The 288,358-nt window shown below is 41.1% G+C and overlaps 1 protein-coding gene, 1 long non-coding RNA gene, 1 other non-coding gene and 1 pseudogene across 4 annotated transcripts; 1 reads left to right on the forward strand and 3 right to left on the reverse strand.

Moving 5' to 3' along the window:
- The first annotated feature begins 56,794 nt into the window (after positions 1-56,794).
- Positions 56,795-199,546, forward strand: LOC109251642 (uncharacterized). The gene is made up of 3 exons (XR_002073610.2): positions 56,795-56,889; positions 196,859-196,989; positions 198,583-199,546. It is a non-coding gene; the product is annotated as an uncharacterized LOC109251642 (long non-coding RNA).
- Positions 134,158-191,000, reverse strand: SLC28A3 (solute carrier family 28 member 3). Of its 2 annotated transcripts, XM_019423525.2 has the most exons (18): positions 190,780-190,999; positions 170,070-170,153; positions 165,174-165,256; positions 161,960-162,051; positions 160,359-160,548; positions 159,126-159,270; positions 157,778-157,891; positions 156,635-156,712; positions 154,389-154,469; positions 152,872-152,952; positions 150,797-150,922; positions 149,040-149,170; positions 147,714-147,882; positions 147,138-147,335; positions 140,938-141,019; positions 139,870-139,968; positions 139,509-139,629; positions 134,158-138,668 (listed from the first exon to the last, which is right to left on the reverse strand). In XM_019423525.2, the coding sequence occupies exons 1-18, from the start codon at positions 190,855-190,857 to the stop codon at positions 138,542-138,544; spliced, it is 2,079 nt and encodes a 692-aa protein (XP_019279070.2). In that variant the 5' UTR covers positions 190,858-190,999; the 3' UTR covers positions 134,158-138,541. The 2 variants fall into 2 exon arrangements, 1 of the variants encoding a protein (XP_019279070.2); XR_002073657.2 differs by lacking the exons at positions 134,158-138,668; positions 140,938-141,019 and having other exon boundaries at positions 139,518-139,629; positions 190,780-191,000.
- LOC128778713 (U6 spliceosomal RNA) lies at positions 168,158-168,262 on the reverse strand. Its single transcript, XR_008424441.1, has one exon. It is a non-coding gene; the product is annotated as a U6 spliceosomal RNA (small nuclear RNA).
- Positions 199,547-199,553: 7 nt separating the features above from the next.
- On the reverse strand, positions 199,554-204,154 carry LOC109251633 (dual specificity protein phosphatase 5-like; annotated as a pseudogene).
- Positions 204,155-288,358: the final 84,204 nt, after the last annotated feature.

The raw sequence follows: 288,358 nt of genomic DNA on the forward strand, positions 1-288,358 counted from the left end.
ATTCTTATCGGTATAAGAATAGACATATGGACCAGGATAGAAAGTTCAGAAATGCACCCATGCATATGTGGCTAATTTATTTTTAAAAAGGTACCAAGGTAATTCAGTGAAGAAAGAATAATCTTCTCAACAAATCATGTTGGAACAACTGGATCAATGTGTGAGAAAAAAAGAATCTTTATATCCACATAACAAATTAACTAAAGATGGATGATAGACTGAATGTAAAAGCTACAACTATGAAGCTTTTATAAGAAAATGTAAGAGAAAATATTCTCAAACTTGGGTAGCTTAACATTTCTTAGAGAAGATACAAAAAGCACAAAAAGTTACCTATTGGACATTATCAAAATTTTTAAAAATTTGCTTATCTGGGCAATGGGGTGGCTCTAAGTATCTGACTCTTGATTTCAGCTGAAGTCATGATATCATGGTCCTGAGATCAAGCCCTGAGTCAGGCTCTGCACTGGGTGTGGAGCCTGCTTGGGATTCTCTCTCTCCCTCTCCCTCTGCCTTGCACCCGGACGTACTCTCTCTCTCTTTCAAAAAAAATTTTTTTTTTGCTTATGAAAGGTACCCTTAAAAAATGAAAGGCAATCCACAGATTGTGGAGTTGGGGTGGAGATACACCTGTGTAAGAACTTGTATCCAGATATATAAGAAGTTCTTACACGTCCATAACAAAATAAAAACTGTGCAATAAAAATGTCCAAAAGATTTGAACAGACATTTCATAAAAGACTTTATAAAAATAGCCCCTAGGCACATGAAAAGATAAATCTTTTTAAATCTTTAAAGTCATCAGGAAATGCAAATGAAAATCAGAGTGAGATACCACATAATCATTAGAATGCCTAAAATTAAAGTCTGACAACACAAACGTTGGCAAGTATATGGAACAACTGGAATTCTCAGTTTGCAGGTGAATTATGAATTAAAAATTATAAATTCCCATAATTTTGTTTCTTAAAATGTCAAACATGTCCCTATGTACATGACTCAACAATTTCACTCTTAAATATTTACCCAAGAGAAATAAAACCGTATGTCTATAACAAGGCAATGTAAGAATATTTGTACAAGAATACTTATAGCAGTTTTATTCATAATAGTTCAAACCTGAAAACAACCTAAATGTCTGTCAACAGGAGACTGGATTAACAAATTGAAGGTATACAATGGGAGACCACTCAGCAATAAAGAAGAGGAAACTACTGATAGTTTCCATAACATAGTATCCATAACATGGATAGATCTTAGATACATTATATTGATGAAAGAACCTAGACCCAGAAAGTGCATACTATATGATTCTGTTATATAAAGTTGAAAAAGAGGCAAAACAACTCTATGATAATAGAAATCAGAATAAAGGATGCCTCAGATGGTAAAGTGGGAAATTACTGGCCTCACAGAAACTTAAAAAATTTTTTTTTAAAGTTTATTTATTTATTTCAAGAGAGAGCATGAGTTTGAATGGGGGAGGGTTAGAGAGAGGGAGAAAGAATCCCAAGCAGACTTTGCATTGTCAGTGCAGAGCCTGATGTGGGGCTCAAATTCACAAACTGTGAGATCATGACCTGAGCAAAAATCAAGAGTCAGACACTTAACCCACTGAGCCACCCAGGTGCCCCGAGATGTTCTTTATCTTGATGGTGATGGTTATGTAGGTGTATATATTAGCAAAACTCGTTAAATTATAAACTTAAGATATGTGCATTTTACTCTGTATACAGTTTATCTCAGTTAAAACATTACAAATGTAGAAAAACTGTGTGGATTAGGGTTTCCTATGTCTCATCATTTAGGTCTTAGCTCAGATATCATCTCCTCGGAGATACCTGCCCTGACCAACTATGGTTACCCTTGCTGCTCAGGCTATATCATGTAATCCACTTTTATTTTCTTCCTACTGCTTATCTGTATCCAAAAGCACATTTAAAATGTGGGAGCTCTATCACCTCCCACTACAGTATAAGCTCTTTGAAAACAGGGACTGTGTCTGTTTTGTTCACTGCTTTATCCCCAGTGCCTGGCATGTTGGATTTGTCCAATAAATATTTGTTGTTATTCAGTGAATAAGGACTACAAGGGCAGAAAAATAAACTAATATAGATTCTATTTGTAGAACGTGGGATGGGTAACTTACAAGGAGGCCTAGCATCATCAAAGTTACCAACTATGCAGTTCTTCTTTCCTTCAATAAACATTTGCTAGGTGCCTCGTATGCGCTGATGCTGGACTGAAGCCTTGCATACCAAGATAAATAAAACCAGATTATTAGTGGGATTGAGACAGGTGGTCCTGGAAGTGGGGCAGGCTCCTTGAATCCCCACATGTTTTGGAACATCTATCTTAAGGTCTATTTTACAGATGAATAAAACGAATCTTTGTTTCAAGAGTAGCAACTTCCTGTTAAAGCTTTAGAGCAGAAGAGATGACCAAAATCAGGGCAGGGCCTTCTAGAGACTAGTTTGGACCTCTCATCATGGGGCAACAGGGGTCTGAGCAATGGGAAGGAAGTAGAAATGATGGGTGAAAAAGAGATACTTAATCCACAATAGTAGCTTTTATTGTATGTTTTTGACATGGGAAGTCAGACCTTGGCTGCTAAGGGTTTTTTTTCCTTAAAAAATATTCTTTTAAAATTATTTTGTCAGATTTATAGGATCGCCATGCAATTTGTGATGGTGGAAGAATCTTAGGCAAATGTTTTCAGATGTTACTCATTGATTGATTAATTGCTTCCGAAAGAGTCTATTGAATAAAACGTTATCTGGAAACACCTTCCTTAGCTCTCACAGCCACTCTCCCAGAAAGAACTCATCCCTTTTAGCTTGTTACAGTCACTAGACTTCTCCCCAAGCACTTCCTGATCAATGGCAGTTCACACATTTCCTTCTCAGGAGAACTTTGGAACATAAATAGACACTACCCAGCTTGGGTGACATTTTGAACAACGCTTTCAGGAAGTAAACAAACAGCTGGGCTCTGAGTCCATGAAGCAAGAGTAAGAGGAAGCAGATTTATATTTCAACAGGGATAACAGAGGCTTGACATAAATGACAACTGTCTCATTCTAGATTTCCTTAATTGGGCCTAAAAAGAGCAGTAGACTAGGCAACTATGTGTGGAATGATTTGGGTATGTTTCTGCCTAGAAGCAGAGAAGAGATTTATTACTTTTTAAAATTTTTTAAAGTTTATTTTTGGATTATGAAAGTGATACTTGCTCATTGTTTCAAATTCAGACAATGTAGAGTGACACATAGAAGATAAATATTTCTCATCATCCCATTACCCAGTCTTCACACTATTAACAGTTTGCTGTATTTTATTGCAGTTGTTTATATATATATGTACATACAGCATATATACAATTTTGCATCTTGATTTCTTTCATTTAGCATCTTCCCATATTATTAAATATCCCCCCAAAACCAATTAAAAAAATTTTTTTAACGTTTATTTATTATTGAAAGACAGAGAGAGACAGAGCATGAGCATGGGAGGGGTGGAGAGAGCAGGAGACACAGAATCTGAAGGAGGCTTCAGGCTCTGAGCTGTTAGCACAGAGCCCGATGCGGGGCTCGCTCAAACTCACAAACCCAGTGAGATCATAACCTGAGCCGAAGTCAGAAGCTCAACTGACTGAGTATCCCAGGTGCCCCTCCCCCCAAGCCAGTTTTAATGGCTATATAATAATATCTTGTAAGAATATATTGTAATTATTATTACCATTTCCTTATTTATGTTAATTTAGCTTGTCTACAATTTGTCCACATTATAAATAAGAGCGGAGATGAAAGCTTTAAATGTAAACCTTTTTGATGGCTGTCTCCCAATAGATCTCTCTAGAGCAGCTCTCCATGTGAGGTGAAATCCTAACTGCCTTCATCAGAATCTGATAGAAATGCAGATCAGGGGGTCTCACCCTGGACCTGCAGAATCTGAATCTCTGACATCAGAGCCCTGGAATCTGCCCTTTAGAGAAATGCTCCTGACACTTTTAGACACAGTAAAGGTTGAGACCCATACCTCTAAGAGGATTACTGTATAGAAGGATATGTATATTTAAATTTCAGTTTTTTGACATATATGTCGAATTGCTTTCCTAAAGTCTTGTGCACTTGACATGCCCACCAGGAACTAGCTTATGAAGGTGCTCAGCTCACCACTCTTGAAAAACAATTTGGCTAATTTGATAGGTAAAAATGATGGCTTCATGAGATTTTTAACAGATGTGTTATTTAATTATTTCTGTTCAGTTAATTTCAGTTTTCCACAGTTATTCTAAAGTTATTTCTACTTATAATTTTAGAACTAGTTCTGTGAAATTCCTCGATGCTGTTTCATTCTTTGAGTCTGTTGATATGTTTGTATTCCTCCTGTCTTATGTGCATTTCTTACATTTATTTTCATCCAAATATAAGTTCTATGAGCACATGTATTTTTTTTTGGTCTGATTTGTTCCTGGCTGTATGGCCAGCACTTATAATAGTGCTAAAGATACAAAAAGTTCTCAAGAAATATTTTTCAAATGAATAAATAGGTGAAATCTACATGTTTCCTTTTTACCATTAACACACGCACACACACACACACACGCACACACACACACACCCCATGCACCACCAAGGCCAGGTTCTATCCCATAATCTTAATTCATGATTTGTTAAAAATTTTTTAAAATTAGTTTTTATTTTTAAATTTTAATTCCAGTATACTTAACATACAGTGTTACACTAGTTTCAGGTGTGTAATACAGTGACTCAGCAGTTCTATACATTCCTCGGTGCTTATCATGATAAGTGCATCACCTATTTCACTCATCCCCCACTTGTCTCCCCTCTGGTAACCACCTGTTCGTTCTCTATAGCTGCGAGTCTGTTTTTTGATTTGTCTCTTTCTTTGTTCATTTATTTTGTTTCTTAAATTCCGCACATGAATGAAATCATACGATATTCGTCTTTCTGTGACTGACTTATTGCACTTAACATTATACTCTCTAAATCCATCCATTTTGTTGCAAATGACAAGATTTCATTCTTTTTTTATGGCTGAGTAATATTCCATTATATATAAATACCACACTTTCTTTATCCATTAATCTGATGGATACTTGGGTTGTTTCCATAATTTGGCTATTGTAAATAATGCTGCAAAAAACATAGGGGTGCAGGTATCTTTTTGAATTAGCATTTTCATTTTCTTTGGGTAAATGTCCAGTAGTGGAATTACCAGATTATTTGGTAATTCTGTTTTTAATTTTTTGAGGAATTTCCATAGTGTTTTTCATAGTGCCTATACCAGTTTGCATTCCCACCAATGGTGCATGAGAGTTCCTTTTTCTCCACATCCTCATCAATACTTCCTTCTTTGTGTTTTTGATTTTAGCCATTCTGACAGGTATGAGGTGGTATCTCATTATAGTTTCGATTTGCATTTCCTTGATGATGAGTGATGTTGAGCATCTTTTCATGTGTCTGTTGGCCATCTGTATGTCTTCTTTGGAGAAATGTCTGTTTATTTTCTCGGCCTATTTTTTAATTGGATTTTTGTTTTTCTGGTGTTGAGTTGTATAAGTTTTTTACATAATTTGGTTACTAACCCTTTATCAGATGTGTCATTTGCAAACATCTTCTCCCATTCAGTAGGTTGTCTTTTAGTTTAGTTTTTTTTTTTTTTTTTGGTTGTTTCCTTTGTTGTGCAGAAGCTTTTAATTTTGATGTAGTCCCAACAGTTTATTTTTGCTTTTGTTCCCCTTGCCTCATGAGTCATATGTAGAAAAATGTTGCTACAACTGATGTCAGAGAAGTTACTGCCTATGTTCTCTTCTAGGATTTTTATAGTTTCAGGTCTCTCATTTAGGTCTTTAATCAATTTTGAGTTTGTTTTGTGTATGGCATAAGAAAGTGGTCCAGTTTCATTCTTTTGCACCTAGCTGTCCAAGTTTCCCCAATACCATTTGTTGAAGAGACTATCTTTTTTCAATTTCCATTTGCATATTTTCCCTTGCCGTTTGCATATTCTTCAAAGATTAATTGACCATATAATTATGGGTTTATTTTGGGGCTATCTATTCTGTGCTATGGATTTATGTGTCTATTTTTGTGCCAGTACCATACTATTTTGATTACGACAGCTTTGTAATATATCTTGAAATATACTTTTTCAAGATTGCTTTGGCTATTTAGGGTCTTTTGTGGTTCTGCACAAGTTTTAGTATTATTTGTTCTGGTTTTGTGAAAAATGCTATTGGTATTTTGATAGGGATTGCATTAAGTGTGTAGATTGCTTGGGGCGCCTGGGTGGCTCAGTCAGTTAAGTGTCCAACTTTGGTTCAGTTCATGATCTCACTGTTTGTGAGTTCTAGCAGATTCTGTCCCCCTCTCTTTCTGCCCCTCCCCTGATTGCACATGCTCACTCTCTCTATCTCTCTCTTTCTCTCTCAAAAATAAATAGATAAACATTAAAAAAAAAATAAATGTGTAGCTTGCTTTGGGTAGTATACACATTTTATCAATATTTGCTCTTTGAATCTATAGGCATGGAATATCTTTCCATTTGTGTCATATTCATTTTTTTAGTCAGTGTTTTACAGTTTTGAGAGTATGGGTCTTTCACCTCCTTGGCTAAGTTTATTCCTAGGTATTTTATTCTTTTTGGTGCAGTTGTAAATGGGATTGTTTTCTTAATGTCTCTTTCTGCAGCTTCATTATTAGTGTATAAAAATGCAATGGATTTCTATATATTGATTTTGTTTCCTGCAACCTTACTGAATTTATTTATCAGTTTTAATAGTTTTTTCTTGTGTGGAATCTTTAGGGTTTTCTCTATATAGTGTCATGTCATCTGCAAATAGTGAATGTTTTACTTCTTCCTTACCAATTTGAATGTTTTTTATTCTTTTTTTTTGTCTGATTGCTGTGTCCAGGACTTTCAGTACTGTAAGAGGTGAGAGAACATTCTTGTATTGTTCCTGATTTTAGGGGAAAAGCTCTCAGTTTCTCACCACTGAATATGATGTTAGCTGTGGGTTTTTCATATGTGGCTTTTATTATGTTGAAGTATGTTCCCTCTCAACGTGCTTTGTTGAGGGTTTTTAAAAATCATGAATGGATGTTATACTTTGTCAAATGCTTTTTCTGCATCTACTAAAATGATCCTATGCTTTTTATCCTTTCTCTTGTTGATGTGATGTATCACATAGATTGATTTGTGAATATTGGAACCACCTTTGTATCCCAGTAATAAATCCCACTTGGTTGTGGTGAATGCTTTTTTTTTTTTTTCCTAAGGTATTGTTGGATTTGGTTTGCTAATATTTTGTTGAGGATTTTTGCATTTGTGTTTATCAGAGATATTGGCCTGTCGTTCTCTTTTTTTGTATTATCTTTATCTCCTTTTGGTATCAAGGTAATGTTGGCTTCATAGAATGAATTTGGAAGATTTCCATCCTTTTCTATTTTTTGTAACAGTTTGAGAAGAATAGGTATTAACTCTTCTTTAAATGTTTCGTAGACTTAACTGTGAAGCCTTCCAGTCCTGGACTTTGTTTTTTGGGAGTTTTTTGATTACTGATTCAACCTCATTGCTGGTAATTGGTCTGTTCAAATTTTCTATTTCTTCCTGATTCTGTTTTGGGAAGTTATATGTTTCCAGGAATTTATCCATTTCTTCTAGGTTGTCCGTCTTGTTGCATATAATTTTTCATATTATTCTCTTATAGTCCTTTGTGTTTCTCTGGTGTTGGTTGCTATTTCTCCCCTTTGTTTCTGATTTTGTTTGAGTCCTCTCTCTTTCTCTTTTTCTCTCTCTTGTTTGATGAGTCTGGGAAAAGGTTTACCAATTTTATTGATCTTTTCAAAGAACCAGCTCCTGGTTTCATTGATCTGTTCTATTTTTCAAGTTTCTTTTCTTTTCTTTTTTTAAACTTCTGCTCTAATCTTTACTATTTCCTTCCTTTTATTGATTTGGTTTTTTTTTTTCTTCTTCTTCTAGCTCCTTTAGGTGTAAGATTAGGTTGTTTATTTGAGAGTTTTCTTGCTTTTTGAGATAGGCATGTACTGATATGAACTTCCCACTCCTTACCTGCATTCCAAAGATCTTGGATCATTGTGTTTTCATTTGCATTTGTCTCTACATATTTTTTTTCTTTCTGCTTTGATTTTTTAGTTGACCCATTCATTGTTTAGGAGCATGTTATTTAACCTCCATGTATTTGTGTTCTTTCCAGATTTTTTTTTCTTGTGGTTGACTTCTTGTTGTGGTCAGAAAAGATGCACAGTATGACTCGAATCTTTTTGAATTTGTTGAGGCTTGTTTTGTGGCTTAATATGTGATCTATTCTGGAGAATGTTCCATGTGCACTTGAATAGTATTATGCTGTTTTAGGATGGAATATTCTGAATATATCTGTTAGATCCATTTTGTCCAATGTATGACTCAAAGCCAATGTTTCCTTGTTGATTTTCTGTTTGGACGATCTATTCATTGATGTAAGTGGGGTGTTAAAATCCTCCACTATTCTTGTGTTGCTATTGATTAGGTCCTTTATGTTTGTTATTAGCAGCTTTGTATAGTTGGGTGCTTTCATGTTGGGTACATAAACATTTACAATTGTTGTATCTTCTTGTTGGATTGTTCCCTTTATGATTATATAGTGCCCTTCTTTGTCTCTTGTTTTAAAGTTTATTTTGTCTGATACAAGTATTACTATCCAGGCTTTGTTTTCACTTCCATTGCGTGATAAATGCTTTTCCATCCGTCCATTTTGTTACTTGTTTTATGGTTATTTTTCTAGTTCTTCTCTGTTCCTTTGTTCTCTTACTCTCTTCTCTCACTGTTTGTTGGCTTTCTTTAGTGAAAGACTTGGATTCTTTTCTCTTTATTTTTTACATATCTATTACTGGTTTTTGATTTGTAGTTGCCATTAAGTTTGTATATAACATATTCTGCATATAACAGTCTATCTTAAGTGTATGGTCACTTAAGTTTGAACCCATTGTTTACTCCTCTCCTTCCCATGTTTTAGGTATATGGTGTCATACTTTACATTCTTTTATTTTGATTTTTATAGATATACTCAATTTTATTACTTTTGTGCTTCCTACTTTACTTACTCCTACTTTTGGTCTTTCGACTCAAAGAGTCCCCTTTAACATTTTTTTGTAGGGCTGATTTAGTGGTTATGAATTCCTTTAACTTTTGTTTGTCTGGAAAACTCTTTATCTGTCCTTTTATTCCGAGTGATAGCCTTGCTGGATAGAGCATTCTTGGCTGCAGATTTTTTCTTTCAGCACTTTGAATATATCATGCCTCTTCTTTCTAGCCTGCAAAGTTTCTGCTGAAAAATCTGCTGATTCCCTTATGATGTTTCCCCTCATATGTAACTATTTTCTTTTCTCTTGCTGCTTTAAAACTTCTGTCTTTGTCACTACTTTTTTGCCATTTTAATTGCTATGTGTCTTGGTGTGAACCTCCTTGGGTTGATTTTGTTGGGGGCTTCCCATGCCTCCTGCATCTGGATTTCTCATTCCTTCCAGATTCTGGAAGTTTTCAGCTATTATTTCTTCAAATAAATTTTCTGCCCATTTTTTCCCTCTCTTTTCTCCTTCTGGCATCCCTATAATGTGAATGTTATTGCACTTAATAGTGTCACTGAGTTTCCTTAGTCTGTTTGTTTGTTTGTTTGTTTATTTATTTATTTATTTTCCCTCTCTTGTTCAGCACTATTGCTTTCCATTACTCTTGTCCTCCAGGTCACCAATCTGTTCTTCTACTTCCTCTAGTCTACTATATATTCTATCTAGTGTATTTTTAATTTGAGTTATTGAGTTCATTATGTCTGATTGGTACTTTTTTTATGCTTTCTGTCTCTTTGTTAGGGGCCTCATTGAAGTCTTTCACTCTTTTCTTCAGTCTAGAAAGTATCTTTATGATCATTACTTTAAATTCTGTATCAGTCATATTACTTATCTTTGTTTCATTTAGCTCTCTTGGTGTGATTTTTGTCCTGTTCTTTCATTTGGGACACATTCTTCTCTCTCCTCATTTTGTTTAACTCTCTGTGTCTGTTTCTATGTGTTAGGAAAGTCCACTGTGTCTCCTGCTCTTGAAAATATGGCCTTATGAAGAAGAGGTCCTGTAACACCCTGGAGTACAGTGTCCCCTTTCACCAGAATCTGGTGCTTCAGGAGTGTCTCCTGTGTGTGCTGTATGCACCCTACTGTTGTGGTTGAGCTGCTCTTGCCTTCAGCCCTGTCATCTGCAATGGCTCTCTGCCTGTTGTAAGCAGAGTTTTGTCCCTGTGTCATTAGTGGGCCAATCTGGAGCTGCCTTAGGCTTGAGTTGGGTCAAATTAGGTGTTTGCCAGAGATGCAGTAGCACCAAACTGCACGGGGCTTTCCCTGTGTTGTCCCCTGAGAAGCTTTTGTTGGTAGGGGGAGGTCAGCAGTCAGTCCAAATGTCTGCCCCAGGCCACTGCTGAGGCCACGGTCAGACTGGTATGTGTAGTTATCTCCCCCTCTCCCCAGGGCAGAAGTCACTGTGGAGTGGTGCTGGCCCCTACTGGGGCTGCTTGCACACTGCCAGGCTTGTGGCACTGCTTTGGATGGGCTCCCACCAAAGGTATAGTACTGGAGGGGGAGAGTCTTGAGAGAAGTGGGGTGGGGCGTGGGGCATATGTTCTTAGCAAGGTTTTCAGGAATCTGCTGTGGGAGGGGGCTTGAGGCTGAGGCCTAGCCTGGGAGGCAGTGGGGGGAGGGGAATGTCTGCAGGAGAATGTGGGGGCAGGGTGTGCTGTTTGTAAGGTAGGTTGAGAGTTTTGACATATGCTGGTTCCTACAGGTGTCTCTGTGTGTATCTAGTCTAGGGGGACAGGGAAGAAAAACGGCACCCTCTAGTTCCTTTATTCCTGGAGAAGTTTCCCAAGATTCCTGCCCCTCCAGCACATGCTTTGAGATTAGTAAACAAATCTCTTTGTGGTAAACCCCAGGCATTTTTCAAATTGCTGCTTCTGTGCTGTATCTCCACAGGGCTGTTTGTTATGCCTTCTCTTTAAGGGCAGAGGCTCAATTTTCTCTCACCCTCTTGGCTCTCCCAGAGTTGGGCTGCTGATTTTTAAAGGTCCAGGTGTTAAGCCTCACTGATTGTAAGAACTCACAAAATTATGCCTCTCTGGTTTTCAAAGCCAAATATTATGGGGATTCATCTTTCCAATGTGGGTTTCTGGTGCCTGGGGTGCCTAGTGTGAGGGTCTGTTTCTTTCCCTTCTCCATGCCTGTGGCAGCCCTCCCTCCTGTGTACAGTCCTGAAGGTCTGCCCTTCCTACTCTTCGATTTGGCCTGTTCTGTACATTTAGCTGTGGAGAGTCTTCTGCCAGTCTTTGGGTCATTTTCTGGGTTATTTACACTGATGTAGGTGTTATCTAGTTGTATCCATGGGATGAGGTGAGCTTAGGATCCTCCTATTCTGCCATCTTCCTCAGAAGTATCCTTCATGATTTCTTATTTTTTTTTTTTTAGTGTTTATTTAATTTCTTTGAGAGAGAGAGAGAGAGAGAGAGTGAGAGCACGAGAGGGGGAGGGGCAGAGACAGAGGGAGACAGAGGATCTGAAGCAGGCTCTGTGCTGACCTCTGATGTGGGTCTCAACCCATGAACTGTGAGATTATGACCCTAGCCAAAACCAAGAGTTGGACGCTTAACCAACGGAGGCACTCAGGGCCCCCTCCTACATGATTTCCTAAGGTTCCCTTCTGACCTGAGGTTACATGACTTGCTTCTCTTATTGGTAACTTGGTTCCAAGTGATACCAGCAGCCATGGAACAGAAGGCCTTGGTTGGTGGATGCAAAAAATAGATGGGATTAAAATAAGTCTGATGACCAGAATTGTCTTTTTGTCTTATCTCAGCTGCCATAGAGAGCCCCTTCCCAAAGGGCCCTGGCCTTCATCCAGCCTGAGAATAAAGAAGTGTGAGATTTAATTCTCACTGCTTTGATTTTGGGCAATCTGATTTCAGTTTATAAGGCATCAATTTTGGCCAAGCATTTCTGTGAAAACTGTGATAGGATTGTAAGCCAAAAAATAAAACAAAACCAACCTCTGTGATGCTAACAAAGTGGTCATTCTTGAAGAGTGTATTTGAAAATGGTACATTATCGTTTCCCTGAGCAAAACCTTGCCATTTTACCTGAAGAAGGTTACATTCTTCCTGAGTCATATTTTCATGCTGCTCATGCTGTCCTTTTCTGATGGTGGGACAAAAGAATGGCTTCTGAGAAGGGCTTCGTTCCATGATGTCAGCATGATTTGACCTTTGAGTGTGTACCCAGCACACTGCCATTATGTGCTTCCTCTCACCTTCCAGGACTTTTGAAAGATAACAGGATCACAGTTTAGTGGTGTGGAATCTATCCAGTCTTTGACCTTGCCTGATTAAATCACCCACGTTTATATAAACTTGAGTAAATCTCCAGGTGCCAACTTGAGCTTTGGTGAAAATTTGTCTTTTTTAACCTTGTAATTGTAAAATTGAAGTACCTTGATCACTTCTTAGAAAAGAAGCTATCCATTTTTGTTTTGAATTGTTTTATCTGGTTTTTTGTTTTTGTTTTTTAGTACTGGAAAGCAACACAGAAAAATGTGAGCAAGCTTTGAGGGTTTGCTGGAGAGGGAGCTGTAAGAGACTGTGTAGCCATTTTTAAATCAGCTACTGGGTACAACTGCTCAATATTGTCTTTTTCTGGTTGAGAACCTGTGAACTCAATATACCATTTGCAGATCTTAATCTCAATTGCCTTTCTGATTCCAGTTTGCTCTTTCATGAGTTTGGCTGGCACGAGCCAGTTTTTCCAGAGACTGCCGAGTGCCCCAGTTAAAGTTGACTTTAGAAGCTTCAGACTGGCAAAATCATACATTAAATCTCTGAGACCATGCACCCCATTACCCTGTGATTCCTCTCTCTCATCCCACTAGCTTCTTCCTCAACTTCTGAAGTTGCAAGGATATAGAAAAACCACCTAGCGCTGTCTAGAAAATTGAGGTTCTCTGTCCTATGGACTTAAAACTTGCCTATTAACTGTTGCTGGAAAAAAAATCTTTACTGGAAATTTTTCACACAGAATGATCAAAAATTAACTATGATCATGCAAAGATAAAAGAACCCTAAGATATGTGTGCCACCAAAGACAGGCAGCCCTCTTCCTTAAAGTGAGTTGGAATGAAGATTTGTAAAGTCAGAAGAGAACTAGATTGATTGGAAGTCCATGGGTGCTGGGGACTGAGCAAAATGCAATGGGGTTTCCTTTTCTTTGGGTTCAAAGACGGGGATGCCGCATTTCTTTGTTTTTTGAGCTCCTCAGGTCTTATTTATCTGGAAGCATACCAGGTTTCCAGAGCTGGAGGGGAGCTTCGTGGTCTGTAAGTCCTTTTTAATATGAAAGGACAATATTTAAAAGGCCATCTCTCTCGAAGCCATCTCTCACATTTGCAGGATTGCTGACAATATCTGTTCCTTGCAAACAGCAGGCAGACTTAGAAACAGCAACAGCCCCTCCCTTTACAACTTCTTTCCATTAGCAAAGGGAAATCGGTGGGCTATATTGTGTCAGAGTTTGGGGCCCACATAGATCCGGATGGGAGGAAGGGTGGCTGGCTGCCACTGTGCCAGGTGTTCTGTAATTGTAAAACTGAATAATGGATAATAACCATCTTAGTGTGTTTATCAATGCAGTTTGCTCTCTACGATGCAGAAGAGGTCACTGGAGACAATGTGCAGGCCTCTCATGCTCTTATTCATTAACAAGGCTCTGCTGGCTGAAATTCAGGCTCCATTACCTAGACGCAACAATGGCGGGGACCCTGCATCAGGTTGTAATTAAGCTCGATCAGGGCTGGGGTACAGTTGCCGTAATCAGAATCACTCAGAATTAATTTTATACTTGTGAGAGGATATGAGATGAGATTGATTTAATGGTAACCAAAGCAACCCCCTTTTCTATAACTAAGTTTAAAAGACAGAGAGAAGGGGAGAGAGAGAGACAGGGAGAGAGAGAGGGAGAGAGAGGTAAGAAAGGAGGGCAAGAGAAAACAGAAAGATGACCATTTTAGTTTCATTAATTTTACTACTAATTAGGAGAATGTGTGTTTCAATAAGAGCAAATATGTTCTAGCAAGGTGATTGCTATCTGGGTCCTAGAAACCTTTGAAGGTCTCACTATGTGCCTAAAGCAGATTCTGTGATGCTTAATTTCAACTTCCTTTTTGTCCATTTCATATGTGATTGGAAGCAGCTTGATTAGGGCAAGAATTTCAATTTACAGGAAAAGGAGGAGGAAATTCAAGCTGGGAAATGTTTCCTTTCTCTGGTAAGAATCAGTTCTTCGGCCTTTTACTTTGGAACTATATGTATCGCTGATCCAGTAACACTATACTGGCTTACATAAGAGCAAATAGAAGGTTTTGGAGACCTGTTTGTGACATAGTTAAAGAAGTTATAGAGCTGTGGGTGGTGTGGTAAGGGGACCATATCTAATTTCTCACTATTGAATGTTCATTCAATTTTTTTCAGGTTAGCAAGATGTGACTCTGGGGATAGAATCTGACCTTTAAGACTTGAGAGAATTGGTGACACGTGTGTGCATATGCATACATTTTCATTTCTGCACACACACACATGCAGATATTGGCATCCATGAATTGCACCATTCATACGTGTTTGATCTCTATTATTTAGATGTTGTAAATTAGATATTTGCTTTTTTTTTAATTTTTTTTTTAACGTTTATTTATTTTTGAGACAGAGAGAGACACAGCATGAATGGGGGAGGGGCAGAGAGAGAGGGAAACACAGAATCGGAAGCAGGCTCCAGGCTCTGAGCCATCAGCCCAGAGCCCGATGCGGGGCTCGAACTCACGGACCGCGAGATCGTGACCTGAGCTGAAGTCGGACGCTTAACCGACTGAGCCACCCAGGCGCCCCAATATTTGCTTTTTTAAAATTCCCCTGGGCAGATTTATGAATCTCTTCCCATACTGCATTAACTTCAAGAGTAGAAATATCACAGTCATTTTGAGGCTAGGATACTGTTAAAATATGTACAGAATCATTACTGTAAAGGGAGAAATTTTATTTCTTGAATACATATCAGGTCATTGTGTGGATCAGAAAATGACATGGAAATATTTTGAGTAGAGTGAGTAGGAGGTGCTGTAATAAAGTCTATCACTTTCAGACTTGAAAAAAACTTTTCTTTCCTCTTTCCCTCTTGGATACAATACCTTAGCTATTCAAATAATAAAACAATAATGCCAAATCATTAAGGTGATATTGGTGCATGTTATTGTGTATCTAACTATGTGGACATTTCAGATGTAGGTTTAGTTTTTATGTTACATGTTAATTAGGATTTTTGTGGTTTGAACAAAGCGTCAAAGTTAGCTAAAATTTATTTCAACTTCTTTGGAGCTGGGGATTTTACAGAATGTTAAAAATATACTTCAAATGCATTGCTTTCATTGTTATTCTTTTGGCTTTGGTAGTGTACCCACTACTCAACATAAGGAGAAATGCATTACCCAAAACCTTGAAGTTTGCCCTTTTTGTGCACATGTATGTCTTTCTCTTTGTTATGGTGAATTCTTCTTCTGGAATAAGTTTTTTCTATCTTTCCTTCCTTTTCTAACGGGTCTTAGAGTAAGACAAACCGGAAGTAGGTAAGAAATGGGAAGGTTTGATTCTCTGCTAGTGAGAGAGTTAGCCTAAACATGAGAAAAATCCCCGTATTCTGACAGTAGCAGAGGAACAGCTTTTGGAATGGGTTCTTTTGTCTGATCTTATGTTCAGATGCTTGCACTCGGTGATTATAAATGCTGCAGGCTTAGGGTTTATGGTTAAGTGAAAGAACACATGGTGTGGTCTGAAGCATCAAGACTTCATAGCCAACATGGTGTTTATGTTGGATCTGCTGAGCTTTCCAAAGTGCAAGATTTAATTATTTTCTGTTTGCTTATTTTCTTGGCCCTCTTCCTCATGTCAGCGATGAGGGCTACAGGACAGGTTAGAGAGCTGTTTGTCACCCTCTGGCATATACTGCATAGCAGGCCATTGTGTGCTCTCATCTCACATGCACAATTCCTGGTCTGAACTTGGAATCTGTTGGTGCTGAGCTTTTGATCACCTGTTACACTGACCTGTTCCTTTGTTTCTGGGGGAACCTTCTGGGTAGGAGTCTCATCACCTGTTGTTTTGTTTTGTTTTGTTTGTTTGTTTGTTGTGGTTTCTTTCTTTCTTTCTTTTTTTGAGTAAACCGAGAGATGTGGGTTCAAATCAATGTATGAATAGTAGCTCCCCCCTCATGGACCCACCCCAATCACCCTGTTCTTTCATTTACTCAACAGTATTTACTATCCAGAATGAAAAGTGAAGAACTGGAAAAAGCATTTTTCAGTTAATCAAAACAAGAGAATTAGAACCTCATTTTAAAACATTCCCATGGCCCCAAAGAGCTGGGCTTGTTTGTACATCATTTTAAAAATTCATCCAGCACTTGATCAATTCTCACTGATGTCCTGGAGTTGAGATGCCCTCCTCATTTTTATGTCTGGATTCAATCACAAGTGGAACCAGATAGCTTCTGTGTAAGGCCTCAGATCATGGTTGCCCTTGCCCGGTGATAATGACATACCAAGCAGAGTCCTGGAAGCATTCTGCCTCCGGTGCAGACAGTAAGAGGGTTCATGTTCTGGAGAGAATTTAAAAGCAATAAAAATGAACTAGAATTCAGTCTGCTTTTTATTATCACCATTTTCTGGCAATTCTAAATAATGTTAAAGATAAAATATTTCCCTCCCTCTTATCCCCCACAAAGTTTTTTGTACTAAGTTCTAAATAATTGCTGTGGTTGGGGATGCCTGGGTGGCTCAGTCGGTTGAGCGTCCAACTCTTGATTTTGGCTCAGGTCGTGATCCCAGGGTTGTGGGATTAAGTCCCGAGTTGGGCTGAGCGTGGAGCCTGCTTAAGATTCTTTCTCCGTCTCTCTGCCCCTCTCCCCTGCTCATGCGTGTGCCCTCTCTAAAATAAGAAAGACAAAAATCTTTACATAATTGCTGTAGTTAATATTAAGTGAAGTGGCCGTAGGCTTATCTGATGTGGGGCGGACATATTTATAACTACTTTGAAGAAAAATATATTTATATAGGAAAAGGTTCATTTTTTGGTGGAAAGTCTTGTTTCCAACTGTTGAACATAGCAAACAGATTCGTATTCACTCCTATTAAAATGTAGGCTGAAGCATCCTTTGCAGAAATTCATTTCACACATCATAGCATTTTTGTATTTACAATTTAAACAGCGAAACAGAGTGGTGAACTGTGAGGTATGATGTTTTTGTTTGGTAACTGCAAATTTTATTTCATACATGAAATATTGAATGGAATTTGAATAATATCTTTAAAATGAGAATGTATTTTTAAAATTAAAACTAAACAAGCAAAGCCAGAAAATAATGATTATTACAGAAAGTAATTTTATATAGAGGAAGGGGCGGGAAGAAGGATCCAGTGGGTGTCAAGTTGATGAGATACGCCACTGCAGTTTCCTTCAATACTTTGGTGGTCAGCTTTCCAACTGATGGAGGATAAGGTTCTTCCGCAATTGGCTCCAGGTTTCTCTCTTTTTTGCCCTTCCTTCATGAGATATTTTTGTACCATGTTACGAGATAAACAGAAATGAATTCCATTTTGCAGTGCTTTTATTTAATTCCACTTCTGAGTGAATGAAAATTGCTGCAGAACACCCACCACAGCAATTTACATGTTTTCCCAAGCTTATTATTCCCTCATTTATGGGCCTCAGCAAAAACAATATCATGGCAGGAAAAGAGCCATTTCAAATCTTTGCATCCAGGTTTGGATGAAGCTAAGACCAAAACTGAACTTGGAATGTTTGTGCTGAACTTGTAAATTCAGTTTAGAAACCAAGCCAAGCAAAGGATGTCCTTTCCAAATGCAAAGTGAGAGTGAGACCCTCCGAGGGTGAGAGACTAATCCGGGAGTAGGGAAGCAGTAGGGTAGACCACTTGACATGCACACCTCCTTTCCTGTAGCTCACACATCTCAGAAGAAAGTCCAAGGGCTAAAGGAAAACTACCATTTCTGCCTTGGGACAGCCTTAGGAGCCGGTCTCAGGGACAGTGGGCCCCACTGCCATTGCGAAAATGGGCCCCAGCTGTGCAAAAAACAGAAGAACAGGTAAGCTTTTAGGACTGTCAACCAAGCAAAGGACAAATTCCACCAAGAGGACAAAAAGGTGATGGCCAGATGAGTTAAACTCCATTCTACGTATGAAAGATGCAGACGTTGACCAGTATTGTGCACTTGGAAGGCTAAAGACTGGTGGGGGCATCTATTCCCAGAATTTTAAAATAAATGTGGAAGCTGTCTTCTCTGAGTCACTGGGTCCAACAGCTGATAGGATAATTGAAAAAAGCTGGTTTAAGTAAACAGTCATAGAATGATATATGTGTGCCTTAAATACTTTAACTTAAAATATGTACATGTACAGTAATTTGCCAGGCTTTTGATGTAAGACCAAGGCCTTTGCTTTGAATTTGGATCTGTGAATTGGAATTTCCCCTGCATTTTCTATAATTTCCTGTTTTTGCTTATTTAAAATGAAGAATTTAAAGACATTTAGAAAACATTGCAGAATCTATCTGGATTCTTAAGAGTTCTTTTTTCTCATAAAAAACCAAAATTTTTTATAAACCAATTTGCTTAACTTTCTCAAGACATTCAATGTACTTTACATGACAAATATTTCTTTTGCACTTTTTTTTTTTTTAACCAATTTACATGTTTTAAAAATTTAATTACAGGGGCACCTGGGTGGCTCAGTCGGTTGAGTGTCCGACCTTAGCTCAGGTCATGATCTCATGGTCTGTGAGTTCGAGCCCCGCATCAGGCTCTGTGCTGACAGCTCGGAGCCTGGAGCCTGCTTCAGATTCTGTGCCATCCTGTCTCTGACTCTCCCCTGTTCATGCTCTGTCTCTGTCTCAAAAATAAATAAACATTAAAAAAAATTTAAAAAAATTTTAATTACATAATTACAATGGTATTGGAATAAATAGGCCCAAACAACTGATCCCTGGTAAACATAAAACTCAACTGGTTGGAGCTACGTTGATTCAGTGTTTTGTGGGCACCAGGCAGCATGTTTTAGTAAGAAAGTAGAGAGCCTCCTTTTTTTCAGAGACTTGGAGCTATATTTAAAGAACTTCGGAGGGCACCTGGGTAGCTCAGTTGGTTAAGCATCCAACTCTTGGTTTCGACTCTGGTCATGATCTGACGCTTTGGTGGGTTTGAGCCCTGAGTTGGGCTCTGAACTGGTGGTGCAGAGCCTGCTTGGGATTTTCTCTCTCTCACTGTCTCTCTGCCTCTCCCCCACTTTGCTGTCTCTGTCTCTCAAAATAAATAAATAAACTTGAAAAAAAAAAAGAAATTCTGCTGTAGGGGCACCTGGGTGGCTCAGTTGGTTAAGCATCAGCCTCTTGGTTTTGGCTCAGGTCATGATCTTATTGTTTGTGAGATCGAGCCCCAAGCTGGGATTCTCTCTGTCCCTCTCTCTCTGCCCCTCCCCTGCTCTCTCTCTCTCTCTCTGAATAAATAAATAAACAACAAAAAAAGAACCTCTGCTGTAAAAGGTGAATGTCTTAGTCCATTCAGATTGCTGTAACAGAATACTACTATAGACTGAGGCGGGGGGGTTATAAACAGAGAAATTTATTTCTTATAGTTCTGGAGACTGGGAGGTCCAAGATCAAGGTGCTTGCAGATCTGGTGCCTGGTGAGAGCTTCCTGGTTCATAGATGGGCATATTCTCTCTGTGTCCCTACATGATGGAAGTGGTGAGAGAGAGCTCTTTGGAGTCTCTTTTACAAGAGCACTAAATCCCATTTATAAAGACTCCACCTCATGACCTAATCACCTCTCAAAGGCCCATCTCTAAATTCCATCACATTGAAGGTCGAGTTTCAACATATGAATTTTGGGGGGACACAAACATTCAGTATATAGCAGTGAAATTATAAAATTACTATAGTTATCAAGATGGATTGGAGAATAGTGGGTCTTAGAAAAGTGAATTTTCTAGATAATTGAATACTTAAAGTTATTCCAAACTAACTGTTGAGGGAGGTTTTTTACAATGTGTTAGAAAAAACAGTAAGATAAAACACCCAAAACACTCTAGTAAGCAATAATGTACAATAATAATTATGAGCACAACTGGGAATGTTTGGTGGGCCCTGTGCCCCTTCAGTGGATGTCCCCCACTGCCTTGCTGGTCTAGTTTGTGTTTCCTTTCTCCCTCCTGGATTTCCCCACCTTCCCAAACGCCAAGGCCCTTCCCCAAGAGTCTTCTCTGACTGCCATTCTCTCCAATTCAAGTTGCCATTTCTGTGCCCTGCCTGTTTCATGTGGCTGACTTATTTTTTCTTCTGCCACCACTGGAGTTTTCAGTGACTGGGCCAATAGAGATTGGCTTTTTTTTTTTTTTTTTTTTTTCATTTTCTTTTAACAGGTCAGCTAAGCTGGATCCTGACATCTCCTAATCTTTGACTCTCTCCATCCCTTTCCATGCTGCTCCCTTGGGTTTGGGTGGCTGAGGTTGGCTGGACAGCTGGTCACAAATGGGTATCTGGGTGTCTTGGAGGGAATGGGAACCAAAGCCCTCAAGGTATGAATGAGGGAGGATCTCCCAGAGGGTTGTGCTCTTGTTCCCTCAGCCTTTTAATATACATGTTTATTTCTGTAAATTGCTTTTCCTCTTTGGATGAGTGATGAATTGCAATGACCAGAGTAAAAAGCTACCAGAAATGAGTTCTGTTAAAAATTACAGAGGTTTACATTGGATGGAGTCTCAGTGAGTTCGCTTGAGAGTTCTCGGAATAACGCTGACATACCTTTAAAAGGGATAACGAAAGAGCATGCAGTGTCGCTGCTACTTTTTCGATGCTGAAATGGGCTTGGATACAACAAAACTGTCCTTCTTACGATTACAAAAAGACCAGCAAAACAACAACCCACTCACATATCTCAAATCCCAGGTGAGCTAAAGCTACAAATCACATCCATTTGTAAGATATGGTTGAGAGATGATTCTCAGATAATGAAGGTTCATAAGCCTGGGCTGTACTTAGCATAAGATGTAAACAGGGCCTTCTTGTTTTCACTCTGTCGGAAGCTCTAATTCATTTCTAATTACTATCTCCTGGAAAAACATTGTGCTGTCATTGCCTTTTAAATTTCTTCCTCCTTTAGAGAAAACACATATTTTAGGTCATTAGGAAAAACCTTGTCTTGATTTGGATGATGTTTTTGTTCAACAAAGCAGAATTATTTTGTTTCAGGCACAATTTGCGTGGCAGGGAGAAGAGACTGCATACATTTTAATCTGGCAGTGAATTAACAATAATCAGGAGAATGTGGCTTTTCCACTGTTACACGGTTCGGATCTACATGTTTATTCAAGCCAGAGAAAAAAACATCCTTGCTATTTGGATTTCCAAAGTGAATCAGTCAGGAAGAAAAATTGTTGGCATGTGAGATATTAAAACCATATCTTAATTTTCTACTCAATATTGCATTTTGCAACTTAAAAAATCCATGACGAAAATTTAAAAGAAAGCTCATAAAATTAGCAGATGTAGTAATGAAAAACTAATATTATTTTGCATAGACAAGGAAGTAGAATGTGGCAAAAATCAGCTTTTGTTGTTTTTCGTGTTAGGAAATATTACCTGAATATATAGGAAAACTTAAGTGTACAAAACTCTTTGATTTTCTCACTCATCAGCCAAGGTTACCTTGGTTATTTTATCATTGACTTAATCTGTCCTGATAGTAAATTAGGGAAATGTATGAGGTGGTGTCATAGCCTTTTCTTTGAGAATTGTGAATGCAAATGAGGTCAGTGAACGGTCATGCTCTTCCTCAGCCCACATGGAGATTCACAGGACACTGCACATGCAAGCTATAGACCACCACTTGTAGTTCAAGGAGAAGGTCTGGGAGAAAGGGGTGAAGTAGCTGGAAGGAGCCTGCATTGTTGAGAAGTAATCAGCTGGAAGACCATGCCCACATTAGTGAGGGTGCAAACCAGAGAGGGGAGCCACAGAGCTCAGAACTTGCCACTTGAGTCCTAGATTTACCATTGGGCTCCAAGCTTGAATGGTAATGTAGAAGGAATGTTTATTTATTTATTTTGAGAGAGACAGACAGAGACAGAGAGTGAGTGTGAGCGTGCACACGAGGGCACGTGCATGTGCAGGACAGGAGAGGTGAGAGAGGGAGAGAGAGAGAATCCCCAGCAAGCTCTGAGCTGGAAGCACAGAGCTGGTGCGGTGCGGGGCTGGGTCTCATGAACCACGAGACTATGACCTAAGCCAAAATCAAGTCAGATGCTTTACTGACTGAGCCACCCAGGTGTCCCCCCAAATAGATACATTCCTAAATGTGTTGGTTTGTAGAGTCACAGGAAGAAATTTCGGTTATTTCTTATGCCTTTATTAAAATGCCTGGCAAAACTGTTTACTTATGTGATTTTTACCAGCTACCTTTTTTGTGTCACATAGGTCAACTATAGTTGTTATAATGAATAAAGACTGGAAACACCAATAAATTGCCACAAGAAAAAGAAATTATTCACAGTCCTCTTTCCAAGAGATAACTACTGTTGACATTTTTGTACATAAGTATTTTAGCTGGCAAACTTTAAAATATATATATATATACATACATATATATATATGTATGTATATATATATATATATATATATTTAAAGAGCTTTCACATTAAAAACAAGCAAAAATGTTATAAAACTCATACAGGCTTGGGCTCTGCTGTAAACCTGCAGTTCTTAAGCTATTTGATCTACAGAGCAAAGAAACAACCTCTTCCATGACCAATTTTTATCTAACGTCTTTCCTGAAAACTTCCACTTCTTTTCTATTATTCCAGGGAAAAAATAGAGGAGCTGGAAAATCAAATGCTCAATGATTCCTCCATTGAGAGTTTCTCAAAGTGTGGTTCCAGGACTAGTAACATCAGAGCCACCTGGGGACCTGTAAGAAATGCAGATCCTTGGGTCCCTCCCCAGACCTCCTGAACCAGAAACTCAGGGTGCGGGTGGGTTCCAGGGGGTTGTGTTTGGACAGTTCTTCCAGGGGATTCTGAGGCACATGGAAACCACTGCTCCTGGAGAAATTCTAGAGCAGGGTCTGGCAATGGTGATTGGCGGGTTGCTCAGGGACTCTGGCAGCCTGTGGTTTGTTTCAAAATGCACAAGGAGACTACTCTGTTGGTGTCTGAGTGGAGTTTCCAAGAAGAGTCTAAAGAAAGAAGAAGCAGCTGTTTACTCTGGAGGTCAAGTGGCTGATAGAATTAGGAGTGTGTAATTTGAGACCGGAAAGTGTGGTCTGTGTGAAGATATACCCTGAAGACCAAATTAGGGCTAATGAATATATGGAGGAAGAATAATTATAATATTTATAATTATTGGAGCACTGTTGTCATTTGTTTGCACTAATTTCTTCTGTTTTTATTAGAGTAATTAATGTCAGCTAGTAAATAATACTGTATTTGTATTTCCTTAAGTATATTTGAATATGTTATCATCTAACAGCAGGAAGCACAGCACAGTGAATGTTTTTTTTTAAAATATGAAAACATTTCAAATCTCAAAACATGACTTAAGTTAGTGTTAGTTTGGAATTAAAATGCAGGGAATTTATGAGTTTATTAATTAATTATTTCTGTCTGTGTGTGTAAAAACATTTTCCATTTCCAAATACTCTGATTCGTACTTGCTAAGTGACCTTGAGACCTGAAAGCTCTCTGAACCCTAGTTTTTTCACCTGCAAAATGGGCTATTAATGCTAAAGATAGGCCAAGTAAGATAATGCATTTAAAACTGCTTTCTAAGCTGCCTAGTGTTATCATGATAATTTAATTTATATTACATTATTATATAATTTTTAAACGTCAATATTGATCAGTTATTTGCATTTACATTAGTATATTTAACTGTGTAACTACGTTAAGGTAGAAAACAAAGCACCATGGGCATTTATTTTTTAAATATAGAAGCTTTTTTGGTCAAGACATAAAATAAGACATAGCTAGTATTTAGTTTTCAGAATTGAAAGAGAGAAAACTTATGAATTTATAAAGAACACTTATTGGCAAAGCCAGCAGATAAATATATATATATATACATATATATATTTTATATAAATATAAATATATATATTATACTATTATAATGAATAAAACATTCATAAATATAATCCTATGCATTGCTAACTGCCATTAAGTGACAGAGGCCTGGCCCCTGCTAGGAAATGCAATTTGCATCTTGGGCAATTTGCTCTTTATCCTGTAATACCCCAGGGCTAGGAAAATGCCAGCTCCAAAACGTTGGAAAATAAAAACATGTTTTTCTCCTTCATGATCATAAATGCAAAACTCCTTAGCAAATTTGGCAAGGCTATTCTAGCAATATATAAAAAGAATAATGCTTCTTGCTGACGTAGGCCTATCCCAGGAATACAAGATCGGTTTTTTGGTAAACCAAACAATGTAATTCTCTAGTAACAGACTAGAAAATAAAAACCATATATCGCAATTGATGCAGGAAAATAATTTAACAACATTCAACACCCATTCTTGAAAAAGCACTTTCAAGAAATAAGGAGTACAAAAGAATTTCCTCAACCTGATCAAGTGCCTGTACAAAAAACTTACAGCTAACATCATACTTCAGAGTGAAATAGTAAATGATTTCTCCCTATGACCAGGAACATGGTAAGGTTGTTGGCTCTTATCATTTCTATTTGACATGGTATTGGATGTCCTAGCTCATGTAACTGCTCAAGAAAAAGAAATAAAAGGTTTCTATATTGGAAAGGAAGAAGTAAAACTATCTTCATTCACAGGTGAAATAATCATCTATGAGGAGAATCTTAAGTAATCAAAAAATTGCATAAACCTAATATGTGGGTTTAGTGAGGTTGTAGGATACAAGATTAACATATAAAGAGCAGCCTCTGGTCACCCTCCTGTAGCCCCTTCCTGTGCCCCTCATCTCTCTCAAAAAAAAATAATAAATTCTATTTCTTTATGTGAAACGAACAATCAGAAATGCAATAAAAATGACATTTACAACAGCATCAAAAATGTGACGTTCAATTTGACCAGTATATGAAAAAAAAACCCCTCCAATATATGTGTGAGACTTGTACCCGAGGGACACAACTTGGCAAGACTCTTGTTACTTTCTGCCAAATTGTTTTCTTAGACTCGTATATTCCCAGGAGCAGTTTCAACAAGTGTTATCTTAACTTGTAAGCTTTTTTTTTTTTTAATTTTTTAATGTTTGTTTTTGAGAGAGAGAGAAAGAGAGAGTGCAAGCTGGGGAGGGGCAGAGAGAGAGGGAGACACAGAATCTGAAGCGGGCTCCAGGCTTTGAGCTGTCAGCATGGAGCCTGAAGCAGGGCTTGAACCAACAAACCACGAGATCATGACCTGAGCCAAAACCAAGAGTCAGACGCTTAACTGACTGAGCCACCCAGATGCCCCTTAACTTGTAAACTTTGAATGTTATCATTCCATTTTTGAATAAAACTTTAAAATCTGGCTATATTGCATAAACAGCAGGTGTTATTTTGCCAATCTAAAGTTTTAGTTTAAAATCCTCCATTGCAGGGGCACCTGGGCAGCTCAGTTGGTTGAGCGTCTGACTTCGGTTCAGGTCATGATCTCGTGGTCCATGGATTTAAGCCCTGCATCGGGCTCTGTGCTGACAGCTCAGAGCCTGGAGACTGCTTTGGGTTCTGTGTCTCCCTCTCTCTCTGCTCCTCCCTCACCTACCCTCCGTCTCTCTCTCTCTCTCTCTCTCTCTCTCAAAAAATGAATAAACATTTAAAAATTAAAAAAAAAAATCCTCCACTGCAAGTAGTCATAATAAAAAGAATAGCTACCACTTACTGAAAATTTTTTATGTGCCAGGCACTTTAAGTGCGTAAGAGCATTAACTAATTTAATTCCTGAAACAGTGCTACGGGTTAGGTACTGTTCGTTTCCCCATTTTACAAGTCAGATACTGAGGTTTAAAGAGCTTGAGTCATTTGCTCTGGACACATCACCAGGAAGTGGCAGAGCTGGATCTTAATCTAAGGATTGAGCTTTCAGTCTTCACCCTTAATTGCTTCTCTAAGCATTATTAGCTTCAGTGTGGGATTTCTCCCACACCAGTGGGATCTGCATTTAGACCGGGTATACACCTTACTGAAATATGGTAATCAATAATTTAGAAAGGCAGATCCTAAGCACTTCCTTAAAAGAAGGGACATAAGGCCATACAGGAGCTGCACCTATGGTCTTGAACCTAAGATACATACTTCTGGACCCCACCTCCAGAGAGCCTGTTTCTGGAGTGGTGGGGTGGAGTCCAGGAATATGCATGGGTAACAACCACCCTTGGTCACTCTGATGCAGGTGATCCGAGAACCTCACATTGAGCTACACCACCCTGTGTATGGTCTAACACTTTAGAAGGGAAGAGAGAGCTTACATAGAATGAATGTCTTGACACCAGTGAAGCATGGGTAAAAATTGATGGCATAAGGGGACCTTGGCAAATATGAAGGTGTGAAGACCCACTGAATTAAAAGTACAAAGATTTGGGGAACCTGGGTGGCTCAGTCGGCTAAGCATCCGACTTTTGGTCTCGGCTCAGGTCACGATCTCATGGTTTGTGAGACTGAGCCCTGTGTGAGGCTCTGCACTGACAGCATGGAGCCTGCCTGGGATTCTCTCTCTCTCCTTCTCTCTCTGCCTCTCCTCCCCTTCCCCATGTTCTCTCTCTCTCAAAATAAATAAACTTAAAAAAAAAAAAAGAAAGATTCATAATATCTTTCCCAAGTACCGTGGAACCTTATTTTTATAATAACCATGAGAATGAAGGACAACAAAGTGACTTTTCCCTGGCAGGAAGTTGTTAGGAAGAGGATTGCATCACTTCCTTCCTACCCGCCTCCTCATTTCTCCAGCCTTCAACACAGCCTGTTCAGGTCTGGCAACAACATCTCTGGGGCCATCACTGAGCAGGGTCTTTTAAAAGTTAAGTAAGGCCTGGTCCACTTCTACTTTTTTGAGACTTAATATGTTAAAAACGGGAGAACCCAACACAGGGGTACCAAAATAGCAGTAGATAGAAAATATTTGCATTTAACAATTTAATGCTTTTGATACAAAAAATTCAAGTTAAAGTAAGTTTGAATTCACCAGTCAATTATAAGATTTCTTTACAATATTAATTCATGACAGGCGATAAAGTCCAGAAATAGAGCACAGCTTCAGAATTACATGACTATTTTTCCAGTCCATGAATCTCTGTGAATATACATTAATGTCATTTGGGGATAATGTCAAAGGTCTAAATTTGAGGCTCTTCCTGAAAGTGAGGTCTGAGCCAAATGGCTCTCCTATCCCATCTTAGAATAATCCCTGTTTTTAAGTATATTTTCTATTCTTTTAGTTCTTTAAACATGAAGAGAACTTTGCAGACAATTTTTTAACAATCCATGTATCTTAAATGCTTAAGATATAAGTTGATTATGATTCCATTTACATAAATTTCAAAAACAGGCAAAACTAGTAAAGTGTGCCAGAAGTCAAGATGATGGTTACCATTTGTGGGGGTCAGAACTGGAAAGGGGCAACAGAGGTTGCTTCTGGGGTGCTAGAAATGTTCTGTTTCTTGTTCTGGGGGCCAGGTACATGACTTGCTTATAATTTGCACACTTTTTTTAATGTTATGTTTCAATAAAAATTTTACTTTAAGAATTTTGCCGAACCTTTACAGTTTACAAAAGTACAGCCACCATATCAGTAATCCCTTAAATCAGGGCACCACGTTGGATGAGCGGCTTTTTCATCTCCAGGAATAGCTTTCATTGGCAGGGACACAGAAGACTCACTGGTGGAACCCTGCTGGTGTGTCCGGATGACCTGGCACCACTGACCAGGTGACCCATTAGGTTCTCCCTTGTGAGTGTAGACAAACATGTGCCGTCTGTCACAGTCCCCCCAAATGTGAGCCTTTGACAGAAATTCCCCGGATGTGACTCCAGCTTGGGCAATGGTGGCATCTGTGTCTCTGAATTGCTCATTCATGGTGTATGTGTTCTCACTCTCCCCGACTTTGTTGTCCATAGAGATTCTGTGAGTGACAGGGTGGAGTGGAACAGGGGTCTGTTGAGAGGAGAGGACAGCCTGCCAGCTGGCCCTGTGGTCTTTGGCCCCCAGAAGGCCATTCCTGACACCTGGTCCCATATGGCAGTGCATTCTTAGGGACATAAGCCAAGCAGTCCGGAGGAGTAACAGAAACACATGCTTAGTTCTATGGCCAGACCAACAGGAGTGAGGGAGGTGGAGTGGAGCGCCTTGGCTTGAGAGTTTAGAGACGTGTATTTTACCACATGTCCTCATGGTAGCCACACTAGCTGTGTGGCTCTGTCCCGGTCCCTTTACCCTCTGACACTAGGGTTCCTTTTGAACAGAGGGGAGGACAAAACAGGTATCTCTAAAGTCCCTTCTAGTGTCTGTGATCTTATGATAATTAAAATAACTTTCTTGTTCAGTTTGAGATGTTTACCAGATTACTTCCTCAGGTCCACCTTCCCTCACTCCTGGCTTTCCTGTTATAGTTATCTGTCATGGTCTAGAAGTCTTCCCAAGAGAATGTCAACAGTGGGTCATACCTGTCATCAAATTTATATTGTTATTTATGCCCATGTCTTGTAATTCCACTCGAGATTGCACACTCCTTGGTGAAAATGACAGCATTGTCTTCATATCCTCAATAGCAAGGATTTGCAAATCTTAATTGACTTGACCTGGAATGGATTGCCTTCATCCAAATCACACAGGGAACTTACCAACGCAGATTTCCAGGTCCAAGCCTGGGAGATTCTGATTCAGAGATCTAGGAGGGACCAGAGAATGCCTGGTTTGAGAACGCCTTCATGTTGTGATTTGCATTAAGTATTTATGTATTGGTGGAATCAGTAGAGGAATGCAACCTATCACATTCTTTAGTCACCCTGAGTGCTCAAAGATGGAAAATGTAAAATGTAATGTGATATCAAAGCCATAATCATACTGTGATGCAAATGATGTCATTGAGCGATCCAGTAGCACTTTCTGACATTTAGAGATGGCCTGTGCCATGAAGATAGACCGAGTGAAATATGAAACTTTATATTCTCCAATAATTTTTTGGCATTTGACCTGAAACAGGCAAGCTTTCTTTTAGAGACTGCTGCCAGCTCCATGGTTCCCATACCTGGCCCCCTCTGCCTTCCACCTACAGTCCCTACCAGTTTGAGAGAAACATTGACTTGTTTTCTTTTTTCTTCTTCCATCAAAACGTGTGATGTCTCATTTTTTCTATTTATTTAACCGTTCATCCATTTGCTAAATGTTGACTGAGTGCTGCTCCGTGCCAGGAACTGGGAATGCAAAAGCACTTTTGCAAAAGTACTGGGAATGAGGCAATGAACAGAACAGGGTTCTGTCCCTGTGGAATTTACACTCTTGGGTGGGGGGTGGGGGGGTTGGTGTGATATAAATAATTAAAAATATTAGGAAGAGCCCCAGAGCTTTATCTCATCTCTCAAGTCTATGTCATCTAAACTGTTGGCTGCTAATAACATTTTATTCTTCCCAGATAACACTTGGAGCATAAAAAATGTTAACACCTTACCTCAAGAAGAAAGTAAAGAGTAGAGGGGAAGAAGTTTCAAAAGGGGATCTCTTTGTTGAGGAGATATTTTCTGACATTCGTAAATTATAGCATGAAGCTAGATGCCTACCCCACCTGGCCAAAATGTCCTCTTCTGCAAAATCACATTGATTTTTACTGTGAGATTCCTGGAAACGCTTCCGAGGGGGTCCATGAATCCTTGCAGATTATGCACATTTTTATGTGTTTGGATCTTCTTCTGCCCCAAATTTTATTCTTTCTTCATTCTCTCAAAGGGATACATGGTCTCAAAGTCTTCAGAGAAAAAAAAAATAAAGAAAGAAAGAACAGGAAGGAAGAAAAGCAAGCAAACAAACACTGTTTGGTTTTTCTATTTTGCTTGTTCAGATCTCTGTTCTTGTTGCAAAAGCCCCCTAAAATTAAAACAAAACAAAACAAAACAAAACAAAAAAGGAGAGGAATGAAGAATGCATCTCCTTATCCAAATGGAGAAAAAAATATGTTTACAGGATTGGGTTACTGGGTGACCTTCAGAGAGATAAAATATCCATCCCCACCCAACTCTCCATAAAAGGAAACTGGAAATATATTCTGAGGATTTTTATTTTCTGGGAAGGATGGGTACATTCCAAGAGCAGCATCTGTGTACAGCTAGAGAAAAATCTTCAGTAGTAAAGATCCACTAAACATCCAAATCTTCCAAGTATCAGATAGCAAGAATAAGTGAGATTTTTTGTACATGCAAAGCAGATTTTAGTTAAGTGGTAACTGAGACTATTCTTGTTGCTTCCTAAAGTAAGACTTCTGTTAATAGCAGAACCAAAAAATACAGGAAACCAACCTAATGCATCTTAATGCTTGATTTTGATGCATAAAAAAAATCAAGAAATTGAGCATTTCATAGCAAATTGTGTATCTGTGCCATCCAGACTTCATTAGTTAAGATTAGAATCAGCTGTGAAAGCCTGAAAATCCAAAATAACAAGTGGTTGAAAGAAGATAGAAATTTATTTTTCTCACATGAAAGTCTGAGTAAATGGTCCAGGGTTCATGTGATTGTTCATGATACCAGGGAATATTGTGTTCCTTTGCCATGTTCTTCTCTATTCTCATGTTCACCTTGTGTCCAAGATAGCTGCTGTAGTTCAAGCCATCACGTCCACATTCCAGCCACCAGAAAGGATTAAAAGGAGAGACTTCTTTTTAGGGATGCTTCTGTGAAGTTGCATGCACCACTCCCTCCTATATTTCTTTGCCCAGAATTTAATAACTTGGCCATACGTATCTGCAGGTGAGAGTAAGAAACGTAGTCTTTGTTCTGGGAGGTCATGTACTCAGCTACAGCTTCTGTTACTATGGAAGAAAGGGAGGACAGATACTGGGTCATACCATCAGTCTTGGCCACGGAGATTTTTTTACATATAGGTAGTTCAGATAGTTAACTTTGGTATAATATTCAACTATAAGACCTTTCCTTTCCTTTCCTTTCCTTTCCTTTCCTTTCCTTTCCTTTCCTTTCCTTTCCTTTCCTTCCCTTCCCTTCCCTTCCCTTCCCTTCCCTTCCCTTCCCTTCCCTTCCCTTTCTTTTCTTTTCTTTTCTTTTCTTTTCTTTTCTTTTCTTTTCTTTTCTTTTCTTTAGAGAGAAAGAGTGTGAGTGAGGGAGGGAAACACAGAGAATTCCAAGCAGGCTTCATGCCCAGTTTAGAGCCCATCGTAGGACTTGACTTCAAGACTGGGAGATCATGACTGAGCCTAAATCAAGAGTTGGATGCCTAACTGACTCAGCCACCCAGGCACCCCTCAACTACAAGTCTTATTTAAGGTGCCAGTGAGATTTCTTGACCCTAATCACCCATTAAATCTTCTAATTAAATCTTTGCTGTTATTAAAAGCTTGATGCTAGACAAGATTCAGCCCACCTTAGAATAGCGTGGCTAGTTTGTGGATCCTTGAGGCACTTCTTCCTTACCCCATTTTTTCTGCTCAACATCTTTGAGCCATTTTTCCTTTAGTCTTAGACTCAAGTAGAGAAAGAAGGATGAAAAAGAAAGAAAATCTAGAGCAGATGGGTTTTTTTGTTCCATCTTAGCAACATTATCAGAAGGGCTAAGGTAGAAGAGATAGAAAATAAGTAATACCAAGTTGTGGGATTATTTGCTATAAATACAGTCCCTTATGTAGACATTGGGCAAGGTCCCTTTCATTGCCATCTGTAATCATAGCTACAGCCCTATGAAGAAGGTGACACCACCCCCCGCCAGACACACATTGGAGAACAGAAGAAACTTTCCAAAAGAACCAGTTACTGAGGTGGCAGAGCCAAGATTTTAGTCAAGGTCACTCTGACCTCTAAGCCATGTTCTTTTGACTGCTCTGTCCGTAGATTCCATCTCACCCTGGGTTTTTGAGCACCATATTGCCACTGGAGAGACAATTTTTTTTTTTTTTTTTACTTTAGCATTGGCCTGGACTAAAGTAAACCTTGAAGATATAAACAACTGAAGAGGTTCAGAGAGTACCAGGCAGCCAGCTACTCACAGACTCTCTGCCCACCTAGGCTCTGAGCATTGTTATTAGCCGGCACTTGGGAGGCACTTGATATTTACAGAGTGGCATCCAGGACTTTCAGCCCCAGTGGTATGTAGAAGATGAGACAGAGTGCTCTCTTGCCAGAACACTTTAAAAGAGCAAGGACGGTTTCAGGACAGCATTTCCTTGGCTTCTCATTTTTCAGCACTTGAAAGGAGAAAGTCACTGACTTGCTCAGAAATTTGAGTGGCAACCCCCCCCCCTCCCCTTTCTGGAGCTTGGGATGGAAACCTCTTACCCAGAGAATAATAACAGAGCCTCACGTGTATTCAGTGCTTGCTCTGTGGCAGCTGCTGTGCGAATGGGTTCTTCTCAGACAATGTCTCTAAATTTGAGAGGCATTTTGTAGGGGAGGATACAGGATTTGAACCTAGAATCTCTGATTCCAAAACTCACACACTTAACTGCAAGGCCAGTGTACCTTGTTCACAAGCACATACCAGAAGCTGAGATGTAGGCAACTGAGAGGAAGGTCTGGAAAAAGAGGATATGGAGAATATATTTGAACATATTTAGAAGAAATCTTTTAGGTGAAATGTTTTCTGATTGGTTACATGGAACAGGTTCTTGGATTTGGGATTGAGAGATTGGATTTTTTTTTTTCTCAGCTCTGTCCCTAACAAGGAGAGTTTAAGCTATTGATGAGGTAATGATCTGAGGAAATAGGTGAGGAGGTAGGAGACGGAACAGGAAGGGGCAGGAGGAACACCAACAAAGGGTGCATCAGTTGGCATGCTACCAATGTGGGCAGCGGAGGCTTGGTTTTGGGTGGACTTCTGGAGACTGCAGAGTGCACCTGCAAACTGTCTCACTGGAAAAGGGAAACCAGAGGATTAAACCACCAATTCCCATCCCCCACAATTGAAGGCCACTCCTGGAACATCGATCTCAGGCACCTCTGATCTATGAGCATGTGCAGAGTTCTGCGGTAGAGAGGCCCAGAAAGCTGATGGCACATTCAGAACTTGAGTCAAGTGACCTCCAAGGCAGGCTGAAGGGACAAGCGTGGGGCACTGACTCCATCAGCCTCCACCTGTTTCGGGTACATAATGGTATGTGAATCTAATGTTGGACAAATCCAATAAAATGCAACTTATTTTTATTACGAGCTGGCCACATAAGTAATGACGTGTTGTGGGTTATCAGAGCTCAGGTTTCCCCTTGCCCACTTAATGGAGAATAAAGTGATAAAGAGGACACTGGTGAACCATGTGCATTTTTTAACCATCTGGACCCAAAGCCTTTTGTGCAGAAAAGTCTTCACATGGCAGGCCTGTGACTGCTTTTGTCAGAAAGGCCTGATTGCAAGGTTGGCCCTTGGCTGGCATCTGGGAACTTGGATTTTGAGAGAGTTCTTTACCATTCCCCAAACTGATAAGAGTGGTTCACTCAGCCTAAATGGTTTGTACAATGTGGTTTATGCTGAACACCTCTTTCCTTATTGGGGTCCGGGATTTTGGTGCATTGCTAGAAAGAGGGTGCCTATGTGACCAACTCTACTAACAGCCTGGCACTAAGTCTCTTGTGATGACCGTCCCTGGTAGACATTTCAGAAGTGTTATCACAGCTCCTTGCCGGAAGAAATTAGATTGTCCTGTGTGACTTTACTGGGAGAGGACTTTTCATTTTTTATTTTAAACTTTATTTCTTGGTCTATAGCTGAGACACAGTGTTACATTAGTTTCAGGTGTACAACATAGTGATTCGAGAACTCTATATGCTATGCTTGCTACACGTGTAGCTACCATCTGTCACAATAAAATACTATTACAAAACCAATGATTGTATTCCCTGTACTGCACCTTTTATTCCTGTGATTTATTCATTCCATAGCTGCAAGCCTGTATCTTCCTGTCCCCTTCACCCATTTCTCCCACCCCTCCACCTACCTTTTCTTTGGCAACCACCAGTTTGTTCTCTGTGTTTAAGAGTCCATTTTTTTTGGTTTGTTTCCTTTGTTTTTTATATTCCACAAGTAAGTGAAATCATATGGTATTTGTCTTTCTTTGTCTGACTTATTTCACTTAGCATAACATCCTCTAGGTGCGTCCATGTTGTTTCAAATGGCAAGATTATATATATATATATATATATAAAATCATCTTTATCCATTCATCAATCAATGGAAACTTGGGTTGCTTCCATATCTTGGCTATTGTAAATAATTCTGCAATAAACATAGGGGTGCACGTATCCTTTTAAATTAGTGTTTTCATTTTCTTTGGATAAATACCCAGTAGTGGAATTGCTGGATCATATGGTATTTCTATTTTTAAGTTTTGAGGACCTTCCATACTGTTTTCCACAGTGACTGCACCAGTTTGCATTCCCACCAACAGTACAAGAAGGCTCCTTTTTCTCCACAAACTCACCAGCACTTGTTTTTGTGTTTTTGATTTTAGCCATTCTGACAGGTGTGAGGTGGTATCTCATGATAGGTTTGATTTACTTTTCCTTGATGATGAGTGATGTTGAACAACTTTCCATGTGTCTGTTGGCCGTCTGTAAGTATTCTTTGGAGAAATGTCCATTTATGTCTTCTGCCCTCCCTTTTCATTTGTATGTATGTATGTATGTATGTATGTATTTTAAATTTTTTATTTAAATTCTATTTAGTTAGCATATACTGTATTATTGTTTTCAGGAATAGAATTAGGGATTCATCACTTACCTATAACACCCAGTGCTTAACACGACAAGTGCCCTCCTTAATGCCCATCGCCCATTTAGTCCATTCCCCTGCCAACCTCCCTCAATCAATGCTCAGTTGGTTCTCAATAGTTAATAGTCTCTTATGGTTTGTTTCCCCTCTCTCTTCCCCCCCACCCCCTTTCCATAAGTTCATCTGTTTTGTTTCTTAAATTCCACATGTGAATGAACTCTTATGGTATTTGTCATTCTCTACCTGACTTATTTCACTTAGCATAACACACTAGTTCCATCCACATTGTTGCAAATGCTTCTGCCCATTTTTAATTGGATTATTTGTTTTTTGGGTGTTGAGTTGTATAGGTTCTTTATATATTTTGGATACTAACCCTTTATTGGATATGTCATTTGCAAATATCTCCTCCCATTAGTAGGTTGCTTTTTTGTTATGTTGATGGTTCCTTTGTTGTGCAAATCTTTTTATTTTGATGTAGTCCCAATAGTTTATTTTTGTTTTTGTTTCCCTTGCCTCAGGAGACATATATAGAAAAATGTTGCTAAGCTCAATGTCAGAGAGATTGCCACCTATGTTTCCTTCTAAGAGTTTTATGGTTTCAGGTCTCACATTTAGGTCTTGAATCCATACTGAATTTATTTTTGTGTGTGGAGTAAGAAAGTGGTCCAGGTTCATTCTTTTGCACGTAGCTGTCCAGTTTTCCTAGCACCATTTGTTGAAAAGACTTTTTCCCATTGTGTATTCTTTCTTCCTTTGTCAGAGATTGACTATATAAGTGTGGGTTTTTTTGGGCTCTCTATTCTGTTGATCTATGTGTCTGTTTTTGTGCAGTACCATATTGTTTTAATTACTGTAGCTTTGTAGTATATCGTGAAGCCTGGAATTGAAATACCTCCAGTTTTGTTCTTCTTTCTCAGGATTGCTTTGGTTATTCAGGTTTTTTGTTTGTTTGTTTGTTTTTGTTTTTGTTTTTGTTTTGTGGTTCCATACAAATTTCAGGATTATTTGTGCTAGTTCTCTGAAAAGTGCTGTTGGTATTTTGATAGGGATTGTACAGAATCTATAGATTGCTTTGAGTGGTATGGATATTTTAACAATATTAATTCTTCTAATCCATGAACATGGAAAATCAATTTGTTTTGTGTTGTCGTCAGTTTCTTTCATCAATGGTTTATAGTTTTCAGGAGAGGACTTTTAGATGCTTGTACTGTTTTTTCCAGAATTTGCTGTGTGTACCTTTTCTCTGCAGATTTTGCTTTGTATTTTGCTACGATAAATCATAGCCATGTGTGACTATTTACTGAGTCCTGTGGATCCTCCCAGTGAATCATCAAACAAGGGAGTTGTCTTGGGGGTCCCTGGCATACCTTTATAGGATTATTTTGATAGCAGAATATGGTTAAGGATGCCATTGAGCTTGGACTAGGAGGGGGTTGGGGACAGGGTTTATTTCATGGCACCGAGACTCTGGACGGTAACAACAGTATCCAAAGAGCTGCAGAGATGTCAGAAGATGGAACAGATGTAATAAAACTTAGACCATGGGAGCCCAACATGGCCTTAGAGGTCATGTAGGCACTCATGGATACATGAGAAGCTTCTGGTATTCTCCTTGGCCATGCTGCACCATACCAGTTAGTATGCCTGAGGCCTGGCTGCTACGGGGCAGCCCAAGAGGTGATCCCATTCTGCATTGTGAACAAGAGACACTCCTCTACCTCCCCTCCCTACCCCCCCTTCCCTTCCTGTCAAAAAGCTAGCGTTACTTATTAATGTACCTTCCCAGAGGGAGGAAAAGCAGAACATGTATGACCACCTGACCTGTTTGCCTCCCTCTAATGCCTGGGCCACAGGGGTAGGCTTTCTTTTTGTAGCTCCTACGGATGGCTTATACTCACCTGCTATACACCAGTACTGCCATTGGATGTTCATCACTGGCTTTTGTTCTGATTGGCCAGTGCCTATATTAAATATTTGATAATCACCCTGACCTTATGCCACATCCCTCTACCACCAAGCAACAAGGGTTTTGGCTTTGCTGTCATAGGTGGAAGGGTGTCTTCTCTACATGCAGGAAAGTTCACTGAGCTGGGTGCCCCACCCTGTGCTCTTGATATATTACAAGTGGGGCATAAAGGAATTTGGAAAATCTTTTCTAGAGGCACAGCCCAGACGTACAGCTATTATCTGGCTGCCTAATCCTACTTCGCTTACCAGAAGCTGCATATTACTCTATTCTTTGCTTCTGTAACAAATCCTAATCCTTCCTCAGACAGATGGACACTTCAGGCCAGCAAGGGCAGGGGTCCTAGACTCAGAGAAGCAAAAGAGAAAAATGCTTTCATAATTTTAAAAATGTTGTCCCAGAGTTGAATTAAGCATTATGTTGGGCACTGGGGACCCAACGATGATTGATACTCTCATCCACCTGCAGGAAATAAGTAATTACAACTGAGTAATTAGCTCTAAAGTGGTGGTATGTTCAAAAGGCCATGGAAACTCGGAGAACACAACTAACCATATCTAAGGAAGTGGGATAATAGCAAAACTAATATTAGCTAAAATATAGTGAAGGTTTCTTTGCAGGCACTGTGCTAAGTGACTAATTTACTTCTCCCCCAATAACTTTATGGCCTCGGTGTCATTATTTCTCTCATTTTCTAGATGCAGAGCTCCAGGCACAGAGGGGTTAAGCACCTGTCCAAGGTGGCCCAGCTGGCAGTGGCAGAGCCAGGTTTTGAATGGACATTAGGGCATAGTGACTTCATTCTAAGAGATTCTTTATATTGTCCCCACCAGGGAACGTTTCCCACCTTACTGCTAATGACATTTGGTATCCACTAATATTACCATTTCATTTGAGAAATGTGGAGCTAAGGCCCAAGGTCAAATTGCTCGGTGGCAGGTTGGGGGTCTTTCCTTCATCCCAGGCTGCCTGCACTGTTAACCTGGCACTGAGGTAGGCTGGAGAGCTTTCACTGTAAACAGAGTCAGGGCAGAGGTCAGGGGAGGAGGTCAGCTGGACCCTGATCCCACTTTCTGCCCTTCCTGGCTGGTGGGAGACTGTGGACAGCTCAGGGCTCAGAGGGACCAGCTGGTTGGTATCTGCCCCTGTTGGTCTGAAGGGGCAGCAGGTAGATCCTGGCAGAGGCATCTGTTGCTTTGAAGATTTTTTTGCTGTTTCATTAAGGCCCATTGGCTGCCTCTTCATTTGGGTCCCTTTGAAGCAGATGGAAAGTTGCTGAACGAAATACAGGCAAGGGAATGGAAAAGGGAGACAGGGAAGGGAAGGCAGCCAGTAAATGGTGTTTTTTTTCAAGCAGGTCACCTCTGTTGGCAACTGAAGCTGAAAACAGTGGGGAAATACCACACGCCCAGAAAGCTGGGTGTTTATAATGGGTGGAGAGCTGCTCCCAAGGGTGTAAATTCCATGGCACTTCCGGCCTGCTGTTAGGCCACAAGGCAAGTTCCAAGAGCCAGTGAAGGCCCTCTGGCAAATGAGTGCAGGTGCTTGTGTTGGAAGCCAGGCCTGTGTGCAGGCAGGGGCACCGGTGATGGGATCTGGGTGGGGCATCTCTGTGGTCACCTGCAGGCTGGGTGAGGGATAGAGCCCCGGAACATGTGTCTGCCAGCTGCCCTGCAGCATTTTAAGGCTGGCGACTCCAGCCATGAGAGAGCAGTGAAGGTAGAGTTGGGCATTCGAAGGCCCTCGCTCACCAGAGGAGAGATGTGTGGCCACGTGGCTGCTGCTTTAACGTTCGTTCGTACCTGCTCTGCCCGTCCATTCCTGGCCAGCCCTCCCAGACTCCAAAATGCTGCCCCAGTGGTTTCTGATCAGTTTCTCCATGCTCAGAGCCAGGCTTCCGGAAATGGGGTTTGCCTCCTCATAAATCATGTTGCCAGAAGGCTGGGCAGAAATCCTGCTGTGCCAAGCTTTGCCTCAACTCCCATATCCTATTTCAGCACAACTGCCCCCCCCCCCCCCGCCTCCTACCAGCTGACCAGCCCCCTGTGAATAATTTAAATTTGTTCCCTTCCCCTGGTAGTTAAAGCATGTAAAAGTTCAGTGGAGGTTACTACTCCCTTGCATCAGTGAGGCAGCTGTCAGCCTGAATGAGATAATGTGTTCCTGGCTTCCTGAGTTCTCTGGGAGACGTACATTATTCTAGTCTATTATTTATATGATTGTTTGCAGTGTTGTTTTCGAAACGTACACGCACGTGTGCATGTCTAAAAGGCTGGAAGCATTTTCATCTAAAGATTATCTCTCCTTGGATACCCAGGACGAAGATGGATGTACAGTGTTTCCTAACCCCAGCATTCAAACTGAGGGAAAATGTTTAACTGAAAGTTCCTTTCTGCCCCCTGAACGTGTGTGTCTGAGAAGAGGCTTACATATGGAAGTCCTCTCCAATGCTGTCAGTGTCCCTGTGTCCATGATTCCAGCAAAGCAATTGGCTTGTGGTGAAATTTTTCTCTGGAAACAAAAGCACACCTTTTTGACGTTCATTCTCTCTTGTTTCAGAAACTAGGATACTGTGGCCAAAAAGGATTTTTGGACTTAGAACTTTCTACATGTGATATGGAGCTGTGTTCTCAATTAGAATTGTTGTGGGGGGACCCAGCCGCTGTATGCTTCTGTACCCCTTGCATTGTTCTAGAGTTCACACTGCAGTCTCTGTGAATAATGCCTCCAGAATTGTTCAATATACGACCTGAACAACCACACACAGTGACATGGAGGGACCAATGAAAGCCTGTGTATGAACTCTAAAGCGTTTTGAGAACACCAAGAGGTTAGGCAATGAAAACTAGAGGTAATCAACTCTCAGCTACTTTTTTCCGTCTTTTAAAAAAATTATCTTTATGTTAGCTCTTTTTAAAAGCTTGTGGTTACCCATAAGTGTAGCCCATTTTAAAACTCCTGTGTATCTTAAGGTAAATCTAATCCTTATCACTCATATTTATTCAGTGTTGTCTCTAAAATTTCTTTGATTCCTAATAAGCTGTTTTTTAAAGCTCTAAATCCTAAACAAGAAACACTAGATTCTGTTCCATGTAGAATGTCATTGTGTGTTTGCTATAGGCTAGCACTGTCCAATAGACCATCTGTGGTGATGGAAATGTTTTCTATCTGTGCTGTTTAATAAGGCAGCCACTAGTCACATGTAGCTATTGATCATTGAAATGTGGTCATGCAGTTGAGGAACTGAAGTTTAAATTCTATTTAAGTTCAATTAACTTAAATTTAAATAGCCACGTGTGGCTACTGGCTACTCTCTTGGACAGCACAGTGTATCGTTTGCCCTGGGGCTCTCCCCACACCCATCCAACATCTGAATTATTCAATTAAACAGCATATGTGTGTGTGTATCATGCATGATTTCCAGGACTATTAAAATCATACTATCACAGCCTATGCAAACTCTACTTAAGGGTAGTATGTAACTTTGCTTTGACAATAAAACTTTGCTTCATTTTTGTGTGTAACATTTTGTGTATAAATTAAAAAAATTTTTAATGTTTATTTATTTTTGAGAGAGAGAGAGAGAGAGAGAATGAGCAGGGGAGGGGCAGAGGGAGAGAGGGAGACACAGAATCTGAAGCAGGATCCAGACTCTGAGCTGTCAGCACAGAGCCCAACGCAGGGCTCAAACTCATGAGCTGTGAGATCATGACCTGAGCCGAAATTGGATGCTCAACCAACTGAGCCACCCAGGTGCCCCTTGTATAACATTTTCTTAAAAGGCTCTACGTATAGAGAGAATTTTTACATAAATCATGCTTTTCCATTTACTCTTATTATAATTCCAAGATGGCATTGCCTTCAAAAAATCTTTGATTTCAGCATGTAATAGAATTGATACTTAAGACAATTAACCCTTGCTTTAAAATGGTCATTATCAATGTCTCATCTTTTTATGTCTATTTTTCTTGGCTTATACCCATCCAAGGAAGGTCAGTCAGATGGATTATCCAGTTGTGATGAGCACTGTTAGAAACATTTCTCTCCCCAAACATGCCGATGCTTCGTGCCCAGGAGTCTGAGCCATGTGCCCCTGTGTCCATTCTTGCTCCTGTTAACATTTGCTGCCTTTTTGCAAACACAGCTGGAGGTGAGGGCTCAGAGTTCTGCACTCCCAGTGGACACCTGCCCAAGGCACAGACAGGTCTTCCCTTCCCTTCTCTTTAGGTCCCAGAGGTCAAAAGCACTTGAGAATCAATGCTGTGGGGATAATCCTGAGTGTGGGGATGGGGAGGGCAGATTAAGGTCAGTTCACCAGTGCAAACCAGGAACTGGGCTGGCCCACTACCAGACTGTGGGAGAAAACAAGTAAGATACAGTTTCTGCTTCTTGTGAGGAGTCTGCAATTAGTGCTCCTCGGAGGATAGCACAACCTGCTGCAGAAACCAGGGGAAGAAGAAAATTAAAAGTAAAGACCATTTACAAGGGCTCTATCTTCTCCCTCGGAGGACTTTCTGGCTTGATACTATTCATCTGAGAAATGATGATCAGTTCCTGAATCCGAAGCAACAAACCTTAGCAGTAAAGAGAGGGGAGAGTTTGTGACTTGCTCCTATGCTTGTAATCCCACCTGATAGACACAAAGAAGGCCTTTCAGAAGAGGCAGGCAGGACAACTGTGTGACCAGCAAATACCAGTTGATCTCCCCCAAGTGTCTCAGCCAGTACCTTTAAAAAATTTTTTTAAGTTTTTCTTTATTTTGAGAGGGAGAAAGAGCGAGCACGAGAGGGGGAGGGGCAGAAACACACACACACACACACACACACACACACACACACACAGAGAGAGAGAGAGAGAGAGAGAGAGAGAGAGAGAGAGAGAGAATCCCAAGCAGGCTCTGTGCTGACAGTGAGGCTCAAATCCATGAACCATGAGATCATGACCTGAGCCGAAGTCAGATGCTTAATCTGCTGAGCCCCCCCTCCCCACCAGGTGCTCCCTGCCAGTATCTTTATATACCACCTTCAGGTTCCCTTTTGTTCCAAAAGAACAGAATGAGTAATTTCTGCTCTACTCACTAGTTATTTTTAAAAATGCCTTGTTGAAAGTCTTAACTTTACACTCTTAAATAAAACGCTTCTAAATCACTTATTCCTTTTCCCCTTTAATATTTATTTGAGTTATCATTGTAAATGCTCCACCAGAATGAACAGTGAGTGGATGGCGAGGGATTTGGGCAACGTAAAGGTCCCCAATATTTGTGTTACTTTGCAGTTTTCCAGGTGGTATCACATAGAACTACTGTATCATACAGAAAGTATCCTCCCCCCACCCCACCCCCATCTCATCAGGCAGTTATTTACCTAAAATGTTCTTGGCATGCACATTTTTGAACTGTTGCCTCCAGAATCTGCCTGCTGCTTGAATGGATGGTACACTAAATATTTTAGGAAGAAAATTTACCTAAGAGTTAAAAAGTCATGATTGTAAATATTCAGCAGGCCCCTAATTTATTGTTTCAAAATAGCTTTTGTGATGCAGAGGACATGTTTTTCTTTCAGCTGCTCAATATTTATTTTAACATATTAAACAACCTCAGAAATATTCATTGCACGGAAACCTTTCTACTTTTGAGTGCATTAAATTCACAAGCCCAGATTAATGCTATAAATTACATTTACATAATTCATTTCCCACTAAACAGTATTTCTTTAGCCAGCATCTCTGCTAATATATATGTTTAAGAAAAAAAAAGCAGTACCTGTATTGTTGCCCATGTAGTTAATTTAGTCTAAACAGAATTTAGAAGGCATCTCAGTGTTCCTTTGTTATGGGGCTCCCCCCCCCCAACAATCATCCAACATCTGAATTATGCAATTAAACAGCATACGTGTGTGTGTGTGTGTGTGTGTGTGTGTGTGGTCTGAAGCAAGGAAAAAACCTGCTAAACAAAACCCAAGCCTCCTTTACTTTTGCATTTCAGAGCAATGTGTGCTGTCCTTACAAATCACCTATTACTGTGCTGTACTAATTTCATGCAAAACTGAAAAGGAGGTAAGAGCTGAACAAACTGGGTTCGAGGTCAGATGGAAACTTTTGAAACCCACATCTCAAACCCAAGCTGTATTTGAAGAAGCCAGAGATGGTGGGTTGACAATGCACCGGGGGTCCCAGAGAGCCTCAGATCTTTCCCTTTGCATCTACATCTATTTTCACAGATGAGGGTGAGGGCTATCAATGCATTTGCTGCTGCAATTTCAGGTTTTAGAATGTTTTGAACAATATGCCTGAAATCATGGCAATAATTGGAGGACCCTTCATTGCTGAGTGTTGTGCCTCTAACGATGTTAGTAGCAGAGACGAGCCATCGGCTTCACCTTACCAGGCTTGGTTTTGTGTGACTGGCACCGAAACAGGCATTGTTTGCCTCAATTTCTCCTCTTTTTTCCCAGTAGCCTATTAAACCTCTTTGTTAGGAGACCCATCTGCTTGTTTTCTCTCAAGATAATGACTGAAAAATATGCTTTACAAAAATCCTGGGGAAAATGATTTCTGGAAGGTCTGTCTCCTCTTTCTTTTTGCCGTCGCCTGACTGATGATGACTTTCGATAATCCCTGGGTAATAAAAATTCATTTGAACACATAGACCAAATATGGAGCTTAAATTACCCCAGAAACCAGGGACCACAGCCCTTCTTTGCACCCTAGCAGGGACTCGCCTTTTTTCTCCTACTAGTCTCTTTGCAAAAATTGATAGATCATTTCCATACAAAAGTATGTGTGCAGATTTTAATACTATTTGCTGGGTTTGACAAATGTATAGTCCCATGTAACCACCATGCCAACCAAGACATAGGGCATTTCCGTTACCCCGGAAAGTTTCCTCCTTCTCTGTTCCCATCCACTTGCTCTCTAGGAAGTAACCACTGTTTGGATTGTTAACACCACATATTAGTTTTGCCTGCTTTTGTACTTTACGTAAATGGAATCATACAGTATGCATTCTTTCAGGTCTGGCTTCTTTTCATTCATTTGTGATTCATGTTGCCGCACGTGTGGGTAGTGTTTTCCCTTATATTGCTGATATGTCCTTCATTGTAAGGATGTACTATAATTTATCTGTTCTCTTGTTCCTAAACATATAGAATGTTTCCAGTTTTTAGCTATTTTGAATAAACCTGCCGATTTTATGTGGACATTTGCTTTCATTACTCTGGGGTAAATACCTAAGTCTGCAATTGCTGGGTTAAGTGGTAGGTCTATGTTTTATTTTGCGAGAAACTGCCAGAAAGTTCTCCCAAGTGGTTGTACGTTTTTCTGTTTTGATGGAAAAAAAACCCAAAAAAACCCCCCCAAAAAACCCCAAACACAACCCACAAAACTCTGTTAATACATTGAAAACTAACTTTGGTCTCTGGTGGATTAGACCACGAGATTAATGAGGGATCAAGGGGAGGTACGTTCTGACCTGTTCTTGAGAATTCTTTTATTTTGGGGAGTACCTGTATTTTGTCAATAAAGATATTCAAGGTATCAGAAATAGTCGAAGTTGCTTGGCTTTTTTTTTTTTTTTTTTTTTTTTTGCTTTAAGAGGAGAGGCTTGGAGAAGCTTCAGGAAACGAGCCTTTGCACTGGATTTCGTGCACACTGTGTTTTTGATAGACTGTTCATTTGGGTGAGGTGGGGGTGCCTCAAACAAGGCCAGATCTACAAGTTCGATCCTGAAATGGAAGTATCTTAGATATCAACTTCTCCATTGTAACAAAGAACCTCCATAAAAAAATAAGAGAAAAAAATCCCAGCAAAAGGACAGATCTCTCATGTTTTACAAGACAAAGACCAGGACCCTTTATAAACTGCTAATGGTTTCCTGGACAAGTACTAAGACCTTTTTCACATATATACTGCCCACCTGCCTTACATACAACCATAAACCAACAAACTTAGACTTTGCAACATATTTGTCCTGATAAGTTTACCTTGGGATTGCTGGATTAAAAAAAAAATCCACTCCCTTTGCTACCCGCTTTGTGAATCCTAGCAAGACAGGCAAGGAAGTGAGGTGTGGTCCCTGCGGGGTGTGAACACCGCCCTCTTTCTTTCCTGGGATGGATTTCATCACCAGCAGAGTCCTACTTTAAATTCAGTCTCTGGTCTCTCAGTTTTGACAACAGATGTCAGACTCTGTCTCTCCTTCTGGCTCTGCAAACAGATGCCCAGTTTGTGTAAAAACAATTCAAGGAGGAAATAGTACAACCACGTGATGTATGGAAGTGTTGAGTTACTATACTGTACACCTGAAACTAATATAACACTGTATGTTAACTAACTGGAATCAAAATGAAAACTTAAAAAGTAATTTAAGAAATTGAAATCTCCTTTCTCCATTCATCCCCTGTTCCCAAGTGCCCCAAGAGAGAATTCTCGAGACATTTATGGTGCAACTTAGTAAGTTAACTGAAGCAGCAAGGAGACAGGACCCATGGGCAGAAAGAGCTTCACTTTTTGCTGTGTGAGGCTGGTGATTATCTATTTAGTAATCAAAGGGAAGGGGCATGGAGGGAGTATCAGATTACAAAAGTTTCTTCGGATTTCTTTGAGTTTCTACTCATAAAACTACTTTTGCAAGACTCCTCTGGTGCTTATCATTCAGTTCGATATTAACTATCATGAGACCTTTAAAGAATGTAGCAACCAGCACGTATTTGATCCTTATCGAAACTATGCAGGCTTTAGGTCAGCTTTCCAGGCTAAGGGTAAACATTTTCCTGCTTCTGTTCCTCATCACATCCATACGGTGGGATATTACCCAGCACTAGAAAGAAATGAGCTATCAAGCCATGAAAAGACATGGAGGAAATTTAAATGCATACTACTGAGTGAAAGAAACCCATCTGAAAAGGTTACATATTGTGTGATTCCCTCTACATGACATCCTGGAAAAGGCAAAATTGTGAGGTCAGTGGTTACTGGGGGTTGGGGTGGAGGGAGGGATGAATAGATGAATCACCTTTTTTAGGATTTTAGAATTTTCATGGCAGTGACATTATGCCGTATGGTACTGCAATGGCGGCTACATTTTTCCAAGCTCATAGAATGTACAACACCAAGAGTGAAGCCTAACATAAAATGTGGACATTGGGTGGTCATGATGTGTCCCATGATGTGTGGGAACCCATGATGTGGGTTCACTGATGTAGCACATATGCCACTCTGGTACAGGGTTGTTTTAATTTGCTAAGGCTGCCAAAATAAAATTCCACCGGTTGGGTGGGTTAAACAACAGAAATTTATTTTCTTGGGGTTCTGGAAGCTCATGTCCAAATTCATTGTCACCAGGGTGATTTCTCCTGAGAGTTCTCCTTGGCTTGCCGATGACTGCCTTCTCCCTGTGTCCTCACCTGGTCTTTCCTCTGTGGGAGCGCATCTCCAGTTTCTCTCTGTGTCCAGACTCCCTCTTATAAGGACATGACTCAGAATGGATAAGGGCCCACCCATATGACCTCATTTAACCTTGGATTACCTTCTTAAAGGCCCGATCTCCAAATACAGTTACCATCTGAAGTACTGGGGGTTAGAATTTTAACATAGGAATTTTGGAGCATCATGGTCGGTTTATAACAAGGATATTGATGGTGGGGAAGGCTGAATGTGTGTGGGATCAGGGGGAATGTGGAACCTCTCTGCATTTCACCCAATTTTGCTAAGTTTAAAACTATTCTAAAAAATCAAACCCATTTAAAAAGCAAAGTCTCCAGGACTCATGGGTGTTGTTACTCACACACAAAAGCCTCAGTCATACCCTTTATTTGTCCAACAAATGTTTATCGACCACTTAAATGTGCCAGGTACTGTTGTAGGCACTGGGGGATATAGCAGTGAAGAAAACAGACAAAAATGCCTGCCTTGTTGGAACTTCACTTCTAGGAAAGAAGGATAGACAATAGAGAAGACAACTAAGCAAAAAAAGAAAGAAAAAAAAGTCTATTAGATTGTAATAAATGTTGTGGAGAAAAAAGCAAGAAGGAAGGGAGGTTATTGGTTTGCAATTATCAAGCAGAATGGTCATTAAAGGCTTCATTGCAATTAGACACGTGAGTGACACAGAGTAAACAAAATATTATTTGGGGATTAGCATGCGAGTCAGAGGGAATACCAAGTGCAAAGACCCTGAGGTAAGAGTTTGTCTAGTGTGTTCCAGCAAAACTAACTACCCTGTGTGGCCCGAGAGTGTAGGGCATAGGAATGCAGATCAGAAAGGGAACAGGGCCTCTTAGGTCATTGCAAGGACTATGGCTCTTACTCTGAGAGGGATGGAAGACATTGGAGGATTTAAAACAGTTACATGACCTGCTGACGTTTTAAATAGATCAATCTGACTGCTGTGTTGAGTCTAGACTGCTAAAGAGAGACTCGTGAGGAGTCTATTCCAGGACTGAGGTGAGAGATGATGGTGTTCAGACCAGCTGGTTGTAGCAGAACGGATGAAAACTGGTCAGATTCTGGACATATTTGAAGTTGGATCTGACAGGAAATGCTGAAGGGCTATAAATAGGAGAAATAAAGAATAGTCAAGATAACTCCCAGGCTTTCAGCCTGGACCACTGTAAGGGTGGAGATGCCATCCTCTGTGATGTGGAATCACGGGGGATGGGTTTTCTTATTGGTAAGATCAAGAACTCCAAAACATAAAAGTAAATCTCTCTGACCTTGTATGAGGCAAGTTTCTTAGCTGTGACATCAAAAACACAAGCAACAACAGCAACAAAATCGACGCATTAGACTTTATCAAAATGAAAACTTTGGTGCTTGAAAGAACACATTAAGAAAGTGAAAAGAAAGACCAAAATATTTGCCCATCATACATCTGACAAGGAACTCGTGTCTAGAATTGGCAAAGAACTCCTACAACTCAATAACTAAAAGATTAAAAGGTGGACAAAGGATTTGAATAGATAGAACTCCAGATCTACTGGGACGCCTGGGTGGCTTCGTTGGTTGAGCGTCCGACGTCGGCTCAGGTCATGATCTCAGTTTGTGAGTTGGAGCCCCGTGTCGGGCTCTGTGCTGACAGCTCAGAGCCAGGAACCTGCTTTGGATTCTGTGTCTCCCTCTCTCTCTCTGCCCATCCCCTGTTCACACTCTGTCTCGCTCTCTCTGAAAAATAAATAAACATTAAAAAAACAAACCAAAACAAAAAAACCCCTCCAGATCTACAAATGGCCCATAAGCACATAGGAAGATGCTCAATATCTCTGGCCATCGAGGTGCTGCAGACCAAAACCACAATGAGATGCCCTTTCACGCCCACCAGGATGGCTACAATAAAAAAGGTACATGTCAGCAAGTGCTGGTGAGAATGTGCAGAAATTGGAGTCCTCACACAGCTGCTGATGTGAGTGTAAAATGAGTCCAGCCGCTTTAGAAAACAGTCTAGCAGTTTCTCAAAAGGTTAAACACAGAGTTACCATAGGACCCAGCGATTCTACTCTTAAGGTACAAATGCAAGAGAAATAAAAACAGATGCCCTAGAGATAAACGTCTATATAAATGTTCATAGATAAACATCTATATAAATGTTCATAAGCAACATTATTCATAATAGCCAAAAAAACGGAAGCTTTCCAAATATCCATCAGCTGATGAATGGGTAAATAAAATGTAGTATGTTCATGGAATGGAATATCGTTCAGCCATAAAAAGGAAGAAGATACTGGTACAGGCTACAGCATGGATGAAACTTGAAAACATGTTAAGTAAAAGAAGCCAGTCACAAAAGACTGTACAATTCCATTTATATGGAGTGTTTAGAATAGGTGAAAGCTATAGAGGCAGATCGTAGATTACTGGTTACCCAGGGCTGGGAGGGATGAAGATAGTAAGGAACGGCTGCTAAAGAAAATGAGGTTTCTTTTAGGGTGATGCCAATCAGTTGAATTCTAAAATTGATTGTAGTGATGGCTGCACAAGTCTGTGAATATGCTAAAAGGTATTAAATTGTACACTTTACATGGGTGAATTTTATGTTATGTGAATTAAGTCTCAATGAGGCAAAAAGAGTGAAGAAAAATAAAATCAAGAGCTCAATTTTGCACATGGTAAATGTGGAATGTTTATTAGACTCAATGAAAATATTGAGCAGGGAGTTGGAGATATGAATTAGGGGTTCACAGGAAGGGTCCAACTGCAGATACAAATGTGGGAATTGTCAGTATATGTAGTATGTATGTGACATGTATGGATCACAGAGAGTGAAGATGGATAAAAAAGAGAAGTCCAAGGACTTAGAGAGCGTAAGTCATTAGCTCAAATTCATCAGCTTAACTGGAAGATCACATCAAATAAGAACGTCCAAGGAGGCCAATAGTGGAAGCTTTGATTCAAAGACAGCAAATCAGTGTACTCAGATAATTCTACCCTAAGCCTGTTGATCAGCGAGATATTGACAACTTTAAATGAACGTGGCTTTGTCCTGAATGGAGTGGCTCTGAAGTGCCACATAGAATGCTACACTTCTGTTTTAAGTTTTCTAGATGTTTTTATTAGCAGTTTTTCAAATGTCCTGTGGGAATGGTTGAATCTCGACTGAATGATCAGTTTATGGAAAAGCCAAGATGAGGATAGGCATCTTTTTTTTTTTCTATGTGGCTGCTGAGCTTGAAAGGTTGTTTTTTTTTTCAAATGTTTATTTATTTATATTTAGAGAGAGAGCATGTACAGGTGGGTTGGGGCAGAAAGAGAGAGAGGGAGGGAGAGAGAGAATCCTAAGCAGGCTCTGTGCTGTCAGCATGGAGCCTGACATGGGACTGGATCTCAGGATCCTGAGAACATGACCTGAGCCAGAATCAAGAGTTGGATGCTTAACCGACTGAGCCACCTAGGTGCCCTGAGCTTGAAGGTTTAAAAAAAAATTCCTATTAATCATGCTACAGTCAAGGTCAATAAGGTTGGAGAGCCAAACTTCATATTCTTTCAGTGGAAAAGCAATATCTTATGACACTGCCAGGTGAAGCAGGTTGAATCGGTGGAAAAAGTGTAGGCCACTATAATTTTTTTGCTTGTAGAGCTACAAAACTTTCCGAACTGATCTTCCTTAGTGCAAATTCTGGTTCCACCTGTTTCTAAATGTTTAGCTTTGGACAGGTCACATACGTCTCTCCGAAGTCTCGATTCCTTTTTATGGAAAGGGAAAATAATCATAACTACTAGGCACGGTTGTGGAAGGAATGAAATGAGATAAGGCATGGAAAGTGCTTAGTATAGGACTTGGTAGATAAGAAGTTTTCAGTAAATGGTAGGATTTTGTAGATAATCCATACACATGGTTTCCAAATCAGGGAAAGCCCATATATATCTCCCATGCGTATATACTTTGTATCTATTTGTTAGGCTTGGTGTGAAACCTCTAGGACAGGTTTATTATTTGCCTGTCTGTGTCTTCACTGGACTTGCAGTTCCCCGAGGCAGTGATGGAGCTACCTGCTCCATCATTCGGTCACCAGTGGCCATCACAGTGCTCAATAAATGTTCGAGTGAATAATAAACAATCTCTCCCATTGTAAGGTATGGGAGAAAAAGAAAACAATTTCATCAATGCTCACCCTATTGAGGAATTTTGGTACCAATCCCATCCATGAGTGTTAACCTACTCCCTTTTGTAGAGCAGAGTGATCACTCTTCATGGGTGTTCTCATCAAGCAGGGCACGGATGCAACAAATACCCTCTCCTCTCTGAAACTGGGCTTCAGTATTTGTTAATCTTGATCAGACTGGGCTGGAGAGAAGTAGAATAATATCATGGACCACTAATGATCATAAGACATAAGTTTATAGAATCCTTCTAGTGAAATCTCTCTTGTTTTACATTATGTGGGAGTCAAATAAGGCTTCCTTTCCTCATCCTAGTGCATCACAGGGTGTCACGTTTTTCTTTGTGGTAACTGGTGATTGTGTACAGTCTTCTTGTGGACAGGCAGGCAACTGAGAGGAAGTCTGTTTTATGGGCTATAAGACTGTGCTAAAGCTTTGGACATGTACACTGACATCATTAAGAACTTGCCAGGAAATCCAGTTTTGGGAGAATTGCCAGTGCTGAAGCTAACTTTCGTTGAAGACCATGCTGAAAATCAGGTAGAGTTTGAACCATCTTGGCATACTCCAGGAGCTATGGATCCCAAGAGGTGGATTGAATGGGTTGTGATAGTGGTGAAAATGCCAGGGTAGGCCATCATGACTGTGAAGCCTGGCACTGTGAAGGTGTGTGCCTAACCCCCAGCCTTCCCTCCAGAACATTAGTTCTAGTTCTCATAGTTAGGGAAGAAGAGGATGCTTTTTTACAAAGGGGAAACATGGGTCATGCAGTGTATCCTCTCTTCCTTCAGGAATAATGATAATGATAGCTAAACATCGATTAATCCTTTACCATATGGCAACCAGTAGAGTGCGGTGGACCTGGAGTTTTGTGTGAGCTGAGGCTATTTTTAATCATTACTGAGCCACTGGTGCCTGGAGACGTAGGCACACAAAGGCACTCAAATGTGTTTTTGGATAAATTAATGGAGTAGGTAATATTATCATTCTTTCTATATTACACTTTGACACAACTAAGGCCTACAGAGGCTGAACTTTCCCAAGTCTTACGACTGGTTTGAGGAAAGGTTGAGACTTGAACCCAGCTCAGTTCAGCTCCAAAGGTAGGCTCTTAGCAGCTGTGTGGGATCAGCTCCCTTCTTTTTCTAGTGAGAAGCCGATAGCCCCTATCAGTTTTGATGGTTTTTCTGTACCACTGGGCAATTTTCTCACCAAGGAAAGCAGAAACTCTTGGTGCTACAGGAGTAACAACTGCATTCTAGGTTGCATCCGTCTTTCCAGCAGACTGTAAGTTCCTGGTATTCAGGGTCCAGTCCTTTCATCTTTGTATTTGCAGATCCTGGTCTAGTGCTTGGTATCTAATAAACATTGAATGAATGGCCAGATAGATAAATGAATGATTACAATAGAATGAATGAATGTAATTGAATCTAAGAATGGCTGAATGAATAACTGAGCAAAATAATAAATGAATGATTAGGTAAATATCAGAATCAAAACTATGGATCGCAGGAGGAACTAGTGACTAATTTATTGTGTGCTTGGTGATATGAATGATTGAATTAGTGTTTGCATTGGAATGAATGAATGTGATTGAATGAGTGATTTTGTGAATGCTTTAAAGGATAGTTTAAATGATTGATCGAGGGAATGAAGGAGCAATTGAATGAATGAAATTGGACGAATATGATTAAATCAGAGTGAGCCAGTGATTGCTTGAGTGAATTAATAAGTGAATTATTGAATGATTGAATATCAAAACGAAAGCATTGGATTGCATGATTTACTGGAGAAATTTTATGCATCACACACTTGGAACTCAAATATCTCTATCTCTTCCTTGAGTCTTTTATTTATTGGTGAAGATGGACTAAAAGAAAAGTCTAAGAATATACCTGTATGTATATGTGTATGTGGGGGGCTTGCATTCCTATGGGATTCGGATGGAATCCCTTCATCTTCTTTGGTCTTAGTAAACACAATGGCAGCCACACTGTTGTTTGCAGATAAGCTTGAAGCCCTCTGTAGGAACTGACAATGGAGAATGTGTTAGTTTTCCCTGGGTGCTAAAAGCCAGTTGCATTTCAGAGAGAGAGTGCTAATCTACAGATACTTCCTCCTACCACCGTGGGCTCCTTCCCGCTCCTTGATTATGACAAATAACCACACAAGATGACTCCTCTGAGTTAAAGAAATGAAGAACTGTAAACACAACAGGACCATGGCTTGTGAAACCATGTGAAGGAAGAGTTTGGAGACCATAAGTCAGGGAAACGGACACTTACTAACACGATGTACAATATTGTTCAAAGACAAGACATAGGAGCTGAGGCAAGGAAGCAGATGCTTTAAAAGGTAATGCAGGAGAACTTCTGGCTTCTGGTTTGGCATGTAGGTTGCTTAAAAGTTGTCATTCCGTCCTAACGACAGGCAAAATGATGAACAAACTGAAAAATCAAGAATTCTTTTTAGATCTGTTAGAGAAGTGAGGTCACAGAGCAGCGTAGCCCTGCCCTCAAAATGAAACAGATAGACAGGCAGATAGAAAGAAGCACAACTTACTGGAGTAGAGATCCGCCTCTGGGAACCAGTACTGGACTATCATGGATGAATTGTGGGAGGCTTATGATGGACAAGGCTGAGAGAGAAAAACTCTGGGGTGGGGCACCCTTCACACTTTGTGTTTTACCTCCAGCCACTCTGCCAGGTTCTCACAGAGAAAACTTGAGAAAACGTGACTCAGCTCTCTGGTAAGAGAGGGGAAAAGAAGCCATTTATAAACACCCCAGAGCATTCTGTTCTTAACAAGGCCTGCCCTCAAGGGACATTGTTTATTGGCGCCTAACCAATTGGAATTCTATTAGAGCCTAAAGAATCGAGGAAAGAAAATAGCAAACTCCAGCAGGCTCTGGCCTTCGATACCAGGGAAGAGAAATATCCAATTCCATTCCCTTCTAGCCTTTTATGTGAGAGAAAGGAAATACCCAACTCCAGTCCTCTTGAGACATCTTGTAGCATCTAAGAGAGTGAAAAGAAAAAAATTGAGAAGCACTTGCAAAGTTCATAGCCCAGGGGGCACAGGCTCACCAAAAGACAGACCAAATCTGAGGACAGAGTACTTTCCCTCCCCCAACAGCTTACCACTACATTACTTACCACAGTTCATTTTATTATTATTATTTTTTATGTTTATTATTATTTTTAAATGGCTTTCTCCCTTCCTTCCTTCCCTCCTTCCTTCCTTCATTCCTTCATTCCTTCCATCCCTTTCTTAATTCCTTCTTTCCTTTTTTCCTTTTTTTATTTGAGAGAGAGAAAGAGAGAGAGAGAGAGAGAGCAAGTGGGGAAGTGGGTCAGAGGTAGAGAGAATCTTAAGCAGGCTCCATGCTCAATCCCACAACCCTGGGATCAAGACCTGAGCTGAAATTAAGAGTTGGACATTCAACTGACTGAGCCATCCAGGCACCCCTACCACACTTCATCTTAAACACCAACCTAGGATTCTGTACTCTGTGAAATTATCTTTCAAAGGTGAAGGAGAACTTGTCAAAACTTGGAAGCAACCAATACACCCTTCAGTAGGCAAATGGATAAATAAACTAGATGTGGTAAGCTAGACAATGGAATATTATTCAGCACTACAAAGAAATGAGCTATCAAGTCATGAAAAGACATGGAGGAACCTTAAACACATAATACAAAAATTTAAATTTGTGAAAAATCAACCTGAAAAGTGACATGCTGTTAACTCTACGACATCCTGGAAAAGGCAAAACTGTAGAGACAATGAGAAGATCAGTGGTTGCTAGGGGTTAGTGGGGGAAAGGAAGAATGAAAGTACATAACACACAGAATTTGTAGGGAGTGAAACTATCCTGTATGAAACTATAATGCTGGATGTATGTCTTTATACATTTGTCCAGACACAGAGACTGTGCAACACTAAGAGTGAGCCCTGATGTAAACTATGGCCTTTGAGTGATGATGACTCATTACAGGCTTATAGATTTTAACAAATGTGCCACTGTAGTGCAGGATGCAGATAGTGGGGGGTGTGATGCATGTGTGAGGGAGGGGGCATATGGGAATTCTCTGTACTTTCCACTCAATTTTGCTGTGAATCCAAAATTGCTCTAAAAAATAGACTTATTTTAAAAAAAGCTAATGCACATTCTTTGTCCATAACTGCTCCTAATTTGTAACAATGAGGAAAAACAGCTAGAAAGAGCAAGCTCTCAGGCAGAATGCACAAAATAAGTGCTGTGAGCTTCAAAAGTGATTATCGGTTGTTAATGCATGTCCACACATCAGGATTGGTGGGTAAGTTTGACTGGAGAGGGCTAGGTTCACACCTTGTAGAGCACAGAGGTGATGCAAAAGTAGCCCCCATACGCTTCTCAGATAATGAATATAGTATGTAAGAAATTTTTATTTTTAAATTTGTAAAAATTGCCTTAAGTTTTTCTTCTGGCTTGGTGGAAAATTCGATGTTGGTCTTCATTGGAGTTCCCAGTCTTCACCCCCAGGGTTCAAAAATATGCTGAGGTTTCATTTATTTATTATTCAAAAAAATGTTTATTTATTTATTGACAGGGAGAGAGAGAATCCCAAGCACCTCTATACCCAGAGTGTAGCGCAATGAGATCATGACCTGATCTCACGAGAGATCTCATGAGATCATGACCTGAGCCGAAAACAAGAGTCAGTATTCAACCAAGTGAGCCACCGAGGGGCCCCTGTGCCAAGGCTTTGAATACTGTCAAGGCATTGGAGAGTGATCCATTTACCTCTAAGACGCCTACCTGCTACCTTCAGGTATGGCGGCCCTGCTGTTTCCTTGTGAAGCTTGAGGCCCACATTTATGGTGGGGCAGGGGGCCTCCCTGCCTCACTACCTGCCTAGTTTATGTTTGTGCAGTGAGTAAATAGCACCATTTGTAAGCAAGGAAGAGGAAGTGGGAGCACAGAGGAAAGAGAGGGGAGAGAAGATAACAGAAAAGACCCCAATGAAGTGCAAATGGCAGTGAGGGAATTTTGGGAAATTCCCAGTGATGGAATCAGTCAGGGAATCAGTAAAAAACCTACAGCTGCCCTTTACTGAGGAGATGGATGGTTGTTAAGGTATCTTTCTTAGCTGGATGGTTGGAAAACAGCTTTCAAAAATGTGCTTTCCAATTGGGTTTATGGGAATTTTCCTCTGCTCTGGGGGTCAGCCTCTGAGAGTCAGCACAGTGGCAGGTTAGAGCATATTTGTCTATGTTTTAAAATTGTAAATGGGAAATGTCATTTGTCTTCCTCCATGGGGTGGGGATGAGCTGGAAACAAAGGCCCCACCCTTTCAAGCTTCCAGAGTGCAACTCCCCTTCTCCAAGGGATGAAGTCTTAACTGTACCTTTCAACAAAGTCTGTCCCTGCAGTTTGGGAAAACCACCACAATGGGTCTTTGGTGAGGAAGCAAGAACCTCTTCGTCCCTGTGGAAAATGTGAAAGCTGGGAATTTACTTGAAGTTTGGGACCCTGAAGCTGAATAGTCTGGAGGGTGATAGTAATAGAGGGGGTGTTTTTTAATGTGTTGTCCTGCAAATTTGATTGCTTGAGTGGTTGTTTGTATTGGTTAGAATGTCAGTGTCTCTGGACTTGTTGCTTGTTTCTGGGAGGTGTGTATGTGAATATTAAGGTCACTGCTTATGAGAGTCAGGGCTCGAAGGTGGTTCATGCTGGAGGGGAGGCTGAGAAGAGGAATTCCACTGGGTTTGGTCATACCAGACCTGGATCTCACAACCGTGTCATAGAAAGCACGATAGATTCTTCTGGAAACATATTGTCCTGTTGAAGTTCAGAGAGAGTAGGGTGTAGAGCAGGGTTTTCTTTTTGCAGGATTGGACATGGCCATTGTCAACCACTCTTATAAGAAAGCAGGACCTTGGGGTGCCTAGGTGGCTTGGTCGGTTTAAGCATCTGACTCTTGATTTCGACTCAAGTCATGATCTCATGGGTTTGAGCCCTGCATCAGGCTCTGTGCTGACAGTGGGAGCCTGCTTGGGATTCTCTCTCCCCCTCTCTCTCTTTGCCCCTCCTCCATCTCACACACACTCTCCCTCTCTCTCTGTCTCTCTGTCTCTCTCTCAGAATAAACTTTAAAAAAAGAAAGAAAGAGAAAGAAAGAAAGAAAGAAAGAAAGAAAGAAAGAAAGAAAGACAAGCAAGCAAGCAGGACCTGGAGGAGAAAAGGATGCAACTCTCAGTCTCGGGTAAGGTGAGGAGGGGGAGTTCTCTTCTCTTGTGCTTTTATGGATATTATGCCCTTGACTCTAAATAGGAGAGGTAATTGAGGATGCCTCTTATGGGAAAAGTAAGCTCGTACTGTCTACTTGATGCATAAGAAGGATGAGGCAAGCAGGAGATCCCGAGGGAGACTGTCAGTGAGCTCTGGAGAATTATATCTGCTGTCCAGCTTGGGTTTCTTTATTGTTATGTTTCCATTTTGTGAACCCCAGGCCCTCACAACACCCCTTTTAGACATTAGGGCTTGATTTCTGCATTTACTGAAAGAAATTCAGAGAAAGGGTGCATTCCTGGGGCAGAATAGGACCTCAGAAAACAGTGGCAGCTGGAGAGCAGTCCAGGGGCCATGGGGGAGCCTCCAGCAGCAGCCAGACCCTCATGAGCGACTGAGGCAGCAATCAGCTGTGAAAACAGTATCATGGGGCACGAATCAATTCCATGGGAGTCCCAGAAATGCTGGTGAAGAGGAAGCTGGTGGAAGAACTGGGCTTCCTAGAGCCAAGTGGATAAGAACTGAGGCACCATCGGTTTGGCAATGTAAAGAAATGTGGCTTTAGTGTGTCATTTAAAACTGGTGAAACCTGGAAATGTGGACTATCTCATGTAGGAAACAAAGGCTTGGTTACTGGGGTTTATTCTTGCTCATTATGTTGTCAGAGGAATGAGAAGGGGCTCATACTCTGCTTGAAAATTGGGAGTAAGCCCCAATGGAGAGGAACATTCTGCTTTCGTTCTGTAAATTTAGAGACACAATGTAACACTCTCCAGCTAATTAGCTACAAAACACTGAAATCAGTGTTCATGCTCTGAATCTCAATACAGGTCACTCCGTTTGTGCATTCACACCGTCTTCTTGATTATCAGATACCTTTGCAAATAGCACAGCAGATGTTGCCTCTCACAACTTCAACGAGGCATCTGCTCCAATCATTCGTCGCCTCTCGCCCATTCAATCGCTAAGCCCCTATATTTGTCCTGACATCTGGGGGCTGGCTCTTTGCCCATTCAACAAAGTTGAGTAACACTGAGTTATTTCTTGGACTAAGTTGGTATTCAGACTTGTAGGGGGTTTGTGTGTGGAGACCTGAAAAATTATGTCTGAATGCTCCCTAATGAGGTAAATATTAATTTTGCCCATAACCAAACTAAGAGTAATTTTCTCTGGGTGACAGGCATGATAATTTTTTTTAAGTTTATTTATTTATTTTGAGAGGGACAGAGACAGTGCAAGTGGGCGAGGGGCAGAGAGAGAGAGAGAGAGAGAGAGAGAGAGAGAGAGAATCCCAAGCAGGCTCTGCACTGCCAATGCAGAGCATAACTCAGGGCTCAAACTCATGAACCATAAGATCATGACCTGAGCTGAAACCAAGTCGAATGCTCAACCACCTGAGCCACCCAAGCACCCCTAATAAATTAAAAAAAATTTTTTTAAGTTTTTTTGTTTTTTTTTTTTTTTGAGAGAGAGAGAGAGGGCGCACTAGTGGGGGAAGGGTGGAGAGAGAGAAGGAGAGGGAGACACAGAATCTGAGACAGGCTCCAGGCTCTGAGCTGTCAGCACAGAGCCTGACATGGGACCCAAACCCATGAATTGTGAGATCATGACCTGAGCCAGTCAGACGCTTAACCCACTGAGCCACCCATGTGCCCCTTATTAATTTTTTAATTAACTCATTTCTATTTGCTAATTTAAAAACTGAACAGGTATAATTTATGATAATTAAAGAAATTATGGCTATTTAGGAAATTCTAGTCAAACCTAACTTTCTCAGTCCTTTATTCCAGTCTTAACATTGTCGAAAGAGATGGGTGGGTGGTATGATGGCTTATCTTTAAGATGGTGACCAACAGTTCTTTCCCTCCCTACATGTAAAAGATATTGTGCATTCAAAGGTGGAGTGTTTTCCTCCACCTTATTAAATCTAGGCTGGCCTGTGGCCTGCTCTTGACCAGTAGAATACGGTGGAAACGATACTATTTGACTTCCAAATCATAAGCTTTGCAAAGCTCCTGTTGAGAATCTTTGAATGCTCTCTCTTGGGGATCCAGCCACCCGGTAAGCTTTCTGTCTTGAGAACACCGTGCTGGAAGGAAGCCTTGTGGGGTACCAGCCATGGGGACAGGCTGCTTGAAGGTCCCTGCTCAAGCAGCGCCCAGCTTTTCCAGCTGAGGCACTGGACATGCGAGCACAGAGACTTTGAAACGACACAGGTTCCAGCTATGGTTTGACAGCAACCAAATGAGAGACCCCAAGTGAGGATCACGCTGCCCAGAGCCATGAGAGGTGATAATATAGTTGTTTTACTCCACTAAGTTTTCTGGGGTGGTTTGTTATACAGAAATAGATAAATGGGACACTTTAAGAAATAAACTGGGGTTGCTGTTTGTATTGTAATTAACATTCTCAGTCTCCTGTTAATTTTCATGATAAATGATGGTAGCTTGAAGAAATGCCATGATTTATGTTTTAAAATTGTATTTGACTGGAGGGCACCAAGCTCATTGATTTAACGTTTGGAATAAATTCAGATTTGGAGATATATATCCATACATATATAGTACATGGAAGAGAGCGGAGTATGTCTCCTGTTTATAAGCAGCTGTTTGTGTGATTTTATTTGAAAGAATACCAAAAGCTGCCCTGAGGTTTTTCCTTCCCTCATCCTGAAATACCCCCATTAGTCCACTTTTACCGTATCTTCTTGGGGAGGGTAGTACCTAAGTTTTCTGGGGACCCCTCAACACCTGGACCAGTCAGTCAGTGCGATCAGCCAGTTGAGCTTGGAAGGGAAGGCCTGAAGCTGTAGATCAGGGGACGGCTGAGTTTTGAGGGAGCTGCGAAGGGTCTGAGCATGCGTGAGAAGCTAGTGTGAGGTGTCTGGGTGACCTTCAGGCACTGGAATGAGGCTGGGGATTGAACAGCTCTGAAACAAACCTTTCTAGATTCCAAATTCTGTGCAGACATAGTTACTTAAAACTAGTCTTTTTTTTTTTTTTTTTTTTTTTTGAGCACCTTCTATTCTAGGTACTGTGGTCAGTACCTTTTAACCCTATCACGACCCTATAATAGGACAATGTTGAAAATGAGATGGACACTGTTTATAATTATACTTTTAATCACTATAAAAAGGACTCTCTAGGCTGGAACCATCCCAGGCCAATCTGGACATACGGTCACTCCATCTATGAAGGAAATACTCTTAATACCCTGATTCTATAGATGAGGGAACTGAGGCTTCAGGAGGTAAAGTTACAGGCCCGAGGTCACATAGCTAGGAACAGGATTTGAATCCAAATAGCCTGGCTCCTTAGTCTACAATTCCTGCCACCATAGCCCATACACATTATTGACATAGCTTTTGTTTACTGCAGAAGTCACACACTGGCAGTTCATAGGCGGCATTTGGTTCACAAATCTGTTTTGTTTGGCATTACAATGATTTACAAAAAATCAACTTCAATGCCTTGGAGCGAGGCAACAGTGTGTTCCAGTTCATCTTGTAGATCCCCTATGTACTCTTGTTCCATCTGACTCTCACAAGTGTCATCTCTGGAAGTAGCTCCTGAAGTAAGTCATTACCTCGCGTCCTCCAGTGTTACACTGCCCACACCTGCTCCCTTCTGCGCATGGGCCGACTGTCTCTCATCCACTGACCCCTTTGGGCTCTCTCTTGCAATACCATCCATCGCTCATCCCTCTTTTTTCCACTTGTCTCTCACCATCATGGGAGAGCCTATGCATGGCTGGACTTCCCACCTCTGTCTCAGTGTACTCATGTATACAAAAACGTTCCCAAAGTTTAGCTGGGTATGACTTCCATTTAGCTGGGTATGACATGATCAAAGTACAAGTATCCGATGATCACTTGGAAACACCCCTGTTAATTTATGAATTACTAGTGAGAGGTAGGTAGTGACTGTTCAAAATAACAGTAAACCTTGCTGAGCATTTACTTACTAGTTTCAAGTTAAGATTAGAAAAGCTTAAGCAGATACCGCATATTTTAAGGTGCTTCTAAAAATCGTATGGGTTTTTGAAGATGTATTCCATAAGGAGTTTTATGTATTTGAGGACATTCATTTATATAACTAATCAAAGGTGTCAAAGTTTTTAGCAGGTTAAAGATGGTCGAATCATTCTGTGAAACCAAAGAAGAAAGGGTAACAAAATATTAGAGGAGGGTGCACTTAGATTTCAAAAGCAAAGTTTTATTTTGCAATGATGAAGATGGACAGAGAACATCTTCCTGATGAAAGAGAAGAGTGATTGAACATGAGCAGAGAGGAAGGACTCACGAAACAGAAGCACCAGAGACAAATAATCACCAAGTTCCAGTCAACACAAGAGAGTGTCACTTGGGAGATACGTCCCACGACTCAGAGCACTGCAAGGAACTTGGAAACTGTTCTCATCCTTCAAACCCTCTGATAAAAATACACCTTTCCTACTGAAAGAAGACAGCTTCTTTCATGTTTAGTTCTGCCAGTGACCATCAACCGCTCACAGGAATGAACAGTTTAACAGAATCTGTTTAAACTTCCAGAAATCTGTATTTAATTAAAAGCTTGTTCAAGAATTTGATCGTTGGATTAATCAAGGATTATGTGTGAGGGGAATGAGATTTTTTAAAAAAATTATTATTATTTTAATGTTTTATTCATTTTTGCAAGAGAGACAGAGCAGGAGTGGGGGAAGGGCAGCGAGAGAGGGGGACGCAGAATCTGACAGGCTCCAGGCTCTGAGCTGTCAGCATAGAGCCCAAGGTGGAGCTTGAACTCATGAACCGTGAGATCATGACCTGAACCAAAGTTGGATGCTTAATCGACTGAGCCACTCGGGCGCCCCAAGGAGGTAATGAGATTTTTAATTTGCTTGAGCTGCTGGTCTCTTTAAATATATAATATATAGACAAGTAAAATGTGTGGATTTTTATTAATAGCTATTAAGGTCTATCAGAATGAGCAGTGCTATCCCAAGTGTAGCCACGTAGTATCTGTTATGTGCACACGTCAGCAACTGACATTCCATCTTTGGGTTTCAGAGATAATATAGACAGAATAGGGTTCTTCTTTTAGGGACTCAGTTTATATTGGGGCCGGGAGGAAAGGACGCTGGTGGTAGACAAAGTTTCTTTTCAGACTTCCTAGTTGGGGAAGGAGTTCAAGGTTTCTATATACTGACACTGATGCTGTATATGTCCAAATCAGCAGTTGGTAAAAACTTCTGAATTAGATCAGATGAGCTCTGGGATGTCTTCTGGCTTGGAAATTCTGGGTTTTAAGTGGCTGATCAGCCATTTTCCCCATCTGCTCTTCCTTTGGGCCATTTTCTCCCACGAGTCATCTGGCTGCCAAGGGGGATTTCATGTTCCAATCACAGTTGAGGTCAAGCTTGTTATATTAGCTTAGTTCTGGCTAACTGATTTCACATTACTAGGAAGGCTTCTATAAATACAGTCAGGAGGGACAATTCCTCAAAATATTTTATCCAAGTTTGTCCCATGGAACTCATATAGAATATGATTTTCTTTGGACCAGATAGCCTGCATTAAAGGGATAGTTCTGAATTTTGACTTCTCTTTCCCTCCCTAATTTCCAAATGTCTTTCATTGACACAGTTTTTGATTCTCTAAACTCAGCCCTCTCCACACCTGAACCTCTCTGTTTGTAGTGAGTACCTGTTGTTTGCCCGACTAGATTAGTACACTGGTACTTTGAAAAGTACCACCTTCCTTTGAAAAGTTCTCTCTTTTAGAATTTAAACCATGAACATCAGATTGGTGCTGCCACGTTTTTAAAGCTCTTACCCTCTTGAGCTGCTTATTGGTCCAGGGGTGAGCAACCAGCCTATCATGGACCAGTTAGAACGTTTCCCCAAACCTTTTTAATTGGGGCCAGAGAGTCAGGTTTTCTTTGATGGCAAAGTTGGAAGAGGTCAGTCTGGGATCCACTATATTTATGTTTCCTGACCTGATTCAGCCACTTTTAACCTGCCTGACACTTTTAAAGTCCATCTGACAGAAAGAAACCAACACTTCAAGAGAAACACACAGACAGACAGACACACACACACACACACACACACACACACACACACTCAGAGTACTAACAGCAGTGGAGGCTTAATTTCAGGGTCTTGCTCCTCTGACTTTCCTGCTATTATAAAAATCCTCCTACTAAATATAAACTAAGGTCATTCAAGGTGAACTTCTGAGGCTAATAACTAAAGGTGATAGTAGACACTGATAGCATTAAATCCTCCAAGTTAAGAGCATGGCTTCTGTAGTCATATTGTTTTAGGATCAAATCCTGGCTCCCCTCAGTAACTGTGACTTTGGACAAGTTACCGGGTTAACCTGTCTAAGCCTGTGTGTTTATTTGCGAAAGGGAATGATATGGGTCCCTACCTCATAGGATAGTAATGAGCGTTACATGACATATTGTTTCAATTCCTTATGCTACATAATAAACCATCTCAAAATGTGGCGGGTTAAAACAATAACTATTTTCTGCTGATGTTTGTGGTGAAATTCAGGCATAGACACAGCTAGTCTCTGCTCCGTGTGGTATGGCTGTAATGATTCAGTTGGACCAGAGCATCCAAGATGGCTCAAAAGTGTAGCTACGAAGGCTGGGGACGGGCTGAGTCTCCCTTCATTGCTCTCAGCCTCCAGGCCCTCTCTCTTTCCCCGTGACCCTTCTGTCCATCAGGGCGGTTGGACTCTTTTACTTGATGGCCAGTTTCAAAAAGCATGAGAGCAGAAGCTTCTGTATTAGTTTCCTATTGCTGTGGTAACAAATTACCATAAACTTAGTGGCTTAAAACAACACAGATTTATGATTTTACAGTTCTAGAGATCTGAAGTCTGAAATGGGTTTGATAGGTCTAAAATCAAGCTGTTGGCTGGTGTTCCTTCTGGAGGCATTAGAAGAGAATTTGTTTCTGCAACTTTTCCAGATTTTGGTGGCTGCCTCCATTCCTTGGCTTGAGGCCCCTCTGTCCACTCTCAAAGCCACCAGGGTAGCATCTTTCAGTCTCTTTCTTTCTCTGCCCTTTGCCTTCATCATCATGTCTCTTTCCCTGACTCTCCTGCCTCCATCTTATAAGAACTCATAGGATTATGTTGGGCCTGCCTGAATAACCCAGGACAACCTTCCCATCTCAGCTTCTTAAATCAGTCACATCGGCAAATTCCTTTGCCATGTAAGGTAACTATTCACAAGTTCCAGGAATTAGGGTGTGGACATCTTTGGGAGTGGGGGAGAACATGATTCTACCTACTACAGTCTACCCTCTGGCTCTCAAAGATTCATGCCTCTCCCACATGCATTTACTCCATCCCAGTTTCCCCCCAAAGTTTCAACCCATTACAGCATCAGCTCAAAGTACAAAATCTCATCTAAATTTTTTCATCTGAAGAACCCCAAATTCCATCATCTAAATAATCTAAGTCAAGTATGGGTGGGACGCTGAGTATGATCCATCCTGGGGCAAAATTTCTCTCTATTTGTGGACCTATGAAACTAGAAAGCAAGTTTTCTGCTGCCCAAATACAATGGCGAGATGGGACCTGGATAATAGCTATGGAGAATCCTGTTCACAAAGGGAACAAAATGGAAGGCAAAACAGAGTCACCAATGTCAAGCAGTTTTGTAATGCAACCGGGAAAGCTCTGTTGGGTTTCAAAGCCTGGGATTCATCCTTTGTGGCTTAAGACTCCATATTCTGGGTTCATGGCTCTGCCTTTGGAGTCATCCTTCCTTTTTCACAAAAGGTAACACATATTTGCAGCTGAATAATTTTATTGCTTTTTGTTTTGTTTTGTTTTAAAGCCCAGGGCAAGCATGCCCTGCCCGTTGTCCGCATTTGCAGTGGTAAAACCCAGCCTGCCTGAGATGGACTGTGGGTGTCCTGTGCCGTCTCCCCTTGCTGTGACGCCGGCCCATCCCCAACCATCACATTATGAAACAGGAAAATTTTGGTGTATCTGGATTCCACTGCTGGAGTGCAGGGCAAGCCTTGATTCTTTTTGTGTGTGACAGCTTTATTGAGAGATACTTCACATGACCTAAAATTCATCCATTTAAAGTGTGCAATTGAATGGTTTTTAGCATATTCACAGCATTGAGCAACTATCACCACAATCAATTTTAGAACATTCTTATCACTCAAAAAAGAAACCTCATTCTCTTTAGCAGCTACGTCCATTTCTTCCCACCCTCATTCCTAGGACACTTACTAATCCACTTTCTGTCTCTATAAACTTCATCAAAAAGTTTTGTCTACTCAGGGCATTTCATATAAACAGAATCATATAATAGGTGGTCTTCTGTGACTGATTTCTTTCATTTAGCATGTTTTCAAGACTTATCCATGTTGTAGCATGAATCAGTATTTCGTTTATCGTTACTATTGAATAGTATACCATGATACAGATACACATTTTATTTGCTCATCCATCAGTGGATAGGCATTTAGGTCACTTTCACTGTTTGGCTGTTACTTTTTTTTTTTATTTAATTTTTTTAATGTTTATTTATTTTTGAGAGAGTGACAGAGTGTGAATGGTGGAGGGGCAGAGAGAGAGGGAGACACAGAATCTGAAGCAGGCTCCAGGCTCCGAGCTGTCAGCACAGAGCCTGAGGTGGGGTTTGAACTCATGAACCATGAGATCATGACCTGAGCTGAAGTCGGATGTTTAACTGACTGAGCCACCCAGGCGCTCCTGGCGGCTGTTACTATTAATGCTGCCATAAATCTTCATGTACTGGTTTTGTGTGGACATAGGTTTTCATTCCTTTTAAATATATACCTAGGGGTGAAATTACTGAGTCACATGGTAACTCTATATTTAGCCTTTTGAAGAACTGCCAGACTGTTTTCTAAGGCAGCTGTGCCACTGTCCATCCCTGCCAGCCGTGTAGGACAGTTCCAGCTTTTCCACATCCTTGCCAACAATTGTCATTGTCTGTCTTTTCTATTAGAGCCATCCTAGTGGCTGTGGAGTGGACCTAACTGTGGTTTTGATTTCCATTTCCCTGGTAGACAGTGATGGTGAGCATCTTCTCATGTGACTCTTGGCCATGAATTATATCTTCTTTGAAAAAATGTCTTTGCCCACTTTTGGCAAATCCTTTGCCCACTTTTCCATTGGGTTGTCATTTCAGGGAGTTATAAGAAGTTTGTGTTTTTGTTTTTCTAGATATTCTAGATACAAGCATCTTATTAGATATATGATTTGCAAATATTTTCTCCCATTCTGAGATAGTCTTTTCGGTTCTTTGATGGTGTCTTTGGAAACACAAATATTTTAAAAAATTTTTAAATGTTTTTTATTTATTTTTTGAGAGAGAGAGAGAGAGCATGAGCAGGGGAGGGGCAGAGAGAGAGGGGAACAGAAGATCTGAAGCGGGCTCCATACTGATAGGCTAACAGCTGTAAGCCTGATGCAGGGCTTGAACTCATGAACTGCGAGATCACTACCTGAGCCCAGTTGGATGCCCAACCGACTGAGCCACCCAGGTGCCCCAAGGAAGCACAAATACTTTTAATCTAGATGAAGTATGAAGATGAATCTAGATTCATCTAGATTAACTTAAGTTAATAGCTTAACTATTTTTTCTTTTGTTGCTTAAACTTTTGGTGTCATATCTAAGAAACTGTTGCCTCACCCAAGGTCTTGAAAATTTACCCCTATGTTTTCAAGTCCTTAATCTTACCTGTTAGAAAGCATAGCCCTTTGGACACATTAAGCTGACCACCACAGCTTCTCAAGGCCTGGCCTCTGAAACTGGACAATGTCTGTTCTGCTGCATTCGGTCGGCCAAGGCAAGTCACAGGGCCAGGCCAAAGTGGGTATAGAAGGTGGCTTAGACTCCCACCTTTTGATGGGGATAGTGGCAGGAATTTGCAACCATTTTGAATTTATCACACACCTATATACAATACCTAGAACATACTTAGCGCATGATGAACAATCCATATATTGTTATCATCTCAAAACTACTGTTAACTATGATGATATTGTTGAATCTGGATAACAGGAACACAAATATTTATTAAAGTATTACTTTGTGTATGTTTTACAGTTGGTACAATGAAACATTTTTTAAAAATGGCTATTTATTGAATCTTTTCCTTTTCCTTACTTCTTTTAAAATCTTTGTTTCCTGTCTTTTTTTTTCCTTTTGTCTCCCAACTCACTGATGGTTGTATTTTTCTCTGTACTAAGTAAGAGTTTGCAGGATTGATAGGTGCATTGTGATAACTGTGGTTATGGAGAGGGAGTACCAGGCAGTGAGGGTGAGGCAGAGGGCAAGGCCATTGGTGAAGACACACCCCAGAGCAGAAGTCCTGTGAGAAGAATGGCTAGGCTTGCACTACTGAAAAAAAGGAGGAGGTTGTGTTAATCACGATGACCCCCAACTTGGCCTAGTGTCTCACGGTTTTTTAAAGTCAATTCTCTATTTTGACTTCCAGGAAGGTAAGATATTCTAACATTGGCTTTGGTTTCTAAGCAAAGAAGCAAGGTGCGGGGGTAGGGCTAAGGCAGAGATGGGGAGCACAAAAGGAAGAAAATGGAGCATGAATTTAACACACAGTATCTGGCATCCGGTTGTCAGGGGTCCCTGAGCAGCATGTCCATAGGCCTGGGGAGCTCACTCCTGGCGTCTCATTATTGAAAAGGTAAAGGGGGTACAAGGACTAAGACAACGTACTCATCTTTCTTTTCCTCTTTGCTACCTAGTTATCTTTTTAGACCTTTCCTGGGACATTTGCTCAGTTATCTTTCAGTCCTTTTATTGAGTATTTCTTTTCTGCTATCGTTTGAAAAGTGCTAAGATCTCTTTTCAGAATTTCTTGGAATATTTCTTTGTTATGATAATCTGCTCCTATTTTGGGGATGCAACCTCTCTTAACTCTCTGACGATGTTAATGATGGTTCTTTTGAAGTTTTTGGCTCTTAGCTTTCTCTCTGTTCCTCTAAATTATTTTTTTCTGTTTGTTTTGGTCTCTTATCTTTCATGATAGTGGCTTTCGTCATCTAGATGATGATCTTCGGTGGTCACTTCAAAGAAGGGGGTAATAAAATGATAGGAGGCTGGTGGCTTTGGGGTTTTGAAATTTTGGCCATTTTATTGGAGAATCCCCACTGTTGGTATCTTGGAGTCTTTCCTCTTGGGCTGGTCAGATCTTTCAGAAAATCACTGAATCTTTGCACTAGGCCAGAGCTCCCAATAGGATTTTTTGCAACAATGAAAGTGGGCTGGATCTGCCCTGTTTGACATGTCTATTGAGCACTTTGGTTTCTTTCTTTTTTTTTTTAAAGTTGACTCTTTTTTCCTAAAGTTTATTTATTTATTTAGAGTGCAAGTGGGGGAGGGGCAGAGAGAGAGAGGGAGAGAGAGAATCCAAAGCAGGCTCCATACTCAGTGCCAAACCTGATGCGGGGCTTGATCCCACGACCGTGAGATCATGACCTGAGCCAAAATCAAGAGTGGGCACTTAACCTGACCGAGCCACCCAGGGATCCCTTTATTGAGCACTTTGAATGTAGCTAGTATACCTGAGGAACTGAATTTGAAATTTTCTTTAATTTTGTAGTTAGTGACACCATTCCGGAAGTGTCCTGAGAGGCACTGGCATGTAAACGTTCATTTAATTCACCGGTTTTCAGGACAATACTTCCGTCTTCAATGATATCTGGTGTTCTTTTCCAGAAAAGAAAACCTTCCGTTGTGCTAGTGTTGGAGAGAAGGGTCACCTGCCTGGGCTGAACAGAGGGTGTGACTCTTTAACATCCTGGTATTAGCCTCACGTTCATGCTGTCAGTTCCCTAACCATTTGGGATTCCATCTTGGTTTTCTTCATGTTAATTAGGACCAGGATTTTTGATTTTCTGTACCTGTCATGCTCATCCCTCTGCTTTTTAGCTTCCAAAATTCTGTTACTGATGTTTCTTCTTCTTTTTCTTTGTCCTTGTGGGTGTGTAAAATTAAAAAAAAAAAAGTCCTTTAGTGTCATTTTAATGGGATTTTAGGAGGGAGCAAAAATGGATGAGTGTGTTTAATCTCCCATCTTTAGCAAGACGTTCCTAAGTGACCTATTTTAAGAGTTGTTCTACTGAACATTATTATCTCATCTTATCTCAGAATTTTATAGAGTCCTAAGATCGCACAACACTCTTGTCCATCCACTTTGCTTTGTCAGTGTCTCTGTGAGTGAGTAGAAAGCAGAAAATAATAACAGAGGTAAGGATAAAAACTACCAAATATTTGGGCACATATAATCCTCCCAGCAACTGTATATGGTAGATACTATTATCACTCACCCATTTTCCAGATGAGAAAACCAAGTCTTACAGTTAGCTTGTAGAAACGGGGTTTGCACCCTAATCTATTAGATTTTAAAGCCCATGCTCTTAATCAATGAACTATCCTGGTGTCAGAAAGCTTGGATTAGAATCCCAGGTCTGACACCTTAGTCAAGAAGAACTAACATTTATTGAGTACCAGGAATTTTCTAAGCACTTTATTATGTTATTTCATTTAATCCTTACACCAACCCTCTGAAATAAGTACTATTTTGTTCCTGTTTAACAGATGACAAAAACTGAGGCACAGAGGAGGCTAAATAAACTGTGCAAGGTCACACAGCCAGCAAGTAACAGAACTTGACCAGATAGAGCCAAGTGGGAGCTTATTAGTAAAATGAGGGCAATGATACCTGCTGTATCTAGTGTCTGCTCAGCTGAGTTATTGTGAGCATTGGATATAACGTGTGAAAATCATTTCTAAGCCCGTCTACAGAAGGAGGGCATAGTTGCTCTCCTTCTCAAGCAAATAAATACTTGAATCCACAGAGATTAACTGATACTACAGCAACCACCCTCAAGAGGCAGGGCACAAAATCAAATCCTTTTGATCCCTGGTCAGATACCCTGATCACGAAACCCTTATTATCTCCAAGAAATATTTATTTCTAATCCCATCTCAACGGTGAAGATGAGGCTCAGATTTTCACAAGTTTAAACCAACTTTTCTTTCTGGAAGTTCTACACCTTCTCATAAATATACAAAGCAGAACTCCATCTGTATGGGAATGGAGCCCAAGAGCTACCGATACCCCTGTGTCTTCAGGATCACACTGTGGTGACACTGTCAGCCACATCCCCACTTCGCATCAACATTTTCTATTATGCAGTTCTTCCCCTGGGTTCTTGGGACATAAGCCTTCAGCCCAAACAAAACCCCCTCCCTCAAGGGCCGGTCCCATTTCTGAAGTCGGCAGGGGTGCCCGCTGAGTTGTCCTTTGAAGAGCCGTCTCTCATCTGTTCATCTCCCGTTTCGGGAGCCGCAAGATGTGACATGGGTTTGTGTGACATCCTTATCATAGATGCCATCAGATATTCAAGCACGTGTGCCTACTGGTCTTGTGGTTTCGGAACTTATTAGGCATTAATAACATTAAAAAAGAACATTTCTTCCAGAAATAAGCCTTCTAAAAGGTCAGCCTGGCTTTTAATTAAGAGTGAATCTTTTTTGCAGGTTAAATTGCGAGTCCAAATGGCTCCGTTGAAGGAATCCCACAGCACTCAATCCTGCAGTAATTAGCATACAGGAAGGCTCAATAGGGTTGAAAGTTCCTTTTTCTTTAATGAGAAGAAAGTTTCTGCTTGTGAAGGACACTCACTGTGGCTTCTGACTCAGAGGGGGCTGTGGCAAGTGCTGTGTCTTTCCAACCTCTCACTCTGCCCCTGTCTTTACCCTCTTTTGCTCCCATATTTCTTTCCTTTGTTTGATGGCGCTCTCCTCCTCTCCTCACCAGGAGAAAGAGACTGGAGATCTTTCTCCTCTGCGTCCTGTGGAAAGTACCAGAGTCTGCATGTGGCCAAGGGGCATCCGGAGGGCTTCATTGTCAATTCCAGCTTGGAGTGCTGACCTACTCCTGCTGCAAAATTTTCTAGGCATCTGTTTTAGTCCTGATTAATCAAGATGCAAACCCTGCCTTTCTTTTTTAACAGAGAGAGGGAGAGAGAGGGAGAGAGAGAAAGAGAGAGAGAGAGAGAATAGTCCTCAGCATCATAGCTTATGTGGGCAAGAAGATCTGACCAGAATTTGATAACATTGCTTTGTTTTCATTGGTTCACAGTGACACTGCATTTTTGTTTATAGTAATGAGGTCAAATTGCCTTTGTTAATGAATGTGTATGTGTAAAAAGAGTGACTCAATTTGAAGAAAGATATTTAATAATCCGTTGCTCAGGGAGTGGTGTTGTGGATGGCCCAAATCATGAGCCTCATGGGAAGAGTCTGTAGGTGTGACGAGAACTGAGTGAGTTGGTCAGCGGGTGAAGGAAGCTGGGCACACGGAGGTTGGGGAGGGAGGGCAATGGCTGTTATTTTGCCCACAAAGGTAACGTCTGCATTTCTGGACGCTGCGGGCCTTCAACAGGCAAAGGATGGCGATCATTCCATGGAGCACTTCTCTCATAGAGGTGCGTTTTGAAGGCCACTAGCTGTCTTCACGTTCCCCCTTTGTTCCCTGCTGATCACCACGGGCTTATGCTTGCTCTGTTTTGGGTATGGGAGGAAGTAAGTGACATTCCGGGTAACTTCATGCCGATTTAGGTGCAAACACCCCCGCCCCAGGCGGCCCCCAGTCATAGTGGCCAAGCTGTGTCCCCTTACTTGATCATTCAGGTCTGCCATATCAGCAAGGTAGGACTCCTGTGTGCAGACCCCAGGAGTGACACAGCTCATTTGCCCTCCTGTCTCCTGGGGGCCAGCTGCTTCTCTGACTGAAGGATAGGCACTCATGTACTGTGCCTGCTTCAGACACAAGTTAAAAGCATTGGCGAATCAGCCCCAGGCAGAACAAGGAGACAGACCTCTCGAGCACCTCCTTCTTCCCCCTGCACAGCTGGGCATGCTGCTCAAACAGCTGCTGTGGGGCAAATGGCTAGCCAGAGATACCTTTTCTTTTCATAACTTCTGTAGCAATGATCCTTCCAGAAAACTTTATACATATTGTACAGTTTTGAGGCCTGGGTTTTTAGCCATTCCGTTAGAAGGTGATTTTTTTTTCTTAAAACTTCTTTTCTAGGGAGGGGTGAATCAGTGTCCTTTGCTTAGCAACCAGGACTTTCAGTCTAGAACAGCCTCCTTCTTGTATCCTTAGAGATCACCACTGCTGTGGGCACTGGCTGGCCTCCACTTGTCAGTGTCCAAATCTCTTCACCCAAAGAGCAGCAGTGCCAGGGAATAGACTGCTCTCTCATCCTGATTCCTACTATCCCACCAATAAGCTTCAACCAAAGACCAAATGACTAGTAGACAAGTACTCCAATTCTTTCATTCCCAGGAGGGAGAACTCCGAGGCATGTGTAGTACATTGGCTCCCAGGATTTTCTCAGCAGGACTAAACTATTCACATTTGAATCCTTGTCTCAGGCTCTGCTTCTGGGGGTAACCCAATATCAGACATTTATATATGGCTGGAGTAAACTAAGTCCTCCATTATAATCTTTAGGATTCTTTTTTATTCACTAAGATACAGTATCTATGTATGGGCATTACCATCAGGGGTTGTCATCAGGTAAGCCCCAAGATGTTTCACTATAGCAAACATTGGGGGTAAAACTTGTAACACAAGACACAAAAAGTAGTCCAACAGCAGGCCCAGATGGTGTGAAGAGAAAGGACTCCTGATGAACAGGATTCTGCCCATGGACCCAAGCTGTCACTGACTTCTTTCAGCTCTTGCTGATTCCAGATGTTTATCTTCATGAAGCCTGATTCTGAGGGGCCAAAGCAATCAGATGTGTTTGAGAAAGAATGAACTTTCATCATGTGGTTTTCTCAGCTCATGGGTGGCCAACTTGACAAAGTGAGAAGAGAAAACCATGTTGCAGCTTCTAAAGAGAAGTTGGGGGGTATGGATGGGGACTTAGCTAAGAATCAGTTCATTTCCCAGTGGATTTATCCAAAGATCACTTCTCTAGCTTGCTAGAGGGGCTGAAACTTGGAGCCACCAGGTGTAGCCAGCCTGTGGTATCATGCATACCCCTGTTTCCAGACTTTGCTTGTCATTCTCCTGCCACCAAGCCCTTCATCTTCATCACTTTCTTTTTCATTAATATGTCTTAAAATTTTTTTTAATGTTTATTTTTTGGGGGGGAGGGGCAGAGAGAGAGGGAGACAAAGAATCCAAAACAGGCTCCAGGCTCTGAGCTGTCAGCACAGGGCCCAACATGGGGGTCGAACTCACCAACCATGAGATCATGACCTGAGCCGAAGTCCGACGCTTAACTGGCTGAACTACCCAGGTGCCTCAAGATCTCTTTTTAAAATGTTTATTTTATTTTTGAGAGCGAGAGAGTGAGCATGAGCAGGGGAGGGGCAGAGAGAGAGAGGGAGACAGAGAATCTGAAGCAGGCTCTGCAATGTCAGCGCAGGGCCCAATGTGGAGCTCGAACCCACAAACCATGAGATCATGACCTGAGCCAAAGTCAGACACCTAACCAACTGAGCCACGCAGGCGCCCCTCCATTGCTTCCTTTAAGACATGGCTCAAACATTGCCTCCTCCAGCGGGTCTTTTGTGAAGCATATCTGTTTTTAAATTTTTTTTTTTTTCCAACTTTTTTTTTTATTTATTTTTGGGACAGAGAGAGACAGAGCATGAACGGGGGAGGGGCAGAGAGAGAGGGAGACACAGAATCGGAAACAGGCTCCAGGCTCCGAGCCATCAGCCCAGAGCCTGACGCGGGGCTCGAACTCACGGACCGCGAGATCGTGACCTGGCTGAAGTCGGACGCTCAACCGACTGCGCCACCCAGGCGCCCCAAGCATATCTGTTTTTAAAATGAAGATGTATATTGTCCAGACTGTGAAGGATCTGAGATTTTATACTACTTGCAAACTAACAGTTAGCCTAACACAGTTTCACGGATGCTGGCAGAAGACAGGAGACTCTGGGATCAGAGACAAAGGACTTTATTACTTACAGTAATCTGGTAGCCAGAGTGTTGTCATCTGATCCCTGAGCCCTGATTCCTACAGGGAAATGTGAAGAAGGCAAAATATCACCTATTGATTGCATTATAGGAGAGGAACATTGAGCTCAAGAAGCCTGAATCATTTTCAGTAGGCAGTATGTGTCTATTGCTCTGGAGGGAGACAATATATCTTCTAAAGGCTGTTGACTATTCAAAGATATGCAGAAACATGAGAGATCCATGGCAAATTGTCTCCATCATAGATCAAACTGAGAGGACTGTTACAATTAAGTCAATAAGCTGTGCAGTGGCCAAGACCATCCATCGCATGAGTTTGAACCCTATTAACTAGGATTTTAGTTACATTAGTTAGATGACCTTGGGCAAGTTATATAATTGATCTGTACCTCAGTTTCATCGTTTATTAAATGGGAAAAGTGGCACCTCTTAGATGCTTGTGAGAATTAAATCAGTTACTACTTGCAAAGTGCTTAGAACAGTACCTAGAATGTAGAAAATACTGTGTTTGTCAAGTAAAACAAGAAATAGAGATTAGTCAATGCATTCATTCCCTGGTAGCCTGTGGCTAGGACCCATGTCCTCTGTATCATTCTCATCAAACTGACTGAAGCACTTCAGCTAAGAAATGCAGTATGTGATTCACATCAACTTGGGAAACTCAAGGACATTTCCTCAGGATAACCCATGTAATGGGCATACTCAACATGGGAGAATAAATTTTTAACAACGATTATGTGTCAGGGCACCTGGGTGGCTCAGTTGGTTAAGCATCCAACTTCAGCTCAGGTCATGATCTTGGGGTTCGTGAGTTCGAACCCTGCACTGGGCTCTGTGCTGACAGCTTGGAGCCTGGAGCCTGCTTTGGATTCTGTGTCTCCCTCTCCCTGCCCCTTCCCCGCTCCCGCTCTCTCTCTTTCTGTCCCCAAAATAAGTAAACATTAAAAAAATAAAAATGAGGGGCGCCTGGGTGGCTCAGTCGGTTAAGCGTCCGATTGGCTCAGGTCATGATCTCACGGTTCCTGTGTTCGAGCCCCGCGTCGGGCTCTGTGCTGACAGCTCAGAGCCTGGAGCCTGCCTCGGATTCTGTGTCCCCCTCTCTCTCTGCCCCTCCCCAATTCATGCTCTGTCTCTCTCTGTCTCTCAAAAATAAATAAATGTTAAAAAAAATTTATAAAAAAATAAAAATGATTATGTGTCATGGAAGGTCCTCCAAATATTAAAAATAGAACTACCATATTATCCAGTGATTCCAGTTCTGGTTATTTATCTGAGGGAAACAAAAACACTGACTCAAAAAGATACCTACATCTTCATGTTCCTTGTAGCATTGTTTACAATAGCCAAGACATAGAAACAGCCCAAATGTCCATTGACAGATGAATAGATAAAGAAGCTATGGTGTATATAACGGAATGTTATTTGGCCATCAAAAAAGAAAGAAGTCCTACCATTTGCCACAACATGGATGGACCTTGAGGGCATTATGCTAAGTAAAATAAGTCAGACAGGGAAAGACAAATACTGTATGACCTCACATATAGAATCTAAAACAAAAAACAAAAACCAAAATGACCTCCTAGATATAGAGAACAGATTAGTGGTTTCCAGGGGTAGGGGTGGGTGAATTGGGTGAAGGGGGGGTCAGAAGGTATAACTTTTGAAATTTTATATTTCAAAATGTTATTTATAAAATAAATAACTTTATTTTTTATTTATAGCTTTATTTTTTTAACTCCCAGTTACAAAATAAATAAGTCCAAGGGATGTAACGTACAGCGTGGTGACTATAAATACAGTATAGTATATTTGAAAGTTGCTGCAAAAGTAAATCTTGAAAGTTCTCATCACAAGAAAAAGAAATTTGTAACTGTGTGGTTATGGATGTTACCTACACTTTCTGTAGTGATCATTTTGCAATATATACGAATATCAAACCATTATCTTGTATACCTGAAACTAATATAATGTTATGTCAATTATATTTCTTTTTACAAAATTTTTAAAATTAAAAAAATTTAATTTTAGAGAGAGACAGATGGTGCAAGCAGAGGAAGGGCAGAGGGAGAGGGAGGGAGAGAGTCTTCACCAGGCTCCATGCTCAGTAAAGAGCCCAAAGCAGGGTTCAGTCCCACGACCCTGGGATCATGACCTGAGCCAAAATGAGGAGTCGTATGCTTTACTGACTGAGCCACCCAGGCACCTCTTAATTATATTTCAATTGAAAAAGTGATTATGTGTCATGAATGTTGTCCTCTGTTTATACAGAAGTCACAAAAAAATAGACCTATCCTACAGATGAAGTATTTCTTAAATGAAGTGTGATTTTTTGCCTCTAAATTTCCTGGCTACTTACTTTTCTTATATCCCTTAGGGTGAGGTGTATATGTGTGTGTGATCACTCCAAGTAGACTCTAGAAGCTTCTCAGGGGTGGGGGCCCCTACTCAGACTGATTTGGTGGAGCTGGCATGACAGGTGCTAACATCATGTCTGGCATAGAGCAAAGTCTCAGCCACTCTTGGCTCTAATTGGAGAAGAGTCACTTCATAAGGGGCTCCCTGGCCTGGGGGCTGCAATTTCCTGGAAGCCAAAGCTGTGCCGCTCAACTTGGGGACACCCTCAGTGTGGACACCCTCAGTGTGGACATGCCCAAGGCAGGGAAGGGACAGGATGGGAGACTTTTCAAAGACAAAACCGAGCAGGCTGACAGAATCTGGTTAGTTTATTTTGTACCCTTTCCCCCTGTTAGTGTAACATGTGTGGCAAGTCAGGTGACTGTGGGGGACAGAGTCAGTCTGTCTCTGTGGCCTCAGATCTTAACTCAGAAATGGAGCAAGTGGCTCCCGTAGTGCTATCTGGTGAGCAGAGGGTTCTTTTTCTGACAAAGCCAAGTTTGGGACCAGCGCCAAGGCCCATGGTCAGGACACAAAATACAAAGAACATTTCTACAGCCTGCTGCTGTGTGGCTGTCTACACACAGTGTGTATTTAAGGCAGGACTGAACAAAGGTTCAGTGCATTGCTTTGGGTTCTTTGTGCCGTTTCACGGACAGTGGTAGCTGGGGGGTAAGTGGCCTGACACAAAAGTGCCCTGAGTCAGCTGGGAAAGTGGTGAGCAAAGCAGCGTGCTCTAATCCCAGGCCTTCCAATGGCCAATGAATTAGGAAGTGTGAGGGTGAAATTCAGGTGGCAGGTGACCCTGTGTCTTGGGCAGGTTTCTTCAGTCCAGTTTTTTGGGTCTCCGTTTGGAAGAGGAGACAATATCACTGGAATATCATAAACCATGATGGCAGCTGACTCTGAAAGAACTGGGGGAGGCTTCTGCAGAAAGCAAGGCCAAGGGTGAGGGCAGAGGAAACCAGAAGGCCATGATGGGGGCCCGCTGTGGACCTGTGGGGAGAGAAGTGGTGGCAATGGTGAACGAGAGCTACAGAGCGTGAAATAGATTTTCCACCCAACAGCCTTTCCCAGAGGAATGGGGAGAGGGTGAGGAGACCCCAGTGTGGGAAACATGGGAGGTACAGCCAAGGATTGGGGAAGGGAGGCAAAAAGGTGTTCTTGAGGCTGCAGCTTTTTTGATGCTGAGTGACTATTCTCTTAAGCTTGCAGAAGTGTCTGGATTCTTATAGATTTTACATGCAGTCTCTTCTTTAAGGGAAGTTCAGCAGGAAAATGAAGCCCTCTGAAAGAAACCGGGTAATCACACAACTTTCACAAAATTGTAAGAGATGTGTGAAGGATATCCCTCCTGATAATGGAGGGAATTAGCTCAATGATAAGTAGACAAGGAAAAGGAAGACAGGAGGCCTGAGTCATAAGGGTCCGGATGAGGGGATAGAAGGGTGGGGAGAAGATAGAATCTCCTGAAGATTTTGGGGGTGTCCATTTGTGCCCTGCTAGGGAGCAGAGGCACATGCTCCTGTTTTGGAGTTGTAAGTGGTACAAAATGAGATCAGGAGGGCAGGGAAACACTCTAGCTGTGAAAGGAAGACCTAGGAAGATAAGTTCCTTCCAGGAACTCAGAGAATCAGTAGGGTGGACTAAGGTGGCAACAGTGGTCGGTAGGAAGTAGTCAGTAGTGGTCAGATCTGGGATGTGCCTCAAAGGTAGAGACTAGAGGATTTGCTGATAGATCCCGTGTGGGATGTGAGAGAAAGAGAAGAGTCAAGGGTGACAGTACGGCTTTTGGTCTGCATGTCTGGATCAGTGATGGTTATTTACTGGACTGAAAAGATTTGGAGAAGAACCCAGAGTATGGGATATCCTAGTGGAGATGTCATATGGGTGGTTGAATAAGGGGGTCTGGAATTCAGAGGAAAGATCTGGGCTGGAATGAAAATTTGGGAGTCACTAGCATGTTGCTGGAATGTAAAATCCGGGAATCGGATGATATCACTTGGGCTTGGGTATAGGGAGGGAGGAAAAGAGCTTGAGGACAGAGCTCCAGGGCCATCCACCATTTACAGATCCACAAGATGAGGAGGATCTAGCAAAAGAGAGCAGTTCCCTGTGTTTTCTTAAACACAAATAGAGCAGAAGCCCCTTTTTACTACAGGTATTTGTAATCAGGGCCTGTGCCTACTGAGTAGCCCAACTTTAACCTCTTAGAGTTTGAGAATTCAAAGAGACACTGCTCATCGCATGGACCTGTGTTTTCCACAGCCAGGTCATGGATGATCTGGAAATCACTTTATTGTATCCTGACCAGCATTAAAAAAAAAAGTGAACTAGAAGACTTCAGAATATTGTATATAGTAAGGGTAATTATTATTATTATTGTTGCTGAAGCTATTGTTTCAGAGGTGTGTGTGTGTGTGTGTGTGTGTGTGTGTGTGTGTGTGCTGGTCACCATGAATTTTTTTTCCTGTTTTTGGTGCTCAACTGCACCAAATTTGACTAATTCTAATTCTTGGTTTGTGACACCACATATTGGCACTGGTACCTGAATAGCACTCCTTTATTTTATCCATCATTTAGTATTTTAATTTAAAAATAATATATGGTCACTTGTAACCAAGAAATTTCTGATAATCTCAACTACCCTCTGTTCCCCTTCCCAAGGCAACTACATCCTTAGTTTTGTGTTTATTTTTCCCTTTCCCCTCCCCACCCTTTTTTTGTTCTGTCTTCCTATCTTTCTTTCTATGCATAAACAATACATTATTTAGATATGCTTTTCTTTTTTCACTGTTTTGTGGAAAATTTCAAATACGTAAAAAAAATCAAAGGAAATAGTACAATAAGCCCCGTGTACCCATCTGTCAGCTTCAACAACGACCAACTCACAGCCAATTTTGTTTCATTTCTACTCACTACCCCATTTTGAAGCAAATTCCAGGTAACATATCGCTTTATCCATAAATATTTCAGCATAAGACTTAAAAAACAAAACCTTTATTGCATCTAAAAAATTTAATAATAGTTTTAAAATATGATTAAATATTCCATCCTTTCCAGAGTCTTAATTGTCTAAAGAATGATCATATTTATGAAAAAAAAATTGAACTCTGACCTGATAATTAAGGATATTGAGAATTGATTATTTTGTTTTAGATGTAATAAGATGTTATGGTTGGGAGTTGGGATTATTTTTAAAAGAATATACATATGTATTCATATATATATATGCATGTATTCAGTGTATATGATATATCTGTACTGAAATACGAACGAAATGATATGATGTCTGGGATGTGCTTTAAAATAATATAGGAGTGGCAGTGAGCAGGTGGGATGAGCTAAGGCTGGCCATGAATTGATTATTATTGAAGCCGAGTGCCAGGTATATGGGGTTTATTAAACTTCCCTATAAAGTTTTGTGTATGTTAGAAATTTTCCATAGGAAAAAAAATGAATGAGAAGGATGCAATACTGAAACAAACATTCAGGCGCATAATTCCTTATGCACGTATGTGAGTTTCTTCAGGGTATAAACTTAGAAGTGCAGCTTCAGCCCTACTGGATGGCGTGAGGTTGCTGCCCAGAGTCAAGGGCAGCTTTGGACAGAGTCCAGTCAGAAGGCCTGTCTTTGCAGACAGTGAGTCCATCTCTGTGTTGGGCCTTTCTTACACCTTCGTGGTAAGACTCTGTCCGGCGCGGGGAAGAGGAATGTGTGGGTCCGTGTCCATACTCCTGAGAATGATGTAACTGTGATAACATGCAGATGGATCAGATCCGCCATTTCTGGAACATGAATACTTGCCTTGATGTGCCTATTATTTGTTTTCCCGCCTTTGAACCCTTTTTGGGGGGTATAAGACTCACCCAGTTTATGAAAACCTATATACATCTGCTGTTTTCATTTGGTTACAACAGGAATACGTGTTTATTTTAGAAATTTAAGACATTGCAAATAAGTAAAAGGGAGAAAATAACATCGGCCTAACCTACCATAGCTGTCAGTATTTGGTGTTTACTCTTTCAGCCTTTTTTCTTTGTTAATACTCTACATTCTATTGAAATGTTCTGTATTCATTTAAGACATTTTTCATATTATTAAACATTCTTTAACAATATAGTTTTGGATGGCGGCTTGGTATTTTGTTGTCTGCAAATGACATAATTCATTTAAATAATTTCCAATTTTCAACACTTAGACTATTTCCAAAATTTCCCTGTTTCTTCTCTTTCCCCTTATGCTCATTTTGAAGAAGGACTCAGCACTTTGACTTGTCTCCAAAAAGAACCAACCCCACTTGTGATGATCAGACACAAGTGTTCCCACAGGGAGACGCCCAGCACGCACGACACAGTGGAAACTCAAGATCGTTAGCCATTTGATATTTGTGTTTTTTTCCCTCCATTCTTCTTTCCAGACAGTAGCCTCTTCTCTCTTCCTTTTCTCACCTGGACATCGTTTCCAAATGTCCCCTATGATGTCCAGAGTTTAGAGTTATTCATCTCTGCACACTCCCTCAGCAAGGCAAAAAGTTCTGCCGTCAGCGGAAATAACCATCTTGAGACAGCAATTCATGGGCCATCTATTTTCACTGAAATATGTCCCTTGAAAGTTTCACCAAATGATTGATCAAAGTATTATACAATCCATAACTATGTCCTTGAGATAAATTCTTAGGGATGGAATGACTATATCAGAGAGCATAAAAAATGCGAAGACTTTTGATGACTGCTAGGAATCAGAAGTGTTGATTTGCTTTCTGCTGGGGCTCCTGAGTGAATGCTGGCTTGACTGAGGTAATTAACAAGCACAGATTCGGAGTCCTGTTTCTCGGGTTCATCTGTCACTGTGTTTGCTACCAGCTTTCTCAGCAGTAGTGCACCAGTCAGAGTTCAGTCAGTATGGAACCACTGTGAGTGGTACAGAAAAAGGGATTTGTGACAGGGATTAGACTATGAAGTTGTGGAAGACCTAAGAAGGTCAAGATCTGGAAGGAGATAGGTTGGAGGATCAGAGAGAAGTCACCAAGCAGGGACCTTGCTGGGCAGCTGTCTAAAGGGTGGCCTGAAGTTGCTGTAGGTCAGTAGGGCAGGCACTTGGGAAGAAAAGCTGGTCACAAAGCAGAGGAAAATGGACAAGTAGAACATATGAGGACACACTGTATTTGTCTTTTCTTGCATCTAACTCCATTGATGCTGGGAACCTGTAGAAGTGGGTGCCTTTTGCTATGGAGCTATACACAGGCCTGACCCAAGACCAGGAGAAGCTGCAGGAGCTGAAAGGAACGCATGCCCTACCACTGTCCCAGGCTAAAGAGATGAGCCAACAGATCAGCAGGATGTGCGAACCTATACCAGCCGCCATGACCTGGCATTCATCTTCCAAGCCTAATGGCTGCTGTTTAACTTGTGACTTCTAAATCTCATGCAAATTCCTCTTGTGTGCAATCCTAGCTTGGAACTGCATGGGGAAAGGACTTTCGGGAAGCATAGTTCTAGCTCGGCTAAGTTGACACAGAGTAAAATGACCACAAATAGTGCTTGGAGACTCAGTGGTGCCAGGATGGAAAAGTGAATCTAGGGGATCTGGCAAGTATTTACTATTGCCCGGGGAAGTTTAGAGATGGGCCGGGGTAAGGGCTAGCAAAGTCAAAAAGCTCAGCTGATGGATTTTTCTGTAAGATAAAGTTTTCCAGAAGTCAAAACAATATCTGCACTGAGGACAAAATCCTGCAGAGAAATGTTATACTTATGAGTCCAAAAAGGAATTACTGAACCAAAGAGTCTCAGGTCTGTTGCCAGAGGTATTGAAGAGCCAAGCATACATAGAAAGACCATGCATTTGTATCATTACCCTGAAACAGACTTAGTAAGTATCCTGAACTAATCTATGTATGGACGTCTATATAAAAGAAAATATCTCCTATCAGTAATAAGAAGCTGTTGATTATACTAAGCTGTTATATCATGAAGAATTTATACAGTTATGAGTTTAACTTGTCTATAATAGCAGTTCCTCCCACCATCCTGAGAACCTGCTGTATTCATTGGTGTCATAGGATATTTGTCATTTGCTCCAAACATAAGCAACAAAAAGTCTGCTTTATAATATTAAAGAATTCAAAATTGTACACTACTAAATATTCCTGCTTTGGAAGAGACTTCCAGTGGTAAACACAAAAATTTTCAGAATTGTCCTTGACAGTGGTGGTAGAGGCAGTGTGATAGAAAGGGGTGGAAAGACAGAACTAGAATAATATAGGTGGTAGAATTTAAAACGACTCCGTCTTGCATCCTTTTTCTTACTATGGAGGTTAGGTCCCATACTACTTCTAGTATCAGTAAAGACAGGTATTCCTGCCTAAAGCACTGCCTGATTCTTTGATGTTTTCTCAAACATCATTTTGCTCGATAGTACTGAGTTTTATCATGGGGAGTCCTTGAGAAAATCCCCTGAAGGAGTCAGCCATTATTGGTACAGCTCTGGAAAGATCTTTTTTATTCTCACAGCAAGAGAGAGGACCTCTAGATTATCACCACCACTCTTTTTTTTAAAGTTCATTTATTTATTTTGAGAGAGAGAAAGAGTGTGCATGCACGAGGGAGGGGCAGAGAGAGAGAGGGAAAGAGAGAATCCCAAGCAGGATCCTTGCTGTCAGCGAGGAATCTGACATGGAGCTTGATCCCATGAACTGTGAGATGAAATCAAGAGCCAGACACTTTACCAACTGAGTTACCCAGGTACCCCTGTCACCACTACTGTTAAGTGAGGTGTACTGGCCAGAGTTCTGCAGAAAATGACCCTAGACTGAGACTCAAGGGTGCCTTTCAAAACCACACCACAAAATTGAGCCACCAAGAGAGCTGCTGTCTTCCTTGGGAATCGCTGATTGAGGATGCTACCCTCCAGCAGCAGCCTGTTTCTCTAGCCTTTTCAACAATTCCATGAGCTCTCTACATCCTTAACACCCTTTCTGTATTAAAACTACTTAAGGCAGATGCTGCCACCTGCAACAGGGACCATGGGTAATTACAGCAATTGGCACCAGAATCTGTTTAGAGGAGCAGTTGGCTTTTTCATTCACTTATTTATTCATTCACTTGGTCATATTATACATGGTAACTATTTAGCAGTTGGCTTTTTCAACTCTGGGAGTAAACTTGGCCAACTTAGATTAATGGCATCAGTAGAAAAGCCAGGTGCCTGGCTTGGCATAGCTCTATTTCCCTGCCTTTCTGCTTTCAAACTGGTTAGCCTTAGCCTGAATTCAGTTTATAGTTGAATCTTCCTGAAAGGTACATACAGCAGGCACACTTGCCAACATACTCTATTTTTCTCCCTAAGCTATGACCCTGGTTGGCCTTTTAACTAAAGCAGGGAGAAAGTGAACCTCCCAAAACAGGGAGAAAGTGAACCTCTAGGCCATCTGGATCTGTCTCTAGGCCAGAACCTTTTAGACAATTGAGTCTTCTCTCCTTCGGGCAGAGAGTAATGTCTGAATATTGTCTGACACTGATTGACAGGGGATAAAACCACATGACCCATCTCCAGAGCCAGATCTGTGGTTAGTAGAGCCTGAAGCTCATACAATTCAGGGACTTTCTTGAAGAAAAGTAGTGCAAAATTACAAAAAAAAAATTAATCATCAAAGGGAATACTTTGAATTGGAAATCACAACAACCTACAAATTTTAAAAAGCAAACATCAGAAAGTTCACAAAGTGCAGAAAAAAACATAACAGGCTGTTAACTGTGTGCCTGACAAATCTGTAGAATACTTTCCCTCAATGTTTACGGCTAAATAAAAAAGAACACGTAAAGGACATGTAGCAAAGTCACCAAATCATTAAAATGAAGCAGCTTTGTGTCTCAAGCTTGCTCATTGTCTGCACAAACTGCATTTTCCATACTGTCCATTTTTCCTTTTCTTTCCTGTACTAGAGTGTCCTAATTGTCTAATCATCTTCAGCTTTTCTATTTGAATTTCATCTACATTTGATTGGTTATTGTGATTCTTTTTTCCTTCTATCTTTATGATTTTGACCATCAAAAGTTTTAGGTTCCATTATCTTCTAATAGCAAGACAGCTTCTGACACTTTGAAGTTCTGCTAATTTTCACTTTTTGATTTACAGTCATGGCTTCTATCAGGATAGTTCCTTCCTAATCATATTTATTTTGGTACAATCAGAAATTCTGAAAACAGTGCATAAAATTAATCTGAAAATAAGGTGCATATACACAATCTGTATGCATTTTGAAATTGTCACCAAGTTGAATTGTGTTATATAGTCAGGTAATCAAAGTACACTTAAATTACATCTGTTGACCTATTGGTAAATATGTATAGGGATTTTGTCACAGGAGCAGCGGTTGTTGTCTTTTCCAGGCCATTTCTGAGCATTGCTGGCAATATTATGTGCTGTCTCATCAGGAACCACCAGACTTTGTCAGGATATGATGCATCTGATGTGCTAAGATGCAATCTGACACCTTGGGATGCATAAAACATGAGACCACACACAGCAACTGTTTATACTACTATTTGTGCCCTATACACACAGGAATTCTGATAAATTTCATTTTGCAAAATTTCCAACAACGTGAAAAAATTGTATGGTAGGTTTATTATCATATCTCTTGCACCAAGTATTCCTAATTAGAGAGGAATTTTGACCAGGAGTCCTCTGCTTACATTTTTCTCCTTCTCCTCTTCCTCCTCCTTCTCCTTCTCCTTCTTGTTCTCCTCCTTCTCCTTCCACTTCCCCTTTCCTTTCCCTTTCCCCTCCCCCTCCCTTTTCTTTTTCCTCCTCCTCTTCTTCTTCTTCTTCTTCTTCTTCTTCTTCTTCTTCTTCTTCTTTTCCTTCTCCTCTCTACCCCACCCCTAGTTTTACACTTCTGATGATTGGAAGAATTTCCTACCGACTGGTTCTGGAGGAATGCATTTCAGTCCTTCTTTTTTTTTCTTTTATCCTTATCTTTGCAGTGCCAAGTGCTGTGGGGCCCTTCCATTTTCTAATCCATCCTCTGGCCGGGGAATTCATACCATGATGTTTGGTGTTGGCACAGGGGGCAGTAGGAATATTCCTGGAAGCCATCCCTATTTAGGAACAGAGGTGACTATGAAATATGTAGCTATGTCCCGGGCTAAACTCAAGCTACATGTATCACCCAATTTCTTTTATTGGTATTCCAAAATACCCATGGCCACTACAAAACCACTCTATGTGAAGGGATGAATGATGGAAGAAAAGTCGACAGTGGAATTGACCAATGGAGGTTTAAAATCTTATTTTTGCAAACTTTACAAAACACATGACCATGTGAACACATTGTTAGAGCTCCTGTAGGCCTTGGAAAGGCCTGGACAGTGAGACCACCAGAGCTTAACCTTCATGGGCTTCTTGGTAGAACCTCCTCTATTGGTCTCCATCTTTAGTGTTCTGAGATTTCAGCCCTATTGGATTTGAAAGAATTGAGGTTGAGGTACAGCTTATCCCGAGAAGGGAAGTACTTGCAAGTTTGTCAGACCCTAAAATGGGAGGTTAACACTTTCTGGGGTTCATTATTCCCATTAATGAATGTAAACATTCTTTCCAGCTGAAAATCTCTGTTCTTTTATTGTTCATCTGGCCTCATTTCCAACACAAAAAGAAAGAGTATCAAATTTGTAAAGGGTCTGAGACTTTACCCTCCTTGCAACCTAACAAGTTAGCCTGCCACAGTGTTATGGATAGTGGCAGAAGACACAAGTCTCCTGGATTAGTGATAAAGGACATCACTACCCATAGCACAGAAAGCAGCATTAGCAGCATATTGCATTAGTGTCCCAAGTCCCATGAGGGTGGCACAGATGAGCCTGGATAGATGTCTGCACGTGCAGTGTTTGGATTGCAAGAGAGGAACCCTGAGTTTAGGGAACATAAACCTTTTATAATGGGCAGTAAGCATGTCTGCCCTTTGCTCCAGAGGAGGGTACTGTCTCTGTCTTCTAAGGCTGTTCACTAGACAGTCATCCCTGAAAAGACAGTCCAGAACAAAGATGATCGATGTCTTGATCATAAGATGTGCAGAATCATTAGATGTCCATGGATGATCATCTCTCAAAACAGTTAAAAGCCCTTTGTTAGAGAAAGGCAAAACCCAAGATGGTTCTAAATAAAACAGTTATTTTCCTGTTGGCTGAAATTAGTCAACTTATTGCCTAAAAAAATGTACAATGGAGGCATAAAAGATGTCCTTCTTTAATTAGGTTTTAGGAATATGATCTCCAGATATTTTAGTGTCCATTCAATTCTATATATCCTGCTGTCTACAAAGTGATTTATTCTTTCATTTATTTTAACTTATGATCAGCTTGAATTACTTTGTGTTGGTGGGGTCTGTAAGTTGATTACTTGCTTCATGAAGCAGAACTACTTTTTACTGTTTTCATCTTGTGTTTTTCAAATAGAGTGCTGGGTTCAAGTCTCAGTTCTGCCACTGACTAAAAGTCCATTGGAGTAAACTGGGATTTCAAAAAAATAGAGGCTTCTCATTGGCTGAGCTGTTGCCTAGGGGGGATAAGGAAAGCGTTTCTCCCTCCAGCTGAAATAGTAGAATAGTATCCACATGCAAGCTCAAGTCTGTGTAAGGTCAAATTTGTCTCTTCCTGTTGGGTCTCCAATTGACTATGAGTGGTAAAGCATAAGAACTTCCTCTGTCAAAATGTCCTGACTCCATTTTAGTGATGTTTCCTGTTACTGATTTTTCACAACTCCCCGTTTTGATCAAGATCTTTCCTCGAAAGCATCACTGATCAATAGTCAGGCTCTCTCTTTTTTTAAAGTTTATTTTGTTATTAATTTTGAGAGAGAGAGAACAACCGGGGGAGGGGCAGAAAGAGAGGGAGAGAGAATCCCAAGCAGGCTCTGCACTGTCAGCACAGAGCCCAACCTGGGGCTCAAACTCATGAAGCGTGAGATCATTACCTCAGCCAAAATCAAGAGTCAGATACTTAACTGACTGAGCCACCCAGGCACCCCTGTAGTCGGGTTCTTTATATTTAATGGTTTTGTCTCTCAGTACCAAGAAGGACCTTTCCTTGTTGTCTTGTTTCACATCGGAGGGAAAGTGCATAGCAGTTGGAAACCACTTGTGCCATATTTGAGTAATGGGGAGGGCCAGAAGGGAGAACTCTCAGGTGCGTCCCATCTGAAGTCTATATCTTCTCAAGATTGTGAGCACTGAGCCAGCATCATTTTGCTGGGTGCATCCTTTCTGCAAACGACTGACAGACAAGTACAGAATCAAAAGCAACATGACAATTCTAAAGTGTATGTTGGTTTTAAGCCAGGACCCTTGGTCTGAAAATATTTATTGGCACTTATTTGAACTTAGGGAAGAAAGGTTTCTCCCTATGAAGGCAAATCCAGAGGCATGTATGTCTCCTGGAAGTCTCCTCTTAATGTGGTGAGATGCCGTGAGATTACACTGAATGAAATAACTGAGTGCCTTGGGGAAGATCCAGTACAAGTACAAACATGAAGCAGTAGTTAATGAGCTTTTTTCCAAGAATAGCAAACTTCAAAGATGTATTAAAGAAAAAAATATTGTTAGCTCAAAAGAATAAACGTTATCAAATAATACAGTCTGTCAAGTTATAAATTCAGAAACCATGACTTTGGATAAGAATTCAGAGTCAGCTAATAGTTTGGATAAAAGAAAGACTTTTGTGAATTCCAAAACTTCTAAACCCTTCAGAAATGCTCACGAGATCATAATGAGGCTGGTTCCGAAAAGATCATAATCAAAGGAGGTTTCCCCTTTTGCAAGAGATTGGGAAAATGCAGATAAAGGGCATTTTCTTTCCAAAGACAGGTAGAAGTAAAAGTGAGAAAACGTATACAGGCCTGGTCCGGACATCTTGGAAAGCTGTCTCCCCAGATGTTGTTTTAACTCTGGGAAATCTTTACTCTCAGGTCATCAGACGGTGCGCAGGTCCAGCCAGTGTTTGGTGCACATCTAAAGGATGTGTCATGTGACTCCAAAAGTCTATTTCCTGGAGTTTGGTGGCACAATGGTTGGTTAGCAGTACCTTATAAGGGCCTTTCCAGCAAGGTTGAAGAGAGTCTTTCTAGAGGTATCTTTTCCAATAGAAAAAATCTCCAGTTAATGAAGTGTGATGCTTAAGGCCATTGTCCCCTGGGAGCACACTGTGGAAAGATTGCTCTACAAAATCATGGTTATTTTAGTAGAAGCAACTGGGCCCTTACAATATTGAGATATATCTCTTTTTGTCAACCGTGGGTCAAAAGAGGCAACAACCGAATGCATTGGATGTCCTGTGACCATTTCCAAGAATGAGAGTCTGTGAGTTCCTCAGGGAGTGAGGGACTAAATCTGAGATTTAGAGGGACAAATGGCAATGCCTTCAGCCAAGGTATTTGGAGAATCTCTAGGAGTTTTGCCAATTGAGTCTTAATAATGCCCTTAAGTGCATTTGACCAACCCTGAGGATTGAGGATGTCATTCATAGTGAAAGTGTTGTAAAACTAGCCAAACAGCACGGACTTGTGAAGCACCTGACCAGTAAAATGGTTTCTCTGATATAGTTTAAGAGGGGTTCCCAAGGTAGGGATAATCTTCTCAAACAGAATTTTAGCTATGGAAGAGGCATTGGCCTGTCTATGAGGGAAAGCTTTGGTCCAGCGAGAAAACTTACAAACTATGATTAAAACATACTTATATCCATAAGACGGGGGGAGCTGCTGCATGAAATCCATTTGCCAAATGTCAAATGGTCCATTGGGCAATTTAAAATGCCCAGGGGTGGGGTGGTATGGACAGGTTTCCCAGGATTATATTTTGGACAAATTAGATAAGCAAGGTAGACACTTTTTACAGCCTTCTTGGTATTTCCCCACCAATATTGGTTCATGAACACTATCACTTGTCAGCAGACCAATGGTTTAATGCATGTACTTGTAAGTAGTGGGAATTTTAGAATTTCTGGTAAGGTCAGATTGTTATTTGGTCCAAATCAGAGTTTGCTCTTCTTATCAATCCAGTAATTATTAGATTTCCAATATTGTTTCTCCTTTTCTGGGGCCAGTTGTTGGGTATCTCTGGTCAATTTTTCTAAATTGTTATTTGGAAGAAAAACTCTTTGGAACAGGACAGAGGTGTGGCTATTAGTCCTGGAATGCCCAGGAAACTTAGTAATAGCTAGACCCACAGCAAAAGTATGGCATCTAATACATTTTAGACACAGGAGCCTTTTTTAATCATATCCCTTTTGGAGGTAGGGAGATCTTTTCGTTTCCATAACATTCCAAAATCATGAGCTACCCCAAAAGCATATTGACTATCAGTATAAGTATTTGCAGTTTTGCCCTGGGCTAACATATAAGCTTGAGGAAGTCTGTATAATTCAGCCTATTGGGCTGAAGTAGCCAAAGGTAAAGTTGCTGCCTCAGTGACTTCAAAGGGAGTTGCAGTAGTCTACCCAACATGAAATTGACCATTTTTATCCTTTAAATAAGGAGCAGCAGTAAACCATGAAAAGTCTTCATTGGTTAGAGGAGTTTCTTTCTTTTTTCTTCTTCTTTTTTTAATGTTTATTTTTGAGAGAGAGAGACAGAGTGTGAGCAGGGGAGGGCAAGAGAGATGGAGACACAGAATCCGAAACAGGTTCCAGGCTCTGAGCTGTTAGCACAGAGCCCAACGCTGGGCTCGAACTTGCGAACCGCGAGATCCTGATCTGAGCCTAAGTCAGAAGCTTAACTGACTGAGCCACCAGGCACCCCTGGAGGAGTTTCTTGTAAATTGTCATGGTGAGTCAAAAGGTGATCTCTCAGTGTTAAGCAGTTATGAGGGGTTTCACTCGTGAAGTAGGGAGAAGGGCAGCAGGGTTAAGGCTATTGCAACAAGGAAGAATTATATGAGAAGTTAACAGGAGAAATTCACAGGAGGTGAGGAACTGGCTGAAAAGGGTTGAGTGTCATGAAAATTTAGGTGAGTGTCTACCACATGGGGTGCAATGATGGTTAAGGGGACCCCACGACTATTTCTTCAGTGGTCTTAACTAAGAGGGCAGTGGCAGGAATGACTCTGAGGCCCAGGGGATACCCCTGAGCCACAGGTCTAGGTGTTGGCTATAATACACTATGGGGCAATGAGGATCCCCTGTATTTCAGGGAGCTAACAGGGCATTACCTGCCCTCTCACATGCAAAGAGGAAAAAGGGAAGTTGATAATTAGTATGTCCAAGGGCAAGGGGTTATGTTAGACTTTCCTTTAAAGTCTCAAGTATGGGGCACCTGGGTGGCTCAGTTGGTTAAACGTCTAAGTCTTGGGTTCGGTTCAGGTCATGATCTCATGGTTCATGAGTTTGAGCCCCACATCGGGTTCTGTGCTGACAGCGAGGAGCTTGCTTGGGATTTCTCTTTCTCCCTCTCTCACTGCCTCTCCCCTGCCCACTCCCCCCCCAAACTAAATAAACTTAAGAAAATAAAAAAAAGTCTCAAAGACTATGTCATCCCCCTCTTTCCAAATAATAGAGTTAGGTTTATCGTTTTTTTAGTAAAACATAGAGAGGCTGAGCCATAGAAAGAAGTCTGGAACCCAATTTTGACAATAGTTAGCCAGTCTATGAAAGCTTCTTAATTGGCATTTAGTTTTAGGTTTTGGGCAATTCAGGATGCCTTGAAGTCTACCTGGATCCAAATCTAGTCCTTGTTATGAGACAGATACCCTAAATATTGAATCTGAGTTTGAGCAAACAGTAGTTTTTCTTTGGAGACTTTATGTCCCTTTAAAGCCAAAAGTTTTAACAGGGGGATGCTGTGTTCCTGTGAAGAGGTTTGAGAAGAGGAGCAGAGAAGCAAATTGCCTATGAATTGCAACAAAGTAGAGCCTGAAGAAAACTTTATATTATCCAAATCAGACTTTAGGGCTTGTGAGAAATAGGAAAGACTCTGTGGGCATTACTGTCCAAGTGTATTGACGTTCTTCCCAAGTGAAGGCAAAAAGATATTGGCTATCCTTATCAACTAGAATACTACAAAAATGTACTAGATAGGTCATTTACACTTGATCTCAGCCAAAAGGACAAGAAGCAATACTATATAGGTCATGTACAGTGAAAACTTTGCTTTCACTGGGAATGGATGTCAGTAGTGGATGATGGTTGGGAATGACAGGGTGCTGAGGGATCACAATGTTATTTAGTTCTCAGAGGTCCTGGACAAATCTCCATCCTAGGCTGTTGGTTTTATTGGTTTTTGTTTTTTGCTGGTAAAATAGGGGTGTTATAGGAACTAGTGCAGAGGATAATGAGGCCTTGAGCCTTATAATCTCCTAGTATGGGCTTGATGCCTTGAAAGAATTCTTTATCTATAGGGTATTGATTAATTCTAGGGAGAGTTGATCCAATAGGAATAAATAATGACTACCCCCCAAATCAGCTAAGGCCATCAGAGACAGAGCATAGAAAAGATGACAAAGGGTCATATATTTCCCCTTGTTCACTATTTTGGTTACTACTGTCAAATTCTAGAGTTATTTTCCCTTTTTGGGAGAAAGAAATTCCAGCAGGATATTTTTCTGAGAAATCTCAGCCCAGTAAATGAATAGGGGCAGTGAAACTAAGGAGAAGAGGATGAGTATCTCTTAAAGGACCTAGACAAAAGAGAATAGGTACAGAGACAGGAACACCCTACTGTTTGAACTGTTTAATACTCTAAGGCAGGGTTTGCTTTATAGTAGTGGGGTTAAGCACTGAGAGTGTAGCTATGGTGTTATTAAAGACATAATGAGATTCATTCCTAATCTGGAGTATAGTTTCTCCAAGCCGATTAAGAGGGAGGATTGGGAAGAGTCCCTGTAGTTCCTCAGAGCCTTGTCATTGGGAATTAGGAGGACATGGCAAAGTTAGCCAGAGGGCTGAAGGTATCTGAAGTGCTTAAATTTATAACGACCTTCTTTCCAATGTCTTGGTTCCTTGTAACAACAGAAACTAGGCTTCCGGTTTTGTTTAGGGGCCTTCATTTGCTAGAGTTGAGCACTGAAAATTTTAGTGGTCCCTCCTCTAGGATGTGAGCAGGCTGGTGTGCCAGGTTAATTAAATCTGTAGTGGACATAATTTCCCATCCTATCCTGGTCCTTCTGCTATCCAGGTAAAGATCCTGGATAAGTCCATGAATAAACATAGAGTTAAATGTTACTCAGGTGGATTCAATATCTAAAGGAAGACCAGAATTTTCTTTAAGGACAATTTAGAGTCAATTGTAATAATCATGAACAGATTCATCAGGCTTTTGTGTACAAGCCTGAATTTTGTTCCAATCAGCAGGCTTAGGAAAAGCCATTATAATTGATCCATGGAAATTTCCAGCGAGTTTTCTAGCATCTTGCCAAAACTCAGAGGTCTGTTTCTCTAAATCCTGTTCAAGATTTTCCCATTGGGCAACTTTAATCCAATGTTTGGCCTGGCCCTCAGCGATGAGGATGTGGACCAATTGCTATAAATCTGAGAAAACAGCTTGGTAAGTTTGAATAACCATGTTAAATTCTTCAGCAAACTGATGGGGGCCCCTTAGTCATTTCAGGAAGCTCTTTAACTATGCCCCCCAATTCAGCCTTAGTCCTGGGAACATAAGAAACTTGGATTCTGTTTGGATCCTCGGAAGATTTAACTTTAAAGGGACAGGTTTTAACAGATTCAGGAGAGTTGGGTGTGGAGGGAACTTCTGAGGAAAATCAAGGTTCTGTAAAAGGACTGGAATGAAGGAGTAGAGGAGATGAGGAAGGAGAAGAGAGAGCAGAGGAAGATGGCACCCAAGGCAAAGCACAAGATGGCTGCCACCTGACAGCAGACAAAGAAGGTGGGGGAGGGGAAGACGAGGCCTTGAAGCTACCCCCTCCCCTTTTTAAATTGTTTGTTTACCTTGTTTAGTTTTTAAACTGTAATGAGGAGAGCCAATTTAAATTCCTGATAGCGTTTGGAAGCTTCAAAATACCAGTTAAGATAGGACTCCCATTCAGTTTTGTCAATTTTAAAACCATGATTGTCCAATTCGGCTTTGAGAAAATTAAATTTGGGAGGATTGAAAGTTCCCCATAATGGCCATTGAAGTTTTAAATTACTTCTGGTTAAGTCAGTCCATTTATTTATAAATGCATAGTGGAGGGACCATCAGTTTTAAGCATAAAACTGGCTAGAGTTCCAGTAGGGAAGGCACCCTCAATGCATTCTGATGACTGGGATGCCATTTCTTAGTGTTTTTTTTCAGGAACAGCCTGGTTCCAGAAGGAATCAGACCAAAGACCAACATAGTTCTAGGAAGAACAGTCCAATCCCAAACAGAACTTGCACGGAAGGCTAGCACAATTCCAACAGGAACAATTTGATCCTGAAAGAAGTTGGACTGAAGGCCTATACAATTCCAGCTGACACAGTTCCAACAGAACAGATTCCAACAGAATCGAACCAAAGGCCAAATGATTATTCTCAGAGATAAGAAAAACCAAGACCTTAAAATAGATCCCAAATAAAGCCTAGAGCTCAGAAACAAAGCGGTGGGGTGTGAAATTCAGGAGAAAGCTTACCCTCAAACCCCAGCATTGGCGAGAAAGAAGTGAGCCCATATAGCGCTGTGGGTGCCACCCCTGTTTACTCGCCAGCCCTGGAGCCCTCAGGGGTCTCTTCTGGATCCCACTATGGCCCAAGTAATGTTAACCTTCAACACAGAAACTGCCAGTTATTTTACCAAGAAAAGGTGGGTTTATTGGAGAATACAGGAGAATTGCAATCTGGGACAAAGAAGCTGTGCTGAAACCACAGGCAAGTCCTGGGAACAGAGGAGAAGTATGCTTTTTTAAGGAGAAAAGGGGTAAGTTGGGAAGGCTATTATAAACTAAAGGTTAATTGGCGTAAACTAGGAGTTTGAAGTGTGGCAGCTTCTCATTGGCTGAGTTGTTGTCCAAGGGTATAAGAAAAGCTTCTCTTCCTCCAGCTGGAATAGTAGGTGGAGTACTATCCACATGCAAGGTGAAGTCTGCATAAGGTCAAGTCTGTCTCTTCCTTTTGGGTCTGTGATTGACTACAAATGGTAGTGTGTGTGAACTCCCTCTGCTGGAACCTCTGGACTTCGTTTTAGTGAGGTTTCCTGTTCCTAATTTTCACAGACCAAAATGGTGTCCTGAGCCCTCTGTGGTAGTGAATGTGTATGCTCAGAGCTCTTTCTAGAATAGTTTTCATAGGATTGCAGGAAACTGGACATTTATCCAGGGACTTCTGTGTGTCAGTATTTCTGTGCAAAAAGGCAGGTTCGGCTAGGGAAGGAATACCACCCCTGAAGTCAGGGAGCCCTGAAGTGGGAATCCAGCTCTATCACTGCTAGTTGGGTGATGTTGAGAAAGTTACTTGACCTCTTTGGATCCCAGTTTGTCCAACTATAAAATGTGTATGATTACAATAATATTAGCAAAATGACAAGGTAGCGCTTGCTATGTGCAGACACTGCTGAAAGCATTTGAAGTTTATTTAATCACTTACCATTCACAGTTGTCAGGTGGATTAGCCCTAAGTGGAGTACTTTATTGTTCCTGGTTTATTGCATGTTAAAAGAAAATTTTCCACTTCCAGCAGCAGCACAGAGCCTGATGAGGGACTTGATCCTATGAACTGTGAGATCTTGACCTGAGCTGAAATCAAGAGTCCCATGCTTAACAGCTTGAGCCACTCAGACACCCCTAATTTGGAAAATCCCTAGATTTTCCAAATTAATAAACAATGAGGCCGTTTTAACCAACCAGTATGCAAACCTATGGACTACTAATGCACATCTCTGAAGAGTTCTCAATCATGAATTAGCACAACCTCTATGAAGCATCTTTTATTACACTTAAAAATCCCTGACTTTTCCCTTTCTCTGAGTTCCTCAGTTACTTTATTCACTAGTGGGTGTTGCCTTGCATGGCAATTTTTTTTCCCCTAGGCACCGGTAGTCTTTGTTCTATTCTTTGATGGGTAAGAAGTCAATTAATGGGTGTTTTTTAAAATTAACTGTAAGTGCTATTTACATATGGGTTTCCCTTTTGGGTGAGTGAGGTGAAGATCCCCTTCTCTCTGCCTCAGTACCCTGTAACCACCCTCCTCTTGCTGAGCAAGCATGGAACCGTGGGGCCAGCCAGGTTGCTTGGAACTTACATAGTTTTGGGGACTATTTAAAGAAAAGAATTTTTAAAATTTCAGCAAATTTTTATTTGCTAACAAATATTCAAATATTTAAAGCAAGAGAACAGAATTCAACGGATGACAAGTTTAAAACAAGTGGGAAATTATAGTCTCCTAATTGGAAAGCCTATGAAGGATTACTTCTGTGTATCATAAGCCTCCAAAGGAGCTTGGGCAAGTGGAGGGCCCTGAAGCTTAAGCTTTATGAACTTCATGATAAATCTCTCTGATGACACCACCCCTGAATTTTCAACCTCACTCTTCCAACAGCTCAGTGCTTGTGGCTTTCTTTCAGTTTCTAGTAACAAAGCATAATTTTGTGAATTGGGGGTGGGGGGTTGCTTATGTATATAGATGTGTCATTGGTTAGATACCTGGCCCTTTCCCTGTGGGTTAGCCCGCTCCTTAGAAATTAACTAACTGTTCTGAGCTTTGCTCTTTCTTGATAAAATGTAATGAGAGGACTTGCAGCTTGCCACCTGTAATTCTGTAAGAGGGATCGAGTGGTGTGAGTGAAGTTTTACATTTCATAGCCACAAGTCCATGAAAACTCATGCATTGTTGGTTTTGAGTGGGCTTTATCCTAAGGAAATCTAATCAACAATACTCTGTAAAAAGCAAAGTAACTAACAGATAATTTAAGATGTGGAAATTTATGCTATGTGCCTACAGACAAGTAATAATAAGTGGCTTTAAGTGATAATAAACAGCCTTTCTTCATGGTGGATGGGAGTGGTCGCTGATGGCTGTTCTCTAGATGCTTCCAGAAACCTACCTTGAGGGTAGGTCTAGCATTTTAATGGGCCTATAGCAGGCTCTATAAATATTTGATGAATAAACACACACATTACAAAATAACCCCATTTTATAGAAGTGACATCTAAAAATTGCTCTTGTAGTGCATCTACACTGATCTTATTCTCTCTTCTTTTTCTTCTCTTTCTTGAATATAAACAACCTTTTCCAATTCTAGGGCCTGGGATCTGCCCCTTGGGATAAACAAATGCCTTCTGGCTGGTAATTAAACCCCTTAATTAAAGAAAAGCGAGGGAATAAAGGTTTTGTATACCCAGGGTCCGAAAAGCAGGCTGGCCCCAAGGTAGGATTGGATTTCAGGACCTGGACAGGACAGAGCTCAGGCAAGTGTGGCAAATCCCAAAGATCCCTGAGCCTGGCTCCCAGGGTGCAGGACCTGGGGAGACCAGAAGTGTTCCGGAACAGGCTGGGCCTGGGGGCCTGTGGAAAGTTTCACACGCTGGTTTAGGAAACCTTTTCTTGGCAGAACAACGAGAGTGGCCAAGTGGCAGACCACTTGCTCTCTGCAAGGAGCAAGGGCAGGCAGGAAACTGGGTGCCAAGAGTTTCTCCACCACCTCTGGATTCTGTAGGCCCCTGATAACTGGAGGGAAGGGAAGTGTAATTAGAAAAGTGCAATTAGAAAAGACTTTCCATTTGCAACTACGCGGATGGAACTGGAGGGCATTATGCTAAGCGAAATTAGTCAGTCAGAGAAAGGCAAATATCATATGACTTCACTCATATGAGGACTTTAAGAGACAAAACAGATGAATGTAAGGGAAGGGAAACAAAAATAATATAAAAGCAGGAAGGGGGATAAAACGGAAGAGACTCATAAATATGGAGAACAAACTGAGGGTTACTGGAGGGGTTGTGGGAGGGGGGATGGGCTAAATGGGTAAGGGGCATTAAGGAATCTACCCCTGAAATCATTGTTGCACTATAAGCTAACTAACTTGGATGTAAATTAAATAAATCAAAACATATTTAAAAAAAAAAAGAAAAGAAAAGGGACAGACTTGGACTTCCCACCAGGTCAGAAGAGTGGGTGCCTAAAAGGGATTGCATTTCAGTTAGGCAATAAAAGACATGTGACACCACTCACACCCCTCCTGCATGGAGCCCCGGGGACAGAGTGGATAGGTGAGCACTTCCTAATCAAGGGGAGTCTAGTTGGAAGCTACTTTGTAGTTTGGCAAAACATAGCTTGGAAAGCACTCTCAATGGTGGTGGAGGGAGCTGGTTAATGGAGAGTTGGGTCACGAGGCTGAAGCATTAGGGGGTATATCTGGCGGTACAATGGGCAATGGGATGGAGGTAGAGTATGGCTGGGAGAGCGAAACCCTTGGGCAGACATTTGAATTTCATCTAGGACACAGGCAGGACTCAGGGAAAGGTTCTGATCAATGCCTGTCAGAATGTGGTGACTGTAGAAGACAAGTTCTGGGGCTAGGCATGGCCTCCAGGAAGCACCAGATTATTCTAGAGTCTGTTATTATACCTTGTGCCATGAAACATTCTATCCCTTCCAGTGCCAGAGTTCCTTCCAGTGTCAGGGTTCCTCAGAGGCTACTCTTGTCTGGAGACCCTGTAGATTATCATTGAAGACCTCTTGGGTAACTTGCCTGAAAGTGCTGGAGAATCTGCTTCAGGCTCAGGTCAGCCATCTTTCAGAACTTTATCCCAAGATAAAGATAGAGTCAGTGCTCTTGAGTACAGCGCCAGACTTTCTAGAGACATTTTAAGCCATACCCCTCTATCCTAGGCAGTCTCATGGCCTTGGAAGACACCTCAGATACCAGGCCGTTCTAAAAGCTTTCCCCAAACTTGGATCAAGTGGTTGTGTGGTGATTTGGGAAACATTTCAAGATGACCCAGAAATCTGCATTCTGTTTTTGAACAGAAATGTTCCCCCCCCTCGAGGCCACTCTTGGATGCCGGGACTTCTATAATAGACAGGCATGTCTTCTCTTTGTTTTGAGAGCAGAAGATTTCTTGCCTTAAGTGTGCTGTGGGGTGTCAGGCCATCAGGCGGGCTTTGTCACAGCACTTTGCAGCTGTGATTCATGTAACATTTCATTTCGAGAAATGGCATTTCTTTAAGACCCTGCTGTAAATTGAGATGAGATGATAATGTGTTTTTAAAGTACTTAAAGAGAGTCAGAGACTCAAGTGAGGTCATGCGTGTTAAATGTTACATGGAGCTGTTGACAGGCTGAGTTAAGGTTTTTGGCATTTAAGTAAATTACCAGTGAGGGAAGAGGGTTCCATCAAGCCACCTTCTGACATGAAACCGCACAGTCCTTTGAGTAATCACCATGCCTCCAGCCTAGAAGTGGAGATCCATGCATTTATGGGCCTCTTGGTTGCTTTCCTTACATTCATCTGGGAACAGTTTCAGAGAAAAAGGACTTTCGCTAGCACTTTACTCTCTTCTCTTTCCCTTTCTTCTTGGAATTATACATTGGGTAGGAGACAACCCTGTGCTTCTCTCCATTTTATGTTCTAGCACTTACCATCACACTGAGCAGTCTCTAGGTGACAAAGGATTTCTTTTTTTTTTTTTTTTTTTGTATAAGCAGTTTCTCCTTTTTTTCCCCAATATATGAAATTTATTGTCAAATTGGTTTCCATACAACACCCAGTGCTCATCCCAAAAGGTGCCCTCCTCAATACCCATCACCCACCCTCCCCTCCCTCCCACCCCCCATCAACCCTCAGTTTGTTCTCAGTTTTTAACAGTCTCTTATGCTTTGGCTCTCTCCCACTCTAACCTCTTTTTTTTTTTTTTTTTTTCCTTCCCCTCCCCCATGGGTTTCTGTTATGTTTCTCAGGATCCACATAAGAGTGAAACCATATGGTATCTGTCTTTCTCTGTATGGCTTATTTCACTTAGCATCACACTCTCCAGTTCCATCCATGTTGCTACAAAGGGCCATATTTCATTCTTTCTCATTGCCATGTAGTACTCCATTGTGTATATAAACCACAATTTCTTTATCCATTCATCAGTTGATGGACATTTCGGCTCTTTCCATAATTTGGCTATTGTTGAGAGTGCTGCTATAAACGTTGGGGTACAGGTGCCCCTATGCATCAGTACTCCTGTATCCCTTGGGTAAATTCCTAGCAGTGCTGTTGCTGGGAGGGGAGATCTATTTTTAATTTTTTGGGGAACCTCCACACTGTTTTCCAGAGTGGCTGCACCAATTTGCCTTCCCACCAACAGTGCAAGAGGGTTCCCGTTTCTCCACATCCTCTCCAGAATCTATAGTCTCCCGATTTGTTCATTTTGGCCACTCTGACTGGTGTGAGGTGATATCTGAGTGTGGTTTTGATTTGTATTTCCCTGATGAGGAGCGACATTGAGCATCTTTTCATGTGCCTGTTGGCCATCTGGATGTCTTCTTTTTTATTTATTTATTTATTTATTTTTTTTAACGTTTATTTATTTTTGAGACAGAGAGAGACAGAGCATGAACGGGGGAGGGTCAGAGAGAGGGAGACACAGAATCCGAAACAGGCTCCAGGCTCTGAGCCGTCAGCACAGAGCCTGACGCGGGGCTCGAGCCCACGGACAGTGAGGTCGTGACCTGAGCCGAAGTCGGACGCTTAGCCGACTGAGCCACCCAGGCGCCCCTGGATGTCTTCTTTAGAGAAGTGTCTATTCATGTTTTCTGCCCATTTCTTCACTGGGTTATTTGTTTTTCGGATGTGGAGTTTGGTGAGCTCTTTATAGATTTTGGATACTAGCCCTTGGTGACAAAGGATTTCTAATCCTCAGCCTGTGGCCATTCATTTGGGGGAACATCTGATGAGAGTCTCATTACAACAAAACATATGAAATAAATGCTTTTGAAATGTGTTATGTTAGGTTTGAGTCACTTAGAAAAATCAAATATTATCATACAATACAGGGGCATTTTGCCTTTCCAATCTTCTTATTTCTTAATTAATTTTCCTCTTTTAAGTATTTTCTTTTCTAAGTAAATTTTTAGTTTTATCAAACTAGTATCTGAATCTCGTTTTAAAACCCAAATGCATTGCCAAAGTTGTTTAAAAAAATCTCTCTTAAACGTTTTTTTTTTTTTTGATTAGAAAATCAATGTATTTTTAAAATTAATTTATTTATTTTGGGAGCTAGATAGTGTGTATAAGCAGGGAAGGGGCAGACAGAGAGGGAGAGAGAGAATCCCAAGCAGGCTCTGCGCTGCCAGGGCAGAACCCGAGGTGGGGCCTGAACCCATGAAGCATGAGATCATGCCCTAAGCTGAAATCAAAAGCCAGACACTCAACTGACTGTGCCACCTGGGTGCCCTGAAAATCAATGTATTTTAATCGAAGAAAACTTAGCAAAATTCCAAAAGGTCTAAAGGAAAAAAACTTACATCTACCATACAGCGTTTCTCCACTTGGTCCATTCTCTTGTTAGAACTTCTATTCATTGGATGTTGAACTTCCTGAGCTGGACTTCTCTAGAACACTCATCTCCCACCTCTTCTAGTACATTTTTTTTTTTTTCTTTTTGGTTCTCTCTGGGTAATTCTCCTGACTCCCACTTCTAACATATCTGATACATTTTATTTTATGTTTTGGTCCTGCCAGCAGCCGAGGGCTGCAACAGACAGCCCCCGAGTGGCCTGGGGTGTCACTTCTCCCTCAGGTTGTCTATGGCTTGCTTGTTTATGATGGGGATAATCCGTGCAAGATTGCCTTAGTTTCTTCTTCTCTCACTACTCTTTCGATTTTTTTCTTTTTGCCTTTAGGTTGCAATCACATAAATATTGAGAATCATCTGTGTATTTTATTTGACAGTTGAAGTAATTATGTATAATTAATGTAAATGCCAAGAACTAGGGGAATATGTCTCAAGAGGGATGCCTGTAGTCACAAAATAGGTTATGTGTAGGAGGGCGCAGCTGGGAGAGCAACTGTCCAATAGACAGCACCAGCTTTCCAGAGTCACCTCTTCACAGAAGGGGAGCAGTGACCATCAGAAAGAGGACTGTACCTTTCAAATGTGCAACATGCACACACGTGCACGTGTGCACACATACCATTAGGAGCAGTGCTGGAACAGATACTAGAGGGCTCCTCAGAGACATGAGGAGGTAGGTCTAGAATTCCCTTCTCCACCTCAAGCATCTTGAAACAAAGACTGGGACTTTGAACTGATCACCAATAGTTACCCTTCTTGAATTTCACTAGAGAGAGAGGAAGTTGAAACTGGAGATTTAACCATTACTGCAGGATTGAGTCTAACTGGTTGAACTACATTCCATCCTTGTGAGGCAGAATGGGTATGGGGAGCCTGTCGAAGAACAGTGGAGCCAACTTCTCCTTGTTCTTCCCTGAACCAAGACTATTCAACCACTCCTGTGGCCCAGAGAAGAGAACACCTGAAGAGGTATTCAGCAAACAGTTAAGGGTGCTTAGCTGTGGGAGCATGTGTGGAGAATTGCAGGAGACATACGTTTTCACATTATGGATTATTGTCATGATTTATATGTATAAGGTGTGCTATTTTTGTAATGATAACAGAACACCAACAAAGTGTACTCTAAAACCCGGAAGCTGATTAGCTGACAGCTGATCAGTCTGCTGGGGCCTGTAGGTACATGTGCTGGTCAGCTGTGCTTGCCAACGGAGTCCTTGCTCATGAGGAGGACTGAGAAAGGCCAGGGGGTGGGGTGTGCAGATTAATGCAAACCCAATACTACGGCTAGCAAGCTGATTGGCGGTTCCCCTTGACTGACGATGGGTGAAGAGCTTCGTATTCACATATGATGCATTAGGAGGGCACACATTTAACGTATCGTCCATACCAGGATATTTTGAGAGTTAGTGGGACTTCTAGGAATAATTCTGCTGGGACATTTGTATAAGCCAGGACTTCTATGTAAACAGGGGCACAGGGTCACCCTAAGCACAGGACACTCATACAACCTTGAGTATATGCCATGTGGTTGTGTTCTAGGAGTAGAGGTCACCTGAGGGCTGTACCCCATGCCCTCAAGAGAATCTAAGTACTCTAAACTGGTCTCTGTAGTGAACTTCAGTGATTAAAAGGCTCTAGAGTAGCACTGTCCTATAAAAATGCAAGGGGAGCCACATATATGTAATTTAAAATTTTTCTAGTAGACACATTAGAGAGATGAAAAGAAACCAGCAAAACTGATTTTAATGATATATTGTATTTAATATACCATATCCACGTGGTGGGCAGAATAACGCCCTCCAAAGATGTCCACATCCTAATTTTTTGCGACCTGTGCTGTGTTACCCTACATGAGAAAAGGTACTCTGCAGGCATGATTAAATTAAGAGATGGAAAGGCAGTTCTGGGTTATTCTGGATTATCTGGGCCTGATCTAATCATTCAGATCCTTAAAAGCTGGAAGCCTTTCTTGGTTGTGGTCTGAGGAAGATGTCACTACATAAGAACGGTCAGACAGGTGGAACATTGCCAATAGCTATGAAGATGCAGAAGGGAGGCCCTGAGATGAAGAATGTGGGCAGCCACTGGAAACTGGGGAAGGCAAGGAAACAAGATTTCCCCCTAGAGCCTGGAGGAACACAGACCTGCTGATACCTTGATTGTAGTTCTGTGAGACCATTTCAGACTTCTGACCTGCAAGACTGTAGGATAATAAATTGGTGTTGTTTTAAGCTACTAAATTTAGTAGCGATTTGTTACACTAGCAATAAGAAACCAACACAATTCAACATATTCTCATTTCAACATTTAATCACATAAAAATTATTCTTTCATACATCAAAATTTTTTTAATGTTTATTTTTGAGAGAGAGAGAGAGCGCGAGAGAGCGGCGAAGGGCCAGAGAGAGAGGGAGATACAGAATCTGAAGCAGGCTCGGGGCTCCAAGCTGTCAGCACAGAACCCCATGTGGGGCTTGAACCCACAAACCAGAAGATCATGACCTGAGCCAAAGTCTGATGCTTAACTGACTGAACCACCCGGGTGCCCCAATCACATAAAAATTATTAACGAGATATTTTACACTTGCTGTTTTTCACACTAAGTCCTCTAAGCTTTACGTGTATTTTACACTTCAAGCCCAGCTCAGATCTCAATTCAGATCTTGCCCCATTTCAGGTGCTCAGCATGCCTGACTAGGGGCTACCATACTGAGAAGCATAGTTCCAGACCCTTTGCCCCAGGATTGCGGCATCTGCAGAGCATCCCTCCAGAGGAGCCATGTTTCCAGCCCTCTATCTCCAGCAAGTGGCAGTTTGTGTATGTGTGGGTGCGTGTCCCCCCTCCCCGTATGTGTGTGTATGTGAGGGTTACTTCCATGAACAGTTATGCTATGCCTGAGGGAGTGGGTGAGGGCCAGCAGCCTTGGCAGACATCCCAGGTGCCCCGGGGCGGGGGGTGAAGAGGCCTTTTTTTTTACAGGTCTTACATGTCCCCCCAGCAGGAACCAGCCTGCAAATTGATCTCCTGCTAAAGATCCCTTATCACTGCCCCAGTCTTGCCAATCTTGGCCAGCAGCTATTTCCACAGCTCCGCAGAGGCCAGCATTGACTTGCGGAGGGTCCGCATTCCATTTTTTAAATTAATTTTTTTATTCCAGCTTTATTGTGATGTAATTGACCTACAACATTGAATACGTTTAAGGTGTACGATGCTCTGATACACATATATATTGTGAAATGTTTGCCACAATAAGGTTAGCTAACTTCACATAATTACCATTTTGATGTTGTCGTCATGGTGAGAACATTGAAGCTGTTCTCTCAGAACAACTTTCAAGTACACAATACCGTATTAACTACAGTCCCATATTCCTCTTCGGTCCGCCTGCCTTGGCACCTGCACTGGGGCTGCCCCAGGATTGCAGCACGGCTGTGCTGACACTTCATAGAGAGACTGAAAGAGGAATGACAAATGATCATGTTTCAAGGAGGCAGAGCAGGAAGCAACCTCCTGAATCTTCATTGGATCCCGTTTACACTGAGAGGTTGCATTTTCTGCCAGTGCTTCATGAGGTTGAGGGGAAACATCACAATGTAGTGAAAGTCTGGCAGAAACATACGGAAAGCTTGAGCTGAGGCCATGTCAGTACGCTTTCATACAGAAGAGGACATGAGCATTCAGATCATTCTTCCGGGCCTCTCCCAGAGCATGATCCACAGTTACCAGGTTACCCAGGGCGTCGGACAGGGGGGCTACACAACTAGGCGGCTAATACATCTCTTTAATTTGTTGGCATGGCCTCCGCATCCGGAGGAAAACCAGCGGAGAGTTGCAGGCGCTATAGTCTTAACTCCTCGCATAAGGGACCTTCATAGTATTAGATGTGCGAAAAGGTCACAGGAGACAAATTGCACTTGCTAATGGTGGTGTTGCTGTCACAAAGCAAGCAGAAAAACCCCTCCTGCCCTCCCCCTTCCCTGAAAAAGTACATGTTATTCTCGCCTCTGATTAGATTTCCTGGAGAAATGACCCATCACCTGGGCCAGTAATCCTAACGTCCATCTGCTTCTTCTGGGTCCCTGCTTCTGATTGTAATTCATTTCTCTCTCGCACATGTTGTTCTGTATTTCTGATTAGAAACACAGAAGGTGAAAAATAGGGTGGCAGCTGAATATATTGATATAATTTGCTCATGTAATTTATGCTGTTGATGATTCTGAAGTGCATTTAGAGGCATTAGCCTTCTAATTATGGATTTTCGCAGAATCTTTTGATATGCAGATGGACAGTCGGCCTCTGAGTGGAGGGCCCTTATCTGAGGTGGGGAGTGGTGTGCTGGAGGTAGAACTATTTTGACCGCAGAAAGAATGATACGTTTAATGGTTATGGCCAAGCTTTTCCCTGGGCCGATATCAGAGAATTTGCAACCCCCCTGCAAATCTGCAAAGTGCTATATACATAAATAAAATGAATTCATTAAACTGGATATGGGAAATAGTTCCAGGGAAAGTCTAGTCTCAATACCACTGTGTTTTTATTTTTAGCTTGCCAGCAGAGAATAGCTCAGACTCCCTTAAGTTTTAACTGTGTGTGTGTGTGTGTGTGTGTGTGTGTGCGTGCGTGCGTGTGTTGCAGTGTGACTGGAGAGGTAGCGGTGTTCTCAAGAGGATAAAAGTGTGAGAGCATGGCACACTGTCACTCAACATTTTTCCTCATCCTTCCATCTCAAGATGCATTTACAGGCTCGGTGGTGGTAAAATGCACTGACAAAAAAGCCCTAGCTCCTTTTGAACATTAATAGGTTAGTGCAAGGCAAGGTGAGAGCTTACACTGGACATCTTGTCCTGAGGAATAATGTATGAGGCTCCTGGCTGGTCTTCAGAGTTGAGCGATCCTTACAGAGAAGAGCTCAGTACACTTTCTTCCCACCTCACTGGGCAAATGCCCAGGGCCACCATGTTGCTACATGCTTTGGGCAGCTTAAGGCTGCTTTACAACTCTTCCCATAGTCCACCCCTTTGCCAGCTATATCCCAAACTCTTCCTTGTGACCATGACATTCAAAGCCCTCCAGGATTGGCCACATCCCTCTTCTATGGGCTCATTTCCTTCTATACCCCTTCCTATGCTCCGTGCTTGAAGTCAATCAAATGACCCTCCTCCCCCACACAGCTGCCATCCCTCTCCACTCTGCCATCTTTCACACCTGCTGTGTTTCAAATGTCTCCTCTTCACAACCTCTAAGTTCCCAAATATTACGTGTTATTTCAGGTATAAGGCATATGTCATCTCTCCAGAAAGCCAAGCCCCGTCCCCTCCCTGAATGCTACCTCTTCTTCCACTGAACTCTGTTCCTCTCTAATGACAAATCTCTTACTCCCTTTGATGGTTATGTATGTTCATGTCTCATTTCTCCCACTAGACTATAAATTTCTTGAGGGTAGGGACCCATGTGAAATCTATCTGCTTCTTCAGTGACATCTTAGCCATGGTAAGTCACTATTTGTTGAATAAATTAATGAACACAGCATTGATCAAAAGCCTTTGAGACAGACTCAGAGGTCACTGGTTTGTCAAAGTGAGTTCCAGGGTCACTTTACCTGGAGTGGGGACAGGAGGTTTTTGAAAAGGCAGATTCATAGACCCCTGTAAGACCTCCTGGATTAGAGTCTATGGGAGGTGGGGCCTGGAAATCTGTGTTTTAAGTAAGATCATTGAGAAGTCTGATTTTTGCGAGCCTCTCAGGGTTTGCAAGATGTGTTCAGTCTGGCTGGGGTTAGGTCCCTTTAAAATAAGGATCTAGAGAGTGATGTTGGGGGGCTGGAGCAGTTATATCCCACTGATGTGCAAGAGTGGCCATTCATATCAGCTTTAAAACTGGGAAAGGCGGGGCACCTGGGTGATGCAGTGGGTTAAGTGTCAGACTTCGGTTTAGGTCATGATCTCATGGGTCGTGGGATTGAGCCCCGTGATGGGCTGACCGCTGACAGCACGGAATCTGCTTCAAACCCTCAGTCTCCCTCTCTCTCTGCCCCTCCCCTCCCCCCACTTATGCTATCTCTCCAAAATAAGGAAACATTTAAAAAAACTGGGAAAGGCAAGCTGAGGTGAATTTTGGTTATGATTTGTAGCAAGCCTATCCTTTAATATAATGAATCCTTCTAAATCAGGGAGAAAAATACATCCTGGGGCAGAGAGTTTAATGTGCATGTGCCCACCCACTGAAGCGTTGTCAAGGATTGGCTCCAGCTTAGGAGCAGAACCATGTTAGAAATTCAAAGGTCACTGGTTTAATGAACAGAATTGGGCGTTTACTTATTAGTCAAAAACAATTTTATTTTGAATAAAGCCACTGAGGAAAATCAGCCAGGCTTGAGACCTCAGGGTGGAAAACAGCTCAGTTGAGATACAAAAGAAAAACACACAGCATCCAAGTGAATATTTTAAATGCTTCTAAAATTTTAATAGGAAGTGGGAAATGGATTTCTGTGGACTTTAGTTACTGTGGCTAATGGGTAACTAAGGAAATACTTTATTCTTCCCTATTGATTTTTTCCAGGTGATTTTAACCAAGTATAAAAGCCATCAAGAAGAAAAATAGCATCCCTAGCTACACAGGGAGAAGAGCAAATAAAAAGAAACACACGTCACCCTTTACATAAAAAGCTTTTTCCCAAAGAAAAGTAATGTGGTGGTCGAGGGTGTCCAAAAAGGCAGGAAGGGACAAGTACCTTAAAGCGATGGCATAACGGGGCTGCTGCTAATATTTAGAAAGACAGAATTTTAAGAGTGGAGCTGCACAGAAAATGGCTCAAGGTTCTATTTTCAGCTTTTCAACAGGTCAGAGGCAGCTAATGAGGGCTGTTAGCAGGACGGCAGGCACGCTTCTAGCTGAACTGGTTGTACAAGCTTGTACTAAAAGCAGAGACTAGGGGAGCCTCCCTGGGGTTGACGCAGCAGGTACAACAGCCTGTAGGACCCATTTTTCTAAATACTGTGCTCTTTTTTTCCCGTTTAATTTTCAACTTGATGCCCATTAGGAGGAAATGTACCTGGTTGGATCATTTAGACAGAGTTACTGAGTCTCCATTTGACCACAGGCTGTGGGTCCGCTAACCCTGCAAAGAACTCCCGGTTAACTCTGAGCACTCAGAAGGCCACTGTGGTGTGATGTTCGTCAAATGGCCCCAGAAGTCGTAGCAAGCCTTCCTTCTATATGGTCGGGAAGATGGGGATGCTTCCTTGGAGATATCCAAAGAGTTTCAGTTGAACTAGACCGTTGACATCTATTATATTTGCTTGAGGCCAAATTCTGGCTGTGTGTGTGTGTGTGTGTGTGTGGCCTCTGGGGTATGTGGTATTTATTTTCTCTCCCTCTCTCATCCTGGGCCAATTTGCCTTATCCAGGTTAATTGCACGTCTTTGTTATTATTCTGGAAATTAGGCCATCCTGGCAGTCGCAGACAGAGCCACCTCGGCTCTGAGTTACTGCGTGAATGTTTTGGTCAGGGCCACAGAGACAAACATCTTCAGGCACATCTTCCTTCTGGGACTTTCCAGTTGTACTTGCTTACAGGACTGACAAATTCAGGTTTTTCCTGCTGTCTTAAATATCATGCCACCTTCATCTTGAAAAAGCAAGCAGGACAGTATGTATTGTGCACGGTCAACAAGACCACCAGATCACATTTGGGTCCCTGCCCTTGCTCCCCATGGTGGTGGGTGCTGATAGGATACATGCGGATGAGAGGGCCCCGTTTGATGTCCCCTCTCTAGCTGTGGTCTCAGCAACCATGGTTCAACAATCGCATTGAATGGGGGTCATTGTCACAGTTATTGTCCCCAGGATGGAGAGTGAAACAAAAGCAGGCAGGTGGGGAGACGGGCACAGGCTGCTGTTGCCGAGTGGCTGTGACAATATCCAGCCCGTGAGATTGCAGCAGAAGCAGGTACTTAGATCAGTCTCCTCTGGGGAGGATTAAATTCAGTTCCTGTTTTGGAAGAACTTGCACGTGTGAGCCTAATGTTTTAACTTTGACTAATGACTGTTCAAAGAGAAATCAGAGTCCTGGATGATGTCCTCTGAAGAACTCCTTAGGAAAAAAATTACACCACACCCAGTACTGGCTTTACCACTTGTGTAGCATCACCCAAGGCCCCGGGGCTGGTGACGAGAGGCCATGTTTCATCAATGTCTATCATTTACTATGGACAGTGGAGGCAGCATAAAATGCCATAATACTCCTGCCAGCTCTGAGCACTAAGCAAAAATCTTGCCTTTACGCAGTCTTCCCCACTTACCTACCCTTCCCTGGCTGTGGGTCTCAAACTAGTCCAGTCTGTTCTTCTCTACTTATGGTATGGTTTTGGGATCCAGACATTGGCTAGAAAGGTTTAGAGTCTGGAAACTAATCTACCAAAGTAACATCTCAAAAGTTACTTCCTGGCCGGATGGATCAAGCCCCTAATCCAGTGGGCAATCCCAGCACCACCGATGGTGAGCGACTAAGTGTTGTGCGTGGCCTGATGTGGCACGATATGAAGTATCCCACATCTCCTCTGATGAATTCTAGCCAGGAAATGTTTGAATTGAATCCTTTGGATCTAATTTCCAGTTTACAGGTAACATGGGAATGGGAGAACAAGATTAATGACGGATAGCCTAAGGAAGCAACAAGGCAAATAAATCCAGAGGAATCCAGAAGATAGGTCTTTAGCTTGACAAGTGCTTGCCCTTTTCAACAACTCAGTGATGTGCAATAAGAGATAAGTGTTCTAGATGAAAGGAAATGTAAGGAAACATAACAACTTGATATAATGCATGGACTTGGATTGGATGCTGGTTTAGCTAAAGCAGCACACTTTGGGGTCAATGCTGGGGGGCAGGGATCTGAAAGGTATTAGATTAGAAGAAACTTTATAAACATGGAAAGATGAGTGATTATATATATCAGTATGTAAACATATGATATATATGTGATACATATATATGTGCATAAAGTAAGTGTGGAAGGATAGACACATAGGTGTTAATAGTGATAATCTTGGGGAATAAGAACATAAAGTTTTAGTTTTCCTTTTTTTTAATCTTGATATTTTCTAATCCTCTCCCAGCTTTATTGAGATATAATTGATCTATAACATTGTATAACTTTAAGGTATACAATGTGATGGTTTGATATATGTATATTTTGCAAAACGATCTAACTTTTAATATTGAAAAGATATTACTTTTGCAGTCACAAAAGATTGCTAAAAAGAAAAACAAGTAAGAAACACCTTTCCGGGCAGAAATAATGAAAAGGGACCTGGAAGCCAGGTTGGCTCAGTTGCTCGTGGGCTGACACAAAGGACATGTGAACACGTCCCTGCCTGCCTGGGACTTAGCAGGAAGACCCCAGCAGAGATCCTAATTCTACAGCCACGTAGCCCCCACTAGTTTCATTTTGAGGCACAGGTGAACAATTTAAAATTTGTCACAATATAATTGAAAGTGCAGAGTGACTTCCTACTGACGGATTTGGAGACGTGGGGGCCATTGGGATTGAGGCACAGGGCATGCTCTCCACCATCTGGGCCATGAGGCCAGCCTGCTTCTGCTCAGGACATGCTTGGTTCTACGTGGGAAGTGCCTCTTCTGCATAGGATCTTGATAGCTTTGTTGATCACCTGGGAAATTGCTCAGGGCCAGGTTTTATCAATGACGTTTTTCCTTACTCAAGGCTTTTCCTAAGAGGAGGGTTCTGTAAGAGGCAGATGGATGGCACACTGTTTTCTGCCCAAATGTTAAATGACGTTTTACACTGAAATAATAGCCAGAAACCTCTATGCTGTAACCAATGTGTCCTTTGTCTCAGGCAGGTTAGAGATACTGGATGATACCTCTTGAATACTCAAATGAATGAATAACAGAGTGGCTTCTCTGATCATGCTTTGATGGTAAATATAGGATAAGGAAAAACATAAGCAGCAATGAGGCACAGAAGAACCAGAGGGGAAAGATGGCTTATAGCAGAGTGGCTTCAAACCTGATTTGCAGGGTCACCTCTGCCCTGCGGGAGGGAGGTGGGAAGGCCAAGGGTACACTCTGTTCCTTAGCAAAATCGATTATGTTCAAATCAGATCGTCTGCCCTGTGTAGCTGAGTCCTAGGACCCGGAGGTACCAAGTCGACAAACCTGCCTTCGATTATGGCTATTACATGCACATTATGACTTAGGATAAGACTGATATTCCTTTCAGAAAAGCTCTGTTTGGGAAAGGCTGTTTGTTGGTGGGCTTGGCAGATTTTTTTCATCCTTAAGATGTGCTGTTTAAATTAGTTAGTGAAAAAAACCTCTAAATGCATAAAAAGGAGAACTACCAAGGGAGAAAAGTGATGTATACCTCCTGCAAAGTGGGTCAGCATTATACGCTGGTGTTGTCCACATTGGCTGGGTAACATTAGCACTGTTGAATTCCTTTAGCCACTGTGCTAAAATACTAAGATCACAGATATGTTAGCTTGAACCATAGGATTTTTGTAGGTCAAATATGGTCAAAAGGCAGCAATTTCATATGACTCAATCTGATAAGTGGCCTTTTGCTTACAGGAACTTAAACGTGAGTTGAGAGGCAGAAGAGTAACTTATAAATAGATGCAAAATGATTAAGAACTAGACTTAAGAAGGCTTTATTTTGAAGTCAGGAACACACATATTAGTAAAGCCTTAAGGATTTTTTCTGAAGGCTTCCGTGAGGGTGAATCTTTTCCACTAGATGAACCACAGTGGAAATGAACTTCCATGACCATATGCAACTCCGTTTTATCCCCAAATGTTATTTTCTGCCGTGACCACCCACCTTTTCCCTAAGTTGACTCTGGAAATGTTCACCCTCTCCCTTCATGCCACCGAGATTTATGCCATGGTAGATATTTTGCAGAACACGCTGAGTGTCTGAAGGCAAGTCCCAAATAAGAGTTAATATTTGAGGTGTGGCAGCGTCGCTGGCACAAATATGCAGCTGCCCAGAGTGACTGCTTTAGAGGACACAGGGCTCACTTAGAAAGCTCTGGTTGTGTTTCTTTTAAAATCACACACATTACTCTATAGTCACACCTTGTGAGACAGGGCTCAGGGTCTCCTCCAGAGTCCAGAGAGAGGCATTTTTTTCCTCCTGTCTGCATTTAATTCAATTTCATATCCCATTTGAGTGGCTGTGACCTGAGAGGCTCTTTTTCAGGTTCCAGAGAGACTTCACCCTGGATCACTTATTAGGATTTATTATTTTTCTTTTTTTGGTAGTGGCGTTGATGTTACTATTGTAGTAATTACAATGCTCCTCTGATAGTTTCTGTCCTAACCACTATTGAATTTCTAACACAGCCAGCTGAACTGCTAATCACACATATGTGCTGGACTGATACTTTTTCTCCTTGTTGCTTTCCTCGTTGGTGTTTTTCTGTCCTATAGGGTAAAGAAAAATCTTGACTTTCTTGACACTGTTAAATAAAAGATTAAAATTAGTCCAAACTGTCTTGAAAATCAAGTCACAGAAGTTGTGGTCTCAGTTCTGAAAGGACTTTCTGTGTTGTCTTGGGCAAATTTATTAGCTTCTGGCAATACTAGTTTCTTTCTTGGGAAATTGAGGGTGTAAAAGCAGATAATCTGCCAGATGGAGTCATCTGACTCTAAAACAATACGAGTCTATGTAAAACCTTGGATGTCGTCAGGTTGTTTTCTAAATTATTCTATGATCCTTAAACATTCACTTTTGTGAGGAGTAAGGGAGAAGATAGCTCAGGAATAGGTTGGTAGGAAAATCCAGGTATGAAAATGCATATAGTAATTGAGTTATATGGAAATCATTTAGATTTGACTATTCTTTTTGAGATATTTTCATCTTTATAAGAAAATATTTTAATAAGAGGGTTCTGGAAATTTCTGGAGTATGCTTCTGACACCTAAAGCTTCTCAATTCCTTTATACATTTGAAAATTGGGGTTCATGGAAACAGAAGTAGTCATTTGTACTGGAATAAATTTATGGACATCTTGAGGTTCCTTTTTGTGGATGAAGATTGTTGTGCCTGTTTTAATGTCTTGACTCAGACCGGAGCATTTAGACACATGAATGGCATTTGCAGAAATTTGGGCACTAGTGTATGTTCAGGACTAATGTCAGTTAGAATAGTTCAGTCTGTCATCTTGGGCGTCAGACATCACTCAGGGCCCTGGCCCCATTTGCTCCACTGTGAAGTTTGGACTTCAGCAAATATTTGCTCCAGAATGAAGGTTGGGCTTGAGTATCCTTGCTGGGGACATCCTGCCACCTAGTGGCCAGCTGTAGACTTGAGCATTGTGCATTGTTCCCTAAGGGCAGGCTCCTCTAGGCTGAGCCCCTGGTGGAGAAGCGATTTATGACAGGCATTTCCAGGCTTCAGGGTTCCAAGCCCAATTCTGTGGGTTCTGTTCACTATTTATTGACTCTTTTACTGATCATCAAATATTTTTAATGCATCCTTCCCCAAATAGAACCAATATTCCTTTCATTCTTTAAGAATCCTCATGTAGCTGGTGGGATGGCAGAAACGGGAGAGAAGTTAAGTGTTGGAAATTCTGATCTTGGTTCTGCTCCTAAATTGATCCTTGCTTCAAGTAAGTCCAGATTCTTCTTGGTTCTGGTTCTTCAGATCAAACTGTCCACCTTTGGGAAGATCCCCTCACCCTCCGTCCTCAGCTAACAGCTACAGCATTTCACCAGGGTTCCCCCAGGTCTGTGACCACCTGTCACAGCATCTGTCTGTGGTAGGTACTATTCTTATCATTTTATAGCTTTATGGAGATTCAGAGACACTAAGTAACTTGTCCAAGGTCACTCGGGTGACATAAAGTAGAACTGAGAGCCAAAGTTAAGTAACATGAGTCCCCACTCTGAACCCCTCTGTCCAGTGTCTGTGAAACAAAGTAAAAACACCCACTTTCCTGCACACAAAGCAGATGGAAGACCAAAGGAAAAGATAATGAAAATGAAAGCACTTTTGTAATGAAAAAAGACTTCCCCAGACGTTGGTTGACATTTTAAAAAATTATCATTATTACTATTATTATGCACGCTGTTGAGATTATTGCTAACTGCAGGCAAAGACTGTCTATTTCCTAAATGGAAGAGAAAAGTGACTTCTTGGAGAGGAATAGGCACATTGATTAAAGAGTTGTTTGCAGTTGCTATTAATGCTGTTCTCTAATCCTCTCCTTTTCTCATTTGCTGCATGGTTTCAGATGAAGCCGATCCTAATTAGAGATTCCATTTGTGGGAAATTAATTTGTTTGTAAATTCGATATATAAATTAAAGGCTGGCTTTGGACCACTGGGGGTAACAACTAGAACCGTGTGATAAAGTTCTGAGGTTTTGGCCTGTTGCTAGGTGAATTGGATAGTTAATGTAAAATAAAGGAAGGAATAAAAGACGTGTAGTCATTCTCTCTAAAGGATAAGGAGGACATCGTTTTGTGTTCTGTGTCAGTGGGACTTACTTGGTATCCTGCACGTACACACCCATCAGTCTGCTTTACCAGTGTAAGTGCAGTATGTGTAGCATGAAAATAAGTGATGCTCGGAGTAAAACCCAACAAGCAAAAAGCAATGTGTCCTTCTTTTCTCTAAGCCAACGTTAGAGAAGGCTATCAGAAAGCATACACTAACTAAACCTAGCCATAGAGTATAAAGGGACCACATTGGGTGCAAAGTGTATAAGCGTCTGGTTCAGGTAGCACATATTCACCACTTACATACCCACACACGGTTCTCACAAATCATTCCTTCAACAGGATAAATGCAGAAAAAGGCCTGGGTTGACTAGCAAGTCTTTGGAGGGCAGGATCCTGCTTGATAGGCTGTAGAATCGATGGAGCAGACATGAGGATCCATCAGAGATTTTGAAAACGTATCCCTGTGGCTTCAGGCGGGAGTTCCTTGCTTCCCCCCGGCAAAGGAATGGTATGTTGGAAACCGTTTTGGTTTCCTTTCGTAGATACACATTGCTGACATTCACCACTTTGTATTCACAGTTGGGACACCATGACCCACAAGTGAAATATCTATGTTTTTGGTGCCTGTGTTTTATGGGTATGTGAGTATCTTGCATAGCTGAATCTTATTATCTACCTATATTGTATATTCAGAGATCTACAGGGACTAGAAGTAGAAAAAAAATGCACATTGAATTCCTCCCCAGGACACACACACACACACACACACACACACACACACACACACACAGAATTTTTAATAGGTTTTACATAACCTATAGAATTAAACTTATATAACTTCAAGGATATATTGAAGGACAAAACAAATCATAAAACTAAAGGTTGAATGGGGTATGCGAAAGGGAGGACATGTCGGTTTTGCCTATTTCTCATTGATGGTGATGGTGATGGCAGTAGACAACTTGGATATGGGCTAAGTGTATAAGAACTTGGCCTTCTTAACATCCCGGAAGTTACTTCTCTAAGTTCTACCTAGCTAGTGTTTGTGAGGGAGGGGAACTCTAGTATACTACATAAACCTGTACACAGGGTGATTTCAAATTATCTACACGTCTGTTCTCCCAGTCTATATTGGAGAACATCATGAAACACATCGTTTCTTCCATAAGGAAGTTGTTGCAATGTTGTTAATTACATTACATGATGGATATCCTCTTTATGAAGAATCTTAGGATAAATTAATTTGTTCATGCAGTTCATGCAGGAACAGGGGGTGTTTCTCCTGGACAATTAAAAAAAGAAACCTTATGACACAGAATTGTGTCCTCAAAAGTTTTACTGTCACATTAACCACTATAAGCCCGAAGCTAAATTTGCAACTCATTCAGAGCAAATATAAAGACTTTATGATATATATTTTTGTATTAAGTTTATTTCTGACTCTTAGTATGTTTTTACTCCCCACTCCTTGCTCTTCCACCTCAATTTACACTAGTAGTAAAAATTAGGTTTGGTTCTGAGGAATGGAAAACCCAAAATGCCAGTGACTTAACCAAGATAGAAGCTTCATTTTCTCTTCAGTAAAATTCTGGGTAGGTGGTCCAAGTTTGGAATGGCAACTCCATGATCATCAGGAATCCAGAATGCTAATGTGTTTCTCTCATTAGCTTCCCTCAACACACAGCTTCCAACTCATGGTACAATACAGCTGCCTCGGCTCTTACCATCATGTCTGCATCCAGGCAGCAGGAAGGAGAATAGAAGAGAAAAGGGACACAACCAATCCTCCCTTTAAAAGATACTTCCAGGGGCAGCGGGGTGGTTCAGTGTGTTTAAATGTCCGACTCTTGATTTCAGCTCATGATCTTATGGTTCGTGGTCTCGAGCCCCACATTGAGGTCTGCCCTGACAGTGTGGAGCCTGCTTGGGATTCTCTCTCTCCTTCTCTCTCTTTCCCTTCTCTGCACTGCACATGCTTTATCTCTCTCTCTCTCTCTCTCTCTCAAAATAAATAAATAAACCTTAAAAAAAAAGATTCTTCCTGGAAGTTACATGCACAACTTCCATTTATGTCCAATCGACCAGACCTTAGTACATTACTTCAGCAAGCTGTAAAGACAGCTGGGAAATGTCCTTAGCCATGTATTTTAGTTAAAAATGAGGAAGGGGAGACATGAGGTATTTGGGAAAGAAGTAACAGGCTGTGTGCTAAGTAGATCGATTTGCAATTTAGATTATATAATGGATCTTTGTGAATTAATTTAAATTGTCTCCATACTGGGGCAGGGGTGGTTATAAGTAAATGAAAGAATTACATAAGATTACATTCCTTAGTAGGAGGGCAGATCTTGTTACTGTTTCTGTTTGACAGGTGTCAGACTCTCAGAACGGGCTCTGATGCCATGGAGTTCCTGAGCAGTTTCTGTGAATCCTATCTTGGGATGCTCAGATCACTAACTGTTGACAGAGGTCACACAGGTGAACACAGGTTATTCTTTTGATCTCTGAAAGCTTCATGAGCCATATAGATTCACCCATGCTGAAGCTGTAAAGGAAGATACATTTTCTTTGATTTGAAGTGAATTTTTAATTTCTATCAACGTAATAGCTTAAGATGGTTCTCTCTGCCAGTCAGGTTCGGGGTTATATAAATCTTTGATTAAAAAAAAAAAGAGAGGGAAATTATTCAATACATGCAACTTGTTTGGTAGACAGATATCTTTCAAACAGCATGGCTCTTGGGGTGCAAGGGGGATGAAAAACATGACAGAAGGATTCAGAAGAGTGAAAAAAGATTTTGGATGCTGCTGGCTAGGATTTCCATCTTGTCAGGCAATTTCAAATTTATACAGCTACACTACAGCAGTATCTTTCAAACTTCAATGTGCTCAGGACCTTAGGGACTTTGTTAAAAGTGCAGATACCTGCGACCCACCCCCAGAGATTCTGAGTCCATAGCTTGGGGACAGCATTTTCACAAATACTGGGCTAGAGGATGCTGATTGTCTAGAAGTTAAACATTTCTAAATGGAGTAATTACACTTTCCTTTGAAAAACAAGCCATTTAAAAATGCAGTTTGCTTTAAATACTTAATTTTGTAGGTATCTAAAGCGACCAGCAGTTCTCCCCACCCACAGTCTCTTTTGTGAAGCAGGACCCTCAGATGGTTGAGCTCAACTGAACTCCTGCCTAAATGTTAATGATTTGATGAGGGGCCTATAGCACTGGCTTGCAGCCCTGGGCACCTGACAGGCCAGGCACCAATGGGCTTGGAGAAAGCACTCTTAAGTCCCTCCTCACCATGGCAACCAGCACACACTGATCTGTGTCTGTCAGATTCCAAGCTGGCAACTCTCTAGGGTCACCTGTGTCATAGCAACAGGAGGAAGCTGCTGTTGATTTTGGCACTCCAAGTGCTCTGGCAACAGGGTGTCTGTCCCATGCCCTGACTTCTTCCTCTCTGCAGTTTCCTGTGTGCAAAGTTCTTTGGACTCTAGGAATTGGGGACCTGACAGAGATAGGGTGCGGGGGGCGGGGGGGGGGGTGGATTCGCAGACATGAGCTATTGGTGGCAGATGTGTGTAAATTGGAGGTGTCAGCTCGAACCGCAGGAAATAGGAAGTATGAGTCTTGGAGGAAGGGAGGACATCACACTCATAAAGACAGCTTGAAATTTAGGCCGGGAGGGAATTATAAGTTTTTCACTATGTGAAATATCCAGACACAAGGAAAATCAATCATCCTTTGCCGTTGAGTGTTTGTAGGGGGTTATGGTAAAATCAGGACTAGAAGGAGAGAGGGATGGGGCAGCTAGGGGCAGCTAAGTGTCAACTCTTGATTTCGGCTCAGGTCATGATCTCACGGTTCGGTTTGTAGGTTCCAGCCCTGCATTGAGCTCTGTGCTGACAGCACAGAACCTGCTTGGAGTTCTCTCTCTCTCTCTCTCTCTCTCTCTCAATCTGCCCCTTCTCCACTCGTGTTCTCTCTCAAGATAAATAAATACAAATTAAAAAAAAAAGGAGAGGGATGGTAGCCTTGTGTTTTTCCCAACATTTTAACATACAAACTTTTTTAAACATACAGCAAATTTCCCCATAATCAACACCTCTTATTTTTGGGGATAGCTTGGATTTTAATATCATGATTATTACTTCCTCCTTTCTTTTCTTTCAGTTCTGGTCTTATTCCACTCCCTTCATTTGTCCTCATCCACCCAAAGCCACCATCTTTAACGATTACAACAAGAGCATGGTGATGAAAACTACCAGTGTTGAACATGTATAGTAAGCACAGTGCTAGCTACTTTTCTTATATTACCATCTCATTATTTGTCAGGATGAGAAGGAGGTAAAGTATCCCTCTTAATGACAGGAAATGGAGTCATGGCTCCAAGTGGCTGAACTAGAATTTGAGCTAGAGTTCAAATCCGGTCTTCTCTGACATTCTGCATTGGCAGGCCGGTTATTCCAGGAGGAATAACAGCCCTGAGATCCCTTTTAACTGAATCAGTGAAAAATTCACTAAGATCATCTCAAACCTAGTAACAAGGTCATTGATAATATCATTTTCCACATGTAAAGGAGCCTTTAGGACAGAGTACAATGGAAAAGTTTTAGACTACTGTTATGTACAAGCCCTCTGGATATCTGCCTTTCTTTGCATGAGAGTGAAGTAGGCAGTATTTTTCTCCCTCATTATCATTGCTGAAATCATCGAGTTCTTCTATGGGCAAAACATTCCACATTCATTTAATTCTTAAGGCTAATTCTAGGGGGGAATATCACAATCTCCATTTTCGAGATTGTAAGGGAGGGAAAGATCTTTTCCTTTGCCCTGTTAGGTTCTGTGGCCAGAGACCATGAATAAACTTATAAAAGATAGATTAACAAGAGAAACAGTTAACTTCCCATGGAGAGGGGGGATTCAGAAGAAAGAAGTGAAAAGCCAGAAAGTGGTTAGACCTGGGATTATACCATTTTAACAAAGAGCGATCAATTGTGAAAGAAGTAGACAAAGGAAGGTGGTTGATTGTGGGAAGTGAATTGGCAGTAAAATGTAGTTCTAGGGGCAGTTAATTGTGGGAAGGTAAATATACAGGGAACTAATAGACGAAAAACAGTATTCAGTAAGATTTGTTACATAGACTTAAGTGGGTGCCTTCCCCATTGGTAAGAGCCATCTTCAGTGATTGAGTCGTGCTCCTCTTCTGGTGAGAGAGACACAGAGAGAAACAGAGAGAGAGATACCTTTACAAATGGAAATTAATGCCCTGCTTTTAGACACCAAGGAAGAGGGCAGAGACTAATTGCTTTCAGTTCAAAACGGTCCTTATACTAAAGTGGCATCTTTAGGGGTAGCATCAATTGATCCTCACTGGAATAAATAGATCAATGGAACTGAACAGAAAGTCCATGTATACCTCAATACATGGAGATTCGTTATGTGATAAAAGTGACATCTCAAATAAATGGAGAATATGAACATTTTTAATGTAATTTTATTGTAAGTTTTAAAGTTTATTTATTTTGAAAGAAAGAGAGAGAAAAAGGAGAGAGAGAGAGAGAGAGAGAGAGAGAACAAGTGGGGGAGGGGCAGAGAGAGAGGGAGGCAGAGGATCTGAAGCAGTCTCCAGGCTCTGTGCTGACAGCAGAGAGCCCGATGTGGGGCTCGAACTCATGAACTGTGAGATCACGACCTGAGCTGAAGTCGGACACTTAACTGACTGAGCCACCCAGGCACCCCAAAAATGAACATTTTTAAAAATAATCTCTAAGCCCAGAATAGGGCTCAAACTCACAACCCTGAGATCAAGAGTCACATGCTCCTCTGACTGAGCTAACCAGGCACCCTGGGACAAGGTTTCATATGGCAAAAAAGTACCACAAAAAAGTAAAAATACGAATGACAATATTGGGGAAATATTTGCAATTCATATCACAGACAAGGGTTATGCCCTCTGATAGATAAAAAGCACCCACAAATGTCTGAGGAAAAGAAACTTAACCAACAGAGAAATGGATGAAGGAAAAGAATGGACCATTTCTAGAAGAAATGCAAATGGCTCTTAAACACTCAGAAAGAAACTCAGCCTCATTTAACAAGAGAAATGTAAATTAAAACAACACTGAGTTGCCCTTTTCTTTGCATTATGCAAAAATTCAAAAGTTTAATAAAATGGTGCATTGTGTTTGGCTGGTGAGACTATCGATCAGGCTAATCTCCAAAAGAGGGCATTTTGTCAGTATCTTCCAGAATTAAAAAAAAAAAAAAATTTAACGTTTATTTATTTCTGAGAGACAGAGAGAGACAGAACAAGCAGGGGAGGGGAGGGAGACACAGATCTGAAGCAGGCTCCAGGCCCTGAACTGTCAACACAAAGCCCGATGTGGGTTCGAACCCATGAACTATGAGATTGTGGCCTGAGCCAAAGTCAGGCGCTCAACTGACTGAGCCACCCAGGTGCCCCAGTATCTTACAGAATTTTATTATTTTTTTTAATTTATTTTTTAATTTTTAATTTTTTTAATTTAAATTTTATTTTTAAAATTTACATCCAAATTAGCATACAGTGCAACAATGATTTCAGGGGTAGATTCCTTAATGCCCCTTACCCATTTAGGCCATCCTCCTTCCCACGACCTCTCCAGTAACCCTCTGTTTGTTCTCCATATTTAAGAGTCTCTTATGTTTTGCTCCCCTCCCTGTTTTTATATTATTTTTGCTTCCCTTCCCTTGTGTTCATCTATTCTGTGTCTTAAAGTCCTAATATGAGTGAAGTCATATGATATTTGTCTTTCTCTGACTAATTTCGCTTAGCATAATACCCTCTAGTTCCATCCACGTAGTTACAAATGGCAAGATTTCATTCTTTTTGATTGATGATTAATACTCCATTGTATATATATACCACATCTTCTTTATCCATTCATCCATCGATGGGCATTTGGGCTCTTTCCATACTTTGGCTATTGTTGATAGTACTGCTGTAAACATTGGGGTGCATGCGTCCTTTCAAAACAGCATACCTATATCCCTTGGATAAATAACTAGTAGCACAATTGCTGGGTCGTGGAGTAGTTCTATTTGTAATTAAAAAAAATTTTTTTAAATGTTTATTTATTTTTGAGAGAGAGAGACAGAGACAGAGTGCAAGCAGGGGAGGAGCAGAGAGAGAGGGAGACACAGAATCCGAAGCAGGCTCCAGGCTCCAAGCTGTGAGCATGGAACCTGATGCGGGGCTCGAACTCATTAACTGTGAGATCATGACCTGAGCTGAAGTCAGATGCTTAACTGACTGAGCTACCCAGGCGCCCCTGTAATTTTTTTTTATGTTTATTTTGTTTTATTTTATTTTTGAGAGAGACAGAGCATGAGTCAGGGAGGGGCAGAGAGAGAGGGAGACACAGAATCAGAAGCAGGCTCCAGGCTCTGAGCTGTCAGCACAGAGCCCGATGCAGGGTTCGAACTCACAAACCGTGAGATCATAACCTGAGCTGAAGTCGGTCGCTCAACCAACTGAGCCACCCACGCGCCCCTCTATTTGTAATTTTTTGAGGAACCTCCATACTGTTTTTCAGAGTGGCTGCACCAGCTTGCATTCCCACCAGCAGTGCAAAAGAGATCCTCTTTCTCTGCATCCTCACCAACATCTGTTGTTGCCTGAGTTGTTAGCCATTCTGACAGGTGTGAAGGGGTAGCTCATTGTGGTTTTGATTTGTATTTCCCTGATGATGAGTGATGTTGAGCATTTTTTCATGTGTCGGTTGTCCATCTGGATGTCTTCTTTGGAGGAGTGTCTATTCATGTCTTTTGCCCATTTCTTCACTGGATTATTTGTTTTTTGGGTGTTGAGTTTGATAAGTTCTTTATAGATTTTTGGTTACTAACCCTTTATCTGATATGTCGTTTGCAGATTATCTTCTCCCATTCCATTGGTTGCCTTTTAGTTTTGCTGATAGTTTCCTTCGCTGTGCAGAAGCTTTTTATTTTGATGAGGTCCCAATAGTTCATTTTTGCTTTTGTTTCCCTTGCCTCTGGAGATGGGTTGAGTAAGAAGTTGCTGTGGCCAAGGTCAAAGAGGTTTTTACGTGCTTTCTCCTCAAGGATTTTGATGGCTTCCTGTCTTACATTGAGGTCTTTCATCCATTTTGAGTTTATTTTTGTGTATGGTGTAAGAAAATGGTCCAGGTTCATTTTTCTGCATGTCGCTGTCCAGTTTTCCCAGCACCACTTGCTGAAGAGACTGTCTTTATTCCATTGGATATTCTTTCCTGCTTTGTCAAAGATTAGTTAGTCATATGTCTGTGGGTCCATTTCTGGGTTCTCTATTCTGTTCCATTGATCAGAGTTTCTGTTTTTGTGCCAGTACCATACGTCTTGATGATTACAGCTTTGTAGTACAGTTTGAAGTCTGGGATTGTGATGCCTCCAGCTTTGGTTTTCTTTTTCAAGATTGCTTTGGCTATTTGGGGTCTTTTGTGGTTCCATACAAATTTTAGGATTGTGTTTTCTAGCTCTGTGAAGAATGCTGATGTTATTTTGATAGGGATTGCATCGAGCATGTAGATTGCTTTGGGTAGTACTGACATTTTAACAATATTTGTTCTTCCCATCCAGGAGCATGGAATATTTTTCCATTTGTTGGTGTCTTCTTCAATTTCTTTCATAAGCTTTCTATAGTTTTCAGTGTGTAGATTTTTCATCTCTTTGGTTAGATTTATTCCTAGGTATCTTATGGTTTTTGGTGCAACTAAATGGGATCGATTCCTTCATTTCTCTGTCTGTTGCTTCATTGTTGGTGTATAGGAATATAACCGATTTCTGTGCATTGATTTTATATCCTGCAACTTTGCTGAATTCATGAATCAGTTTTAGCAGCTTTTGGTGGTATCTTTTAGGTTTTCCATATAGAATATCATGTCATCTGCAAAGAGTGAAAGTTTGACCTCCTCCTGGCTTATTTGGATGCCTTTTATTTCTTTGTGTTGTCTGATTGCTGAGGCTAAGATTTCCAATACTATGTTGAATAACAGTGGTGAGAGTGGACATAACCAGTCTTGTTTCTGACCTTAGGGGGAAAGCTCTCAGTTTTTCCCCATTGAGGATGATATTAGTGTTGGGGTTTCATATATGGATTTTATGATCTCAAGGTATGATGCTTCTTTCTCTAGTTTCTTGAGGGTTTTTATTAAGAAATGATCTTGTATTTTGTCGAATGCTTTCTCTACATCTATTGAGAGGATCATATGGTTCTTGTCCTTTCTTTTATTGATATGATGAATTATATTGAGTGTTTTGCGGATATTGAACCAGCCCTGCATCCCAGATATAAATCCCACTTGGTCGTGGTGAATAATTTTTTTAATGTATTGTTGGATCCGGTTGGCTAATACCTTGTTGAGGATTTTTGCATCCATGTTCATCAGGGAAATTGGTCTATAGTTCTCCTTTTTAGTGGGGTCTCTGTCTGGTTTTGGAATCCAGGTGATGTTGGCTTCATAGAAAGAGTTTGGAAGTTTTCCTTCCATTTCTATTTTTGGGAACAGCTTCAAGAGAATAGGTGTTAACTCTTCCTTCAATGTTTGGTAGGATTCCCCTGGAAATCCATCTGGCCCTGACTCTTGTTTTTTTGGGAGATTTTTGATTACTAATTTGATTTCTTTACTGGTTATGGGTCTGTTCAAATTTTCTATTTCTTCCTGTTTCAGTTTTGGTAGTGTATATGTTTCTAGGTATTTGTCCATTTCTTCCAGATTGCCCATTTCATTGGCATATAATTGCTTATAATGTTCTTTTATTGTTGTTTTTGTTTCTGCTGTGTTGGTTGTGATCTCTCCTCTTTCATTCTTGATTTTATTTATTTCAGTCCTTTCCTTTTTCTTTTTGATCAAACTGGCTACTGGTTTATCAATTTTGTTAATTCTTTCAAAGAACCAGCTTCTGGTTTCATTGATTTGTTCTATTGTTTTTTTTGGTTTTGATAGCATTAATTTCTGCTGTAATCTTTGTTATTTCCTGTCTTCTGCTCTTTTGGGTTTTATTTGCTGTTCTTTTTCCAGCTCCTTAAGGTGTAAGGTTAGGTTGTGTATCTGAGATCTTTCTTCCTTCTTTAGGAAGGCCTGGATTGCTATATACGTTCCTCTTATGACCGCCTTTGCTGCGTCCCAGAGGTTCTGGATTGTGGTATTACCATTTTCATTGACTTCCATATACTTTTTAATTTCTTCTTTAACTGCTTGGTTAGTCCATTCATTCTTTAGTAGGATGTTCTTCAGTCTCCAAGTATTTGTTACCTTTCCAATTTTTTTCTTGTGGTTGATTTCAAGTTTCATAGCGTTGTGGTCTGAAAAGATGCATGTTATGGTCTTGATCTTTTTGTACTTGCTGAGGGCTGATTTGTGTCCCAGTATGTGATCTATTCTGGAGAACGTTCCATGTGCACTGGAGAAGAATGTATATTCTGGTGTTTTAGGATGAAATGTTTTGAATATATCTGTTAAGTCTATCTGGTCCAGTGTGTCATTCAAAGCCACTGTTTCCTTGTTGATTTTTTGATTAGATGATCTGTCCATTGTTGTAAGTAGAGTGTTGAAGTCCCCTACTATTATGGTATTATTATCAATGAGTTTCTTTATGTATGTGATTCATTGATTTGTATATTTGCATTCTTCCACATTTGGAGCATACATGTTTGCAATTGTTAGGTCTTCTTGGTGGATAGACCCCTTAATTATGATATAATGCCCTTCTGCATCCCTTGATACAGTCTTTATTTTAAAGTCTAGATTGTCTGATATAAGTATGGCTAGTCTGGCTTTCTTTTGTTGACCATTAGCATGATAGATGGTTCTCCATCTCCTTACTTTCAATATGAAGGCGTCTTTAGGTCTAAAGTGGTCTCTTGTAAACAGCAGATAGATGGATCTTGTTTTCTTATCCATTCTGTTACCCTATGTCTTTTGATTGGAGCATTTAGACCATTGAAATTTAGAGTGAATACTAAAAGATATGAATGTGTTGCCATTATGTTGCTTGCAGAGTTGGAGTTTCTGGTGGTGTTTCTGGTCCTTTCTAGTCTCTGTTGCTTTTGTTATGTATGTATGTATGTATGTATGTATGTATTTACTTTTTAATTTTTTCTCCCCTCAGAGAGTCCCTCTAAACATTTCTTGCAGGGCTGGCTTAGTGGTCACAAACTCCTTTAATTTTTGTTTGTCTGGGAAACTTTTAATCTCTCCTTCTAGTTTGAATGACAGTCTTGCTGGGTAAAGAGTTCTTGGCTGCATATTTTTCTGATTCAGCACATTGAATATATCCTGCCACTCCTTTCTGGCCTGCCAAGTTTCTGTGGATAGATCTGCCGGAAACCTGATCTGTCTTCCCTTGTAAGTTAAGGACTTTTTTTCCCTTGCTGCTTTCATGATTCTTTCCTTGCCTGAGTATTTTGTGAATTTGACTATGATATGCCTTGTTGATGGTCAGTTTTTGTTGAATCTACTGGGATTCCTCTGTGCTTCCTGGATTTTGATGTCTGTATCTTTCCCCAGGTTAGGAAAGTTTTCTGCTATGATTTGCTCACATCACCCTTCCTTTTTCTCACTCTTCCATTTCTGGGACCCCTATGATTCTGATGTTGTTCTTTTTTAATGAGTCACTGATTTCTCTGATTCTTAAATACGGCTCTTTTGCCTTAGTCTCCCTCTTTTTTTTCTGCTTCATTATTTTCCATAAGTTTGTTCTCTATATCTTGATTGTCTGTTCTGTCTCATCCATCCTTGCCACTGTGGCATCCATTGGAGATTGCAGCTCAGTTATAGCATTTTTTATTTAATCCTGACTAGCTTTTACTTCTTTTATCTCCACAGAAAGGGATTCTAATCTAGTTTTGACTCCAGGTAGTATTCTTATTGTTGTGATTCTAAATTCTGGTTCAGACGTCTTGCTTGTATCTGTGTTGGTTAAGTCCCTGGTTGTTGTTTCTTCCTGCTATTTCTTTCGGGGTGAATTCCTTTATTTAGTCATTTTGAAGGGAGAAAAGGAATTAATGGGTAAAGCAATTAAAATTAAAAAAATTAAAATTAAAAAATTAAAAGCAACACACACATACAAATTAAATAAATGATCCTAATCCTAGGTGTGTTTTGGTCTGGGTGTTGAAAGGGGCTTGATAGATTAGAGAAAAAAGGGGAAAGAAAGAAAAAAAGAGGAAATCATTTGAAAATTTGAAAATGAGTACACTGAAGTAGAATAAAATGAAATGATGGAAGTAAAATAGAATTTGAAAAAATTTACACAAAGGTATAAAATATAGTAGAAAAAAATTAAAGAAAAATATTTTTAATAAAAATTGAAAATAAAAATTTTTTTCTCTCTCTGTATTCAAGAAAAAGAAAAGAAATGAAAAAGAGAAAAAAGAAAAAAATAAAATTGAATAGATGACTGGTGAACAGACTGAAATATGATTGAAATTACTTCATTTTCCCCTAGAAGTTAAACTATGAATTGCTTTACAGTCCATGAACTAAGCAGGTGGAGCGACTTGTGTTCCTGAAAAGCGAGGTTAGCCCAGTTGGGCAGAGCTTAGTGTAACATCTCCTTTCTCCACTAGATGGCACTGCTAGCCTACTGGGGCAGATTGTTGTGGCGCTTGTAGGTGTGTATGCGCATGCGAGGGAGTGGTGAAAATGGTGTCACCCGGCTACCCAGTCTTCAGCACCAGAACTCTGCTCTCCCTGATCAGCAATCGAGCACCTGTCCTTTTTCCTCAGCTTCTGTACACTCCCTGCCTTTACACAATCTGTGACCAAGTCCCAGGTAGCACCTCCCTCCTGAGTTTTATCTCAAATGCGGCTGTTTTTCCCGACCCCTCACTTCTGGGGGACTGCGGCTTTGACCTGTTCTGCCCCTCTGTGGGAGGATCTCACTGAGCAATGGCCAGGTGCCGGCCACACCCAGGAACATTGCAGGACCATGCTGCTGCCGATGCCTAGTGATTGTGGCCGGGTGCCAGCCTGCCCCAGAAAAAGTTCACATGACTGTGTGGCAGAAGCGTTTCAGGAATTATGGAAAATCACAACACACATCTGGCACCAGGCTTCACCCTTAAGGACCTTGTTCCAGCACCAGTGAATGTGGGTGTTCTCCCGGGTCCACTGGGGCCTTGCCTTTGGGGGATCCACACATCCTCTACCAGGTGTCCTTTCATCAGGGGAACTGCCTCTCCCCGTGTGGCCTGAAGAACCCCGGACTCCACTCTGCTCCTGGGGATTCACCCTTCCAACCAGAACACTGCCAGGTACTGAGCTGCAGCGTTTCAGACTCTGCGCTCCCCCTGTTTATACAGTCTTAATGGAACTTAAACCCTCTCCTTTCTCTTTTCTCCCTTTTTAGTTCAGTCCCTGTGGCTGTTCCACTTTTCCACTTTCTCTCCAGCTACTTTGGGGGGGGGGTGCCTTTTCCGTATTCTTCCCCTGCCCCATCTCAGTCCTCTCTCCTCTTGCAAAAACAGCTCTCTGCCCTCTGTGGCTTGTCTCTCCCCCAGTTCACCTCTCCTCACTGAGTACCTGCTGAGTTCTGTGGTTCAGGTTGTGCAGATTGTTGTGTTAATCCTCAGGTCAGTTTTCTAGGTGTGCAGGATAGTTTAGTGTTGATCTGGTTGTATTTCATGGATGGGAGGCACACAAAAAACTTCCATGCTGTTCTGCCATCTTGGCTCCTCCCCCAGAATTTTAAATGTATGTGCAAGTTTCAGCAATTCCATTTCTAGAGATTTCTCCTATGAGTATGCTGTGTTAAGTGACACATGTAGATACTATTTACTGCAGCTTTTTTTTTCTTGCAAAAGATGGGATACAACATAAATAGAAGACTACTGAATAAATTATAGTATCCATATGATATGTACAAAAGAATGAAATCTGTATGTAGTAATTTAGAAAGTGCCCTAGAATATATATTTTTAATTTTTAAAGGATTTTTAAAGTGTATTTATTTATTTTGAGAGAGAGAGAGTGCTTGAGTGGGGTAGGGGCAGAGAGAGACAGAGAGAGATTCCAAGCAGGCTCCACTGTCAGCACAGAGCCTGACGCGAGGCTTGATCCCGTGAACTGTGAGATGGTGACCTGAGCTGAAATCAAGAATTGGATGTTCAACCGACTGAGCCACCCAGGTGTCCCCTTAGAATATATTATTAAGTAAGAAAGAGCTAGGTACAGAACAGTGTGCATAGTATGCTGTCATTTGTGAATCACGAGTACAGGGAGTTGACCCCTCTCCCAGCAATGGAGAATCCAGGAGGTGCTCTCCTGGGCACCTTGAGTAGATAGAACACACGATTCTGGTCCTGCTTTTGCTGGTGAAATTGCTGGTCCTCCCCTACCTGGGTGAACAGACCTAGATCCTCAGGGACTCATGCAGTGCTCACCCTTCTCCCTCACCATCAGCATGCCTGTGCCCACCTGTAGTGGTGAGAGCCATACTTTTTGATTCTTTGTAGATGAAGACTTCTTTCCTCCTGGACGCGGGCCTAAAGATTGTTGGGAGTTAGCGTTCACACTTACTTTTGTTTTATTCATACTCGATTAGTCTGTGTTGGCATTTATAGAAGCCCACTGAAGAAATAGAGAAATGGCTTTCAGTTCCACATTTGGAACTGGAAAATTCATCTTTAATCAGATAAAGATAAGCTGGTATGTCATACACCAAGGGTGTTTACAAAGTGGGTACCAGTGATCAGTGTATGAAATCCCGACAAGCCCAGGCTTGCTTTCATGTTTCAACTACCTTCTCGATTGCTAGCATAATCTGAGATTTTGATTACAGGTAGACTAGCTTTGTATGGAAAATATGTTGTCCAATCAAAGATTGATCATTTGGCCTTGCCTTGAGGCTTAGCAGAAGATGAGAAGCATTCTTTTGGGAGATAAGTCTCTATGTGTCTGTAGCATTTCTGTATGTCTTGAGAGGCAGTCACTGTGAATTTGTGCCAAGATTTGACTACAAGAATGTTCATTGCAAATGTGTTACTAATCATGAAACATGGGCAACATCCACTATGGCCAATCATTGGAGATAGATTAAATTATGGTACAGTCATATAATGGAATGCCTTGCAGCTATTTAAAAATGACGAGGTAGAAGAAAAGTTAACAACATTCAAAAGTGTTCATGATATATTAAGGGGAGAAAAGCTGTCCTCAAAATAAATCACAATAGTGATCTCATTTCAAAAGTATTACACACACACACACACACATGCGCGCGCACACACACACACACACACACACACACAGAATGTCTATACACCACGGATTATTAGCACTTGTTATATTTTTGTGATATGGGTAAAGTTTTTATTTTTTCTTGAGATTATGAATATTTTTCTAAAACAAATATGATTGCTTTTGCAATAAAGCATCTAATAAAAGATGTTTTGAGAATGAATAGATGCAAAAATGTCTGTGAATGCTTTTTCTGGTTCAGCTGCAGTGTCTGATGCAGGAACCCACCTCCAGAACCTGAATCTCTTTTTGTCCTTCCAGGCCCTTGTGGGTACTGGCCAGTTGCTGGGGAAACTCTCTGGATCTCTGCCCTGTTCCTTGCTATTGATGTCTGGAAAATGTCTGTGCCATCCACCTGAGCAGAGACACTTGTAAAAACTTCTAACCTGAATATATCCTCCCACCCCCACCTCAAGCATATTCCTGGTATTCCTGTTAAGTGGGAGGAGAAAACATTTAAGAAATTTATTTCATTTTCAGGTCATCTAGATGGAAAGCCCCCTGCCAATTTCAGGTGGAATTCGATTGAATTCTTTCTGAAATCTCCAGTAGCTTTTGAGAAAGAACTTTCTTGAGTGTCCAGCTGCAGCTTCCTGGGAGCACATGGTACCTGTTTGAGAACCTTGGAGTCCGTTGCTATGGAAACAATAATCAAGTCAGATTGCCACAGGAGGACCTCTCCTGAGTCCCCAAGAACATATTGTTTCCTTCCGTTTGGTTCTGTTTGGTCCAAGTAGACACAGAAACCTTCACTTTCTGGATAACCTGTTTCCATGGCCAGGCATTGATGAATGGATGGTCAAAGAGAGCAAATCATTCTTAACTCTTTGTGGTGTCCTTCTCAGAAAGGTCAGATTGTATTTTGATGGGTGAATTCTAATGAGAAATAGAGTCTTTGTTTTGCACAAGTGCTTTAAGAGCCGGCCAACCTTAGCAATCAATGGGATTAAATTTATTATAGCTCCTAAGTAACAAATATGTCAGCTGATGGATGCTTCTGTAACTTGCAAGCTGCTGGAGCCAGAATCTGCTATGGTATGATCAGAGTTCACCTTGCATGCTCATCAGGCTTTCCTACCATACTTTCAAGATATGAGGTATTTTTACAGTTCATATATATACCCACATATATACATATACATATACATATACATATACATATACATATACTTTTTTTTATTTATTAAAAAAATTTTAAGTTTATTTTTGAGAGAACCAGGGAGAGATAGATAGATAGAGAGAGAGAGAGAGAGAGAGAGAGAGAGAGAGCCCAGGCAGGGGAGGGGCAGATAGAGTGAGAGAGGGAGAATCCCAGGCCGGCTGTGGGCTGTCAGTGCAGAACCCCACATGGGACTTGAACTCGCAAACTATAAGATCATGACTTGAGCTGAAATCAAGAGTCAGATGCTTAACCGAGTGAGCCCCTCATTTGTATTTTTAATTCATATTCCAGCACTATAGTTCTATGAGGTCAAATGCTAATGTAAATTTTACTTTTATTTGAGACTTAGAAAAGCCAAGTGAATTTTCTCAAAATGCAGTACGGTGAAAGTACCATTATGTAGCGTAGCCTCAAGCAAACCAACACTTTCTTCAGCCAAGAGGTCACTCTTGGTGCTCTAGCTTCCCTGTTATTCCCTTCCGAAGCTCCATCATCACTGATCTTCCAGTCTGTGACCTGAAGCCAACCATCTTGAAAATCCCCGTGAAGAACAACATATAAATAAAAAGACTCAGCAAGATTATGAGGGAGAGAAAGGGCGATAAGGAGCAAACCAACCCCCATGTGGCTAAACAATGCCTTCTTCACATTCCAATTTATATTTCCTAAGCTTAAAGTCTTTTGAAACACCTAAGAATGTGTGGCAAATGGAAGCTTTTTTTTTTTTTCCAAAAATGTGTATTCTGCAAAAACTGAAAACAACCTAAATGTCCATCAGGAGCAGAATGGACAGATAAATAGTGGTACATTCATACGATGTAATGACAACAATAAAAGAGTGGCCCACTAGATAAAGCTAAAATACCTTAGGCTGAAGCGAGAGACAAGCAGGCATTTGCTGTGTGATTCCATTTATATGAAGTTCCATCTGAGCTGTTTATCTGAACCAATCTTGGGAGGGGGAAAAGAAAATCCGGCTTTTCTGGGAGGGGCGGGTAGATTCCCAGGGAACTTTCTGAAATCATGGAAACATGCTCCATCTTGATTGGGATGATAGCCACACGGGTGCATCCGTTTGTCAAAACTCATCAAACTGTACACTTAGAATCTGTGCATTTACCATATATATATTATACTTCAATGACGAAAAGGAGTGTATTTTATAGCCTTTCTCAGGGAGGCATTCTTCTAAGTGCTTTACATGACTTAACTCATTTACTTGTCATAAAAAATATGGGGGAGGAGATAGGTTGATTTTGATTTTACAGATGGGGAAAATGAGGCATAGAGAGGTCATTGGAATTTCTAAGGTAATGGAACAAGTGTCCAGGGCCAGGGTTTGAACCCTGGCAGTTCAGCTCCAGAGGTGGATTCTTAGCTGCTGAAACATACTCCCTCCCACCCCTGTCAGCAGCAGCAACTGGCTTGTTGTTTTCCATTTTCTATAAGAGCTTTTCCAAATCCAATAGCAGAACAGTTGCTCATTTAAGCACAAGGAATCTGGCTGTTTAAAATACACCTATTTATATTGGGGATTAGGATTTTTTAAAATTTGCTAAAAAAAATTTTTTTTTTGAAGCGGGGATTAGGATGCTTTTAACGATTCCATTTAGCTTCAACATAGGAAACATTAGTAAATAGTAGACTGGCCTTGCAGGTTATCAGGAAGGCCAGGCTCCTGAACTTGGCTTGCTAATCATCGTACCATACAGTGTTACAAGACAAGCAAACAAGACGTACCTGATGTTGCCAACAGATGGAATATGAAAGTGATTCAGGCATTGAGCTTGAAAGAAGACTTATCCAGTTTAGTTTGTTACAACTTACGGTAGTTTATCATAAAGAGAAAAATTAGCCATGACACCAAAGTGTTAACTGTGGCTAACTATGGGGACTACATAGAGGTTGGAAGAAAGTTTCCAATCTCTCAGTCATACACTTGCATACCATTTGCAATTTTTATCACGAGTATGAATTTTTGATGAGATTTTTAAAAGTTTTTAAAAGTGATCCAATTAACTGTTCCTGCTTATGTGAAAGTCAGCCATTTGGCTGACCTTTGTCATTGTTTATTCAATGCATGAGAAGATATTTATTGAATGTCTGCTAGATGCTAGGTGCTAGGTATTGGAGATACACATAGGAATTGATAGTCTAGTGGACAGACAGACATATGGGCAAACAATTATGGAATGAGGTGGATAGTCTGCAGTTGAAGGGACTTAGATTAGACCAAGGAATACTGCCCCCAACTCTCCTCTTAGCCATTATAATCTACGGGTTTGGTGACTCTAATGTGACTGGGGTAGGGGGTGGCTAGAGGAGATGGAAACATTTCTGAATGACCTAGGATTCTACAATCCTCTTACTTTATGGAAATTACTGGAAGCATGCCCAGCACATGGAAGATGTAGGGCTGATCCTGCATATTAACATAGCTTGCAAGTCATAGGTTTTTCCCTAATCTTGGTTTCTCATGGTAAAGTGGCTGGTTGTCCATTGCCAGAGGACTATATTAAGAGGTTGTCATTTAAATGCTTTTCTCTCTTCTGTGATTACAGGCTGTATCCTCACTATTAGAAACTTGTCCTCCCATTTTGCAAAAGGCATAATGTGTAAAAGGGGATGGCTTGGTGCAGACTCATTGTTTATTTTCTAGAGTCCCTTGAAATGAAAATGTCAAGTAGTCCACTAATGACTGAGGTTGAAATTAATCACTCTACATCCAGAGGTCAATCACATTGCCTTGTAGTATAAAAGGAAACATAATTATCATAAGCTTATGCTGTCTTAAGGTCCAGAAAAAGAAGGGCTAAGTGTATACTTTCCTTCCTGCCTGACCTTAAAACATTTTTCAAAATTAAGTAACAGGTTGTAAAAAAGTAGCTTTTCTCAGGACCATATGGTTCATTAGCACCATATGGTGCACCTGTTCCAGACATTTCTTATGCTCTTGCCTATTTAAAATGTGAACGATTGCCTCCCCTTCCCGGCCTCCAGTACACTTAGGGTAGTTCCTGGCACACTGTGTCCGTCAATACCTCCTTTACAAGCAGGGCTGATTTGGGAATTGTTCTGTAATTGGAAGTCAGTCTCACTGGGCAAGTGTACACTTTAAGCCCTTCACAGTGGCCTACCAGCCTCATGAAACTACAGAAATATAAAGCAATGAGTTGGGAGCATTTGCAAAATGAATGCATGTTAGTAATCTGGGTAGTTACGGAGACCTTCTCACTCAGACTTCACTGCTTGGGTATACTGATTTTACCAATGGAATATAAAAAAAATCAAAGAAAATTCTCCATACCCCATGGCTACAATTTATTCTTTGCTGGGACTGGAAGGCCTCCGCAGGCCCAGAGAATTTGTTTGGAACCATAGTTTCTGGATTGGTGAGAGAAATGCCATTTCTGGTTCCCTCTCCTTTTGCAAACCGATGGAAAATGAGAATAAGCAGCAGAAAAGCAAACTTTCATTTTCATTAAAAGTAGGAAATACTCATAGCTGGACCCACAATACTGTGTTTAAAAAAGGGCTTTCAGGGGCGCCTGGATGGCTCAGTTGGTTAAGTGTCCAGCTTTGGCTTAGGTCATGATCTCACCGCTCATGAGTTCAAGCCCCACATAGGGCTTTGTGCTGACAGCTCGGGGCCTGGAGCCTGCTTTGGATTCTGTCTCCCTCTCTCTCTGCCCCTCCCCCACTTGCTCTCTCTCTCTCTCTCTCTCTCTCTGTCTCTCTCTCTCTGTCTCTCTCTCCTCAAATATAAATAAAAACATTTGAAAAAAAGGGCTTTCAGATTAGTGAAAGCTGTATTGGTGTCAAGATAGACACAGAGAGAAGTCTGGGGACTTCAAATTTCATGGGCAGACTAGACAGAGTGTAGAATTCTTCAAAATAGATGTCACAGCCTTGTCTTGAAAGAAGCTCGGGGTGCATAGATTCACAGCAACATGCTGTCAGCATTGAGTGACCTCAGACAACAATTGAATGAACATATAGGAAGCATACAGATGTCCCAACTTTGCCATCTTAGAGGACTATGGGTAGGTTAGTGTAGGACAAACCAGGAGGAACAAACAGCCCTCTAGCTTTTATGTTTGCCGAAGAAGAGTGGAGACATCACCATGTACCAAAAATTCCATGAAGTGGTTTCACTGGGAGGAGGGAAACTTTCAACCAGTCCCGAGCCATTCAACATGGACAGGGGATTGATAAGGTTTCTGGATGCAACAAGTCCAAAGTGGTCACCAACTCGTTCGTCTGGTCCGTACCCTTATTATTCTTTCTCATATGACTCAGGAATAATATGCCCTCCTCAGTTCAAGGATGGAAAGTATTAAAAAAGAAATCTGCATGAGATTTATGTGAACATGTAGCATTTGACAAGAAATATCACACCTACACACAGAGGTAGATGAATAAAACACATTGGAAAGATTATATCACAAAGCAGGTAAAAGTCAAGACAACATATTTCTCCAAGAAGCAATCTGGCAACATATACTAACACCAAATATATGTGGCACTTTAGTGGACCTAGAAAACCATCTTATAGAATTGCACTGTCTAATATGGTAGCTACTAATAATTGAATTGTGGAACTATTTCATATGTGGAACTGAGGAACTAAAATTTTACTTTAACAACTGATACTCATTTCAGTTATTGGAAAGCTTTTGAGTGTGTTTGGAACAATTTGGGTGTATGCATTTCCTTTTCAACTGTAAATTTTATGGAATCTAAATACAGACCGAGTATTGCCAATGAAAATATAGTGTCTTAGTGTATGCTCTAGGTATAAAATATATACTAGATTTTAAAGGCTTAGTTCAATAAAAAGAATATAAAATAATTCATTAAAATGATAATATCATGGATATATTGGGTCAAATACATTATTAAAATTAATCTTACCAGTTTCTTTGTACATTTTTAAAGTGGTCACTAGAAAATTTTATATCACACGTGACTTCCATTATACTTCTGTCAGATAGCACTGCTATAGAATAAAATCACTAATATGCAAAGTAAGTGGGCAGATACGATTCAAAGTAGTCCTCAAACAAAATCAAACCCCCAAAGTGGATCCTTGTCCTGAATGGAGTGGTTAATGCAGATACATAATATGTCAAGGAATATTATGATGCCTTTGAAAAAAATTATTAAGGTTTTGCCAGTGGACTTGAATATTCACAAAGTATTATTATAGAAGAAAAGTAAACTATAGAGAAATGTGAGTAGCTCCAGTATGGTAAAATCCTCAATGATAGATATGTTTATAAAATATGACCCGAACGTGAAAGGAAAGTACAGAAAGCTATATATCAGGTTATCTAACTAGGGTTACCCATGTGTGGTAGGCCAGAGACAGGGAAGAGGAGGGAAGGAGAAAGAAAATAAGATATTTAACTCTCTCTCTCTCTCACAGACACCACACACACACACACACACACACACACACACACACACACACACGTGGGAAGGGAAGGCTAGAGCTAGAACTATATATAATAACTTGGTAGGAATGTCCAAAGTATATTGCCAAGTGAAAAGAAGTTGAAGGTGATATGTAAGTAGACTCATTCTAGCTATGTAGAAGCAACAACTCCTCAACACTCTTATGTGTGTTTGAAGAAAGGTCTGTGTGTGTTTGTCCCTTTTTATTACAAATGGGTATTACATTCTGCACTTGAAAAAAGAAGACTTGAAAAAACAGGACAGTGAGGATTAAGTTTTCCTTGAAATAAAAGAGTGTGGAGAAGAGCCATCAACATCCAAAGAACGATAATGGCAACAGGTGGACTTTGCAAATTAGTTGGCCAGAGAGGCACGCTAGAAACAACAAGTCTCTTTGAGAAGGAATAAGAAGAGAGTGTCAGGAATAAAACAACATAGGAAAATACAAAGAATTAAAATGAGGAAAAAAAGAGTTAGAAAAACAATAGTCATAGTAGACCAGAGAGAACCAACATATGAATAACTGGCACCCTTGACGTACTACATCACGGGCTTTTATGAAGGGTGACACAAAAACACAGAGAGCAGAGGGAAAAGTCATGCAAATATGTTTTCCTAAAATAAAGTCTAAATTTTGCAAGGGCACATGAGTTCCAAGAATAATTTGATACAAATGATCAATAGTTATAAATATCCTAGTATATTATACTTAAGATAAAGAGTCTTTTCAGGGCACCTGGGTGGTTCAGTAGGTTAAGTGCCTGACTTTCTCTCAGGTCTTGGAGCCTGGAGCCTGCTTCAGATTCTGTGTCTCCTTCTCTCTCTGTCCCCTGCCCCCCCCTCACACTCTCTCTCTTTCTCTGTCAAAAATAAATAAACATTAAAAAAAATTTAAGAATCCTTTGGGTATTTAATTTCATCCTTTACCACCACCGCCACACACACACACACACACACACACACACACACACCCCAAGGTATTTACATATATATTTCAAAAAATTGTGCATGAACAAGAAAGAAAGCATAAATAAAATAAATTACTTCAGGTATTCCCAAACCTTTTCCCGCATTTTTTCTTACTTGTGAATCACCTTTTGGCTCAGTCATTGGTATTTGTGTTTCCTCACACAATGTGGTCTTTGAGCTATTAAGAGAATTGGCAATGAGCATTTCATTAAAGAGCACCCTGCCATTGACTCTGGATTCTTCTTCTGACACATATCAAATCTCAGAACCCATTAAGGTTCTTCTTTGATACTCAGTAAGCGACTTTGATGCTGATTCTTTCCTGGTTAATGGAAGTATTGGTGGAAGGGTTTCAATAACCAGGAATTATTCCTCTTCTCAAATGGTCCTTAAGTGGCCTTTGGAATGAAAAGTAGTGCCATTTTCCAGTGTTGTCACCAGTAACATAACCAAATTTATGCATGAGTAGGCTTTCAGTTACACTCTATAACATGTTGACACATTGAAGGGAGACATGGAAATCATGCATCCACATAGTAGATCATGTTGTTTCTTCAAAATACTCACTATCCCTCCCGAGGACAGGATAATTCATCCATAACCATTGACATTGTGCTTGTCATATGATTAACTTCAGGTAATGGAAGGTAGTAGAAGTGAAGGGTTCTCCCTAGCAGAAAATTTAAGGGCCACCTTTCCCCCCTGTCCCAGTATACCCCACATAGTGGCTGCTCCTTTAGCCTGTGTTCTGGAAGTGAAGACAACATGAAATACAGCCCAAATCGACCCTCCATAAGCATATGGTGTGAGGGGAAAAATAAACTTGTAAGTCACCACGGTTTTTGGCTTATTTGTTATTACACCATAGTTTGGGGGTAAGCTGACTGGTCTAACTAAGCACATGGGATTTAAAACCTGGTTTTAGAATGGTCTAAATGTAATCCTGGTGCACTCTTGATTTCTGTAGGACCTCCCCAGGGCAGGCAATGACTGGGTGATAGACGATTCTCCATGTGAGATTCAAGGTCCAGGTGAATGCAGTGACCTCCCCTGAGATGTTTGAGAAGTGAGCCACTCTGGGTGTGGCTGAGCCATAGTCCCGTTGTCATGAGCAACCATTTATATCTGTATTCTGGTCAAACTATCATAAAATTCTAGGGTCAGAAAACATCTCTGGGACTGGAGACACATCTTGAGATATCATAGTGGTTGTCAGTGGGGAAGGGTCTGGGGAAGGGAGGGCCGGAGAGGGGGATGATGCTGGAGATCTGCAGTGTTCATTCCTGTTTTTCTTCTTTCCAATGAAAGCTGATTCCATGATGGGACTTTCCATCTGTGAAGAACAGTTTTTCTTTTCCTCCCCAAAGTAGAAAATTCAGCAACTGTACCTAGAGTTCTGTTGGAGAAGTAGCTGAACTCAAAATGCATTAGGGATCCAACTGCAGTTCAGTGTTGGTGGAGTCAGCAATATGCAGCAGCCCCTTAAAGAAGTCAAGGTGTGGTTTCCTCCTGGGATGACGTCACCAGGACCATTGACAATAGTGCTGGTGGAAAGTGGAATAAAACAGTTAGTTGAGTCTTTGAAGACAGAGACAGTAGATGAGCAGAAGATGACACATTAAAAGTAGCAAAGGGCAGGAAGCTGATTTCTTCCCTCACATTCAGGTTAGGGTGGATTAAGGACAGAGGCACCAGAGAATTAGTTTTTGACTCTGAAATCCTGTTTGGACTCAAGGATTCCCCCTCTGTCTTCCAGAATAAACAAAGAATCAATCCTCATAAAACACCTGCACCTTAAGAAGGGCACCTAGGGTAGGGATATTGATTTTGCAGATAGAAACTATAGAGGGTGAGAGTGGCCAGTAAGGATCACTGGTGGTCCGTCATGCACTGTAGCCCAACATCATCACTGTCACCATGTCGTCAGGACAGCCTGCACGGCTTGATCCCCTTGAAAGAGAGGCAGTGCCAGCTAGCTAGTCAAGGGCATGGGCTCCGTGGGCAGAAAAACCTAAATTTTGTATCTTGATTGTGCTTACATTCATTTTGCTTGGGAAAGTGGTAGAGCCTTCTCCAGCCCCAATTTTATCAAACACTAAAAAGAGCAATAGTTCCTAACTTATGCTGTGGTTTCAAGGTTTAAGTGAGAGAATTCATACAAAGTGCCTATCGCAAAGCTGGGGCATAAGAAATGCTTGCGCAGCACTAGCTAGTATTATAGATCCTAGTCTTAGCTGAGAAATGTCAAAATGAAAGGTGGTTTAGAATTGCTGCACAAGTTCTCATTTTAAAACAGTTATAAAGTTATAAAAAGAAGTGGGTTGCATCTTTAGGCCTAATATGTCTATTAATAATGGCAGAAGTTATAACCAAGAATACACTACCTGTTCAATAGACTTTGACAACAAGATACCACCTCAGTGGTGTTTGCAGGCAAACTGGAATTGAAGGCATTCTCCAAAATGAGATGGCAGTTGATGTCTACTGGGGTGCTGGAGAGCATCCCTGGAAGTGGAAAAGTGCCATTTATTTTATTAATTAATGTTACCGAGCCTTCCTTCTGTTCTTAGCTTCTCCACCATGCTCTGCACATTTCACTTGGCAATATGCTCAACAGCAGCTCTGCCTCTCAGCTTTCTGCGGTGGCATATGCTGCACATTTGGGTTGGAGGCATGCCCCCCCCCCCCAAAAGCTACCATTCTGTGGATTTGGGGAGATAGGACACAGAGGACGGCAGGCGGTACCTGCAATGCAGGCTGTCATGAAGCAGGCGACGGTCCCAGCGATCAGAGCTCTCACTGCCCCTGAGGCGATATCATGCTTTCTGGAAGGAGCCATGGATGCTGGGGAACATGAAAATATGAGATTAATGTTGAGATCGTTAATTAGAATTCCAAATTCCCAGACTCTGAGAACTGTTCTGAGGCTAGGCATGTCAGGTCAGTGACTTTTCTTTTTTTCCAAATTAGCTGGGAAAATCAAGATTCAAGAGCTTAGTGATGAATTAGCTGCATGTCCAGAGAAGTTCTCTGACATGGGAGGAAGGGAAGAAACTTGTTCATACCAGAAGGCCCAGAGGCTTCCATTTTCTTTTCTTTTTTTTTAAGTTTACTTATTTATTTTTGAGAGAGGGAGAGAGAGAGAGAGAGAGAGAGAGAGATAGAGAGGAAGGGGGATGCAGAGAGAGAAGGAGGGAGAGAATCCCAACCAGTCTCTGGGCTGTCAGTGCAGAGCCCTACGCAGGCCTCAAACTCACAAACCGTGAGATCATGACCTGAGCCGAAATCAAGAGTTGGACACTCAACTAACTGAGCCACCCAGGCACCCCAGACTCTTCTATTTTCTACAGAGGAAACAAGTCCTAAGTTTTATCCTAAATTTCACCACAGTATATATGGCATGCAAGGCCAAACAAATTTCAAGGAAAGATCCAAAGATCTGCAACTCATCGTCACCATCTACTTCTGTGCAGACATCACTAACTATTCACAGCATTTTCCCACTTTCATTGGGCCTCAGAATCCTTCCTCACCTGGCCGTTAGAAATCTACTGCAATTGGCATACAAAGTGGAACCTATCTCACCCCTGGGTGGAGAAGAACTTGTACATTTGGACAAATTCTTCCTGAGGTTGGCTTGGATATACATGGGAAAACTATATTGCAGAGCAGGGATAAAAAATGGACCCCAAAGGATTTATTCCTGTCCCAGGGCCTTTTTTTCCCCTGACACAAATAATGTTACAGAACAAGATGGATATTGAAAGTATGTTTATGTTACATACATTGTTGAAGTATATTCTTTTCACTTACTGAGTCCGCCGATCACTATTCCTAGGGAACCGAAATTAGCAAAGCCACAGAGAGCATAAGTGGCAATTGTCTCAGAACGAATCTGTAAATAAGCATAAACATATAGGTGTATACATGGTGTGACCCAGCTTAGTAAATCTGATATCCTAACTAGGCTTCCTTTTCTGACTATGAAATCAATATTGGCGAGTAAATGTGCAGTGCGTGATGTCAAACACCTGTTGGTTTGTAGACTCTTTTTTTCCATTTCCCCTTGAATTTTGAGAGAGAGAAAGGGGCTGTGTGGATTCAGAGACTCTCTATAAAGGAGTTGGAATTGGTAGTCTTGGCCTCTACAAACGCTACTTTCTGCCCAATGATAACTTTTTTTTAAGTTTATTTAGTTTGAGAGAGAGAGAGAGCAAGAGAGCACAGAAGGGTCAGAGAAAGAGAGAGAGGATCTCAAGCAGGCCGCGCACTATCAGCATGGAGCCCAATGGAGGGCTAGAACTGGTGAAATGTGAGATCATGACTTGAGCCGAAGTCGGAAGCTTAAGTGACTGAGCCATCGAGGTGTCCCTGATGAAAACTTCTAATGTTCAGTATGACCTGGCCACCTGCTATAATGTGCCAGGCACAGTGCTAGCTACTGAAGATATAAAATTGGTCCCAGAAAATAGTCACATTACATTTGTGAGACAAAGGACTTACTTAGAATGTATAAAGAGCTGTTATTATTTATTTATTTATTTTGAGAGAGAGAGAGAGACAGAGAGAGAGAATTCCAAGCAGGCTCTGTCCTGTCAGCACAGAGTCCAATATGGGGCTTGAACTCATGAACCTTGAGATCGTGACCTGAGCCAAGATCCAGAGTTGGACATTCAACCAGCTGAGCCACCTTGGTACCCCAAGCTGTTATAATTTAATGAGAAGACAAGCACCCGATAAAAAACAGTTAAGGAGATTTCACAAAAGACACGTAAATGGTCAAAAAGCACGAGAAGATATTTGACATCATTAGTCACCAGGGAAATGCAAATCAAAACAATAAGATACCACTAAAATGGCTAAAAAAAATGGGACAATACAAAGTGTTGATGGGGATGTGGAACAATTGGAAATCTTGTACATTGTTGGTGGGAATGTAACAGGACACAGCCTGTTTATAAAATACAAACATACTCAGCAGTTTCTATCAAGTTAATAGGCATAGCCTGTATGACCCAGCAATAACACTCTTCGGAATTTTCCCAGGAGAAATAAAAACATATGTCCACAAGAAGATTGTACGTGAGTGTTTATGGCAGCTGTATTCATAGCAGCTTCAAGCTGGAAGCAACCCAAATGTCCTTCAACAGGCAAGTGGATCAACAAATTATGGATATCCATAAGACAGAATACTACTCTGTGGTAGGAAGGAAAATAATGGATGCGTGAAACAAGATGAAGCGAGTCCATTTGTATGAAATTTTACAAGCAAAAGTAATAGAGAGTGAAAGAAGGGTCAGGCTGTCTGGGAATGAGGAGGTGGGTGGGGGTATTTTTGACTGCAACTTGCCAGGAGAGAAAATTCCTAGCTGTGATAGCAATGTTCTATATGTTCATTGTGGTTGTGGTTACACAGATGATACGTTGATCAAAACTTGTATATACACCAAAAAAGGGCCTTTTTTGGTATGTGAATTATACTTCTGTGAAAAGGAATTATATTAATAAAATGGAAACTCACAGATATCTTAGGAGTTCCTTTCATGCTGGCTGTGGTAGTGTGCTTGCCTTTCTTTGGTCCCCAGCTCTAACCATCCCATAGGAATATTAGGTGCCCCTTTAGAAGTAGGAGAATGAATGAGTCCTTTCACAGGGCAGTAGGAAGATGGAAGGTAAATCCTTAGAAGCGTGAACATAGTCCTCTGGCTCTATTCTGATAGCCAGGAGGTGCTGCTCAGGACAGATCATTCTTTCTCAGGTTGAGGGACTGACCACAGGACACTTAGAAGATTAAGTGGACTCTATGGTCCACCAGAAGGTCACCCAATCTGGCAAAGGCACCCACACAACTGAGGCAATTATTTTCTTTTCCAAAATCCTGAAAAATCTATGATTTGGTTTAAAGAACAGACCAGGAAAATACTACATTCAAAAGTAGTGGTGCCTTTTTATCCTCCACCCCCCACCTCCCCAACTAACTGGATTTTTTAAAGCTCACATTCAAGACTCAAGTGGTCATGGTAAATTTTTTGTTGATTATAAGGACCCTCTTCTCTTTCGTGGTTTCTGAGAATGCCTTTGTTGAAATTTTCAATCAGTGTGCATATTGCAGGCAGGAAAAAATATTTCAAGTATTTGAGCAGTCTGCTGTTTCCGGAAAAGCTCATTGTCATTCCCTGCTCTCTCTAGTGCTTTTCATTTAGTTCAATAAGCTTCAAAAACAGGCAGGCTTATTAAGAGACTGTGGGGAGGAAGATGGCACAAAGTGCTTGAGATTCCTCTTTCCTCTTTTTGGAGCTCTGTGGGAAGGGGATACACAGATGTGGCCATGTAAGGTTTTAAAATAAGAGGAAAAGGAGGCTGAAACGATTCCACTTTGCCTTCCCCCATAAATGTGCAAGATTACGTGATGGGAAGAGCTGCACTGGGAAAATAATAATGCATCATGCAGTTCTTGCACATGAGCAGAGATACCATACGTACAAGGACAGTCATTGCATTACTTCCAATGGCAGAAAATGGATAACAGTGTCCATCAACAAGGGACTGGTTAAATTAGATAATGGTGTGTTCATACCATAGAATACTATTTCACAGACACTGATGGGGAAAGGGATCTGAGATAGGTTATTATGTGCAAAGAGCAAGTTTAAGAACAATGAGCGTTATGGTTACAGGGAGAAGAGCTGAGTGGCAGAGATATAGGGGGGTGACTTCCTTTTCCTTTTCACCTTTTTGTGACTTTTGAATTCTGTATGATGGTATGTATAAATTAAGTGTAAATAAATAAATATACAAAGTATTACTTAAACATTTTTTTATAATTTACATCCAAGTTAGTTAGCATATAATGCAACAATGATTTCCTTAATGCTTCTTACCCATTTAGCCCATCCCCTCTCCCACAACCCCTCCAGCAACCCTCTGTTTGCTCTCCGTATTTAAGAGTCTCTTATGTTTTATCCCCCTCCCTGTTTTTATATTATTTTTGCTTTCCTTCCCTTGTGTTTGTCTGTTTTGTATCTTAAATTCATCATATGAGTGAAGTCATATGATATTTGCCTTTCTCTGTATGACTAATTTCGCTTAGCATAATACCCTCTAGTTCCATCCATGTAGTTACAAATGGCAAGATTTCATTGTTTTTGATTGCCGAGTAATACTCCATTGTATATATATACCACATCTTCTTTAGCCATTCATTCATCTATGGATGGGCTCTTTCCATACTTTGGCTATTGTTGATAGTGCTGCTATAAACATTGGGGTGCATGTGTCCCTTTGAAACAGCATACCTGTATCCCTTGGATAAATACCTACTAGTGCAATTGCTGGGTTGTAGGGTAGTTCTATTTTTACTTTTTTTGAGGAACCTCCATACTGTTTTCCAGAGTGGCTGCACCAGTTTGCATTCCCACCAGCAGCGCAAAGTTGTTAATGTTAGCCATTCTGACAGGTGTGAAGGGGTAGCTCATTGTGGTTTTGATTTGTATTTCCCTGATGATGAGTGATGTTGAGCATTTTTTCATGTGTCGGTTGTCCATCTTTGGAGAAGTGTCTATTCATGTCTTTTGCCCATTTCTTCACTGGATTATTTATTTTTTGGGTGTTGAGTTTGATAAGTTCTTTATAGGTTTTGGATACTAACCCTTTATGTGATATGTCATTTGCAGATATCTTCTCCTATTCCATCGTTTGCCTTTTGCTGATTGTTTCCTTCGCTGTGCAGAAGCTTTTTATTTTGATGAGGTGCTAATAGTTCATTTTTGCTTTTGTTTCCCTTGCCTCTGGAGACGGGTTGAGTAAGAAGTTGCTGTGGGGCCAAGGTCAAAGAGGCTTTTGCCTGCTTTCTCCTCGAGGATTTTGATGGCTTCCTGTCTTACATTTAGGTCTTTCATCCATTTTGAGTTTATTTTTGTGCATGGTATAAGAAAGTGGTCCAGGTTCATTCTTCTGCATGTCACTGTCCAGTTTTCCCAGCACCACTTGCTGAAGAGACTGTCTTTATTCCATTGGATATTCTTTCCTGCTTTGTCAAAGATTAGTCATATGTTTGTGGGTCCATTTCTGGGTTCTCTATTCTGTTCCACTGATCTGAGTGTCTGTTTTTATGCCACAAAGTATTACTTTTATTCTGGGAAAGAAAAGACGATGGGGTAAGGAAGAGCTCATTTTGCAGATGACATGCTACGTACATATTCTGACCTGGACAACACTGGGTTTTGCCTCAGGGACCCAGATCTTATGCTTCAGTCATGTGTTGCCTTTTCCAGGAGATGCTGTGACATCCCCACTGCTTGTTGGTTGGTAAACAAAAACTGCAGGGACTCATCCCCATTTTGTCGACTGGAAATAAGAAATGGGAAAAAACAAAATGCTTTTGCCATTATGACTCGACAGTAGCAGAAGCTACTGAATTCCTGTCTCCAGATCTCTCCTGTGGGCCGGACTCTGATGGGGGCTCACCCTCAACCCAAATCAGCTCTACTGTTGTGTCTCTGTTCTCTTAATTGTTCACAAGCCCGCTGGGCACTGCTGGGATCGTGAGCTTGCTCAGCTCATGAACAAAACTACTTTCTCCTGGCAACTGACAGTTGGGGATGGAAAGCAATTCACTTAATTTAGCCTATTGTTTACTTTTGGCGCGGAAGCACACTGGTTTGTGGTGGCATCCAAACAATGAAGACATTCTGCCAAGCTGCACTGCATGGCCAGTTGAAGAACAGACATTGAAAAACAGGAGACCTACAGAGCCACTGTATCCAATGTGTGGGTCAAACGACCTGGACCATAAAACACAGATCTAGGAGTGGGCAGTTCCATTTGTGTAGTATATGTGAGTAAATTTGCATGTTTGGTACTTTGCTGGGAAGATGATAGTGTTGTTCAGTGGCAGGCGATTTCAGAGCCTTGGACAGCATGATTTTCCTCCTCTTTCCTTTTAAAGCCAAATACAGGCCTAGAACCTTAATTACAAGTGGCTTTTTAAAATTTTAATTTTGTTTTTTAATGTTTACTTATTTTTGAGAGAGAGGCAGAGTGAGAGTGGGAGACACAGAATCCAAAACAGGCTCCAGGCTCTGAGCTGTCAGCACAGGGCGTGTATCAGGGCTTGAACCCACAAACCATGAGATCCTGACCTGAGCCAAAGTTGGATGCTCAACCAACTGAGCCAGCCAGGTGCCCCACAAGTGGCTTGTTTCAATGAGTAATGGTGGTGGTCAGAAATGTCCACCATTTCCCTAAGACTTTCCACGTGTGTGACAATTCTGTTCTTCAGGAAAGTAAACATTGGAGATGTGGCTATATAATATGACCTAAGTAATGGCTTCCCCTGAGTTCCCTTAGCCCTTCCAAGGCCAAGTGGACATGACCATCTCCTTACAGCCTATTGACCTGAAGTTCTGACACCATTACAGGATGTTTGTCTCCAAAGTTCAGAACACTTTCCAAGATTTTCTCTTCCCTCATCCACTTGTGTCTCACTACTTCTTTAAGATGCCCAGGGACTGTCTTGCATTTGGGCAGTTTCTCAGAGTTCATAGAATTTCAAAAGCTGGAAGAAAGAGACTTTCAAGATGATTAGACTATGAGCCCATGAGGGCAGATGCCTTAGTACTCCTTCCCTCAGTGCATAGCTGCATTGCAGATAGGAGGCATATGGCAAATATTTGTTGATTGATTGATTCCAGTCCCAGTTCATATGACTCTATGTTCGGATCCACAGCTCTCAAAAGTAAATGATCACAGTCGTAAGGATTAGCTGTGTTTCTCTACACACACACACACACACACACACGCACACACACACACACATACACACACACATGGATTAGTTCAACGCCATTGAAAATTATGAGGTACTATGTTCACTATGAGCCCATGAGATCAGAGACTGTTTTGTCCTCTGTTGTATCCCCAAGTGCCTATCTTGATACACAGAAGCACTAGTACTGTTCGACGAGTGTATGTATGTGATGAAGAAGTATTGAGAAATCAAAGCATTTACTCACTGACATATATTGCTGCACACCATTCACAAATTTGGGTCCAGCCTCTTTTCTTAAGTTGATCAATTTTGAGAGGTGTTCATAAGCCACAAATTCATTGAAAAATGTCTTATAGCCTATGAGCTTGGCAACCATAAAGCTGTCTTGCCAGTCCACTCCCATCATGAAGGAAAAGGGCATGAAGATGTAGGAGCATATTATCTATAAAACCCAAAAATAGATATTTTATTAGAATGTTGATTTGTTTCTGGTTATTCTGCCTCACGCTTGTGATAAGATCCCCCACCCCTGCCGCTCTGTCTCCTTTAAGCACAGAAATCCCTTCACATTGTCTGACCTATCTCTATCCATTAGGAGTCAAGGTCGGCATTGGTAACCTGGATTCCTGGCATGAGGTCAGGAGAGAATGGCTGTATGTTGGGGGAAGGAGGGTGATAGGGGGTGGCAGATACATGACAGGCATGTGCATTATGTAAGAGTATACTATAGGTTGTTAGGGAAGGCAATTCACAAACCTATTTTATTCTTAAACAAATATAGGCAGAAACAAAATGGAGAAGAGACATGATAGAATTATACCTCAAAACTCAGTTGTGGGTAGTCAAACATGTTTCCAAACCAGGACAGGGCCGCATTCAAAAAAGACAACAGGGCCAGGAAGGCAATCAAGTTCACAGCTATGTTTGCCACTAGGGAGATGGATGAGGATGCTCCCTGCGTTGCGGCTTCTAGGAGGTTCCTTGAATCACTTTATTAAAAAATAGCAATTCCAGAATTACCCAGGTGTTGTCAGCAGACGGACATCACAGCTGTAGAAATGGCACGATCAGAGCTCACTTGTTTGGACAAACTCTCAGGCTCAGGCCTGGGTCAAAATACTCTTCTAAATTCCATGAAATCATGATGGCATTTATAATTGCTGAATGTAGGTGATGGGTATATGGGTGTCTAATTGTTATACTACTCTGTTAATGGGGGGAGGATTTATAGTTAAAAATCTGTGAAAAGATAAAAATATTGTAGATTTAAAAATTGTATGAAGGTAGCTACTAGAAAATATTTATAAAATATTCACAGTATAAGAACTAATAATTCGAGGAAGGCCTGAATATCCATGACCTCATTTGAGAAATCACCATCACCATCACCTTTGAGTGCCTCTGCTTCCTTAATCTCATTCTCTTCTCTTTAATCTCAGAGGTACCTGGCTCCCTAGAAATTGCTCATCATTCCCCTTCTTTTTATTTTTCCTACATCATTTTATGCCTAAATAATATGCTGTGTATATTTACACATTTGCTAACTTTATAAGTGGAATCACACATATTCACTATGTGTATTCTTTGACAACTTGCTTGTCACTCATGGTTCTGACTGTCCCTACATACAGACAAGGAATGAACCTCAGCAACATGTTCACTGGTGGATTCTGTCATTTAATTAAATTCTTTTGACTATCCTAAATCCCTTTGTCTTTTTCACCCCTTTTTCTTTCTTTTGCACAGGGCAAAAGAGAATGAATTGAAGAGGGGTTAAAGATACTTATACCACACCTTAATTCTCCTTGTTATATAAGAAACTTCCAGAAGTGGTTGTCCCATGTCTTTCCGATGGTCTTAAGTCTGGGCTCAATAAACATATATTTTTAAAATGAAATATCTACATTGCACAGTTAAGGAAATGTATTGACATTCAAATATTTGGGAAGTTTTTCAAGAATTGAAAAGAGATTTTTGTGGAAGTCTAGTAAAGTCTAATAGTCACTGGGAAATTAAATTCACTTTAATACTATAATTCACTGTGCTCTCCGATTAGCAACTTTTTGCTGTATTTTGAATTTGGACCCCCTCCCCGCCACCCCCAACTCCCCAGCTTGTATTAGGTAGATGAATGCATCCCACTTACCCACTTTCCATTTTCATGGCATTCTGGAGGGTTATTTTAGGTGTTTCCCTCTCAGGCCAAAAGAGTTTAGCCACAGCCAATGATGCAGGTGCGGACATGACTGAGGCAGTTAACAAGTGGGAGGCTGAAACCTGTGATTTCAGGAGAAAGGAGACCAACTGAAGTGTAGTCTTTCTGTTGTGTTCAGAATGAAAATGGCCCGAAAGGCTTACAAGAGAAGAGAAGGGCAGGAATTGAGCCTATGCCAGAAAAGGGTTTCTTTGGAGGCTTGGAAACACTCAGTGAGCCAAGTCGGCATGACCTTGGAGAGTCAGAGGGGGAAGGGAGGAATTTGTGTTAATTGACCACATCCTTTGGGGAGAAGCATAAAACCGAAATCCAATCATTTCAGAATAGGATTAATTAATCCTGTGTTGTAAGAACTTCCAAAGAAGATTCCTCTACCTCTCTGTTGACCTTTTGAATGTTTAAATAGTCCCTAAAGCCCATATTTCACTACATCATCAACGCAGATAGGGGAAATATCTGGGGATGCAGGCATGGATAGATCCCTCTCTGTCTTCCTTTTGCTTTCCTGAAATCCTTGGTGCCTTTATACCAGATTCATTTATCCAGAGTCCCTTTAATCTGTAAGTTATTTTGTTTTTGCATTCTGTTCCTCGTATTTTCAGAATTCTAGAATCCATACATCCCTCCCTGCTCCTATTCCATCCTGCACATTTTTGCTGGCAGCATTCCTACGGTTGTGGCAGAGTGGACCATCCAGGGATTCAGTAGAACTGCTATTCTAAGATCACTTTCACCCTTTTTCTCTTCCCTGTCCCTGTTGGTTGGCTCTCTGAGGCCTGGATGAAATGGAGGAAAAAAAGCCCATCTATCTTATAAGAAGTATAAGTCACCTGGGTCACAAAGCTGCATGTTCTTCCATTTCTCCACTTATAAGCCACATGGCTTATAAGCTCTGTGCTTGGGACACATGCATCAGTTGTGTTCTGCAGCCCTATGCCACAGACCACCAGCTCTCAAACTGGCTGTCAATAATATAATATATATTAATATATTAATAATTATATTAATTATTAATATATTAATAATTATATTAATATTAATTATATATTAATATATTAATATATATATTAAGAGATTCTGGTTTAATTACTCTGTGGTATGGGCCTGGGCATCAGATGGTTCTAATGTGCAGAAAGGTTTGAGACCCACTGCACTAGCCACAGGTCAGAAAACTTTATGAAGGGCCAGAGAGTAAACATTTTTGGCTTTTTCAGGCCACGCTACTCAACTCTGTAGCATGAAAGCTGTCAAAGAGAAGTGAAGAGAAGTAGCTGGTTTCCTGTCAAACTTTAGTTACCAAAAAAGGGAGCAATCGAGTTTGTCCCAGGGGCCATACCTTGCTGACCTCTGGTCTACACTGCCTTTGCTAGAGACAGTAATAAGGGTTTTTTTGTTGTTGTTGTTTTTACATATTTGAATGTTCAGCCAAAATAAGCTCATAATATGATTTCATTCTGCCACATTCGGATATAATGCACGTTTAGGTGGCAGGGTTTTGAAAGTGAAGCCACAAAGCTCCTCAGGGTCTCTCCATTCAAATGCCAAAGGAACCACGACCAAATATTCAGCAAAAAGGACACTCTTTTGGCCTCCTTATCCAGTAGCAGTGGTAGAGAAAACACAGAAACAACAGCAGCAAAGAAAGAAGAAGTTGAATTTTCCATAAATTTATCTTTAAACATTCTTACCCCGAAAGAAATGTATGCACCTAACACACTTCCAGCGATGGTAGAGAACCCAGCAGTCATGATTGCATGGAGTTCAGACTTGGTGATGTGTGGTAAGTAGGGTCGGACCAGCAGCGGAGACTCTGTCTGGAACAAAGTGAGACCAGGTTAAACGTCCCCTTTTAAACCTTAGGAAGGTGTGCCAATCTACTCAAGATTCCATTTTCTAAAGCAGTATTTCTAAGAGTGAACCACAGGCCAGCTCCATCAACATCACCTGGGAACTTGTCAGGCATGCAAATTCTCAGACTCAATCGCTCCAGCAACGCTGAGAATGGGACGAGCAATCGTGTGTGAACAAGCCTTCCAGGTGGTTCTGAGGCATGCTCATTTGAGAACCCATACCATCGATGTCTGGGTCATTGAACTCTGTCAGTGTGCTTATAGAGTTATGTGTGAGGTTTGCAAAGTTTGCAAGGCCAATTCATATACGGCCCCCACCAACCTAGGATTGGAGTCTGATGGCCAGGTACATTTTTCTAAGGTTGGAACACTATTGCCCAAGTAACTATGCCCTGCTCTTCTGAACTGGTGATTTCCAAGTCACTGTGATCTCCCATCTTCCAGCTTCATTATGACAGACCATAAACCTCTTTGCTTAAAGCACAGGGAAGTAGAGACACAAGTATAAAAAAAATACGAGCAATAGCAAGGGCAGGTGCCCACAGGCACTTTCCTAGTTGAGATTCAGAGGCCCCACTCTTCCCCATGGGTGGAAAGGAATTAGAGAGGGTGTAGTTGTAAAGGCTTGAATCCCATTAAGGAGGACAGACAGCCCACAATGTAGGGCTCTCCAAAAATAATAGCTGTACTTTTAGCATATTAAGTATAACATTGAGCACCACAGAAGCATGTGTGCAATTTTACAATTTTCCCCTCATTATTTGTAATTGTTCTGTAAGATTGAATGTATTGAGCTTCACTTCATGGACTAAATAGAAACTCAGTACATGAGTTCTCTGACCCCGCAGGTAGGAGTAATCAAGTCAAGATGGTGTTCTAATTAGTCCTGAGAGATTTTATGACTATAATTATAATAATTTCAACTCCTAGGGAAGGAAGTCTGGGCCCTGCCCTAAAGACTATACTCCAGGCTAGCACGCTGGGCTTACCAATAAGGCTCAGCCTGCCTGGAACAATTCTAAGCCTCAGACTTGGAGCCATGTGCTTCTCTGGGTGACTTGCTTTTTGCTTCAAATCCAATTTCCTTGGGTAGCTGTGCTGGCAAGCATTCATACTTTGGTTCTTGGGTGTGTGATTCCATTTTTCCCAAAGCCACATACCCTGAGCATTGAGGATGATTACCATATCTTACTTATTCTCCCCATAGGAATGCTGCTGTTTTGAAGGACACCCCCTAGCAGCATACTTCCTTGCTTAAATGGGCTTCAGGCAAAACACTTATCCATGTGATGGATCAGAAGGATGAGAATGCTTTTGCTCATCAGCATTTTTCTTCAGGCCCAGCCAAGACAGACTGTTGGCCAGTTCAGACAAGTTGAGAATAAACTCAAGTATTCATACGGCTGCAGGGTTATTGGTGGAAAGTCTTTCTTGGTCTCTTTCATTACCACAAGCATTATACCACAGAATGTGAGGCTCCCTGTTACATGTTTGCAGCTTCAGAGTAAGTGGTGAACTCCACAGGAGTGGGTGACCTGTTAGCCTCTGAAGGGTGGATCAGAGACCTCAACAATTCAATTAATTCAGAAAAGATTGGTTGAGAACGGGAGGAGCCCAGTGCTTTGCTAATTCGATAAAATGATTTTCCGTCTTTCTTCTCCATACACTTTCAAGAACCCAAATTTTACACTAGTGCACTGGGACACTTGGGAGGGATCATTCTCGTACACTCTTTTTTCTCGCTGGAATCTGGACATTGTCAATGCTGAGGGCTCCTTATTTTGACACCCTTCTGCTGACACATAAAAAAAAATAACACCAGTATATTTATAATATTATATTTTTTACTCTAATTTCTGGTAAGAGTATCCATTTCAACAGGTGTTTTGTTTTGTTTTGAGATTACAACTTACCTGTCCAACAAATATATTGCCAGCAGCAACTACAGATTCAATAGGAGATGATCCCATAGTAACTAGCATTACCCATCCAACCTGAAAAGAGATAAGGGACAAAGTCAGTGAAGAGTTGTTTGTATACACAAAACTTCAAAGTAGGGATGAAAATCTTTGGAGGAAAATGCCTTCAACAATTGTTGGCAGGCCAGTGATGGTGCTAAGTGTGAGTATATCTTATCTACAGTTTACAGAGTAGGCCCATCAAATCCTCCTATTTGAGTGATAAGGCTGAGTCATTGTATTTGCCTTGAATTTATACATTCACTATAGAAACAAATCTGTACTGAAACACTGTATGAGAATAATAAATTCTAATAATTGCTTACATTCTTGACAGGCTTTACTGCATTCCAAGCACTGTTTTAAGCTCTTGATCCATGTAATGCATTTAATTATCATAATACCCCTTTGACGGAGGTCCTATAATTATGGCCATTTTATAGAAAAGGAATCTGAGGCATAGAACAGTTTAGTTGTTTTGTCTAAGATCACCCAGCTAATAAGTAGTGGAATGAGGTTTGGCCCTTTCTACTTAACTCTCAAATGAACATGGTTTATGGTCCTGCTTCTCTACTGGCCCTTCCAACTAGAGACTGTGGTGCCCACCTCAGGATGGAAACTTCCTGTTGCATTCTCTCCTTCCTTTCTGCTTAGACATGAGCACAATAATGCTGTGTGTTCAGGTCAGCAATCAGAAAATCACGGGTCCTGGCACACTCTTGCTGACATTCTGGATTCTGCTGGTGTTCTGTTGCTTTCTCTCTCTCTCTCTCTCTCTCTCTCTCTCTCTCTCTCTCTCTCTCTCCCTTCTTACCTCCCTCTCTTTTATTTATTTACAAGGATCAAAGGAGGGCAATGGCTGTGCCCAAACTCTGTATGCACTGCCCCGTTTGTGTGTGTGCATTTGAACTAACTTGCAAATTTCCTCATGTTGCAATTTAACACAAGTGTAGAACTGACGCTGGGGTGGCAGAAATGAGATGAAATTTTCAGACCTTGTGTGTGTGTGTGTGTGTGGTTATAAAACTTCCTCAGAAACAAAAAGTTTGCTTGCTTTGATCCTGTAGCCACTCCTAGACCAGGAGTCTCCACTTTTGCAATGTCCTGAGGATAAGCAGGGATTCTGTGTAAGGCACAGGGTAGACAGCCAGGACAAAGGAAGGATGCTGTTCTCTCCACAGGTGTCAGGTCTGCTGGAGTCAATTATTTGGCTAAAGAAGTAATTACTGAGGTTTTATGAAGATAGCCGGTAACCACTGGCTGTAAGTCAAAGCCCCATTAGAAATCCCCAAGATAAAATTCCCTCTGTGGCTACATGTAAGATTTTTTGGTTTGGGTCTAATACCTTGGGGTGGAGGGGTGGTGGTGGCGGATCTTGGCACAAACAGAAAGGCACTTTGGAAAATTCTGGATAAAAGGCATCTAAGACTTTGTCCCTGAAAGAAGCAGCCAGTCCCTTCAAGACCCAGTACCTTTCTAATGATCCACTGCATCAACCCGAGGTAGTAGAGCATGGACATGACCGTGCTGAAGAAAACCACGATTGGCAGGACCTGGGGGTGAGATGGGGGTTTGAGGGAAATCCAGGGTTGATGTTGCCTCAGTTGTGTTAGTTAAGTTTCAGATCAGGTCTCTTTTCTGCCTCCCTCTCCCCAACCCTGCCCCACCTGGAAACATCATAAAACTACTAGAAACTCCTCTTGAACTTTTGACTAAATGAACTAAATGACACTTGAATGAACTAAATGACACATTTAGTTCACTCCTCTTGAACTAAATGACACTTTTCTCAGGCAGCTTCCCCATCTACAGTCTTTTATTTGAATTTGCTCTGGATCAGCTTGAGGATATTTTATAGGAAGCATGACTTGTTTGTTTGTTTGTTTGTTTCTTGGCAATGATGAGCTGCTGTTACTTCAGTTTCTTAGAGAAGGAATGAAGTTCGATGAGGGGGTAGTTTGTAATAACTAGATCCACACACTGAGGGCCACTGGCAGATATTCTTGAAGTTCTGATATTAAATAGCCTCATTGGCAGAGAATCCTGGTCGAAACAGAGTGTGAGCAGCCTCAGATCTTTATTTGCAGAAGTTGCACAGACCAGATACAGCATGGTGGGTGCTTACCCAAACTGCCTCCCATAGGGTAAGCATTCATTCACTTAGCTCTGAAGAGAATAATTATTGTACTCATGGAGTTTTTGAACCGCTAAAAAATAAACTTTGGAAATAGTTTATTGCGTGATACCACAAGCGTCTTTTTCTGAACCCTATTTCCCTGAAGCTCTTTGGGTGCCTTCAAGATAGCCTGTTTCTACAGTGAGCAGTTTCCACCCTGCAGAGAACACACAGAGCTGTGGGCTGGGTCCCCCCACACTCCTACCCCTCTGTAACCCTTCTCCTCTGTTCCCCAGCTAAATGGACAGGGACATACTGCCACCAGAGGCACAGAATGACTGAGGACAATTTGTACAGGATCTGATCTAGAAAAATTTATTAATAATATATATCAAAAGACATTTTGTGCCATTATGCAGAGCTCAGTCACTTCTGTGCTTTTATTGGCTTTAATGGGCAAGCAGTGCCTTCCTGAAAGCTTCGGGGAATTCAAGGAGCTTATCTCTTGAATGTTCCCACAGGGATTCTGCTTTGGCTGGGAGGACAGAGGCCACCTCTCTGGGGGAGAGGGAGGTGGTGGGTGCGTGGGTGGGTAGGTAAAGTCTAAAGACACTGGTGTAGTCTGGGCATCAAGGTATGCCTTCCTTGTGACTTTCTTTTTCCAATTCTGGGTTCAATTCATGATATGAGCATATTTCTGTCTCAGTTTGTAAACACTTGGCCTTTGGGAGATGGCTTTGTCATCTTAGCAACCAAAGCGTCAAATCAGCATTTAAAAAAAAACAAAACTCAGCAATTAAAAAAAAGATTCAGCATAAAAGTTGGCCTAACTGAAGATGGGGTAGTTTGGAGGTAAACTTAGAGACCCTAAGTGAGAAAACAATTTAGATGTGTAGGAACAATAACACCACAACAAAGAATGCTGAAGGCAAAGCCAAATTTATCTTTCTGACTCATCAACAAGTATTTGTAGGGGCTTCACTGGGGACAGTGAGCTTCCTGGGGCTTGTGGGAGCACTGGGAGGCCAGGTTGCCTTTCCCTTGGAGAATAATGTCCCTCCTTTGGTTGGGAGAAGGCCCAGCCTCCAGGCTTGCGGTACTGAAGAAAAGACACAAAAGGTTTAGCACGGAGATGGCTCTGGAAGAACAGAGGTTGATACGAGTGAGCAACTGTCTCTTTTTGGGAAACGGGGTTCCGGAGCACAAGGCTGTCTCTGATCCCTGGCCTGGAAGCTATCAGTGGCCATATGCCTGTTCATTGTCAGGTACCAAATGTTCTTTTCCCTGATGCTTCAGATGCTGTTACCCCATATGATTTCTCAAAAGTATCTCAGGCAATGCTATGAGCCCCCTCAAAAGTTTTTGTATATTTTGTATATTTCTAGATGTTTCCCTCAGTGCTATAGTAACAAAGTAAAATGTTTACAATCCACTGACTTCAGATAAAATCAGATAAATTGAAAAAGGTGGTGATGTGCTATCCATGTAGGACATGCCCAGCAGGTATATATCTGGTTTCGGGTCAGATTCTATTGGAACATCTACAAAGATTGAGAAGCTACTGACAAGGAAGAAATACTTAGAAAAGGGGTTTAGCTTTACCTTAAATGCAAAGAAGTGGTCTGCATATGTCTCACCAAAGACAAATTCAGCCCCAGCGTTAGTATACCCCAAGAAGGTCTGAGTTAAAGAAAGGAAAAGAGCACATGATCATTACAACCATGGAACTGGTGGTTACAGTCCACAGGACCTCCCAGGCTCTGCAGAAGGGGAGCCCAGCAAACTTGCTGGATAGAGGTGGAAAGTAAATTTTTACAACCTTTCTCCCCCTCCAGTGGATGGCATGGAAGTGTATTTTTTTTTAATGTTTAAAAAATAAAATAAAGTAAAAGGGGCGCCTGGGTGTCTCAGTCGGTTAAGCATCCGACTTTGGCTCAGGTCATGATCTCGCGGTTTGTGGGTTCAAGCCCCACGTTGGGCTCTGTGCTGACAGCACAGAGCCTAGAGGCTGTTTTGGATTCTGTCTCCCTCTCTCTCTGCCCCTTCCCTGCTCACGGTCTGTCTCTTTCTGTCTCAAAAATAAATAAACATTAAAAAAATTAAAAAAAATAAAATGTTTATATATTTGTTTTTGAGAGAGAGAGAGAGAGAGAGCCAGCAGGGGAGGGGCAGAGAGAGAGAGGGAGACGGAATCCCAAGCAGGCTCTGTGTTGTTGAGATAGAGCCTGACGCGGGGCTCAAACTCATGAACTGTGAGATCATGACCTGAGCCGAAACCTAGAGTCGGATGCTTATGTGACTGAGCCACCAGGTGCCCTAGGAAGTGTATTTTTGAACTATACCTGCATACAGATTTCCTGTCACTTGTGACATTTAATCTGACTCCAGGATACTCAAGAAGGAACCAGGTGTGGCAATTTGTTCCAGCAAGTCATAGATGGGACATAGGTGACACTAGCTATCACTCCATGCAAAGAAAGCTTGTTTCTCTATTTGTGGAACCATCTTAGAAGTGTGACACCCCTGGGCCAGGATGAAGGGGCAATCAGGATGGGGAGTGATGTAGTGGATGATTGGGCGAGGGACAACTATAATATTAATAAACTAGACAGATTAACATATTCTACACAAAAATGTGGGTCAACTAATGCAGTTAAATAAACCTATTTCTGACATGTCTTAAGGATTATATCCAAATGTTAAAAAAGAATTTACAAGCAAGGTGTTCATTTAAACCCAACTTACTTGAACTTGTTTACCCAACCAATCGAAAGCCATAAATCCAGGTTCAGTCCTTAGGATTAAGAGCCCAAGAAGAAACTGTAACCCAATTCCCCAAAAGACAGGCCTCCAGTAAACCTATGCAGAAAGATGAAGAGATAGGTGTCACTAGAAAATGAATGGCTAAGCTCAGCATAAACACCCAGAGGATTACTATTTCCTCGGAAGCTTCTCACACATGGCCTGTGATCCATCTTTGAGAGGCCAAAGCACTTGTGAGCAGAGAATCACGGCCCCAGATCTTGGGGCTGCATTCCATCATCCCAATCCTGAGTTCGAAGACTTCAGTCTCCGGAAGGTATGCAATTATCATTATATCACGACAAAATGACTTAGACACAAAGAGTAGTCTTAGAAGGACAATCAAAGGAGGAAGGAAGGATCTGGCCCTCTTAGTTGTGCTATAAATGTGAGAGACATATAATTATTTCCCCTGTCTGGAAAATGGAAAGGCAGAGCATGACTTCTCTGTGTGCCCAAGGTTTGTTCATCTGACAATTTGTAAGTGAATTAAGTGAAATTCCTCCCTGTTGAGGGGCTCTCATTTCACTGTAAAAGGAACCAATTAACTCTAATGCAGACCCAGGGAGTACAGCAGTAATGGACAATCATCTGCTTTCATTTTTGGTGCAGAGACGAGTGGGCTGCCGAGAACTGAAGAACTGGAGGCAGACCAATCAGCAGCGATGCTGACCCTAGCAGGGCAAGGACTTTGGATCTTATTACGTGACCTTCTTCTTGGGCCAACCTTTCAGCCAGTAAAGTGTTCCGGAGTTTGCCATTCTGAGTCATGTGTGAAAGCCTGGATGTCTCCAAATTCTTGCCCATTTAACGGGTTACAGGCTGTCAGAATGAGGATAGGGATTGAATTCAGTGGGAACAAATCTGGTCTGTTTAAGGACAGATTTTTGCAGTAAAATAACCTAAATTGCAAGTGGAAATATGATAAACTACAGAATCCAATGGTAGAATATTAGATTATTTACTGGTCCGGGGAGATCGGGATCAAAACAGATGAATTTTCTTAGCATGTTTGATGGAGGGAGGTGGAGGACATGAGTAGAAATTAGACTTGACAGGAGAGAACACCTCATTGGTGGTGTAACTGGAAAATTACTGAGAATTAAAAATGAGAGAGTACTAGTACTAAGCAAGTTCAGGAAGGAAGGTGCCCTAGCCACTTAAAAGAGCATAACAAGGTAAGACTAATATTGAGTAACAGTGAAATTCTCTCACACTCATTATTTTGAGCAATTTAGACATGAGGGAAAAAAAGAGGGAAAAAGCTGAAAAAGATTGATTTCATACTTACTTTGGTTGGGTGCTTGGAAAATATAAATACCAGGATAACGTACATTATGAGCCCACCAAAGGACACCAGCTGCTGTTGGCCCAGTGTGGCGGTGTCCAAGATGAGCCAGAATATAACACCCAGAATCAGTAAGCTCCAAATCACCCTAAGAAAATTGGAAAGGGGGCATCAGTATCGTTTGCTCTGCTAACTTGAAAATCTTAAAATCAGACTTAAACTAATAAACAAAAAATTTATTAAGAGTAACACCCTGGCACCAGGAAGTTATGCTTCTAGACATGGCACAAACCCTCTTTGGTTGTGGCTATCAAGGAGGATAGCCAAAAATTAAGCACTGGATTAAGCACATTCCAAAACTCTTGGGCTCTTCATTCGTTCAAGATCATACAAAGGGGTCAGAGATGAGAAAGGGTGTTCAGAGAGGGAAGTCTAGTGGTTTCTTTGGGAGATCTTCTGTGAGTTCTCATGTCCATTTTGGGAGATGGGAGAGATGTAACCTTCTGCCCTTTAGGGGAGAACTTGAAATGTGCTCTCTGAAGTTGGAGGACTTCAGCTGAACCTCACAGAGTAAGTTGGACTTCAGGAAGGGTTATGACTCCTTGGCGGATCTAGTGGGCATGACAAGTTTGACTCACAGCTTGGATGGCAGAGCCAGAAAGTGTGCTGTGTTGGGATTGAACAATCCTACGTTGTTAGGTCAAGGATATGTGAACTTTCCAGGTACATCCCTTGAGAGCCATTCTGGGGAGAACCTGTCTTGTGTCTAATCCACTAGGGTCACCTGGAGAAAGAGGAGGTCCCATAGAAAAAGGCTGAAAGAAAAGCCCTGAGCGGTCACTCATTGGATATGGATAGGGGGTCTTATAGGAAAGAGTCAACTTTTATATTCAGAGGGTCTTACTTTCAAAGAGGCCAGCTTCAAGCCCAGATCAGAAAGCCACCTCCCCAAGTAAGAACTGTCCTTTCTTTTGGACAATATTTTATCATTTAGTGGCACTTGGAATTAAAGCAGTTTGCAGGGACATTTGAACATATCTTGAACGAGTCATTGCCCTGTCTAGGCTTTGATTTCCTGTTTGTAAAATGAAGGTATTATAGCAGATTATTCCCCAGGTTATTTCTAGTTTCAATAGCCTATAAATGAGGGACCAATTTCAGAACACGTTTTTGGAAACAGTGTTGGAAAAGACTAACATTTCTCTCAAATGCAACAAGGGAACGGAGTGAGTTTACCACTTCATCCAGAACCAATGGCTGTTTAGGAGCCTTCTGCCAGGAGATAGGTACTCATTGATTCGATGCTCATATTTGGCCATAAAGTAATCCCAGACAACAAAGAAGATGACAGCCACGGTGATCACGAAAAGGGGAAGGGCTCTATGAAAGTTCAGCGCACAAGCTGCAATCACCATTGCCAGGTAACCTGTCGAGAAAGCAAGCACAGACAGGGGGCATCACCAACACCAGGTGCAGACCAGCCTCTAGCACTGATGGGGCTCAGCCAAGGGGAGGTTCAATCAAGAAACCATTGAATGCAGGATTGCTCTTGATAGGGCTATTGACTCATGTAATTATCTGTACTATATATTTTTAGGATTTTGTTTTTTTCACAGTAATTCCCTAACAGTCTCACCATGAATGCAGGAAGGACAGAGTGCTAGGTCTGTTTTCTCATAGAACCTCAAGTTCTTGAATCTTGATGCTTGATTGTTGGGCCTCTCAGTACTAACTCCTATTTTTGGGTATTCAGACTCAGCAGGGGAGTTTCTATCAGAGAAAGGCTAGGTGTTGAAGCAACCACTGGCAAAAAGGTATTGATTCTCCTGGTTTGCAGCTCAGATTTGGCCTACGCTTCAGTGGGAAAATAGGCCTTCCAACCATCTCTGAGTTCCAATGAATCTCTAAAGAAAGGGGTGAGGGATAATTACCAAGGTGTCTGCTTTTGAAGAGGAGATTCTAGGATAAGAACAGGGTGTCCTAGAAAGGTCAGCCAACATGGTCTGCAGGTTAAATCGGGCCTACCACTTATCTTTGTAGGTTGCAAGTACAGTTGTATTTGTATACTTGTGTCTGAATCTACAAATAAAATTGCATGGAAACACCATCACGCCTGTCTGTTTACTTTTGTTTTAGAAGGACAGAGTTGTGTGGCTTTCACCGCATGGCCTGAAAAGCCTAAAATACTACCTGGCCCAGTGTAGAGGAAGCTTTAAACCCTGCTTTTCCTTGTTTCAGATATCTGAGCACCAACGAAGCCACTGACCTTGGAGGTGCAAGAGTCTTGGGTTAACATCTATGGACTTGGGTGCAACGGTTCACATTTTATAGACAGGGATGTTATTCAAAATGGGCTGCAGAACTCTTTGCTTTGGAGGGAGTAAAAATAGGGGACCTGCTCATCTATGAAGATAGCATGGTCTTGCTTTCAGGCAGGAGGGGTGACCTGCATGACCCTAGGCTCCTGCTCACATTGCATTTGCATGAAGTATTAATTGCTTATATTGTCCCCTGTGATTAGGTCCCCATCTTGTGTTTATCACCATGTTTTCTAGTTACCTGGATTTGCATGAACTAGCCCTTAAATCCATATCACAACAACCAAGGCTGTAAGAGTAGGGAACCTAATTAGATGCTAGCTACATAAACCAAACAGGGAAACAATCTGCATAGGCAACCACAGTTGAGACCCACCACTCAGGAGCTTCTGGATTAACTTCTCTGGATTCACCAAGGTCCAGGGGTAACAGAAAGATTTATTTTTTTTCCATAGAAAGCTACTATTTGGAATATTCTCAAACAAAGACACTGGCACCCACCCCCCTTTTGTTATTTACCTACTATTAAGATGCCCCAGAGGATGTACTGAAGGGTGGTTTTGTGTTTCTTATAAAAATCACAAACTGTATCATACTTCCTTTCCAGATACCTGTAACAACACAAGAGCAAAAAGGCAGGCAGAAGGTAACATCAAAAACATGAAATAAACTGACATACTAAGCTAGATGAGGCTTTGTAAATCAAGCAAGCAAACGAACAGATGGATGAAGTGGATGTCCTACAAAATAGAAATGGGATACTCATCTCCTTTTAGACTATAATCAGCCATAGCTTGGATCAATGTTTGCTGCGTGGATGTGCCAAGCCCTGAGGGCTTACAGAGATGCAGAAAACATGCTTCTGAAAACAGAGCAGGAGAGATGGATAACTAACCAAAAGCTGGAAATAAATGGTAGGAGAAGACTGTTTCTCACGGGACTATGTGGGCCTCTGATAGCTTTTAAGCCACGGATATGAAACGTTGATTTAAGAAATTGTCATCCCTTTTGGTCTCACAAAGTTTGAGTAAGTTGGTGGTTCCCTGTCCTGGCTCACCATGTTTTTTAGTGGGAGACTGACAGATTTCACTGGGTGCTTGAAATATAAAGGAGGATTTTGTGGATTTCAGAGCTATTAGCCAGCAAGTTGTAAGGTAGCTTTCTCAAAAGTTCTGGCATTGTTGGCACATCTTTGTTCCTGTCCAGAGCTTTGTTAGGGGGTGGTGGGTAGTGAGTGAGCAATATGTGGATCTGGGCACTTGTGCTGGGGGGATGGTGGCCATCAGCAAGTGACTTTGGAGGGGCCCAGGCCCATACCCACAATGACCATGCTCTGCTTCTCCCAGAGTTCTCCTGGTTCCCTCCGTGCCTCCCCTGAGGTCTGGCTTCCATACATTTGCCTCTTTTCTCACTGCCCCTTCTAACAGAGACCTCTTCTCCCAATGGAGGAAGGAATTTATTCACACAATCATTGTCACTTCTAGGTCACTTCTAGTCCTATGTAGGAGATTCCTCATCTCTGGGATTCCAAAGGACTCACTTGCAAATGCCTCCACTTGTCCATTTTGCAGCAGCTGTGCGTCCATGTCCAAGTCTCGGCCCCTGTGCAAGTTTCAGGGCACAGCCCAAGCCCCTTGCTCCAACAAGACCTTCTTGCATCTCCTTGAACAGAGTCATTCCTCTGTGCTTTACTCCTACTGTCTCCTTTGATTTCATTTTGTGATAAAGGCTTGACTGGCTAACTTCCTGGAGAGCAGATGTGAGCCCAATGGCACTAGGACCTTGGACATTAGTGTGCTTGATGGGCATTTGTTGAATTACTAGATAAATGAAGTGGGAGTGTGTGTTGCTTATTTGGAATAGTATGCTACAGCTGTGGGTTAGGACCCATTAGTGGGTTGCGAAGGCACAGTGTGTGACACTCATCTTTATTTTATTTTATTTTTTATTTTTTTTTTGATTTTTTTAAAACTTTTTTTAACATTTATTTATTTTTGAGACAGAGAGAGAGCATGAACAGGGGAGGGGCAGAGAGAGAGGGAGACACAGAATCTGAAACAGGCTCCAGGCTCTGAGCTGTCAGCACAGAGCCTGACGCGGGGCTCGAACTCACGGACTGTGAGATCATGACCTGAGCCGAAGTCAGCCGCTTAACCAACTGAGCCACCCAGGTGCCCCTTATTTTATTTTTTAAATAAATGTACAGCTTTTATTATTTTTTAAAGTTTATTTATTTATTTTGAGAGAGAAAGGGAGGAGCAGGGGCAGAGAGGGGAGGGCGGAGGGAGAGCGAGAGCGAGAGAGAGAGAGAGAGAGAGAGAGAGAGAATACCAAGCAAGGATTCTCCACACTGACAGTGCAGAGCCCAACACAGGGCTTGAATCCATGAGCCATGAGATCATGACCTGAGCAGAGATCAAGAGTCAGACGCTTAACTGACTGAGCCACCCAGATGCCCTGACACCCATCTTTAATAAGAAAGAATAGGACTGATAAGAGCATATCACTCACAGTAATGATGTCTTATTTCATGAAAACTTTGGTGTTGTGTATGTGTGTGAATACATGTACTGAGAATTGGAAACACTGATCCAGAAGATATTGAGGGAATCAAAGTTCAGTAAAGACTAAATTTTCATCGTCTAATTTAGGAAAGGTTGATGATGCATCATCTTCAGTTTCTGATAGTGTTTCAAAGTGACAGCGGTGGAGGGCGACATTTCATTGGACACATTCATATACTTTGGGTTGGATTGATCAGATTCGTTAATTGCAGGGAATATGTGTGGTCCATGACAGCTCACACTGCATAAAATAAAGTAGCTAGAAATAGAGGCTTCGGCCATTTGGTTATCATGGCTAGGCAACTCCCAGCCTCTTGGTGATTACTTCCATCCCATTAACAGTAGTGAAACCTGACCACCCAAGAGAATTACTCAGCCCCTGGAGTCAGAGGTCCGTAAAGCATAATAAAAGATGGAACAAAGCTCAGGTTTCTGAGGTAGTAAATATTTTTGATGATGTAAATGTGACAAGAGCTTTTAATCTTAATTCTGACCAACTCCAGAGATATCTTCTGATGCATAAAAATAAAGTTCCTCAGAGACATAGAAATTTAAACAAAATTTAAATAGGAATTTAGAAACTTGATAAATACTTGAGTGTTATGACAGAGTACCAGACAATCTTGGGCTAGGAACCAGAAGCTGACATTAAGTTATCTTTGTTCCTCTCTAGCTAACCTTGAGTAAGTCACTTTTCTGAGGTTCATTTTCCTGGTCAAAAAAATAAAAATAATTTGCCTCTCTTACCTCATGGGCAGTAAGAACTTGGAATACCTTCAGGATACTACAGTCAGAGCAAGTTTGTTGGGACTTAATGTGGATTGGGTTTTGAGAAATCAATTGCTTATTGATTGACACTGAGAAGATGAATTAACTACTTTTGCATGGACTGGAGCAATTAGTTGGTAATTTATGCCTTTAATTAGAAGACTGTCCTGGATATTCGGTTCCCAGGACATTAGCAGTTTGAATTTACCATGGTGATTATCATAGAGATCCATTAATTTTTCTGGAAATGGTGTTGGGCGGGTAGTGGGGAAGGGAAATGGGTGGTAGTGGTGGTAATATCCAATAAATAATAATAAATGTTTAAAATTAGATGAAGATAAAACAAAGTGGCAAAACCAAAAAGGAGGTCAGTATGGTTATTTCTCCGTTTAAACCTGTACCCTTTTTGATGTGCCTCTGGATCATCCTCCACATCTTCTTTGTTTCTTAAAGAATCCTGCTCAATGGTGACCTGCTCTTCGTCCTGGAAATCAAACATTGCAGCAGAGATGAAATAATGAGAATTCTGGGCAAAATGAACCCTGATCTCTTTTTGCTTAGAATTTTGGCAAAGGACTTTTTTTATGGACTGCATTTAATTTTATTTTTTTAATTTTTAAATATTTATTTATTTTAATATAATTTATTGTCAAATTGGCTAACATACAGTGTGTAAAGTGTGCTCTTGGTTTTGGGTAGATTCCCATGGTTCATCGCTTCCATAACAACACCTAGTGTTCAACCCAACAAGTGCCCTCCTCAATGCCCATCACCCATTTTCCCCTATCCCCCAACCCCCCAGCCCTATCAACCCTCAGTCTGTTCTCTGTATTTAAGAGTCTCTTATGGTTTGCCTCCCTCCCTCTCTGTTTGTAACTATTTTTTTTCCTTTGCCTTCCCCCATGGTCTTCTGTTAAATTTCTCAAGATCCACATGAGTGAAAACATATGATATCTGTCTTTCTCTGACTTATTTCACTCAGCATAATATCTTCCAGTTCCATTCACGTTGCTGCAAATGGCATGATTTCATTCTTTTTCATTGGCAAAGGACTTTCTAAAGGTCTTTTAAAATTATTATGCAAGAAGATAGCTCCTATTATCTACTTGCACATTTTTCCCTTTACACAAAACCTACAGGATCACACTTCTCTCTCCTTTTTCTTCCAAAGGAACTGTTGGTATTTTCTTCTTTCCTTTAGGGAATAGGCTCATATCTATGCTTTTTGCTCCTTTCTCTACTGTAATCATTCAACCCCTGCGCTGTTCTCAGGCAAGTGCTAAATGAAGTTTATATCAGAGGCTGTATAAATCTCCTTTTAAACTCTGTCAACCCTGTTTTCCAAAGGACTGAGACCAAGGCTGGCTTTATTTTCCTGACAGCCCAAAGCTTGGCCTGCAGATGTGACCACTAGCCTAGTATCATCAAGAGCTGATTAACTTTCCCTTGGGAACTAGGGTCCTATCAGTTGGGCTAAAGGGAAGTATTTCCCTTTGTTAGCTAACCCTTGCTCTAATTAATGAAGTATATACCTGGGCTATCTTTCTAGATACTGTTTGAACTCAAAAAAATTTTTTTCAATGTTTATTTATTTTTGAGAAACAGAGAGAGAGACAGAGTGCGAGTGGGGGAGGGGCAGAGAGAGAGAGAAAGAGAGGGAGACACAGAATCCAAAGCAGGCTCCAGGCTCCGAGTTGCCAGCACAGAGCCCGACATGGGGCTTGAACTCACGAGCTGCGGGATCATGACCAGAGCCAAAGTTGGACACTTAACTGACTGAACCACCCGGTGCCACCCCCGCCCCCCACTGTTTGAACTTTTAAATATCCATGACCCGTCCTGTTCTCAGGATAGCATAGAGGATTTCCTGCCTTCCACCACTTTGCAATAATATCTCAAATAGGTCCAGCTACCGTAAGCAATGGTGAGGGAAAGTGGCAAAGAAGTATGCAAATGCGGAGTGGTTTGAATGTGCTGTAAGACAGATAAAGTCATATCTCAGCTTTTATTTTCTGTCATAGCCCAGGTGGCCATTGATTGATCTGGACTGTAAGAGAATTCCTCGAAATAAGTCACAAGCATATCTCTGAGCTGAAAGGATTCTCAAAGATCATAGAGTCCTTTGCTGCCAAACTCCATTATACTTTACATTTAGACTAACTTCATTTTCTGGTGAAGGATAACAGAAGGAGAGACCAGTGGGGTCCAAGCTGCAGCTGCTGAGGATAGGGGTAGAGATAAGCCTTATTCATTTCATTCCCATCTAACACCTAGCTTAGCCAGTAAAGTTTGACAATTATTTGACTTAAATAATCATGATTATTATTTTCTTACAGTGAAATTGTCTCAAGTTACCTACTATCAATGGAATGCCTGGCATTAACTATTCTCTTTTATTCCCACACCCATTCCCATCTTTATTTGTTTGTTTAATTAATGTTTACCTATCAGATTGGTAAAGATTTTTTCTTTTTCAAAAATTGTAATTCCAGTATAATTAACACACAGTGTTATATTAATTTCAGGTGTATAATATAGTGATTCAACAATTCCAGTGCTCATCATGATAAGTGTAGTCTTAATTCCCTTCACCTATTTCACCCATGCCTCACCCACCTCCCCTCTGGTAACTACCGGTTCTCTATAGTTAAGAGCATGTTTTTTGGCTTGTCTCTTTTTTTCTTTGTTCATTTCTTTTGCTTGCTAAATTTCACATATGAGTGAAATCATATGGTATTTGTCTTTCTCTGGCTGACTTATTTCAGTTGGCATTATACTCTCTAGATCCATCCATGTTGCTGCAAATGACAAGATTTCATTCTTTTTATGGCTGAGTAATATTCCATTATCTATCTATGTATCTGTGTATCTATCTATCTCACCTCTTCTTCAACCATTCTTCTATCAGTGGACATGTGGGCTGCTTCCATAGTTTGGCTTTGTAAATAATGCTGCAATAAACATAGAGGTGTATGTATCCCTTTGATTTAGCGTTTTCATATTCTTTGGGCAAATACCCAGTAGTGTAATTACTGGATCATATGGTAATTCTATTTTTAAGTGTTTGAGGAGGCTCCATACTGTTTTCCAGAGTGGCTGCACCAGTTTTCATTCCTACCAACAGTGCATGAGGGTTCCTTTTTCTCCATATCCTCGCCAACACTTGTTGTTTTTTGTGTTTTTAATTTTAGCCATTCTGACAGGTGTGAGGTGATATCTCATTGTGGTTTTATTTGCATTTCCCTGATGGTGAGTGATGTTGAGTGTCTTCTCATACGTTCATTGGCCATCTGTGTCTTTAGAGAAATGTCTGTTCATCTCTTCTGCCCATTTTTTAGTTGTTTTTTTTTTTGTGGGATTTGTGTGTGTGTGTGTTTGTGTGTGTTAAAAATATGGGAGCTTCATGAATTTGCATGTCATCCTTGTGCAGGGGCCTGCCGGTCTTCTTCCTGTCATTCCAATTTTATATGTGTGCTGCCACAGTGAGCACCCATCCTCATCTTTAAAACAAACCGAAAACAACAACAACAAAATCTCCTTGACCCCATAGTCATAGGACATCTACCCTCCCTCCTTCTCTTCACAGCCAAACTGCTGGAGAGAGTTGCCTTTACTTTTAGTGACCCTTACATCCTACTCACTCAGTCCATTGTGATCAGGCTTCTATTGAGATGGCCTCTGCCAAGATCACCCAACGACCATTGGTGCCCAATGTGGCGGATCCTCCTCAGTCTTTATGTTCTTGTGTATAACAGTAAATTGTCTAAATTTTTTTGTTTTTGATTGTTTTGTGAAACAATAAAAAAAGACTTCATTTTTTTAAAGAGCAGTTTCAGGTTCACAGCAAAATTGAATGATAAGGAGAAATTCCCCATATACCTGTGCCCCCGCTCATGCATAGCCTCCCCCATGATCACCGCCTCTTGTTGTAATTGATGAACCTACAGTGACACATTATCACCCAAAATGTATAGTTTACATTAGGGATCCCTCTTGGTGTTGTCCATCTTATGGGTTTGGACAAATGCATAATGACATGTATCCACCATAATAGTATCACATAGAGTAGTTTCACTGCCCCCCAAATCCTCTGTGCTTTGCCCATGTATCCCACCCTCTCCTCTTGGCAAACACTGGTCTTTTTACTGTCTCCACAGTCTTCCCTTTTCCTTCGTCATATATTTGGGATCATACAGTATGTAGTCATTTCAGACTGCCTCTTTTAACGAGTAATACATATTTAATGTTCCTCCATGTCTTTTCATGGCTTGGGGGTTCATCATATCTTTTTAGTGCTGAAGAATATTCCATTGTCTGGATGAACCACAGTTCATTTATCTATTCACCTGCTGAAGAACATCTTGACTGCTTCCAAGTTTTGGCAATTATGAATAATGTTACTATAAACTTCTATGTGCAGGTTTTATATGGACAGAAGTATTGTTTTCTCTTGTTTTGTTGCATAAATAGGGAAATGGACACTTTTTTATAATATATTAAGTAAAATAGACAGTAAGAATATGGATAGCATGATCCCAATATAAGTGACATGTGCATGGCAGTGTATATTTGCACTAAAAGGCCACATTTTAAGATGTTAGGCACTGATTTTTTTCCTGGAATTATACAGGTCACTTTTTCTGTCTTCCAAATTTTGCCGCAATAATTTCCCACATATTCTACTTTAAACAAGTTATACTTTTTATCATGAGAATAACTCCCTCCAATAGATGGCTTGATATTAGGCACCCAGAATTACCCAAAAAAGGATGATCTACATGAATAATCTGCTTGATTTTTAGCAACAGAAGCCTTTCTCCAAATGAGATCCTACCCAGAATTCAATATATAAAAGAAATAAAAGTAGCCTTGCGACAGAGTGTCTCAGCCTGCTGTAAGCTTAGGCATCTGAGGAACTCGAGAGGCATGATGGATAGTGTTAGAACCACATCTTAGAACCTTCTTCATCTGCCTCACTTACTTTAAAATCGAGATGCTTTGGTTTAAGCCAGTGCTTTATGCTTTGCGATGGGAGTTTGGCATCTGTAATAGTGACGTGTCCGAGAAAGCCTATGTACTCTCGCCAGCAGAAAACTCTGGGGACAGGTGTACAAACACAAAATCTCTTTGTTTGAGCACGTGTGTTTTCTTCATGACTCTGCCTTACACATTCTAATTACCAGTTAATTCATTCCTCTGAGTGCCAGCTGAGCACATGCATTCTGTCCCCACACTGTCCGTCCCTGTTGCACAGCAGTTACTATGGTAATAGATTCACTCAACCATCGCCGCCCTACCTGCTGGGTGTTTTGCACAGCTCTACACCTTAGTGAGTTGTTGTTTCTTGATGTGTTCTGTTTTTCATCGAAGTCATCTTCATTCTAAGGAAAAAGTACAGATTGCAAAAATACAATTTCAGAATCAAGAAACTCAAATGTTCTTTTCATAAAATGGTACCAAAAGAATTTTGAGGGATGGGACAGCAAAGAGGAGGTGTTTAGATGAGTCAGCTGAAAAAAGAAAGGACCAGTGAATCTCAGGCTTATAAAGAAACAGATGATCTCTGTTCTGTTCTGATGGAAGGAATGATGTGGTCCAGCTTGAGGAAGAGAGAAAGGAGGACCAGGTGCCTCCGTCTAAATCATGTGACTTTGTAATAAGCAGAGAAGAGGCTAGGGGGCATCACATACCACAGGTTTCCAACTTATAAAATAAAGAAAAATGTAGGCCAGGTAGTTTTCTTCTTAGATATTAGATTTTTGAAATGCTAAAATGTGTTTTGTTTAGCTTAAAGCAATCTCTCCTAGTAATGAGAATCAGAAAATGCCTTCTTTTGTCAAGCTGTCTTGATTTTACATTTTGGATGGGAGTCAGCTGTTCTCTTGGAGGAGTGTCCTTACCCCTGAGCTGCTGTTTTGACATATGACTGACACCCCCTCGCTCATTGCTCTTTTACCTGTTTTGAGGGGGTCCAGTCTTTCTCCCATCTCATCCCAACTTGCCTTCATAAGGTAATTCGTTCCACGTAAGGCAACAAGGTAGATAAACCGTGTCAGGTAGGTCCCCATAGCTTTTCAGGAAATGTATCCTGCTTGGCCTGTCGGCTGTGACCTTGTCTTTGAAAGAAGAACAAGTGTATGACTTTGATATTAACTTTAGATCTGTCTGGCCCCAAGGATCTATAAAAATTACAATTCTAACTCGTGTTGCATTTTCCACCTATTAAAATACAAGAGTGTATAAAATGTGGATAAAATCTAACTTGCAGCGTACATGTGATTTATGCATAAAAGCCTGGTTGCCTCAGTGCCTTTTTGTGTCACAGCTGCATATCTTACTTTAGCACAGTGCCTCCCACACATCATTAGTTGCTGTTGCTAATGATTAGTTGTTGAATGAATGAACCACAGAAATTTTGATGTTGCATTAACTGGTATGGCATAATACAGCTGAGTATTTGGTAAAAAATATAGTAGGGGGCTCTGTGTATGGTATGGAAAGATGACAAAGCTTGCTGATTGGGGTGGGCTAGTGGGCACTCAGGGACTCATTTTACTATTCTCACTTTCATGGATGCTGAAAATTTTAAAATAAAAATGAATACGTAAATAAAGCTGAAAAGTTACAAGTACAGCAAAACCTTGGTTTGTGAGCATAATTCTTTCTGGAAACATGTTTGTAATCCAAAGCACTTGTATATCAAAGCAAATTTCAAGAACCATTGGCTCAGTTGTGATCATGTGACGTTTGGCATCACATACTACTTTTATTACAAGACATCACTCGTTTATCAAGGTAAAATTTATTAGAAATATTTGCTCATCTTGTGGAACACCCACAAAAAAAGCTACTCACAATCCAAGGTTTTACTATAAAACCCAGTGTAAGTTGGTGGAAATACAGGGCACAGGTAACAGAGGGTGTTGGTCCTTGGGGTCCCTAATTCCATGTGTGATGCTTTGCAGCCTCAGTTTACCCATCTATACCACAGTTTTGATTCAGTGTTCTTATGATCCCTTCCAGAATCCTGACATTTTCTGGGACCTTCTTGGTAATTCCTGCTAATTCTTGATTACTCCTGCCACCTGGTGGCAGAATCTGAAACTTGTGGAACACAAGGATGAAATAGGAAATGGGGTGTGTGTGTGTGTGTGTGTGTGTGTGTGTGTGTGTGTTGTGTTTGGGGGTGGGGTAGAATAGATGTAAGTGTTGAGAAGGGCACCTGTGGACATATTCTGTAACATGTAATGGATTGTTTTACCTCTGGTAGAGTGTACGCCTTGGCTTTTTAACGTTTTCAGGAAGAACAATGTCTATCATTTGAGGATTTCCAACAGAAACCATGGGGGTGTTGTGGGTGTTGATTGGCGCTAGAAAAATAACCCTTAAGACATTGCTTTGCTTTGTCTTATTGCTTCTTGTCAAATTGCAGTCATAGGGCCTGAATGGGTGGTCGGTCCATAATTACTTCTTGGCCTGTTGTTTTTGACCATCTACTTAGCAATTCAGATTACTAGATACATTAGTATAGATTACTAGATATCTTAGTACACTGAACTACAATGAATATTGTGTTATAAATGCAAGCTTGTCACTCCACTGAATGGGTGACAATATTGTAAGCAGCTTACAGCATGCCATGTAATTTCTCTTGTTAGGGTTAGTTGCTGGGTGTACTCCATTCTGGCTTGAGATGCTCTGAATGGCAGATCCTTGAGCCTGGGGTTCCATCCTGAACTTTCCATGCTGTTCGAACAACTACAGGTCCACAGTGGGTGTTGCAGTGAGTACAGATGGACAGAGGTGTTTAAAATTATTTATTTATTTATTTATGTATTTATTTACTTATTTATTCCTTTCAGTTTCTAAACCATTCAACCTCTAAAACATGAGAAATCACTGAAACCATTTCCTCCCCATCTACTTAAGGTATTTCCCTTCTATAGAATTATAGCTGAACATGTAGCCACCCAGAAAAATGGCGGCATTTCCACTTATAATTAGATTCTGGCCAATGAAGTACAAATAGATGTGGTACCCTGAGTGGGGCAGCTCAGGAATATGCCTTAAGAGATGGCTGGCAGGTGCTCTTTGTCCCTTACATTTTTCCTACATCATGCTGCCTTGTGTGTGGATGGCTCCAGCCAGGCCATGAACATGAACACAAGAGCCCCATCCTGGGGATGTTAGAGCAGTGAGTGAGTTGTAGGGCTCTTGGGTTCCTAAAACCCAGAGTAGTGCTTCCACTCCAGCTCTATACTACCTACTTCCCGACCTTTATCTGCAGGATACAGGCTTCTCCCTTGTTACTTTTGGTTTTGTTTTTATATGCACCTGGATTGATATAATACATAGTAGGTACACGACACAAGGTTAAACTCTTTGAAGTCCTGTGATCCAATGATCTCCATTTTTACAGATGAAGAAACTAAGGCAAACGTAAGTGCATTGCATGACTCAGGTTATATAACCAGGATAGCCAAGATGGGATCTGAACTCAGACCGTCCAACCCCAGACTATCATGCCTGTAGAGTTTAGACCTCAGGGCAGGACCCTTTGGTCTTGGGAATGTCTAAAGAGATAGTGGTAAACCCTAGAGGAGAAAGCAGGAAAAACCTCTCTGACCTCAGCTGCAGCAATTTCTTACTTGACACATCCCCAAAGGCAAGGGAATTAAAAGCAAAAATGAACTATTGGGACCTCATGAAGATAAAAAGATCTAGCAATTCCACTTCTGGATATTTATCTGAAGAAAACAAAAACACTAACTCAAAAAGATATATGCACCCTTATGTTTATTGCAGCATTATTTACAATAGTCAAGACATGGAAGCAATCTAAGTGTCCATCGATAGGCAAATGGATAAGGAAGACGTCATCTATATCTATAGCCAACAGAATATTATGCAGCTATAAAAAGGATGAGATTATGCCATTTGGGACAACATGAATGGACCTACAGGGTAGTATGCTAAGTGAGATAAGCCAGACAGAGAAAGAGAAACTGTATGATTTCACTTATATGTGGACTCTAAAAAACAAAACAAGTGAATAAGTAAATAAACAAAAAGCAGAATCAAACCCATAAATACAGAGAACAAACCGATGGTTGCCAGAGGGGAGCGGAGTGGGGGGTTGGGCAAAATGGGTGAAGAGGAATGGGAGACGCAGGCTTCCAGTTATGGAATGAATAAGTCATGTGCATAAAAGGTACAGCATACAGTCAATGGTAGTATAATAGTATTGAATGGTGACAGATGGTAGTTACACTTGTGAGCATAGCATAATATAGAAACTTGTAGAATCACTATGTTGTATACCTGAAACTTATGTAACATTGTGTATCATTGTGTAACATTGTGCATACTCAAAAAAAAAAAAAAAAGAAGACAAAAGAAAAGAAAAGAGAAGAAAAGAAAAGACCAGGTAGACTTGACAGAGGTGCTGAAAGTTTCCTGAAATGCTCGTGGCCACTTTTAAACTATATTTAGGCTTTGGTGGTCATTTCCCAACCCAGGATAGTGGGCCTCTCACCCTATAGACTGGTTTTAAGTAGATGCTATTCTTTAAATACACAAGTGGGCACTTCTGCATTTGTGGACATGTCTGTCTCCGTGATTAGTCTGACGCTTTCTCTTGCAACCATGTCTGCTTCGCTTACTTGGTCTCTCCCTCCCACTGTGGCCCTGATTGCACAATGTGGCTTCCATTTCTCAGTTTTTGTGCGGGGGGTTTCTCTGCTGCAGACTGAACACCACTCTGCCAGGGGAGACTTTCTTCAACCTTCTTTCCAGAAACTACTCTGGCCTGGTGTGCTCTGACGGTATGGTTGGTCTTGCTGAGGGGGACACTGATGGGCTTGAGCCTGGGACAAGAACAGACACCTTCATCCCTGGAGAGACTTTCAACCTGAGTTCTGGTGGGACATACATCATGTTGGTTAATGACAGATGGGAATGGCTCATCAGGCAAATATGATGTTGATAAGGACCCTGAGGAGTCATTAGGAAGAGATTTTTTTTTTTTTAAGTTTATTTATTTATTTTGAGTTGGGGTGCAGAGAGAGAGAAAGAGAATCACAAGCACTTGTCAGCACAGAGCCCGACTCAGGGCTCTGTGAGATCATGATCTGAGCTGAAATCAAGAGTTGGATGCTTAACCTACTGAGCCACCCAGGCACCCCACTATGAAGAGCCTTAACTGTTTCTAGAGCTTGACACTTCACAGCAAGTTTTGTAAAGTGTTTGCTAAAATACCTTGGTTGGAAGGCTTTATACTATCAGAACAGACTTAGGTTGGTGATCAGATTTGCTTATTTTGTTATGTGTGTATGTGCGTGTGCCTATCTACCTATCTATCTATCTCTATCTACCTATCATCTATCCATCCATCCTACCTATCTCCCCATCTCTGTACATCTTTAAAGCAATCTTCCTAAGAAACAGTCAATGTGATACTTTCTGAGGAGTGATGCCTTAAAATATTGCTATGGATGTCATTTGGAAAACTTGGAACTGTGTAAATATGTAAAAATCTATATTATACCCATTGGACTTTAAGCTGAGAAGCCGGATTCTCTGTCCCCTGTTCTCTGCTGAATACCATGTATATAACACAATGGCAGCACAGAAGTGCTTGGTGACTGTTTTTCAGTGGAAAGATATTCCTACAGGCTTATTACAGTGAAGCTATAATTGTGTCTCTACAACTAAGTAGAGACAAAATGGTATGGGACTGCTTTCTCTACTTCTCCAAGAAGGTTACTGTATGTTCTAATATTCTATGCCTGAGATGCCTGAATGAAGGTACCAGAAATACACCTCCAATTTTTTTTTTTGAGTTTCAAGTGACTGATTTAACTTTTCTGTCTCCATTTCTATGAACATGGAATGGGAGTAGCTGGAGCAAGTGTTTCAAATAGTAACTTAAAATTCCAAAATGCAATATAAATAGATCATAGGAAGCGGCTCACCAAAAACCTGGAGACGACTGCTTTCAGGAATATTGACAAATTATCTATACTAATTGGTGCTGCATTGTGATAAAGGCTTGGGTTCCATCGCCATTTCCGGGTTCAACTCCAAGCTTAATGTCTTGAAGCCATATTCATCACCATATAGGAGTGTAACATTCATTACCTACCTAGTGCCATATATAGCAATTGACTTTTGTCAATTGACTTTTATATTAGTTTTACTGTTGAGTTTGCTACCTACTTGCTTCTCTGGGGCATTTATAGCCACTTTGCTCTCGATGGTTGAAATTCGGCATATAAAAGTCAACATCTGTTGCATGAATCTAATCTCTTCTCATTGTTTGGGAATATAGCTTCCCCTTTATTTATTTATGTTTTACTTCATGTCAAATATTTTAAGGCCATTTACTCTATAATGTTCCCTCTAAATTGCATGGGCTTTGCCTTGGAATGATGGCATTTTCAAAGGTGGTATTCCAGAAGTCTTTGATCTTTACTTATTGTATGGCATTTGACCCTTTTGGCTCAGGTAGCCTTGTGCCTCAAGTCTCTGGTTTACAGAATCCTTAATGTAGTTCATGGGCACAGCTAGACCATTCCTTCCTGAGATGTTCCTGTTTTTCTCACCAGCCTGTGTGGGTTTATGGACTGGATTAAGGAGCAGCAGTACGGCGAGAGGGGAAATGCCTGCTCAGCCTGTAGTTCATCATCACATTTCCCTGGCATAATTCTCTGTCACTTCTGAATGATCTGAAGGGAGCTTTGAATTGGGTGCAAGGAAGCAGGACCACAGAACATTGATAACATTCTCCCTTTGTGATCTTTGTGAGCCAGGAGCTAGTGAAACCCCTGAGTACAGGAAAGTAGGGAAAAGCAGGGCTCTGTACCCAAATGAGAAAAATTAGGGGAAGGTTTAGAATGATCAGATTTATAAAAATAAATTTAAGCCTGCAAGTACTCCTAGAAATGGCTTCCACGGTTTTCTTAGAGAAACGTCTAGGGGAGAAACTTCAGCCAAACAAAAGATTAATGAAAAATTATGGCAAAAGGAGTGACAGTATGTTGTGAATCTATTTAATGAATTAAAACCTTAATCCAGGGATTAAGATTCCAGAAGAAATTATAGACATTTTAACCCCTCACAGTGTAGAAAAGATACTCAGAACACTTAGCTGAAGAAAGAAAATAAAAGAAAAGGTAGAAGATAGGGTGAACAGGCCAATCTTCTTATCTTTTAATTTCTGAGAGCTGAACGACATTATAAGCAGCAGTGTTTTGGAAAGGTAAATGCTAAAATATATATATTCCGCTAAAATCAAGTGGTGGAAGAGAAGGAAAAAAAAAACCCAGAAATTAGAAAAATATACTAATTTTGTGATTACTTATAATCTTAAGCTCATTATAAAAGGAACCGTTAAGATAACAACAAAAAAATACATCTTCAGAAGAAAACGAACAAAAATAAAGAATATGCAAACCATATGTGAAAAGATTTTTACAAAGCACAACATAAAATATGATGAGAGGAGCTAAGAACAAATACACCCATCTGGCAGATCAATGGATTCGATGGAGTCAGAGGGGGTAATAAGGACACGTAACCACACACAGACACCTTCTGATGTCTTTGAGTTTTATGATGGTGCGTAAGAGACATGCATTTACTACAGTACAAACTGTACGTTGAACTTTAAATTTTGACCTCCTCTGGGGCTAGCAATATGCAGTATGATCCTCACACGTGATGCTGGGCATTGTCTAGTCAGCCATGAGATCACTAGCGTCCACAATCAATTCTGTGTCCATTCAACCACTGTTTCTCACTTCACAGTATTCAATGCATTACAGGAGATATTCAACACTTTGTTATAAAATAGCCTTCGTATTAGATGATTTTGCCCAACTCTGGGCTAACATAAGGATTCCGAGCACATTTAAGGTAGGCTAAGCTATGTTTGGTGGATGAGGTGTATTAAATGTGTTCATGACATACAATATTTTCAATTTATGATGGATTTATTGGGACATAATCCCATCATAAACTGAGGAGATTCTGTCCTGGAAATGACTCAGGGACTCAGAAAGATAAAACGTGGAGTGGTCAGGATCGTAATTGACCAAGGCTGTATACAGGATTAAAAAAAGCAATTCAGGTGTTCCAAAAGAAACAATGGTCAGAGTACAATCTAATGCTCTGAGAAGCCTGGCTATCTGTGTACAAATGGTGTAGATTAATGTAAAGGGAATCGAGGAAGAAATATCTAGAAACACATTTCGAAAGAGGTTGATAGAACTCTTTCAGTCTATGACAGATCAAATGGGCAAAAGTAAGAATAAGGAAGACCAAGATGACAATAAATAATATGAATCTGATTAGCATCTATTGAATTATATAACTCCAATAGAAAATATATTGTGGCCAAGACTGCTAGGTGTCCCTGATATCTATCTTTCTCTATTTCCTTTAGATATAGGGCTCTGAATTTTAGCTGGGCCTGAGATTTCACAGAATAGAGGTACATTTCTGACCTCCCTGTGGCTCTGGTTGAATTCTGCCACTGTGATTGAAGCTACATGCAGCTTCTCAGAAGTGTCCCAAAGCAGGACAGTTGATGGAGCCTGTGAACTCCTTTATTATATTAATTAAATATAATATTAAAAAGGAAATAATTTTATTGAAACCTAGTTATTAAAGTATTAAAATTAATTTGTGATAGTGTATAAACATCTTTTTCAACACTTTAAAAAACAAGAAAAAAAACCCAACAAGGTCCTGTGGCAAGTGTGAATGACTGCCTTAATTGCAATGCCATGGATGTAAATTATATTTGGAGATATTTGAAACAGATATCAATTCTTTTTTTTTCTACTTGTATATATTAACTCAATGTAGTGACGGTTCTTTTGCACCTTTCGCATTCATTTCAAACAAGCGGTTCTACCTCCTCTTGGTCTGTGTGATGGAGCATATTCTTCTCTGTCAGGACCACGGAGAAGGCATCCCCACTCATCTTCCACCTTGTGGATCTCTTAGTTATGAAGCAACCATAAGTACATCTGGGAGAATATGGACCTTTATTCTTACTTGCACTTGGATATCTTGGTTTTACTTCTGGGTCTGTCCCTATTATCGTCCAGAAAATCTACCAGTGGGGGAAATCAAATAATACCCAGGAATAAAGGCTTGAAATAAGCTTTGCTTTGAAATAAGCTGCAAATGAATGATGTTTAAGTATCCTGCTTAACCGGGGCTGATGTCATATGCTTTTCTAAAAGTAGTTGTTTTTCTATCAGAATTCATTAGAGTCTTGGGTTATGTTTAGAAGATGAAATGCAGATTAGCTTCCAATGTAATTCTGGTGTCAGACCAGACACGTTCATGTAGGCCAGACACTAGCAGTTGCTGCATGAAATGTCCACTGGGTGGAGCCACTTAAGGCTGTAAGATACAGGTACCATGAAGGCCAACGCTTGGCCCCACTTCTAATTCTGGCCATCTGTTAAAAGCATTAATATGCTAAAACACGGCCACAATTTTATATACTACAAATGTTTACTTCATACATTGTCTAGAATGGTTGTATGTAATAAATAAATTGAATCCTTATCAAAAAGCATTCTGCGATCACTGGGCAAGTTTAGGACAAGTTGAGCACTAAAAAGTGGAAAATATGAATAATGTCTGCAACTTACATGTGTCAAAAAATAAGATGGACTAATGGGGGGATAGAGTGTAGATGAAAAAATACATGAGAAAGCAAGTGTGGTAAAATATTAATTATGGACTGTAGTTGGCGGATATATAGGTGTTTGCTATGAAATCACTTCAACTTTCCTATATGTTTAAAAATCATTATATAATGTTGCAAGAAGCAAAAAATGTTGGTAATTGATTATAAAATATGTAATAAAAGAAAGGGAATGTTAATCCAGATAGAGAAATATGATCAAAGATAAGTCTATTCTTTTCAGAAGAATGTCAGGGAAGGAATATTGAAGAAATGAAAACTCCCATTTTGCAATTCCCTAGTACTAATTGATTCAGGAAAGGGTCATCCATGGATGCAAAAACCATTGGGTGAAATGTGTTGGGGACCTGGATATTCACATAGCCTTAAATGTCACCCCGCCCCCCTACCCCCCGCCAACAGATTACTTACTAATTAATAAAGAGGGAAACATGCCTTGGTAATGGAGTGCTGTGCTCATCACCATCCTAACCAGGTCATCACCACAACAGTGGAGTTAAATTTCTACAAATGCATTATGTATATTTTTAATTTCTTTTTTACATGCAGTATTTCCAGAGCTGAAGCTACCTAAAAGTCATATAAAGATAGAACTGTACATTCCAAGACACCACTGACCTCCTGCCTGGTTGCCTTTCACTCTTATTGTAGCTGTGATATTTGTGTTGATAATTTGTGTTTGGTAAATGTGTGATTTCAGCCCGGACAAGCTGTTCTTAGAGCAATAATATAACAATGCCTGGACTCCTTCCTTACTGGGCCAGGCACAGTGCTCTGCACTTCCTCACACACTGCCATACTTAACCCTTGCTTCTCTGGTATTTGCATCTCTATCAATTCATAGGTAAGCATCCTTTCTCCTTCCACTAAAAACCAGTCTTCCATCTGCACTTGCTGGCTGCTATGGTCAATGTTTGTGTGCCCCTAAAATTCACCATGTTGAAATTCTAACCTCCAAAGATGATGGTATTAGGAGATGATGCCTGTCAGGGCTAGGAGATGGTGTTTAAGTCATGAGGGTGGAACCTTCATGAATGGGAATCGTGCCCTTAGAAATGAGGTCTCACAGAGATCCCTGACCCCTTCTACCATATGAGGACACTGTGAGAAGGCATTGGTTATGAACTGGGAAGAGGGGCCTCACTAGAATGGGCCCATGCTGGTGCCTTGATCTTGGACTTCTAGCCTTCAGAACTGTGAGAAATAAATGTTTGTTGTTTATAAGCTTCCCAGCTTGTGGTATTTTGTTATAGCAGCCCAGATAAAGGCACTAGTTCCATTTTCTTGCCACATTTTGTCTCCCACTCATTCCAATATGTATTCCATTCCTACCACTCCATGGAAATCACCCTTGCCCAAGTCTTTGATGGCTTTCATGTGCTTAAATCCAGTTTTCATCATCCACAAGGGATTGTTTCCTCCTTCAAATACTCTTGTCCAACTTGTGATATCACACATTGCTAGTTTCCTCTTGTCACCCAGACTTCTTCTCTATTTCCTGTACCATATCAGCCTTTCAACTCAACCCTTAATGTTACATATAGTTCCTTGGGGCTCTGTCTTAGGCATTCTCATTCACTCCTCTAACAAATATTTTTTGTGTACCTACTATGGACTAGGCAATGGTTCCTATGCTGGTTGCTGGTCTCTGTTCTCAGGGAATTTAGAAGATGCCAACCATAATAATAACACAATTAATTATTTTCTTATAATCATGATAAAGACTTAAAAAGTTCAAGTCCTGCACCTTATAATGCTTTTACAGATTGATTAGAATGGACTTGGCTGTGTCTGAAATTCCAAAGATGCATGAGGGAAACAGAAATGCTCTTAACAGCAAAACATCTTCCTATAGTTGAGAAAAAAAATAAAGAAACAAAGATATAATCTCTTTGACTCTGTCAATTGAAACTAAAATTCTTCTTATTCTCATTTCTTTCTCTGATTTGTTTTTCATAGGTAAATCGCCAGTCTGCCTAAAGGGATCAAAGGTTATTATAGATTTTTTTTTTTTTAATGAAAATGCATTTCATGCCAAAGCCTAAATCACCTGCAGGATGAAGTCTTATTTGCTCGGGCCTGCCTTATTCTTGTGTTATTTTGGGAAGTCATGGTCACTTCCTAAGTATTGGTCTCATCAGACCATTATCAGACTTACCAGGCTGTTTCATGCCACAATAGTTAATAGTGAGGCATGAAAGAGGATACATGCACCATGGACACTTGAATTTGCTTACGTTTGGAAAAACATTGCTTCTTAGCGACTCCTAAAATCACCTTGGTCATGAAGCACCTTTTCCCAAAGAGCACTGACTAAATAAATACAAATTAATTATAAATACATGGATAGAGCCCATAAAATTTTTTTTAAGAGATGCATTTGAGTAAGTAAGATATGGCTCATAATGAACCAAAGTATTTGAAAAATAACTTTATAAAAGTCCTTTGGAAGAGACACAGATGCTGGGAGGGAGCCAAGGTCTCTCAGTATGGCAGGGACCCAAGGGGCTTGACGTTTACATTTGACGGCCATTATAACAATTCAGAGTTGCCTGTTGGTGTCTTCCATAGTTATCCATCAGTAGATCCCAGTATCTACTATACAAAGAGGCGGCCTTCATAGATGGGTTTCAAATTTTGGTTTGGCCCCTGCACCAAAATAGCATTCCCAACTAAATGGTTTGGTTAATGGTTGCTGATACTTGAGCAATTTGCTAGGTGCTAGTGCTTTCCACTAATCTCCCCTTAGTCCTTTGATGCAGGGTGTTATGGACCTATTTTTGAATGGGGAAGTAGATGCAGAAGTTAGGTAACTGCCTAATGGCAGTCTGGTTCTGAAGCCTCAACTCTTCACCCAAAGAATTTGTTTTACTTTCCTCATAATGATTCACTATGTGACTTTTAACCTGTGCCCTGCTAACCCCCACCCCTTCCCAGTCTGACTTTTCTCAGAAGCTCACCTCTCTCTTTCCTCTCCACTTCCTCCTTAAGAAGGGGCCCCTTGTTATCTTCAGCCAAGATCAAAGTCACATGCAGTACAGTCAGTTCTTGGACCATGATAGACCACGTCTTCTTCCACGTGTGCTTTCAAAATGCTTCCACTCTTACTTCTTTCTTCCCTCTTCTCTGACCTCAAGACCTCATGTTCTACAGGGAAACAAGGAAGTAGCCATCTAGGTCAACAGGAAGCCTAATGTTTGCTGCCTCCTGGAAATGTCTCTGTTGGCTTTGTGTGTGTCTTTGTCTCTTTTTCCCTTCCTTGCTGGATCCAGCATACCATGTAACAAGACCTTTGCTCCCACCTGCTCTATCTGCATGGGTCTGGCCCTTAATTAAGTAATTTACATTTCAAATCCTCCTACTGCACAAGTTAGGCCAGTGCCCTCTAATCAGCTTCCTCCTTGCAAAATGTTTTCTGAAGCAACGGATTCAGGTGTATGAGAAACTAGGACACAGTAATTTGAAAATAGAAAAATAAAAACTTTAAAAGCTAGAAATGTTGTAAGAAGTGATATAATCCAAAGGGAGGGACACTGAGAGGCAAGTAGGACCCACTGGGGCACAGCTGCACAACTTTATAGATTGTGCTGTTTGGAACTATGTTATGTTCCCACAGTTGAGCAGGTGGAGGGAGTAAGGCAGCTGGAGAATCCACAGGGAAGCAGGTATGCCTATCCTGGCTTCTGTTTAACTATGACTGACACTTTCTTATGGTGCAAAAAGCCTCGCCTCACATTAATGGGCTATTTTCTGACCATGTTTCATGGAGGAGTTTATACCATTACTTTGCTTACAACCCCTTATCATCTGTCTGGCTAGTTTACTGTAGAATGTTCCCGAATCTGCAGAGAGTAGAAATTCAGTTTTAAACCTAAACTTATCATTGGTTTCGGATTCTTGGGACCAAGATTTTGAAATCAGTGAAGAGTCTTGAGGTGAATCAGAACTGGCCTCTATTCCTGTCTGTCTCTCTTTACTACTTTTCTGTTTCCCTGTACATGTGTTGCATATCTTCTCATCTGGGGCCTTGACTTCTCCACATAGTGCCATATGGAAAAAAGTAATTTTTGATATGGTAGCTTGTGGAATTATTTGTGTCTTACTGGTTATTTTCCTTATGCCTAGCGCCCATTGAGTTGGTGCTCACTATATATTCGTTGAATGAATTAATGAATTAAAGCCTGGAAGTGTTCACTGGGAATATTTGGGAAATATTCCCCAACTCCCTGTCTAGATGAGACCACCATCTTGTGTCATGAGTAACACTTTTTATAAACTGTGTTGTGCTGATTTGCCATTGTGAACTAATTTTAACCAAATGGTAGCTATTTCCTGCTTTTTGCATAATGCCTGGCGCACTGTCAATAAATTTTCGTTGAGTCAATAAATGTCATGCTTTATGTCAATGGGTTTTGGCTCTTGGAGGAAAAGCAAGCAAAGCCTTGAAATCACAGAACTAGGGGATTGAAAGGAACATTGAGAAGTCTTCAGTTACATTTCCCTGTTTCTCAACCGAACCATTCCTGGTAATCATCTACTTTGTTCCTGAACACCCACAGGAGGCTCTCTCACCGTGTGACTCATAATGTTTTCCTAAGAAACTTGTCTTTATTTACTTCCAGAAGACACAAGGCATGCATGTCATCTTTTTCTTTTCTTTCTTTCTTTCTTTTTTAACTTTTTTTCCTTTCCAGGAAAAAGAAGAAACAATTAGGCACGCCAAGGCTGTAAGTGGCTTCTGGGTCAAATACCTTTGCCCACGTGTGGAGTAGAATTAGATGCCTCCAAATCTAGATCCCGGCTTTGAGTGAAAATCATATACTACGTCTGCCTAAATCTACAATCTGAAGACACAGTTCTAAACTTCTGTAGCACGATAGAAACTTGGGGCTCCTGCTCACAATAATCTGTTCTGTATAAAAGTCCAAATACTCCCACTTCTGATTTTTTTTTCAGTTTGACACATGACAGTTCAGCTAGCATCCAGGGCCAGCTTCTCATCAACATCAACAATGTCTAGATGAGATGGGTCAGTTGGTGCCACCACCTTCATTTTAAGTTAAGACACCATGAGAAATAATAAATTCAGGGACTGTGGAAGAAACGAAATCCCTAAATCTTTCCCCTCTAAGATGTCATGGAAGTGCCTTGAGTTCTTAGTCATCTAGGCTGTTAGAAATAAGTCTAGGTATGACCTGATTTGAGGATAGAGGAGAAAATTTTTTTTTAACCTTCTTCACAAAGACAATTATTGTCATGTGTTTTCTGTGTTTCAACTCACCTGTGGAAGAAACACATCTAGATAGTTGTAGCCAAACTTGTCCTGAATTAGTGGAAACCCCTCATCCACCTGGTGTGATTCACGTTGACCTCCCTCAGGGGATTAGAGAGAAACAATGCTCTTCCTCTTTACTTTGCATAATCACCACCAACCTTGAATTTCTCTATTCAAATTATCTAGGCCAAACATTCTTGGACTTAAATGACCTCCCAAATTTTGACCTCCATTTAACAAACTCTTTAAACCCCACTGACTCACCAGACATTTCCTGGAATAGGTCAGCTTTTCTCTGTGTGTGTGTGCAGAGTGGAGACGTATTTCCCATCGAGTTCTGTCTTGAAATTTTGTAAGTGGGTCCACACCCAGCTGGCTTAAGAGTGAGCATGGGTTCTGTGGCTCTGAGGGCCACATGTGGTACAATCGATACTCATAGGCAGAAGGAAACTTCATTTGGGATTCTAAGAAACATCATTTAGTAAAAGTATTCTTTCAAAAATTGCCTGAATTTTCACCCTTAGAAATTCTGAGCTTTATTTGGACTCTCTTGCTTTCCTCTTTTCCTCTTCTCTGGATCCTTCTCCTTCCTTTGACTTTGCAAAAATCTTTTGGTTGTCCTATTCTAAAAAGACTTACACTAAATATGGACACTTGATAAATGTGGTATTTGTCAAGTGGGGAAAATGTATATTTTTTAAAGCAACACTGAAATAATTGGATACCCATGTAGAGAAAACAAACTTTTTTTTGCTTTTAAAGATTTTATTTTTTTAAGTAATCTCTATACCCAGTGTGGGGCTTGAACTCATAACTCCAAGATCAAGAGTCACATGCACTACTGAGTGAGCCAGCTAGGCACCCCCAAAAACAAAAACTTGATGCCTGCCTCACACTATACATAAAAACTAACTTCAGGGAGAGTAGAGTCCTCAATGTAGAAGGAAAATAACAAGCTTTTGGAAAATATGGGAGGGTATCCTTATGATCTTGCAGAGTAGAAAAAGATGTCTTAAACAGGATATATAAAACAGAAACACCTGATAAATGGACCCCAAATAATTAGCTTTTGTGCATCTAAATATTAAAGAGTGAAAGACAGTTTCAGTGGTTGAAGGCATTTGTAAACCATATAATTGGAAAAGGGCTTATATTCAGAACATTTAAAGAACTCTTTCAAATCAGTAGGAAAAAGACAGAATCCAGTAGAGAAAACGGGCAAGAGACATGAACAAGCATTTCACAAAGTTGGCATCTAGTGGCCAATAACATAGGAAAATTAAAATGAAATCTCAGTGTTACACTACTCACTACACATCTACCAGAATCACTGAAATTAAGAAGCCAGATAACTATTGGTGAGGCTATGGAGTAATAGGCACTTACACTCTGTGGATGGAAATATAAATTAGTAAAACCACTTAAGAAACCAGTCTGGCATTATTACTAAAGTTGAAAATATATATGTATTCTCCATGACCTAGCAATTCCACTCCTAAATGTAACCCCAAATAAATTTGTTACATATGCGCCAGGAGACATGTCTAAGGGTATTCATAGTTGCATTTGTTTCTAGAAGCTCCTAAAAGCTCCAAGGATAATGGCACAAATGTCCACCTACAGGAAAACAGATAAATTGTGTAATGTTTATGGAGAACACCGTATATCAGTGAAATTGGATGAACTCCACTTACATGCAACAGTATGGCTGAGTCTCAACAATACAAAACTGAGCAAAAGAAGTCAGGTACAAAATGATTTGTCTTGCCTAGTTCTATATAAATGTTTTAAAATAAGCAAAGAATTTTCCTGTAACTTTCTATTTATATAAAGTTCAAAAATAGGCAAAAACAGTGCTTGGGGATTCGTAACTATACGTTAAGGTATAAAGCAAAGCAGGGTAGTAATTACCATAAGGTTGGGGTCATTGTCACCCCTGTGGGCAGGGGCAGTTGTGACAGATGTGCAGGATTGGTGTGTCAGAGCTGAGGGATGCCAATGTCCTATTTCTTGATCTGGATGGCACTTTATAATAAGCTGTCTAGTTGGCTTTGTGTGTTTTTCTGCATGTTATATTTCACAATGAATTTTTAAAAAATAAAAAAGCCCCCTGCCTGCAGCCCCAATCTTGCCTCTTCTGAGCCTCTCTTCCCTGCTCTTCTCTCCACCAGGGGAACTTCCTCTCTGACTTCATTTTCCCCAGTTTCCCAGCTCCCACTCATCACACAAACTGCCCCCCATCCCACCCCTGGTCACCAGTGACCTCCTGGTTGAAAAATCACATGAACTGTCTTTGCTGTTAACCTTGTAGTTCTCTTTTCCCTTGGCTTCCCCAGACCCTTCCCTCTCCTGGTGCTTCTCCCCTTTCCCTCCTTGTGGCCTCTCTGCTCCAACCTCTGACTGCTCTAACTTTCCAGTTCCTGAAGTACCGGGGCTTCCTGGGTTTCCTTCCTCCTGGTGTCATCCATGCCACTGGCTCACTGTTGTGTGATCAGCCCCCAAATGCATGATGTTCCCTCCAGGGGACTCCAGGTGCCTTTATCCCTAGAGCTTCCTGCCTCCTCTCCATTTTCTTCTAAGGGTATGAAATCACCCTAATTTCAACCAACAACCTCAAAATGAACTCATGGTCTTCCTTGCTCCAGCCCTATTTCTGTCTTTCCAGTCTACATAAAGAAAATCACTTCTAAGTTGAAATCTCAGGCTAGAAATGTTGACTCTCTTTAATCTGCCCCAGCACTGAGACATACTATTATTTATGTTCACACGGCATGCTAGGCACTTGCTATGGTCTGAATGTGTCCCCTTACCTACCCTCCCACCCCCTGCCAAATTCCTGTTTGGAAAATCTAATGCACAATGTGACAGTATTAGGTGGTGGGGCCTTTGAGGTGATTAGGTCATGAGGGCAGAGCCCTCATGAATGGGATCAGTGCCCTTATAAAAGAGACTCCAAAGATCTCCCTTGCACCTTCTGCCATGTGAGGACCCAGCAAGAAGATGGCTGTCCATGAGGAAGTGTGCCCTTGCCAGACACTGTTCTGCTGGTGTCACAATCTTGGATTTCCAGGCTTCAGAATAATAAGAAACAAATTTCTGTTTATAAGCCACTCAGTCTGTGGTATTTTGTCATAGCAGCCTGAACGAACAGTAGTTTTTTAAAACATATATTACATACTTAAAAAAAAATGTATTAACTCACTTAATTCTCTCAACACCAGGATATGGTATTATTATCCTACTTTAGAGAGGAGAAAATGGAAACATTCATTGCCAGAGCAGCTCTTAACTCACCCTGACTCAATGCTAATTGCATGGCCAAGGGGGCCTCCTACGAGTATTGGTACTTCTGTCCAGTGCTGGTTGTTACCACCTCTAAGCTACAATCTGATTATCATACCAACCTCCTAAATGTCGTCCCAACCACACATAAATCTCTTTCCATTTTGTCCACCTTCAATGGGGGTATCAATAATTTGATAGTGTAAATTCTTTTATTATTTTTTTTAAGTAGGTTCCGTGTTGGGCCCCATGCCCGTCTTGGGCTTCAACTCACGACCCTGAGATCAAGACCTGAGCTGAGATCAAGAGCCCGATGCTTAACCGACTGAACCACCCAGGCACCCCTTGATAGTGTGAATTCTATTCTATTCTTTCCTGATGCCTTAGCCATTTGGAGGCCCCGTGATCTGGGGCCAGCCTGTCCCCTGTACCTTTCCTGGAGCCCCTGCTCCTCATCTCCTCTATCCCCAGCATACATATTCTTTCAGGCCCCTGGGCCTGTGCAGACAGTTCTCTTTGCTTGCAGTGCTCTGCTGACACCCCTCCCTGTTCAACCAGGAAATCCCTGCCCACCTCAGAGACTCCCCAGTCAACCCGGCTCCACCTGCTTATTTATTTATAATGTACTTGGTGCCAACTTCCAGCATTGTTTTTTGTTTTTGTTTTACATCACACGTAATTGCTTATTGGTTTCTGCCTGCCTTGTTCCTGGAGGGCAAGAATAGTGTATTATTCCTTCTTGAATTGGTATCCCTTTCCAGCAGTGGTCTTATCTAGGGGGCAGTTAATGGTTTTGCTGAGTAAATATGTATCTCTGGAAATTCTTGTCAAGCAGCAGGCATTGGAAGAAATAACCTTGTTTCTGCTCGTTGGTGGTGGTATGTGGTATTCTGCTGGGTTTGAGATGCCGTGTTCTGCACCCTGAGACCTAGAGGTACTTTTATCTTTCCTTTTCTCTTCTTTTCTCTTCTTTTCTCTTCTTTTCTTTTCTTTTCTTTTCTTTTCTTTTCTTTTCTTCTCTTCTCTTCTCTTCTCTTCTCTTCTCTTTTCTTTTCTTTTCTTTTCTTTTCTTTTCTTTTCCCTTTCCTTTCCTTTCCTTTCTTTTCCTTTTCTTTTCATGGAAGAGAATGAGGGAGAGAAAAGAGGACTATCTTTGGTGGATGTGTGTCCTCCTCACTGACTGGGCTACCAGTTGCTGGTGACATGGACCCGCCTCCCTTGCAGACATCTTTGTCTTGCTGTCATACTCACTTTGACTCTATTCCATTCTAGCCCTTCTATTCTTTTGAGCCATAAAAGGCCCTCTGCTTTATGCTTTTTTTCTCATTTAACCCTTATGAGGGGAATCAGGACATGCTGCCCCCAAATCTACCACTTTGGCATGAGAATTATCTTGAGCTGAAGGCAACTGAGAAAAAACAAACACAGAAAGAGCTCTTCATTTTTCCTCTCTCTGTCTAGAGCAGGGACGAACCTTCCCTTGTGTAGGTGTCCCATAACAGGCAGAGGAGAACAACACTTGTCACTGGAAACAGAGATGGTGCTAAGATTGCATAAACCTCACTGCCAAACCTTATCTCCCATTAGCTGCCCCCATGTCTTTCCTCATCACTTTCCCATAATTTCTTGGCCCTAAGAGCTTAACCTCTCTTTTTTTGGTCTAATCACTGCTCCACAATTTTTTGTCCTTTGTTAAAATGGTACATAAGACCCTGAGTCTTAATGTTTCTTTGAATTTTTCATTTATTTTCTGTGAAGCTGCATGAATATAAAATGAAGAATATTAATAAAATTTGTATAGCTTTCTCTGGTTAATCTGCCATTTCTCAGTTTAATTTGCAGATCTCAGGTGCTGAATCTAAGAGGGTAGAGGAAAAGACTTTTCCTCCCTTACACTTATGATCTATGAGATGAAGTTCAGTGTGACCACTGTGTAGACAACTGAACTGAAGCTCAAGGAAGTTACAGTCACATGTGGGTAAAAGATTTAGGACTTGTGCCAAAGCTCTCTTACCTTCCTTGTTCCCTCCTTTGTTAGTGCCTAAAAGTTTGTTTTGCCTTTTTGGTGATTCTGAATCCCAACAGATTGCTGACACCTGTTTGTTTGGGCTGCCAAGTCAGCTTAGGAAAGGAAGCACAGCTAGGGACATCCCTGAAAAACTCTCATCCCAGAGCCAGTCAGAACAGGCTGGTGTTTCCCTGTGACAGGACTCTTTCTAGGCCTCTGCAGCACCCAGTTCCAAGTTAAGCAGCATTAATCACTCAGTGAGTTTTGGTTGATGACATGAGACTGGTTTGCATAACCCAGCTGCACTGGGGCGGGCACCCAGGCTCCCATCTGACAGGTGCTTTGGGAGGTGGTGTAAGAGAAAGAAAGCCTGAAGTGCTCCCTACATCCAGGATCTGGAGTCTCTCCATTCTTTCCTTCTTACCAGCTCTTTGGAAAATATTGGCAGGGCTTGTGAACCTGAAACAAAAGCCTGAGAAGACAATCTTGTTTCTAAGTGACAGGGCAAGTTAGGGATCAAAACAAGTTGTACTAAAAGAGACTTTTCAGGTTTGTCAGCCCAAAAGGAAAAAATCATAGGTTTAAAGAGTGTCATGAAAAACTCTTATTGCGTTCCAAGAACCCCACTGGTTTTGTCTGGGAATTTGCCAAGGTTGCGAGAAATGAGCACTGTGTCCATTTACTTGGTCTCAAACACAAGATAAAACTTCCGCTCACCTGGAAGCCAGTGTTGCTGTAGCCCTCCGCTCTGGCGGCCGTCCTACTCTTCAGCTCCACGAAGTCTTCGCTGCTCATGGCATTGGTTGGGCTCTGAATTCTTTTCAGGTGTCTGGTCTAGAGTTTCCTCCGTACCTGAAGGAACATCAGCCTCTGCTGATGTCAGAATGCCACCTGCTGTTGTAGGAACCTGGGCACGGCTTACATTTGAAAACTTAACAATCTGTGGGGCGGAGCAGGAGTGATAGGTGGGTGGGGTGAGGCCTCCAGTTCAGGTCCACCCACCTCATTAATCTTCCCGTTTAGGATTGCTGGCCCATTTTTACTTTGGAAAACTCAGTACACAGAGCAGAAAAAGACACTTTCTCAACAGTCACCAGTGAAATAATCTATTTCCTGTGGGTGGTATTGGGGACTAGGAATGGTGTGGGGTGGCAAGGAACATAAGGGCTGGCTGCTACCAATTGACCACTATTCTCTGCTAGGTCCGTGCTCAGTACTTTGTATATGGTTGTTTTGGTTTATCTTCAGGACAAGCAAAAACTGAGATGTGATAAAGTAAAGTCAACAATTTGCTCAGGGTCATTTGGCTAATAAAGGGACAGTGAGAAGTCAACTCAAAGTCTTTTTACTACATCCCTGTCCACAGATCGGTTTGCTTTTAAAAAACCAATTCCTAGAAATGCAAATATGCAGCAGATAAATGGAACGTGCCCAACTGCTCACTTAATAAAAGGATTCTTCACTTTAGGAAATTATTAGCTATAAGATTCTTTCAAATAGCAGTTTCCCCTAGTACGTTTAAAATGAATATAGTTGTGTGGCCTCTGAGGAAATGTGAAAAATGCTAATGATAAGTGAAAAGCTAGAATTAATAAATGGAATACTGCATACAGTAGATAAAAGAATAGAAGAAAATATCAAATGTAATTATGATTATTTCTGGGTTGTGGTTTTTATGCCTGGTTTTTATTTGCTCTTTCTTTGCTGAGTTTTCTATAAAGACCATGATTTATTATTATTATCATGATATAGACTATATAATAATTAAAAGCTCACTGGAACCACATTGCCTGGGTTCAAATCCTGGCTCTACAACTTACCACAGCTCAAGAGCTAAACCCAGCCAGCTGTTTATTTTTAGTTTTTATTTTTAAAAATTTTTTTAAATATTTATTTTTTGAGAGAGAGAGAGAGAGACAGAGACAGAGACAGAGCACAAGCGGGGGGAGGGCAGAGGCAGAGGCAGACACAGAATCCGTAGCAGGCTTCAGGCTCTGAGCTGTCAGCATAGAGCCCCGGGACAGCAGGGCCAGAACTCATGAACCAGGAGATCATGACCTGAGCAGAAGTCGGACGCTTAACCAACTGAACCACCAGGTGCCCCGCCAGTGACATATTTTTAAACATAAACCCCAAGAGCTAAGAATGGCTTTTAGATTTTTAAGTGGTTGGGAAAATTCGAAAGAACGAATATTTCATGACACATGCAAACTATACAACACATGCAAATTGCAGGCCCCAGAAATAAAATTTTGTTGGAACACGAACATGCCCATCCCCTTGTGTATCATTTATGGCTGCTGTTGCCCCACAAGAGTAGAGCTGGGTGATTGTTACAGAGACTGCATGGCTGGAAGTCCAAGATATTCACTACCTGGCTCTTTACAGAAAATCTGTGTGGATCCCTGACTTACTAACCACGTTGAATTTGGGCAAGGTACTGTGTTCTCTGTGCCTCAATACCTCATCTATACAATGGACATAATAGTTCTGTTTCACACTGTATATTACTGAGATGACAAAACGGGATAATAGACTTAAAAACACATGGAATGGTGCCTGGCACATAATAAAATTGTGATAAGGTAATGCTTATCTTAAAACCTTAAAAAGAAAAGGCACAATGATCTCTGAACAGTAGTGGGCATGTGCTTTAGGGACAGGCTTTCTCCCTGAGGCCAGGTACACCTGTCGTTGAGCAGGTGATATATTGCCCCCTACATAGGAAAGCATAGCACCCCCACCAGACTGGTGGTCAGGTCAGTCTCTCCCCAAATCCCCACCATATTGGCAGCATGGAAAAGGTGATCTCTGACTTCTCACTGTGTGCTTGTGGAACCCTGGTCGAAGTCCTCACCATTTATCAACACCATCGGAGCTTTCTTTATGCTTTCCTTCTTTAATGATTCTCACTGATGAATGGAGACTTAGGAATTTTTACCAGTTCTCCCCCATAATTGTGATATGCCGTAATAAGTTGTTGCCATGTAACCCAATGCAAAAAGTCCCATTGGAAGTGATCAAGAGGGGTGCAGATAAACAGAAAGTAGACAATATGGGAAGCTTTCTTTAAAAGTTCTTTTTTAATGTTTATTTATTTTTGAGAGAAAGAGAGAGAGAGCAGGGGAAGGGCAGAGATAGAGGGAGACAGAGAATCTGAAGCAGGCTCCAGGCTCCGAGCTGTCAGCACAGAGCCTGATGTGGGTCTCGGACCCACGGACTGCAAGATCATGACCTGAGCTGAGGTTGGATGCTTATCCGACTGAGCCATCCAGGTGCCCCAATATGGGAAACTTTCATTGTAAAGTTGTTGGAAAAAGCCAGTTGCTGCAGTTAGATATCAAGAACTGTCATGAACTCAAAGACTCAATCTGGTTCAGGTTTACAGAAGATTTTTACTCTCTGGAGGGGAAAAAACCCCCGTTTATTGTCACTTATGGTTATAAGTGCAGAAGCTTGGCTCAAATACCTGAAATTCCTGCCGATACGCTTTTATGAACCTTTTAAAATGCACAATCCAGTGTTTTCTCTGTCCCTAGGCTGTTAAGCCCGTTAGTTTGAAGAGTGCAAGAGTATTTGAGAACACATCACTGTGCAAGCAAGAGCACTGTATAGTGTTGATTAAAAGACACAGTGACCTGCCCCTTCCATACTCCATCTACACCAGTGAAAAGGAAACATGGAGACCTACTTAGAATAAATTATACATACAACTGTGATGCTAAAACATAAAAATGATGGTCAGTTACAGGGAAGTTTGGACTTAAAATGCTATCTATCTGAAACCTATAGTTAAGATCTTTAAGAACTAATGAAAATTCAGACTTTCTTTGCAGCCTAAGAATTAACTTGAGTTATGGGGCTATCACTTAAAATGATTGGTACCTTGGTAGAAGTGATGGCTCATTTTTCCCAATTTGCACATAGAAATCATGATCAGAAAATGAGGTGAAGGACCCTTTCAACTTTACAAGACCACATTTTAAATCATTCCCCAGTCATGCAGAATCATTATTTGTAAGGAATAAGTTGTGCCAAAGGCCAAAGGAATGATCCCTTAACTCTTCTGAGTCTCAGCTGTTTTCGTAGTGTCCCTCAAACTCAATTTTAAACTTTGAAATCATTGTGTAGCGACCAAATTACTGGGATTTTTAATCAAATAATTTCTATATTCCATTCCCCAAGAGTTGGCTTCCGAAGACTGAAAACCCATGGGTTGTGTGGACAAGCTCATTCAAGAAAAGCAAATGAAAATAACCTCAAGCTCCTCCAAATTTATTAAAAATATGAAAGTAAAATGGGGTGCCTGGGTGGCTCAGTTGGTTAAGTGTCCGACTTCAGCTCAGGTCATGATCTCGCAGTCTGTGAGTTCGAGCCTTACGTTGGGCTCTATGCTGACAGCTCAGAGCCTGGAGCCTGCTTTAGATTCTGATTCTCCCACTCTCTTTGCCCCTCCTCTGCTCATGCTCTGTCTCTCTCTCTCAAAAATAAATAAATATTTTTTAAAAATTAAAAAAAAATGAAAGTAAAAAGAAAATGAAATACATGATAATATATCTTGCCTTGTGCATGAAATTCTATACTAAGGTCACTCTTTTGGTGATAGTGCTTCCAAAAGGAGTAAAATTAATTGTTAAAAATCGTGTGTAACATTTGTCCCATGTTAAGAATGATGTATAATATGTTATAGCATGAGTTTTATCTGCTCCCTGCTGTTCTCCACCAAGGAACATTTCATGTATTACAGATTAACATTTGTTTATACATTTTATAGTTTAATAAACCAAAAATGTAATCCTGGGATGCTTACAAAGCTTAACCTAATTAACCGACTCTAACTATTCAGATCATTCATGAGAAAAAAACCCCAAAACAATAATGTATATTTGAGATAAGAAATACTTTGGGACGTTTTCCAACAAAAAAATCCCTTTTGCTTTTCAACACTCCCACTGTTCAGGGTACTAGAAGAGGCCAGCCATAGCATTTATAGTAGTCAGAGATCGGTCAGAAGATATGCAACCTGAGTAATACCTGTGACTTAAGATTGTTTGGCTGTCTATATCACTTTATTTTTTAATTTATATTTGTATTTGTATTTTATTTTTTAATGTTTATTTATTCTTGAGAGAAAGAGAGACAGGAAGAGAGACATAGAGAGCATGAATGGGGGAGAGGCACACAGAGAGGGGGACAGAGGATCTGAAGTGGGCTACTGACAGTAGCGAGCCCATGTGGGGCTTGAACTCACGAAGCATGAGATCATGACCTGAGCCAAAGTAGGAGGCTCAACTGATTGAGTCACCCAACCAGGCACCCTATTTTTATTTTTTTAACTAATCTCTATGCCCAATGAGGGGCTCAAACTCATGACCCCAAGATCAAGAGTCACATGGTCTCCTGACTGAGCCAGCCAGGTGCCTATGTCTGTACCACTTTAGTTAAAATCCTGGGAAGGATGACCTTGGCCCAAGCACAGACCAATAAAGAAAGGGAGAGAACTAGTGTCTGTGGAGCACTGCCAAGTGCCTTTTAAGTACTTATGTTGTTTCCATTTTGTCTTCAGAACAACCCTGCAAATGAGGTATTAACATCCCCATTTCACAGATGAAACACCTGAGGCTCAGGGACACAAATTGATTTTTCCAAGAACATTAATAAATGGCAAAGTCTAATTTGAACCCTGCCTCTATCAAGAGTTCTAAGTTCTGTAAAGAAATAAAACTCAGGGGAAGCACAACTGAGTTAATACCCAAAAGTGCTCATTCTATCAGTGGGGAAAGCAAACCACAACCATGCTAAATGCAAAAAAGTGAATAAAATGGAAAAATGATACAGTTGTCATGATAGCAGAGTTTCATCCATCTGTGTACTTTGAAATCCTCAAAAAATGTGCCAATGCTTAGTTGAGGAGATTTGTTAGAAGGCCCAAGTATTGGCCTGCCATATTGATTCCACTGGAAATGAATGTTTGGGCTACAAGCTATGGGAGGGCTTTAGCCATCTTAGTCCCTGCTCTCTCTTCAGTGCTCTGGGACAGAATAGGCTCAAGGCTAAATAGCTTGTCCATTGCTCAAAGGAAGAAAACTGAAATCTTTACATTCCGTGTAGCCCAGAGATACTTGTGAGTTGCACAATGAGTTGTTAGCGAGATGAGTTCACACTGGCCAGCTCTCCCCAAGAACCAGGGCTGGGAGGGGGGTGAGGTAAACAAAGAGCCTAGGGTACAAAGTTTAACAAGGCACTCCTCTCAGTGCCTTGCAAGTGTAGGATCAGCACCTGAGAGTAGTGACAGCCTTCTTAAATTTGGCATCCTGGGCACCTTGCTCAGCTCACCCTGCTTCTGGCCCCGCCAAGAACAATCTATGAGTTTATTTTGGACTAGTATAACATAGGAGTTAAGGGTACAGACTCTGGGTGTGCCTGGGTGGCTCAGTCGGTTAAGCATCTGACTTTGGCTGAGGTCATGATCTCATGGCTCGAGACTTCGAGCTCTGCATCAGGCTCTGTGCTGACAGCTCAGAGCCTGGAGCCTGCTTTGGATTCTGTGTGTGTGTCTCTCTCTCTTCCCCTCCCCACTTGTGCTCTGTGTCTCTCTGTCTCTCGAAATAATAATAATACAACATTAAAAAAAATAGAGTACAGACTCCAGACTCAGTTCAGCTTCCAACCAAGGCTTTGACTCTTACTAATACTAACTAGCTAGAAGTTCAGGCAAGTTACTTACCAGTAATCTCTCTAAACATCTGTGGTTACCTGAAAAATGAGGTTTATAGTTCTATCTATCTTACAACAGGCCTGCTGTGGAAAGTGGTTCACATTGGAGAGTAAGAGTGTACATTCTCAAGATTCCAAGGAAAACTTGCCAGTCGCTTCCCAGAAAGCAACTCAGAGTGGACCTCTAGAGCCTGCTAAGTGTCTAGTAGGGTAAGTGGTTAAATAAGGTTAACTAAGAGAGTGACGAAGAAGCAGTGATTTTTGCCTGGGTTATGGTAATGGCAACGTAGCCCTTGTGGATGACCAAAGGCTCTCCAGGAAGCCCATTCTTGAGTCTAGGATTCTTGAGTCTTGAGATTTCCAGAGATAAACATCTTCCCCTTTATTCTGTTAGTTCAGAGAAAGACACAGCTGTGTGAGTGGTCTGTAGAAAAGCTTCATACTGGGCTGGGTCTGTGTGTAAAATTTCCCCAGTTCTTACCCATAAGAGTGGTTGGCGGTAGTGCCAGCTGCATTCTTTTGATGTGGTCAGGTGAGTTGATCTTGTGTGATTTAAAGGTCCATGGACCCAGCCCAAGGTTTGAACACTTAGGTATCACTCTCTAAGGACCACAGTGCTGGTCATTCTCTTGTGGGAAATACTCACTGTCCCTTTTCACAGGTGAGAAAACAAGACACAGTTCATGAGGGAATGGCGGGTGGTTTGGGATGGTTAGCTAAACAAGGCTGTTATGGGGGGGGAAAACATTGCAATTTCTGGAAAAGAAAACACTCAAAAGTGTTTTCTTTATCATTTTGTAACCATGATGGCAAGAATCATGAACAGGTGTTAAACCTAGCTGGAAAATTTTGATGAGAAGAGCGTTTATAATGTTGAAATTTAATAATTGTGACACCTGAAAGATGCCATCTTAACCAAATGGTCATCAAGAATGGGACAAAGCAAAAAAAAAAAAAAAAGAAGAATAATGGGACAAAGCTACATCACGTGCCTCCTGATAGGCTGCACAGAAGACAGATCACTTCTGTGATACTTCTGCCCCAAATGTATAACTTGAATCTAATAATAAGGATGTTATAATCAACCACAGGATATTTTACAAAATAACTGGCCTGTATTTTTAAAAATTGTTAAGGTCTTGGGAGGCAACGAAGGCAGAGAGGCCATTTCACATTATAGGATACCAAAGATACAGCGTGAATAAATGCAACATATCATCCTAGAGTGGGTCCTAGACCAGTGTTAGAAAGGACAATACAGGGACAAATTGGCCATGTTTGAATTTTGGTCACAGCATGTGTCAGTGTTAAATTTCTTCATCTTCATAACTATATTGTGTCATGTAAGAGAATGTCTTTAGGTAGACATTGGGTCTTTAGGAATAGAAGGGCATGATGTCTGTAATTTATTCCTGAATGGGCTTAGGAAAAAAAGCAATGACAGGTAAACGTATATGAGTATATGAGAAAATTTAAAAAAGCAAATTAGACAATGTGTTAATGGTGAATCTGATTAATTTATGGGAGTTTTTGTTATTCTTGCAACTTTTCTGTAAGTTTGAGATGAGTAGTAAAAAGTTATAAAAAATAGATGTTTTATAAATTATTCATACATACAAATGTATAAATTTAGCCTCAGTTATGTATGTAGACAGTGAAATGGTTAATTATATATTTATATGTATGTATATATATATGTATATATATATATACATATATATTTCCTCTTTTACTAGTTTTATTTTGCATATGGAAAACAAAAACCAATAACAGTGCTTTTCTTCCCATTCATATGGATTTTAGGAAATGACTGCCTTTTCCCCTGCAGAAATAGCCCACAGACAAAAAAGTAGCACCACACTGTGAGATCTGTGAGTGCCGCAGTCAGTAGCTTGAAGATGACCCCCAGGGGCAGGGAAGAAAGCAAGTGTGTCACAGGAGATGGGACAAGCACATCAGGACCATAAGCTGGGGAAACCTGTCATTTCTGTCTTCAACACCACTGACCCGGAATACACAGTAGGTACCCTTTTTCTCTTGGCATCCACCGCCGCCACCTCAAAGGGATCATTTTCGGTCTATGGTCTGAAGAATGCTTTTCAAATGACACAAGAGTGTCTTTGAGGAGTTGTGCAAAGAGAAATGCCCAAATGTGAATAAGAATTATGCCAAAGTTCAAGATCGGGAAAGAGCCTCTAAGGAAAAGGAAACTCAGCATGTCAATGTCTTGCTACTTCAACCAACTGCCTCTGTTGGACTCAAAAGGGAATCTCAAAAAATTTGAGGGGTCAAATCAGCATATAAATGATGTCCCTATAAACCTTGTAGGATTACTTTCTTGGATGGTGATCATGTTATGTCCTGAAGCAACAGAGACTGATACCGAGGCTGCCAAATTTAAAAACTGAGATTGAAATTATGCTTCCTTCAGAATGAATTGTTCTTGTGACTGTTTTTTTCTCCTGGTCTAGCAACTGCTTTCTTCCCTGTTGCTGCAGGTATTTGCTACCTTATGCTTGGAGTGAGAAGGTAACTTTAGGTGCAGAGATTGGGCAGCCCTGAGAATGCAGGGGGCTGGAAGAACAGGAGTCAGTGCTCACTGTGCTCTTATAGCGACTTGGCCCTTCCTTCAGCCTTGAGGACCTATCCCTGAGGTTAGTCTGAAGTTTGACTGCAAGCCTGGTGACTGCTCACTATCCCACTGGGGCAGGGGAACAGAGTGAGGTCTTTAGTATTGCACAGGTATGAAATGTACATGAGTGAGAAAGAAAACCACAGTTGCTCTTGAGGCTGGGCTGGTCCCCCCATCCTAGCTTTAGCAGGATGTGTCTGTGCCCATGGACTCCCACTGAGTGGGTGGGCACTGGTGGAGCACCGAGGTAGGGTGTGTGCAGTAGGAACTCTGCACGTCAGGGCTCAGTGACTGCAAACAGTCTGTAAATGAAGAGCCAGCTCTCTCCCCTTGGCTGGAGGGAGCCTGGGGTGGCTGTGGAAGGCAGGATCCCAGATTCATACTGCAGAACCTGGCCCATGAGGCCAAAGTTGGGTGAGATCATACTTCTCTGCTTGATATAATGTAAGGCCTCCTTCAGGCAAGTTACTTGGTCTTCAGGAGATAACCCATGCAGAGTTGGGTGAACAGGAGATCCTGGCATTGCAATGGACACGAACCTTGCCTCCCTTTCCCCAAACACAGTCCAATGGAGACTATGCTTCTTGAAAGTGAGAACTAATGTCAGCCACATAGCTGTCTTCCTCAGGGATCCATTTGTAGTGTAGGTGGACCATGCTGGCCTCAGGGCTCTGTTGTGAGACATTCAGTAAGACTGTGATGTGGGGGATGGTGTGGACCTTGCACTTGGAGGCATGGTAGTCAGGTTAGTGTGGACCTTGTACTTGGATGCATGCTAAGCAGGTTGGTGAGGACCTTGCCCTTGGATGCATTGGTAGGTACTTTCGAGGTTGAGGAAAAGGCAAGAGTGCAAGTAGGCTGCCCTTCAGCTGATGTTGACCACACTGGCTCATGAGGTCTCTCTTGTTGCAATCTTCTCTTGTGAAATGGGCTGGACATCCACATAATACTGAGGATATTCTGAGTAAAAGGTCTCACATCCCACTTTGAGGAAGTCCTCAGGGCTGCAGCCAGCGGATGGAGTTCAGTGCTGCCTGGCATATTCAGCTACAGGATGGGGTGCCTGGCTGGTTCAGTCAGCAGAGCACACCACACTTGATCTCAAGGTCATGAGTTTGGGCCCCACGTTGTGGGTAGATTACTAAAAAAAAAAAAAGGAAACACCAAGGAGACTTGACATGTTCATCTACTGACTAGCTGCTCACCACACCTAGAAGCCCTGATCTATATATTTTAAGACTTTGAATCTATACATTATCCTGCATATTTCTTCCTATGTGGTTAAATACAGATTCCATGCAAATTTTATCATTCTAGTTCAGAGTTGGGATAGACATATTAATGACAACATCAAAAATTCAGTTATTAATGGAGGTTAAGATTTTTGGTATGGGGTTTCCTCTTACATAACATATCCCTGAAATGGTAATATTTGTCATTACTTGGTCAAGTAGTATGGCTCATAATTCTAGAAATGCCAACAGTGACATTAAATTTCAAATTGGTGGCATTGAATTTAAAGAACTTAAGGGGGTAGCCCAAATGCAAGTTGTTCTAACATTTTCTCTCAGTGTAAAAGTAAATGTTTAAATCACATCTTGAGCTCAATTACATTTTCAGCCATACCTATCACAACCCAATTATTTCATGTATTGGCGAAGCTTGAGATAGTATTGGAGCTCTTAAACCAGGTAGTAGAACATCTGAAGTTGTATTATTATTTGGGGACACTGTGAAATATTGATATTTTATTCTATTTGACCTGCTGTGCTAGAAACAACGTATGAGCAGAAAAGGACTATATTCTACATATGCATTGAAACCATCACAATCACAAATTGCCAGAACTATGTAAACTCAGGCGAGAAAACTTCAGTTTCTGAGTTTTTCTGTTAACTTTAGTCTGTTACTTATCATGTGCTTTGTTAACATTCATTAGCAGGATCCAGAACTTATCAGAAATTCCAGGTAACTTCTACTCATTCATTCGGTGCAGATTTTGATGACTAAACTGAAACAAAAGTAATCCTATTCCCTGCTTCCTCTTCTGAGGATTGCACACACTGAGATATTGTTCACCACTGTTTTCCGCTGGTGGAGGAACAGGGCAGAAACGCCTGGGCCTTGACTCGTCCTTGTTCTATTCTCATCCTTGCTTACAAATCTTCCAGGCCCTCTGGACTCTGTTCTGGTCTTGGAGCATTTTCACCTGAACTTGGACTGGTTCTTTCACATTGCTGGGTCTTCAGCTCCCCAGTGGCTTGTCTTAGACCTCTGAGTCCTCTAGGTAACCCACCTCTAGTTGAGGACTCAGACCGTCTTTTGCACTATAGAATCCCCTGTCCGGGCACCCAACCTGGGGGCAGCAGAGAGGAGCTATATAGCAGCTCTGAAGGCCTGGATCTTGACTCCTTATGTTATCCCCCTGAAAGGAACCTGACAGGTGCACCTAAAACTTGTGCTGGAAACAAGGAAGCTTTTAAGCCTGGCTGATGGTGTGTCTAAAGGAGTGATCTGCAAAGGTTTCCAAAAAAGTCAAGTCAAGGCGATTTTAACACCAAAAAGAGCAATGTTTATAGTGGAAAGGCATCAAATACATGAAAATTCATGAGTCCATAATGATTCTTAAAAAGAAAACTCTAGAAAACACCTCTCATATTTGCTGTGACTTAAGCAGGATTAATTCCTTACTTGTGAAAGTAGTTAAGGGGAAAAGGAAGGCTTTATATTGTCTGGCAGGAATTGCATTTCAAGGTAAGTAACCAAATGCCCAGTTGAGCTATACTTTACATAACAATGCAGGCATCATATATAAGAGGAATGGTAAGATTCAAAAGGTGTGATTTGGAGACTCCTTGAGTAAGGATGATCAGTTGGCATTAAATTATTTGGTGGGTAGTTGGTGAAGTGCTGGACATTATATGGAGCCAAAGTCTCGACGTGCAGGTGACATAGTGGCACAGGGGACCATGAAGTAGCAGAATAGAGCTCAGGCCAGTTTTTTTTTAATCAATGTTTATTTATTTTTGAGAGGCAGAGAGAGACAGAGCATGAGCAGGAGAGGGGCAGAGAGAGAGGGAGACACAGAATCCGAAGCAAGCTCCAGGCTCTGAGCTGTCAGCACAGAGCCTGACATGGGGCTTGAACTCATGAACCATGAGATCATGACCTGAGTTGAAGTCAGACACTTAACCGACTGAGCCACCCAGGTTCCCCGAGCTCAAGCCAGTTTTGATGCAAATGGGTCTATCATTTTTTTAAGTGGGTCTGCCAGCTATTATGAGCCTTTGATGTGGGATAATACGAAGTGTGTATTATCACTTCTCTTTTTGCATATGTATTTTTTTTTGCATTTTTTTTTGCATTTGCATTTGCATACGGTTTCTTTTTTTCTCAAGAGCTCTGAAATGAGACTGCTTGGTTTTTCTCCTGATGCTCTCACTTCTGGGTTGGGATCTTGAGCAATTTATGCAACATCTCAGAGCCTCAGTTTCCTAGACTTCATAGGGTTTTGTGAAGGTCTAATAAGAATATTTGTGAAGGAGTGCCTGGGTGGATCAGTCAGTGAAGCATCCAACTCTTGATTTCGGCTCAGGTCATGATCTCATGGTTTTTGAGTTCGACCCCTGCATAGGGCTCTGTGCTGACAGGGCAGAGCCTGCTTGAGATTCTCTCCCTCTCTCTCTCTGCCCATCCCCTGCTGGCACATGTGTTCTATCTCTCTCCCTGTCTCTCAAATTAAATAAATACACTTAAAAAAAGGATATTTGTGGAATTGTTGGACTAGGGCTGGACCCTACAACACTCAATAAATTAGCTTTATTATTATTGTAAATAATTATTTCCTGAATAAATGAATACTGTAGCCATATGTACCTATGCACCTATGTACCTATGTACCTCCCCTCTCCCTTCACCCAACCCAGTCCAGCCCATGAGATTCTAGACTTCTAGCAGGGGATACTTTGAGAACCTATAAATGTGTCAGAACCCAGGCTCCATATTCTTTCATCACTAACCCACCTGCAGAACCTGAGTGAGTCACTCAGTTTCCTCATCATGAGCCTAGAAAAGAGGTGGGCAGAGTGGACGATGTGTCGAGCGTGTGGCATGTGAGGGAGAAAGATGACGCAAACCTGGTAGGAAGGTATTATTCAGCGTGACCCAGGGGACAACGTATATAAGATAAAATGTAATGTTTCCCCCACTCAGGGGACAGCACACTGACCTTACTTTTCTTAAAATTTCCAAAATAAAACTGAGGGCTGCCTTGATTCTATCCCTTCCAGGATTGAGTGAACAAATATTTGTTTACTAAATTCTTTAAATTTGGGGCGCTTGGGTGGCTCAGTTGGTTGGTCGTCCGACTTCAGCTCGGGTCATGATCTCACAGTTCGTGGGTCTGAGCCCCGCATCGGGCTCTGTGCTCTCAGCTTGGAGCCTGCTTCGGATTCTGTGTCTCCCTCTCTCTCTGCCCCTCCCCGACTCGCACTGTGTCTCTCTCTTTCAATAATAAAATAAACATTAGAAAAATCCTTTAAATTTTTAATGATAATTCTTATTCCAGAATAAAAATTCCCTTGCCCTTATCCCCTTATCCAACAGTACAAGGACTACATTGATTGCCTGCTTCCCCTACTACACTGTAACCTCCACGAAGGCAGAGATCTTTATTTTGCTGGCTCATACATCCCCACACCTACAGCGGTACCTGGCGTACAGGTAACCCTTGGCGTATATCATCTTAGTTGTTCACAAATCCTTACTAAGTTATTAGCATGGGTATTGATTGCTCTTATAACATATGGGGCTTATGTCTGCAGCCTGTCAAATGGGTATATTCACTTGTCTCCACCCAAGACTGTTTTGAGTCAGGGAAACAACAGAGCTGTTTAAGAGTGTGGGTGAGGCCTGATGTAAGTATGTGTAATACGTGTCACACCGCCAAGCAGGTTGGGTTTTTCCCAGACAACCCAACTCAGGCCGTCTGCCTTGAAGACTTGGGCTTTTCCTGCTGTTCCCTGTCTTCCTTTGGCATCTCCAACTCCCTAACGAATATTTACTCAGAGTTACTCATGAGTTACTCACCATTCTAGACCCCTGGCAGGCATCAGCGAGCAAAACGAAGAAAGATCTCTGACCTGAACTGTGGGACATGGACTTTGAGACAAAGGGCTGAAAACTCGTGCAGAAAATTTTGCCTGAGCTTCTGAATGGAGTCACAGTTGCCTGAGATGGGGGAGTCTGTGGCGGGCAGCCTTCAGGGCAGAGACGGAAGTCCAGCTCTTTAAACATCTGTAGAAGGACTCCTTGCTTTTCCCCTGTCCCCCCAGAATGTTCTACCACACAATCCGTCTCAGCATTAAAAGCTGTTCTCCAGATGGAGCCTTATCTATCAGTCCTTGTACTTCAGTTCGATCTCAATCTTTGCTTCAAGAATGGCTCTCATTTTTGGTTGGTTCAAATGCAATCCCAAGTGCAGGAGTTTTGAGTGGGAGGGGTTGCAGTGTAGTGGTCTTTAAGCAATAGACAGGCAGCAGTCGGGTGAAAATAAAGGGGACCATTTCACCTGTAAGTGCCCGTGGCACCACTACCAATCAGATTGGAAGAATATGAATTAAATTTGTGGCAATAAGTGCAGAGCACGAGAAGGAAGGATGGGTCAGTGGCCAAGGGGTCCTTGACAACAGAATTGTGTGTTCAATTCTTCCTTTCTTCCTTCCTTTCTATTTTTGTTTGTTTGTTTATTTATGAGAGATAGAGACAGCATGAGTGGGGGAGGGGCAGAGAGAGAGAGGGATACACAGAATCCGAAGGAGGCTCCAGGCTCTGAGCTGTCAGCACAGAGCCCAGTTCAGGGCTTGAACTCACAAACTGTGAGATCATGACCTGAGCCAAAGTTGGACGATTAACCGACTGAGCCACCCAGGCACCCCACTGTTTGGATTATTTAGAAAAGGAATGTTATAGTACCAACTGGCTTAAATGTTAGTAGCCAGTTCTGGCTCGTGGGAACATGGGTGTTTATTATTTTACTTTTGCACTTTCTGTGTGGTAAGCATATAGATTAGAACAGGAGGTAGTGGTTAAGAACAGATTACCTGGGTTCAGTTCCAGTTCTGTTACTTATTAGCTGTGTGACCTTGGCCAGTGACTCAGCCAGTCTCTCTTTTTTCATGTTATAAAGATTGGGCTGAGGTTATACGGAAAGTGCCCAGATGAATGCTTGGCACATAACTAAGGGCTATTGAAGTGTTAGCTGTTATTGTTCCTAGAATTAAGAATGTAGTTATAAGTAGGGGCCCCTCCGTGGCTCAGTCGGTTAAGTGTCTGACTTGGGCTCAGGTCTCGATCTCAGGGTTTGTGAGTTGGAGCCCTGCATGGGGCTGGCTCTGCGCTGTCAGATCGGAGTCTGCCTCAGATCTTCTGTCTCCCTCCCTCTCTGCCCCTTGCCTGCTTGCGCATGCACACTCTCATTCTCTCTTCCTTTCTTTCTCAAAAATAAACATTAAAATTTTTTTAAAAAGAATATAGTTATAAGTCATTATAAATTAATCAACAAAAGATTCATAGGATTTTATAATTGCAAAGAAATCTTGCAGTCTTGATCAAAGGAGTTCTGCCGTGTTCCCAAGACTCCCTCTACGTGGGCCCATGTGTGGAGTGTACTGTGAGACCATGAGCAAGAAGGAGTAGAGGGGAGACCTGCTGTGTGGATGCGCAGAGTGTTCATATGATTCCCTCAGTGACATCCCGGAAAAAAAAGAGCCCTTCCTTGCGGTTCTAGGAAGAATTAACAATTTATATGCGGGAAGCATGAATTCCAGGAAGCAAGACACAGGCTTTTTCATACCTTTCTACACAGTAAGTTTCCTTCCTTCCTTCCTTCCTTCCTTCCTTCCTTCCTTCTCTTTCCTCCTTTCCTTCCTTCCTTCCTTCCTTCCTTCCTTCCTTCCTTCCTTCCTTCCTTTCTTCCTCTTTCTTTTTTCTCTTTTTCTTTTCTTCTTTCTTTCTTTCTTTCTTTCTTTCTTTCTTTCTTTCTTTCTTTCTTTCAATTGTTTCCTTGCTGGCCATCTTTCAGTAATCACCCTTGCCATCTATGTATGCAAGGATGATTAGTGGATTAGCCTCACTACAGATGTGGATTATTTAAATGAGTGTGTATCTTAAAAATTTTTTTGATGTTTTTATTTATTTTTGAGAGAGAGAGAGAGAGAGACAGAGTGTGAGCAGGGGAGGGGAAGAGAGAGAGAGGGAGAGAGAGAAGCCCAAGCCAACTCCAGGATCTGAGCTGTCAGCACAGAGCCCAATGCGGGGCTTGAGCTCGTGAACCCTGAGATCATGACCTGAGTCAAAGTCAGATGCTTAACCTACTGAGCCACCCAGGTGCCTCTAAATGAGTGTGTATCTTGAAGCTGTTTTTTCCTCCTTCAATTAGTTTGTAAACCAAATGCATTTCTACTATCTTTGCTGAGAGGAAATTACATCTTATTTGTATATTGTCTCTGAAGTTCAATGACACCTCCAAGCATGTTTATTCATTTCTGATTTCACATTTAGAATAGGAAAGCAAAGAGCTCAGCTTTTAGTCTTTAGAGGGAAAATACTCATGAATGCACATAGACTGAGTCATAATTCCCTCTGTGACTCATATCTCTTTGTACCTTTTGTTTTTCTTCTCCACTCACTGCTCTCTGTTTCCTCACTATTTCTTCAAAGTATTCTCACTTTAAACCTGACTTTCATTTCCTAAGAGGCTTGAACTGTTGAAATTAACATTGGTTACCGGTCATGTGTTGCCGGTGGAAGCAGTTAGTGTGCAGGGTGCTCTGTGCCGTTCTGTGAATAATGACCTCAGATCTAATCAGACGCCAGCTGAGAGAAGAGTCTACACTCACTAAACCCACTTCATCTGCAGGTCACTTCTTAGTTCTTTGTGCCTCATCACATTACAGAATCTTTACCAATGTCACCAGCGACTTCTCCTTGCAAATCCGTGGAGCCTTCCTCCCTGGCCGGATACTGGCTCTCTGCCCTCCCTGGCCCAGTTGCCCTGCACTTTGGCCACCCTTCCCTCGGTCCTCCTCCCTCACCACTCCCTCTTAGTTGCGTTTGTGACTCCCCTTCCCCTACCCGCCCTTGGGGTGTCCCTAGGGCTGGGTTCCTTTTACTCTGCCATCGGTGCGTGACTCAGTTTCTTAGATGAGATCAATGCATGGTATCTCCTGAAATCATCCAAACATTTGCATGCATGCTGTGATAAAAATAAAAATGAAAATAAAAATGCATCTGGTCTTTGTTCCTATTCTTGGCACAGAGCTCTTGAAACCTGTGTAAATCTCGAAGTGATAAGGGCACTAGGACCATCTTTTGTTCTATGGAGGTGACTCTGGGTGGGCTCCTGGATGGCTCCTGGATGGGACCAGTCACCAGAAAGACCTGCCATGATTAGAAGCTTGGGATTTTCATCTCCAACTCCCATTCTCCAGAGAGGGAGAGGGGCTGGAAATGGAGTAATTCATCAGTCCTGCATATGATCATGCCTCCATAAAAACACCAATATTATGGGGTTCAGAAGGCTTCTGGGCTGGTGTACACATAGACATACACGGAGAGTGGTGTGCATGGGGAGGGCGTGGAAGCATTGCACCCCTTCCCACATACCTTGCTGTATGCCTCTCTTCTTTCTGGATGTTCACCTGTATCTATTATCATATCATTTCCTAATTAACTGGCAAATAGTAAGTAAACTGTTTTCCCGAGTTCTGTGAACCTTCTGGCAAATTAATTGAACCTGGAGAGGGGGTCGTGGAAACCTCTGGTTTAGAGTCTATCGGTCAGAAGTACAGGCGACAAACTGGACCTGTGACCGGCATCTGAGGTGTGTCTGTGGGGGGCAGTCTTGTGGGACTGAGCCCTTCACCTGTGGGATCTGACACTATCTCCAGGTAGATGGTGTCAGAATTGAGTTAAATTGTAGGACACCCAGCTGGTGTCACAGGATTGCTTGGTGTGGGGGAAAAACCCCCAGATCCGGTGTCAGCAGTGTTGTGAGCTGATAGTTGTGTGAGTCAAGGGGAAGCACAGGCAGAGAACAGGTGTCTCTTCTGCGAGTGTCTGACTGGTGTGTTTTCCTGGGGAAAGTGTCTCGAACTCTCATCATTCTTAGGAATCGATAAGAAGTGGGGTGGGGAAGGAGGAAATGAGGGAAGGACACAGGTGGAGCCCAAATTTGCAGGTGGAAGGCACTCCACACCCATATTAGGAAACTGCCCCTTGGACATCTCCACCTGATGATCCCACAGGCACCTCCAACAATGTGACTAAAACGGAAATCAACCCTCCAAACAGGTTCCGGTTCCTGTTTTTTTTTCACCTGTGCTTGGCATTGCCATTCACCCTGCTTCCCAAGTCAGAGCCTGGAGGGAGAGTTTAGCTTGTTAATTTGCTCTCACATCTCATACCCAACCAATCACCAGCTTTCCCTCTCTGTCCCCTGTTTTCTTTCCACCCTTCAGCACCTGCCCAGTTCAGATACTCACCTAAACCATAGCCAGAGTTTCTTTGCCAACATCTTGCCTCTCATTTGTCTAGTTATTTTCACGTGGCTGCCCAAGAAGTATTTCATACATGGACATTCATTCCTGTCATTCTCATGTCCAATATTCTTCAGGGTCTCCCCATTGCTCACAGAAAAAGACACTTGAGCCAGCTAAGGAAGGCCTTGGCCCTTGCCTACCACTTTCCATGATCTTCCATTCTCCAGCATGATTTGGTCAGCAATGCTGAACTCCTTGTGGCCTCCAGAACATGCTAAGCTTTCCTGCTCTGCTTTGCACATGGAATTTCTGTCGGGAACATCACCTCAATCTTCTTACCTCCCCCTTCATTTTCTATATCCAATCCACCAGGCAAAGTTCCACCCCCCACCCCCCCACCTTTGAAGCCTCCCCTTCAAGGGATGTGTCCTCTGTTATACATCCTGGCTTTCCCAGGTGAATTAAGCCAGGATCCTGGGATCTGCCCACTTCCCAGGTAGGCCCACCTAGGTACCCACTCCAAGTTTCACACCCCTCTTATACTGCATTTTCCTTTCATACTGGAGTGAGGCTCTACATCCTTAAATGATTTACATAGGGCAGCACTCTGGCTCTACGTATAAAGAACTGAAGCAAGATTAATAGAAGGATCAAAAAGAGAGCTGATATGCAGAGGTCTGGGCATCCACATCTTCCCAAACTAAAAGGGAGTGAAGGGGGTGTGTGGCGAAATTTACAATTCACAGGTGGTATTCACTCATTTAATTTCATCTGTATCATCCATTGCACTGTTACATATTGAGATTTATTTATTTGTTACATGTTGAAATCTCCTGTTGCTTGTTTAATCCCCTGGATTAATCTCCTGGATTAAACGAGATAGCAAAGTGGTTTTCTACCCAGATCTTCCTTAGAGCACAGTACTAACTAGGAGGAAAACTCCAGAAGTTCTCCATCAGTGAAGAAAGAATTCTTAACAACAGGCAAACAAGGTAATACCTTTCTATTGTTAAGAATTCAGTACTTTATTTATTTTTTCTTTTTTCAACAACTGGAAGCCTGCATCTCCTACTCTCCTTCAGGCATTTTGCCCATCCCCACCCCTCCCCAACTCTGGAAACTACTAGTTTGTTTTCTGTATGTATGGGTCTGTTTCTGCTTTTTGTTTGTTGATGTATTTGTTTTATTTTTTAGAGCCCACATATAAGTGAAAGCATATGGCATTTGTCTTTCTCTGTTTTATTTTACTTAGCATCATAAAGAATTCAATACATTTTTTGAATGAATGTGCAAAATAAGGAACCAAAAAGAAGACATTTTCTAATAAGTCGTATAAAGATGATTAATTCATCATGCCTTTGAGTAAGTAGGGTGCCCGTCAGGCACTAGCTTCTCTCCTGACAGCTGGAGACAGAATGGCGAGTGACCGCAAACACTTTCGTGGTGCTGTGTGCCAGGCATGGCTCTAAATGCCACCGCCTACTGGATCCTTACAATAGTCGGCGGTGCTGTTCATTATCCCATTTCATGGCAGCTGAAGTACAGGCGGGTTAGATTGCTTGCTTGTTCTCTGTTAGGGCGGGATTCAAACCCAGACAGACATGATCCAGAGTCTGTGCTCTGAGCGCCTGCACCACACTGCCTTTCCATCCAGTCCCCGGTATCCACCACCTCCAGCTTTCGTTCATCTGTGAACAGGGTTCTCGTAAACTCACCGCATATATTAACACCTGTAATCCTCGCAATAACCCTGAGGCCGGTTCTATTACTTTCCTCTCCCCTCAGCCCTGCTGGTTGTGGGCGTGGCCCAGAGAGGGTGTGCCCGGTGGGCGTGGTCTGTGTGGGTGGCCGGGATGGGCGGGACCTGAGCCCCAAGTGGAAATGCTCTGGAGGTCCTGGATACCACCTTAAACCCTTGCGAGAGGGTGGGGAAGACTATAGCCAACTCAACGCTTTTGGAGTTGGGATCTTCTGAGTTCAGGGGACACGCAGCGTCCTGTGTTGAGGGAACACTGTGGTTCAGAAGAGGCTTCAGGCTCTCACCAGCTGTGTGATGGATGGGGGGGTGCTTGACCTGTCTGTCTCAAGGCTGGCTGAGAGGGCTGGAGGGGTAAACAGCCAGTAAACCGTACCCGTTTCTGTGCTGGCGATCTCAGACACATCCTTGGTAAGAATTCAGGCCAGACCACTCTACCGAAAACCCTCCTGGCCACTTGGAAGCGTCTTTTGTCAGGTGCTGTTCTTAACTTCTCCCGCTCCTGGCTCCTCTGCTGGCGCGGCTCTTGGCCGGGTTCTCTTCATTCCCTGCAGAGCTCCTCTTCCCCTCCAGACCCTGGAGGGCGCTGCTCCTCTCCACGTGGTCTCTCTCAGGGCGAACCGTCCCTCCGCCACCAGGGGGCTTTCCAAAACGGTCCCCCGAGCTCTGTTTTGATCTCCAGTTCTGCCTGGCCATTTTTGTTCCAAAGTTTTCTTCTCGGGTTACAAAGCACAATGGACCACATGCTCTCTAATACTTGAGTTTAGGGCAGCTAGACCAATAACAGATGAACATTTAAAATGCGCTTTTCATATACTTTCGAGCATTCCACTTGTGGAATCTTACAGAAATACTTAAGTCCTCAGGGACACATGTACAGAGATGTGCACCGTAGTATTAACAAAAGAAAAACATTAGAACAGCTTATAGGGGAAATGGTGAATTATGGTACACTCCTACCAGGAGAGAGTAAGCTACAGAAAGAATAAAGCACATCTGTAAGGACCATAAAAGGATTCTGCAAAAAGTAAGTTGAAGAACAGTATTTGGACTGTGATCCCATTTGTGGGTGTGTTTGAAGGCATGTGTGTGAAATACAAATCAAGGGGCGCCTGGGTGGCTCAGTGGGTTAAGTGTCTGACTCTTGATTTTGGCTCAGGTTATGATCTCACGGTTTGTGAGATCGAGTCTCTCTATGCTGACAGCACTTGGAGCCTGCTTGGGATTCTCTCTCTTCCCCTGTATCTCTGCCCCTCCCCTGCTCGCTCTCTCAAAATAAATAAACATTTAAAAAAAAGAAATATAAATCAAGGTTTATTTTAAACCCTATTTTAGGGTTTTTAAATAGGGTTTCCAAATTAAAATGTCTTTGTAACTAGGCTGAAAGCTACAATGAATATCAGAGCCTAAGAACAAATGACATTAAATTGCAAAAACTTTAAAGATTAGTCTCATGTTGTATCTCTATGGATGTGGAGGAGATAAAGATCCTGACACAGGATGGAATCCGGAACCTTCGAGGCCTTTGTGTCTAGAGCGGCAGAAAATAAAGCCAGAGTCTGAAGTGTCCCCTTAAAACCTCTAAGCAGTATGGTTCTGAGTCATTCTGGGAGGTTTTCAGTGAAGGAGAATGGATCTGGTGAAGGGGACAGACTGGAAGCTGGGATACCAATTGGAAAGATTTTGTGAGGCCAGCGATTTTGGTGACTGGGGCAAAAGGTAGTGGGAATGTGGAAAAAATATGGAGTCTTTAAAGGTCATCTGGAAATCTTTTACTTAGGTAAGTAATGTTAGAGATTAGCAGTTTGATGAAGTGGCCTGGGCAGGACATGGAGAGTCCTGGGAATATTTAGGGTTCTCACAGGGGATCTGAGCAGAGAAGTAGAGGAGGAAGTTTGAGTTAGTTCGGGCTTGCCCTTAGATGCCAAGCTGGAGATGGAAACATGAATTCACAGCAGGTAGACACGTCGAGTGAACAGGAGACAATGGTCCAGGATTAATCCCAAGAGCTCTGTCATTTCATTGAGGATTACATGATACCACACATTAAAAACCCCCAACATAGGGCCTGGAGTGGAGCACATGCTCAGTAAATGTCAGTTTCCCTTCCCTGAAGAAACATTTGTTCAATGAGCCCATAGTCAACAATTAATCCCAAACCAGGCTGACCTTTAAGGATAAACATGCAAAGAAGGTGTCATGAGGCTGATTTAGAATATGAGCCATCACACACTTGTTGAGTTACACAAAGAAAACCATTTCAGGGAAGGAAGTTCTGTTCTCTGTATCACCACTGGAGCCACAGAAGGTCTTTACACTTTCCAGAGCCTCCTCGCCGGTGGGTCTGCCTGGAAGGCCAGATGCAGGTTTGCTCCCCAGCTCACCTATGATAATGACTTCTACCCTCTGAGAATGCCTTTTATGAGTCCTGCTGGCTGGGTGTGGATAAGCCCATTCTAAAGGATCTGTTTGTTTTCACCCTCCCGTCTGCCCCACACATCCTGAATTGCCCCACCTGAGGGTAGACCTCAAAAGGATGGGCAGTATGAATTTTCGACTCTGGGTAGACATTCATCCCTAGTAATTACTAAGGGAAGTTTCTGGTTCTGGAAATTCTCTGTAGAGGCTCATCCTAGCAATTCTAATACTTTTGTGCTCCTTTCAAAAGTAAAAAGTCAATTTGCTTTTTCTGGGGGACATCTGGCTTGTTATTTTTTCCTGAAGCTTATTGACTAGAGACTTTCAGGTGCTGTTCTGCAGGTGGTCCTGAACTTCCGGCGATGTGAGGGGGAGACTGGGAGAGGAGCTAGTGTTTTTTCCTGGTCCTCATATTGAGATGCCTACTGGATGCCCATTGTGAAGGGGTCAAGGAGGCAACTGAATTTATGAGGCTGCAACTAGTGCGAAGTTAGAGCTGAAGATTGAAATTTAAGATTATTACTTAAATCAAGAGTGATTCACTTTTTTTATGCCGTTGGACCCCTTTGGCAGTCTAGTGAAGCCACTAGACTTTTTATCAGAATGATGTCTTTAAATGTGTAAAATAAAATGCGTAAGATTACACAGGAAACCATATTAAAATACAAACAAGTTTTTAAAAATTGTGATACAGTAATATAATGTGCTCCTGTATTAATACATTAAATAACAGATCTAGTAGGACGATGTGTTAAATTAACAACCCGAGGTCTGAGAAATTAATGACCGTAATTTAAGGTACTAAAAAAGTAAGTGATATCTGTGATATCTGGAACAACTCTAATGTAATATGAAAATGTTTGTGATTTCTATTGGTGACAAATTCACAGTTATTGTAACACTGCTGTGCTCAGCTCCTTTATTCATGAGTTAAAAAATGTTAAATTTCAATTAGGGATTAGTGAAAATAGGATATTTTCCCCGTCCAGTTCATGGATCCCCTGACTGCTATTTAAAGCCACAGAACACAATGAAACCAACTAGCATATAAATAAAGAAAAACAAGTTTCTTAAGACGAATACCTGGGAAATTCTGACATTAGGAGGTTGAGCAAAGGAGGAGCTCAAAAGAGACTGAGAAAGTGCAGGCAGTGAGGTAGGAGAGGAGGCAAGAGAGGGTAGAATCCAGAAGCCAAGAGAAGAAAATGTCTCTGGGGGAGCCTTGTTTATAATCCTGTGATTGTAAATTGGGATTTACTGTGTACAACAACATTTTAGACTCTTCTCTACTGGACTATTCCCAGTATTCATCCATCCATCCATCCATCCATCCATCCATCCATCATTTTTGTCAACTCCAACAACATAGCAAGCAAGGTGTTCTAAGGCTGGGAATACAGAAACAATGGCCACTTACTCTGTGACAGACCCTCAGTATTTATACTTTTAATTATTACAGCAATTCTTTTATTGTTACTCCTGTGCAGTAGATGAAATTGAGGCAGGAGAGGTTAAATAGTCTATCCAGGGGAAGGGATATTAGCCTGAATTTAGAGCTGGCTCCTGAGCCCTAGATCTGTTTTTTGTTTTGTTTTGTTTTGTTTTGTTTTGTTTTGTTTTTAAGGATCTGAAAGGTTGTTCATCATTCTTTTAAAATTCTTTTTACCTCTGCTTTTTTGAGATATAATTGACATATAACATTGTATAAGTTTATATGATGATTTGATATATGTATATATTGTGAAAATATTACCACGATAAAGTTAGTTAACAACATCCATCACCTCATAGAGTTTTGTGTGTATGTGGTAAGAATATTTAAGATCTAATCTCTTTGCCAATTTCAAGTATACAATATGGTGTTGTTAATTATAGTCACCAGGAGGTACATTAAATCTCCAAAACTTATTCCTCTTATAACTGGAAATTTATACACTTTGACCAACGTCTCACATTTCCCCCACCCAGCCTTGGCAATCATGAAATCTACTCTTTGCTTCTATGAGTTCAACTTCTTTAGATTCCACACATAAGTGATATCATACTGTATTTATCTTTCTCTGGCTTCTTTAACTTAGCAGAATGCCCTCGGGCTTCATTCATGTTGTCACAAATAGTAGGATTTTCTTCTTTTTTTTTTAATAGCTGAATAATATCCCATTGTATACATACACCACATTTTATTTGACCATTCACCTGTTGAAGGACACATAGGTTGTTTCCATGCCTTGGCTGTTGTGAATAATATTGCAGTGAACATGGGGGTGCAGATGTATCTCTTCAAGATATTGGTTTCATTTCCTTTGGACACATACCCAGCAGTAGGATTACTGGGTTACATGGTAGTTCTATTTTTAATTTTTTTGAGGAGCCTAGATACTGTTTTCCACAGTGATTGCACCAGTTTACATTCCCACCAAAGTGCATGAGAGTTTCCTTTTCTCCACATCCTCCTCAGCATTTGTTATCTGTTGTCTTTTTGATAGTAGTCATGCTAACAGGTGTGAGGTGCTATCTCACTGTGGTTCTGATTTGCATTGTCCTGAGGATGAGTCCTGTTGAGCACCTTTTCATGTACCTGTTGGCTATTTGTATGTCTTCTTTGGAAAAATATCTATTTAAGTCCTTTGCCCATTTTTAATCAGATTTAAAAAAAGAGTTGTCTGAGTTTCTTATATATTTTAGATATTACCCCCTTATCAGAAATATGATTTGCAGATATTTTCTCCCATTCCTTAGGTTGCCTCTTCATTTTGTTCATTTTTTATTTTGCTCTGCAGAAGCTTTTTTGTTTGATACAGCCCCACTTGTTTCTTTTTGCTCTCGTTGCCTTTGTTTTTAGTGTCAGTTCACATTTTATCTCTTCTCTCTCTCTCAACTTCCACTTCACTTTTTGAAGCACCTTCTTCTGGTTTCTATGACTCAACACTCTCTTGGTTTCCTTCCAACTCACTGCTCTTTCTCTCCTATGCTCTGTATGAATAATAATTATCAAATTTAGCCTGCATCAGAATCATATAAATGTTTTGTTAACTAAGAAAAAAAAAGATGACTGGGTTCTGCCATACACATTTGGAGTCAAAATGGGGACAGGAGGTGCCCATGTCCCACTGTTTCAAATAAATGGCACAAGTGATTTTGGCATAGACCAAAGTTTGAAACCTAGCACTAGCTAGGATTTAAAAACTACTTTTTCAGGAGTGCCTAGGTGGCTTGGTCAGTTAAGCATCTGACTTCAGCTCAGGTCATGGTCTCACAGTTCATGAGTTCAAGCCCCGCGCTGGGCTCCTCACTGAGTTCGAGCCCTGATTCAGGCTCTGTGCTGACTGCTTAGAGCTCGGAGCCTGCTTTCGATTCTGTGTCTCCCTCTCTCTCTGCTCCTCTCCCATTTGCACTCTGTCTCTCTTTCAAAAATAAATAAAAACATTAAGAAGAAATCTTTTTAAAAATTACTTTTTCATAGATTAGTTTTAATAAAATCAATAAAGTACTCCTTTCATAGTTTGGATGTTATGATAATTCCATTTCTAAAATGAGGTCATTTGGTGATATCAGTCCAGTTATCAAGGATGGAAGGAAGGACACATTCTAAAAACCAATCATAAAGATAAATTCTCTTGTTTCCATAATATGCCTAAAGATAGAAGCATCAGCAACACTGGATATGGGGCTAGAAGACCCAAGTTCAAGTCCATTTTACAGATGTGATTTTCCGGTCCTGGACGAGTCATTTAAGCTTTTTAGACCTTAGTTTTGCCTCATTCACAATATGAGGATTGCCATAATTCCCATCTAGACATGATTCATTCCATTGGCTTTCCTCCTTTCCCACGTTAGAATACTTTGTTGTATCAGAATTCCTGAATGACTGTTGCAAATATATCCAATCATCAGTTTCTATTCCTGGAGGAGTCAGAATCTTAATCTAGACACTGTTTGATACCTATAGTTGTCTGGTGTAGTTATTTGAATATACTGAAGGATTATTTTGATAAAAGATGAAAGGCCAGATCATAGTTTTATTGTTTTGGGCTCCAGACTTTTTGCAAGACTAGATAATGAATAGATAAAATGCAAACTGAAAAAATTATGAATATGAGAGAAAAGCAAGATGAGGATTCATCTCTCAGTAATAGGTCTAACAGATCCCCAAATCCTATGCTCTTGTTCTTTTGTTCCATTTTTCTTTGTGTAAGAAAACTTCTCTGCAAGATTCTGATTATGGTGTAGGGTGTGGCTGGATGGAAACAGGTACATAAATAGTGAGCCCCTTTCTAAAAACAGGGGAAGAAGGGCGTCTGGGTGGCTCAGTTGGCTGAGCACCCGACTTTGGCTCAGGTCATGATCTCATGGTTCATGAGTTTGAGTCCCTGTAATGGGCTTGCTAATGTCAGCACAGAGCCTACTTCAGATCCTCTGTTTAAAAAAAATAAATAAAAAAAATAAAAACAGGGGAAGGAAAAGGGTCTGGACAGATCTGGTTGGAGTGGTTTTATTTTTACTTCTTTTCAGTCTATAAAACAAATATTTGGTAGCAAGCTGCCATAAACACAGCTTGTACAATTTGTTTGGCACCTTTTAAATACTTAAAATTATTTTAATGTTTATTTATTTTTGAAGGAGAGGGAGACACAGTGTGAGCAGTGGAGGGGCAGAGAGAGAGGGTGACACAGGATGTGAAGCAGGCTCTAGGCTCTGAGCCATCAGCACAGAGCCTGATGTGGGGCTTGAACTCAACAAACCGTGAAATCATGATCTGAGCCAAAGTCTGACACTTGGCTGAGCCAACCAGGTGCCACAACTTGTTTGGCACCTTAATGAAGTCTCAGCTTTCTCTCTTTGTAGACGCTCTGGCCACCACCTTCCATGAAGGATTTATTCAAGGCAGATATGATACATTCTTGAGCTGTGTGCTCCAATGTGATAGTTGGTTTTTTGTTGTTGTTGTTGTTGTTTTACAGATTTGATAGAGGTTTATTAAGCTCTCCTTTGCAGAGAGAGGGCCAAAGTGCCTCCTTTTTACACATATGATATGTTAATTTAAATCTCAAAGTTCAAGTTCTTTTTTTTTTTTTCTGGGTAGGGATTTTTTTCACTGTTTTTTTTTAATTTTTAAAAAATTTTAAAATTTACATCCAAATTAGTTACCATATAGTGCAACAATGATTTCAGGAGTAGATTCCTTAATTCCCCTTACCCATTTAGGCCATCTGCCCTCCCACAACCCCTCCAGTAACCCTCTGTTTGTTCTTCATATTTAAGAGTCTCTTATGTTTCATCCCCCTCCCTGTTTTTATACTATTTTTGCTTCCCTTCCCTTGTGTTCATCTGTTCTGTGTCTTAAAGTCCTCATATGAGTGAAGTCATATGATATTTGTCTTTCTGACTAATTTCGCTTAGCTGTAATACCCTCTAGTTCCATCCACATAGTTGCAAATGGCAAGATTTCATTCTTTTTGATTGCCGAGTAATACTCCATTACACACACACACACACACACACACACACACACACACACACATACACACACACACCCCACATCTTCTTTATCCACATTCATCCATCGATGGACATTTGGGCTCTTTCCATACTTTGGCTATTGTTGATAGTGAGCTACAAACATTGGGGTGCATGTGTCCCTTCAAAACAGCATACCTGTATCCCTTGGATAAATACCTACTAGTGCAGTTGCTGGGTCATAGGGTAGTTCTATTTTTAATTTTTTGAGGAACCTCCATACTGTTTTCCAGAGTGGCTGCACCAGCTTGCATTCCCACTAACAGTGCAAAAGAGATCCTCTTTCTCCACATCCTCACCAACATCTGTTGTTGCCTGAGTTGTTAATGTTAGCCATTCTGACAGGTGTGAGGTGGTATCTCATTGTGGTTTTGATTTGTATTTCCCTGATGATGAGTGATGTTGAGCATTTTTTTCCTGTGTCTGTTGGCCATCTGGATGTCTTCCTTGGAGAAGTGTCTATTCATGTCTTTTGCCCATTTCTTCACTGGATTATTTGTTTTTTGGGTGTTGAGTTTGATAAGTTCTTTATAGATTTTGGATACTAACCTTTTATCTGATATGTCATTTGCAGATATCTTCTCCCATTCCATCGGTTGCCTTTTAGTTTTGCTGATAGTTTCCTTTGCTGTGCAGAAGCTTTTTATTTTGATGAGGTCCCAATAGTGCTGTGGCCAAGGTCAAAGAGGTTTTTACCTGCTTTCTCCTCGAGGATTTTGATGGCTTCCTGTCTTACATTTAGGTCTTTCATCCATTTTGAGTTTATTTTTGTGTATGGTATAAGAAAATGGTCCAGGTTCACTTTCCTGCATGTCGCTGTCCAGTTTTCCCAGCACCACTTGCTGAAGAGACTGTCTTTATTCCATTGGATATTCTTTCCTGATTTGTCACAGATTAGTTGGCCATATGTTTGTGGGTCTGTTTCTGGGTTCTCTATTCTGTTCCATTGATCGGAGTGTCTGTTTTTGTGCCAGTACCATACTGTCTTGATGATTACAGCTTTGTAGCACAGCTTGAAGTCTGGGATTGTGATGCCTCCTGCTTTGGTTTTCTTTTTCAAGATTGCTTTGGCTATTTGGGGTCTTTTCTGGTTCCATATAAATTTTAGGGTTGTTTGTTCTAGCTCTGTGGAAAATGCTGGTGTTATTTTGAAAGGGATTGCATTGAATATGTAGATTGCATTGTAGTATTACAAAGCAATCCAGTATACTACAAAGCAATCTAGTAGTATTCAATCTGTAGTATTCATTGTAGTATTGAAACTTTAACAATATTTGTTCTTCCTATCCAGGAGCATGGAATATTTTTCCTTTTTTTTTGGTATCTTCTTCAATTTCTTTCATAGGCTTTCTATAGTTTTCAGTGTACAAATTTTTCACCTCTTTCGTTAGATTTATTCCTAGGTATTTTATGGTTTTGGTGCAATTGCAAATGGGATCAGTTCCTTGATTTCTTTTTCTGTTGTGTCACTGTTGGTGTATAGGAATACAGCTGATTTCTGTGCATTGATTTTATATCCTGCAACTTTGCTGAATTCATGAATCAGTTCTAGCAGCTTTTTGGTGGAATCTTTTGGGTTTTCCATATACAGTATCATGTCATTTGCGAAGAGTGAAAGTTTGATTTCCTTCTGGCCGATTTGGATGCCTTTTATTTCTTTGTGTTGTCTGATTGCTGAGGCTAAGACTTCCAATACTATGTTGAATAACAGTGGTGAGAGTGGACATAACCAGTCTTGTTCCTGGCCTTAGGGGGAAAACTCTCAGTTTTTCCCTATTGAGGATAGTATTAACGTTGGGTCTTTCGTATACAGCTTTTATGATCTCAAGGTATGATACCTCTATCCCTACTTTCTTGAGGGTTTTTATCAATAAAGGATGCTGTATTTTGTTGAATGCTTTCTCTACATCTATTGAGAGGATCATATGGTACTTGTCCTTTCTTTCATTGATGTGTTGAGTTATATTGATTGTTTTGCAGATATTGAACCAGCCCTGCATCCCAGGTATAAATCCTGCTTGGTCGTGGTGAATAATTTTTTTGATGTATTGTTGGATCTGGTTGGCTAATATCTTGTTGAGGATTTTTGCATCCATGTTCATCAGGGAAATTGGCCTATGGTTCTCCTTTTTAGTGGGGGTCTCTGTCTGGTTTTGGAACCAAGGTAATGCTGAATTCATAAAAGGAGTTTGGAAGTTTTCCTTCCATTTCTATTTTTTGGAATAGCTTTAAGAGAATAGGTGTTAACTCTTCCTTCAATGTTTGGTAGAATTCCCCTGGAAAGCCAGCTGGCCCTGGACTCTCATTTTTTGGGAGATTTTTGATTACTAATTCGATTTCTTTACTGGTTATGGGTCTGTTCAAATTTTCTATTTCTTCCTGTTTGAGTTTTGGTAGTATATATGTTTCTAGGTATTTGTCCATTTCTTCCAGATTGCCCATTTCATTGGCATATAATTGCTTATAATGTTCTTTTATTGTTGTTTTTGTTTCTGCTGTGTTGGTTGTGATCTCTCCTCTTTCATTCTTGATTTATTTATTTGGGTCCTTTCCTTTTTCTTTTTGATCAAACTGGCTACTGGTTTATCAATTTTGTTAATTCTTTCAAAGAACCAGCTTCTGGTTTCATGGATTTGTTCTACTGTTTTTTTGGTTTTGATAGCATTAATTTCTGCTGTAATCTTTGTTATTTCCTGTCTTCTGCTCTTTTGGGTTTTATTTGCTGTTCTTTTTCCAGCTCCTTAAGGTGTAAGGTTAGGTTGTGTATCTGAGATCTTTCTTCCTTCTTTAGGAAGGCCTGGATTGCTATATACGTTCCTCTTATGACCGCCTTTACTGCGTCCCAGAGGTTTTGGGTTGTGGTGTTATCATTTTCATTGACTTCCATATACTTTTTAATTTCTTCTTTAACTGCTTGGTTAGTCCATTCATTCTTTAGTAGGATGTTCTTCAGTCTCCAAGTATTTGTTACCTTTCCAATTTTTTTCTTGTGGTTGATTTCAAGTTTCATAGCGTTGTGGTCTGAAAAGATGCATGTTATGGTCTTGATCTTTTTGTACTTGCTGAGGGCTGATTTGTGTCCCAGTATGTGATCTATTCTGGAGAACGTTCCATGTGCACTGGAAAAGAATGTATATTCTGGTGTTTTAGGATGAAATGTTTTGAATATATCTGTTAATTCTATCTGGTCCAGTGTGTCATTCAAAGCCACTGTTTCCTTGTTGATTTTTTGATTAGATGATCTGTCCATTGTTGTAAGTAGAGTGTTGAAGTCCCCTACTATTATGGTATTATTATCAATGAGTTTCTTTATGTATGTGATTCATTGGTTTATATATTTGCATTCTTCCGCATTTGGAGCACACATGTTTACAATTGTTAGGTCTTCTTGGTATATAGACCCCTTAATTATGATATAATGCCCTTCTGCATCTCTTGATACAGTCTTTATTTTAAAGTCTAGATTGTCTGATATAAGTATGGCTAGTCTGGCTTTCTTTTGTTGACCATTAGCATGATAGATGGTTCTCCATCTCCTTACTTTCAATCTGAAGGTGTCTTTAGGTCTAAAGTGGGTCTTTTGTAAACAGCAGATGGATCTTGTTTTCTTATTAACTCTTTTACCCTATGTTTTTTGATTGGAGCATTTAGTCCATTGACATTTAGAGTGAGTACTGAAAGATATGAATGTATTGCCATTATTTTGCTTGTAGAGTTGGAGTTTCTGGTGGTGTTTCTGGTCCTTTCTAGTCTCTGTTGCTTTTGTTATGTATGTATGTATGTATGTATTTACTTTTTCATCTTTCTCCCCTCAGAGAGTCCCCCTAAAAATTTCTTGCAGGGCTGGTTTAGTGGTCACAAACTCCTTTAATTTTTGTTTGTCTGGGAAACTTTTAATCTCTCCTTCTAATTTGAATGACAGTCTTGCTGGATAAAGAGTTCTTGGCTGCATATTTTTCTGATTCAGCACATTGAATATATCCTGCCACTCCTTTCTGGCCTGCCAAGTTTTTGTGGATAGATCTGCTGGAAACCTGATCTGTCTTCCCTTGTAAGTTAAGGACTTTTTTTCCCTTGCTGCTTTCATGATTCTTTCCTTGCCTGAGTATTTTGTGAATTTGACTATGATATGCCTTGTTGATGGTCAGTTTTTGTTGAATCTACTGGGATTCCTCTGTGCTTCCTGGATTTTGATGTCTGTGTCTTTCCCCAGGTTAGGAAAGTTTTCTGCTATGATTTGCTCACATCACCCTTCTACTCTTTTTTCTCACTCTTCCATTTCTGGGACCCCTATGATTCTGATGTTGTTCCTTTTTAATGAGTCACTGATTTCTCTAATTCTTAAATTGTGCTCTTTTGCCTTTGTTCCCTCCTTTTTTGTGCTTCATTATTTTCCGTAAGTTTGTCTTCTGTATCGCTGATTGTCTGTTCTGTCTCATCCATATTTGCTGCCGTGGCATCCACTGGAGATTGCAGCTCAGTTATAACATTTTTTTTTTCATCCTGACTAGCTTTTCTTTCTTTTATCTCTGCAGCAAGGGGTTCTAATCTATTTTCGACTCCAGGTAGTATTATTATTATCATGATTCTAAATTCTGGTTCAGACATCTTGCTCGTATCTGTGTTGGGTAAGTCCCTGTCTGTCGTTTCTTCCTGCTCTTTCTTTTGGTGTGAATTCCTTCATTTTGTCATTTTTAAAAAAAATTTTTAAATTTATTTTTAATGTTTATTTTTTTTTTGACAGAGAGAGAGAGACAGAGCATGAGTGGGGGAGGGGCAGAGAGAGAGGGAGACACAGAATCCGCAGCAGGCTCCAGGCTCTGACTTGTCAGCACAGAGCCCGACATGGAGCTCTAACTCACAGACCATGAGATCATGACCTGAACCCAAGTTGGACGCTCAACCGACTGAGCCACCCAGGCTCCCCCTTCATTTTGTCATTTTGAAGGGAGAAAAGGAATGAATAAGGTGAAAAAAATAAAAGTTAAAGTTAAAAAAATTAAAATTAAAAAATTAGAAGCAATCACACAGACACAAAATCGAATAAATGATGCTAGATTCTAGGTGTGTTTTGGTCTGGGTGTTGGAAGGGTTTTGACAGATTAGAGAACAAAGGGGAAAGGAAAAAAAAGGAAATCATTTGAAAATTTGAAAAAATGAATACACTGAAGTAGAATAAAATGGAATGATGGAAGTAAAATAGAATTTGAAAAAAATTACGCAAAAGGAAAAATATAGTGAAAAAACTTAAAGAAAAATATTTTTAATAAAAATAAAATCTTTCTGTCTCCTTATTGAAAAAAAAGAAAAGAAATGAAAAAGAGAAAAAAGAAAAAAAAGAAAATTGAATAGATGGACCAGTGAACAGACTGAAATATGACTGAAATTACTTTGTTTTCCCCTGGAATCAACCTATGAAGTGCTTTATAGTCCATAAAATAAGCAGGCGGAGCGACTCAAGGTCCTATGAGCGAGGTTGGCCTACTTGGGTGGGACTTAGTGTAATTGCTCCATTCTTCACTAGATGGCGCTGCTTAGCTTATTGGTTGGATTGTTGTGCTTGTAGGTGCGTATGTGCATTCGCGGGAGCGGTGATAATGGTGTCACCCAACTACCCAGTCTCTAGTATCAGAACTCTGCTCTCCCTGATAAGCAATCAAGCACCTGTCCTTTGTCTTTGGCTTCTGTCCACTCCCCGCTTTTACACACTCCACAACCAAGCTCCAGGCAGAAACTCCCTCCTGAGTTTTGTCTCCGATGCAGCTATTTTTTCCGACCCCTTATTTCTGAGGAACTGTGGCTTTGACCTGCTCTGCCCCTCTGTGGGAGGGTCTCACTGAGCAATGGCCAGGTGCCGTGGCTGCACCCAGGTATGTTCGTGGCTTGTGCTGCTGCCAACGCCATGACTGCGACTGGGTGCCAGCCTGCCCCAGAAAAAGTTTGCATGATTGTGTAGCAGCAGCATTTCAGGGATTATGGAAAACCACAAAACACATCTGGCACCAGGCTGCACCCCTAGCAACCTTATTCTAGTACCAGCAAATGTGGTTGTTCTCCTGGGTCCACTGGGGCCTTTGCATTTGGGGGAGTCACACATCCTCTCCCAGGTGTCCTCCCAGCAGGGGAACCACCTCTCCCCTGTGGCCTGAAGAACTCTGGACTTCACTCTGCTCCTGGGGATTCACTCTTCTCACCAGAGCACTGCCAGGTATTGAGCTGTGGCATTTCAGACTCTGTGCTCCCCCTGTTTATACAGTCTTAATGAAATTTAAACCCTCTCCTTTCTCCTTTCTCCCTTTTTATTTCAGTCCCTACGGCTGTTTCCACTTTTCCACTTTCTCTCCAGCTGCTTTTTGGGGGGAGGTGCTTTTCCCATATTCTCTCCCCCACCCCACCCTGTCTCAGTCCTCTCTCCATGTGCAAAAAGGGCTCCCTGCCCTTCAATCTTCTCCCTCCCCCAGTTCACCTCTCCACGCTGTGTACCTGCTGATTTCTGTGGCTCAGGTTGTGCAGATTGTTGTGTTAATCCTCAGATCATTTTTCTAGGTGTGCAGGATGGTTTAGTATTGGTCTGGCTGTATTTCATGGATGCGAGACACAAAAAAAGCTTCCATGCTGTTCTGCCATCTTGGCTCCTCCAATGTAGTAGTCTTTAGCCACACCCGGCCATCCAGATTTCAATGTGAATGAATTGAAACGAAATATTAAAACTAAAAATTCACTTCCTTGGGCACATAAATAACATATCAAAGGTTAGCAAGGCATATGTGGCAGTGGCTACTGTGTTGGACACTTGCAGACATAGAACATTTTCATTGTCACAGAAAATTCTATTGAATAGCAGTACTTGACAGCAATTTTGCTCCCTTGAGAATATTTGGTAATATCTGGAGATGTTTTTGGTTGTTAAAAGAGAGGGTTGGGTGCAGGGTGCTGCTGGAAATCCTACAGTGCTTAGGATGATCTTCCACAAAAGAAGAATTATTGGACCAAAATAACAGCAGTGCCAATGTTGAGAGACTAGGCTGTAAAGGTAGGATTCTGTTAGACTGTTGGTTGACATCAGGTAACCAGCACACTCTGAGATTATGGTGGGATTTAGCTTAGGGCATTGTCCCTAAGATCACAAGTGACAGATCTCCCTGGATCCTTTTATTCTGTTTGGGCTATATTGATTGGGTGGAGTCGCTGAAATATTTGAACCAATTTACATATCCTGAATACCATTACTTTCCCTAAATAGAAGCTCATTTTAAACAACTCTTATGCTGATTACCAAGGCTAGTAACTTCAACAATGAAAATCTATCTGTGACTTTCATTATGCTGAACATAATGGCTCTCCTATGGCCAAGAAACCTTTGGACTGGGACCTTTCTGATAAAAAGTGGCTGACTACTTATCCCTGAACCTTGGCTCAACCTTGGCTGCCTAAGTAAAAGTGTTCAATGACTTCAGTTTGGTCTCCAATTCTTAACTCCTTCTTGGATAAAACCAGCAGGAAGAACATAGCTTTTGCAAAACCTGCCACCTTAAATTATAATGATTTTTCAAAGTATGCAAACATGAGTATATCACACACCAAAACACTCAATGTAGGGATATCTGGTGGTCTCCATCTTTCTGCTACTTCTTTCTCTTCTTTGACCCCAAAGCCCAGGGCCTAGTTCCTCAAGCACACAAAAATACCCAGCCAGGGTGATTCATTACCCTGTACAGCACTGCCTGCAATGGGTATCTTGTCTTATTTAACTGGACCAAGGCCAATTATGCATTCTGTCCACCTTCTCTGCAGCTCCTCCCATATCCTAATGTCTTTAGACTGACTTCAGTACTACTGGCTCTCCCATAATGAGACCTGTGATACCCTTGATTTGAGGACTTTGTTTCCTTTGTCTATAAAATGAAAGGGGTCAGCCTGGTAATCCTTTATCTCCCTTTTAGTTACAGCTTTCTGTAGCTCTCTACACTATTGACTTCATAGCAACCTTCCATTTATACTAAAATCAGAGAAGTTCAGGTGATTTTGCTGTCTCCTTAAAGCTCCTTACAATGGATTTTAATACAACTGAAGTAATTAAAGATGAAGTCTTGATGTTCAGAAGTTCTCAGACAAAAAATTATAAGGGAGAAGAAAGCAAGTAGCAAAATGTCAGTGAATCTAGGTGAAGGATATATAGGTATGCATTGTCAGATTCTTGCAACATGTATGAGGAGTGACTTTTTTTTTAATAAAAAATTAAAATAAAAACAATATTAAGTGAGTTTCTAACTCTCAGTGTGGCTGTCCAAAGGGAGTTTTTTGCTCCCTACTAAAGTCAAACTCAGAAATGTCTCAACTATCCTAAGAAACATATTGTGTCTTTACAGGAGCTGTTGACACATGTGAATGAAAAGACCAGGCACAATGCCCCACACTGGAGAATGCTATGGTCCAATCCTTAGATTTTTCTTTTTAACAAAAAAAGAATACAACACTTATCTTCTTCCCCTCAAACTTGAAGATATGGACATAAGACTTTTAAAACATCTTGAATTACAGCTTTGAACATGATGAAAACACTTGAGGGTTTTACTGTTGACCCTTGAACAATGTGAGTTTGAACTGCATGGGCCCACTTATATTTGAATTTTGTTTCAATAAATACAGTACAGAACTGTACTGCAAATGTGTTTTCTCTTCCTTATGATTTAATTTTTTAAATAAGTGTTTATTTATATTCTAGTTAGTTAACATACAGTATAATATTAGTTTAAGGTGTACAATTTAGTGATTCAACACTTGCATACAACACCCAGTGCTTAATCCCCATCGTATATTTAACTCATCCTCCCATCTACCTCCCCTCTGGTAACCATCAGTTTGTTCTCTATAGTTAAGCGTCTGTTTCTTGGTTTGTCTCCCTTTTTTCCCCATGATTGTTTTGTTTCCTAAATTCCACATATAAGTGAAATAATATAGTATTTGTCTTTCTCTGACTGACTTATTTTACTTAGGATAATACTCTCTAGCTCCATCCATGTCATTACAAATGGCAAGATCTCATTCTTTTCTATGGCTGAGTAATATTCTATTGTATATATATATACCACATCTTTATCCATTCATCAGTTGATGGACATTTGGGCTCTTTCCATAATCTGGCTATTGTTTATAATGCTGCTACTATAAACATTAGGGTGCATGTATCCCTTTGAATTAGTATTTTTGTATTCTTTGGGGAAATATCTAGTAGTGCAATTGCCGGATCATAAGGCAGTTCTATTTTTAACTTTTTGAGGAAACTCCATACTTTTTTCCAGAGTGACTTCACCAGTTTACATTTCCACAGTGTAAGAGGGTTCCCCTTTCTTGACATCCTCACCATCACCTGCTGTTTCTTGTGTTGCTGATTTTATTTATTTATTTATTTATTTATTTATTTATTTATTTTTTATCAAGCAAATAACCCTGTTTTATACAGTGAAGTGGAAGAGCCAAGGATCAAATCCAAAATTTCTTTTTTTTTAAAGATGAAATTTATTGTCAAATTGGTTTCCATACAACACCCAGTGCTCAATCCCAACAGGTACCCTCCTCAATGCCTATCACCCACTCACCCTCCTCAGTTTATTCTCAGTTTTTAAGAGTCTCTTATGGTTTGCCTCATTCCCTCTCTGTAACTTTTTTTCCCCCTTCCCCTCCCCCATGGTCTTCTGTTAAGTTTCTCAGGATCCATATAAGAGTGAAAACATATGGTACCTGTCTTTCTCTGTATGACTTATTTCACTTAGCATAATACGCTCCAGTTCTATTCACGTTGCTACAAAAGGCCATATTTCATTCTTTCTCATTGCCAAATAGTATTTCATTGTGTATATAAACCACAATTTCTTTATCCATTCATCAGTTGATGGACATTTAGGCTCTTTCCATAATTTGGCCATTGTTGAAAGTGATGCTGTAAACATTGGGGTACAAGTGCCCCTATGCATCAGCACTCCTGTATCCCTTGAATAAATTCCTAGCAGTGCTATTGATGGGTCATAGGGTAGATCTATTTTTAATTTTTTGAGGAACCTCCACACCATTTTCCAGAGTGGCTGCACCAGTTTGCATTCCCACCAACAGTGCAAGAGGGTTCCCATTTCTCCACGTCCTCACCAGCATCTATAGTCTCCTGATTTGTTCATTTTAGTCACTCTGACTGGCCTGATGTGGTATCTCAGTGTGGTTTTGATTTGTATTTCCCTGATGAGGAGTGACGTTGAGCATCTTTTCAGGTGCCTGTTGGCCATCTGGATGTCTTCTTTACAGAAGTGTCTATTCACGTCTTCTGCCCATTTCTTCACTGGATTATTTGTTTTTTGGGTGTGGAGTTTGATGAGTTCTTTATAGATTTTGGATACTAGCCCTTTGTCTGATATGTCATTTGCAAATATCTTTTCCCATTCCATCAGCTGCGTTTTAGTTTTGTTGATGGTTTCCTTTGCAGTGCAGAAGCTTTTTATCTTCATGATGTCTCAGTAGTTCATTTTTGCTTTTAATTCCCTTGCCTTTGGAGATGTGTCAAGTAAGAAATTGCTATGGCTGAGGTCAGAGAGGTTTTTTCCTGCTTTCTCCTCTAGGGTTTTGATGGTTTCCTATATCACATTCAGGTTCTTCATCCATTTTGAGTTTATTTTTGTGAATGGTGTAAGAAAGTGGTCTAGTTTCATTCTTCTGCATGTTGCTGTCCAGTTCTTCCAGCACCATTTGTTAAAGAGACTGTCTTTTTTCCATTGGATACTCTTTCCTGCTTTGTCAAAGATTAATTGGCCATTCTTTTGTGGGTCCAGTTCTGGAGTCTCTATTCCATTCCATTGGTCTATTGTATTGCCGATTTTAGCCATTCTGACAAGTGTGAGGTGATATCTCATTATAGTTTTTTTTTTTTAATTTTTATTTTATTTTAAGAGAGAGTGTGGCAGGGGGAGAGGGGCAGAGGGAGAGAGAGAGAAAATCCCAATCAGGCTCCACACTCAGCATGGAGCCCAATGCAGTGTTCAATCCCACCACTGTGAGATCATGACCTGAGTGAAACCAAGGGTTGGATGCTTAACTAATTGAGCCACCCAGGTGCCCCTCTCATTGTAATTTTGATTTGTATTTCCCTGATGATGAGTGATGTTGACCATTTTTCCATGTGTGCATTGGCTATCTGTATGTCTTATTTGGAAAAAGGTCTATTCATGTCTTCTATTGTTTAATTTGATTATTTGTTTTTTGGGTGTTGAGTTTTATAAGTTCTTTATATATTTTGGGTCTAACCCTTTATCTGATATGTCATTTGCAAATATATTCTCCCATTTTGTATGTTGCCTTTTATTTTTGTTGATTGTTTCCTTTACTGTATGGAAACTTTTTATTTTGATGGCATCCCCTTGCCTCAGGAAACATATCTAGTAAGAAGTTGTTATGGTTGATGTCAGAGAGATTACTCCCTGTGTTCTCCTCTAGAATTTTAATGGTTTCCAATCTCACGTTTAGGTCTTTAATCCATCTTGAATTTATTTTTGTGTTTGGTGTAAGGAAATGGTCCAGGTTTGTTCTTTTGCATGTAGCTGACCAGTTTTCCCAACACCATTTTTTGAAGAGACTGTCTTTTTCCCATTAAATATTCTTTCCTGCTTTGTCAAAGATTAGTTGACCATGTAGTTGTGGGTTCATTTCTTGGTTTTCTATTCTGTCCCATTGATCTATGGGTCTACTTTTGTGCCAATAACATACTCTCTTGATCACTATAGCTTTGTACTATAACTTGAAGTCTGGAATTGTGATGTATACAGCTTAGCTTTTCTTTTTCAAGGTTGCCTTGGCTATTCAGGGTCTTTTGTGATTCCATACAACTTTTAGGATTGTTTATTCTAGTTGTGTGAAAAATGATGTTGGTATTTTGATAGGGATAGCATTAAATGTATAGATTGCTTTGGCTAATATAGACATTTTAATGATATTTGTTCTGCCAATCCACGAATATGGAATGTTTTTCCATTTCTTTGTGTCCCCTTCAATTTCTTTCATCAGAGTTTTATAGTTTTATAGTTTTATAGTTTACAGGCATGTAGATTTTCAGAGTACAAATCTTTTACCTCTTTGGTTAGGTTTATTCCTAGGTACCTTACTGTTTTTGATGCAGTTGTAAATGGGATTGATTCCTTAATTTCTCTTTCTGCTGCTTTATTATTGGTGTATAGAAATGCAACAGATTTCTGTACATTGATGTTATATCCTATGATTTTACCAATGTCATGTATCAGTTCTAGCATTTTTTTTGGTGGAGTTTTTTGGATTTTGTATATATAGTGTCATGCCACCATTTAGTGAAAGTTCTACTTCTTCCTTGCCAATTTGGATGCTTTTTATTTCTCTTTGTTGTCTTATTGCTGTGGCTAGGACTTCCGACACTATGTTTAATAACAGTGGTTAAGAATGGATATCCCTGTCTTATTCTTGAACTTAGAAGAAAAGCTGTTTTTCCCCATTGAGGATGATATTAGCTGTGGGCTTTTCATATATGGTCTTTATTAAGTTGAAGTATGTTACCTCTATCCCTACTTTGTTGAGAGTTTTTATCATGAATGGATGTTGTATTTTGCCAGATGATTTTCTGCATCTGTTGAAAGTATCATATGGCTCTTATCCTTTCTTTTATCAGTGTGGTATATCACGTTGATTTGAGAATATCCAATCACCTTGCAACCCAGGAATAAATCTCGCTTGATTGTGATGAATGATTCTCTTAATGTACTGTTGGATTCAGTTTGCTAGTATTTTATTGAGAATTTTTGCATCCGTGTTCATCAGGTATATAGGCCTGTAATAATAATTCTTCTTCTTCTTCTTCTTCTTCTTCTTCTTCTTCTTCTTCTTCTTCTTCCTCTTTTAGTGGAGTCTCTATCTGTTTTTGGTATAGGGTAATGGTGACCTCATAGAACGAATTTGGAAGTTTTCCTTCCTTTTCTACTTTTTGGAATAGTTCCAGAAGAATAAGTACTAACTCTTCTTTAAATGTTTGGTAAAATTCACCTGTGAAGCCATCTGGCCTTTGACTTTTGTTCACTGAGAGATTTTTATTACTGATTCAATTTCTTTGCTAGTTATTGGTCTGCTTAAGTTTTCTGTTTCTTCCAGTTTCAGTTTTTTTAAATATTTATTTATTTTTGAGAGAGAGAGAGAGAGAGCAAGCAGGGGAGGGGCAGAGAGAGAGGGAGACACAGAATCCGAAGCAGGCTCCGAGCTCTGAGCTGTCAGCACAGAGTCCAGCTGGGGGGTCGAACCCACGAGCGGTGAGATCATGACTTGAGCTGAAATCTGATGCCTAACTGACTGAGCCACAAGGTGCCCCTTCCTGTTTCAGTTTTGGTACTTTATATGTTTCTGTTTTGGTACTTTATATGTTTCTAGGAATTTATCCATTTCTTCCAGGTTGTCCAATTTGTTGGCATGTAGATTTTCATAATATTCTCTTATAATTGTTTGTATTTCTGTTGTGTTGGTTGTTATTTCTCCTCTCTCGTTTGTGATTTTACTTATTTGCATCCTTCCTCTTTTCTTTTTGATAAGTCTGACTAGGGGTTTATAAATTTTATTGATTTTTTGAAATAACTTTCTCCTGATTTCATTGATCTGTTCTATTGTTTTTTAGTTTCCATATCATTTATTTCTGCTCTAATCTTTATTATTTACTTCCTTCTTTTGGCTTCAGACTTCATTTGTTGTCCTTTTGCTAGCTTCTTCAGGTGTAAAGTTAGGCTGTTTGAGATTTTTCTTGCTTCTTGAGGTAAGCCTGCATTGTATGTACTTCCCTTTAGGACCACTTCTGTTGCATCCCAAAGGTTTTTGACTATTGTGTTTTTTTCACTTGCTTTGTTTTCATTTTTTTCCATTTATTTTTAAATTTTCTTCTTTGATTTCCTGGTTGACCCATTCATTGTTTAGTAGCATGCTGTTCAACGTCCATGTTTTGTGGTCTTTCCAAATTTTTTCTTATGGTTGACCTCAAGTTTTCATAGCATTGTGGCTAGGAAATATGCATGATATGATCTCAGTCTTTTTGTACTTCTTGAGGCCTGATTTGTGACCTAGTTCTTCTTTATGATTTTCTTAATAGAATATTCTCTGTAGCTTACTTTATTATAGGAATACATTATATAATACATATAATGTACAAAATATATATGTTCAGCTATTTATGTTATGGGGAAGGCTTCTGGTCAACAGTAGGCTATTAGTAGTTGTTTCTGGGCACTTGGAAGTTATACTTGGATTTTCAACTGCACAGGGGTGTCAGTGCTTCAACCATCTGCACCACTCAAGGGTCAACTGTAATTTGGCTCTTATTTAGAAACAAACAAACAAACAAACAAACAAACAGCAATACTTTTATTAGTATAAATGTCATTTATTCATCCCACAATATTTATTGAGAACGAACTATATGCTATGCACTGTTCTTGGGGTAGACCAAGGAATAACAAAAATTCTTGTCTTTGTGTTCTTACACTCTAGGAGGTGCAGATAGAAGAGAAAGAACAAATATAATAAAATATGTTCATTATATTTTGCTAGACAGTGATCAGTGGTATGGAAAAAAAAAGGAAAGCTTAAGTAGAGTAGGGGGCATTGGAATACTAAGGGGCAGGAGGGCTGGCTTCAGTCTTCACAGGGTGGCCTCACTGAGGATGGTGTGAGGAGGTGTCTGGCAGAAGAGTGGTCAAGGTACTGACTCTATGGCAGGTGTGTGAAATTTTGTCAGGAGATCTGCAGATTGGCCAAGGTGGTGGATCTGTGCAGAAGAGGGTTGAAGGTGAGGTGAGGTGAAGAGGGACTGAGGAGGGTCCTGTAGGGTGTGATATGATTTGATTTACTTTTTAAAAGAAATCAGTGTGGCTGCTGTGGAGAGTAGACTTACTGAACCCATCCTCTCTGGGTTGATGTGCTTTTAGGACCACCTTCTGCTTTTGATTAGGTTCAGCAAATCTAATGAGTTCTAAATACTGGCCCTGTCTGGCCTGGTTATAGGTGATGTCAGATCTTTATTCTTCCATGGTAGCTGCCATTTATCTTTATTTTTGCTCCTGTCACCCTCAGCTCTAAATTTGGCCTTTCTGGTAGTTTCCAGTTAAGGCTTGTTGTTTTCAGAAAACTTTCACTCAATTAGTTACAGTACATCTGTTTTTTATTAAAAATGAATTTCATGCATCTTTAAATCTTTGAAAATATGGCTTTCCCCTATGTTCTCTTCCACCCCTGTAAGTCCGATAAATGCCTTAGAAAAGCTGCATTCTGATGGCATAATTGAAGCATACTTTTATTGTGTTTTCTTAACCTCTGCCACTCAAAGAGGAAGCAAAGTAGAATTGATATGGCTGGAAGAACAAAGTGGCAGTGATTTATTTATTATGTCAGGATGGAGGAGGATATTAGTATTTAGTGGAATAAAAAGGAAAGACAGTAAATAGTCTTCTAATGAGAACCTGGTTAGCATCATGCACGTGGGAAGGTAGGGTAGTGACTGGCAGTGCGCTGGAGTTGCTTCTAATTCAAATACAAGGGATGAAGTGTCAAGAGGAATAATTATGTAGGAAAAAGAAAGCTTTCTCTTACTTAGCACAGGCCGGTTGCTGAACTCTTGGGCTGGATCCAGGAGCTAATGCCCTGTGTATGGAATCATGGCTAAATTCCTAACTACATTCTTCTTTGTCCTCTACTCCCTTTGCAGACTGACCTTGGGAAGCAGGGCATGCTTCAGGCATCTTGGAATCCCTCTAACTAGCCTCTGTACTCTCTCCAAGTTGTTGCCTTTTCCTGAATCCTAAGTCTCTAATTTTGTGAAAGTTATTCATCCTGGAATGCCCAAGAAGTAATGAATGTCATTCATTACTTCACTATATTCCCAAGGCACTTTGTAATGATGAGAACGCTTCCCCTATCAGGTGCCCACAAGTGTACCACGCATGGGAGCATACTCTCTACATGTATGTTTCATTTGTTCCTCTTATTGACAAGAGAAGTGTAAGTTTTATTCCATTTTTCAGATAAGAAGAGGGACACCCGAAAGACTAAGTCACATGCTAATGTTTATACAGAAAGACTCTTCGCCTTCAAGCTTCTCATCCCTGAGTAAATGGTTCTCGTCATATTATAACTTGTACTATTGTTACTTGTTTACCTGGTGGGTTATAACCTCCTTGAGGAATAAGACAATGTCGTGTTTGTCTTTATCTTCTCCATAGTTCCTGACATGGCACCTTATACGTAGTAGGGGGCGCACTGTGTTATGGAGTCCATGATATTCAGAATGCCTAACATTCACGCTTTGAATTCTAAAGGTTATTCACATCCTTTGACAGTGAAGAAGGATATTTTATATATAATTGGGAGAAAACTTAACTGAAAGCAGAATTTGCCAAGACATCAGAAAAGAAAATTCACGTTGTTTCTGAGGCTAAGTTACATGGCAAGGGAAGAAGAAAATGCCTCGGTGGGGAGAGGTATCTCAGGAAAGGTTCTATTACAACTGATTCAAAGCAGAATTCTGTTCTTGATGAAGTCCTATTCTCAGGGCTGAGATCAAAATCTCCATTTATGGATAAAAATGCTGCTAATACTGGGAATCAGCAGCAAATTGGCTGCCTGGAGAGCATATGCTTTGTCAATCCAGTATCAGGCTGTACTGGGAACTGTTGAAATCCAACCTGGGAAGGGCTCTTTGATCATTACAGACTGGACCTGGAGAAGGTTGAGCCATATCTAGATGCCCTTTGCACTGCACTTTTACAAGTTGTTGTAATTAGCGGTCTTAGTAGTTCCATGTTGATGAGCTAATGAGGAAATAAGGTTGGCAAGCTTTCTTTGCTTTGTGGTCCAAGGACACAAGTTGTCCTTGACAGCAGATGAAGTCCAGCAGATGAGAAAACATGCATTCATCAGACCTGGATACATACAGGAATTTGTTGCAGGAAAAGGTGGCACATCAAATTAGCAGGGAAAATATGACTTATTTAGTGCATGGTATGACCATTTAGGAAAAGAAATAGTGAGATTCTAATTTCACTTTTTATGCCTGTTAAAAAGAAACAACAAGCCTGAAATGGAGTCACTTTTGCTAAGCCACAGAAAGACTTCATACCTAACCTGATTATAGTTTCAGCCTCTACAGGAGTGGAATTTTAAACCAATCAGTCAGGAACTTTCTGATATTAGGAAAATTTTTCTTCTACTGTGTTTTTGGCTGGTCTAAGATTTAAACTAACATGAAACAGGTGAACAGGAGAAAATCAAATTTAATTATGTATGAATAGTGGTTCTATAAGAATATGAGGCCCACAGGCAGTCAATTAAGGCCTAGAAATCATCCAGAGCTAAGGAGAAGAGGGGAGGGGTCTGGGACTTCAAAGGGAAGGAATGTAATTCAAAGGAATTAGAAAGAATAAAAGCTTGGTAAACAAATGCCTGTTGGGCCTTTCAGAAACATTGGAATTTAGGAATTTGAATAAACAGACTTTGCTAAGATCCTCCCTATCTACCACACCTAGTTCATATTATAATATAGTTATCTATGGTGATAGCCTCTTATCTACATTCTTTTATGGAGTTTGGGAGAATACCTAGGGTTTTCCTTGAGCTTTCTGTTTCTTAAAAATAATCAGCCTATCTTGCCATTTGCATCGACATGGATGGAACTGGAGTTTATTATGCTAAGTGAAATAAGTCAGTCAGAGAAAGACAGATATCATATGTTTTCACTCATATGTGGAACTTGAGAAACTTAACAGAAGACCATGGGGGAAGGGAAGGGGAAAAAATAGTTACAGAGAGGGAGGGAGGCAAACCATAAGAGACTCTTAAATACAGAGAACAAACTGAGGGTTGATGGGGGGCGTGGGGGAGAGGGGAAAGTGGGTGAGGGCATTGAAGAGGGCACTTGTTGGGATGAGCACTGGGTGTTGCATGTAAGCAATGAATTATGGGAATCTACTCCCGAAACCAGGAACACACTGTATATGCTCTATGTTAGCCAACTTAAAAAAAAGAAAAAAAAAATCAGCCTAAAATAATTCACATTCCAGAGACATATTTTATGTTGGCAAATGTTGCTCGCCTGTACTGATCAGCACTAGTGAGATAATCTGTCTGATGGGGCCCTCTCACTTCTCTTAATGGAAGGTAGCGTTATCTGAAATAATCCACTCTTAACTTCCTTGATCCATCTTGCGTATAAAATCCTTCCATTTTGTATAACTCCTTGGAGCTCCTTTTTTACTTGCTAGGTGGGATGCTGTCTGACTCATGAATCATCAAATAAAATCAATTAGATCTTTAAATCTACCTGGTTGAATTGTTTTAAAAATTCTTTTAAATGTTTATTTATTTTTGAAAGAGAGAGAGAGACAGAGCACGAGTGGGGGAGGAGCAGACAGAGAGGGAGACACAGAATCTGAAACAGGCTCCAGGCTCTGAACTGTCAGCACAGAGTCCAACGCGGGGCTCGAACTCACAAACTGTGAGATCATGACCTGAGCCAAAGCCGGACTCTCAACCGACTGAGCCATCCAGGTGCCCCTTGTTTTGTTTTTTAATACACCACAAGAAATTGCAGTGATAAAAAATATTAATGTTAAAAATGAATCCATAAAAGTGTCAGAAGAAAATATGGGAATTAAAAGTTTGAACAGGGAAAGGCCTTTGTAAGCATGAAGAAAACCACAAACAAACCCAGAAAGAGTCTGATGAGTTTGCAATATTAAAAGGTAAAAGTTTTCTGTGGAAAAATATCAACAAAATCGAGAGATAAAAGACAAGCTGAGGAAAATGCATTTGCAGATGAAAAAGCTATTGAAAAAAAATAAAAGGAGTTCTTACAAATAAATGAGAAAGAGCTCAACAACTAAATAGGAAAACAAAATGGCTGTAGAATGAGACAGTCTAATACATTATAATGGAACAGTCTACTCCAGGATACAGAAGGCTGCATGTACCATGGTACCATATGTACATATGTGCATTTATAATTGTATATGCACAGCATGTCTCTGGAAGTGGTGTCCTCTGGGGATTGGGGCGCAGAGGGAGAGGGAGATATGCTTTCTCCTCTAAATCATTTAAGTCTTGCTAACTTCATTTGGAGATCATGAAATATTTTATACCTCCAAAAGAATAAATAAAATACCATGTGTGTTATGAGATGTAATATAAAATAAACACCTATAAGCCAGTCCCTTGGCATGGAATACTCAGCATTCTCTATGGACTTCTTTCTATCCCATTACTCTGCCTCCCATCCCACCTCCTCCCTTGAGGTGCCCCTTATCCTAAATTTGTTAGAAGGTCATCCCCTTGCCTTCCTTTATAGATTTGCCATATAGGTATGTATCCTTAGATGACATGTTCTTGGTATTGCTTATTTATGAATTTTAGAAAAAAGGTATAATACTTTGTGTATTCTTCTGCAACTTATTAATTATCCTTTTTTCCCCCTGAAATGTAGCAGAATATGCCACCCCAAAATATGCCTTTTTTGGCATAAGGATTATTTTGAGAAATAGACACAGGAGAAGCTCTGAAAACAGAGTAGAAGTTATCCTTCTGTAAAAGATGTTTATAATTATAAAACAAATCTCCATTTGTGAAGATGTCTCCTTTTCTATACCTGGCAGAGAAGAAAGTCTCTATATTTCCCGGAACTATTATCAGTGGAGGAGGCTCAGACTGAAATCTGCACAGCAAACTTTACCCTCATTTCTATGCTTTTCCTGGTAACCATCAGGAAACTGGCCTCCCTCTCTGAGGATCTTTCTTTTGTCTTTAGCTGAAGATGGTATTTAAAGTGCTGGCTTGGGCCATCTCTGGGAGAGTTACAGGTTCCCTGGGTATCTCTCCTGTAGCTGGAAGTTATATATATTAATAAACTTCCATTCATTTTTTTCCTTTGTAACATGGGAGTCTCAGTTAAGGATTCAGAAGGGTAGAGACAAAATTACTTTCCCTCCTTACATCCCTCCACATTATTTTCTTTCTTTTTAAGGTTTTATTTTCAAGTAATCTCTATACTCAACGTGGGGCTCAAACGCACAACCGTGAGGTCAAGAGTCACATGCTCTACCAACTGAACCAGCTAGGCATGCCCCTCCACATTATTTTCTAAGATTCATCTATGTTTGAAGCTTATAGCTATGGTTCACTTATTTTCATTGTTGTATAGTATTCCTTTGAATCAATATAACATCACTTATTTATTCAGTTTTTTGCTGATGGACATTTTAGTTGTTCTGTTTCTTTATATCACAAACAATGTTGCAGAGAAAAATTCTTTTTTTCTTTTTCTAAAAAATGTTATTTTTGAGAGAGAGAGAGTGAGAGAGAGAGAGAGAGAGAGAGACAGAGAACTAGCATGAACAGGGGAGGGGCAGAGAGAAAGGGAGACACAGAATCTGAAGCAGGCTCCAGGCTCTGAGCTGTCAGCACAGGGCCCAATGTGGGGTTCGAACCCACTAACCACGAGATCATGACCTGAGTTGAAGTTGGATGCTTAACCAACTGAGCCACCCAGGTGCCTCAGAGAACATTCTTGAATATGTTTTAGTGAAAGAATTCTGAGGGTGTATATATATATATACATATTTAGGAGAGAAATTGATATGAGTGTTTATTCTGTCAAGATAGTGCATCTTTTCATGTGCTTGTTGGCAATTCTGAGAAATACCTGATCATGTCTCTTGCCCATTTTCCTCTGGTTTTTGGTCATCTTATTAAATAGTAAGAATTCTATAGTTACATGTGGCAAGCCACCCAAATCCTATTGCACTATTGGAATTTTTTTGCATTGTGAGGGTATTAACTATTTAAAATATTAAAAATAGCTTACTAGAAGTCTTCAGTGTTAGTCTTCTTGAGAATTTCAGGAGAGGAAAAAATCTTTCTCGAGTCTCTTAGGGTACCTGGCTGGGACTAAAAATTAAATTGACTGAGATAAACAGGAGAAAGCCATACAAATTTTATTGAATTTTTACATGTTCATAACAGAATGAAGATGGCAAGACATGACTAGAGCAGGAAGCTTTTATACCTTTTAGACAAGGAAACAATATATTTGTGAGGCACTGATAAGACTAGGGCTAGGTAGTTTGTCTTTCCTTAACTAAGAAAAGAAGGGTTCGTTTAACAAGATTTGTCTGCAGATTCCTTTGGTACCAGCCCTGGGCTGATATATATCTTTGCCCAGTGAAAGGAGAACTTTTTTCTGGCCTTTAGGCAGAAATGAGGGAGCTTTTTCTGTGTTTACTAATTGTGTTCTTAATAGTCTTTAGTTAAAAATAATTTTTATGTCCAAGAGGCATATTTTGGGGTGACATATTCTGGTTTTCTTCAGAATCATCTGGAAAGTTAAAAATGCACACAGTTAATTCTTGAGCAATGCAGGGTTTAAGGGCACCGACCCCCTGAATAATTGACAACTTGAGTTTAACTTTCCAGAAACTTAATTACTAATAGCCTGCTGTGACTGGATGTCTTACTAATAACATAAACAGATAATTAACACATATTTTGTATGTTATTTGTATTATATACTATATTCTTACAATAAAGCAAGATAGAGAAAAATGTTATTAAAAATCATAAGGAAATCATAAATCATACACTTACAGAACTGTATCCAATGAAAAAGATCTGTGTTTAAGTAGACCTGTGTAGTTCAAACCTGTGTTGTTCAAGGCCTAATTGTATTTTCTGATCTCCACTCTAGAAAGGCCAATTCATTATGTCTGAGGTAGAACATAGCACTGTGCATTTATAGTAGTTGATGGGGTTGATCCTGACTATCCTTGGAGAAATATAGCCTCTGTGGGCATATAAGGGAGATGGGAGGGTGGGTAAAATTGGGCAAGAGTGGAGGAAAGAGGAAGTGAGAGAATTGAGAGAAATTGTGTGGTGAAAACAGAGAAGACTGGGGAGCTAAGGTTAGAGGGCACATTCTAGTTCGATATGAGGATAGCTGAGTGTTGAATGTGAGCAGATCTCAACTGCAAGAATGAGGAGAGGAGGCAAAGTTTAAAGAAATGCCAGGAGAGTAAGTCAGGAATCAACTACATGAGAAGTAAAGTTGGTTCAACAAGAAGTGAAACCTCAACTGAGAAGTATTCACTCATTCATTCGTTCATTTTATGAATAATTGCTGAACAGTTACCATGTGTCAGATGCTGAAAGAGATGTTGGGAATGCAAAGATAAATAAGAAAATGCTCCCTATCCTGAAAGGGGTAGGGAAAGGCTGCACAGCAGAGCAGGGGTCATACAATAAAGTACACTAAGTGCTGAAACAAGGGTTAAAAGTGCTATGAAAGTAATAATCGTTATTGGTGGTGTGATCATCAAAGACATTTTTGTAAACACCTCCTCTACCCTTACATGATTTTGCTTCATTCACTCAACAATCCAGATTGCTTGCCTATTACAAGCCAGGAGTGGGGAACAAGACAGAAAGTCCCTGCTCTTAGAGAGGAAATATTCCAATAGGAAGAGATAGACAATGCAGTGATCAACGAATAGATGAACACAAAAAATAGTAGGTGGCAATATGGGCTACGTATAAAATTAAAGCAGGAAGGTCAGGCCTCTCTGAGGAGGTGACATTGCAGTGCAGATTTGAGTTGGGAGACAGCCTGCAAGTATGGAGGGGTGGAGTGGGGAGTTGGGGGTGGGTAGTTAGAAGGGAGGGCAGGGAGAGAAGACAGAAGGAACAGGAAACTACACCCACTCTTAGGTGGACTTGAATTTAGCTGCTGCAATTGTCAATGAAATAGGAGAGGAAATCAGTATGATCCTAAAAGCCAGGTTAAAGAATTTTATTTTGCTCAATGCCATGGGAATGTACTAGAGGATTTTAAGGTGGAGAGTGAAAGAAATTTGATTTACATATCTAAATAACATTCTGGCTGCTCTGTAGAGAGTGGCTTGGGGTTGGAAGCAGGAAGAACACTAGAAGCCTTTGGTAACGTTCCACGACCAGGGACTGGGTAGTGTAGATGGTAGTAGTCACAGCATATGTGGGAGAGCCTAGGGGTCTGATGACTCCACAGTAGAGAAGGTAGGACCTGCCATCAGAGTAGTTGTGGGCTGTGAAGAAAGGCAGGAGTCAAGGCTGGCTCTTGAGTCCCCAGAATTTGTCCATGTTACCTCCTAACTTCTTCCAGAATGTATGTTTCCCTTCTGTGTCCATCCCACTCTCTCAGATCTTATCATCTCTCTTCATTGAGCACTGCAAGAAGCTGTCAACTGAACTCTTCTATCCATCTTTCCATCGCTGATTAAATTATTTTTTTAAATCAATGATTTTCTAAAGGAAGCTAATCACATCACTCCCCTCCTTAAAATTCTTGGTGACTTGCTTAAATGCCCTTAGACCCAACCCAAACTTTTTAGAGATAGGAATGGAATTATAATGTTAGATATTTTCCCTACATTGAATCCTCCTTTAATCCTTCCCAGAATCTCATGAGGGAGTGATCATCTCATTTTATGAGTAATAAACTAAAGTAAGAGGTGAAGGAATTTGTCCAAGGTCACAGAGTCACCAACTTGTTAAATGGCAGGGAGCAGTTCATTTACACCAGTGGTTTCCAAACATGGAGGTAACAGAACTTGTACTGGGAGATAGGAGAGCCCCCCAGGATGACAATATCTAAATATTCTGAGAAGAGCTGAATTTTTTTTCTTAAAAAAATAGAAATTGTTCTTATTTTTAGAACTGTTTTAGGTTCATAGCAAAATTGAGTGGAAGGTACAGAGGTTATATCCCTGTCCTCACACATGCACAGCCTTCCCCATTATCAACATCCCTCACCAGAGTAGCACATTTGTTACAACTGATGAATCTACACTGACACACTACTACCACCCAAAGTCTATAATTTATATTAGGATTAAATCTTGCTGTTGTATATTATATGGGTTTGGACAAATGTATATTGACATGTGTCTACCATTATGGCATCATACAGAGTAGTTTCACTGACCTAAAAATCCTTTGTATTCTTTCCATTCATCCCTTTCTCCTTGGAAACCACTAATCATGGTACTCTTCCCTTAATTTTGCTTTTTCTAGGATATCATGTAGTTGGAATTGTGTGCAGCCTTTTAAGATTGACTTCTTTCACTTAGTGATATGCATTTTAAGATTCCTCCAGATCTTTTCATGGCTTGGTAGCTCATTTGTTTTTAGTGCTGAATTAATCTATTCACCTACTGAAGGGCATCTTGTAAGTATTGGCAATTATAAATAAAGTTGCTATAAAATATCCGTGTGCAGTTTTCTGTGTAGACATAAGTTTTCAACAGCTTTGAGACAATACCAAGTTTGCATGATTACATTTCATGTAGTAAGAGTATACCTCAGTTTACCTCAGTATACCTCAGACCTCAGTTTTCTCAAGGGTATTATAACTTCTACCTTATATGTAAAATTTAGCAAATTTTAAGGTTAAGAATTCAGGGACAGTGGGGTGGCTCACTGGTTAAGCATCTGACTCTTAGTTTCAGCTCAGGTCATGATCTCACAGTTTGTGTGTTCGAGGCCCACATCTGGCTCCAAGATATTGGCCCAAAGCCTGTTTAGAATTCTCTCTCTCTCTCTCTCTCTGCCCCTTCTCTGCTCTCTCTCTCTCTCTCTCAAAATAAATAAACTAAAAAAAAAATCTTAAAAAAAAGGATTAAGAATTCAGTAACTTGTAAAGGAACCAATTTTTCTTTGCCTACATTATACTAAAGACAGGATAAGGGGAATACATTTTAACATGGACATTTCCATTACATACTATCAAAAATGTTTTTGTTAGTGAAAAGAAGGTACAATTCTTTCTTGGAAGTCTGTGAGAATATCTCAGTTTGTATTCCTTTTTGAAAATTTATCTTAGAGAGAGAGAGAGAATAAGGGTGGGGGAAGGGGCAGAGAGAGAGGGAGAAAGAATCCCAAGCAGACTCCATGCTATCAGCCTGGAGCCCAAGGCAGGGCTCGATCTCATGAACTGTGAGATTATGACCTGAACCAAAGTCAAGAGTTTGACGTTCAACCAACTGAGCCACCCAGGCGCCCCTCAGTTCGTGTTCCTGTAATGATCTTGCCAGGCAGTCAGGAGAGAGGGGGACTGTACTCTGGTGCCTAAGGCATAGAACTTTGCAGCTCAATTTTCCTCGTCTGCAAGATGAGGGCAATAATCTCAGTCATTGCTCTTGATCAGATGATGCATACAAAATGAAAAAATGGAAAAAGTGATTCAAAATTGTGATACCAGGACTGTCATCCACAGGCCTGTCTGAGGAGTGAATTGGAGAACCTGGTGGTGCCTTGCTGCTGGTGTTCTCTTGTAACACCCTCCTAGTAAGGCAGTAGAGTGGTGCAATGTGGAGGGCTACTCGGGCCCCTCTCTCCTTTTCTTTTTTCCAATTACATGGTCTTACTCAGCCTGGACTGGAAGAGCTCACCCGAGTGAGACTATTTCACACACTCTTGGTGCAAAATCTCTTCCTCTTAAGGGATTTCCTGATGGGTTTAAGAGTTGCTGAAACAGTGATGTCCAAGAGCAAACTCTTGTCTTATTGTTGCTTGGTGTGGAGTGTTAAGGGACTGTGCTCACTGCAAGTTGGTCAGATACAGTCTAGGAAATGGTGTTAGAGCATGTCATGATTCTGGTAAGTTTCTGAGCCCAGCAGGATTAGGGGACAGAAGAGAGGCAATCAACTGAAAAGAAAAGAATTCTGGACTTTAATATTTTTTTTGAGAGAGAGAGAGAGAGAGAGAGAGCAAGCAAGAGCAGGGGAGGGGTAGAGAGACAGAGGGAGACAGAGTCAGAAGCAGGCTCAAGGCTCTGAGCTGTCGGCACAGAGCCCGACATGGGACTCGAACTCATGAACTGCAAGATCATGACCTGAGCCAAAGTCGGACAATTAAACGACTAAGTCACCTGGGCACCCCTAGAATTCTGGACTTTAAAAGCATCACTAGGTACATGAGTTATGCTTTCCTGAAAGCCAGAAAGAATAAGTGAGATGGGATGAGAGTCAGAGAGAGACAGAGCATGAGCAAGGGAGGGGCAGAGAGAGAGGGAGACACAGAATCCAAAGCAGGCTCCAGGCTCTGAGCTGTCAGCACAGAGCCCCACGTGGGGCTCAAACTCACCAACCATGAGATCATGACCTGAGCCGAAGTCTGGTGCTCAACTGACTGAGCCACCCAGGCACCCCTGAAATGAATCTTTTAAGAACACTACTTTATCTTCTTTCTCACGGTGTTGGCAGCACAGCTCATTGCTCTGAAAACCACTCTGAAACATCACTTTCCTGCATTACCTTCCATGTGAGTACTATGGGAAGTGTGTTCTGTTCAACTCAGTATCATATTCACTTACTGAGGATGAGGGAACATGACAGGCACAGGGCTCGGTGCCTTAAACTTATTGCATCATTTAAGTGTTGTAACAACCCAATGAGGTAGGTACTCTTGTCATTTCCATTTTAAAGATAAGGAAATTGAAGCTTAATGAGGTTGAGTTGTTGAAGCCCAAGCCTTGTAAATGATGGTTCTGGGTTCAAATTCGGATGTCAGGCTCTAGGGTCCTCTCTTAACCATGAAGTTCTGTGGCCTGGCAAGACAGGATGAACTTTCTAACAGATCAAACTGGCTACTGTAGGGGCAGAAAAATGTCTTTGTCTTCCCTTCTAAATTCTTTGGTTGGTCTAATAATTAAATTGACATAAGTTGAATCACTGCGTTCTACTTCTGAAGCCAAGACTCATGGCACTTTTGCCAAGTCATTTGTGGACATGTGCAGACTGGAGAAAAGTTTGAGCTGTACGTTCCCAACTGAGGTCGGACAAGGCTGACTTCTTGTTTCAGCTCCCGTACTGTAAATAAGGGTCCTTTCCCCAATCTATGTAGTGCTGCACTTTTTGGATTTTTGTGCTTATTGTTGGTGATTTCACTGTTTGAAATAATCTTCAAGCACTGTACTTAAATACTGTCTAGTGTTTCCTGTGGCAAAAAGGCTATGATGTATCATACAGAGAAAATATGTGTGTTAGATAAGCCATGTTCTGGCATGAGTTACAGTGCTGTTGGCTGTGAGTTCAATGGCAATTGATCGGCACTATATGTTCAGTAAAGGGTCTTTAAACAGAAGCACATACAAAACAAAGCCATGTATTGATCTATTGACAAAAATGTGACCAGAGTTTTGCAGGAACTGGACCCTGCAGTTTCCCTAGTAACAATGGTTCAGTGCTCATCATTTACATTACAGTGAATTTATAACATAACTACATGAATAACAAGAATTGACTGTATTCAGCCTAAAGCTGAAAAATCTACATTTTCAGTGGCAGTAGGTGGAAGCTTACAAAATGTATTGCATCACAGGGAAAGTGCGCTGACAAATCTGGTGAGTCTTTGTGACTATAATAAGTATGCAGGACTAACTTTACTTTGCTACTCTGGACAATTTAGAAAATGTTTCTTTCTAGGACATCAAAAGATTTTTTTTCATTTGACCCTAGATAGCAGTTGTAAAATTTCACTCATTACATATTTTCTTTTGCTCATATTTTGGAGGAAAATTCTGATGATGGCAATCCAATCTTAATTTCCTCTTTGTGCTGAAAGTGCGTGTAAATTACTGGTGGGCTTAATTCCCCGTATTAAAGTGATCTCATTCATTCATTCATTCATTCACTTTTGAGAGAGAGTGAGCACGTGCGCCTGCACACAGACAGGCATGTGAATGTGAGTGGGGGAGGGGCAGAGAGAGAGGGAGAGCGAATCCCAAGCAAGCTCCACGCTTAGGATGGAGCCCAATGGGGGGTTTGATCTCACAACTCTGGGATCATAACCTGAGCTGAAATCAATAGTCGGATGCTTAACCAAATGAGCTGCCCAGGCACCCCTAAACAGATCTTATTTAAATCTAGTCATGTAGAGAACACAACTGGATTGCAAAAGCATTTGGAAGACAACTGGGTGTGAAGGACCAACGAAGTGGGAAGAAAACCAAGTAGGCTGGTCTGAGGAGCCTAGGGTTGACTTCTTTGTCCTTTATTCCTTGGGCTAGCTTGAAACTTCAAGGAAAAATGCTTTTCCCCACTTTTTCTCTTCCATTGTTACTTAGACCACCCTACCGGCTCTACTAGTCATATATTCATTGTTTTCTCTTGCATCAGTATTGATTTATGGCCTGTTTGAAACTCTTGCCCTGCTTTTTTTTTTTTTAACCAAACTTCTGAGGTTCAGTCTAGTAAGAGAAGCTTTGATGGGCCTGGGGCTAAGATGGGAGTTCTCTCTCCTGCATCCTCTCCTTCCTTCTGTGCATACCGCCGTAGGCTCTTTTTCTGGTTCCCAGAAAAGGGCCTTCCATGGCATGGAATCACCTTTAGATCTTGGCCCTGATTGGATCTCCACAGAACAGCAGACCTGAATCTCTCAGGGCTTCTTTTCTTCCCAGCTAGGTGAAGCCAGGGTTCTTAGAATCTGAAGTGAGAAAGTCTTTCAAATTTCAAGGACAAAATCACATGATTGGGAAATAATCTTGAGTTCTGTGAAGATTACCTCTAAGGCTGTGACTTTATCACCACCACTCTTATTTTAGTATAAGCATTGAGTAGAAGTATTGCTTTGGTAGGTCTTCCAGTCTTTCTAGAATGTTCCTTGTGGACACAAATGGTCTCTTCCTCAGAAATTATCACTCACAGCAGGCGTTAAAGGGACACACCCCGAAGCTAGTTAACTGGGGAGGCTGGCTATCAGTGCTTCACATTTGTAAGGGACATGGAATTAAATTGAAATAAATAATGAATAATATATAGTTAGCAATATATAGAGAGAAAGGCGAGCTTCAAGACATTGTGACCTGAAAGGCCAAAACCAACCTACCAACCTAACAAATGAACCAGAATCCCCCAAAACCAAAACACTAAAGTGAGATGAGTGTGTCCATATATAGGGGAGTGGAGTGGTGACCGGGACGGGGGTTAGACTCTAATTATTCTGCCCAGACAGATACATCTAGGAAGAGTGATTCTCCCCTCTCTTCCCGTGTCTGTGTCCCACAACTGTCTTGTGAGTAAGGAAGCCACTTCCTCAAGATCAAATGGATGGGAGGGTAGAGCTTAAAATCCACCTCCCCGCCCCTGGGAGGTCATATTGCCCCATTGAGAACACATGAGTCCTTCAGGGGGAATGAGAAGATATTAGCTATCACAATAGTTTGGGGCTCCCCAAAGAGTCACAGTATTACAAACAGATGTAAGTATATGGGTTGTACAAAAGTTTCACAGGAAGGGGATGATCAGGGGGAAAAAATGTCTAAAAAGGCTCCTTAAGGGGGACAGTAAGACAAAAAAAGTTTGACAAGCCCTGTGACAATCACATTTCTCAGGCAGCACGTTTTCATCCATGGAAACATTATTTCAAACATCTTGTGTGAAATCATGAACCTCCTGGTGCATATTTGACTCCCTCTGGAGTGTTATAACATAATTTTCCTACAAATAGATAGACACCGGGCGTCAAGACTTGATTTAATTCTTTAATGAGGGAACCAGCAGGGAGACCAAAGTGTTGGCTCAGAGCATTTGAAGGGGAAGGATTTGTGGTCTTTAGGGAAATGGATACCCAATCAGGCAGCCAGGTTATATATATGACTGTAACTTTCTAAAGCCCAGGAAAACTGCAACAGCTTTGGGGCTCACTTTTCTACCAGGTCGTAAAGTCAAAACAACTTATCGATTTCTGGAGGTTTAACTTCTAACCTGATGGAGCTAAAAACTGCCTGCCATCTTATCACGGATTGTTAGTCAAACATGCGGTGACAGTCTCTGGGGGAGTCAGGTGAGGGTCAGACAGGCTTATTGGGAAGTGCTCCAGCAGGACATAAAATGTGAAGCGATTATCCCTCTACCTTTCAGAGGCTTGGTGCATGGTTTTCTTTTAACAGGAGTATGGATTTATGATTGCTGCTCTTCTGAGTATCACTAATTGAACACTTCTGCAGTGTGGAGTCCTGATTTGGGGTCTTCAAATGAGGACCAACCTTCCTAGATGAAGAATAATCTTGAATTACATGTATCTAAACTCCTCAGACTAATGCTTAGTATGTGCTAGGCATAATTCTAAGTGTTTGCAAGTATAATTTCACTTAACTGGTACAATAATGCTATGAAGTATGTATATCAGAAATAGAACCAATAGGATATGCACCTATAGAGAAAGAGGTTTATTACAAGGACTTGGCTCATGTGGTTATGGAGGCTGGCAAGTTCAGATCTGCAGTGTAGGCAGGAGGACTTAAGACCTAGGAGGGCAGTTGGTACAGATGAAGTCCAAAGTCAGTCTTCTGGAGAATTTTTTTCTTACTTGGGGGAGGGTTAGTCTTTTTGCTCTATTCAGGCCTTCAACTGGTTGGACAAAGCCCACTCACACTAGGGAGAGTGATCTGTTTTCCTCTTCTGTTAAAATGTTAACCTCATCCCAAAACACCTTAGCAGAAACACCCACAATAACATTTGATCACATGTTTGGCTTAGTCAGGTTGACATATAAAATGAACCATCACAGTGCAGATTATTGTAATTTCCATTTTTCTGAGGAGGGAAATGGAGGCTCAGAGTATGGCAGCAACAAGCCCAAGGTCACATAGCCCGTGGGCTGGTGCTCTTAGCCACTCTTGTGTCAGCCCTTTCAAGTGACTCTACAATTATCCATGTGCCCAAATCCTCCCGGTTTTCTTCAAGGGCTTTGAGCCCCTTGCTCTTCTTAGACTGAATCAACTTCCACACCCAACAACCTTTCCTTCAGAGGCTTGTCCCTCACCACCCACCCCTGTTCTTTCCATCCGCCACCACCACGCACATGCCACCCGCTGAGGGGCCACCTCCCTGCGCCTGGCATGTCAGGCCATGCAAACCTTGGCCCACCCTCTCTCCCCTTCTTGCTCTTGCATCCTGCTAAGCCAAAGCCATCACCTCTGCTACCCTTCCCTTCCTGTTTCTCACTTCTCTTCACTGGCACTTCCTTTTCCCTGGGGATCTATACAAAAATTCCACTCATCCTTCGAGGTCTTCCTACATGAACGCTTCCTGCTTTCCTTACTTTGGGAGGAATATATCCTTCCCGAAAGCGTGTCCGGATGCTCCGAGTCTTGTTTGAAAGCAGGATTTGGTTCTCCAGGATGTTTGGTCAAGAGCAGACAGAAGGAAGAAGGGGCGATGAGACCAGATGAGCAAGAAGGGACACAGATGAGTTAAAGTAAGTTAAAGCAATTATTTGGGAGAGGGTGAAAGGCATGGAGGTTGAAGGTCAGAGGAAGGAGGGCTTCTGCATCCTATCCTCATGCTGGGTTTATTATAAGTAAGAAGCCTTTTCCCCAAAGCCCTGGGCAGAGTTGATCTCTCACTCCCTGTACTCGCCCTACCCCAGCCCCTACCCCCACCCATCACCACTTCTTTGAATGTAGTGTGCATCGTGCTAAATTGCCGCGCCACCTTCCTGTGTGGGACCAAGTCATCTTCAGTGGGTGCTGTCCAAACCCAGCAGTGCTGAGATATAAGGCACTCAGTGATGCTGGGGTGTGATGGGGTGAGGGCATCTGTTGTAAGCATGCATGGGGTTATGATCGATGTCTTCAGTGGCTCTTAGAAACAGACCATAGATGAGGATTTGTGTGCAATTGACATATTAGAAGTGTGCTTCTGGGAAGACAGGTAAGGAGACCTTCTGGGGAGGAGGGCATGACAGGGAGGGAGGAAACCAAGTGAAGCAGCGAGGGCACATCAAGTCCTGCTGGGGTGACTTCAGCCTGGTGGCTACCAACTCTGCAGGGGAAGTTACATCTGGCTGCTAAAGTAGACCTGAAAATGAAGGAGCTGGGCTTTAAAGTCCACCTCCCCAAGTCACTGGCTAGTGATCTCCCACGGGGAAGGTGAAGAGTACAGAGATGGTAAAAAGGGTCCGAGGGGTCTGGGTAGAGCACCAACATCATCCACCAGCGACACTGACCAGTGGGCTCTAACCAGAATTGTACAGTAATGCAGTGAAGTGTTATTTGGGACCAACCCGGCAGAAGTCATCAGACATCAGGCTGATCTGTTCACTGCTGAATCCTCAGTCCTTAGTGTGCCTGGCACATGGTAGTGACTCTATTGTGTGTTGGATGAATGAACCAGGGAGACAGGTATAGCAGGAGATAGCATCATTTCTGCATTCTATACTCCCTAGGGAGTTTTTAAGAGTTCAAAAAGTGTGGGTAAGACACAACTGATTTTTCCTGGAGTCCTGGAAACTTCAGATCTTGGGTGCTTCTTGCCTGGTGGAATTGCTCTCCAGAAACTGCAGGTTTGTGAGCAGCAGGGTTTTCCTGGGGCCCCTCCACCTTCTCCTGGCCCCTGCATCTTTCTTCTCATGTTGAAGAAATGACCCCTTGTGGGGTCATGCACAGGGATTATATTCTTTTTTGGTATGTCATGGTAGCCACCAGTAGTTAAAGGTACATTACATGGACCCAGATCAAATTTTGCCCTATGTAGACATGTATTAAACACACATTTGTTAGCAAGCAGGCACAGATCAGTTCATTCTCTGTCTGTGAGCTCAACAAAGCCCCAGCTTTCCGAGCCTGGGTTCAGAGGCACTGATGCAGTCATAGTGTAGAGGTCAGATTTTATTAATTTTGTATGGATCATGCAACTAGAATCCTCAAAAAATGACTGGATATGGGACCGTTTATGGAATGGCCTCAAGTACCATTCCTAAAGGGAAGGGCCACTGGACCCGCAGTAAACTCTTCTCTGGGTCAAGGCTGTCATGCCCGTGCACTTTTCTTCTGGGTCCTTGTCCAGGGTCTGCATGAGGGACAGGAGCGGCCCTCACCCTGCACAGCTGGCAAGGCACAGCAGGTGCTCAGCACTGAATGTGCTCTCCGCAGGGCCTGCAGGGAGGACACAGGGAGGCATGTCCAGGGTTTCGGGGAAGCAGGGCCCCTGCTGGCCTCTGTGTGTAAGCTCTGGGAGAAAGTGTCTTTTCTGCACTGATGTAAAAACTCCTGGGGCGCCTGGGTGGCGCAGTCGGTTAAGCGTCCGACTTCAGCCAGGTCACGATCTCGCGGTCCGTGAGTTCGAGCCCCGCGTCAGGCTCTGGGCTGATGGCTCGGAGCCTGGAGCCTATTTCCGATTCTGTGTCTCCCTCTCTCTCTGCCCCTCCCCCGTTCATGCTCTGTCTCTCTCTGTCCCAAAAATAAATAAAAAACGTTGAAAAAAAAAATTAAAAAAAAAAAAAAAAAGAAAAAAAAAACCCTCCCAACTACAGTCCTGGGAAATGCAGCTTTGGAGCAGAAGTTACTTTTGCGCACAGAAAAGTTGCTGCTCACCCCCCATCCCCCAGCCCCCATACCTCTCACCACAGGTGCACTCTCCTGGCTAGGGCACAGGGCTTGGAGCAGAGTGGGGGCTGGGAGCACCCCCCTCACTCACACTGCATATCCTTGCTCGATGGTTCACTTCTCTCCGTTCTCCACCTCCCAGTGGGCCATCCCGTTGATGACAAAAGTCTATGGGCAGTCGGGACCTCTCCCTGTCTTGGGTGGGATCATGGGTGTCATTCTGGGCCTGTTCAGACCTTGGGGAGGACTCCTTACCTTTTTTTAAAAATGTTTTTATTTTATTTATTTAATTTTTTTTGAAGTTTATTTATTTTGAGAGAGAGAGAGAGAGAGAGAGAGGTAGAGAAGGAGGGAGAGAGAGAATCCCAAGCAGGCTCTGTACTGACAGTGCAGAGCCTGACACGGGGCTCCATCTCACAAACCTCGAGATCATGACCTGAGCTGAAATCAAGAGTCTGATGCTTATCCAACTGAGTCACCCAGGTGCCCCAAGACTCAGTATTTTTTTTTTAATGCTTATTTATTTTTGACAGAGAGAGAGAGAGAGAGAGAGAGTGAGTGAGTGCATGAGCGGGGGAGGGACAGAGAGAGAGGGAGGCACAGAATCCAAAGCAGGCTCTCCAGGCTCTGAACTCACAGACTGAGATCATGACCTGAGCCGAAGTTGGAGGCTCAACAGACTGAGCCACCCAGGCACCCCAGGACTCAGTACCTTTAAGTACCTGCTCCCCCAGGGAAACCAAAGACCCAGGGTAACTCTGGTGACAGAAAGTGGGTTCCTCCCAAAGCATCCGGTGTTTCACATTTGCCAGTTACTTTTCCAAACCCATGTCATTCAGGCACTGCTTAGCAGGAGCTGGCATTTGAGCCTCTCAGCTATTCATGGACAATGTAAGCAAAACTATCAGGAGATGGGGCTGGTGGTCAAAGCTTGGAGGGAGGTGTAGGGGTGGGATCTGCGAGCAAGGCAGGGAGGCGAGGTGGTGGGAGCTGGGAGGAGGGTCACTTCACATGCCCGAGGTGAGAAGACACAGGCTCTGAGCTATTCCAGGTGTGTTTGCTTCCATGTAGCCGGCCAGGAAGGTGACGAAATGTCCTGCTGTTCCCTCCCTGGGAGCTTACCAGGGACCCATAACACAGCCAGAGTGGCTGAGGCAGAGGTTAAATTTCCCCCAAATCTCTCTGGATGCCGCTGACCTAGAGGGAGCCAGGACCTGCCCAGTGGCTGGCCTGCACCTTTGAGTTCATTTCTGGGTCTGGGGGCAGCATGGACTCTGCCTGGCCTCTCTTCCCCTCCAAGGGTGGCGGCTGTAACCCACATGATGACAGGGGCTTCTGAATATATCTCCAAATATCTCCTAGCAAATTACTTGGGGTGGATGATGCGGCCTGCCGCAGAGAACCTTGCCCTTGCTCCCAACCGAGACCTGCCGCTGGGAAGGCAGCGTGGGGTCAGGCACGGCTGTGGAGAAAATGGCATTAACACAGCAACCAGACTGATGAGAAGTCCGGAGTGCGGTGAACGGAGCGCCCCTGCTGAAAACCAGTGCCGGCAGGCTGTGGCTGGTTTCGGTTTTACAGATGATGTTGCAGATTTGCGTGTGAATTTAATGCTTAGTTTTATGAGTATGGGAGGGCTTTTGTGGGGGGGGGGGGGGACGCTGCATCATAGATGTCTTCTCATCTCGCCTCATTATACTGATGGGGAACTGAGGCTTAGAGGGAGTAGGTAATTTCTTGGGATTTCACAGCCACATGGCTGCAGAGTGAGAATGAGAAACCAGAGACCCCGCCCACCGCCAGGGAGGCGGGGCTCCCAGCTGCTGCCCAAAAGAGAGGGCGTGTGGTGGAGTGGTGAGGTGAGTGAGGGGTTTCGGGCAAGCCATTTAACAATCTGTGCCTCAGTTTCCCCCTCTTATTAAAACACGGGTGTTGTGCTAGTGTTCCCTCTCTCAGACACCAGATTCCACAATTCCGATTCCTTCCATACACATTCTGGCTTTTCCGTTTTCCATTTTCATAAAGCACAATGATCTGATCAATTCCTTAAAACCAACTACCAGTTAGCATTTACTTCTAACAGCACATCATTAGAAAAAAGGATACTTTGTTGGGCAGTTTCAAACGATTCATTATATAATAAACCAAAAAGTTAAAGCTTGCAATGTACCCAATTAATTATGAAACTATCAATTAAGGAAAAACAACTAGTGTTTGGGTTCCTCTCTCATGAAATGTAAATGTAAACATTTTGTCTGATAATCTTCAAGTTAGCAATGTTAAGAGCAGCTTGAAGTGTGGCACATACAGGTCACCTAATCGCCTAATTAGGTGTATAATATACATACCTTGTATGAATTAATAAAATATTCATAGCAAAATGCATACTGTCAGTGCATGTTGGAGTTTCAAATGCAAGGCAGTCCTCAGTGTCTCTTACTGTTTTACCTCACGTTTTATGGCATTACAGATTCATTATTATACACAGCATTCTCTTGTAACTAATTGTAAAGATCTTTGGAAGGGATTCTGTTAGTTCCCTTGGCCACCCGTTTCAGGATTATAACCACTTGGCCCATAGAAGGTTTTTGGGGGGTTTGTTAAGACTAAAATTTCTCACAAAGCAGGACCACTTGGGCTCTTAGGGCAGCTGAAGCTAATCTGGTCTGGCTCATCTTGTGCGCTGGTGCCCAGGAGTGTTCAGGACCGGAGAGGGTCCTTGGAGTTGCAGCATTTAGCAGCAGACCATGGGTGCTGTGGAATCAGCCCAGATTTCTGCTAAATGCTGGCAGGAGGCTTAGAGCTGGGCACTTGAGAACAGGTCCCTTAGGGCAGGGACAGCAATGCTGGTGAGACACTGGACTTGAGGTTAATGACAAGGTATAGATCCCTAAGTATTCAGGTGAATCTGCATGAGCCCAGGAAGCAAGTGCTGTGTAATCTCACAAAGGCCCATTCCTTCTCTGTTTTCTAATCTGTAAAATGAGGTTGGACTAGGGAGTTTCTGAGACTTCCACCAAGGGTGGTCTCAGATGATTTTATGTGGGCAAGAACAGCCATTTGGTTAAAATTCTGTCTCTGATCTATTATTTACCGTTTTTTCCTGTTGTATTTGTGAGAGATGGGATTTTGTCAATTGCAAGAGAAAGGGACTGTGCATGAGCTACAGTAGGTGAAAAAAAATCAAGCTGCAGATGGGGCGGGGCGTATGTTTATTCAGTGTCTGCAGCGAGCCAGGGATACAGCAGTGAACACAATAGGCAAACGTGCCCTTATTGGCGTAGACAATGAGGATATCCGTGTGTGTGCTTACAGCACCTCCCTCAGGCTTAGACAAGAAATGCTCAGGTAATTAATGCCTCTGGGGCCAAGGGTGGGGAGATTGACGTTCCATTGTGGAGCTTTTGGACCCTCTGAGTTTTGTGCCATGTGAATGTATTTCCATTAATATAAATAGAATAGTTTCAAGAAGAGAAGGTGCCTTCCATCACGCCGCCTGTGCCTCACGCGGGTACTGGCGGCGCTGGGGAAGGGGGCGAGAGCCTGTGATGACCCAGAGTGGCCATGTGGTGGCAGTGTTTCACTTTGGTCGGCCTAAGGCAACCCGCCCTCGTTTTAATGAACTCCCCACTGCGGATTTCTGGGCTCCTCCTTCTAGGGTTTTATGGGCCTCAAGTGAAGATGCAAAATAGTATCCTGAGTGGAAAATAATGGCTGTAACAGATATCCTCTGGCTCCTCCCTGTCTTCTGTTAGAACATTTCCCGGCTAAGAGCCCCTTAGCTGCTGGCAGGGGGTTTGTATTGCAGAGAGGAATCCAAGGGAGAAGTTGGGCTGATGTGTGCCTCGCAAGAAAGCGAGGTCACATCAACCCTGCACGGGTGCCAGGGACGGTGTGAGTCCCCCAGAGCCTAAGGAACTGACTGGCTTTCATGGGGAACTTGGGTTTTACTTCCACCTACCAGCCAGAGCCCTGGGGCCCATTCTTTCTGAGGGGTCTGGGGGCAGGGGCACAGTCCTCCACACAAGACCTCCAGAGGGCAAAGCTGTCAAAAGTGAGGGAAATGCACAAGAATGAGGACCTCGGGCAGGTTAGGGGATGCTTGTTGACCAAGTTCCTTTTTGGGGAGATTTGGGTGCTGATTCACTTTGGAGGTTCCGGGTACCCCAGTTCACAGCTGCCAGAGGATCCCTGGGGAAATGAATGAACACCGAGATTCTGGGGCTATGCCGGTGCTCAGTCTGTTCTGTGCGTCTGGGTTGGAGCCCAGGAGTGTGGGAGTTTAATAAGCTCCCAGGAGAACCCATGGGACCCTGGGGTCCAATGTCTAGGGATGCTTTTGCATTTCCTTCCAGGGGGAAATGTGTGACTGTGGAAGTGATAGCTCCATGCGGAGGACATGACCCTGGAATCCATTTCTTAAAGCTCCTGAGTTTTGTCTGCATTCATATTCTCAAGATGCTGTTGGACCTTCCCTGGGCAGAAAGCAGATTCTATGCCTGGTGAGGCCTGTCCTTCCATTCCAGGCTTTCCCACCTCAGAGGGTGATGACTCCCAGGAGGGCCTCTTGGCTCTCATCTCATAATGGGGTGGGGGGGGGGGGAGGCTCAGCTTTAGAGTTTAAATTCCTTTTGTTATGAAAAAAATGTAAATATATACAAAAGTAAAGCAAATAGCTTAATGAGTCCTTATTTCTCCATTATGTAGACTCAACAATTATTAAGATTTTGCTATATTGTTTCACCTAATGATATTTTTTGGGTCTTTGTTTTTGATAAGATACTTTCAAGCAAAAACAAAGCATCTAGTCATATCTCCCTTTATAGGGCATTTTCTCCATAATTTCTATGCTATTGTCACATGTTAATAATAGCTTCCAGGTGTTATTAATTCCCAATCTAGTCTCAAATTTCTCTAAAACTGTCTCAAAAATATCTTTTGAGGAGTGTCTGGGTGGCTTAGTTGGCTAAGTGTCTGACTCTTGACTTCAGCTTAGGTCATGATGCAAGGTTGTGGGATCAAGTCCCATGCTCAGGAAGGAGCCTACTTAAGATTCTCTCTTTGCCCCTCTGCCCCTCTCCCCTGCTTGTGCTCTCTCTCTCTAAAAAATAAAAGTAGTTTTACTTAAAAAAATTTTTTTAATGTTTATTTTATTTTTGAGAGAGAGAGCGACAGTGTGAGAGCAGGGGAAGGGCAGAGAGAGAGGGGGACACAGAATCCAAAGCAGGCTCCAGGCTCTGAGCTGTCAGCACAGAGCCCGACGTGGGGCTCGAACTCATGAACCGAACTGTGAGATCATGACCTGAGCTGAAGTCGGATGCTTAACCAACTGAGCCACCCAGGCACCCCAAGTCTTTTTATATTGAGTTTGAAGTCTAGACTTTGACATGATGTCCTAAAATCTCCTTAAATGTGCAGTTGCAGAGGTACACTGATGGGGTGTTTAAAACACAGCACAATGTTTTAGTCCCAAACACAAAGCCCTGGTGAGGAACCTCACAGGTTCAGAGTTGGAGGGGTTTTGGGGATCATTCAGCTCCCACTCTCTCTGGTTGGAGTTTTTCGACAGGTTAAGAACTGCTGTGCATTCAGCATTCCCCCAGACTCTTCCTGGGTCCCCCAACGGTCAGGGTGTAGACTTGGAATAGAGAAGCCCATTAGCTGTCTGACCTCGGGTGAGTTCCTCACCTCCCCGGAAGTCAGAACACTCCAGCACTGAAGGTAGAGGAGAAGCTTGCTGAACAGATCTCCATTTAACCATGTCTCCCGCGTGGCTGCCCTTTGTCCACTCCATGTGCTGACAGATGCCTATGGCTCAGCTGGAGACACTTGTGGAGCTTGGACACATCGAGCTTGAGAGGCAGGCCTTCCCACAGGCAGACGTGTTCTCCCCCAAATCTGTCCATGGAAGCTCTCCTTGATATTATACGCACAGAATTTAATCAAATATCATAAAAATAGCTGAAATACAGATGCCAAAAAGAAATAGAGGTGTCTCTATCTTGTCTGTAATGGTTGCATGCAGTGTAAAGACTTGGGGAGGCAAGCTGATAAAAAACTGGCCTCCTGATCCTCAACTTCGTTGAAACAAAATTGACATACAAACACTGTGTAAGATGTACAGTGTGATGATTTGATATATGCATGTGTGAAATGATTACCACAGTAAGTTTAATTAATACACATCACCTTGTGTAGCTACAATTTTGTGTGTGTGTTGAGAACTTTTTAAAAGTTATTTTTTTGGTAAATGTGTAGTTATTTATTTTGAGAGAGAGAGAGGGAAAGTGCATGCACACGTGAGCAAGCAGGGGAGGGGCACAGAGAGGGAGAGAGAGAGAATCCCAAGCAGGCTCCTTGCTGATAGTGCAGAACTGTGAGATCATACCTGAGCTGAGATCAAGAGTCAGATGCTTAGCCGACTGGCCACCTGGGTGCTCCAGAGAACTTTTAAGACCTATTCTCTTAGCAACTTTCAAATATAGATCAGGATATTAACTATCATCCCCATGCTCTACATTAGATCTCCAGAACTTATTGTATAACTGGAAGTTTGTACCCTTTGATCAATATTTCCCCATTTCTCCCACCTGTTCCCCCCAGCCCCCTGGCAAGCACCATTCTACCTTTGCTTCTGTGAGTTTGACTTTTGGATTCTGCATGTAAGTGATATCATACAGTGTCTTTCTCTGTGTGACTTATTTTGCTCAGCATATTTCCTTTTTTATGGCTGAATAATATCTTTCTATCTATCTATTTATCTATCTATCTAGCCAGCCAGCCAACCGTCTCATTCTTTTAATTCATTCAACCATTGATGGACACAGGTTGTTTCCATGTCTTGGCTCTTGTAAATAGTGCTGCAGTGAACATGGAGGTATAGTTATCACTTCAAGATAGTGATTACATTTACTTTGGCTAGATACTCAGAAGTGGAACTGCCAGATAATATGGTAAAAACTGGCTTCTGAATCGGGTGTAGAGGAGATGGTTGTAAGACCTGGGGAAAGTCCAGACTGCTTCTTAAGAGAGTTTAAGTTCTTGCTCGCTTTAAGGAAATGGAAACTGGAAATCAATGTCAACACATAGAGGTAGAGTTTATGAAAGATAGACCAGGTAGATCTAATCAGCAGATTTCTTCACAGAAAGGCCTTGGGTCAACACCAGCATTGGGGAATGAAAAAAACATATGTATTAAGTTGAAATTAAATATTTAAGGTATGTATGTACCATCTTTTATGATTCTCTGCTTTAACTTATTTTTTTTCAATTAACCACCCATCTACAGGGGATAATGTTGGATATAAGGATGCTGTATTAATAATAAATGCTTATCTCAGAGGACGAATGTGAGGAAGAAATGAGATTACACAAATTTTCTACTCCAGTGTCTGGCACACAGCAGGCACTCTAAATACGAATTCTCATTTTCTTCTCTTTCTTTCCAGTGGTAAGGAACCACAACTTCCCAAGAGAGCTGATTCCATTTCTAAAAAGCTCTGGATTGTGAGAAGCTCTTCTAAAGTCTGCTTATAATTTCTACCTATTAGCCCTAGTTTTGTCTTGTGGGTATACACAGAACCAAGGCCATCTACGTGTATTTGAAGACAACCATCTTGTCCATTCAGGAGCCTTTTCCTCTCTACACCCAACCCAAATGTTTTTGTTTTTAACTGTCCCTCATATGATACTTTTTAAATATTTCCCATTCATTGTTTTGCCCATTTCTCTCTGGGCTCACTCCACATGACTTACATAATACCCCAGATGAAGGTAACATTCTCTACATGGCTCCATAGAGCTACTCCACCACTTTGCCCTTATTCTGGACACTCCCTTCCAATGGGGCCATCTGCCTCTGCATGGGTGTTCTAACAGTGTCAAATGTTGCAAATGCAGACCTTGCTTCCAATGAAAACTTTCCGGTCCTTTTCTTTAGACACTGCTGTGAGGCCAGGCCTGCTTCATCCTGAAATTGTACGTTTTATTTTTTTCAGCCCATATGCAGAAATTTCTATGAATTACATTTAATGCTGTTGGTTTCAGACCAGTTTTTAAAAAATGTTTGTTTTTGAGAGAGAGAGAGAGAAAGAGAGACAAAATGCAAGTGGGGGAGGGGCAGAGAGAGAGGGAGACACAGAAACCGAAGCAGGCTCCAGACTCTGAGCTGTCAGCACAGAGTCTGACAGGGGGCTTGAACTCATGAGCTGTGACATCATGACCTGAGCCGAAGTCAGATGCTTAATCCACTGAGCCACTCAGGCACCCCTCAGCCCAGTTTTCTAACTCGAGTCCTTTTTTTCCCCTTTGGAATTTTGATGCAAATCATCCACGAGTCTTTTCTCTACCTTGATGTTGGCTAACTTGGCAAAGGGACTTTCTAGGTCTTTCCTCAAGCTGCTGGTAAGTATATTGGACAGTAAAGGGATTGGGTGACAGTGATGTGACACATTATAAGAGGTCCTTACCTCCCTCCAATTCATTTAACCTTCAATTCATTCAATTTGTTATGCTGCATGTGTATTGTGCTAAATGCCTTGGGACATAGCAGCGGACAAGCAAAAATTCCATCTTTATGAAGCTTACATTTCAGTGGATGTCATTTTCAGTGGATTTCAGTGGATGTCAAGTCTTGCCACCATGACATATATGCCTTTGTATTTATTTAATTCAGCTCACACTTAGTCATAATAATAATTTGTTGAGTGTTGAAATTTGTTTCTGGTCTTCAGGCACATAATAGGTGGCAGCTGATACAGAACAGATAAGCTCAAGTGTTCAACCACTAGATTGGCAAAAAGCTTATTATTATACTCTTGGAAGTTCCCTCTCCTTTCTGGGTCACTCATGAGCCCTTTGAAAGGTTTGCCGTCTAAAAGGAAATTTCTCCAAACTTCCATTTTCAGGTACGGAAAATCTTCCGTTGATCAGCCCTTTGTAGTGGCTGTTTCTTGCCACTTGGGGGCGCTGCTGAACAGATTGTCCTGGTCTCAACCCGTTACCCTCCCCCCAACCCCCTTTCTAATTGACCACCTGATACCTGTTCCACCAGTACAAGCTTGTACTCTTCAAAGGAAGGCGATTTCGCTTTCTCTGGGCCTCAGTCTGGAGTTTTCTCAGTTCTTGGTCATTCTCATCCGGGGGTGGTGTTCCATAGGTGGCTCAGGGGACCTCCCCCTAAGATCTGTAACCCTGCTCTTCTTTACTTTGGAGAATATTGTGCGTAGGTAGGTGGAGAGATTGAGACTAGGGTTGAGATGTTTTTCCTTTGCAATCCTCAAAAATCTAAAAAATGTATTCCATTCCCTTCTTGAGATCATGTGAATTGGTCAAAGCCTTCCCAATTCTTTTTCATGTGAAGTGAAAAGAATTGGAGTTTTTCCTAAGGAAGGAATAGGTGATGAAGTGCCACCATAGGGGGTGCTGCTGACCACTGATTGCTCTCCATACATACAGCATCGGGTCGTGGGGTTTGTAGCAGTAGCACAAAGGAGGGTGGGCAAGACACGGTGGTGGGGAAGAAATTTCTTTTTCCTTTTTCTTTTAAGGTTTATTTTTGAGAGAAGGAGAGCACGAGAAGGGGAGAGACAAAAAGAGAGGGGGGCATAGAGGATCTTAAGCCGGATCTGCTCTGACAGCAGCAAGCTCTATGTGGGGCTCAAACTCACGAACTGTAAGATCATGACCTGACCCGACTGAGCCACCCAGAAGCCCCAGAAATTTCAAAACTTAGTGTATGGGTTGCCATTTCTTAGAGGCCACTGTGCATCTTTAAATATCAGGGGGATGCATCATATAATTTGATCCCCAGAATAGCCCTGTAAGGTAGCATCATTTTAGCCATTTCACAGATGGGGAGGCAGGTTTGGAGAAGCACAGTGAGGAGTTTGGATGTTGGGTCAGTGGGACCCTGAAGTCTGATTTGGTCCATCACACTATTCTCTGTGTGGCTCACAGGCTCCTGCTCTCTGTATTGACCTGGACCTCCCTGCACCATCGTTTAAGCATAGAGGGATTGCAGGGGGTCTGGAGGCCCAATAGGTTTCCTGTGGACCAACAGCTTCAGAGAGGGATTTCCCTTTACAAAGAACTGCTGATTTGATCCCTGAAGCAGTACATTTCATTAACCCAATTACATAAAAGGACAGAAGGACCTTCATGTGCTGGAGCTAAAAGAGACATTCATGATCATGTAGCTTAGCTTAGTTTACAGAGTTGAAAACTGAGATTTAGAGAGCTTAAATGACAGCCAGGCAGTGAAGGAACTGGGGAAGTAACTGGTTTTTCTCCTTCCCAGCGCAGAGCTTATTTTAAGCTGGTGTTGATGACTTTAGCTTAGAGGTCTTTGTTATTCTTAGAATAATGAAAATTATTGATGTGTTAAAATACATAGGAGTTTCAGTTCTTGCCAAGACAGAGTAACAGGCTTATTTTTCTACCATTAACAGCTATAAAATTGGGCAAAATATATGAACAACTAATCTCAGGCATCCCAGGGCTGCAGTTCCTGAGGGAGAGAAACATACAAGGTGAAGTCCACTCCCATGCTGGCTTTTTGCCTTAGGCATTTTCCAAACGGTAGGGAAGTGGAAGCAGCAATCTGGTTGGGGAAAGGACACAAAGATAGAAAGTCAGAGTTGCTAAGGCTGCTGGAACTTGCAGGTTTGGGTACCAGAGAGGAGGAAGGTGAAGAGAAATTGCCACAGAAGTCTGCCTAAGGGTTTCCTTCAGTTTCTTTGCCAGACCTTTAGCTGTACTGAATTATATGTACTGAATGGGACTCTGCAAAGTCCCTTTAGCTGTACTGAATTATATGTACTGAATGGGACTCTGCAAAGTCAGCTGAGAACAGCTTCTAGGGGACTGAGAGGTGAATAGTGACTTGAGAGAAGTTGCCATGTGAGAGAGCTGTTGGAGTTCTGATCCAGCCAAGGTGGAGCTGGATGCTTATCTGAGATCCTGGAAGGGTCCACCTCAGGAGGAAGGACTATGTCCTAGGAATAAGGGGCATTCCATAGCATTGAGAACAAAGATGAAACATATCTGCCTTAACAAAGCCAAAACCCAAGACTCAATAAGATCAAGATGACCTGTTAGTAATTCAACTGCTTGTTAGGACAAAATGTCACACTCCTTAGAGGAATACAACAAAATCCAGAGTCTCTGCAATATGTCATTCAAAATGTTTGCATGTCTAGACATGTGAAGAATAAAGTACAATATGTAGACCTTCCTTATAATGTTTGAAACTCCAAACACTCTCCCAGTTGGCTCTTTTTTTTTTGGAGTGTTTTAGTCTGGCTTAAATGATTAATGGAACAAAGAATGTCTGGGCTTTGGCAATAAAACTGGATTGCTTTCTTTTTCAAATTGAGATATAATTGACATACAACATTATGTTAATTTCATGTGTACAACATAATGATTTGATATATGTGTATATTGTTAAATGATCACCACAATAAGTTACAATTTTTTTCTTGTGATGAGAACTCTTAAGATCTACTCTCTTAACTTTCAAATATGCAGTGTGGTAGTATTAACCATAGTCACCATGCGGCACGTTAACTCCCAGGACCTGTTTATTTTATAACTGAAAGTTTGTACCTTTTGACCCCTTTACACATTTCTCCCACCTCCCAGGATTGGATTTCTGATCTAAAGTCATGAATTGTTTTCAAATTGCTCTTCATGTCTTGGTTTATGTCTGTTCTGCCTATTTATGGAGAAATGTGCCTTTATAGATAGACTGGCCTCCCTAACTGGATCTCAGCGTTTTGTGGTTTGGTTTAGGGATGCCATTTTGAAACATATCTAAGTTCCAACTCTTTTTTAAAAAATATTAATTATCATGTTGGTCTTGGTTGTTGTTCCATAAGGGATTTGGGGGGATTGAGATGAGGTAGTGGTGCAGTGCAGGACAGAAAATTTTATGTATTTGGAAGAATATCCTAGATTTCATAGAGCATTAGGATGACTGATAATAAAATAAGGAGGAACTGTAAAATCTGAGCAAAAATTATAAAACCTTTGTAAGAATTATTTTTTAGCTCTTTGATTCATGACAGAACTTATAAGCATTTTTCTTAGACAACTTCAACTTGTGTTCTGTGTCCAACTAATTCAATTTTTACCTATAAAAACTGAGTTTTAAAATTTTGATTGTGTGAGAAACCTGAGGAAGCATGAAGAAAAAAATTTGCAGTTTCTGTTTTTAGGTATAATTAGTTGATCAGTTAGCATTTTTAGTAAAAACAGACCTTAATATAGATTTTTACTTTCCCTAAAAAAATAAAGTTGCTTTCTAATCAGGAAGGAAGCAGAAGGTTTCTGTTGGAGACCTTTTCATTCTGGTTGCTATTGAACTCGGAAGATTTACTGTTCTTGGAATAAGTACATTTATTCAATAGGGAATAAAATCAACATTATTAATTATTTTAAGACGGAAAACATCTTGAATCATGAAACCTTTAATTCATGGGTCTTAATCTTTCTCTTTGTTTCTAATGGCTGATAACTCATCCTGCAGAATTATGCCTCTGTGCCCTTGGAATGCTCTGTAATTAATTAATAATTTATGCTGGGGGAAGTGATACATAGTACAGGGACGGGCGTTCATCCCTTGCTGGGATTGCTTTGGCTGCTTCACTCATCAGAGAGGTTTTCCCAGTGGAAAGACTCTGCAGAGTATGGCCCAGAGGCTGAAGGGCAAAGGCTCACAGTGGGGACACATTTGGGCAGCCTTTTCCACTCACAGCTGTGGGTGTGACAAGGTCTCTTACAAATCTATCAGATGGTGTTTCGCAGACTCTGACTATCCCTTGGACTGTGTGGACTCCAAAACATTTTATAACTTCAATTTTTGAGAAAAGGCCTTTATTTGGGCATGGGGAAATTAGCATGCAGTTGAGAAATAGATTTAAAATGTGTGAGCAGGACTGATTAGCTTTTCTTTTCTTTTGATTCTTGGGCCACTTCCATTTTAGTTTCAGTAAATGAGGAATCTTTTAATGAGTTATGTGATATTTGCTGAAGGTTGTGATTTTGGCAACTGCTAAATAGAAAAAAAAATGTTCTCCCCACCCCCTGCCTTCCCCTACTCATCCTCTTATTATTTGGATGGGGTTCTCAAATTGTTTGCCAAAGCCAGTGACACAACTGCCTTCTTCAGATGGGCACCTGACAAACTGGCCCAGATTTCCATAGCCACCAGCCAGCTTTGTGTTGAGTCTTCTCCACAGAAACACCAGCCTCTCAGGAGGAAAGACGCTGCTCTAGAAGGGAGTGCGTGAAGCTGTAGGTGAGCCAGAAGGTCACTTAGCCTAAATCTCACATATGGAGGCTAGTCTTTTTTGAAATATGAAAGTGGTTTTCAGGCACCTAGGTGGCTCAGTCAGTTGGGGGTCTGACTTCGGCTCGGGTCATGATCTCATGGCTCATGGGTTTGAGCCCCGTGTCGGGCTCTGTGCTGACAGTTTGGAGCCTGGAGCCTGTTTCAGATTCTGTGTTTCTGTCTCTCTGCCCCTCCCTCCCTCACACTCTGTCTAGCTCTCGGGAAAAAAAATACCCATTAAAAAATTAAATATGAAAGTGTTTTCATAGCTTTATTTAAAATGACAAGTTTTCATTTTTGATTAAAAATTAAATTAAATTTAAATGAAAATTCTAGGCAATATAACAAATAATAAAAAAGAAAATAAAAACCTAACCTCAAACACCCCACACCTCCATATCCCACCATCTATGTGTGGGGGTCATCAAGCTTTCTGTAAATGTCTGGACATTCTGTAAATGTCCAGAGTAGTAAATATCTTTGTCTTTGGTCTCTTTCACTATAATTGAACTTTGCTGTTGTAGCAGGAAAGCAGCCATAGACAATATGCAAACGAACAGGTGTGACTGTGTTTCAATAACACTTTATTTAGGGCCAGATTTGGCCTGCAGACTGAGGTTTGCTAACCATTGATGGAGAGTAACCCTCATTTATATTAGGTGCAAATCACTTCCTAAATCTTTTTTTTTTCTTTCCTTCTCACTTGTGTCTTTGGGAATATATCCATAAAGGAAAAAAGAGAAAGCTAATTTTATACAAATGAAAGCATCTTTATAAAAATGAAAGCTATATTTAAAAATACAGTAAATTTAATTTTACATGCATTTAACAGAAGGGATGAACTGAAATAAGATTGTAGGAGCTACTGAACTTCAGACACACATTTCTTCACCATGGGTGATAATAGTTCCTGAATTAGTTCCTCTGAAATTAGGAGGGAAAAAGATGATGAAAAGATTGGGCATCTTTTTGGTTTTTAAAGTCCAGTTTTCAATTTTGGATGGAGTAGTTGACTTCCTACTCTGACAGATAAGGAAATATGTGTTCTTCCACTTCTCCTGCTTGAATTCCCTTTGCTCATTTGATTGATTTTAAATTGTCAAGGCTGATGATTTGCATTCTATGCCATCACCATAATTACCTGTGAGTCCTTTGGTCTTAGATGTTCAGTAGATGGGCTAATGCCTACCACCATTTTTTTTTTTAAATCAAAGCTTCTCCATTTCTGTGTTGTTTTTTTTTTTTTCTTTCTTTCCAGTTTTGATTCACCTCTTGTTGAGTTGGATTTACTGCCTGGTAATTTTTTTTCAAGAAGGACTTATAGGACTTTTAGTCTCTGATTTTCCTCTTAGCTTCATACTCAAAGGACAAATTGTGTACATGTACAGTTTATGGGTCACATTTTCTACCAAGTATTGTGAAATTTTTATTTTTATTTTTATTTTTTTGCTATAATTTTCAAGTCACAGCTTCTTTATGCATCTTTTGGCTGGTTGGATTTTGTGGTCAAGAATCCCATTTTCTCTGTGATGTAGAGATGTTACATTTCTCCTGTTCTTTCCTGTTGGAAAGTGTCCATCTTGTATTCATGCTGGAGGGCTTACTTGGCTGTGTCTGTCACACTTGGGGTGCTCTCTCTTTGCCTGGGAACCTCGTAGGCATTGCTTCTTTTCCCTTCAGGCATTGGATATTGCTCTCGGGAAACCCAAACATAGCTTGATTTTTATCCATTTTATTTGTTTTATCCCCTTTTACCCCCCACCCCCATGCCTGAAGGAATCTTTCTTTATTGTTTGAATTAATATCTTCTTGAGAACATGTCACAGTATTAATCTTTTGTATTAATTTTGTGCCCTTTTTGTGCTTTAGGTTTAGTCCTTCCTTTATGTTATGGAAGTTTTCTTCTATTTTGTTTTCTACTATCTTTTTTGTCTCATTTTTTGAGCTCTTTATATTAAGGACATATATCACTACCTTTGTTCCTGCATATCCTCTCAATTGCTTTTATACCTTTGCTTTCACTTGCTATTGAAAGAAACCAGAATATGTCACCCCAAATATGCCTTTTTGACATAAAATTATTTTGAGCCGAAGGCAATTAAGAAGCATTGAATGAAGAAAAAGCTCCTCCTTTGCTACTTAAAAGCAGGAAATCAATTTTCTTTTGACTGGAGACTGACTCTTATCAGCCCACAGAAGGCACCAGAGGAAACTGCAAATAAACCTTGCTAAACTAATCTTTCTCTTCCAGTTAGGGAAATAAGGACCACCTAACTCTAGTTGGACTGCCCTTAGCCCAAACCTCTTCATCTGGTCAGTTCTTCCCAGATGTATCGTTTCCTTGTCTAACAGGTATAAAAGCTTCCTGCTCTGGTCACTTCTTCGTGTCTTCATTCTCTTGTGAAGTCTCCCATGTACCTGTAACAATTCAATAAAACACATATACTTTTCTCCTGTTAATCAATCTTTGTTGGTTTAATTTTCAGCGCCAGCCAAAGACCCTAAGAAGGCTGAGGAAAACTTTTTCCTTCCCTGCACTGATTAACTCAGGCTTTGTTCTATGTCAGTAATTTATTTTTGGCTGTTCTCTTCTCACGATTTTTACTTATTATTTCTATGATGATGTTGTTTTGATCCCTATTTGGTTTCCTTAGTTTCACAATCTCCTTCTCATTTTGCTTCATTACTTATTCATTTTGACTTATTGTTTTGTTAAATTCATGTTTTTTTGAATTGGATTCAAAAAATTGGATTATTGTTTTGTTAAATTCATGTTTTTCTTAAGGTTTTTTTTTTTTTTTTTTTTTTTTTTTTTTTTTTTTTTTTGTAGCAAGAAGCACTCAGGGAATTTGTCCTCTCTTCCTTGGATTATATTTGCTTTCCTTTTTTCTGATTGTGTCCTTTATCTGCTGCTCCCTATCCCTTTCTTCCATCCTCCTTCCTTTCTTCCATCCTCCTTCCTTTCTATCTCTCCCACTCTTTTTACTTTTTTTCTTGTGTTTTACTGTTTCCTTAGCTGCCATGCCATTTCTTTTTATCTTGATCCAGCTTGGCATGAGTGACTCTGCCCACTTTTTAGTCAATATAATATAGTGCACATGAATTTTCTCAGAGTCTCTAAGACCTGTTTGTCTTTCTGAGTTGCAGCCTGAAGGCTGAGTATTGTATTCTGTGCACTCTTGTTACTTTTATAAAACCAGAACACGTGCAGTTGGAGGTGTGTGGCGGGGGGCAGTGGAGGAATGTTCTGCTGGGGTTATGGGAAGCCTTTCTTGGAGCCCTTGGCTTATCCTCTACCTCAGTGTGTTCTACTCTCAAAGAACATGGAAGCCCAGGCTTTAGAGATCCCCTAATTTATCCCTCATGGTTTTGTTTTTGTCTCCTGTGAGATCTTGACCTCTTGTAGGGACAGAAAAATTCTTCTCCTCTTGAGGATTTCCTCTCTGCACTTTTCTGGGCTGCCTGTATAACTACTCAATGTGCATCTCTTCGCATTCGTGGGTAATGTGCACATTTGAGCATTTTGTCTACTCATCTTCCCTTAGTATTGCTTCTAAGAGGTAGTGTTTAAGTTAGGAGCCTATAATAGGTTTTTTTCCTTGCAAAAAAACTGGAAGATCTCAGTGGCTTACAGCAAATATTTATCTTCATGCTCAGGTATCTGCAAGTAAGCCACAGTTTGTCTGATCTGGGCTGGGCTTGGCTGGGCCAGGCTGGACTCTAGGCTTGCACTTGGTTTCAGGGATGCTTCATATCCTCACTTTGGAGATGGAAGGGACTTGCTACCTAGTGGGATCCTAACAGCGTAAAAAGCCAAGTCGCATTACACGAACAAAGACTCTATTCGCATCGTGACTGCTAAGTAGTCTATAGACCCAGAAAAGGCACATGGCCAAATCTAACTCTAGTGGGGGTCAGCAACATCACATGACAAAGGGCAAAGATACAAAGACTATAAATGGGAGGAAGTAAAGAATTGTAAATCTTTTTCCAATCTATCCTGGAGACTTCCTAAGTCTGTTAAGAATCTTCTTTCTTTCATTTCACTTTTGAAATTTAAGGCAGCATTACATCACTTATCCTTGACTATATTTGGGTAAAATATTTTTTTAATTAAAAAAAATTCTATTCTATTTAAGAATTGGAGAAAAAATCTTTGATCTTCACCTCAGTCTGATGTCTTTATTCAGAAATCCCCTTATAGTCTCTGTAGGGGTTTTCTAAGCTTCTTTGGAAAGTAAACTGTTTTTTAATTACAATAATTTCCTTAGTACAAACCAAGCTCTCTTCTGCTTTAACTGGGACTCTAGTTATATGCATCTCTCTGGGGATGCTTGACCCAAAATAAATCATTTTGGATTTGGCTTTTCACATTTCCTCTAGACATCTTCTCTGTTTGGCCACGGTCTTTATATTTTAAAACAAACACTAGGCATCTGCAGAGTGTAAATAAATTAGATTGCATTAAAAGGGAAATTGGGTGAAAGTATTGGCTGTCAAAATTTTTTATTTCATAATGAGTCACTAAAAAAGGTGTTTAGAAGTTCTGAATGCAGAGTAGACTTGCCAGCCAGTGGGTTCTACTGGTGATAAGGCCCCCAACTGGACTTTTCCATGGAGGGATCCTCAGGATCTTGGGTTGATGTTGTTGAAGAGTCTGGTATAAGGGAAACATATGGTATGTGAATATTTAATATGTAGTATATCTCAGAAGATATGGCATGTCCACTGATAGTCTGGAGAATCTGGTTCAAAATCTTTACAGAATAACACTCTAGTGTCCTGCCAGAGTTGGGGATGGTGGTATTTTGGTGGGAAAGGATGCAGGAACGGTCTAGGCTCTAGAAGCTCTATATTCAGACTTAACCCATCTCTGTTTTCAGGTTGGTGATAGCTGGTCTCAGATCCAAACTCTCCTAGGCATGCATTTCTTTTTTTAAATTTTTTAGTGTTTATTTTTGAGAGAAAGAGAGCACGAGTGGGGAGGGGCAGAGAGAGAGGGAGACACAGAATCCAAACCAGGCTCCAGGCTGTCAGCCAAGAGACTGATGGGGGCTCAAACCCATGAACTGTGAGATCATGACCTGAGCCAAAGTCAGATGCTTAACCAACTGAGCCACCCAGGCACCCCTCTCAGGCATGCATTTCTAAGTCATGAATTTCTATGCTCTTTGGCTTGACTTTCTAGGCATTTGGTCTTCATTCTTTGCAGCTGCATTAACTCCACATCTATTTCCCAATTTCCCAAAATGTTCTCATATCTCTAGTGCTGTCTATTCTATGACTTTATAGTTTCAAAAAAGATCCCTTAACTTTCTCACATTTCAGAAGAGAGTATAGATAAGTGCATTTATTCAGGCCACTATATTTAATCAGTCCATTCCTCTTATTTTTTGGGTCACTTGATAACATCATAACCATAACCTCACAATCTGGTAGAAATTTTCCTCTTTTCTCTCCTTATTTGTAGAGACTTTGATTAAGCATCAACTGTGTGGGGCACCTGGGTGACTCAGTTGGTTAAGCATTCGACTCCACCTTAGTTCATGCTCTTGCAGTTTGTGAGTTCGAGCCCTGCGTCAGGCTTTGTGCTGACAGTTCAGAGGTTGGAGCCTGCTTCAGATCCTGTGTCTCCCTCTCTCTCTGTCCCTCTCCCACTAGTGCTCTGTCTCTCTGTCTCTCTCTCTCAAAAGTAAAATAAACATTTAAAAAATTAAAATAACACATCAACTGTGTGCTAGTTAATGTGTTGGACATTGAAGCATTGATGTCACACAGATAAAAAGACACACAGCTTCTATTTTTGAGGCTAGTTTTCCATTTAATGGGGAGACTGTCCAGTGGATAAGCATTTCTTAGACGATTGGATAATGGAATTAATTGAGGAAAGTGCATGAGAGCAGAGCAGAAGGATCTGCATCTCTGGAAGAGTCTGGAAGACTCTGGAAGTCTTCCTGGAGGAGGTAGCATTGGGTAACCTATATGAAGGTGTTTTATCAGAGGGAGTAGCATAAGTTAACAATAGGAAAGCAAGAGAAAGAATGGATGCTGGGTCATCTGACTAGCTCAGAGTTATAGAATATGAAAGCCATTCCCTTCCTTTGCATGCTGCCTGTCATCTTAAGATTTATTCCTTTACCGTTTTTATGTGTGAAACCCAAATGCCCTCTGTTCTCTGTTTTTTTAATATTTAAGCACAGTCTTCCAAATACAGCTTCTAAGATTTACATATCTTGGGCAAAAGGGCACTGTTTTTCTTGCTGACCCCAAGGATTGACCCAGCCCTTTTCTATTTTTGTTCCCAAGCACTTTGTTGAGGATTGTTGTGCATTGTAGACTTTTACTGAAAGTTTGAGAAAAAATAGGAGGTGAATTACGGCTCAGTCTGTAAGCCTAGAAAGAGTGTTTTCATTTTCCGGGGGCCTCTGCCTGCTGCCATGTTTCTGGGAGTCATTCACCCTTCTATGTCACTTCTCTCCATTTCTTGTCTTCTCCAGTTCCAAGCATCCCCTAAATTTCCTTTTTGAGCTTCTAAGGGAAACCACCTTAATTCCTACTAATTTATTAGGCAGCCTATTCTAGTTTTCCTGGTCGAAATTAATTGTTTCCGCCTGTGGGTTTCTCTAGGATTGTCGCCCTCAGTTAAGCAAACTTCATCCCCCTGCCTTTTAGCTCTGGGCTTGCCAGTCTTCTTCACCAGAAATAAGCCCCCTGAGGTTGGGGACCTTGACTCATTCATGTTTATATAATAAAGTATAATGTTTCACTCATAGTAATTATTCAAATAAATCATTCTACATGCATTGCCAAACGCTCAGGCCTTTGCAAACATGGGGTTGCATTTAATCCCTGCGTGACAGTTTCTTCAGCCTCATGCAAGCCAGTTTGATTCTTCAGCTGTTCCTAATTGAGATTCTTTCAGTCAGTGACAAATGATGGGGTAAATGCAGCATGAGACCTGAGACTTAGCCGTCCACAGTTTAGCATCTGTGGAGTCCCTGGCTTCCTTTTCCTGTAGTATCCATGAGAGTCACAGGAGGGGGAAGGGTAAAGATCTCCCTGCATCACCCATCAGAGTGGCATTGGCATTGGGCCAGGAAGCACCATTTGTCAAGGGCCTGCAGAGGTTGGTTACCTCAAGTGGGATGGTGTCAGTTTTTTGGTGCTTGTGAGGCTGAGTAAAGGAGTGGTTGGTAAATGGGTGTGGACAGTCCTTTTCTCAGGGGCCCTTCACCTACATCCTGGTTCTCTTTGATCTTTTGTTCTTACTAATGACCTGAGGAACTTAAAAAAAAACTTCACTTCATTATTCATTCATCAGTGTCACCAGGATTCACTTTCACCAATTTTGCAAAGAACCTTCCAGTCAACTGGGGCTGGCCAGTGGTTTTTCCTTGGAAAGACACCAACAACAGTTTCTAGTTGTATCTCCTGACAAGTTATGTGGTAGGTGGAGTGACCTTATTAGTAATATTTGTCATTAGTGAGTTTTCAATCAGTAACAACTCATCCAATGGTAATAAGGATTATTTGTAGGTATTTTTCTATTGGAAATAAGCCAAGTTTTATGTTGTTCTTTCTCTTCCTTAAGAATTTTGAAGAAAAGGACTTTCTTAGAAATAGAGAAATAACTGTTTGATAAATGCTTGAATTTCAATTTGGGGGTTATTTTCTTTCTTCCATATGGGGATAAGTGGTATATCTCTACAGGACATACTTTCAGTTCTGAGTAGGGGGTTTAGATTTCAAAGATTTGTAACTGTTTCCCTTCAAAGGCTGGGAAGAATATGGCTTCTGCTTGCCTGGTCACATGTTATGCAGAGTTTTGAGAGAAAGTTGGAGACATACTTGGTAACTGGTGTACTCGTGGGGAGAAGCAGTATATGTCTGACCTCGTTCTAGGTGACAATTTAGCGGAGGGTCCTTAGTTGATTCCATTGTAGATATAGGAGTGTGGGGCGAAGCTCCAAAGGTCCACCTCCATGCTGGTGCAGGCCAGGCCTGTCCCAGTCTGCTCTGGAGCTGCACCTGGTTTTCTCACCGTCTTTAGGATTGAGGAAGCTGGTTTGGATTCAGATGTGTTCAGCTTCGCAGGGTGAAAACAGTCTTCTGGCTGAATTGCCACACTTTCTAAACTGAATAACACAAATCTCCATGTTGGCTTAGAATCAAGTGTTGGAGAAAATTGTTCTAATTGGAAGAGTTAAAGAAAAGAATATTCAGTGACACTTAAAGATGGAAAGGTATTATTCAGGACCATCATGATAAGGACAAGGACCATTGCAATGGGATTTTACAGTGGGGAAGAGAGGTTGGGCTCAAATGCAGATACAGCAGGGGCAAATGGGAATTCATAGCTAAGGAGCAGAGTGGGGGTCAGTGCTCAGAAAATTACTAAGAGGAAACATTAAGGGTGGGGGGAGGATGGAGAGGGGGTTGTGGTTAAACTGGCCTAACAGGATTCTTGCTGGAGGCAGGCTAGGGTGATCAGACATCACCTGGGGGATGACCAAAGGTGAGGAATCCTGGTTACAATGACTCAGCAGGTTCTTGGTAAAACTAGATTTTTGCACGGGAGTGTACAGATGGGCCTAGGAGAAGGTTTAGGAGTCTGACTAAAGTTTGGTCAAGCAAAGTATCTTTGTCAGAAGCCAGTTTGAAAATGATAACAATCTCTATACAAGCTAAAGCTCCCCTTCCATGAAATATTAGTATATAAATTTTGCTATGGAATAACTGTGAGATTCCATTTCTAAGATGAATGACCTGTGAGTCCTTTGTTTTGAGGTAATTAGAGGGGGAAGGAATAAAGAAAGAAGGAACATATGTGTATGGGTCAGAGCTTTCCAGAAAAACAGAACGGTTTCTCTTTCTTTCTTTTTCAGCTTTACTTTAAGGAATTGGCTCCCACAATTGTGAGGTGGAGTCTGGTAAATTCAAAATCTGAAATCTGCGGTCTAGGCCAGCAGGCTGGACATTCAGGCAGGAGCTAATGCTGCAGTCTTTCGGGAGAATTTTTTCTCCTCTGAAAAACCTTACTTTTCTCAGTTTTCTCACAAGGACTTTAACTGGATTGGATGAGGCCCACTCACATTATCTTGGGTGACCTCCTTTAATTAGGTCAACTGATTGTAGATGTTAGCCATGACTACAAAATACCTTCATAGCAACACCTCAATTAGTGTTTGAATGAATAACTGGGCACTATAGCCTGGCCAAGTTGACACATAAAACTATCACAGTAAAGTTGGAGATTTTGCCATGAGGGGGGAGGAATCAGAAGGAAAGGAAACATGGGTTCCTGAGGTGGACTCTTGCTGTGTGGTGAGGAGGCGGGACAAAGGAGTACGTGACATTCAGGCTATCATTCTGGGATTAGAGAGGAATGAAGAACAATTTCCTAATCTGGGATGCATAAGCCAGTTCAGGTATTCTAAGATGTTTCTCATTTGAAAGAAAGCCCTGCATCTCTGGGACCAAGTCAAGCAGTCTTTTGTGTTGGTTTTGGGGTGGGGTGGGAGAGGGAGGTGGTGGCCACAGCTGTGAGTTGTAAAATACAAATTGTAGAAAGATATTTGGCTGAAAACTAACCATAGGAAAAGCTGCCTCAGCTTGTAGTTTATCTGTAAAGATAAAATGAATTCACTAGCATCTCTTTGAAACTTGAGGGATGAAGATCTTATCTTAATAAATATCCATGGAGTCAAGAGATGGGGGATGAAAATTGACTGTATAGAGGCCACTATTACTAATTTAAGATGTGTAAAATGTCATTATTGACTCACAATGTGCTGGCTTTATCACTGTATATTAGTAAATATAAAAATATTTGTCAAAGATTCACTCAGGACCTTACTCCCTCCACCTTGCTTTTCTCTTAAGGTTACTCTCTACAGCCACAGATTCTTCTACCAGGAAGATTCTTCAAGAACCCCCCAGTCTAGATTAGGGAGGAATTCTGCTATGGGTCCCTTTATATAAAAGGAGAAGCATTAAATTCATCATTGTGTATATGAGAAAGCATGTCTAATGGGGCAATGGAGAAGGTCTGTGCTTCAATTATTAATAAGTTAGCACTATCGATACATTTAACAAAACTCATTCCCCTTCAATAAGAGACAAACCATTAACCTCTTCTAAACCAGGCACACCCATTTGGGTAGTTTAAGTAGATTCGTTTAATAATTGCAAAATGTTGCACCTTCTAGGGTCTTCCTGTTTAGTGTCTCCTCCCTACTCCTCGACCCCAACTGTGGAAACATTTGATTTTCTTGTCTAATGAAAAGGAGAGAAATAGAATGTTTTTTGTCTTCATCTTCTTCTATAACACTTCCTGAAAATGGCCTTTAAGTCAGAAAACATCATGTACTTGCCTATAGGTAGTCACCAGACTTTGGTTTTTGCACTTGTAATGGGCAGCAAATACCTGTGGGACCCCCTAAATTCTGTAAGCTGCCTTGTGAAACTGTCTCCTTTGTGTAGAAGAGCGTATAGTTTCCTGAGCGTATGTGTTTTTCGTAAACTTTTATTCTGGTTAAAAATTTAAAAGGGAGCTACTTATAATGTCTTTAGCATTAACTTAAGCTATAGCAAGTCTATAAAACAATCATTGAGATGCTATTAAAAGTATATGAATAATAAAACAGCTACAATAAGAAAATCTTTAAAAAGGTAACTTGGCCTTGGTATCTCCCCCTTTTCAGAAGGCCCTGGGGTGGGGGGAGAGTAGGTGAGGGACAGGAGTACTCTGGCTATGTCCCAGGTGGTTAAATGTTATTTGGGAATCAAGGAATCTGTACCTCCATTTTTTTTTTTTTCTTATTAAGAGTGAAGGCTACAGGGGCACCTGGGTCGCTTAGTCGGTTGTATCTGACTTCAGCCTGGGTCATGATCTCACAGTTCCTGAGTTCGAGCCTCACGTTGGGTTCTGTGCTGACAGCTCAGAGCCTGGAGCCTGCTTTGGATTCTGTGTCTCCCTCTCTCTCTGCCCCTCCCCCATTCCCTCCCTCTCTCTCTCTCTCTCTCAAAAATAAACATTAAAAAAAAAATTTAAAAAAAGTGAAGGCTATGGGACATTTTCAGGGTTGTCAATGGCAACAGAGTGTAAAGCAATAATATTTCTAGGAAATCACCTCAGGGTAGTTTGTTTATAAGAGATATTTATGAGGGTGCAAGTTTTGTGAAGTGGTTTTACTGGTAAAAGTCAAAGGCAGTAATAGCACAGGGCCATATGGGGTGTGATGGAAAAATCTTGAGGGTTTTTAGAGCAGAGAAATTCTGGATTTGAATCTAGGTTCTGCTGTTTAGAACCTTTGCAACCTCAGGCAAATTACTTGAGTTCACTAAGACTTAGTTGCTCCTTTTATAAAATAGAATTAATAATAATACCTGTTGTGAAGGGTTACTGAGAGAATCCCTGGAGATAACATACATGAGGTGCAGAGCACATCTCTGAACCCTGTCTCCTTCTGTTATTTTGAGACTATCAGGGATCTACTATGATGTCTATGATATTTTTGGTATCAGTATCTAGTAGACATCTCTCTAGCAGTGAAATGGAGCTGATGTTTGGGATCACAGTCAATGAATGTCCTGTGGTGTTAGGAAGTTCAAGAAGGCTGCATAGATTAAGAATCTTGAGATCCTTAGACTTCTACCCAAAGAGCTGCCTGCTGCTTTCTTTTAAAAATCTTTATAAACGGGGCTCCTGGGTGGCTTGGTCCGTTAAGCATCTGACTTCGGCTCAGTTCATGATCTTACAGTTTGTGAGTTTGAGCCCCGTGTCGGGCTCTGTGCTGACAGCTCAGAGCCTGGAGCCTGCTTTGGATTCTGTGTCTTCCTCTCTCTCTGCTCCTCCCCCGCTCGTGCTCTGTCTCTCTCTTTCTCCCAAAAATAAATAAACATCCAAAAATATTTATAAATTATTTTATTGAAAAATAGTGTATGTTTAGAAAAGTACACGAATGACAAGTATTCAGCACAATAAATAATCACAATGTGAAGACTTCTGTGTAATCACCACTCAGAAAGACTCAGCTGTCTACCGGTACCCCCAAAGACCTCCTTGTGACCACTCCCATTCATTCCCACCTCCCTCTCTTCAGAAATCATCCCGGTCCTGACTTCTCACATCATTAATTAGTTTGGCCACCTTTTGAAGCTTATATAAATGGAGATAATTTATTTTGTGACTGTCTTCTTTCACTCAACATTTTTGTAAGACTCACACATGCTGTTGCCTATAGCGATGCTGCCTTCATACTTCTGCATTGTATATGCATTTATGAATATACCACTGTCATTATCCATCTACTGTTGATGGATATTTCAGTAGTTTCTAGTTTTGTCTATTAAACATAGAGCTGTTGTGAACATTTTAGTGTATCTGTTTGGTGAACATATCTGCACCTTTCTGTTGGGAGTTTACCTTGAGGTAGAACTGCTGACTTAGCAGGTAGGCACATGCTCAATTTTAGTGGAGATTGCTACCCAATTTTCCAAAGTAAATGCATCACTCATTCCAATATCCAGTACTTATATCCCTCCAAGTGACATATGAGAGTTTTAGTTATAACCATATGTGTACCACATTTAGTACAGTCTTTTTAAAAAAATTTTTTTTAATGTTTATTTATTTTTGAGAGAGGGAGGGAGAGAGAGAGAGAGAGAGAGAGAGAGAGAGACAGAGCACGAGCAGGGAGGGTAGGGCAGAGAAAGAGGAAGACACAGAATCTGAAGCGGGCTCCAGGCTCTGAGCTGTCTGCACAGAGCCCGATGTGGGGCTCCAACCCATGAAACCATGAGATCATAATGTGAGCCGAAGTTGGACACTTAACTGACTGAGCCACCCAGGTATCCATGTCAGTCTTTTTACTTTTGGCTATCCTGATAGGTGGAGAGTGGTATCTTCCTGTGATTTTGATTGTGGTTCTCTGATGACTAATGAGCTTGAACACTTTTTAATTCATCCACTGGCTATTAGGACTTTCTCTTTTTCTCTTCTTCTCTCCCTTCTTCCTTTTTCTCCTTTCTTCCTATATTCACTGGTCACCCCTATTTCAGGTTTTGTGCTACTGCTCTGTAAGTCTATGTGTTAGCTCAAACTCAGGCTATCCATTAAGATCGAAAAGAACTGACTCAGAGGGCACCCAGTCCCAGGCAGACAGCACTGGCCTGAGAGCTGCTGTGTCTGGGTCCTCCTCTCAGATACTCTGTCCTTGTGACATCGGTCATTGTTGCATTATGTGTTGTCTCTCTCTCTCTCTCTTTTTTTTTTCCAGTTGGTAAAACAAAGAAACTTTAAATGATTTATAAGGGCACTTTCATCTCTGGCATTTTGTGATTGCACATAATTTGGCAGAACATTTACCATGTCCTCACTGCCTTTGAACATTCTGCCCTAAAGTGATCTGGAATAGCGATGGTAAGAAAAATTGGGCCCAAGAATCAGTTTAATGCAGGTATAGCTTGTCCCTTGATCTTACAAACAAAGAGAATGGGGGAAACAGAAGCTGGTGACACCAAGGAACTTGTAGTTTTTAGCAAACTGGGGAAATCTCTCAGTGATAATATAAATCTGAGGCCACATGGGCTGAAGTAAAAACTGGAAGGCCCTAAAGATGGTCAAAGTTCAAATCTTTCTTGAGAACTGTGGTTGTATTTATTCAGGATGCCCTAGGATTTTGAATGACCCATTTGACTCCACCTTCTTCCTTATGCAACCTCTGTACATTCATAGCATGACTAGAGACTCTCAACATAGAGCCAGAACATGCCTACCTAAAGTTGCCTCTGATCCAGCAGATGATTGAGGGATCAGTGATGGGTGGGGGGGATCACTGGGTGGTTCCATGGGCTCTCCCCTCCTTTTGGTACCCCCACTATGCTTCTTCAATCAAGGGGAGCCAGCAGGGCACTTACACTGCTGGATTCAGTCACTGACAGAGCAGAATTTACTTAGATGAATTTTTAAAAAATGCACAAGTTTTGTGGCTTTTTGTTTTGTTGCTTACTAACAATTTTATTTTACATCGGCTTATCGGACCATATGCTAATGTTACCAGCATCATTATTCTATGCAATTTAAAAAATACATATGAACATGTTGTATATCTATAGTGATTGATTTAACCAGTTCCCTGTGTAGACATTTAGATTGTTTAGTTTTCCTGTATCAGACACTATAAACATCCTTTAAGCTAATTCTCTATGTAGGAGTCTAATTTTTAAAAAGTTTTTTATTATGGAAACTTTCAAACATATACAAAAAGGCAAGGAGAAGTGTAATAAATCCCCTTGAACTCATCATTTAGCTTCAAGAATTATCAACATACGGCAATCTCATCTTATTTGTACCATTGCATTGTCCTCTCTCACTTTTTGAAGCAAATCTCAGATATGATATCATTTTATCCTTAGATAATTCAGTATGTACTTCTAAAAGATAAGCACTCTTTATAAAAACTGTGGTTGTCTCATGTTTAAACCATATATGTATTGTAGAAAAAATTGGGGATAGGCGTCTATTATTTACTAGTTCCCATGGGTGAAGAGTCCAGATTTGGCTTGGAAGTATTCTCTGTTTCAGGGTCTCACCAGTCCTGTGTTGGCTGGGGCTGTGGTGTTCCCCATTGCTTAGAGCCTTCTTTTACGCTCACCTGGGTGTTGGCCAAATTTAGTTCCTTGTGGTTGCTGGACTGAGGCCCTCAGCTCCTAGAATCCACCCACAGCTCCCTGCCACATGTTTCTCTCTAGAGACCCTCTCACACATGTAGCCCACTTTTGTGAGCCAGCAAGAGAGAGAGAAATCTTTGATGGTAGCATGGACCCAGTCCCTCTTTTTAGAACTTTCCCTTGATTAAGTCAGGCCCATCTGGGATAATCTCTCTTTCAATTAAATAAATATAAATGGATCTGTCACCCTAATTACATCTGCAAAATCCCTTCTTTCTGTACTGTAAGGGGTGGAGACTACATCAAGACATGAATAGTAACCAAAAAGAAAATAATACCTGGAATTCTATACTATTGCTAATTTAGAGGAGGAATTGGCACTTTTTTTTCTGTAAAGGGTCAAATAACAAATATTTTAGGCTTTGTGGGCCAGATGGTCTTTGTCACAACCATCCAACTCTGCTGTTGTCCCAGGAAAGCAGCCATAGACAGTGTATGAATGAATGGGTGTGGCTGTGTTCCAGTAAAACTATTTATAAAAACAGGTGGCAGGCCATAGTTAGTCAGTGGGCTGTAGTTTGCCAACTTCTGACTTAGGATACGTGACATTCTAATATACTTTTTCCTCCTTAAAAACAGCACCTCACACAACACCACAGAACTATGATACTGTTTTATAACCTGCTGGGTTGGAGTCGTGTCTTATGACCACTCTAAGAATAAGGATTTAAAATCTGTTCATGCATTTCCTGTGGCGCCACCCCGAGGACATTATTGATTCCATCTCTCAATAATTCCTACCATGAAGCTCCATGTGAAGAACTTCCTTTGGAACTTAGTGGCAACAGAAGTTTTGCTTCCCCTAACTTATTTTTTTTCCTTTAAAACAAATTATACAATTCTCATATTTCCCCCTTTGTTTGGCCTCTAGGAAGCTCAGAGTCTCACTTGAGACTCAATTATCACAACTATAAAGACCCGACAGATTGCCTATTGTGCTTTATCCATCCATGCATTGGTATTTTACCTTATTTTAATTTTCTATGTCTTTCTATTTTACTGTTATTTTATTGTATAAACTGTGTGGAATAACATTGAGTAAAAATATGAAATTCTATTCCTTGGATGCAAAGGAACACTGAATCTGTATTAAAAATAGCTCCAAATTAGAAATAGCCCTCATATGCATCAAGAGGAGAGTTAATAAATTGTGGCATCATCATATAATGGAATTTTACACAGAAACAAAAAGATGAAACTGCTAATACATACTACAGCATGGAAGGATCCCCACAGACATCGTGCTGATTAGAAGAAGACAGACACAAAAGAGTAAATACAGTACAATTCCATTTATACCAAGTCCAAGAATAGGCAAAACAAATCGAAGGTAATGGAAGGTAATCAGAACATGATTGCTGTGGGGCAGGGGTGATTTTCTGGGAAGTGGCAAGAAGAAATCGTATGAGGTGCCGGAAATGCTTTGTATCCGGGACTGAGCTGTTGTTATGGAGTATAGACACATGTAAAAATCATTGGGGTGTAGACTTAGGATTAATATACTTTATGCACTTTACTGTGTAAAGATACCAGCTGCTTCTCAAAGAGCACTGCTAATAATGCAGCGTTTTGCTTCTTCTTCTTCTGCGTCTATGCCCTGGTGTCTATTGCAAAAGTACTTTAAAATTGATGATCTCAAACATCCCTACCTTTTTAATTTTTCTAAGTTCATAAGTTAGCAGCAATTGAACCCTTTTTTTTATACCATCTCTCTTAAATGCAGAGCTGAAAAAATAAGTAAAGATAGCTTTTCAACCTCACTGTCTATGGTTATGCTGTTCGTCTGCGGCATGAGGAGCTTGAGAAGGTTGAGTGGGGGCTGGAATCCGGCCCCTGGGTTACTTGCCAAGCTCAGCTCTTGAAGTCAGTGTCTGCCTACAGTGGCACCTTGCTTATTTGCACCAATATACTTTTTCTAATTTGCACTTAACAGCACAGGTCAGTAGCAGATCTACACAAAGATGATGCTTAGGGCATAATATTAATATTTAGGACTAAGGGTATATTTGGTGATCTTTAGAATAGAAGCCAGTCTCTGCCTGTATCTTTGCAACCTAAGGAATGTTTTATAAAATAAAATAGGAAGAATCAATATCAATTCACGTGTACATTTACTTAAGTATGTTAAGAAGACAACCTCTAGTTGGCCTAATATAATGGCTTAATGGGGCAGAGCCATATAGAATTTGGGGAAGAATGAGTTTTTGCTGACCTAAGAGATCCATACTTTAGGCTGAGTCCCCTTAGAGAGATGGAACTCATCTTGACTTCTAAAGAGGTCATCACTTACAGGAATGCATGTGAGCAGAAGACGGGACGAAGCATCTAATCACATCTGTCCTAGCTGACACGCCGATGTCCAGGAAAGAACGCAACAATGAGAAACAAAAGCAGATTGAGGCCTAAAAAGACCCTTAACATTTTTAAGTGCTAAGATACAAATTTTACGTTACATTATCAGCCAGATATATAGACACCATCAAGACCTTCATCTTCCTAGCTCTTCCAGTATGTAAAAATAAAGCTAAATCATAATGAAATATTAATGCATGCTGGACAGATGTTCAGATTATACTGGCTGCTTCTTATTTGGTATGAGATAAACTAGAATTATTGGTAGCTGTGAGGTTTTCTCCACCACAATAAGAAAGTCTGTCCAGAAATAATGATGGTAGAAAAACAAATCTCAAAGAACACATTTTTAAAAATATTTTAATTCTAGTATAATTAATACAATTAATAAGTTTAATTAGTGATTGCCCATAAGACTTTAATTTTAATTTAATTTTACTAAAAATATAGTATCTACTTTGGGCACCTCAATATATATTTGGGTAAAATTTGCATGTAAACATGTACGTAACTTTCCTCTGGAAAAGGAAAGTTGTAGCACTGTTAACTCAGCCCTTTTGGAGGAATAGAGAAATATGTCTCTGCTAAAAATTCCAGATGTTAGGATCACTTCCTTGACCAGCAACACAATCTGAACACACTCTCGCTAACTGAGAGCTTATTTGACTTTTGTTCTTTGAACACCCCCGTGGATTTTTTGATGGACTCCTGACATGGTCGCGTTCCCTTTGATTGAAAGTAACAGAGACCACTTCAAATCAATAGAAGCAGAAAAAGAGATGTCCTGAGAAGATCCTGGCCATGGAGGCTGGATTCTAGTTTCAGAATTCTGGGAGAGAGTCTTGGTTGCCCCAACTTTGTCCATGCATCCAGCCCTGAGCTCATTAGCTGTGGTGGGTGGCAGAGTCACACAGCTCTAATGTGGCCCTGGGGTCCACTGATGGGAGGGTGAATTTTCAGCAGGGCAGAGATAGGCAAGTGTTGGGAAGATACTTCTGAAGTGGTTCACTCTAGCTCTCAGGAGTTGTCTGCTCAGCTCACCCTCCTCCTTCACTGCGAGAACTGTATATAAGCTGCCCAGGGCTTCTGTGAGCCTATTGCTCCTTGAAGTGGCACTGGACATAGCTCCTGATGGCATTGCAGCTTTCAGATTTCTTCTTTCTGTCTTCATTACGGCAGCTCCCGGCTTGAGCTCATGCATGGTGAAGTTATTGCACAGGAAGTCATGGGCTGGAGTAGGTGGCCAATCCTAGACTGAAACCCCTTCCAAATTTTGGAAGCATTTGTTTTTCATTGCCTATGTGGCTATCTTTCTCTGAACATAGTTTTCCTTCCTTAAATTTTAAATCTTGCAAAGAGTGGTGAGATTTTGTGTTTATATTTGAATCCAATCTTCTTTGTGGACGTGGAATTAAAAGGAAAACAAAACTGTTTAAAATTAAATGAGGGGATGACATGGCTCCTGAAAATAGACTGATAGCGTTTAGACCAGCTGGCTCTGTGCTCTCTCAGGGATTTTAGTAACATTTTTCATTTCTAAGAAAACTTGATCCTTGACAATGACACTGACAGGGACTCTTCTTTTTTTTATTATTAATTCATAATTTTGGCTTATTTTGTTGCGCTCATAAAAGAGCTCCTGGGATCAGATTGCTTTGACATGTAGAATTTAGAGGCTTTCTAAACTCTTGGTTTCTACTTTCAGATCTTAAAATGGAATTTAGATTCCCCTAGCATTCTTACTTATTTTGCCCAAAGGACTTCTCTGGCTAATGTTCATAAGACTCAGATGGCACTTATTTAGTGCCTATAGTTTGCCAGGAAGGGTGCTAGACACACAAATGGCTAAGAAGTCCCTGGCCATAAAAGGCTGTGGGAATTGACTATGTGAACATGTGATTGCTCTACACTAGGAGAAGAACTCCATGGTAGTACTCTGAGGCTATGGTAATAATACAAAGGAGGGAGGGTCCACTTGGCATGAGAGGTGGTCATGAAAAGCCTCAATGAGGCTACAACACCATCTCCTGTCTTGTCTATCTCAACCCATGTAATCACCAACTGTGTTTTCAGCCTCCCCTCTCTTCATCTTGTGTTGGGCTCTTGCCTTGGAAGCTCTCCTCTGCTGCTTGGTGCTAAGAGCCCCTTCTGTTATGCTTGGGCAGACTGAAGAGGGGGGCTCTGCTGTGTTTGGTTCTGGTTGGAGAAGTTAAGGCCAGACCTCCCTGCACATTCCTGCAGCATCCTTGAACCTGAGGCAAATCGATCAGGCACAACTCACTCTTACTCAGCTGGGCTGACAAATAAAAACCACACAAACACAACAAAGGACCTCCAATAAACTTAAAACACAGTGTCAGGAGCCTGTCATAGCTGTGATGAAGCCTCATATGATGTTTTTGTGCTAATCCTACCTGATTCAAAAGTCACAAAATCATTTCCAGCCAGAAGGCCTGAAACTTAAGGCAGAGGTGTTTTTCTCAGGGATTTTGAGCAATATTTTTCATTTCTAAGAAAGCTTGATCCTTGACAATGACATTGACAGGGACTCTTCTCTTTTTATTATTAATTCATAATTTTGACTCATTTTGTTGAACTCATAAAAGAGCTCCTGGGATCAGATTGCTTTGACATGTAGAATTTAGAGGCTTTCTAAACTCTTGGTTTCTACTTTCAGATCTTAAAATGGAATTTAGATTCCCCTAGCATTGTTACTTATTTTGCTCATATTCTTACTGCATTTGTGGGACAAAACTGCAGTGAAGTGTAAGAACAGGATGGGTCTCTGAGCTGGCATGGTTACTATAATGAATCTGGCAAAACTCCAGGCCTCTACCTTTGGGGAAGTTGTAGAAATGGCAGCTGCAAAGGTGAGCTAATGTCAAAGGCATTTATACTCAGGGACTTTGCAAGTCTTCCTGGCACCTCCCACCCTTATTTGAGTCTTAGAGGGTAGAGAAATTTGTACATGCTTATACCCATTCCCATCTTTATTCAAGCCTTATGGACCAGACCATCAATGAAAGAAAGCCCTCCTTGGTCACTGGTACTGGCCATGTAGTATAGAGCGAGTGCCTAGCCTCACTGGCTTTGGTTCCCTTATCTTTAAAATGGGGATAATAACTTGGGAAAGCAAGCTGGTGCAGTCCCTCTGGAAAACAGTATGGAGGTTCCTCAAAAAACTTAAAATAGAACTACCCTATGACCCAGCAATTGCACTACTAGGTATTTATCCAAGGGATACAGGTGGGCTGTTTCGAAGGGACACATGCACCCCAATGTTTATAGCAGTGCTATTGACAATAGCCAAAGTATGGAAAGAGCCCAAATGCCCAACGATGGATGAATGGATAAAGAAGATGTGGTATATATATACAATGGAGTATTACTCGGCAATCAAAAAGAATGAAATCTTGCCATTTGCAACTACATGGATGGAACTGGAGGGTATTATGCTAAGTGAAATTAGCCAGTCAGAGAATGAAAAATATCATATGACTTTACTCATATGAGGACTTTAAGAGACAAAATAGATGAAGGGAAGGGAAATAAAAATAATATAAAAACAGGGAGGGGGACAAAACATAAGAGACTCATAAAAATGGAGAACAAACAAGAGGGTTACTGGAGGGGGTGTGGGAGGGGGGATGGGCTAAATGGGGAAGGGGCTCTAAGGAATCTACTCCGGAAATCATTGTTGCACTATATGCCAATTTGGATGTAAATTAAAAAAATAAAATTTAGGGGCGCCTGGGTGGCGCAGTCGGTTAAGCGACCGACTTCAGCCAGGTCACGATCTCACGATCTCGCGGTCTGTGAGTTCGAGCCCCGCGTCAGGCTCTGGGCTGATGGCTCGGAGCCTGGAGCCTGTTTCCAATTCTGTGTCTCCCTCTCTCTCTGCCCCTCCCCCGTTCATGCTCTGTCTCTCTCTGTCCCAAAAATAAATAAAAAAAAAAAAAAAAAAAAAAAAAAAAAATTTAAAAATGTGAAAAAAATGGGGATAATAACTTCGAAAGATTAAAGATAACAAAAGTGAAGTGTTGAGTACAGAGCTTGGAACACAGGAGATGTTCCAAACCTGGTAGCTATTGTCTTTATATCGTCAAACAAAGTCTGACAGCTCTCTAGGTCAGTACTACCCTTGCTATAGTCCACAGACCTGCATTAGTTGGTAAGTTGTTACCAGTCCCTGATGACATAAGGACTGAAATGGAGAGTGAGTGTTTAGAAACTTTGATAATTTGACAGAGTAATTTTGTGTCTATTCAATCTAGTGATAAGACAGTTGGTCTTATATTTTGTTTGTTTTTGTGCTTTTTAAAAAGTTTTAGTTTGAGGGCAATTTATTTTTCTAGTATTTATAAATTCTGAGTTTGTAACAATTTGGAAATGTAAGAAACTCATTCTTCTGCACAGATTGTTTGAGATGCACTGGTCTAGCTCATTCCCCACCAGCTAAATTACTGAAGCCCCAGCCCGCAAATGCCTCACCTCTTGTATCATTTGGGGAACCTTCTAGGGGCATCTCCTATAGGGAGGCTCATGCACACTCCTTTTGGCTGCTTCATCTCATCTGTCCTATCCACTGTGCTGTTGTTACTTTTCCTGGCCAGGATGAGCCCATCATTGTGGCTTGATCTCTTCTTTTGTTTGCTGGGCCAATTATTCTTCCCAATATGTATCGCTAGCGAAAAGCTCTCCTACTCTGGAGACTCTGTTATGTGCTCATTAAGCATAACTTCTCTGTCACCTCCATCGTGTAGCTTCTAGAGGTAAATTTTTTAATCAATTCATTGAAGCCACTCTCAGCTTGGGAAACCTGATAGGTTTCCTAGGCTCTAAGACCAGAGGAATTTGAATTTCATTACATTATACAGAACTCAAAGCGATCCACCTTGGTCTCTTCCTAGCCTGATCACTCTGGCTGTCCTCCCTTGGGGTGTATCTTTCCTTCCCATTGGGCTCACTCTTTCCTGGACTGAGTAGTGGGAGTCTCTTCCTAACGGCTGGGAGGAAGGGTCTTGCCCCCGAACTCCATTTACCAGCCTTGGTGTGGCAGGAAATGATGTCTCCTATATTCTGAGCCAGTCTGCACCTAAACAAGCCAGGGCTGACCTTATTTCTCACTTGCTGGACAACACGGCAACTTACCCCCTATCGTAGGGTAAGTGACTAGAGTGGAAGGTTTAGGGCTGCAGTCATTCTGGGGCTAAGTCTGCCCTGTATTGCTCATCTCCAGGCATGGCAGACTGAATACACAGATGGACCCAATTTTTTTGCATCTCCCTTTACTGAAGCCCTTTGGTGGGGTCTTCCTACTTGGACGCTGGGCTTGGTGACATGACTTTAGTCAATGGGACAAAACAATTGACACAAGCAGAGGCTTGAATAAGTACTTGTGTACTCCTTTCTCTTTCCTCAGACCTACTAAATTTGGAGGGTAGTTTGTTACAGAACAATGACTGATATACTAGGTATTTTTATTCAGTGAAATCAAGTTCAAATGACCATTCATTAAGAACACCCAAAAGGTTGAGCTATGGAGGGACATGTGAGGAGTGGAAGGACAAAAAGCCCTTCCCTGGGACTGGTTTTCTCTTGAGAGTATTTTGTATTGATCTTATGAATGGACTGTAAACATCTGAACCCCAGAGATTTAAAAGAAATGTTTGAAATGAGCTCTTTCTTCCTTAACTTTGTTACTGCCTTGGGTCCCTGAGGATTGGGAGACCTGGACAGATTAGTATATATTTCTTTGGCAGGTGATGCAATCTGTGAGATCCTAGAGCAAGATTCTACGTTGTTAGAAAGGCTTTTTGGATGGGAATGAAAAAGCACCATGAATTTCCTTGCATAAAGAGTG

This window comes from Panthera pardus, unplaced genomic scaffold (genome assembly GCF_024362965.1).
Source record: "Panthera pardus isolate Hobbes unplaced genomic scaffold, ASM2436296v1 HiC_scaffold_20, whole genome shotgun sequence".
Taxonomy (NCBI): Eukaryota; Metazoa; Chordata; class Mammalia; order Carnivora; family Felidae; genus Panthera; species Panthera pardus.

Excerpts from the sequence above, each read along its gene's own strand:
- SLC28A3 (XM_019423525.2), bottom strand. The coding sequence starts at position 190,857 with ATGAGCAGCGAAGACTTCGTGGAGCTGAAGAGTAGGACGGCCGCCAGA. Across the intron at positions 154,470-156,634 it reads ACCACTTCTTTGCATTTAAG|GTCCTGCCAATCGTGGTTTT; the intron begins GTAAAGCTAAAC and ends TCTCACCCCCAG. Across the intron at positions 150,923-152,871 it reads GCAATATATTTGTTGGACAG|ACAGAGTCTCCGCTGCTGGT; the intron begins GTAAGTTGTAAT and ends ACTTTGTTCCAG.